We start from the raw sequence: 257,502 nt of genomic DNA, 5'->3' as shown, positions 1-257,502 counted from the left end.
ATGCTTGCACGTTTGCATTATGATATCCGCTGAGAAAGAATGCGGTACTCAACAGTCTGTAGATTCTATCTCGCCGCCTCAACAGAAATGTAACTCTTTTTCTTCTTTTCGTTCCTCTGAATGCAAAAGTGCTAATAATAACAATATGCATGATAGAATGGGCTCTGCGACGAATACCTCTGTTATGGTTAAGAACGTACAGAAAGGGCGCAAACAGAATCATAGTACGTCTTACGCGAATAATAAAATCCACTGTCCGGCCAAAGCATTAGTGTGCAACATGGCACAATTCAAGGGAAGTGATAATGGTAATGTTTTCCATAGCGGAAATAGTTCAGGGAATGGTGAGAGACCTGCTTTTAAGACTCACACGATAACTACGCCTATTAGGGATAGGATTCTGTCTTGCATCAAAATTACTTTTGGAAATAAAGAGTATAAAGCATTGTTGGACTCTGGGAGTCAAATTTCAATTTGCACTAGAGAGCTCCTTCCTGTGAACACTAGACATGTTAAAAGACGTCCTATTATCCGTGGCATCTCGGGTAAAGGACTTGAAACTAACACGTTAGCTGTGCTGAAGCTCAGAATTGACGGCTATTCATTTACGCACAATTTTAGAGTTGTAGACAAATGTGCATCTTCTGTTTTGTTGGGGAACGATTGGTTACTCCCTCAACATGTCACTATTAACCAGGATATTCACGTAGTTCATATAGTTAGGTTTGGGAAACCTACTGATCACGCGCTACTTGAAAGTCATGCTATAGGCACAGTTTGTGAACAAACAGCGAACCTTATGCAAGCGTATTTCATAACGGCGAAATCTGTTACTTTGCCAGCAAATTCCAGCGTTTCAGTACCTGTTCGTAAAATTAATGATTTAGTGGGAGTTAAAAATATTTTGCAAAACAATGAGAAAATATGTTCTAAAGCCGAAATTTTTGTCAATGAGTCTAGAGTGGATCCTGTTAATCCTGTCATCAGAGTAGTCAACCCAACGAACAAAAAGTTTTGTTTAGAGAAAAATCTTCATTTAGGTGACGCTATTGACATTAGGCCGAGTGCGCATTACCCAAATGATACAGATAGTATTCAAAATAATGGTTTAGCTAGTAAACAAGACGACAATAACTTTCCTGTCGGTTTTGATGTCAAGCGTGTGGACATTAACCCTCAACTTTCGGACGATCAGAAGCAAATGCTTTATTCTGTTATAGAGGAGTATAAGGATTGTTTTTCTTGGTCAGAGGATGATTTTGGAGTGGCCAAGGGTTACGTACATGAAATCAAAATGCTAGATAACGTCCCAGTTCACACCAATCAGTTTCCTATCCCCTTCCACTTAAGAGAAGAAGTTAAAAAACAGATTGATACTTTGCTCAAACAAAAGGTTATTAGGAGGTGTATCTCGAGTTACAACTCACCTATTCTTCTCGTAAAAAAGAAGTCTGGATCCTACAGATTTTGTTTGGACTGTAGAGGGATCAATTTACACATTGCACCAGACAGTTTTCCTGTACCGTCAATAGAAGACATTCTTTCGCGTCTTAGTAAGTGTCACTACCTGTGCTGCTCGGACTTGCTCAGTGGTTTTTTTCAAGTGAAAATCGCGTAAGAATACCAACATGTCACTGCCTTTCCAATCCCAGGAGCTGGTTCATTTTGTTTTACAGCACTCCCACAAGGCCTTATCACTAGTTCCGATGGTTAAAACAGATTAGTGAAAATGACATTGGAAGAATTAGAATCTGAACAAAGTTTTGGGTACCTTGATTTTTTTGGGGTGGGAACACTTTTTGGGATGTTATCAATCTCACCAAGAAGTTATTTCAACGAATTAGAGGACGTGGCCTTAAACTTGCCCCAGAAAAAACGAAATTGGATTATTTTTCATTAGCGGTTTTGTGACACGATATTTCGTACGATGGCTTGCGAATTTTCAAGAAAATAACTGACTCCATTAGTAATTATGAACGTCCGAAGACGAAAAAGCATGTGAAAAGTGTTCTAGGATTAGCTAGCTTTGTCAGACGATTCTTACCTAATTTTTCTGAAATTGCGGAACCTTTGAACTCACTTCTCAGAAAGGATGTACCGTTCAAGTGGACACAAAAACAACAAGATGCTTTTGAGAAAATTAAAGACCTTATCATAAAATCGCCATATTTAATGCATTATAATCCGAAACACCCTTTATACTTGTTCTGTGATGCATCGACTCGCGGTCTGGCTGCCGTGCTGAAACGACCTATATGCTCTCCAGATGACCCAGAGTTAGCACCCATTGCTTATTGTAGCCGTAGCTTAAGTAAAAGCGAAAAGTCTAGACACCCTTACGAACTTGGACTTTTGAGTATTATATATGCCTTTAGATCCTTTCGTTACTTTTTACTAGGACGTCATTTTTTTTGAAAACCGATTGTAAGAGTCTTTTGTTCTTAAAACAGAAAAAATATAGGTAAATTTGCTAGGTGGCTTAGTTTGATTGAGCATTATAACTTTACTGTTACACACATATCTGGGGTATCTAACATAGAAGCTGATGCACTTTCGCGTTTTTCTCATGCCCCCAGGGACATTTCTGATGAGCAACAAAATGAGGAAGACCCTCGTGTATTTTCTTCCACTGTTACTGAGTGTAACAATATGCTAAGTGACGAGCCTTCTCTCAGAGATGAACAAATGAAGGACCCATTTTATAAGGATATTCTTATTGGTTAGAAAACAAGGAAAAGAAAAACCCCAAAATTGAAAGACAGGCATTTCATTTCACGGTTAAAGATGCGATATTGTATAGAAAACAAAAAAACATCTAGTGGTATGAAATTTTTAGTTGCTGTACCTGTTTCATTACGCTATAAAGTTTTTGATGCGGCTCATACTTCTGCCATTGGCTCAAGTCACGGAGGCTTTTCTAAGACATATGATCTTTTAGTAAAATCTGTGTATTTCTCTAATATGAAACAATATATCTATCAGAAATGCAAAGAATGTTTAATTTGCCAGTCCAGCAAAAATAAACCTGATTCTGCTTATGGTACATTTCAAACGTATCCTCAAGTGCCGCCCTTCTATCGCATTTTCGTAGACATTGGAGGGGTGTATTCCTCGAGTAATATTTTGAGACACAAGTATTTGATTGTCGTTGTGGATGCTGCTACTCGGTATACTATTTGTGGTTCATTAGCAGATATAACAGCATCTTCTGTCAGTAGTTTTCTTTATGAAAATATAATTTTGAAATATGGTATTTTCAAAGAATTAGTCAGAGACAAAGGTCCATGTTTTACAAGTAATCTATTCAAGGAGTTGTGTGCAATGATTGGAGCTAAGATTCGATTTGTAAATGTTCAAGCTCATTACGCTAACGGGACTGCTGAGATAGCTATCCGAAACATTGAACAGAGACTGAAAAATGCGTTGTGTGATAAGGATCAAGGAAAATGGGTCGAACTGCTGCCATCTGTCGTGTTAGTTTACAATTTAACTGTCAACTTATCCTCTGGATACAGCCCCTTTGAACTTCTGCATGGATTCAGATGTAGAATGCTACACGAAGCAATTTTGGACACCCCTTGTCAATTTCAGGACAATGCTGAACGTTTACTGCAACTTGTAGAAATACGAGACAAAGCCCATGATAAATGGTTTCAGAGACATAAGACGGCAACGAAATTTTATGACAAACGTCATTCGAAACCTAATTTTAAAGTCGGAGACAAGGTATGGATTTTGGACAGTACCATGAAGAAAGGATCCACCAGAGCTTTCAGTGGACGTTATTTTGGTCCAGGAATCATTCAGGATATTGACCACCCAAATTCCTATTTTGTTAAGTTCAATACTGCGTGAGGAAGATTCAAGGTTGATTCGATTGCAGTACAAAGATTGAAGAAGTACTACGAGAAACAGGAGAAGGAAAACGAGGAAAAGGGAGAAGAAGATGATGTTGACTTAGATATACAAGACGTTGTCGAGGATGCTACTGCGAATGCCTGCTGTGCCGAAGAACAGGAAGGAAAAAATAAGAGAGAGAAAGAAAAAGAAGAACACTATGAGATCATTTTTAACCCTGCGGTGAACATGATAGAAAAAGAAGAAATATATTCCATCTGTGAATCTTCGTGAGATTGTGATTGCCAACTAATTACCCACTTGGGCTGAAACAGGGAAGAATTGTTCCGGTTTGAAACCGAAGTTTGGTGCCAATTCTGCAATCAACAAGAAAATCAGTGTTTTTCGAGGAGATATCGCTATGATTAAAGCTGGTGCTGTTGTTAACCCTACGAATGAATTACTTGTTCCATTAGGAGGAGCAGATAGAAGTATCCAAGAAGCTGCAGGAGAAGAATTTCGTAAAGATTGCGAGAAAATACATTCTTTGAAGCCAGGACAAGTGAAGATTGCTCCAGGCTATAATCTCCCTGCTGATTATGTATTATTGACGTGTGGTCCCAGAGATGCGAACAAGAAGACTTTGGAGAATTGTTATAACAATTGTTTTGATTTTGTATTGAAAAATCAGCTTTCAACTGTGGCTTTTCCTTGCATTGCTGCTGGTGCATTTCATTTCCCTAAGGAACCTGCTGCGAGAATTGCATTGCTGAGTACACGAAAATTTTTAGAGGATCATGTGGACAATGTAGACCGTATTGTGTTGTGTATTTTTGACAAGGAGAATTGGGATTTCTATCAGCGTCTTTTACCTGTGTATTTTCCCGTGGAAGAAGGAAAAGGAGCAGAAGCTGTTTCTCTGCAATGAAGTTTTTTTTTAAAAAAAAAAAGAGGAAAAAGAAGACGGTTCTCAAAGGAAGATTTGAAGGATTAGGAACATCTGTGAAGTTGGTAACGAATTTTGTTTTGACACTGGCCATGTCATTATGAAATTTGTTTTGATTTGTTTGTATTTCTAAGTCTTGCCGGCAATAACAATTACTACGAAGAGAAGGAGAAAAAGGAGTACTCATATAGACATCATTGTTTTTTCAGTTACTTAGAACTGTTGGTTAACTTTGTAGAACACGTTCTTTTTCTTGGTCATCTTATCAACAGCTTATGAACTGAGTAAATTAGTAGGCGCCAAATCAACATCTTATTGATACATTATGTTTTGCAGAAGAAAACTAGGGAGATAGACGCAACTGTGAATTAATATGTGTATGCTATCTATGTTATGATAGTGATGAAGAATGAATTCCTACGTTTTTTGCATTTTTCAAGATGCATTTTATAACCCAAATGTGGATGTAAAGAAGAATGAAGTTTTTTTCTTTCCCTGTATTTTTGACTCGATCCTACGATTTGTTATTAGTTATTGGGAATATACTCAGTCAATGTATTCTTTTCAAAGGAATATACACTGTTACAACCTCTTGCATGATTTTAGTAATCTTTTTGAATGATCAATTTTTCATCGCCTGCAGTGTATATAGTAAACTTGCGTATTTCATCATGAAGATGACTTGGGATTTATGTATGACGAAGAGTTGTGCCCATTTGATATATAGTTTTGTACATTTGAAGAATTGACTTGATTCAACATTTGTCTGTGGGTACACGTACTTTTACTTTCATATAAGAAGAAAGTAATTTTTTTATCGCATATTTAGTTAGGGATTTAGGAATATGTTTGGTGATAGCCTGTCATGTTGATTTCTTTTAAGGTTTTAATAGCCAGTGCAGAGGGCTATAACTCTGCCAACACGTCGGACATTGTGGAACTAAATTCTCCACAATTCGCTTTTCTAAAACCTGAAATCAACATTCTTTTGTGTTGTTTTATCTATTCTTTCTATGGGTAGCTAGATTAATTTTTCTTCTACCGCGTAATGATTATTTTGATTATAGAGTTACAATTTTATTGGAATTGGAGTTTTTTTTAGTTCCTATATGTAGATATATACGTATGGATTATGGTTTAGTTATCACTTTTGCACTTTTCCCCCTGATTTTTCGTCGATTTTATTCATTCCATCATTTTATCCAATTATTGTTCCTATTCTCATATATTACGTGTTTTGGGCAGTCATTGACTGTATCCCCTAAATTTTGTGATGTTACTATTATATTCCTGTCTACCCTACTCCTATAATCTACTTGTATTGAATGAACTTTCCAGTTATGTGATGTGTAAGGACATTGTACCTCTAATTTCCAGATCTACATTTTGTGCTTAGTGATGCCGTGTTTACAACATCAACCTTGCCGTGCTTACGTCATTTGGCATTGACTGTTCTGCTGTCAACTGTGTTAATGTGTGAACATTCCTGCTGTACTCATCATTTCTTATCATATGATTCTTTCCAGACTATATTTGCTGTTGTGTTTTTATCATGAACACTGAATGAAACTACAAAGATGCTTAAGCTTTTTTAAAAAAAACAGAAATTCTAAAAGTGATTTTTTGTTTGTCTCCGAAATGTTTTCATTCGGGACTTTGATTTCAGGGGGGATGTGAAGATATCTGTATTTGGACACATGGCAAAGTATCTCATTTTTAACAATGGGACATTTTATTTTAAAAGAACACTACAGTGAAAAGAATAACATTTCATTTTAAGTTAAATCACCTTTCGACTTTTTTTTCTAAGTTCATTTGTCTTTGCTGTCTGTCATTTACTTCTTACGTTTGTAATTTCTCAATTAATAAAATAACAGATTGCTTACCCGTCTGCATTCCTATCATCACCTTACCTTGTTTAATTTACAAGCATGCACTTTCTTCATCGAGACGCAAATCAGGGTGAATAACCCAGGACATGAACCCGGAAGGAAGGCCATACAAAATCAATTGAGACTCTTTTGGAAGGGACAGTCGACATGAAGCGAGGGACGAGTTAGAATGTAAATCGCGAGCTTCATTTTGTAATTTACGATTGAAAGCCTTGCTCTGTCTTATAGAGCACCTTTGTTTCGGCTAACGCCAGATAGCCATCTACGACGATGTATTGCTTTTTGAGAAGAATTTTTAAGTTTAACTAAAGTTGCGGTTTTCGTAAAGTTAGTTTCTCAGTCCGGGTTTCGCTGACTCTTAACCTTGGTTACTTGAAGGACCAGCCAGCCAAACAGAGGGATGGACGGACGTCGGCCCGTTGGAGGAATCGTCGAGAGGACAACGATCAGACCTGCAAGTAAGTGCAAGTAGATTAACCTATCCTGAAAGTTACTCCCTTCTTGCCCCTTTTCACCCCCTTTAACATCACAGTCTGTTTCTTTTATACGTGTTGGATTTTATTTAAATGCAACCCAGATTGGATCCCGTACCTCACGTTTTGTTGAGTTGTATATTTGAAAATCCTGGGCGCAACTTGTCGGTTCTGTCATCCCCAATCATGTCATTTATGAGTACATTATCTGAGCTCTCAGACCGACAAGGGGCGACTGCACAGTATGGCAACGGCTAGGAACAGAGTTTTGTGTTACATTAGCAGTGCGTTTGGAGTGATTGGGTGGACTCTGCATCCTTTGAGTGGGGATCAAGAGTGACTGATTATAGTGGACTCTCCTTTAACCCTCGAGAAGTCGCGCGCGGTCAAAACGACTGCACGAACATAATGTGTCGCAAATATCGTTTTAAACATTTTTCTTGTATTAGAAACGTAATTTTGTACATTTTCTGATTAAGAGGGAATAACATTTTTATTATTATGGTAAGTTTTACTGTAATAACTATTAGAGGAACCTACAATTAGACATGTATTGTTTTTTTATTTTTTATTTGGAATAAAATGTTTATTTCGTTACATATTTCTTCAGATAAATAGCTACGCACTGGTTTTTTGAAAATTCTAAATCTGATGACGATCTTTTGTTTTTGTCAACTCTGGTTCGACTAAACTTAGAAATGCAATAGTAAATTAGTAAAAAATATACTACAAAAACATAACACTAATTGAAAAAATAATAGCCAACAGAATAAACAAATATAGGAACGTAAAAGACGACGAACTGCAGTTTGGATTTAGGGCAGATAAATCAACAGAAGAGGTGCCAAATGCTTTTAAAGAACAATTGCAGACAAGAAGCTTCCAGAAGAAATATGCCCTAGCGCTATTTGTAGACATAGAGGGTGCCTTTGATAATCTGGATACTATCGCTGATAGATAATTTAAAAAGTGTAGAGCTTCCACAATACCTAATAAATATAACCAAAAGCTACTTCTGTAATAGACGAATATTAATACAACTAGAGCAAGGGGATATAACTGTGAATAACGAAAAAGGATGTCCACAAGGCCCAAATTTGGGACCACTCATGTGGGACATACAGTTGCAACCATGCCTTCATAAAATGAATAATAGCGAACTAATAGACAAAATAGTAGCTTTCGCCGATGATATCTCCATAATAGTATCAACAAATTCTAGAAGACAATTAGAGGTGAAGACAAACCAAACACTAAACGAATTACAAAATTGGTGTACTGGCTGCAAGCTAAAATTATCAAATACAAAAACTAAATACATGTTATTCGGAATAAGACTGCAGAGAGATCCACTAATTAAGATCGAAGATCAGAAAATAGAAAGAGTAACAGTTTAAGTATTTGGGGGTTAATATTGATGACCGACTAAACTTTGGAAAGCATATTGAATATATTATTGAAGGTGGAAATAAAGTGACAAATAAATTACTCACAATTAGCATGAATACTTATAAATTACCCATCCAAACACTCAAATTATATCATGGAACTTTACTCTGTGCGACTATGACTTATGCAGCAAGTGTATGGGCACATAGAATTATTAACAATAAAAGGATAAAAGAAAGTATAAACAGACCTCAGAGGAACTTACTTATAAGGTTGTGTGGAGCTTTCAGCACTACTCCAAACAACGCTTTATGTATACTGCTAAACGTTAAACTTTTGAATCTCATAGTCGTACAAAGAGCCTGCAATTATTGGCTAAAGAAAAATAAGCAAGAAAAAATAAAAGAGTTAATTGGCAATGAGGCTACAACGAAGAATGGCATCGAGGTAGCCATTGAAAACATATGTGATCAAGAATGGAGTACCTCGACTAAATCTAGGAGGTTATTCAATATAACATCAACAGTGGAGATGAGAAGAGAATTAAAATACCTTGACCCAGCATCAGGATTGATACACTTCCTCAGTGGACACGGACCCTACGAAACCTACCTACATAAGATCAAAGCAAAAGACAACCCGTTCTACGAGTGCGGAGAACTAGGATCACCTGAACATCATGTTCTTTGGTGCCCAGTGTTGGAATTGAGTTACCAGAAAGAGATAGTATAAGAACAAAAACGCTGGAACAGATAATCAGCAGCGAAAGGGATTGCAAAATATTAAGCAAAATCACACAAGCATACTCAGAAATGAGGAGAAAAAATTATTATAATGGAAATAAGTAGGAGTCAAATATGGATAAAGTGAGATGGATGCGTGTTGGAGAAAGTGGACCTCTCCCCAGGACCGAAGGCACCTTCTGGAAGGCACCGGAATTCCGTGCTCCCCGGGGAAGAGTGGATGTGCCAGTGCATTCCCGGGCTAAACCTGGATCGGAACTCCGAATGCGCTGGATGCGTGTATGTGAGTGTTTGTGTTCATACTAGGCGTTTCTTGTGTGCGCGCGTGTGTGCTACAGGAACTGTTACCTCGCTAGGGACTTGATGGCAGGAGTATCTCAGACTGGAATAAGGTTAGCCGGTGTGCGGATCTCAGTTCGGATATAGGTGGTAGGACACAACGGACCAGGGCCTGCACTAAGTGCTCTGAGTGGGCCCTGGACTTCAAACCTGTATCACTGAGATTATTCGACAAGGATACTCGACTGAGAAAACTCCTCCATTGGACAAGCATAAACCACAAGGGTCAGCTAAAACTAATGTAGCCACAGGGAAATCGTCTATGATTATAACTATATCGGAATGTGTTGAAATAAGTGAGAAGAGTGAATATGTGCAAAAATGTATGTGATTGTAGCCAGTGGTAGTGCTTAGTGTTGTTATTCTAGTGTTATTCAGTGTTTACGGTGAAATTAGAAACGACACACAGGGAAAAACCAAGTGAAAATCGATTAGTAAATTAGTGCATTTTCTAGTGAAACACAGGAAAGAAGCCCAAAACCATTCAGGGATTAACCAAAAATCATACAGGGAGAGACCAAAATAAGTAAATAAATAAATAACAAAATAAATAAATAATATATAATAACAAAATTAATGAAAGAAGTATAAATATGGAGAACTAGCACACAAAAGAAGGGAATGAAATGGAAACTAAATAAAAATAACTGATATCGTAAATAAATAAATAAATAAATGCGTAAACAACAAATAAATAAAGCAGAAACTAACTATGCATAAACAATCTAAAAATTAAAAAAGAAAAATATTAATAAATAAAATCATATAATAATTAAACACTAGCAAAAATAAACAGTCATGTTAGACTAGGCTTAATTAGGTAAGATAGTTTAGTAAATAATAAACATTAATAAATTTTGATAAACTATTAAGATAGGAAAAGGAAACAATTAGGAACTAAGGTTGGTAGTTAAGAGACATGCTAAATGAATATAGCACTTAGGGAAATTATTGTTTTTTGTATGTTGTTTTTGTGTGTTGTGGTTGTTTTCCTTTTTCCTTTTCCCTTCTCCTAAAATACAATGGATAATGAATAAAGAAAAAAATGGCAATGATGATAACCCGTTCCGGTTTAATTTTTCAGATACCGAATCTGAAAGACGGGCCTGAGCCAAAAAAAAAAATCAAAGGTACACGGCATATCGAACTCGGTGTCGAAAACGTTGATTATACAAAGCACAGTTACACAATTCAACCGATTCTGTGTGCTAACGGAATTTTACATCCAATGTTATTCATCGTACTCAATTCCTGCCAATCCAAGACCACCCCTCGCAACATTTGCAAATCTTTACGTTGTCGCCTCAAAGTCCGGGAAAATGACCATGGATCTCCTCGAAAAGTGATGTAAAGATGTTTACTCCAACGCAGCACCTCGAGATCGAGTGTCGTGTCTGATCATCGACCCGTGGAAGCCATGCGCGGACATTGATAGCAAGTTTCCGACTGGAATGACTGTTGACATCCAACAAGTTCCCGAAGGATGTACGGGCGAAGGACAGCCGCTTGATGTTCGCCACTTCCGTCAACGTAAAGTTTTCCAACGATACATCGAGAACCACATCTTGTGCGATGAGCCTGACATTGATTTGAAACAGCGGAATCAAATAATGAAACGGCAATCTTTAATACATCATCAACTGTGCTCTCCTAGATTTCGTGAAATGAATCGATCGGCTTGGACAAAGGCTGGCTTCGACGTTGGCGATGCTGGGGCATTCATCACTCTCAAAAAGTTCTACTTCAATCAAATTACAGGTAAATGTTTCACTTGTGATGTATCTACTTTTATTGTATGTGCTTGGTGTAAAATGAACTTGTGTTTCAGACATTTTTATTATGATGATTATTACCATGACAATCTTGAAGATTATGTCGAGTATAATTACTGGATGAAATCCTGTAGTCATTTTCTTTGCAACCGGAAATAAGTGGTTTATGTTACTCCCAGAGTAACCAAAATGGTCGTGTTTATTAGCTTTAGTGTACTACATCCTATGACACCTACATTGTTAACTTGCGCCTTCTAGGGGTCGAGAAGGATGGGTTAGAAGTTTTCCGCATTTATTCTTGCTCCACCTGAACCGGACGGGGTCAAATTGGGGGTTACATTACTGTACTCATAGAGTATTATTTGCGAATATATAGAAATGAACCCTAACCACCCTGGGGAGGCCAGAATCGAACAGATCTACAAAAGTTCCAACGACGTTTACTCCTAAACCAGGCTTTAGTCTTGCGAATGCCAACCCATTCCGCACATCGGGAGTCAAGGTCTACAATGTCCACTAGGATTGGTCCCAAAAAGGGCAGGACAACTGTGTCGCGAACCTGGTAAGATTGTAGAAAACTATAATCAAAGTTCAAATTCGTAATTAGAAATGTTAACACAAAATGTAATATAGCATATGTACTTAATATGTGGAGACGAATTGTTCAACCTTCATATTTTGCAAAAAAAAACAAAAATAATAATAATAATAAAATAACACACGCATAAGAGAAGTCTTACGTGTGAATATTACTTAAAAGCTTTCACAAAATCACGTTTTGCAATGCACTTTATATATATAGGGTTAGAATCCTCATAGTGACAAAAGTAAGAGTAAAGATTTTGTTGAAGTTAAATATTGCAAGAGAAATGTTACATATACAAGTAAGTAATAGGCCTACCAAGGGTTTGGATATGATTTGGTCTAACTCAGCAGTGTGCTAAGACATGTTCGCTTCAGCAATTATACTACTGATTTTCTCAGCATGTATTTGTATGTACTTAAAGATTTAGTATTTTGTGATATATAAGGGAGAGGTCAAAACCACATCAAACCATTGAGTGCCGTTTATATTGCAGATTCATAGGCATTTCTTTAAACCGATTTGATGTGTAGTTGTAAATATTTCGGGCCTAATTTAACTAGGCACAGGACGGGTATAAATCTGATCGAGACTTCATAAGCGCTATAAACAAAATATGAATGTGTATACTTGTGTATTTTTCAAATAAGACTCTGCCTAATAAGGCAAATAAAGCTGCCTAATAAGACTGCTTAAGACTTCTAATAAGGGAAGACATAGAAATGAAACATAATAATGTTTAACTATTAATGATTAAATTGCTACTTGTGCGAGAGACTACATTCAGCTTGGACATAAATTCACAGTTCGACTCTTGATAACATGGATAATGATGGTATTAATGATAAAAATCTCATTTTTGCTATTTGTTATATCTTAGTTCAAATATGTATTTAGGGATTTTCATTGCTATGCTAACGCTGAAATTTTATGTCTTCACTGAGAGTTAAATACGGGAACATGAAAGTAGTGGTTTTTAATTACCCTCTCACTTGCATATTTTTTTTGTACAATGTTTACGATTGTACCATATATGATAAAGGGCTGTGATAAATGGATAGTGAAAATTACATGTCAGGCATTGATTTCAATATTTTGAGCCAGTTGCACTGCACCAAGACAAGTTCAAACATTGCTGTAATTCTACCGCTGTACGGAGCAACAAATTGGAATTCCGGCAACTTCATCTGGGACATTCCTGAAGACCCCAGATCTCAACTCATTGGACTTTGTTTCTCTCTCCTAGAGAGGCGATTGTCTCATCGTTAAGTCCGCACCCTCACCAGCCCATGAAATTTGTGCACAGAGAAGTGGGATGTTATGCGCGTGATACAGCTGGAATGCAGTATCCTGCAATGGAAACGTTCGTACCGGCAAATAGTCAGTAGAGGTGACCTGCAGATCGAACAGACTCGGTGATAAAAACTTAGCATTTCCTAGGTAAGAGGCACTGTGATCCATTACTGTAGTCACTGTTTGTATCAAGAATGATATTCTAATTCAGTATTCAACATACATATATTAATATCAAACGAGGCTAATATATACATTTAAGGGTATAACTTTTTTTTGAAGAGACCTCTTGAATTATTTTGTAAATTTAAAGTGATAATTGTATATACCTCTGAAGTTATGTTTTGTCTACAATATTGTTGAATGTACATTCCTAAATTACATGCGAGATTAAGAGTCGGTATTCAAAAGTGTCTGCAAAAAAGCAGCTTAGAAAAATTGAAATACGATTAGTCATGATGACGACGACGGATATCAAGTTTTGTGCATTCGGTTCCAAAGAAAAATGGCATACAGTGACCCGTGGTATCACTTATATTGATTTGTGTTTGCTGTTTTATTTTCATTTTTTTAACCACCGGAACATAATGTGTAGAATTAAAGAATTGATGTCAGAGTAGACGTACATTTCTGATGGTATACGTAATCATACATTATAGGCATATTGTCCCCTTTGGCACCTCTTAAATCAATTTCGGTTGAAATCCAAGCATTAACACTTGGTGAGAATTGTAATGAAGTATGAATTTCCTTGTTGGAATGTCTTATTAGGCATAAATTATTACTTGTACCATGGGTTATTAGTAATTAGTTTTGTTTATGATGTGTATTAATTGCTTGAATAGGATCCTGTATATTGTTGTTATAGCGTACAGAGATCGTTACAACCTTCCATGATTCCTGATCACTAGTTGGTGGTTTGTAATATATCTTATTCTCACTTTTTTCAACGCTTAGTAAAGATGTGGATAATGAATCTCTACAATTGTCAGATCCCTTTTCTTACGAAACTCTACACGGTGTCTTAGGTTCCTAATGTATCAGGTCAATGTATTAGTTGGAAAATAATCTATATAACAATTATTGGGAGGTGTGACGTATCAGGTTTCATTCTTTCTCTTCTATGAAACTACAGTTTCACGAATTGAATGAGGTAGATTATCTATTCTACTAGACGAGATACTCCTTTCTGCGACCTTTTGTTCTTGTATGCAATATTTTGTCGATGAAGAACAAGGAAGCGTGGCGACTTTTGAGAACGCATTAGATTTTCTTATGGGGACTTAGCTCAGCCAATCAGGAATGGGAATGGAAATATCATCAAGTTAGTATGAAAAATTTAAGCATCAAAAAGTCTCATTTACTCTCGACCGTGAATAAATTCCTTAGTGGAAATTCTATCACGAAAAAAAATAGCTTCGAGAATGATGAAACCTTTAAAATATGCATAATCATAATTTGTTGCATCCGTTCGTCATCATACAACGAAATTGGACATGTCGTTTATATATATACCAGTATACATAAACATACATACTATTATTACATATAGATTCTTATGGTTTCACTAATTTACTTACTATACATTTCATTTTACATATACGAATTATTTTCTACATATTCTTCAACCGAGTAATAGCAATGTTCTATCAAGTACCTTTTAAGTTTGGATCTAAAGCTATTGACAGAGACCTGATTTTTTATACATGATGGAAGTAGATTGTATAATAGAGTACCTTTGTGCGTAACTGATTTATTTTATATATTTGTCCTATGTGTATGCAAGTGAATGTCGTCTTTACTTCTTGTGTTATAACTGTGAATGGCTTTGTTAACAATAAATTCACTACTATGTTTTTTTCAACTATGTTATGTTGTGTTTTATGTTTTGTTACGTTTTATTAATACGTTATACTATGTTATGTTTTATTAATATTTCGAACAAATACATTAAGGGAAGAGTCATTATTCCAAGTTCCTTAAAAATATTTCTGCAAGAAGAGGTCCATTTTACTCCTGCAAGTATTTTTACTACTTTCTTCTGTAGCCTAAAGATAGCAATACTTTTAGGTGCATTTCATCAGAACATTAAGCCATATTTTAATGTAGAATGAAAATTTGAGTAATATATACACTTAGCTGTTTTTACATTAATCTTATCTCCTACACATCTAATTGCATAGCATAGTTTGCTTAGCTTACTTCTTACATGTTCTATATGTGGTTCCCAGTTTAATTTATTAGATATTTTAACTCCGAGAAAGGTAACAATTTCTACATATTTAACTTTGTTATTATTTATTTTTATTATTGCATTGGCTTGATTACTTTTACCATTGTTAAAATTTAAGACACATGTTTTATTTACATTAATGATTAGGTCATTTTTATTCATCCAACTTGAAAGTTGGCTCATTGCCGTTTGGCAGTTTGAAGCTAATCCGCATTCATCTTTCCCACTAACTATTATGTTTGTATCATCTGCATATAAAGTCACACATGAACTATTAATACTTTCAGAAAGATCATTTATATAAAGAAGAAAGAGAAGTGGTCCTACAATTGATCCTTGTGGTACTCCACGATTAATAATTTCTTCACTTGACACACATTTTTGAATTTTATTTTTAACTATTCCTGTGATTTTGGTTAATTGTTTCCGATCTTTAAGGTATGATTCAAACCATTTATTTGCTAAGCCTCTAATAACATAGCAACTAAGTTTTTCTAACAATATATGATAATTTACTAAATCGAAGGCTTTTGTTAGATCTAAAAATACTGCTATAGATAATTTTTTCTCATCCAGTAACTTTCTGCAGTTTTCTAGAAAATGAAAAATTGGTGTCTCAGTAGATTTACCTTTCAAGAAACCATGTTGTGTGTTGGATATAATAGAATATTTATTAATGAGATCCATAACCCGATTGAACATTATTTTTTCCAGAATTTTACCTATAATGTGTAACAATGATATCGGTCTATAGTTTTCTATTTCGTTGGGTTTACCATTTTTGTGCAAAGGTTTAACTTTAGCAATCTTTAGTTTATTGAGAGAGGTTCCTGTGGCGATTGAAATATTTGAGAGATAACATAATGGTTTAACTAAATATTTGTAACTTTTTACTAAATTGTTAGATAATTCGTCCGACCCAACCGAATTCGAATTTTTCATTTGTTTTATTATGATGATTATTTCACTCTCTATTTCTGGTTTCAAGAATATAGATTTATCACATTTTTTTAATTTTAAGTTCCGATAAGTTAGTTTTACTAGTTCCTTTTTTTAATAAGAGTTTGCCCTACATTTGTGAAATATTTATTAAAAGACGTTGCTATGTCCTTTGGATTTGTCATGTTCACGCCCTAATAAATTATGCTATTTATATGGGTGCTACGTATTTGCATGTTGAGTTCTTCTTTAGATATTTTCAACATTGCCTTTGTTTTATTGTGCGACTGAAGAATTTTCCTACTGCTATAATTTTGTTTCGTTATCTTCAACAACTTTTTATAACTAGTTTTGTGTTGTCTGTAAATTAATTCATTCATCCCGGTAGGGTAACGCTTCCTAGTTTTATTTAGTTGTATGTTTACCATGTTTGCTTTTAAGATTTCAGGTGTTATACATTTTATTTTTTTCTTCTTTATTTTACTAAAATTATTTTTTATTGGAAATGCTACTTCAAAACTATGTTTTACAGTATCATATATTTTCTCATATACGTCATTCACGTCGGTTAGTTCATAATTATCATCCCACGTCTCCAAGCTAAGCAAATAAACAAAATAACAAATATTATTTGAACTAAAACATCTCGTTATTATAGGTGTTTCATTGGGTTTCTCTATAGTTGCAGGTGTTTGTTTTAAAATGTTTACTTTTACAATTTGTGCTTCATGATCTGAAAAACCTGTTTATAACTTCTGAATCATCATTCATGACTAATGGATTTACTAAAATCTGGTCAATGTTAGAAACTGAGTTTTTTGTTATTCCTGTAGGTAATTTAATTGTGAGATTTAAGTTTTATGTTTGAAGTAAAGAATCAAAGTTTTCATTGAGTTTTTCACTTAGAAAGTTTACATTCAAATCTTTTGACACATATTGCTTGAGGCAGAATTGATTGCTGTATAAGTCAGAGTGATAAGCTAATCATTGACATAGGTTGAAAAAAGGCAAGTACTAGTTCTGCGCAAAAAATGTAAGCGACCATTATGAGCGAAAAGGAAGTGAGAAAGCATCTATACATAGTACAAGAGTGAATTATAATTGGAACGTTTCGGTTTATACTCTTTTGTACTTTGTGTGCTAAATACAGTATTTCCTTGTCAGTATGTGTAGGTAATTTTTTTCACCGAGTATATAATACAAGTGGATTTGTGACTTGTGTGTTTTCGGGATTTTCGTCTTAAAATCTTACTTTATAGCTTGAACGTTACTTATTTCTGTTGCCACTTTTGGAGCAAATAAACCTGCCCCTTTTACTTTTAAAAGAGCTACGAGAGTTTTGTTGAGACAAAATGGAAATATAAGATTTGGCAAGATTTTACTTTGCACCGAAGAGTGATAGGTACACACACCTAAACCTATTTTTCTTATGTACAAGGGGCAAAAGCAGTAAATTGAACTTGTGATACGAGAAATGACATTCAGTAAGATTATGCACCTTGTATTTAACAAATACAGGTTTTAGGTGGGTGTATCTTATTATTGCTCGCCATAAATTAAAACCTTCACAACGTTTTCTAACTTTATAAGTGAACAAATTTTAATTCTCGATCTTGTAGCGTAAAAAGTTTATTATGCTCCTGTGACATCCACTGTCTGTTTTGAAGACTCGTCTTGCTAAGCGTAATTTATGTCTTCATTGTTTCTTGTGTTTTAATTGTGTTTTATCTTTAGTAACAAAAAAGACAATAAATGTCTGAAAATTATGTTTTATGGTCTATTTTTTTACATACAGTGCTACCTGTTCTACACTCCAATTTACATACATTCATTCTTTGTTGTTCACAATGATACTCTGGCGAAAAGAGATATGCGCTAAAGTAAAAAAAATATATATTTCTTACATTAAACAAGATCAGAAACACGATCTCTCTCCCTCCTACGAAACTCTCGCATTTCCACCACAAGTTCAAGATACAGATCTAATTGGTAGATGCTCTCCAGTTTTCAGATAGCAAATGGATGTTTGGGCTTAATATTAAAATACAACCGTGCATGACTAAAATATGTTTCTCCCTCCTAATCCATCGTGGAAACCAGGAAAGCCCACAAATTTAAGAATGAATACTATCAATACTTAGAAGAATATGCAAACGGGATTATTTTCTCTGTAGAACTATATGTCACACTTAAGTTCCCCATGTTAATTTTCTCGTATGTACACTTTATCCTCCCTAAAAATTTTCCTTTAATTTACACACTAGTGAGAAAACTTTTGAGCATACAGGGTGAGGAAAGAAATGATCAGAGTAGGGTTGCCAAACTAATGGATTTTAGCTGTACCACCAGGTTTTCAGATCCTATTCATCCTCCACTTAACCATCTCTTTACTACAAAGTACACCCGGTTTTTTTGGACTTCAGAAAAAGCTGTTTCTCCGGCTCCGTAACCAGTAGTAAGTAAGAAATCAACTGTTGGTGTTTTACTTTTCGTTCAATTTTCTCACTTGGCAAAATTAATGATTAAACATCAAGTCACTAGCTCAACCTAGTCTTTACATTCAGAAATAGCTGTATATTCAATTAGGTTATCTTCAGCATTAAGATTATAGTCAGATTTTAATGGACATGGTATATTGTGAGATAGTGGTAATATGGTTAATACATTGTGAAGCAACAATTTTTAAGGTGGTTAGAAATACTCATAAATACCAAGTAGACCAATTTCTGAAATACTCATTAATATTTTTTACTACAATATATAGTATAATAAACACATTGTACTTATTTTTTATGTTTGTTATAAAAACTTTAGTAAATATATCCTTACTAATCGAGATTCATAGTTGATGAACTTAGGAAAACTAAAGGATAAATTGAAGGATAAAGCCAAGAACATACTTTATTGGGAGATAGTCAGTACTGCAATATATACCATTTTTTTACTGCAATTAAGGAGACCTGGCTTCGATTTCCAGTGAGGACACAATTGGTTCGGATTCTACGTTAAATTGTAGGTCCCGTTCTTAGGACGTCATCATCCCACGGGAGGTAATTGGAAACCACCACGGCACCAGTATCCGAGATTAAATGAAGAAAAGAAAAAATAGAGGGTAGTGCCGTAGAGAGACCGCGCCAAGGTTGGACGACGACAAGCCTGGACACTTTTTCACCATGCTGTAGGATCGGGCAACATCGCCATACATATTGGTCATCTTCTCGTGAATCTCCTTGGAAGATTTTTCCCTAAGAAACAGGTATTGAATAACTGCTCCGGCCTCAACTTTGTCCATAGCCACACCTTGTCATGGATTAGAATCTGTAACAAAAAAACAGTTTAGGTTAGAAGACTGATATTTTGCACTATTTCTATACAGATATTAACATTCAACATTATTAATATCTATAACCTATCTCAACTGGAAATGCGTCAGGCCACGTATTTATTGAACGATCTACGTATTTACATGAGTTATTACAAAGTTTAAATTGTTCTGTCGTAGTCTCTCGTAGATTTCTGCACCGAATTTTCTATTTTGAACATTCGTGGAGTTATTTACTCGTGATTTATTATTACAATGTTTAAATTGTCCTTTCTAGTAAAGGAAAAGTTTAATAGCTTTTCGCACCGATGTTTCATACACCGAGTCTTTGTAGTTATTTACTCGTAAAGCAATATCAAAAAAAGTTAAAATTTATTGTCCTCTGGTAGCCTAATAACATTTGCACGGAATCTTCCATACACCGAATATTCCTTACACTGAATTTTCCTTACACCAAACTTTCCGTGCAGTGAATTTTTCTACACCGAATCTTCCTACACTGAATTTTCCCTCGCCGAATCTTTTTAGACTATGTTCCAATATCTATTAATACATTTCCTGTCTAATCTACTTCTTATTGACAGGCTTTCTAAACCTAATTTTGTTATCAAATTATTATACCTATAGTAGTTCCATTTCTTTTTTATACATAATAACCTTACAAAACATTTCTGCACTGATTCCAGCTTATTGATTAACATATTTTGAATGTCGCTTCATTGGCCTGTTTCACGAAATGTACTAGTCTTGTAATACTACCGGTAGTGTACGTCTTGAAAAATATATTCAGAACTACCAACATAAATTTCGTAAAATCACAATTGTTGGTGAAATGAATAAGTATTTACACCCCTGTTCACTGCTATATTTTCAACGTGATAAATGCTTCTGTTTGAATCAGTGTTGATTTCAGAGCATTTTCCCCGGGGGCGGAGGGAGGATTTCAGTCCACAGGAGGGGTAAAACTTGTAAAAAAAATAGGTGTTCTACAGAAATTTCCGCCAAGATCTCAAGCACCCAGGGGGAGGGGGAAGAATATCGTTGCTTCCTCCCCCGGCCCTCTCCCTAAAATCATTACTGTGTTTGGTAGAAAATGAGACTTGGAAAATACGCCTGTAAACTAGTAAGTTTTGTGAAACAGGCCAGAGATGATTGATTCAAATTCTAGCTTTGACCTTGCAAGTAACTTGTACAGGTAGAAATAAGTGTCATGAATTTCAAAATTCCGTCACTGTCTGAATATCATAGAGCTAGATATTAAAGAACATACTGGAGTTCCTGGATATGTGAAGCCCTTATTATTTTGCTATGAGAAGAAATTTGTTCAACTTCAGGCCAGTTTTCGACTACTTTTGCCTAGTAGTGGTCCGTATTATAACTCTAGGGTTTGGGTTACATGCACAGGACCGACACGGCGTAGGATCGACACGGCGTAGGATCGACACGGCATAGGATCGACACGGCGTAGGATCGACACGGCATAGGATCGACACGGCACAGAACCGAAACGGCACAGGATCGACACGGCATAGGATCGACAGCAGAACTTTCATACGATCGAAATAATAAAAAATACATTATTTTATAATTACGCAATATTAAGTAACAATTATTTTCTCAAGGATATATAGGAGAGAACCGTCATACGATCGAAACGGTATAGGAACGAAACGGCGTAGGATCGACACGGCATAGGACCGAAACGGCACAGGGCCGACACGGCATAGGACCGAAACGGCACAGGATCGACACGGCACAGGACCGAAACGGCATAGGATCGACACGGCACAGGATCGACATTCTGTAGGGTGGTCAACACTTTCGGAAAATATCAATATCTCATATCCCTCACCTTGAATTTGTGGATATAAAAAATTGTAAGGATAAATAATTCTAAATGGTCTATTTTTTTAAAAAATTATATATATATATATATATATATATATATATATATATATATATATATATATATATATATATATAGATATAGATATAGATATATATATAGATATAGATATAGATATAGATATATATACAAATTGTATAAAATATTGTGCGTAATATATCCATGCCGTAATAAATACACCTTTAATTTTGTGATATTAAAAAAAAATACGCTAAATAACTCCAATAGTTGATTCGCGGTTTTCAATACCAAATAAATAATATTATTTGTCTGATATTTTTATAATGCTGTAATTTTTTATGTATACTAAGTTGAAGTATGTACATGTAACTGCAATTTTAAAACTGTAGGCTTAGAATTTGCGTTTGGATTTTTCTTTTTTTTTAAGCGAAGCAATGCACCTATGTTAAGTTGACTCCTTTCAAATTTCGAATTGAAATCGGAAGCCAATCGTTTGTTTTTCGTTTGTTATTGACTTTTTTGAAGAAAAATAGTAAAAATCGTATCTTTCTTAAAACATAAAGAGATGTTTACAAAATAAAGTTGGTATATGGCCAAATTTACCCTTGTTCCTCCACTTAAAATTTTGATTGAAAATCAAAATCAATTGTTTGATATGCGTATGCTACTAATTATTTTGAAAAAGAATAGTCTGTTTCGAAAAACATAAAGAATCTTTTCAAGAGAAATGGGTGATGGAATTTCATATTGGTTCCACTTTAAAATCTCGAATCAAAACCGAAGCCAAGCGTTTCTTATTGGTTGTTTTTAAGAGCAAATCGCTTGTTTCGAAAAAATAGAGAAAGAGATTTACAAAATAAATTTAGAATGTGATCAAATTCAATCTGATTCCTTTACTTACAAATTTCGATTCAAGACCAAAATCAATCGTTTGATATGGATTTGTTGTTGCTTGTTTGGAAGAAAAGTAATTTGATTCGAAAAACATAAGAATATAATTAAGAAATAATGTTGATGAAGATGATTTGTTTCGGGGCGGTTTGCTTATTTTGAAGAAAAAATCACTTGTTTCAAAACAACCAGTAAAATATATCTATTTCCAGGATACATTTGGTGGTCAACTTCATACTGCTTTTTCTGCTTTTAAATATCGATTCAATACTCAAGCTAATAACATGTTTTCCTTTCTTATTGATTGGTTTGAAGAGGAAATAGTTTGTTTTGAAAATTATTAAGAGTCATTTACAAAATAAGGTTGGGTGGGCCAACTTTTTGGTGGTATTTCAAATTTCGATTTAAAATCAAACTCAATCATTTATTTTTCGTTCGTTATTGATTGTTTTGAAGAAAAACTAAGAGCCATTAAAGAAATTTTTATAGTAAAGGTGGTCACCTTCACAGGGTTCCTGCACTTCAAATTTCGTTCAAAGCATAAAACGGTTAAAATAATAAGAGAAACACAATCAGTACTCTACGCAAATGTTTAGGGGATTCAGGGGCTTTAGGAACACAAGTTTATATAATATCAAGTGTTTATATATATAAACGTGCTAATATGATAAACGTGCTTAATTTTGCATAATACCTTGCTCAAGGGGGGTTTCAAAGTCCTTAATCCCTTTACTTCAGTACGCCACTAAACATCAATTATAAGTCATTCGTTATCCAAATTGTACTTCTTGTACTGATTCAATCCTTAATTTTAAAGTTCAAAATTATATGAGCACTTATTATGCTATTGGAAAAGAGCACATATTTTAAGACAGTGCAAGGTAGTTTCTTGTTTTAACAATTGAAAGAAAGGAAAACACCAATAAAAGTAATAATAATACCTGACACGAATTCCGATAGTAAATCATATTTTATTATCTTATTTGAAACTTTGAGAAAATTGAAGCTCTACACCGAATACAAATTGGATAATTAGCAATGCTTTATAATTGCTTGATAAATTTCAAATTGAGAACAAAGAGAGTGATACAGTTTAAAAGAAAGATTGAATAAAAACAAGAATTTTAGGAATGATCTAAAAAATGGATCAAAGTATTATGATCTTGGCTAATATTAATTTTTGGATCAGTTACCATAAAATATTCGAACGGTCTCTAAATCGAGTTTTCTCCAGATATGTAGTTCTCCAGGTATAAGGAGTACAAGAAAAATTTCGATTAATTAAATATTTTGGATTTTTTTTTATAACGGGCCACAAAATTTTTGGACGGTCCCTAAATCGACTTTTCATATTTTTTACGCAATAAGCATATCACACTGAGTTAAGTGATATCTTGGGTTGGGTTACACTATATGTAGTTCTCCATATATAAGACATACAATAAAATTATTGATTGAATGAAATATATTGGACTTTTTGGATCAGGGGCTACAAACGTTTGGACGGTCCCTAAATCAAGGTTTCGTATTACTTTCGGAATAAGCACATCATGCTGAGTTAAGTGATAGTTTTGGTTTGGCTGCACTATATGTAGTTCTTCAGATATAAGACGTACAAGATTTTTTTTTTATTGAATGAAATATATTAGATTTTTTGGATCAAGGGCAACAGAATTTTTGAATGGCCCCTAAATCGAGCTTTCGTTTTATTCAGGCACTAAGCACATCATACTGAGTTCAGTCATAGTTTAGGTTTGGGTACACTATATGTTGTTCTCCAGATATAAAGCCTACAAGAAATTTATTGTCTGAAATATATTGGATCTTTTGATCCAATAATAGTTCTTCATCCTCCATTTATACATTAAGCAAGTAACAGTATAACGTGTACATTACGTGATACACTTTGTATTTTATGGTGTGATGTTTAATAATAAATTATTAACAGAATACCCGTTCTTCGCACGGGGAGAATAGTTTCATTTTGAGCATAAAGGGCAATGGAATCTGAGTATGGATTTAAACTGCATCGGGAGTGTTACTGTTCGTCTGAGTGACTCCAAATACTATTTCATCGACACTAATATCGGTATTATTTTTTATCATTATATATATAGTGTGTAACTTCATTAATGTAATGAACGTCTGGAGGTGATTCCTGGACTCGGAAGAAGAATTTAAATGAAACGAAGTCTTTAGCTTATCATAATTATAACTTCTATGCCAATGGTAACGGATGATCAATCAACGGCTTCCTGTTCAACTTAAGAGTGTGTAAAAATGAGAAAAAAATAACTTTGATCCAGAGTAGGTTTATAACGACTGTGCATAAGACAGTCAGGGGCAAAAGATCATGTACGATGAACTAGAGTATAAGGGATTCTTCACATAACAACAGTGATTCCCACAAATTATGTGAATATAATTTGAGCCAAAGTAAGCTAGATTAAAAGATTTCCTCCCCGTAATGCGTAAATTCGTGGAAGATAATAACTACGAGTACAGAAGGAATGAAACTCGACGATACTCAAGGTTTTGCGCGTGTTGCACAAGGAAAGAAAGAAATACAATTTCAAATTATCGATTTATTCTGTTTCGGAGAAGGTAGGATAACTGAAATACTCAGAGGTACCTTGTACAGTATTTGTGCAATGCAGTATGTGTACACGAGACAGCTATGAAGAATAACAGTTCACAGTCTGATATTGTCGACCGTTGACCGCATTGCAAAGATGACATCGGCGAAGCAAATTTTTCCGCGTGTGATCAAGCACATCTGAAATTTCGTAGATGATTGCCGCAGCTATATTACATCGAGCTACAAGTTCTTCGACTGTCGTGGCCGGAGTTTCATACGTATCCCCGAAATAAAAAATCAAGCAGCGTGAGGTAGAATGAACGACGTTGTCATAACACAGGTTTTTCTCTCCCAATCAAACGATCTGGGAATGTTTCATTTAGGTAAGTCTACATATTCCTGTCAAAATGTGAAGGTGTACTATCATACTGAAATCACATCTGCTGTCTTATGTTCAAGGACACATGTTCTATCAATTTTGGGAGAAAATTACGTAAAAATAAAAGATACGTACTCCCACACAGGCAGACCGATAATAAATAAGATCCTACCACAAAATTATCCACCACACCACACCAAATTTCTGCTGCTGATCGTTTACTAGAGTTGCATGTGGGTTTTTACGCCATACACATGATAGTTTCAAGACGGTTTTGATCATTCGACGTACGCTGTCTTCTAGTTCAGCTGTCCATATGGGGCTATTTCCTCCGATTTCACGTACGAGAAACCGAAGGGACCCCTCTCTCGAAGTCGAATATGGATGCGTGGAAAAATACAAGGAAAGTTACTCTCTTTTGAGGGCGACGGTCACGATATAAACGCCTCACTTCTGGGCTATTGCCCTTTGCTACTCCATAAATGAGTTGCATATCTGCCAGCTCGTGGACAGGGTAATCTTCCATCGCGCAGGCGTGTACAGGTTAACACAATCAATTTTACTTAAACACCAACGTCTACACTTTTACACGACCTTAAATACCTACACAACCCTCTACCGTTGAACACAACATTTCCCATCCTGTTATACAGCAATTACACGTGTAACAGTAGAGCATCTGACTATGTATATCACTCACAAGTTGCGTAGATGCTTATTACAACTCAGCCATGCTAACTGAAGCCATTCCACAATAAAACTTCAAGACAGCCTTCTGTAAGCCACTCGCAATTGGCACACAAGGGACGATAGTTCCGTAGGTATTCCTCCGTGTAGGTATTCCATACAGCTCTAAGGTATGTACATTAGAATGTCGAAAAAAGACTATCCTTTTTTTAAAATGTACTTTCAACGAGCTTCCTTTGAGAAAATTTCTCCGGCAATGATAAAAACAAAATGTAAGTGGTCTACACTAGGATAGTATTTTGGTATATTCACAATAGCAATGAAGTTTTTCATAGCTCAGGGAAAAGTTGATGTTTGACAACTCGAAGGAAGGGGAAAACGCCATCAAAAGTATTCCTGGGAGAAGATTCATCTAACGGATAAATCAAGTATACTATTCCAGCGCACTTCTTGGTATCGTTATGCAACGTGTACAACATCCCTTGTTTCTCCACTTTTGTTGCTTCTGTGCACAGAAGTACCATATTCCACGGAATTACATATTACGAGGAAGAAACCGTTTAATGCAGCTTACTTTTGCCCCATATCTATTCACACAATATTTGGAATCCCTGGGTCATGTGGAGAATTCCTTGTACACTCGTTCATCACATATGATCTTTGCATTTTTCGATGTTATATTTATTTACATGCCGCCTGACTGTCCTATGCACAGTCGTTTTAAACCTAATCTGGATCAAAGTTATTTTTCCTTTTTCACACACTCTTGGACAGGAAGCCGTTCATTTATCATCCGTTACCATTACCCTAGAAGATATAAGTGTGATACGTTAAAGACTTCGTTCCATTTAAAATCTTCTTCCGAGACGTCATTATGTACTGAGACAAAATAGATGAATCACACATGTGTATCTCTCTTTCTTTCGAATTCTGAGTGTTCTTCTAACTTGAACGATGCACTATTATTTTTTAATGTTAAATCTTGTACTTGATTGATCATTTCTTCATTCAACGTTTGATAAAATACTCAAAGGAATACTCCAGTTTCTTTGGAAGTCATCCTTGCATCGTCACTGTACACTAATCGAATCTACGACTAAAAACAATGGACATTCTTTGGCCCGACTTCAATCCGACGTTTTGTTCATGAGTTATGGCGGTTTATACATTTTTCCGACAAGTTTTCGGGTGTTACACCCAGGTTGTTGTATAGTTTTTGTTTTATTTCGGTGTCAGGAATCACCTAACGACGTTTGTTATATTAATTAAGTTACACCCTATATATATACGGACGCCATTTTATGTATTAAAAAAAACAAATTTGTTTAGTAACGTAAATAGCTAAACTATGAAAACGTATTTACTAGAGAAACACTTTTTAGTTCTTGTAATAATTTTCTCTCAAACAAACTGAAGGTAAATATATACCAATAAATCAATACAGCTATATTTTAGAAAATGAAATGAAATCTTTGAGTTTTACGTCCCACGGTTATGCCGGTTAGGCTGAAGGAGACGGTGATTATGAGAAATGAATGAAATGGTGGAATGAAGAAAGTGGGAGGAAACGGGAGAACCCCGAGAATATCCACGCACACGGCGTTTATCGACCACAAAGTTCACTTGGCGGGAGCAGGGTTTGAACCCGAGACCCCATGCACCAGGGGTGAACGCTCTACCACTGACCCACCGCGGCTCCAGCTATATTTTAGAAATACAATAGGCACTGATTTGTCGAAGACTGCTCTAATACATAGGAACAATCAAATTTGTAAATAGAGAGTTTTCTTTTTAAATAAAACAAACTGAATTGCTTAAACTGCGCTATATCGATTGGTTTCAGCATCTGATTTTTTAAAAATAAATAATTAGCAGCACGAAAAATTCCTATATTATCTTCGAAAACAGACCTACATGTTAATTGCTTTACTGGCTTTATACATTTTTTTTTTTGAAAAAGTGATTGTAGGGGAAGATGGGGCTAGTTGCAACAATTTTCAGGTCTGTTTTTTTACTCGAAAATTATTATAGATATAAAAACTATATTGAGTGTACTAAAAGGTACATGCCTTAACTACATACCAAAAAAAAGAGAAGTGCAAAACATCGAACGGCAGTTTTGATAGCATCCACTTTTTGAACTAAGTCCGACTGTTGACACTTGCCCCACCCATGGGGTAAATTGCAACATCATCTGGGGTAAGTTGCAACAATCGGACTTGATTCAGAAATTTAATGCTATCAAATCTACAGCTTGAACATCGCTTCACTCATTTTCACTGTGGCAGTCAATGTCTATAATCTATACAGATGTAGTACGGATTTCTCTCGGAACACGACCAATGAGACCACTTCTCACAACATAAACACTGTACCCAGTCTTCTTCTGTATCCTGTTCTTCGTACGGTTCTTCAGAAACCAAACAGACGACTTGAGAATAAATTCTTCTCAGCTGATGATTTTACGTTTTCGGTTGCTTTTAGATGCTTCTTTTTCATTTCGAAAGTACCGTAAAACGGGGCTACTTTGACATTCAGGGTTACTTTGACATAGAGCGGGGCTACTTTGACAGATGAGCAATTCGTGCTTCCTGTGAGAATTGTTGCATATACTTTTATAGATAAAGGCTGATATGGTGTCCACGGTGCGAATTGCCGGAGGGGATGAGGGATTTCTCCCATTGTATTTCTACCCCCTCTCAATATCCTTCCTGTCCCCCAATATATAATATAAGGACTTCTAGTACCGTCACTGTTTATTTGCCCCAAAAGTCTGTGCCATTTGCATGTGTGACTATCGAAAGTACCAGGGTGGAACAGAGTGGATTCAAGGCGTCCTGTGCAAAAAGTGGGTGTGTGGGTTTTGTAATGGAGGATCAAAAAATCCTCAATATGCTTGTTACGACTGTGATGTTGACGACTAAGTTTTTTCTTTTCATTGTTACATGTAAAGATAACATACCGGTACATATGTAATTATGTTAAAAGTAAAGTAAAGTAAAAAAAATAAAGTAGAGTAAAAAATAAAGTAACAATGTAAGGTAAAGCACCGTGTATGTTCAAAGTAAAAGATGTTAAAAGTAAAGCTTTAGGAAAACTTGTATAGTGGTGTATAATGATGTACCACAACAAAATAAAGATTTCGTGCTTATCAAGTATACAGTATACCGTACCTTACACATGATCAAAACAGTGTTTTATACACTTTACATAAATTCCATGTCAAAATAACTCCATACGTTGAGTAACGTTGACCTTATGCAGCAAATATATAAGATGTCAAAGTAGCCCCACCCCCGGGGCTACTTTGACCGGCATTTCTTAATTTCTTCCCGCCAAAACTTACTTGTAGAGACTTAGGTTTAGTAGTGGGTGTGATAGCCAGGATACCTATTGTTATGATGAGAATAGTATCATTCATTGGTTGCAAAAAGTGTCCCGTGTACACATCTAAATTAGTCCAAAACCTGTCAAAGTAGCCCCGTTTTACGGTACTTTTTTCTAGAGTGTCTGTGAGAATAGCACATCTCTTCCTTTTCCGAGCTGTCAGTTTTCTAGTTCCAGATTTTGGATAGAACCATACATGTTCAGGAGATCATCTCAAGGATTCTACACTATCTTCTTAGATGCATTTGCAGGTGATCCATGAAGCTCACTTTGACCTGCAGTCTGAAGTTCTAACTGAGAAGATGAAAGGAAACAACTACTACTAGGCACTGCAAGCAATAAGCCATCACTGTTGTCCTATAATAATAATAATAATAATAATAATAATAATAATAATAATAATAATAATAATAATAATAATAATAATAATAATAATAACAATAATAATAATAATAATGGAATAATAAGCCAGCAAGTTTTTCTAGAGGGCCTTCATTTTTACAAACTAAAAACAAATCAAAAGTTTCTTTCAAGATTATGAAAGAATTAATAACACATAGATACATATGTATTTCAGAAGTACATATTATTATTATTATTATTATTATTATTATTATTATTATTATTATTATTATTATTATTATTATTATTATTATTATTATTATTTAGTAGTAGTAGTAGTAGTATAGTAGTAGTAGTAGAAGTAGTATATTTCATATATGCTACATTTCTGAGACTTGAGTCTTGATAGTAATTACGTGAAGTTTAAATCAAAGGTTATGTTACGGACGGCAAATGATGGCTTAACACCAAAAACATATTCTGGCCGGGACCGGAGGTTAGTCTGTTTTATGTTTATTAAACGTGTTTAATAATTACAGCAAATGAAATATGTTTATAATAGAATGTGAAAGAATACAGTTTTAAAAGAATTAAACTACGTCATGTTAAAATAATTAAAAGAACCTAATTAATCAGCCACTTTGTACTCTCGTTTGCTTAACTGGATGAACCGAGGCCTAAAGGAAAAAGAGTTTTCTGCCCAAATCTCATAAGCAGTGGGATATTTTCAGGGTGCGAATTACCGGGGGGGATGAGGGGGATTTTCCCCCTCAATCACATTTTGTTCCCCCCCAAAGAAGTCAGCTGAAGTATCCCCACCGGGGATGCTCGCTTTCCCCCTCAAACTATGCTTGCAAGAAACATCACCCAATTGTCCGGCTCCGATTTCAATGAAATTTTTATTGCTGATAGAGGACATGTATTCATTACTTGTGATGACAGAAATTTTTGCCATGGTGCATGTTTTCTATTTTTTAATAATTTTTAAAGGTTGTGATGTGGTTATTAGAGATTACTGCAGAAGTCCCTTACTACCCTTTGTAAACGGAGTGTTAATGAAAGAAAACCATGCAGATACGTATAGGGCCTAGGAGAAAGTCGTATGGTACGTATGATCTTGACGGAAGCCATCTTAAAATCCGCCATTTTGAATTAAGGTCAAGTTTCTTAAATGGGAATAGGGTAATATGATACATAATTTCGGGCTAGAATTTAATCAGGAAGACAATGGTGAAGTTAGTTTTAAGATGCGCTCATTTGGTGAAAAGTTACACGCATATTAATTGTTTTTAATTACTATGTGCGTAAGTCCCTTACCTCCGCTTCTAATCCGCGTATTAATGATAATAAGTGAATAAAGGTTTCGGTAATACATATTATGCCTAGAGGGAAGTGATACGATAAGGGTATCATTTACGGCAGCCATCTTGAAATCCGTCATTTTGAATTCAAGTGAAGTTTTGAAAACTGAAAACCATAGCATGTGGCACCAAATTTTAATAGTAAATTTTCCCCAAAAGCCAATGGTATGCTTATTTTTGTTCTATAGTTAACCAGTATGAATTTATGACTCTTCTAATGTGCACGAAACGTTCATTATTCGATCTTTCAAATTGGCAACACTTCTAATTTTCATGCATGTTTTAAGATTCCAACTGGCACTTTGCAATTGTTTCCATGGCTCATGTTTTCTAAATTTATTATATATTTTTTTAAGAGTTGCGATTTGTCAGCTCATGAATAGTGTTAATTAAGCGTCCAGCAATCTTCCTGAATTTTGAAGACTTGCAATTAATTATTAATTTCATAAGCAATGTAATTATTTATTTCCTATACCTGCCCTTCAAAAACTCGTTTACTGACATGAATCATCGCAGAACGTAAGAACTCCAACTTTGCATTTAGGAAATACCGGAGACGTAGCTTGTAATGGATAGTAGATGAGACGAGAAATAAGTTGAAAATTCACTTCAAAAAAGGAAACGAAATATGATTCTTGTGTAAATCAATGGTCTTTTGTTTTGTTTTATATTTATTTGTTTATTGTATATTTATTTATTTATTTATTTATTTATTTTCTATGGCAATATTTTAGCTAGTCAGACAAAAAAGTCATTCCTTTCCTACCGATTGTTGTCAATGGTTCATGTCTGTAAGATTTATAATCAGTATTGATCGGGAATTCGATTAAGTTACACCTCTTTATAAACAAATTACCTGTTTTTATATTTTGTTCATGGTACAAAAAGTCTGTTGGGAACAGTCATATTATGCCTCTTGATATTTTTTATCATTGCTGCGGTTCCTTTAAAGTTGTAAAGTTGTATTTATTAAAAAAATACTGTTTGTCGTTTGCGCAACATGTAGGCTACATTTCATGATAATTTTGAGTTCGTGTTACACCAATTTTTTATAATTTCATTTGTATTTCTTTACATCACATAGATCTATAGGTTCCTCATGTACTCTGGGTTAAAATAAATAATTACACTGCCTAGGAAATTAATAATTACATGGCAAGTCTTCAAAATTCAGAAAGATTGCTGGACGCTTAATTAACACTATTCATGAACTGACAAATCGCAACTCTTAAAAAAATATATAATAAATTTAGAAAACATGAGCCATGGAAACAATTGCAAAGTGCCAGTTGGAATCTTAAAACATGCATGAAAATTAGAAGTGTTGCCAATTTGAAAGATCGAATAATGAACGTTTCGTGCACATTAGAAGAGTCATAAATTCATACTGGTTAACTATAGAACAAAAATAAGCATACCATTGGCTTTTGGGGAAAATTTACTATTAAAATTTGGTGCCACATGCTATGGTTTTCAGTTTTCAAAACTTCACTTGAATTCAAAATGACGGATTTCAAGATGGCTGCCGTAAATGATACCCTTATCGTATCACTTCCCTCTAGGCATAATATGTATTACCGAAACCTTTATTCACTTATTATCATTAATACCGGGTTAGAAGCGGAGGTAAGGGACTTACGCACATAGTAAGTATAAACAATTAATATGCCTGTAACTTTTCACCAAATGAGCGCATCTTAAAACTAACTTCACCATTGTCTTCCTGATTAAATTCTAGCCCGAAATTATGTATCATATTACCCTATTCCCATTTAAGAAACTTGACCTTAATTCAAAATGGCGGATTTCAAGATGGCTTCCGTCAAGGTCATACGTACCATACGACGTCCCCCTAGGTCCTATACGTATCTACATGGTTTTCTTTCTGTAACACTCCGTTTACAAAGGGTAGTAAGGGACTTCTGCAGTAATCTCTAATAACCACGTCACAACCTTTAAAAATTATTAAAAATAGAAAACATGCACCATGGCAAAAATTTCTGTCATCACAAGTAATGAATACATGTCCTCTATCAGCAACAAAAATTTCATTGAAATCGGAGCCGGACAATTGGGTGATGTCCCTTGTTAGTATAACTCCAAATTTCACTGATTTTGGTTATTTCTTGTAAATTTAATCTTCTAGCTGTACTTCGAAATGATCGATGTAAACTGTTCAGTTTTGGTCATTTCTACTTACCACCTAATTACCCACTATTTTCAACGTTGTTTAGTAGAACTATATTATTATGACTACGGTTGTTACTTGCAACTGTACCTTCGTACCCTTCAGTTCGTCATCGTTTGTGAATTTGAATGTACTAATTGCGTATAACAAAGCCACATATAGATTTATAAATGTTCTTAGCGGTTGGCCAAGAAGAAGTAAACAAATAGCTTCTTCTACCATACTTGGCGAAGTTCGGATATGTCATATTTATTCTCTATATTTGTATCGATTATAATCTTATTTTAATTTTTGTTATAACATGTTATTTCATTTTCCAGTGTACTCTTTGTTAGCACATGGTCTTCATTCCCTAGTAGGTTGTGTATGCAACTCAAAAGTTGCATTTAATTTGTGATAATTAGCATAGTAATCAATGCTTTTACAGTTTACGGAAATAAACTTTTGAAACTGTACTCAAAATCTGAGATATAGGTATTCTCTCGTAAGTATATGTTAACGTACACGCTGGGGGATACGCTCCTAGTGAGCAGAGATGTTAATGAAGGTGATTTTTAGGTGAATAAGCGAATAATTCAAGATTTGTTTCAGCATTTGTTAATATGACTGGTTCTCCGTGTCATTGTCCGTGTCTGTATAAGCATTTCAACTGGAGCGGGTTTTTTTAAAGTTAACCCTTCATTTTTCCATCTTTTCGCTGTACAGTTTGCTGTCCACGCAATTAATGTTGTCTGAAAAACTTCAGTGTAATGTTTTACTTTATTTGAATAACGTAGCCCATAGTGAATCAACTCATCTTCAACCTAACAGTAAAGTAATTTTTAAGTGTTGACTTTCTGTGCCCATTACGGAATCGATATTTGGAGAAAAAAAAGTCGTGATGAGCACAGATTTAGCGGGAAGTAGAATCACAAGCTCGAAATTTGAATTGAGAGATTTTAAATATTTGGCCTTCGATTTGACCTTGATGTGAGAAATCGGGACCAGCAACAATCCATTTCTTATTTGATAGCCTAATATCTAGATTTTCTTTAAAAAAAAAATGTCCGGTTTAACTGATAATTTTAGTGGTTTTCACAAGACTGAAGTAGGTTTCTTTTCGCAACCTGTATGTATTAATGCAAAGTGGAAGCTTTCAATATGAGTGGAAAAATTTACATATGCTTGTGATCATGGCTATCGCTCGAGCCGAATTATTAACTAAATAAACCTTAGAGAGCTACGGGGACAAGAGTGAGTACAACATTAAAACACGTTCAGAAAGGTTTAGTGGGGTGTGTATATGTCAGACAATATATATGTGCATATTTATTGTCGGTATATTTATTAAATTAATAAATCTCTTATTTATTACAGATGTCACACACACACACACACACACATATATATATATACACACACACACACACACACGAAAAAAAGAAAAAGAGAACGCAATTCTTACATTATATGAAATTTGGAAAATACAGTATTATTTCTGAACAAAGAGCATAAGAAAATGGGAAGTCAATGAAATTCTTAGAAATGCTAAGAAGGATTATTTATTATTGTTCTAAGAGGAATGCGAAAACTAACAAATTTATTACGGGGCGAGCTTGAGCCCGATAGCACCCTATACGCAACTGAAGACAACTCTGGTATCTGATCCCCTGATCCTCCACAGCATTGTTTTTGAACTTCATAAATATTTTGAACATCGGTTATATATATATATATATATATATATATATATATATATATATATATATATATATATGTACCCGTCCCCCCAATGTTGAAGACAGATTTGCGCCGATGGGGGGGGGAACAATGAAAAATATATCATATTCAGACGTTTTCTATCAACCGCTTGATGAAAGCCCTTCACCCACAGAATCTCGGTCCGCTCCATCCGCTCCGCTGCGAAATTCTCGACCTAAATCAAATTTGTCTAAAACAAATTCAAGTTCAAAATTTGTGAACTTCACTGCAAGTTTGCGCACCACATTGACCTTTCCTTGTCATATCAGTGCTGCGATAGTGTTGGTTGAAGCTTCAGTGCTCTATTAAACACAAGTTTGAAAGTGGCGTTTTCTATCGAATAAGAAGGCTGTTCCTAATATTGAACTAACGGTACGACGAAGTTTACGACAGAAATTCTTACTCTTCTTTGTTAATTTTTCCTAAACTGGATTATATTGGGGGTCGAGGACCCCATCTTTAAATATTGGGGGGGCCAAAAGTGTCATGTCCAACAAAGTCGGCGCTTATGGTAGTAGGTAATTGTAGTAATAGGTAGTTGTAGTAGTAGTAGTAGTAGTAGTTGGTAATTGTAGTAGTATGTAATTGTAGCAGTAGGTAGTAGCAGTAGTAATAGGTAGTAGTAGTAGTAGTAGGTAGAAGTAGTAGTAGTAGTAGTAGTAGTATAATGTAGTAGAAATAGGTAATAATATTCCAAAATATTTTTAAGAAACCAGATCTCCCCGTACGAAGTCGGGCACTGGGATAAACTGCATGTAACGTAAGACCAACTACAGGGTGGGCTATAATGTTTCAAACGAAAATCGGCAAGTGCACCACGAAAAACGTTACCCCCACCCCTATCTCCGAAAGGAAGGGGAATAGACTCTACGTTTACACAAGCATTTTTGCTTAGCATGACCTTCCTGATCCCCCCTCCCCATCGCATCCCAAAATCTTTGCATTTCCTCACCGGACACCGTGCATACATTATAATATACTTATTGGAAATATCAGTATAATATTTCCAATAAGGGTGGTGTTCGTATCAGAAGTGATATTCGAAAAATCTGCACAGAAATTTTCTAGGATTTCTGGCATGAGGATCTCTAATAGTGGATTATCACCTGTTCTCACTTTGTGTGGTGTAGGATACATTAAAGAGACTGTTTATGTTGTTCCACTTCGAACTACCGGGGATGAAATGGGGAATCAGTATTTTGCATATCGATAATACTCGGGAAGAAGAAGAAGACTAGATCCACAGATTCTACTCTATAGCGTCTCACGGTGCCCCCTACATTATCTATCTTCTTGCGTAAACCGAATTTGAAAATTGTTCTTCGTTCCAAAGATATTTTGATTGTCAAATTAAATGTACATAAAACCCTGTATATAAAAAGTGTATACCTTTTTCTTTAACTTTATGAAAGTAATTTTTAATGTTGAAATTGTATTCAAACCGCATTCTATATGGTTATAACTTTTAACAAAGATTAAGAAAGCACCAATAGCTCAATACGCGCGAACTTGTACCTTTTCATACACACGCACAAATATATTCATTTTCACAAAATTTATATTTGGATTAAAATATTTTTTGTAAAAAAAGAGCAAAGCAACTTAATGGAGTCTGCGTTGCTACTTTTCGGGGTATTTATCATCTCCTGAACCTGGAAACTGAACGAAACTTTTCTGGCGGAAATTCACGCAATGCTGCTCTTTCAGCGCTAAACGAACTTATTGCTACGTGCTTTGAATGGGACGCAGACAAGGTTGGACGACGATAAGGCTGGACACTTAATTTTGGTCGCTCCCGACAAGGTTGGACGACGACATGCTTGGACAACGACAAGCTTGGACACTTCTCAATGTATCCTCTTAAGCCAGACTCGAACGAAGTCCTGAGGTGTCCAAGCTTGTCGTTGTCGATCCCGACAAGCCTGGATACATCTCATTTTGGATCGTTGACGACAAGGTTGGACGACGACAAGCCTGGACACATTCCTGGGGTGTCCAAGCTTGTCGTGGTCGATCCCGACAAACCTGGACAGATCTAATTTTGGGTCGCTGACGACAAGGTTGGCCAACGACAAGCCTGGACACATTCCATTGGGCCGATTTGGTGCATTCAAAGAACGTAGATCTGACAAATACAACTGTTTATTCACTTTACGGGTGTACAAGGGCAGTTAGTGTTATCAATGTACAAGGGCAACTGTTCTCTCTGATTATACTGCAGTGTTATTTTTATACCACCGTGATATTCATAAAAATCGTAAGAAGTACCACAGACATGAGAGTACAAACCTATCCAAGCCATCAGGCTTTGGGGCCGCTACGTTTCGACGACACCGTTTCGGCGCCAGCTCAGTTCGGCGAAAAGTTTATGTACAAGGGCACACATCCCATTTAAATATTAAACGAAAATTTTGTAAATAATAATAATCTCTTTTAATAAAAGATAAATAAATTTGAAATAATTCGAAAATCCTCTAGTAGAGGGCAGTAGCTGACTGGCGAGAATCAGCCAATAGCGATATAGATGCGAGCCATGCAATTCTATATTGAAGGGCATGTATGTATGAACTGGAAACGCCTTAACTGGTAGAGTTTGTTGGAACAGACATTTCAAATTGGGTCGTTGACGACAAGCCTGGACACATTCCTGCGATGTCCAGGTTTGTCGTAGTCGATCCCGACAAGCCTGGACACATCTCATTTTGGGTCGTTGACAAGGTTGGACGATGACATGCCTGGACACATTCCTGGGGTGTCCAAGCTTGTCGTGGTCGATTCCGACAAGCCTGGACACAACTCATATTGGGTCGCTGACGACAAGGTTGGACAACGACAAGCGTGAACACAAAAAGTGTCCAGGCTTGTCGTTGTCCAACCTTGTCGTCGTCCAACCTTGGCGCGGTCCCCTTTGAATGCACCAAATCGGCCCATTGGAATGAATCCAGGCTTGTCGTTGGCCAACCTTGTCGTCAGCGACCCAAAATTAGATGTGTCCAGGTTTGTCGGAGCCGACTACGACAAGCTTGGACACCTCAAGAAATTCGTTCGAGTCTGGCGCAAGAGGATAAATTGAAAAGTGTCCCAGCTTGTCGTTGTCTAAGCTTGTCGTCGTCCAACCTTGTCGTTGTCCAACCTTGTCGGGAGCGACCAAAATTAAGTGTCCAGGCTTGTCGTTGTGCAACCTTGTCTGCGTCCCATTCTATTAACACCGAAAAATTTATAATATTAAATTGAGCCTAAATAAAGCCTGGTACTGACGAAAACATGAGTCTTAGGCAGAGTCGTTTTGAAGTCTGATTAACGGCATACTACGGATTTGACTTAAGGATGGTTTCCAATATTGTATTCAGAGTCTTTGATTACAACGTAGTATTTGGCGAAGTTAGTCAGATTTGAGAAAATAATCTAGAGCAGAAACTTATCTTGTACCCACGCTTTAGCGTGCGACACAGCGTTTCGTATTTCATGTATTTTCATTTTTAAAAACTACGCATGCGCTGATCTACTTTTCCGTAGCTGCCACATCTATTTTTCTCACCCGATGCATTGGGCTTATATAAGTTAATCATACGCAAATTATAATTTTAGTGGTACTCAAAATCTACTCTGAAAAACAAAAAGTGCACCTTTTTAATTAATACTAGTATGACACTAACTAGTCTGAGACTAAATATCGATTAACGAATTCTCTCTAAATACCGGCCTATATTTTTATTTTAGGGGACCTTGTAACTATACGGTCTAGTTGATCAATTATTAATGAAGAAATTTTTAATTTTTTAAATGAACCTCGTATAAAAGCGCTCTCAAGAATATTCCTCTCAGCCAACAAACGAATATGCTTATGTGTGTGTGTGCGTCGCGTCTGCGACGGAGATCTTGGTGCTCTTCTCGTCTCCCCAAATAAGGTGCTAAAATTCAGCTCAGGAAGCAAACGTCGTCTCTAAAAATTCCTGCCTATGGGTTGTCATACCTAGTGATGGGTAAATTCCCGGGAATATATTTTTCGGGAATACTCCCGGGAAGATTCCCAGAATGGGAATTTATCCGGGAATTTATGTACAATCAGATAGGAAATTGCATTTTATTACTATATTATGATATGAAAGTTGAATTAATTTTTATATCACAGCGTATTATTACTGGTCCCCACAGGACTCTTTATAATGTATATTCTGAACGGTACTATGTTACTTTATTAACGCTTTATTATATTTAGAAAGTACGCATAAATGTATATTTATTTACAATATGTTCTATCAATTAAATATGTGTGAAAAAAATACATAGTAAGACCTAATACTTTTAAACCACTAAACAGTTTAAATTTATATGTAAGTGGATTTGTTGAACTTGACTCTATTACTGATATTATAAACAGATTAAATTTATAAATGTTATAAACCAATTAGATTGGGGAAATGCTAGAAGATACATGTCTCACAAATTTATCAACATTTGCGCATACAGATTTATGTTTACAAAATTTTCAAAATACTTACTTATCTTTATACTTTACCACGTAACATTGCCATACACGACCTTTCATTCTACCCATTTCTCGAATTTCCATACGTTAATTCACATGTAAAAGAAGTCCGAGTACCTCTTCAGAAATTCGAGTGAGAGAGAGGAGACAGACCGACGTCTATTACTAATGCTGGTTCAGGGTTTATTAATAGTACTTCATCTCTATTTTTACATAATTCTAAATTACTTTACAAAATGGCTCCTTTTCATTATTTGTAAGTTAGTACTTTGCTAATTTTGGCTGTTCTTTAGCATACGGGCCCAGCTTTTGCCCCTACGTTTTTGCGATATTCTATTCCGATGCGGTTGTTTTATGGTTTCATACGTTAAATTACGTTACCAACATTAAATTCAGACAGCATTGCAGAGCGAGCGTTAGCGAATGAAGGCGAGTTAGAGCCCCGCATGGCACGTTGTTTTATGTCTTCGTTACCAACAATTCACTTTCTTTTCTCACATAAATCACTTGCACTTACCTTTCCGTTTTGTATAGATCCTCTACTGCCCTAAAAAAAATGTGTTCGATACTTTCTTGACTACCGGTACTTGAACATCGCTATCAACTCATTTCTTCCGTAAATCATCCTACTTTTTGCTAGTTTTGGCCCCAATACTAAACAATTACCTTACTTTTTAGTGCAAATGGAAATGGAACTTAAAAGCACATATTATTAGTTATATAAAGTACCGTCAAATCATTTTAAATTTTTTAACCCCCAAAATCTTTAAAACCTAGAAGTAAATCATAATATATTAAAATAAAGTAATTAGTCATATGGTTCTTATAATTTGGAACATAAAGTAGAGAAATGGAAATAAATTCCTTCCCGGGAATTTATAGGCCAGGGAAAAACCCGGCATTATTCCCATTTTAAAATCCTTCCCACCGGAAATATTCCCACTGCCCATCACTAGTCATACCTATTTTTATCTTTGACATCACCAGGCTGCATCGAAAAAATGAAATGGTTGAGTTTTACGTCCCACGCTTATGCCTGTTAGGCTAAAGTAAACGGTGATGATGAGTAATGAATGAAATAGTAGAATGAAGAAAGTGGGAGGAAACGGGAGAACCTCGAGAAAATCCACGCACACGGTGTTTGTCCACCATAATATTCAGTTGGCGGGGGCTGGGATCGAACCCGGGACCCCTAGCACCAGAGGTGAACGCTCTACCACTGAGCCATCGCGGCCCCTAGGCTGCATCGAGAGCCGATTTCCTGCGTAGGAACGCGAGGAGAAAAACTAGTTAGTATGACAAGTGTGCCCGGTGAAACATCAACGAATTATTATGGAAGCTGGGTTGGAGCGAGTAATCATATAACATTTTGTTGAACATACCACATTAATACGTTAATAGTACACTAATAACAACAAATGTAGTCTAGAGATGAAAACTCGAAATTCCAAATCATTTACACATGATTGTTAACTTTAAAATCGTCTTGATAATGAGAAGTAGCAGAGCAGTGAAAGGCAACCTGTTCATCGCAAAGGAGATAGAATGAAAACAAGGGAATTCACCCGCAAACTTCAGGACGTGCCCCCTGGAATCACCAAAAATGATTTTCCTTCAGCGCCAAAGTGAGTGAACAGTGACAGTGAAATTGTGGAAACCAACGATGTAACGAAACATAACCGGTAACCCGCGACAACCGCGTCATCCGCGCTTACAGCAATAATTAATAGGCCAAGTATTACATTTTATTAATATATTCAGTTATCCAAATCTAAGTGCCAAAATGTAAAGTAATATGTGTTTGTGCTGTTTTAGTGTTGTTAATTAAAGTGAAATCTTGCGTATCCTTTACCAAAATAATTATCATGGTATAAATTTACATTTGTTAGTTTTAAGAAATAATCTAATTTATTTTTTGTCAGCACAAATAACCAGTGCCTATGCAACGTAATAATTTTCACATTATTAAATTGCATTTGCACTGAGAATGCAATTAGAATCAGCTTTTGTGTCGATTTCCCAGAACGTTCTTACCCGAACTCTGAACCGTGTTGTCCTGCGGCAATATGGTCGGCTTTGGTGGACGATCCAAGTTGTTATTAATAAAGTCTAAAGGAGACACTCAAAAGATACAGGATCGAATCCCAGATCGTAGTAAATGCCCAAGCCCTCCGAGGGAACTGCAGGACGCGAACCACATATAGATGTATTCCCGAAATGGGACATACCAGAATCGAACAATGATACTGTAATATATGGCTTGTCCCGAACATGGACGTACCAGGATCGAACCCTGATACTGTAATAACCTAAGTGTTATTACAGCAGGCTATCGTAAGATTAATGCCCTTACGTAAACCGGTACTTAATGTCTGCACTCTTTTCAGAGAATCTATTGACATTGAAAAATTTATACGGTGAAATTGAAGTTTAAATAGAGCATGATATTTATGAAAACATGTTTTTATTTTAAGCGACGTAAATGTTATAACAATTATGCATAATTTGTAAGATTAGCGTTGTCTTTACGCAAACCATTACTGATATTCCTCACTATATTTTAACCAGAGATGTGCGTCTACGCGTAAAAAACGATAGTTACGTTTACGTGTCAACTATGTGTAGACAATGTAAACAACGTAGACTATGTAGAATATGTCAATAACACGTAATTTAATATGGCGTCGTGGACAATAAAGGAGCTTTCTTTTGTCGTTACCTTGCGAAATTGCGTACAAAATAAAATGCCTAGACCAGCGAATAGTAACTTTTGAATACTTAGTTTCGTTTTGATGAAGAAAAATGAAAAAAAATATTATGCATTTTGTAAAATATGCAAGAAAAAATTGCCAAATACAGCAGCTTCAAGACTGAAAGCCCACAGGTGAGAATTAGTTTTGCAAGTTTCATTATAAAAGCAGTGCTCGAAGTGGAAAATCTAAGGAAGTGGTATGTGCAGAGCAGAGTAAACATACATATTAGATAATTCCCTCTACTTTTTATATGTTAGTCGTTTCCCTAATCTTTCGCTGCACCGAAGCAAAACAACTGAATGAGGAAATATGAACAAACGAGCAACGAAATTCTTCCTTACATTTGATAGTGGTTGTCTACATAGTCTACACGGGAAGAGGTGTAATGTAGATTACGTATAGATTACAGTATACAATCGCGTAGACGTAATATTATAGTTTACGGCACATCACTGATTTTAACCCATTATCGGCCAAGGATCGAAATTATAACGATGGGTCGAAACCAATAGTAGTTTTGTAATACATCGTGCCTCATTTGAAGGGTGTGCCGCACAGTTTGGTGGGGAAAAAATGTTGCGTTTACGCAACGTTGGCTCTTCGTGTTGCCTTTCGTCTGAGCACTACTTCTGTAAGAATGTTCATTATATTTAGAAGTGTGAATCATATTAAAATTATTTCACATATGTTCAAATTCCAAATCATTTATTTCAAGTGTTGCCTACATTTATTTCACAATGATCATGGCTGTTATTATAAATCTTTAATAAATTGATAATAATTCTATAAAACTCTGATAAGCGAAATACATAATTTGTCTTCACTTTACCGTAACACTTTTTTGTCTTGTTCCGAGTTAGATTCTATAGAAACTCGAGCCCTGTAACTAACCTGAAATGTACAGAATAAACTGATGGGATTACATAAATCGTATATAGTTACTTTTCATGAAATTACATGAAGATGTTTGAATGAAGATGAACATTACATTTGCCTCAAAGATAAATTGTCTGAGAGTGACTAGCTCTACACCTTCTTCTTTTCTTCTGTGGGTGAGAAATTGCAACATGGCCAATATTGCCGTAGCGTACAGAAGAAGACAGATATACTGAAGATGGACGTCCTAGTTGTGCGTGAGTTTCTTCTAATTTCACTTCCTCGGCTCCTCTAGATTGAGACTGTGGTGCTTCAGATTCACGAAACACAACCGAATAACTACTGCAGACCTAAATTCTAATTGAGACATTTTCTCACTTACTAGATTATAAAATTTCCAAGCGTTAACAAATATACTATCAACAATGTCTTTGAATAAGGGCCACCACAATTTTTTCCCTCTTATTGCAATTCTGTAGTTTGGAACACCGTTATCGTGAAGATCGTTAGCATACTTCTCAGAAAATTTAATAATGCAATTAGTCAGTTTCTCATCAAAAATTAAATTGAAAAGGAGTCCATTTCTAAATACTCTGATTTCAAATCGTTAACTACTTTATCCTCTTTGTTCGAACTAGCATGTATGTATCTAGATTTTGTCTTCACCCAATGAGGTTCAAGGATTTTCTTTCTCTTTTTTTTTATGTGCCATTCTTTCACCAGCTGACGTTTCAGATACATTATCTGTTTCTGTATTATCAGACTTGTCTGTTGAAATGTGAAGTTCGAGTGCGCTGACTACATCGTTTGGTAAGTTCACATCATTGTTTATGAGCACCTCATCTTCATCAATTGCTTCCTCCTCTGTTAGAGCATCGACATCCGGTGGCACCAGAACAATATTTGCACTTTCCTCTCCAACATCTTCATCGAGGGCTTTGATTATTTTCCCAAGGGATAGAAACTTCTTCACCGTATACATCTAGAAATAAATATGATAAATACGTATTACATAAATAACTCACAAGAGTAACAAGTAAAAAAAGGTGCTAAAAAATTTAAATAATTTTAAAATGAACAGAAAAACAAGCAAATATAAAAATTGCTAGAAACAGTTCATTCAAGACATAATAAAGTGAATTTTAATTTCATGTTATCTGGAATGCTTCATAACTAAATTAATTCCTAAACTGAAACATGATCCTTACTTTTGTAAAAACATTTGTAATAGTCATACATCACGAACAGTAACATTGGAAGCTGAGTTTTTCATACTGTTCTGCATACCAACAAGTATTTACTTGTACTAAGTTTATTTCTCACTTGCACTTTTCAAGTATATTACATATTTATTTTCAAATAAAATGATGAAATCCAATTTTTTCACTGAAATATACTTTATTATCCGTATTCTAATTTGCGTTAAAAATTAGAAACACTGAACAATACCCTAAACAATGTTATAAGATAAGAATCAATGAAAATATATTTATGTACTTTTCTTGTATATAATACCGAGTATCTTGTTGATTACTTTCGATTCTAAAAGCCAATAAACATATATTTACTTACCTTACAATGTGAGCAAATTTTGAAACTAGCAAAATCTCAACGTATATGGCATCAGATCGCATGTCATTTCCTGTGTTCTGAACGATCCTATGAGATTTCGCTTGTTTAGAGCACGCTCTATTTCGGAAAGAAAATTCGTAAGATTTCGATTTAAGCGACATCAGGGGAGAGAAAGTGCAAACAAAACAAGTGAAAACACAACTGATGAGGTATCTTCTGATCGTGCAGGTTTACTTTAGGCATACCACTCGAAATAATTGTTGAAAAATTATAATTTGTCACTGTTTCCTAAATGATTTGCGTTGACCGACATGAAAATATTTTACATAGCATAGATAAAATCCCTCAAGGGGACCATCAAAAGCAATTGTTGATAAACTACAATTCTTTTACAATTTGCGTACAAATACTGGGTCCAGATATATAGTATAAAAACTATAGTGCAAAAAACGCAATCCAAGTTGTGCTAGGTGGTTTCTAGAAAGTCAGAGCAGGGCGAAGCGGATGCTCGAGTGTCAGCGAGGGGGTGCGAGCAAAGGAAACAGGCGCGTTAGTGAATGTAGTGAAAACGAGTGGGTTTTGGCAATGATACGAGTTTGAATAGCACTTGTCATGGTATCGTGGTAGTAGCGCTCCACTTGTAAAAATAAATTATAGCTTTTCTAAACTATGCAGAAATACACCGGTGGTGGAAAATAGTATCACCGGTCATCTTTCATATGCACTCACTTAGGTGAATGTTTCGCAGAAGGGATCCACAAGTAAGCAGAACATACAAAATTTACAGGAGAAATGGAAGATGCAAGTACTTATACCTAACACAACCTAACCAAATCTAACCTAATTAAATTAACTTACTTAAACTAACCTAATATTAATAGAAGTAATCGAAATTCTATCACTTTTGGAAAATTGTGTTGGATTTATATACTAATATACGGTACTCTAACGTAACATAACCGTAACTAACCTAAACCAACCTAAACTAAACTAATGTGAATAGAAACTACCGAAATTGTAACATTCCTTAGAAAAAATAGCTGGACCCTTTCTGCTAAACATTGTCTCTAACCTATTTTATCCGTCGTTAAAACATTTATAATGACAATTATAAATTACAATGACAATTTTACAATGTCATTATTATAATGACAATTTTACAGTAGTAACCCTACAATTGTAAACATAAATTACAGCTGTATTACTTTGTATTTAATTATGTTGTTTGCAGAAATTTGAACCTTATAAATATGTCTTTTCATGCAAAGTATTAAATTGTAATTCTTCAACTTTGTACTTTTATTAAATAGAACTATTTCACAATGTTGATACGTCATTCGGTCAGACAGGAAAACTTTCACGTGTATGGCACAAAAAAGGGTAGGATTTCCTATAAGATATGTCATAACATTTTTCCGAAGATAAATCTTAAGATATTTCCTAGGATTGATCTCGTAGTGTATAGCACGCCTTAGTCGTCCCGGAGCATGATAAATCTAAGTGCTTTGCGCATTTGTACCAGGTCAGACCAAACTGTAAAGACAACGCGAAGGGCCAACGTTGCGTAAACGCAACATTAAATTTAAAACAAAGCACTGATTTAACATATAAAGTCCAACTATATCTCTTTATAGCACTTTACAAAGCATAAAAAGGGATTACTAAATAACGTATTTTGTGTGCTTGAAATTATTTGTAAATATTTTTAACAATTATTCAAAATTACATCTCTCTTTTACCTTAAAAATCCAATTTTTGGTGCAACACTGACATAGGAACAACAACAGTTTGAAACGAACTAATCTATTTTTCGATCAGATTAGATCCATTTTGAAAGAATGAGAAGTATTTGCTACTAATTAAATAATTTTATTACAGTACAAAAAATATCTTAAAATAATGTTGCGTTTACGCAACGTTGGTTGAAAATGGGTTAAAGTATATTCTATTCACACTGAAAAATTTATACGGTTAATTAAGTGTAAATAGAGCATAGTATTAATGAAAACATGTTTTTATTTTAGGCGACATAAATGTCATTATAACTGTTGTGCAGATTATCGCGAATTAGCCTTGCCTTGATGTAAACCAGGGGGCGCGGTGGCTCAGTGGTAGAGCGTTCACCTCTGGTACTTGGGGTCCCGGGTTCGATCCCAGCCCCCGCCAGGTGAACTTTGTGGTGGACAAACAACGTGCTCGTGGGTTTTCTCGGGGTTCTCCTGCTTCCTCCCACTTTCTTCATTCCACCATTTCACTCATCTCTCATCATCACCGTCTCCTTTAGCCTAACCGGCATTATCGTGGGACGTAAAACTCAAAGATTTCATTTCATTTTTCCTTGATGTAAACCATTACCCCCACTGTCATTGCGACATACTTCTATCGGTACCAAATAATTTACATTGTACTGGCACCTTGCGTCTAGCATACTCTCTTTGATCGACATGTTGATAAATAAATAAATAAATAAATAAACTTCTCGGAGTTCGACAGCGGCTGTGCCAGTGCGTGCTTCGTAGCTTGTGCTGCTCCAACAGTAAGGAGATTAAGTGGGCCCAGTGATACACCTACACTACACTTACACTTTCTGTTCCATTTACACTTACATACATTCCCTTCTTTTTATACTCTTTTCTATTTTCATTTTACACTTCCCACTTTCCTCTACTTTTTTGTCCTGTTCACCTTGTCTTTTCGCCCTCTTTCCCTGTCTGAACTCCTTTCCCGACTTTGACTTTGACTTTTTCCTGATTTTGATTTTTTTCCCGACTTGTGTCAATTCTTCCCGATTGTGTCCTGAATATTATTCTATTTTCTTTTTCAATCATAAATCCTCTGTTTGAGGTACATATTTGACCAATTTGCAAAAGTAGCACATATGACTAGAAAGCTGGTGCACCTACCTATTTGACTGATAATAGTCTTCTGAAGAGAAGAAAACTTCTCCCGGGTCCTAGTATAGACGATAATCAAGTATCCAACAGAGATAAGAGGTAATAAATTCTTTCACGATTGAGTGATAATAATAATAATAATAATGCAATAATAATAATAATAATAATAATAATAATAATAATAATAATAATAACTACAATGCAAAACACAAAAACTAACTTATGCTAAGTAGCTGTTAAAGAGCACGGATACTATATAATTGAGCCAAACATTTGTGACTGAAATAGAAACCCTCGGCATCTTGTATGTGCGTGCGTAGGAAGAGGTATATCAGGAACTCTGCATTTGCCCATAAATGATGATAGTGGATGCATGATACAGATAAATTAACGCGAATGCTCACCATTTTCCTAGGCTGATATGTAGTTGCTGGAGGTCAGCTTTTTTTTTTTTTTTTTTTTTTTTTTTTTTTTAAGTAAGAAATACTTATTCCTTAATTTCAATTATTCTTCGGTAAGGTTAGACTCAAAACATCGTCAAGACATTTAAAAGAATATCTCATACATCGGTGGAAAAATTGGAGATTCCTCTTTACTTTGTTTTATAATATTTTGCATTGGCAGAATATGGCAATAATAGATATTGCATTACATATTGCATAAAACCACATAAAAACGATACATGCACAGAAAAAGGATCAATATATTTTTACCTACTTTACCGGTGTTTTTAAAAATGAATTGGACAAAAATCGAAGCTACTTATTTTATAAATTCCGGCTTTTGTGGTGGATTTTGTATAAAATTTTGCGTACCTTCCAAGGTTTACCGCACGGATCTTCTCTTTTGTACAACCAGTCGCTCACAAATAATTTTTATACATTGTAAAGAAATATTTTGCTGCTTGCGCTATTGTTGCACAGTATATAAAATTTACCGAAACCATTTTTGTGTGAAACACTTCCGCATCAAAAACATTATCACCGCCTTCTCTAAATTTCTGTTCCAAATTTGGGGTATGATATCATGAGTAGTGATGGGCAGTGGGTATATTACCGGTGGGAAGGAAAATAAAAAATGGGAATATTGCCGGGTTTTTTCCTTTGCATATAAATTCCCGGGAAAGAATTTGTTTGCATTTCTTCACTTGATCATCAAAATATAAGGACCATATGACTAATTACTTCATCTTCATTTATTATGATTTACATTTAGGTTTAAAATAATTTGGACGTTATAAAAATTAAAATTCGCGGATTGTACTTTATATAACTACTAATATAAATCTTTATGTTTCATTTCCATTTGCACTAAAATGTAGCAAGGTACTAATTTACAAATGATAAAAAGGAGCCAGTTTGTAATGTAATGTAAAAATTATGTAGAAATTTAGTTGAAATACTATTTATACACTCCGAACCACCTTTAGTATTAGGCGTCGAGCTGTCTCCTCTCTCTGACTCGAATTTCTGAAGAGGTACCCGGACTTCTCTTACAATGTGAATTAACGCATCAAATTTCGAGAAATAGGTAGGAACAAATGTCGTGTGGCAATCTTACGTGCAAAATTATAAAGATAAATCAGTATCTTGCAAATATTGTGAACATTAATATGTATGCGTAAACGTTGATAAAATTGTGATACATGTATCTTATGGCAGTTACCCAATCTAGTTTGTTTATAACATTTAAAATTTTAATCTGTTTATAATATCAGTAGTTGATTCAAGATTAGAAAAGTCACTTACATGTATATTTATACTGTTTAGCGGTGTAAAAGTATGTAGACATACTTTACCATTTTCACACATATTTACTTGGATAGAACGTATTGTAGGGAAATATACATTTATGCGTACTCTCTAAATATAATAAAATATTATTAAAGTAATGTAATACAGTTCAAAATATACATTTTAAAGAATCCTCTACAGACAACAGTAATAAAATGCTCGGATAAAAAAAAACGAATATAATAATCATAATATATTACTAGAATGCGATTTTGTTTGTGATTGTACATACATTTCCGGAAAATTTCTATTTTTGGGAATCTTCCCGGGAACATTCACGAAAAATATCTTCCCGGGAATTTACCCATCACTAATCATGAGTCATTTTGTCTCCATTTTTGTCCTAAGACAATATGCACATCCTAATCGGACGTGAACACAAATAGTACAGTAAGGAGCATTTGCGCATCATCTAGTAACTAAATTGCAGTCTATGGAATTAGGATATTATCCATGATTGCCAACACCGTACAACTATGAAGGAAAATATAAAATATATTGAATAATTTGATTTAAATGATGTCGTTTTACATGATCACAGTCTCCGTGTTTTCAGACATTCCGTATATATACGTGATTAGCTCTCACAGTGTAATAAGACTTTCGATTAACTCACTGTAGTAATAATGAACTCAGATTTTTCTTTGATACCGAAAGAATTACGGCGAAAACCCTGTTGACCCTAGCTGAGTCTTGTGGAAAAGTCCTTTAGAAATTTCGTAGTTTGAAGAGGTGGGACAAAAAATTCCTTTGACGGTGTAGGGGAGATTTTCTTTTGACAACTATTATATAAAGTACGAAAAGTAACGTCTGACTCAAATCCATGTTTGTAAAAGAGAATGTGATACATTATAGTGTATTTGTGAGGTAGCAAACATGACTGTTCTGTGCATCCATATTAGAAAGATAACCCTTGAATTCATAAAAGTTCTATTAATATATTGGCATTTAATTTAAAAGAAAAAGAAGGTTAACAAGAAAAGTACATAGTTCTCTCACGTTTCTTTTTCTATTTTTACCTTTCGAAAGAAATAGGATTTCTCTATAACATATATCGTATATGCCGATAGGGCTGTTCGAAGTTGATGATTTTGACCTTTATAATATCGAAAATCATTATTCTATTGCAAAATAATAACATAAGCACACATGTAGTTTTACGAATTCTTTGTCTTTACTAAAATATAGTGTATAACTACGTTTGTAATATTTTTGCTTTTTCTTCAGTTAAATTATCTACACTGTAGACTATAAAATTATTAATTTAGTTTATGCCCCATTACATTATCTAATAAGAGCTCTCTACATGTTTTTCGGTTATTCTGAGCGCCTTCTGCGCGAGAGATCCGTTCATTTATTGTGAAACCTAGCGTTGTTAGGATCAAACGTTAACCAGAATTTCCATGTTCCATATAACGTTGTTAGTAATACTGACGATATATCCCTATACTACCAAGAAATAACATAAGTTCCTTTAAAAAAAAAAAAAAAAAAAAAAAAAAACTACTATCATTTAAATACTGGAAAACCAAAAATACTGTAAAATATAAGACCTGCAAATTAAAACATACATCAATTACGTTAAAATAATTTCACTAGAAACAACAACCGCTAAATGTATTTGAGTGAAGACAAAAGGCTGGAGAGAAGAAGCAAGTCTGCCTTTAAATTATTGCAATATGCTTTTAAAATGTTATCCATTTTTAGGCGGAAAATTTGTATAACATTTCTTTTGATATATTATTCTAGAAACATTAGGTAGTACTGTACTAGAGAACTCTTTAGTTTTGGCGTTTTCTGTTCCCTTGCAACACTGATCATCGGAAATCGTAAATTTATTTAAAAAAAAGAAATAAAAGAACAATTATACTTCAATAAAATGTATTTATCTATAACGGAAACAAAAGATAGTAATGTGAATGAAACAATATAAACGTATAATATATCTGTATGTAGAGTAAAAATGAAATACATTAGTTTTTGCTTTAACAAGAGAGAAAATCAAGAAAAAATTGGGTATTTCCATATTTGTGATATTTGGGTATTTAGTAATGCTGATATTTTCGTATGAGCTTTACCACAATTTCGAATTCATTTAAATTCTGTTTTCAGTACATTGTACATACCTAGTCTGATCCCAAACTATTCTATCTACTAACTCAGTTTCATCTAACATCCTACTTTCCATTGTCTTCTCCCGACCCGCTGATAAATTTTGTAAAACTGAATAATATTTTACTTATTGATTTCAGGTTTGTTTGGTTTCCTTTATCATCGGTTGCTAAAAGTTTCAAACCAACGACTTGAACACATTTTGCGTTAGCGAAATTCCTTTTCATTATTTGAAATTTGCTTGTAATAAAGCTGAAATGAAAACAGGAAACAAGTCATTTCAGGTATGTAATTATAAAAAATGTAGTAGTAGCACTAATGACCATAAAGATCCTCCTACAATACGTTTGGTATGTGAAAGACTAAAAGGAGAGAATATGTCTTCAGAAAGTAATGACGATGAAATAATATCAGATTGGAAACTAACTTCTAAAGCAATATGTTTGATCAAACGTTTATCAACAGCTGAAGTACTTGCTAATGTGAAACATTTTCACAGTAATACCAAGCCGACATCCTCCTATTTCACATACAAGGAAAAGTCAAGCAGTCCTATTTCATCCACTATTGGAGATAATAACGTTCAAGAAGAGGATTTTGGAAAAAATGATAATCGGGAAGCAGATAATAACAATTCCCAGGCCCTCAGGTACGTTATATGCATTTATTTCATCAGGGTTATGTCTGTGTAAATATTCCTTTTCAACAATTTCAATATTTTGTTAATTTTTTCTTTCGTCTTTTAACTGGTCAAATCTAATCGGTATCATTCTAACATATAAAGGATCATAACCTAAGGCTTAGCTTTGTAAAAGACGAGGCACTTCGGCAGTGAAGTAAGTATCCAAATATAACGTTGAATAACTACATTTTTTTTTTTTTTTTTTACACTAAGCCTTCAGAGCTAGTGTTGATTACCGACACGCTTCTGAGTAATGTCAACTGCAATTCTTATTGAAATGTGGTTATTTGTAAAAGGATCAGTCAGTAATTTTTCGAACACGATATAAACTCCTGGCAACTGTCAAAACTTCTTAATGGGAATCTTCCGAAACGCAAAATGCAACAGAAGGTTTGTTTATTTTGTATTTAAGAAATTTGGTAGTATGTTTTGTGTTATTGGAAATAGTACCCCACTGGGTAATCTATAAGCTGCGTGCCTAGATATGTGCGGACTACCTATCTATGGCCTACGCAAGGAAGACCTGATAATTTGCGTGGCTCTTTTTTCGTGAAGGATAAACCAAGAGTGGACAAACAAATTCTGTTTGAAATAAAATAAGCGCTTCATACTTAGTATTTCAGTGTTGGTAGAAAAGTTTAAATTACATTCTAGATTAACATAACGATTGCGGTGATCAGCAGTGTTTACGGGGTTCGGCTGGGGAGAATTACTCCCCGAAAGCATCAGAATTTTTCTGGACATATATCGTACCGTGCTTAATGTAGATTTCCAATATTTTCGTTACTAATATATTTAATCGCAATTATCATTATTGATATACCCCAACACACACACACACACACACAAAAAAAAAAAAAAAAAAAAAAAAAACAAAGCCTGGAATCATCAATGATAGGGAAATTTGGTTGAACAGTTGTACATATTTCATAATGAAAATTCTATTCTAATGTCTTTTACATTCTTTTCGCTGTTGGCATTTGCCTACTTTTCCAAGTTAGCACAGGTGAATTTGTGGAGCGTTACTTTCACTTTTGACCGAATATCTTCTAGTTTCTCACCAATCCACCAGCAGCGTACAATTCATGATATGCTTAGAAACTTATATGTTATAAATACAATAGGTGCGAGAAAATACGCACGTATCTGTGCTAAGCGGCGAACGCAAGCCATTTTTTCGTTTATTCTGATCCGAGGAGGGCATAATTTGTGGGATTCCGCGTTATTTTGTTCGTGGTAAGAGGGACGTAGCAATGTGTACATAATGAAAGACAAGTATCGAAAACTTCATCCTCCCATTTTGTACTGCAATTGCTCAAAATACGTTTCGGTACACACGAAATTTATCTGTGGTTATAGGAACTCAGGTTTGTTAGTTACATATTTCTTTATTGTGAGTTAACAGACTTGAAAATAATAAAAAAGTAACTATTTTTAATCGACACCGTTTGTTTATCCGCTACAGTTTTGTATTTCAAGAACAAAGTTCTAAACACTTATTTCGTTTCTAGATATAGCATCCATTTTTCTATGCAGTTGTTGCTTACGATGTTAATGTTTTACAACAGTAGAATTGAGCCTCGGAAGTTTACCATCAACATTTTGACAAAATTTTAGCTTTACGCGAGGTGTGGCTAGACGAATCAGGCCTCAATGATAACCGTACCTGAGAAATCACAAATTGCTATTGATCCACACTGTACCGGGTACACGCATCACCTAGATAACCCAGAGCCGTTCATGGTATATAAACTTACTTATTTTCAAAAATAAATAAATAAATAAATAAAATATAACTTAAAGACTAAAGAGTAAGTGCTACGTGATTTCTTAAGTACTTTGCATACAAATTCAAATAACTAGCATAGTTGACTAGACTTGTGTTTTCACGTGGATCTTCGTTTAAATATTCATTACTTAATTGATGATGCAACGACGATTACGAATTTTTTTCTGGTCCTCAATTTTGAATATATAATATGTTTTACATTTTCTCTTCTTATTATTTTCATTGTGTCTGTGTGGTATTAGAATATTACACGTTCCAGATGTGATGAGTGGTACGTGTTGTTTATTTTCTATAGATATTTCAAATTGAGATCTAGAACTCCTTTCGTTGGCAAGTTTCTATTTCATCTTGAAAGATGCTGGTTATTTATATTTTATAACAGACACTTCGGTCGAGTTTTTTATAGCCAATTCAACGTGAAAAATATCTATATTTCGCAGAACAATTACTTTATACGTTCCAGCCGTGATGAGCAATTACTGCCAAGAGTACATAGTAAATTTCACCCTAACAACTCATATTATTATTATTATTATTATTATTATTATTATTATTATTATTATTATTAAGTATTCTGCATCTTGGCAATTCCTGAAACCGACGAGGTTATCTCTTTTTCTATACCTAGGTTTGGACCTGGAAATGTTCCTTACACTGTTCCCGTTCTTCATCTTCCTCTTTCAGCTCTTTCCTTTCATTTTCGAAATCGTCAAAAAGTTTTGTTAGTCTTTTTCCTACTTCAATCATTCCTTCCATCTTTCCTTCCATAGCGGTATGGAGAAGACAGTATTTTTGCAAGATTTGTCCATTCCAATTGGCTTTCCTACGATAGATGGTTGCTTATTTTGCAAAATTTATGATTTACGTTATACGTTTAATTAGTTACTTCATTCACGGCAGAAATTGTTTAGAATTGAAAAGTTCATTTTTTTTTTCAATTTTGCATACAACACTCGCACCTTACGCAGAAAGGCAATATATTGTTTCGTATTCAACGTCTGTTACACTTATTTCTGTGAATCTCAATTCTAATAATATATTTTACTGAACAATTAGCAGTTTTCAAAACTTAATTTTTAAATATCAATTCTAGCAATAAAAAATATTTTAAATTCTATTAAATGTAGTTTTCTCTTTTAATCTAGCTCTCCTCTGTGTCATTTCATTCTTTTTAGCTTTATGTCAAATTTATTTCTTAGCCAAATTTTTTATAACTTTATTATTATTATTATTATTATTATTATTATTATTATTATTATTATTATTATTAATATTATTATTATTAAAACAGTAGTAGTAGTATAATTCACATATATAATTGTTCTGATACTGGCCCAGACTTTTTAATATGTACTTATTTTACACGTTCATAATGAGATCAATTTGTTTACATACCACCAGACAAATGTTTAACTTTTCTTGTAGTGATTCTTTTAGACATCGCGCTAGCACATACCTTCTCTCCGTATAAGTATAAAAGTACCTGTCTTATTCACCAGTAAGCAAAGAAACAGAGTAATAAAAGTTTTGTTATGTTGATCAGACAGGAAGATTAAGCGAAGCACGTGCTGACCTTTGATCCTTAGTTTTACAAAAGATTTTACCTTAAAATATATCACATTTTGGTAGTGGATGTAGAGACTGTTGGTCATAACTAAAGTAACAAATAATACTAAGTAATTGGAAGCAACTCTGTGTAGGACACGCAATGTCTTGTCCCCATTTTGACTAGAATTTACGTTCAGATATACGAAGCAAACCAACTCTAAAGAGCATAATAATTCATCAACAATTTGTGTATTGTCAGCAATAAAGCTCAAGTGTTAATATGGGTTCGATTGCAGGCTAATAAACGTCTTGGAAATGTTTCTTTTTTGCTCTTCTGTATGTAATTATGAACCTTGATTGCAAGCTTTTAGTGAAAGTACTTCCACAGGAATTTTGAAACGAAACGAAAGCGTACATCATTTTACATAAACTAACGGAAACTAATGTTTGATAAGCATGTGTATCTGTAAAGAATTCCTGTTCTCTTTTCGGAAAGCTCAAAAATGCTTTCCAGATAATCGTATGTTTCACATGTGGATAAGACAAAAGATATAATATTAGCAAAGAGATGTTTTAAGATCTGTTTTATATACTAGCCTGGAAATAAATGTAAACCTTACGAGAACATAAAAGTAGCTGAACTACTGTCATTTTTTTTATGCAGATCACTTTCCAAAAACTTATTTTCTGTTTTCATTATGGTACATATATATGTGGAAATACAATGATTTCGGATCCAGTGCACTCGTTTTCTGTTTGAGAGCAATCTATTAAAGTTAGTGAGATTATATACTAAAATATATTGTTCTGTTTAGTATAACCATTCTTTAAATGAATCTGTCATATATTAAACTGATTTGTTTTTTAGGTTTATAACCTACGATTTTTATTCACTTCTTTTCTTCAGATTTACTTTCGGCTTTCAAGGGTATTGTTCGTCCATGCCAAATAATGTCTTTCTGAATCGTTATGTTGTCCATTATGTGTAGATATCTTTCCAATATGCCATTTATTTAATTCTAAATTTCTTTCACTTCATGTAGTCTCCAAATTTTTTTCAGTCTCAGTGTCATGTGTCATTTCCGACATTAGGCAAAAATTCAAGCGCATACAGAGAATGACCCAGACAAATAAATAGAGTCAGTTAATTTATAGTACTATACGTTTTACTGGTTTCCGTTACATAATATTGGCACAAAAAAAATAAAAAGCGAAAAGAATGCTATAAGATTTAAAGTAAATTTCATTTGCTTCTTTTTGGATACCACGAACACATTTTTGATATGAGGGCAATTGCTATTTACGCGACACACGTTGTAGTAAGATACATGCTTCGTAGCTAAACAATAACGTATATATATATATATATAAGTATATATATATATGAAAACATATATATAAATATATATAATTAAGTTTGTTGTAACAACTCGTTTTAAGTCACTACGTTTATAATTAACTAATAATTTCTTATTCAATAATTTCTCCTAATAATTTTCTTTGCTGTAATTGGTTGTGGATGAAATTAGTATTTAAACGTGTTTGAGAATAACATATTTGTTCAGCATTTCTGCCATACACTAGCAAAACGTGTTTTAAATTTAGATACGTAACAATTGTACAGATGTTTATTTTGTGCTAGCACCGAGTTTGAAACGAAAGATATCAATACGTTTTTAATGGGGTTGATACCTCATATATTTTTGTGTGCTAATTCCAACTTTCAGAGTAGATCATTTTCCTAAATGTCCATCGATTACTTTTTATAATATCCGTTAGCACATTTCAATGTTTTATTTTCTAAAAAAGGTCATATATGATATGTACGGACGAATTCTCCTAGGGTATCTTTGATTTCTTATATATTAACTATGTTCAAATCCTTTCTTATTTCTTATTACATTTTATCACTACAGACGTTGTAATATTTAGGGTGAAGGAGGAGTGTTATTGAAACACATCTGAGATTTTGTATCACTCGTTACTGTAGTGATAAACAATAATTTCCACATCTAATTTCGTAAACCTAGTCACGTGTCTTATGATATGGTTTTGCATAGTTTGGGATCTAAATTCACGAAAGAACTGGTTAAAGCTTCCTCTCCGAATTTTAAGTAAAGTTTTTTTTTCTGATTTTCGTTTCTCTATTTATTGCTTGACTTGATTTTTTATACTTGTGACATGAGAGCTTTAGTGATAAATTAGGTTGTATATATATAATCGTCTATTAAATCATTAGCTCACATATCTATTACAGGTACAAGTGAATTGATTAATTTTTCTTATGCAACAACGAGGTTTTGAATGACACGCTCGTCTGTTTTCGTGGGCTCCGAACCACACTGGCATTTGCGCAGTTGTGGTTTACAGTTGTGAAGAATTCCTTAGAAGCCACTATTCTTCTTACCTAACACGTGACGGGCAAATTATGCTTGCATATTTCTTCTTACACACCTTGCCGTTACTACGAGTGTCACGATTAGTATTAATGCATAGAAAAGTTGAAAATAACGAACTGACTCTTTGGCTTATGGAACCCGAATGATCAGTACCACGTTCACAAAAGCTCTCCACTAATTTCTAACCAACTATATCAAGGTTGAAGTATCTGTTCCTATTTCTGCGGGATTCATCTTAATATTGTCCTCCCATCTACGCCTGGGTCTTCCTAAGGGTCCTACCGAAAGTCTTTCAGTAATGACTTTGAATGCGTACCTATTTTCTTCCATCCTCGCTACATGACCTGTTCACCTGAGGCTTAGTTACTGTAACGATATTTGATAAAACAATATACATTGTTTACTTCCTAGTTATGAAGTTCCGCATTCCTGTTCCTCTTGTGTCTGACTATTCGTCTGAGGATCTTGTTTTAAGATATTTTCAGTCTACGTTCTTCCCTCAGAGTAAGCAATCATGTTTTGCAACCATACAGAAGAACAGGCATGATTATAGTTTAATACGAATTCCCTGCGTTTAGTCAACAGTCAATTTCTTAGTGAATATCGGTTTTGTCTGTTAATGTTGATCGTAGATACTTCAGGGCATCCACTTCATCAAAAGTATTACCTAATATTTTTTCCATCCGAAATTTGCCGTATTACGACCCCGATGAAATTCCATGTATATAGTTTTCTCTGGATTTATATCAACGTATGTCCGAGCAGGCGTTCAAAATAATCTCTCCACTTCTTTCTATTGTTCCATCATCCCCTATTAAATTTACATTAGCATACCTCATAACTTGGCGAATACCATTCAACTTTGTAGTCTCGTTGCTAACTTTGATTTTTCTTATAGCTTACTCCAGTACAAAGTTGAATAATAATGGCGACAACGCATCCTTGTTTCAGGCCGTTCCCGAATTGAATGCTCGAGGAGAAAAATTTTCATACCCGAGCTTTAGTTTTGGATTCGCTTAAACTATCTTAATCTAGTTAGCTTTTTCGGTGTTCCAAACTGAAAGAACGTCGTGCAATATTTCTTTCCTAACCGAATCGTAAACCATTCTAAAACCAATAATTGATGTACCGGGGTATTGTATTCCCACTCATTTTCGAGTGGAAAATTGCTCTATTGTTGATCGATTATGTTTAAATACTCACTTGTAATATTCATTAATTTCTTCTGAGTATGGTGTCCATCTTGCTAATAGAATGTTTAGGAGGATTTGACAAAAGTAAGATGTCTTGGTACTAATTACAATCAGTTTTATCGCCTTTCTTGTGAATTGAAACAATGATTGATTCTTTCCGCTCTTGTGATATTTCCTCCTGTTTCCACATAAGGAGAGTAAGTTTATATAAAATTATCTGAGGGGGAATTTCGTCTATACTCGGAGATTTGTGTTCCTTATTTTTTTTATAGTGATTCCTACTTTTATTCGGTTAGGTTCTGAAATATAGAGTTCTGCAGTGTCCATTTTTTTTTTCTCCCCGGACATTAGTTTCAGGCTGGGTGTTAAGCAAATCGTCAAATAAATATTTCCATTTATTTAAGATGTTATTTGTACCAGAGGGAACTTTTCTCTCTTCTTTCCTTCATGTATAAGCACACCGTTGATAACCGTTTCTTAAATTCGTTGATATTCATATACATGTCCCGAATGTTCATACGTATTCATTCTAGGTCCTGCTGTGGTCCCGGTTTCGCTTCCCAGTGAGGGCACTCGAACGAAATACTTGTGAACAACTTTTTCAGACAAGCCATTCTGAACCTCATTCATACCATGAAAATTTTGCGTTGGTTGAGGTCCCAGGCCGCTTCCTTCCTTCTCGAATCCTTTCTTCTACTTCCACGGCTACCTTGTCAGGCTATGGTAGCTATAGAGACAGAAAGCGCTTTTTTACTACACTCTGTTGCTATACCTAGTGTCATCATAAAACCTTCCTGATTACAAATGGAAACTATTAGTGCCAGAGACTAACGTTTTGCGGTATCTTGAACAGCAACTCAAACAAGTTTTTTTTTTTTTTTTGGTTTATATATGCACTTCTAAGTGGGCCCTGTTAATCGCTCTCAGAATGTCAGTCAATATTCAATCTGCCGCCATGTGTTTTGTAGAATGTCCGGTGTGGTCGTGTTGAAGGCTTCTATAATTTTGTGACAAAGAGCAGGAACATTACGTACAGTTGTGGCGTCGACTCTATCTTTAACGTAACTCCATACCAAGAAATCCATAGAGGTTATGCGAGGAGATCGCGGTTGCCAACTAGAGGGTCCATCACATCCGATTCATTGATATCGAAACGTTCGATTAAAGCCCTACGAACGTCTAAATATCATTGCGGTGGGGGCACAATCCTGTTGGAATATCGGTTTTGGTTGCAAACGGAGTAGCCGTGGTGAAGCAGTGTTCAAGCATGTCTAGATAAACGGAACCAATTTTTGTGTTCCGTGCAGAAAACTGGGCCGATGATTCTGTCACGTCTCAAAACACACCACACATTCATCTTCTCGCTATCTCTGATGTATTCGGGAACAATCCCTAATACGCACATTAACCTTCGGAACCCCAAATACGCGCCTTGTTTGATGTATGGAACATTGCCTCACCGCTGAAAGTCATCCTCCCCATGTAATCGTTATCATGCTCATACCGTTCGAGAGTTTCCATTTCAAAAGTATTTATTTTCTGTTGGTCATTGCACTGAACGATTTGCACTTTCATGCATACAAACGTAGTCATTTATGGAGCACGTTATGGACCGTTTAACGTGGGAAGTTCAGCTCGCGTGATGCTTCGCAAACTGTCTTTGTTGGGCTTCCAGTGATGGCCTCGCTGACCTTATCCTCAGACGTTTGTACTTTCCTCCAGGGAGGCTGTCGATTGACACTTCGTGACTAAAAACTTCTCAAACCATCCCTTGATAGTCTTTTCACGTCTGGTGGGTCCCGGTGGCACTTTCGTCTGGTTCTTTTGGACTGTAATTCATGATTTAGTCTCTCCCAACCATATCACACACTGCCTTCTCTCTTTTGCTGTTTTCATTTTGTCAGTGAACATCTGCAACAAATAACAACAATTAACAATCAACAATGAAAAGGTGTTTGAGTTGCTCTTCAAGATGCTGTAAGACGTTGCTATCTGGCGCTAAATGTTTCCACACAATTAAAATTTGTATGAGGGAATTTTTATATGGACACCATGTATACTCATTCTATTCTTATTTTAATGAAAGTGACGATGAAAAGGTAAAAAGATTCGGTTGAGATACGTTGAAAAATGCATTCTAAGGCTCCAGTGAAAAATTTAATTATAATCGATTCACCCGTTTCGTAAACTGATTTCAAACAAGTTGGAAGTTGTTTACGTACTGAGTAAAACGCGACATATATTGTTTTATGTCTTTGTTTTAAATATGTTTTTTTCCAAAACACTCGTGCACTTGAAGTTATATTTTTAAATTATAAGCATATGTGGAAAGTAGTCTGGTCAGAAAAGAATTTTCGACGTTCATTTTTAACCATCGACGTACATTTTGTGTTCTTATGATACCTATTTACTGAATTAACATGTTAAAAATCCAATAGAAAAAAAGCACTGAGCATATAAGAAAATTAATTTGAAACAGTTGAGCTGCCTTATTCTCATAATGTAACGTATAATGTTTCTTTCGTTTTTTTTTTTTTTTTTTTTTTTTTTTAATTTACAAATTGGGTTATGTGTCTTGGTATGTCCTATTACCTTTTAGAGTAATAAATAATAAACAGTGGACCTTTTCCTATGAAAATAGCACTCGACAGACGTTGTTGGACATACACTGAAATAGGAGTGTCACGAATCTACTATAGAATTTTGTTTCTTTCGAATGGTATTACATCTTGTCAATTAGAAACGTACAATAGCACACGTATCTCTGTGTGTTACAACCTGAGATCCTAACATTTCATATTCTAGAAGTTTTTAGGAGTAATAACTAAGTAGAGACAATTCGAATTCGACAATCATAATATCAGGTATTTCTTACACATATGTGAAAAGTTACGAGGAATTGAAAACTCTTTTCTCGACAAGCTTTATTTCGGAAAAGATCTTAGATATGTACCATATCTAGCCACGTAGATATATTTAAATAGATTGTTAACTGGATTAAAATGTGATATCTCAATGCACACCGAGGATATTAAAAATATTTTTGGAGATAGGTGTACTGCATCATACGCTGTATTTTGTGCAAAATGTTATAGCCTTCCTTTCTTTCTTTGTTACTATATTAACAGTTTCTGGTCGTTGTAATTGGAAGTTCTCAAACTTACAATATTTTCTGGAAGTAAACTAATGACACACTACACGCCTATCTTTACTGGTTTCGAAGCTCCATTTTAGCTTATAATTATGATGTTTTAGTTCCATAATGGAAGATATGTACATTGGTATGTGCTTTAAGCTGATATTGTGTACACGAATTGAGATAGAACTTGATTTAGTAAAAAAAGGATATCTGTATTAGGAAACGGAAATGAAACTGAGATCTCTCGATAATTCTTGCTTCTGTTTATCACAAGATATAATTTATAAAACATTTGGAGATCATTAACATATATTTACATTTATAACAGGAAGAAAGTACTTTCAATTTGATACTGTGTTTGTATAAAAGCGCTTACATTTCTTTGATGTTTCGTAATATTTGATTTTCATTTCCTTGTTTGTTGGTTTAGTGACAGGTACAATAAGCGTACTATATCCAGAAAAGCGAGTATTTTAACTACACAAGAAGAAATACTTTCAAATTTAGATAAACGGTCTCTCACTTCTAACGAGCCTTACAAAGAATTTACAGGGTCACGCTTGAGAAGACATATGCTGACATATACAAGTGGAAAACTTTACACATGCCGAGAGTGTAGAATGGGATTTACCCGAAAGTCTCGTTTGGCTAGACACATTTTAACACACAGATTTGAGAAACCATACACATGCCAAGAGTGTGGAAAGGGATTTATTGAAAAGTCATTTTTGGCGAGGCACATGCTGTCTCACAATGGTAAAAAATCGCACACATGTCAAAAGTGTGGAAAGGGGTTTGCTCTAAAGTCGAGTTTGGCAACGCACATGTTGGTACATACAGGTGAAAAAAAACATATGTGTCAAGTGTGTGGAAAGGCTTTTGGTCAAAGGTCGAGTTTGGGGTTACACTTGTTAATACATAAGGGTGAAAGAGCTTACAAGTGCGAAGTGTGTGGAAAGAGATTTATACGAAAGTCTCATTTGGCAAGGCACGTGTTTTTACATACAGGTGCGAAACCCCATAAATGCAAACATTGTGGTAAAGGATTTAGTTTAAAGTCAAATTTGGCGACACATCTGTTAATTCATACAGGTGAAAAACCTCACAAATGTGCAGAGTGTGGAAAGGGTTTTATTGAAAAAACAGATTTGGCAAAGCACATTTTAATTCATTTTGGTGAAAAATCGTACCTCTGCGAACACTGTGGAAAGACATTTCTTCGAAAATCTGATTTAACCACCCATAGGTTAATGCACACGGGGGAAAGGGCCCACATGTGCCAGCAGTGTGGAAAGCTATACCGTCGAGGTAAAAGTTTGGAAACACATCTTTTATTACATGCGACGCCAAAACATTACACGTGTCAAGACTGTGGAAAGGAATATACTAAAAAATCAAGTTTGGCAACACACGTGAAAACTCATACAAGTTAAAATCTCACAATCTAAGAGTGCAAAGCGATATACTAAAAGTTGCAATTATTAACACACAACACATATGATAAAACACACAAGTGAAAAGACCCACTTATGCCAGCAGTGTGGTAAGCAATTTCGTAGTGGTAAAAATTTGGAAAAACATCTTTTATTACATGCAATGTCAAAACATTACACGTTTCAAAAGTGCGGAAAGCAATATACTAGAAAATCATGTTTGGCAATACACATGAAAACATATACAGGTTAAAAATCTCACATTCTGAGAGTTGAAAGCGATATACTGAAAAATCGCAATTATCAGTACAATTATTAATTCACACAGAGAAGAAGTCTCACACTTATCAAAAAGTTGAAAACATTTAGTCTAATGACAAATTTGAAAAGGCACATGTTAACACAAAATAAAAAAGCTCATGCACCTCAAAAGTGTGGCAAAAGATTTATTCGAGAGAAACATCTATAAACGTGTTAGTAGATACAGGGTGAAAACATCACTTGTACAAAGAGAGTAGAAAGATAATATTCTATGATTGTATTTAAAAAACAGACGTGTTAGTATATGCAAGTAAAAAAAGACGTGCTAAGTGCGTTGAAGCGCATTTAGTTTAAGACCAAGTTTTAAACACATACATATTAACATATATATGTAAAATGTATCGTATGCAGAAAGCGTAGAAATTATTCAAAATTGATATTTAAATTTTTTTTCTTAGAGTAATTTATTTATAGTTCATATTTAGCAAGGCACCATAAGAGATGCTCAATAATAAAATCTTAAGTGATCAAGGCAAGATGAGAACGTCGCTGGAATTATATCCCAGTATTCAACAAGAAACTGAAATTCGAGAATTTTTTCTTTTACATTCCGTAAGAGTAGATGTGAGCGCAACGGATTTCGTGTCTTCAGTTCTCATACGGCACCTGTCCCATCGTCCATCCCTTACCATATTCTGGGGTGCTTCCGCGAAGGGAAGCGTAATTGTATACAAGTGGTCCAGCCAGAAGCGTTTACCTGTAATAAAAAATTTAGACGTCTGTTCTAATCAGTTTTGGTGGCCTTTTAATCGAACAAACTCGCTGAAGGAAAGAAGGCATTCCCTAAGTAACTAGCAAATTCAAATTGGGCCCAATATATATAGAGTAATGTAGTAATATCTCACAAGAAATATTTCGTCAACCACTTCCCGATTTTATTGAATACAAATTCGTATGTTGCACCCGAGATAGGAGGTCGATATTAAAATTATTTGGGCCAAACTAGTAACTTATTCGGTTACTCCTTTTTAATGTTAGAGTTTGATTCTGATTATTGCTGTATTAGTGTATATAGCCCTAATTATTTCAGTGATTGAATTTTATTAATCACTGTTTGTTTTGTTTAGTTATTTTTCTAATATTATGGAGACGTTATGTATTAGTGCGATTTCTTTTTATATCAGTTTGGCAATGAAATATTTTTCCTGGTAGTCCTTAGTGACAGCAATCACGAATTAAAACATTATCATTCTGAAGATTCTTACAACTTATCATAGATAGAAGAATCTTAATGCCTTAAAGGATATGATTTATCTGAAGAGTTACATAGGTCAAACATACCTTTGTAGATTATGTAATTTTTTTGGGTATATTTTTGATATGTTTGATATCTGATAAAAATTCAAATCTATGATACTGTGTTTGTACTTCTGCCTAATATAATTATATGGAAACGAAGTTTTGTTATATATATATATATATATATATATATATATATATATATATATATATATATATATTGTGGCAGACCCTGTATATTTTATTTGTTTTATTTTCAGTCAATTGTATTTTAATAAAGATTTAGAGTTTGATTATTAGAATCACAGAAAACAGAAAATATCAGGAAATAATAATACACAAAAACAAATTACATAAACGATGGACATTGCTCTCTAGTGTAGAAATAATTATGTAATGTTGGTATTTAGTACGCCTTGACTAGCAAATTACTTTAATTACAGGAAATTAAAATCAGAATTCAATTAATGTATGATTGGAAAGAATTGGTAGAATTTGATGTAAGTAAATTTGTAAGATGTTTGTGAACACAAGACACTCTTCTCGGGCATGTTAGAAACGCCAGGAATCGTGAGTCTAGGCATTCGAAGGATTGCCAGTCGTCGGCCATAATGAGGAAACCGTTTCGTTTCCTAGATGAGAAAGAGCACACGCCTCCGACGTCATGCAGAAGTGGCAAATTCCAGATTACTAGAAATCCAATAGAAACCAGAGAACCAGAGGTTACACAGAGAGGGAAAAGAGAATCGAGAGAGGAGACAGAGAGACGGAGCAACTACGGCGAACCGGAGAACGAAACTAAAGTTAGAACGAGTAGAATTTCTAAAAAAACATATTTCTTTAATTTGAGCGAGTCAATGTTTTGCTAAACGAGCTTAGAAAGTGTATTGTGTAGTGCGGAGGAAATATTATTATGCCAACCGTTCGAACTACTACGGCGTAACCGAATTACATCTCAGACCGTTCTCAGATCTTAACTCCGTTCCACCCTTTGGAGTGACCTGCCATCGAGTTACCATCCAGCCTGTGGGTTGGCAATTGCGAGGAGCCTATTGGACCAACATTTCCAGGAGAGGCAGAACTGGACATCCAGAGGTATGTGCTACTTTCTTAAACATTTGCCGAAGGCTCAATGTTTGGATATGCAGTGTTAGAACTGGCATTTCTAGATACCCGAATTTATACACAACACTTTACACAAGCTTAAGTAAATACAGCATTAATTCTATTCTCGAAATCTGGAGTTATTATTTAGACACTGAAATCCCCGCATTAACATGAATAGAAATATTACCTCTCGCTTAGTTATACATCGTATTCCCACTAATTCCAGATGGTGAGTGGAAGTTAACTTCTCTGTGTTCACTTGTAACATCCCCAAAGCTAGAAACGAACCAGGGAGGTTGCCAATATATATATATATATATATATATATATATATATATATATATATATATATATATATATATTCTTTTGCGCTTACGGGTTGGCAGCTGCTCTGCTTCTTAACTGATGTTTCATTTGAATCTAGCAATGTACATACTGTCCCAAGCTACCATACTTATGTGTTAGCTTAGTTTAGCTTACTTAGCAAACCCAAACTGAAATATCGTACTAAATAAACCTTGGCTGTTAATTTGATTTTACATACTTCACCCCAGTAAGCTAACCTATCATGTTTTCAACTTATGTTCTCCAATTAATCTAACATTTCCCTAAGCCACGGTACTCTACTAACCTAACCTATCCTTTAAAATCTTTCCTCCTTTACTCTGTTTCGCTACTATACGCTACCGTACTATAGAACTAGTCGGAGCGTGTAATTTTTCATAAATAATGGTTCTCATTTCATCATTTTGCAAGCATATTGCCAATCTCCACGCAAATATTTGCGCATATTCTAAGTAAAAAGGACACATGTCTTAAAACCAAAAATATGCAAGTCAATTTTATCTTTAAATTGAGGAAATACTTTTAATCTGCATACTTTAGTTTTTCTGGGTTCCTGTTGAAACCTATTTTAATGCATTACTTCAGAATTATTATATTGTGAAAAATATATAACTTTTTAGTATTTAATGACTAAATTTGATATAATTTTTTTTATATTGTATAACGTATTCGAAAAGAATATGACAGCGTCGATTGTATGTACTTTGAGCTTAACATATTTTACGTCCAACTTCGGGTATGTTTGGAAACAGTAAGCCAAAGATACCTGGCACTAGCCTCCAAGCGAAACTTTGCAATCGGGAAAAACTGCGGATGATCTCGTATTGTCCATTTTAAATGTAATATGACATACTGAAATTTATTAAGTGTTAGAAAGTTACATTTAAGAAAATTCGTAATCATACAGGATCTCAAAGTATGTATATATGTGACCACAAACTGATTTTCTCACCTGCATTCCCAATAAAAGAGAACAAAGCAAACAGTGTTAGTTCTCCCATCCATGGTAGAATGGAAAAAACAAAGAAGAAAGAAGGAATACAATTTCAAAGGATATAAATGCCATCATCATGGAAATTCAGTTATATTTCTTGAGAAGAATTTTCGCAATTAGTTCCGTTTTAAATCAAGTTACTTACATCCGTTTTTCCGGAAGGTCGAATACCCTTGTCGTCGAACTTTTCTGATATCATTACTTTTTACTCAATGTATGAATTACAAAATCATACAATTATATATATATATATATATATATATATATATATATATATATATATATATATATAGGGTGTTAATGAATTATACTGACAAACTGTAAGAGGTTATCCCCCACATCAAGATAAGAGAAAAGTTCATATGGATGTATGGAGAAAAGTGCATAGTTTCAGAGCTCGGGTTCCAAAATCGCGAAAAAGTCAAATTTCAAGAGGTCCTTTTTTGAATTCCAGAAACCGGATGATAGTCCTTATCAGCGTAAACTTAATCCAAGCATACACTATACAAAAGTACATATTTCATCAATTTTCAATAGATATACAGGGTACTCTCTACACGATGTAATTCTCAGAGTTTAATATGCTCTCAATAGAGTTTTCAGATATACCTGATTACAATACGGGTTCAAATTAGGCAGAAGGTAAGTCACGGCAACAGTGGACATCCAATGCTTAGGAGGGAAGTCAAAAATGTTAGGTACCGGCAGCTCCATGTTTTTCAATGTGTGATGCGTGTGATGCTATGTAATTTGTCTAGGTAAATTACACGTTTTCTTCGCTTATAAGCGTGAAGAAACCATTCCAAAATGCGTTTTCCTCGGAACGAAATACCGTGCTGCTGACGATTCTTAACACTTCCTACATCGCGCCAAAGGATTCTGTGTTTACTGCGATCAAGTCGTATTGTTTCACTACTTTGGACCAATCATAAACTCAAAGCATATCTCAAAATTCGGTTGATGGAATGTCTGGGAATTTCACCCTATATGGAATACTTTGTGCACCCACTGAAAACTAATGAAATATGCATTTTTGGATTGCGTATGCGTGACTTACTCATGTTAGTTCAGTGGTAAACCCGCGAGCGTTTAAATCATGAGTTCGTGAGTTCGACACTCGTTCACTCGACAATTTTTTATATTTTATTTTCATCAATGTATGAATATTATGTAAAATAATTTCAATTAAATACATCAGTTGTATATATATATATATATATATATATATATATATATATATATATATATATATATATATATATATATACGAATATATATTCGTATAATCATTTCACGACATAAGCAATTATTACGTTTAAAATATACCATCTGATGTATTCAGTGGCGTAACAAGACGGGGGCAAGGGGGCATTGCCCCCCCCAAAGTTTTGGAAGAAGTTTTTGGGGCGCCTAATGATTGCCTTTTTTAAGTCGATTGAAGAATAAAAAGAAGTACAAAAGCAGTGTTTTGTATGCACTGCCAATTCTTCGACAAAATATAGAGTGCAGTGCTTTGTATTATTATAACTAATTGACACTTTTTCTGTTTCTTTTGTGTTGATTGTCTAGGACATATTTGATACAATAAAATTAAGAAATAAAAATTACGTATATGACAATCAAGGTGCTATATAAACATTTTCTTAATACTTTACCGCCCCTCATTATTACGGTTGACATAATAAAAAAAGGAAATAATGTTACAATGATAGAGCATTGTAAATAAATTAATTATTCGTTTCGTCGCCCCTGATTGTATAGGGGCGCCTCCGATAGAACAAACAATTATGTAATATTGCACCAAGGGCGCTGTACATATATTAATTACTCATTTTGTCGCCCCTGATTGTATAGGGGCGCCTTCGATAGAACAAACAAGGATGTAATATTGCACCAAGGGCGCAGTAGATATATTAATCGTTCATTTTGTCACCCCTGATTGTATAGGGGCACCTCCGATAGAACAAAGATGTAATATCACACCAAGGGCGCTGTACATATATTAATTATTCATTTTGCCGCCCCTGATTGTATAGGGGCGCCTCCGATAGAACAAACAAAGATGTAATGTCGCACCAAGGGCGCTGTAGACATATTAATTATACATTTTGTCGCCCCTCATTGTATAGGGGCGCCTTCGATAAAACAAACTTGAATGTAATGTTGCACCACGGGCGATGTAGATATATTAATTATTTATCTTGTTGCCAGTGATTGTATAGGGGCGCCTTCGATAGAACAAACAAAGATGTAATATTGCACCATGGGCGATGTAATATATTAATTAATCATTTTGTCGCCCCTGATTGTATAGGGGCGCCTTCGATAGAACAAACAAGAATGTAATGTTCAACCAGGGGCGATGTACATATGTTAATTATTCCTTTTAACGCCCGTGATTGTATACGAGGGCCTTCGATAGAACAAACAAGGATCTCCTCAGCTACCGCGCAGGAAACAGACCCCGAAAAGACTAGAACACTCGCAGACTTCTGCGAAAAATTACCAATTCAACACCGCAGAAGAGAAATTACGCGCAACCTGTTATGAATGTTTGGACAATATCCTTTGCAAAATTTAGTCGATTTCATCAGCTTGAACTCTGGAAGATAACTTTTCTCACGACATTAGTAACATTTTAAAAGAATACCCTGTCAATCCGGACCGACTACAGCTGCAGATGCAACAGTTACTCACCACTATTCCCACTTCAAAAGATCTGAGTGACCTGCTTGAGAACTTCAAGAAACTTTGTAAAGAAACAAGAGAGTTGCTTCCTGAAGTGTTGAAAGTCCTTCGTCTCCTGCTTGTCATCCCGACGACATCTGCAACTACCGAGAGAAGTTTCTCAATGTTGCGGCGTCTCAAAATTTATCTGAGGTCCACAATGAATCAGGCAAGACTGAACCATTTTGCAGTTCTTAATGCATACCCAGACAGGCTTGACTCACTGGACGTGAAAGAACTGTGTAGAGAATTCACAAATAGCTCCTACAATGCAACTATCTTTGGAAAAGTGTGAATTCTGCTCTTTGAAGTGTGCAGTTTTTGTGTCAAAATGAGCTATAGGAATCACAGTAGCTCGTTATTGTTTGCATTGAACATTTAGTCAAATTGAAACTATATTATTCCGTTCGTGTGAAATATATTAAAAGTTAGATATTACGTACGCAAGGGCTCAAAAAACGGCTTTCAAGAAAGTTTTTTTCCACCGCTTTTATACCTGTCAATTTTTTTTTTTTTTTTTTTTAGTATTTCAACTTTAATGAAGAAAGTAGTTTCCACCTTTGTTCCCCATTATAAGAAGAAAAAGAAACTTAATTACTGCATTCTGAAGAAAAATAAATATGAGAAGTTCAACAATGAAGAATAATCGATCACTCATAAGAAAAAGAAGGCCAAATATATTAACCTTTTGGAGACTTTTGGTACAGATCTGAACTATGTTCTCGACCTTCGGAATTCGCTTTATAAAACTCTAGTAAAGCTTTTCATACCGTTTTTTTTCATTCGTTCAAGCGGGGAAGCATCAAAGAATGTGTTTCATGCGCATTTTGCAGTCACGATTGCGATGCCTTGGGGCAGTGACATCACAAACATGGACGAAGGAAGAAAGAAAAGGATAAATTTTAAAGCTCTTTTTTCTAAAAAAAAAAAAATCCTAACACATCGCTACTAATCCTAGGATCATGGTCTATACCTAGTTGTGTTCCTGATAAAGAAATGTTTCACACTGTACCACTCAAAATTCCCTATTGTGTATCAGAAGCGGCAATATCCTGCCCAAAGTGAAAAAAGGGAATTTTTCAGATCTTTTTCTTTCTTTGGAATTCCCCCCCTTCAGGGACATGTGAGTGGTAACGTTTAAAACCTACCACCATTCCAAACGAAACAAGGTACAAACCATGATCGAGGGTAAATAGTGATTTTTCAAAAAAAAAATCTGAATTTTTCCCCTATTACACATTTTAAGTCAACGTGTGTAGTAAAGTAGCTACAGGTCATCCTTATTTGTCGCAGGGTCATGGTCTGCACCTTATTTTGTTCGTAAATGATGCAACGTTTCCAACGGTACCACTACCATTGCGATGTCGTGTACCTGAGGAGACAAGATTCCGAGAAAGTTAATTTTTGAAAATTTCAATTTCCCGCTTTTGTTTATACATTTTGGGCGGGGATTTCTCCCCTCATGCACATGATAGGACGCTATCCCGATTTCGTCACTTTAATTTGGAAAGAAAATAGTGACGCCTCTATGGGTCGAATTGTGCTTCTAACCTCTTAACTCTTCTTAACTTAGAATGTACTTGTTTTTAAATTCAACTAAATTTCAAACTTTCTTAGCATCACAACGAATACTTATTAAGTTTGCATGAGAAGACTATACATGAACAAGTTCGTAACCAAATTTATTATTTTCGACCTTATTTTCAATTACTTCCTGAATCATATTCAACAATATTTTAAATTTTTGATGTTCCAATGTGTAACCAATCTAATATGAATTCGCTAAACTTTTAGATATACTTGATGACAAAATTGGATAGAAAAAGAAACATTAACGGAGAAAGATTTTTTTTCAAGGCATACCAATGTATAATTTTGTTTATGTTTTTACACCGACAAATTAAACAACATTATTTGTAGATAACTTTAAACATGCATGTACACACATTTATAACATACGTTCTCTAAAAGTCCTACCAAAATCTCTAAATATGCCTAACCAATCTCTAAAATTCCTAATAAGAACTTCAAATAGATTCCAAAATTCACATTTCTTAACACTATAATAATAAAACAACACAAAATATTGTAGGTCTAGCTTTATTAAAATGTGCTCCTTTTATCCTGAAATAAACACAGACACACAAACAAATTCTTGAAATTACGTAACTGTAGTGATGTCCACGTAAAAAAATGGTAGTTATCAAAAATGGGTTGGGATTATAAAATTTCATAATCAAAGAAAATTCGCGAACTAATTTCTTTTTATTTTACCTTTCCTTTTAATTTTATTCATCTTTTCTTGGATCCTTTCCTTTTCCTGGATATCCTCAAGCTTGAATAATCCTGAAATAAAGCTTCATTAAGCACATTTATTGTTTCACGTACCTGTCATAGTAATGAGAGATGTGGTTGGACGGATGGATGGTCTTCTTTGGTAAGCTGTAAGAGAAATCCCTAAACGTACGTATTGATGGGGTTCCCTTTTTTTTTCAATGGAGTAATTATAACCCACTGGAAATGTTGGTCATGATTGCCTTAATACATTCGTCAGACCATTCAGCGGAATTTTTACAATGGTGTGTGATGTACAAATCGCCCAACTTATGCAGGAAATATTCCAAACGATCACCATGTTGCAATTTAACGCAGGCCTGCTTTAGCAATGTTTTAGAATTATCTTCATCGACCTCGTCGGGTTGGTTAACAATGTCTACTTCTGGGTATAGCAATGGTAATGGCTTTTCGTGTGTCAGTGGATGGTAAGGAACATCTTTAAGTTTAGTTATTTGTTCTTCAGGCAAATGTTTTCTGGCCATAAGAATCCAAGTGTTATAGGTCTTTGGGGTGGGGTTCCAAATTCTTACACTGTCCATAGACTGGAAACCAATGGTCTGACCATTGTATGGCTCCCATAATTCAACAGCACGATTATTACTGGTAACAGAAGTACAAATATACGGCCCACGAAATATTTCAAAGAATTTTGCCATTTCCTTCTTAACGAGACTACTCACATTCCGTTGCCTAACAAACACTAGGTCTCCCTTAACAACAAGTCTTTTTTCCTGTTGGGTTTGATTCCACTTTTCATTACGTGCGGCAATTTTTCGTTTTCTACGTAAATCGGCCATAACAAGCTTATTACTCCAATTAATCGAATCTTCAGCTGTGATTGCCTCCTGTACGTTTATCCCAAAATGGGTGAATATGGGTCTTGACGAATTGATATTTAAATGTAAACTAGCAGGTGAGACACCAAGACTTTGGGAGATGGAGTAATTCTACAACAATACTGCTTGGGTTAGGTATTCAGCCCATTCTTTATGAGATGACAAACACAAAGTTCTAAGAGTTTGCACTAAGTTCTTATTAACGTTTTCCACTAACGATGGCATGGAATGGTACGGGGTGGTATGGCGAACAACTACGTTGTACTTTTTCATGGCCTTTAAAAACAGTTTGGAATGAAATACAGCTGCATTGTCAGTAATGATTACTCGGACTAATCCTAACATAGGGAAGTAGAATTCTTCCAGACACCTTACTACAGCCTTTGCTGTTGAAGTACGTAACGCAAACGCAGTACAGTAACGAGTGTAAAGATCCATTATTACTAAAGCAAATCTTTTCTGAGTTTGACCTGTAGGGTAACTTCCTAGAAAATCTATACTAATTGCATTTCGCGTTGCATTTACAGGTATTGTATTCATCAATTTTGCAGGTGGATGTTGGTCAGGTTTTATACGTTGACAAGTAATGCAATCGCGAATGAAGTTTTTAACGGCTGTTCGCAACCCTTTCCAATGGAATGCTTTGGAAATTATTGAAAAAATCCTTTCAACGCCTGGGTGATGAATATCGGTATGGTACGCAACTAAGATATTTTGTGTGAGTGCTGGAGGGACGCACATTTTCCACTGATCTTGTTGGTGAAAATCTCGGACTAACAAAATATGATTGTCCAGCTTATAAAACTTTTTCCACGACCTACCGTTCTTAAATTCGGTCTCATCTATTTTACCCTCTAAAACATCAATGACGTTAGCGTAATCGGAACATTCACGTTGGAGTGCGGCTAACCTTTCAAATGTTATGTTCATAACTTCTTCCTGCAACACTTGGAAGATATGAACTTTCAGTAGGTGGTGTTCATGGGTGGGGAAGAGCCTGCTTAATGTGTCACTTATGGTGTTTTCAGAACGTGGTATGTATTGTACCTCGTAATTTAATTCCTGTAATTCAACGACCCATCTAAGTAAACGATTATTCCAAGGTTTAACTCGATCTAAATACGATAAAGCACGATGGTCTGTGACAATAATTACATGGTTACCCAGCAACATCGACTTCCGTTTTCTAATTGCAAAAATAACCCCAAGACACTCAGATTCTGTGGTGGAATATCTCTGTTCTGTAGGCGTTAACCTTCTACTAATACACTGTATTATACGTTTTTCGTCACTATGTTTCTGCCAGAGGACACTTCCTATTCCAAATTGCGCGGCATCAAATTGCACGTAAAAGTCTTTTGTGAAGTCTGGATGAGCTAACATAATATTATTGCAAATCTCCTGTTTAATTTGATTGAATGCCATTTCACATTGTTCACTCCATTGCCATTTCTTCTTTTCTTTCAACAAATCGTATAACGGGGCGGCTTTCATAGCAAAATTGGGAACAAACGACCTAGACCAAGAGAACAATCCTAACACTGAACGTAAAGTTTTGGTATTAGTTGGTTTTGGTAAATCTCGGACGGCTGCTATGCTACGTTCGTCTTTCCGTATTCCTTCCTTGGTAACTACATATCCTAAAAATGGATTTTCCTTAGCGCCAAACAAACATTTGTCAATGTTCAAAGTGATTCCGTGTTCTTTAAATTTCTGAAATACTTCTGCTAATAATTGTAAATGTCCTTCAAAACTATTGGTCATTACTAAATTGTCATCGACGTATCGAATGATTTTACTATGCAATTCGGGCCCTAAAACATGTGTCATCATCGCGTTCAAAGCAGATGATCCGTTTCGATATCCGAACGCCACTCGTTGATATTGATAACATAAACCTTCGAAATTAAAAGCAAAATATGGTTGAGAATCTGGATGTAGTTCGGTTTGCAGATAACTCTGTTGTAAATCAATGACCGTGGTAAATTTCTTTCCTTGCAATTTCGCGAGTAAATCTTCAATGCGCTCTGGCCTGACTTGTGGTAATACGGAGTGCCTATTCACCATACATAAATCGATACATAAACGAAACTGATTATTCTTTTTGGGTACTACCAAAATTGGGTTACTGTGTATACTCTGACTTGGTTTTATAATTTGCAACTGTAATAATTTTTGAAGCTCGTTTCTAACGAATGGAATGGCCTTGTAGGGTATGGGGTATTGTTTTCTTACTAACGCTTCTGTGGTATTAATTTCTGCCTTATATACGAATCCTTTACACTTCCCGGGGTAGTTAGTGAATATTTCTCTATATTTGAATAACAAATCTAACAGATGATTTCGCTGGGGCTTAGTTAACCCATCTGCTTTCTGAACTGCATTAATAATTTGTTCGTCCGTGGCAACCTGTTTTTGAAAAGTTTCTCTTTCGCTAGTTTCAACGCGATTAATATAATGATGCTCTCTAACGTCGCTGCTATCATTTGGTTCCTCATCGCTATCCTCCAACGCGGATTGCACCGGAACGGGAAGCAAAGATATAACAACCCAGCGAAAACGTTCCTTGACTAAAATCAACAATACTCTGTAATTGCGAAAGAGCATTGACACCAAAAATAAAACGTTCGTTTAAATCTTGGACAACACACAACTCGAGTGAAAACGTCAATGCGTCGATCTGAACCGGCACTGTAGTTTTACCCTTGCATTTTCTTTTGAAACGGCCACTGTAATCAACCAAAAGAACGTCGTCAGCTGATTGCAACCTGGGCGCAGAAATGTCCTTACTTATTTCTTTCCAAAATTCGTATGAGATTAACGAGGCGTCAGCGCCTGTATCGAGGAGGGTTTTAACTGAAATGTCATTGACTTTAGTTTCTATGTACGCGGAATAATTCCGATCGTAAGCGGTGACAAGTTTTCTCTCATCATTATCTTCCTCCACATCGCTTCTTCCATCACTGTCTAAAACATCATCGTTAGCGAACGTATAGTTCCTAACTCGTATGATATTCGGGGAATTTATGAACGAACTACCTTCGATGGACGCGACCCCTTCGTGCCTATCGGATCTTAGTTTCCCTGCTGGCTATGACCGGACGTGTGCCCACCGTCTCGCTCGGGCGTGCGCTCTCGCCAATTTTGCCGTTCGTTACTCGACTGAAAATTGAAACCACGTCTACTGTTACTGTTATTACTATTATTTCCCCTTCTCCAATTGAAACGATTCCCAAAATTACGGTTGTTGTTATTACTGTGTTGTTGCCTAGTGTTGCGGTTCGATCGTTCATTACTCGTACGTGCATCATTTGTAAATTGTTGTTCACGCCTATTTTCTCGATTGTTTCTTCTAAAATTCACTTGTTCCGAGTCTACTTTTCTGAGCATTATTATTACCATTGTTGGGCCTCTCTCTAGTTGATCTACTGTACTGTACCCGGACCGCCTGATATGGTTTGTTTCGGTTCTCATAATTGTTACCTTCGCGCCTATAACCTTTTTCATTCGGCAGTCGTGAAGACTCAAGACGTTTGACACTAGCAATAAATTGCGCGAAATCTGTCCATGGATAAAACGCGAACATTTCTCGGTATTTGTATGGCAATGTAGACACGATGCTGGCTAATATTTTCGCCGGTGTGCTTTCTGGATTTAGATCACTTAATGCGCGATATTGAGTGGTCGCCAATTCTAACACTGAGCCGTGTACTCTTGGGTCGAACGAAGTATTTCGCAACGCGGTCAGCCTACTCACTACAATAGCTTCAGATTCAAATGCGTTAACTAAAGCATGACTCAAATGCTGACGAGTTCGGAACCACTCCAAACACGGATTCTGTAGTAAACTTGGTAATACTGGCAACACTGCGTCTTCATGCACGTTCAACAAGTCTAACTTGTGTTGTAGATCGCGTAAGTATGAGCGAGCAGTTTCTTTATCTGGCATTCCACTATATGTCGGTAAATCTCGTATTTGTTTGATCGTATTACGGCGTCGAGGTTTACTTACTTTCGTAAAAGATGTATTATTCTTCTCCTTACTATTCGAATGATCGGATTCGTAACCTTCACTACCACCTTCGCACTAACTCTTTTCATCGGTCTCGCGCGCGGAAGGATCAGATCCGCGATTGAACTGATTATTTCGCAAATTATTTAACTACTGCTCTAACTTCAAAACACGATTATTCACTTCCTGATTTACTTCCGCTTTTACAACCGATCGTGTGGGGATACTTTGTACTTGTTGGATGACTTGCTGAATAGACTGGATGGTATTAGACTCTAATCTATTTACTCTCGTCGCGACCTGCGTAATTTCATCTTTATTTTCGGCAACTACTTTCTTAATTTCTACCATATCATCCCGTATTTCATTTACCTCACCACGCTGTTCTCGTAAACCAATCATCGTTTCTCGCATAAATGCACTGTGGGTGTCGATCGTTGCCCGAAATTCGGAAATTTGCTCTTCTACCTGGGAATGATATCTATTGGTGTTAAATTCTAATAACGCCTGCCTATCCTTTACTTCCTTAAATTTCTCTTGATTGTTTGCACGGTCTTGTACAATCTCGGCCCTACAATTCTCAATCTGCGCCTGCACGGACTCATAATTCGACCTGCACTCATTTTTATATTCCTCTATTTTCTCTTCCTTGGCCTGAATATGCGTAGTAATCTTAGCAACAGCGTTATTGGTTTGTAGAATGTCTTTACTAACCTGTTCCAATTTACTTTCTAAATTTTCCCTCAGACTAGCAACGCTTTCGATCTTTTCTGATTTCAAACTGGCAATATTTTCCTTTAATCTAGCGACAGTTTCTACCTGTTCTTTTTTCAAACCCTCAATTGTATCATTAAACAGTTCCGACTGTTTCTCAAATAATGCAGTAACCCACACAGCAATGAAATATTTTCAAAACGTTTCTAAAACGTACCATCATTTTCCTTCAGAAAATGTATCCTACTTCCCTTAAGGAAATATATTCCATATGTTGTTGAAAACATTTTCAAAATGATACTGAAAATATTTTCGCAATATACTCAAAAACGTTGTAGAAATATTTTATACGCCGTTAGAAAAGTTTTCCAGAAAATGTTTTCTGAATCATTTCCACACATTACTGAAAATGTATTTGAAACGTTTTATACAATGTTAACGGAATGGTTTTTAAAATGTTTCGCATGGAATATTTTAAAATCATTTGCCAATAACACTTAAAATCATTTGTCTAATATAAATAATTTTTTTCTAAATATTTTTACAATGTATTGGGTACTTAGTTGAAATGTTTTCTGAAGATTTCTAATCCATTTTTAACAAAAATTAATGTTCTGTAAAATAACAATTTTAAAATATTTTCCACCCATACCAAAAAATATTTTCTATACATGACAAAAATATTTAGTGAATATTTTCCGTACATCACAGAAAATATTTAATGAACATTTTCTGTGCATGACAGAAAATATTTAGAGAATATTTTCTGTACATGACAAAATATTTAGAGAATATTTTCTGTACAAGACAGAAAATATTCAGATAATATAAGGTAGACATATCAAAAACATTTTCAAATTATTTTCCTTGGTGTTTTGTAACAGTAGAAAATGTTTAGAAAATATTAAACTAGTTTCAGATATGAATTTGTGCTAGGAAAGAAAATATTTACGATTCATTTTTCAAATAGCAATTGATATGTTTTTGATTTGTTATTGCATGTAGTTTCAGAATGTACTTAAAATACTTTCTAACGAATTCTGGTTTTCACATAGAATATTTTAAATTCTTTCTGAATATTTTTTCGTTATTACCACGATAACACCTACAGTTTGAAATACATTTCTTTCTTCAATACTGAAGGAAATGCATACTGAACAGTTTTCCAACTCTTGTAAGTTAAAATATCTGGATTTCATTTTTACAAATTGATGGGATGGTAGAAGTCTGTGTACGTTGGAACCGGTTTAGAACACACGGAAATTTCTATCATCACATAAATTTGTGGAAATAAATTCTAGTATTCTAACTTATAGGTTGAAGAAAGAAATGTATTTCAAACTATAGGTGTTATGGTGGTAATGACGGAAAAATATTCAGAAAGAATTTAAAATATTTCTCTGCGAAAACCAGAATATGTTAAAAAATATTTTAAGTACGTTCTGAAACTACATACAATAACAAATCAAAAACATATCAATTGCTATTTGAAAAATAAATCGTAAATATTTTCTTTGTTAGCACAAATTCGTCTGAAACTTGTTTAATATTTCCTTAACATTTGCTACTGCTACAAAACACCAAGAAAGTAATTTGAAAATGTTTTTGATTTGTCTACCTTATATTCTATATGTCTACCTTATATAACATGTATTTGTTCAAAATACAATGAAAACTTAATGGGACACAATTTTACCCCTAATCAAATATTCACCCATATACAACACTACCGGTTTTCTTTCTCACGCGAGGCATGAGCACTGTAAATGTAAATTTGTAGAGATAACATTTTCGTTGGCTTCGCTCTTACAATCTACGAAATTGTTCCCCTTAAATATTATCAGAATGTAAATATAATAAAAACCTAATTTACCTAAACCACACTCTTAATTGCTTGTCCTCGTTAGTATATCGACTACAAACTCAAAGTGTTCGCCACTGATATCAGTAACAAATGCTCGTCAAGTATTTGCAACATTTGTTTTCATTACTGATTTAGGAATTGTGAGTGTATTACAATTACATACCCATTCTGTATGTAAAAGGGCAACTCCATGGAGCTTAGACCCGCAGGTTACTATCGAAATAAAAAAAGTTTCATAATCTGCGCGTGAAATGAGCATTGTACATAATGCTGTGCAATACGTACATGGTACATAATTCTTTCCGATTGCCACGAGCATGGGGGAAACATTCGTCAGTATAATCAAATGTGTGCCTGCATTTTTAAAAATATTTTGTGGAAAAATTTTTAATGTGTGTGTACGTTTTCCCTTACTTTCATATAGTGGGCGGAACTGGTTATATTGCGTGCTCTAATATTGTTTATTTTCAGCGGTAGCATTATTGACAAGGTGGCTAATAGTGTTTCTGCACAATAATTGTAAATGAATGTTTTAAAATATATTTGCCTTAGGATGTCCCACGTTGTTGAATTTGACAGTAGCTCTGGAGGTAGGCTTGTACTTGTGAGAGATGAATGTATCAATCCCAGAAAGAAAGAAACTTTCTGTCCCCCATGTAAATTGTCTACACAATATAATAAATTTTTGGCGAATGGGGAAAAAGCTGCACCAGATGAACAGTGGACATTGTATACAATCAAGAGAATATTCTACACTGCAGGTGAGTTATCCGATAAGAAATCAACCTAGTTCGTAACCCGCACTACCACTTCCGATTTGTATGGAATATAGCGAGTACGGTCCTATAATATGTAAAATTATTGATTTTGGAATTTGGCAGTTATTTTTATGTCTTAGTATGTTTCTTGCGAAGTTTTGCCCAAGAAGTCGAATTGAGTTTTATCGTGGATAACATTTTCGGCCTTCATGATCCCAAAATCTGGAGTAGTATTCTCCACGAAGTACTTAAACTTTAAAAACAGTCTTTTATCAAAATTCACTTGGAACATTTCTAGCACGTCGAAATTTCGTTTGCTTTCTGTAGTATTTTCTTTCATTTGCTATGGAGTAAATTTTCAGTTAGGACTTTCACATGTTTCTCTGTTTTGCGTAGTCACCACTATGATTGACTGAAATTATAAACTGAATATTGTGGTTCTGCTTACCACCTCCTTTATCCGCACAAGAATCAAGGTTTAAATTTGAGTCATTTCATGCCAAATCAAACCATTTTAACTAAATAATTGCCTTACCATCCCAAATTTCAATGATTTTTTGGTACATTAGTACTACCTTTGGAGGGTGTGAAAAATCCAAAATTTTAGATTTATCGAGCCGCGCTGGTTTGGAAATATGAATTATTGAGAATTCAGAAAGTACCAAATTTTGATACACCTTCGTACACAAAAATGTCTCTATAACTGTAACACTTTGTGCTAGATAGCTAAACTTTGATTCATTTTAAAGTTACTGAAATAGGCTTTCATATGATTTATAGTTCAATAGACTTTTTTAAAATGTGTTTTTGAAAAATTGTCAATTATCAAATTTTTATTTCCTAAAAAACACTAATTGGGAAAATATAAAAGAAAAATCTCAAAAATACACCATCCTCTTATATCTTCTTAAGTTTTATTATGGGATCGTCATTATTCAGGTGATACGAGGAATACTAGTTTAGCATGTACTTAAAAATTGCATAAATTTTATGTTGCTGTTCAGAAAGTTCCCCCACATGCTCTTCGAAGTTGATTTTATTTCCGATCTCAGTGAATTCAATCACTAAACATATATAAAGAAGAATTATCTAACCTTATCTAATCCGTTTTCTACCATTTGAATGACCTGTGTTGTTTCTATGTAATAGTCAAGATTTAATATTTTGATGAAAATGTATCATCTAAATTTAAATAGAAAATATTGAATCGAGCAGAATGGAATATTTGTATACTCTCTGTCTGTCTGTCTGTCTCTCTCTCTCTCTCTCTACCCTGATAACATTTGGACGTGGATTATTCATCTTCAAAGTGTAAAATGGTGTCAGTGTGGTCCTACATTTTATTATCAACACATCCAAGTGGGGCTAGCGTCAAAGATAATAGGAAGGACCCGCTCGTGATAAAGTGTTTGGAAGCGACGATATCTTCTAACTTATGTCACATAAAATGTTTACAAGATTCTGCTTTATTCTCTTTTATTCTCCCAGACAAGCTGTTATAACAAGTTTCGTTCTTGTTAATTGTAAATTGATTCATTATGTAACCTTTGAAGTTTCCATATTATTTCGAAAATGCAGACCTAGCTACCACTGGATACACCAAAGAGGAAGACACGTAGGAAACCGATAGGAGACGGATCATACGGAAACCGAAAGAAGACGAGCCACTCGAAGGTGACACATAAAAGACACACCACGGAGGAACCAGGCGTCAGTCTTTCCTTATAATTATATAATTCTTGTATTGTATTAATACTAATTGATTTCCGCATTTTCCCTCCGTAAATTTATCCCTCACAAATGGAGAATGCGTAACTCGTTGTATCTATTTACAAATTACCGTCATCCATAATCGCAACATTCAGTTCACTTCACTGCATGTGGAGAATAAAATCCCTTTTTATATGTTCCCGGCACTAACACATTTGAACAAGGTTTGTAATAAATGTTTTCAGGTAAGGAGATAAATTAGCACAGACTTAAAAGGTAGAAAAAATAAAAGGTAAGATTAATGACAAAGTAAGAAACGGATTATAGTAAAACGGTAATAAGTGTCACAATCGGGAAGAGAAAGTCAAAGGTCAAAATCGGGAAAAAAGTACAGACAATGAAAGAGGGCTGAAAGCCAAGTTGTACAGGGCAAATATTAGGGGAAAGTGTAAAATGAAAAAAGAAAGAGTATAAAAAAAGAAGGGAATGTATGTACGTGTAAATGTAACAGAAAGTGTGAGTGTAGTGTAGGTGTAACTCACAAAATACTTTGGAGTTATATTAGTTAACCATACAGAAATCAACTTTTTAGCTGAACCCAAAGTTGACTCTGAATACCAAAAGTACATACTCCTTAGTATAGATCTAGTATGACACCAACTAGTATGTGACTAAAGTTCGATTAAGGAATTGTCTGAATATCACCCGTTGTGTCGCACAACCTAAACCTTGGCTAAAAGATTACACTTAGATCTAGATTAATTAGTCACATGTGATTAACTTACTCAACTATTACGTCCTATTAAGAGACCCTGAATAAACTTTTGATGACAATCCTTTAGTCAAGTCCGTAGTAATGTTTTAATCAATTGTCAAAACGACTTTGAATAAGACCCTTACTAGTTAAATCTATGCTAAGACTTTTCAACAATTGTCTCTGCATACCGCCCAAAATGTCATTTTAACTACTTTGCCCATAACCGAAATATTATTTTTCCTCCTACACAAACCATTACTGTAGGTGCCCCCTGTCTGGGGATGCGGCACAGGATGGACACGGCATACGACCGACAATTCAGCTCAGAAACCTGTTTCGTTCCTGTGCCGTTTCGGTCCTATGCCGTGTCGATCCTATGCCGTGTCGGTCCTGTGCCGTTTTGCTCTCACGCCGCTGCTCTGAAATAATTTAACTTTTAATCATGTGCCTAAAAAAATAATATTTTTATTATCTGTTTAATCTTTGCTCTTACAAATTATAAACTCCTGTCGATTCTATGCTTGTGCAAGTTATATGCTTAGAATACGTACGATCGAAACGGCATAGAGCCGACACGGCATAGGACCGAAACGGCACAGGATTGACACGGCATAGGACCGAAACGGCACAGGATCGACACGGCATAGGAACGAAACGGCACAGGATCGAAACGGCGCAGGACCGAAACGGCATAGGACCGAAACGACGCACGATCATCGCCACTGCGTAGGATCTATAAAACCAAAGATTTATTTCTCATAAAAGCAATCAGAGCCCTGTCAATTGATTTTAAAATATAAGAATTATAAGATATTTACTATATGAATATTAATAATTGTGAGTGACAAAAGAATGATAGTGCTAAATGGACAAAATATAATTTCTTGTGTGCTTGGTCAAAAGCATTTCTATATGGATGGAATACTTATATTTATTATTATTATTATTATTATTATTATTATTATGATTATTATTATTATTATTATTATTATTATTATTACGTTTTAACTCGTTTTGAAATCATGGCCTGATTACACTAGAAAGCGAAAGCCATGAGAAATGTAAGCTAAGTAGTAATATGGAATACTTTTAATGTTGCTCACTAGAGGAAACACTGCTCGCATGTCTTCTCGTCTCGATATCGAGACCACAAGAGATTTTTTTAATAAGAAGCTCAGTTGGGAAGTAATAACTGAGCCAATGGCTCGAGCCGTCTCGCTTGGAGTGAACCATCGGCTCGAGCTGGCTTGGTTGGGATGAGCCATCTGCTCGGTTCGGCTCATGTGGGCCGAAGGCACTAGCTGACTCGATTCGGTGAGCTGTTGGCTCGGCTCACTTCTCGGTTCGGGTCGATAGTGAGTGCGCTGTGAGCCGAGCTGCTCAAGTTGTCGACAATTGTAAACTCGGGGAGAACAGTTTTGAAGATATTTGGCCAGTGCCCTATAACTTTTAACAATGTTTGGCTTGAGCTCAAATACTCAACCTAAACCCTCAACCCAAATTCACAAGCTCGTGAACAATATCCTTGACTCCTAGAATTCACGACTACCGAGGTTAGCAATCAACTAGTTTTTTAGTATTCAAATACAGACCGCGTATCTTTCATGTTTAATCACAGTGTTGTTATAATTATAATTATAATTAATATTTATTATTATTATTATTATTATTATTATTATTATTATTATTAATAATAATAATAATAATAATAATAAAAGTTGAACTAGTAGTAGTTCTAGTATTATTGATAACCTATATTGTCTATGCAAGATACTTGAAGAGAATACTCGAAACTACACACCAGATTTGGCTCGACTCGACCCTAACGCTGGTATAAAGGAGAAACCAAGCTCTCTTGAAGCAAAGGAAAAGAATTCTAGGTGTAAATAGAGGAACCGGGCTCTATGCCCCGCCTGCACACTTGATTATAAAGAATTCTCCAGGGATTCCAAATATTGTGTGAATACATATGGGGCAAAAGTAAGCTGCATTAAACGGTTTCCTCCTCGTAATATGTAATTCCGTGGAATATGGTACATCTGTGCACAGAAGCAACAAAAGTGGAGAAACAAGGGATGTTGTACACGTTGCATAAGGATACCAAGAAGTGCGCTGGAACAGTATACTTGATTTATCCGTTAGGTGAATCCTCTCCCAGGAATACATTTGATGGCGTTTTCCCCTTCCTTCGAGTTGGCAAACCTCAACTTTTCCATGAGCTATGAAAAACTTCATTGCTATTGTGAATATACCAAAATACTATCCTAGTGTAGGCCACTTACATTTTGATTTTGTCATTGCTCGAGAAATTTTCTAAAAGAAAGCTCGTTGAAAGTACATTTAAAAAAAAGGATAGTCTTTTTTCGACATTCTAATGTACAGATGGTGATCAGAAAAATGGAAACACCTATAGTTGGCTGGGATGTATGGGTTGGCAGTGGTGTCGTGCGCCCGCAGCGCCGGACCGCTGGTGGTGGTGTGTTAGGTCGGTCTCCATACTACGTCAGGCGCAGTGGAACAGCAGTGTCCAGTGGCTGCAGCAGACGGAGGTAGTGTGAAATGGGAGACCTCTCAGATTTTCAAAGAGGGCAAATTATTGGTGCGCGGTTATGTGGAGTGAGTATGACGGCAGTGGCTACTGTGTTAGATGTGTCGCGTGGGACAATGTCGAAGGTGATGACGGCTTACACAACACACGGGAAAACCACATCGGGTAGGGATGATATCGAGACGAGACGAGACTTTGTAGTCTCGGTAGATAAGTAGCGGTCTCGGTCTCGATCTCGTCTGGAGTCAAAAATCGCCGTCTCTGTCTCGTCTCGGTCTTGAAGGCCAAGTCTCGGTCTCGTCTTGAAAGTCTCGAAATAAATAGTGTGAAATTAAAATTGTGAAAGCATTATTATCGTACAGTCTGTCGTTTTCGCTTCTTATTTTTTGCCTTCATTCTTGATTTAGAATTATGGTATGATGTACCTCTTCGTAGCTAATTTGCTATCGCTAATGCTTTCCATGCGTGTGTTCCAGGTTCAATCATCAGTGTGGGTATAATATACCTGGGATAAAACCCTAATAGTAACCCATATTTCACTTTCAGTAATAGACTTTGTCTCATATAGCCTCAGTACTGCCTATACAATTAAACTCTATTAAATTAACTCCAGTACTATACATTAGTTTATTTCCTTCCTTTGAAGCAGAGTTGTTCAATACCTCCTAACGGATAACGCAACACATAGCAACACGAATGTATTTAATCGTACCGAAATTGAAATTTTACAATTTCTCAGTTACTATTCAATACATTCTGCTTTGACTGTCATTTTAAAAACAGAATATAACGGTCATTATCTTAACAAATAGAGTAAATTATTACTACAATACATTTTGTTTCAAATTGATCAAATGCTTTATTACCGTTTCACATCTCAGTGTTTAATTGACACTTTAAAACAGGCACTTCCTTAATCTTGTGGTGGAATCTACGACACTCATCTTTGCTGTCTGTGGTCTCTGGTTGGATCACCAAACAAGTTAGATTCAAAGTCCGATGCTTCGTATAGTATGCGTCTCACTTTAAGTACATTCTGTTTCTTATACAAGTTCATAATGTCGTAATGTATTACATAAGCATATATTCAGTGTCGTAACATAAATTAAGCTTATTCCTGAGCTCTCAGTGCTGCATGTTATCTTTATTAGAGAAAACTAATCATGCGTTCATTACGCTGAAATTTTATATTGATTGAAAATTACTTGCGAAACATGGACACACATATTATATAAGTATATAGGTAATTCGAGCTATCTGTATCTATTTTCTCTGTCCCGGCAAAAGAAGTGATTCTTAACTTTCTAGTTTTATTTTCCATTAATTTTCGTAGTTTTGCTGCAATATGAAGGATCAACAATATTTTTTTTTTTCGCTGTACGAATTTCGTTAAATTTTGGATCCGTTTTTACCCTACCTTACCTAGTAAAAGTTATATATATGAATTTTAAATTTTAGGGTAAGTCACTTTTTGGTCGAAATTGAGTTAACTATACTTTTTTTTTAATATACTATGTTCTTTCCAGTGGTGTAATAATGTAAGCCTAAAAGCAACCTATTACTTTGTAACTGCTTAGTATAGTTTGAAAACAGTACTATGGGTCTTAGTTAAGGAACCGGATTTTCGCTTCTCCTGTAAAATTGCGAAATTGTGACTTGGTTTAGTTTACCTCTGAGGTCCAGATATAATAAAGTCATAGCCATAATCATAATCAACCATTATCAATCCACTGCTGGATGAAGGTCTTTCCAAGTCTTCTCCACAACTATCTATCTTGACCAATTCTTTTTCAGGTCACTCCCCTGTTGTTCTTGATTTCGTCAAACCTTCTTGTATAAGGACGTTTCCTAGGCTGTTTCTATCTCGTAGTATCCTGTCTAGAATTGTTTTTGTCAATCGATCATAATTTCTTGCAACATGTCCAGCACATTTTCCAGCCCATGCTAAAAATAATTTTATTAGTACCAGTCATTAATTGCCAAATAATTCTTTCTATTTTATACATTTGGCCTACAAATAGTTCAAATCCGCTACTCTTGGAGCACTGAAACGCTAGTTTTTGATCTTTGTGTTGAATCTGACAACACTGACTCAATGATTTAAATCAACACAATATGAGGACCTCCATTTGGTCTAGCTACTAGCACGCTTGACTTCGTTTCGCGTGGTCCCGAGTTCGATTTCCGGTGGGGGTACAGTTGAACCACCGAAGTGGTTCGGATTCCATTATAATCATTAGCTCCACGTCTGCTTTAGACGCTCTAGCATAATCGTGGGACGTTAAACTAAAACAAACCAAACCAAAAATCAACACAGTGTGTATTACTAACTGTAAGTCCTTAAATAATTTGCATATAGCTATATGGTATGGATCGAGTTTGAGGTGGTCCGTAGTCAAACAAAAAAAAAAAAAAAAAAAAAAAAAAAAAAACAAGTGAAATGGAAGTAGGGTGTAATTAGAACTTTTAATTAAGTATGGCTTTGTGTATATCAGGCCTAAGGCTAAGGGGAACAACTAGTGTTACTAAAAAGTTATCAGTTACAATTTGCATTTACATGTATTGCTGGAACCAAAACTTTGACATTAACATTAACATTATAAAGACTGAAAAACATCGTCTTTTGAAAACATTCTTGTACCATAAAACAAATTACGTGTAATTTAAAAATATTTTGCAGTTTAGCTACGTTATTTTCACTGTATTTAGAATTTAAAATAATGGAACTGCGACCTGTAATTAAAACCACCAGAAACTATTGTTGTAATGTTATAGAAGCAAACTAAAGCACCAATCATTATAAAAATTTAACATAAATACGATATTTTAAGCAGTATAACAATCACTATCCAAGTGTTTGGTATCTCTGAAACGGTTTGAAATAACAATTGTTGTAAATGACATTATGATCACTTAAGTCTTTTGGAAGAATCTACATGATGAGACGTGATATGTCAGCACGTTTTCGAAGTAAAGTCTTCAGAAAAAGTTATTTTTTTCATTTCTCATAACTTTGTTCCTTCCTTCATTCGAAATGCATTATGCCATGATCATAGTATTTGACGCTAAGATACAAATAATGAGCATTGCACCATTCCATTTGAGTTATTAGTCATCTCCAAAATGCTGATGTTAGTGATACTGTATTGTCCTTTGTTACACGGAATAATGTATGTGGTATTGTGGTTTTATTTAATATCTAAATTAGAAATAGGTAATACTTTACATAATGCAATTTGAGAAAATAAAACTTTATTTTGCGTTAGCAACACTGCTTCTTTATCTAGTGGTATTGTAGGGTATCTGGAAGAATTTTTCCTTCAATATTTCACACAACATGGTACAAAATTTCAGCATTTTGAATATATATATATATATATATATATATATATATATATATATACGTACGTGGATCCAAGGGGCTATATTCTCCCTTAACGCTCAGGTATACACTGAATAAAATGAGCTTCATTCCTGCTTTACACTGGATAAAGAGGCAAAGTATGGTCCCTCCTCTCCGCTCCCGGCCCTCAAGCCCCTCCCTTTATCATATCCTTGATCTGCGCCTATATATATATATATATATATATATATATATATATATATATATATATATATATAGAGAGAGAGAGAGAGAGAGAGAGAGAGAGAGAGAGAGAGAGAGAGAGAGGAGATTATGTACAACAACAGTGGATTTTGTTTCGGGAGGGGCTTGAGCCCCATACCTACCCCCTAAATACGCCACTGTACATCAGTCAACCGTTCCCATATTAGCTCACACAGCAACGAAACAAATTTTGAGTAAAGGCAAAATAACTATCAATATTCGAGACGAGACCGAGACTTTCGAGACTGACCAAGGTCTCGTCTCGATTTATAGAGGTTTGTCTCGATCTCGATCTCGTCTCGTTATGTAAAAGTCCGTCTCGGTCTCGTCTCGGTATATAAAAGTCCGTCTCGGTCTCGGTACCATCCCTAACATCGGGGAAGCGGTACAGTGGGCGGAAGAAAATCATGAGTGACAGGTCACGCCGGGTATTAAAGCGCATTGTCACGCAGAACCGTCGTGCCACTGCGGAGCAAGTGACGGAGGAACTCAATCAGCATCTCCCCCACCCTATTTCGACAATCACAGTCCACCGCGAATTACATGACATGAACTTACGGGGTCGTGTTGCACGGGCCAAACCGCTCATCAGGGACCATAACGCTTTCGCACGCCGCAAATGGTGCCGCGACCATGCAACTTGGACCGTTGAGGACTGGAAACGTGTGATATGGTCGGATGAGTCATTCTTCACCCTATTCCCAACCACGGGCCGTGTTTATGTGTGGAGAACGCCCAAAGAAGCTTATGATCTGCAGTGTCTCCGCCCAACTGTGAAACATGGCGGAGGCTCGGTGATGCTGTGGACTGCCATATCATGGTTTTCATTGGATCCTGTGGTCACACTTAGCGGACGAATCACTGCCAACAATTATGTCGCAATTTTAGGAGACCACTTGCATCCTATGGTCCGGATGTTGTTCCCGGACAATGACGCCATCTTCCAGGATGATAATGCACCCATTCACTCAGCTGGCGTTGTTCAGCGTGGTTTGAGGAACATCGGGATGAAGTTCAACACGTCTCCTGGCCCGCCCAATCCCCAGATCTCAACATAATTGAACATCTGTGGTCCGTCTTGGAAACACGACTCCAGCGAAGATTTCCCCTCCATCCTCTCTCACAGAACTGACTGATGCCCTGCACGAGGAATGGTGTAAAATTCCACTTGCTACCATTCACGACCTCTATGCCTCCATCCCACGTCGCATCAAGGCTGTTCTGAAGGCGAAAGGTGGCCCGACACCATATTAATCTGGTAAGTTGCAATTTCGTTCAGGTGTTTCCATTTTTCTGATCACCATTTGTACCTTAGAGCTGTATGGAATACCTACCTACACGGAGGAATACCTACGGAACTATCGTCCCTTGTGTGTCAATTGCGAGTGGCTTGCAGAAGGCTGTCTTGCAGTTTTATTGTGGAATGGCATCAATTAGCATGGCTGAGTTGTAATAAGCATCTACGCAACTTGTGAGTGATATACATAGTCAGATGCTCCACTGTTACACGTGTAATTGCTGTATAAGAGAATGGGAAGTGTAGCGTTCAATGGTAGAGGGTTGTGTCCAGGTATTTAAGGTCGTGTAAAAGTGTAGACATTGGTGTTTAAGTAAAATTGATTGTGTTAGCCTGTACACGCCTGCGCAATGGAAGATTACCCTGTCCACGAGCTGGCAGATATGCAACTCATTTATGTGGTAGCAAGGGGCAATAGACCACAGGCGAGGCGTTTATATCGTGACCGTCGCCCTCAAAAGAGAGTAACTTTCCTTGTATTTTTCCACGCCTCCATATTCGACTTCGAGAGAGGGGTCCCTTCAGTTTCTCGTACGTGAAATCGGAGGAAATAGCCCCATATAGACAGCTGAACTTGAAGACAGCGTACGTCGAATGATCAGAGACCGTCTTGAAACTATCATGTGTATGGCGTAAAAATCCACATGCAACTCTAGTAAACGATCAGCAGCAGAAATTTGGTGTGGTATGGTGGATAATTTTGTGGTAGGATCTTATTTATTACCGGCCTGCCTGTGTGGGACTACGTATCTTTTATTTTTACGTAATTTTCTCCCAAAAGTGATAGAACATGTGCCCTTGAACATAAGACAGCAGATGTGATTTCAGTATGACAGTGCACCTGCACATTTTGACGGAATATGCAGACTTACCTAAATGAAACATTCCCAGATCGTTTGATTGGGAGAGAAAAACCTGTGTTATGACAACGTCGTTCATTCTACCTCACGCTGCTTGATTTTTTATTTCGGGGATACGTATGAAACTCCGGCCACGACAGTCGAAGAACTTGTAGCTCGATTTAATATAGCTGCGACAATCATCTACGAAATTTCAGATGTGCTTGACCACACGCGGAAAAATTTGCTTCGCCGATATCATCTTTGCAATGCGGTCAACGGTCGACAATATCAGACTGTGAACTGTTATTCTTCATAGCTGTCTCGTGTACACATACTGCATTGCACAAATACTGTACAAGGTACATCTGAGTATTTCACAGTTATCCTACCTTGTACGAAACAGAATAAATCGATAATTTGAAATTGTATTTCTTTCTTTCCTTCTGCAACATGCGCAACACCTTGAGTATCGTCGAATTCAATTCCTTCTGTACTCGTAGTTATTATCTTCCACGGATTTACGCATTACGGGGAGGAAATCTTTTAATGCAGCTTACTTTGGCTCAAATTTTATTCACATAATTTGTGGGAATCACTGTTGTTATGTGAAGAATCCCTTATACTCTAGTTCATCATACATGATCTTTTGCCCCTGACTGTCTTATGCACAGTCATTATAAACCTACTCTGGATCAAAGTTATTTTTTCCATTTTTACACACTCTTAAGTTGAACAGGAAGCCGTTCATTGATCATCCGTTACCATTAGCATAGAAGTTATAATTGTGATAAGCTAAAGACTTCGTTTCATTTAAATTTTTCTTCCGAGTCCAGGAATCACCTCCAGACTAGGGATGCGCACGAGTCGAGTCGAGTCGAGATTTAAGCCTGTCTCGACTCGAAAATATGTTGCTGTCTCGACTCGTGTCTCGACTCGACAGTTTCTGTCTCGACTCGACTCGAATTCGAGCCGAGACGTCTCGAAATTCGAGTCGAGACAAAATATACGAGTTAGAATATACACACACATCAGCAAGACCATTATGACTACCTACCTAATTGTTAGTATGTCCACCTTTTGGCACAAATAACAACGGCAACGCGTCTTGGCATGGTCGCAATGTCCCTCGGTGGGTCGCTGGAGAGAGTTGGCACCACATATGCACACACAGGTCATCTAATTCCCGTAAATTCCACGGAGAGGGTGATGCGCCCTCACGTCACGTTCAATTGCATCCCAGATGTGATCGATTGGGTTCAGATCCGGAGAGTTTGGGGGCCAGCACATCACTTGGAACTCGCTCCTGTGTTCCTCGAACCACTCCATCACACTCCTGGCCTTGTGACATGGTGCATTATCTTGTCGAAAAATGCCACTACCGATGGGAAACATGGCCGTCATGAAGGGGTGTACGTAGTCTGCAAGCAGCGTGCGACGCCTCGGCCGTCATGGTGCCTTGCTCGAGCCCCACTAGACACATGGATGCTCACCTGAATGTTCCCCAGATAATTATTAAGCCCCAGCCAGTTTGTCTCCGTCCCGCAGTACAGATGTCAAGGAGCGGATCCCTTTGAACACGACGGATTCGCACCCTCACATTGTCATGATGAAGAAGATGTCGGGATTCATCAGACAATACAACGCTCTGCCATTGAGCCAAGGTCTAGTGGCGATGGTCACGTGTTCATTTCAGTTATAGTTGCCGATTTCGTGTGGACCTGTGGAGCCCCAAAACTATGAATTTGACATTAATATCGATAATTTTCAATTATATTTACATGTCACCATCCTCCTTAGAGTACTAATGCTCAAAAAAATTAGGGGTTCAGCTGAAATATCACACAAGACCTTAAGATAGTGTATGAATAAGCTTGTGTTTGACTCATATATGTCATACAAGATGGAATGCTTTAAGATACACTAGACAAATGGGCACATACTGGTGTTGGGGCACGGAAAACCTTGTTCACATGGCTCATGACACAAGACGGTTATGTGTGCACCTCTCGAACTGCTCACAAACAGGCAAGGCAACAACACTGATTGTTCCTTAATATGTCATATGATCACTTCGAATAGCCAACAAAGCCTCGCACCTGCGCAGCATGGATTCAATCAGATTATCGATGAGTTCTTGGGGGATATTGTGCCACTCATCCAGAAGAGCGACTTCCAGCTCTGGAATGGTTGTTGGATTTACTGGCCTAGCGGCAATTCGTCTCCCAAGGATATCCCAGACATGCTCAACTGGAATGAGATCCGGAGAGCATGCTGGCCTCTTCATCCCAGCGATACCCTCAGCATCCAGCATCTCGTCCCCTAACCGATCTCTGTGAGGACGAGTATTGTCATCCATGAAAAGGAACGAATCACCAATGGCACCAGCATAACGAAGAACAAGAGTTTTCATGATCTCATCCCTATATCTGAGAGCCGTCAAAGAGCCATTTCGGATGATCTGGAGCTCAGTACACCCACCAATGCTGATTCCTGCCCACACCACCAGTCCACCACCATGATACTGGGATCTTTCTCGCACAAACATGGGATTGTGTTCCACACTCTCTCCAAATGAAAACACGTCGATTATCAGGCTCTACACTGAATCGAGACTCGGCAGAGAACAAAACATTGCCCCATTCATTGCATCCCCACCCACGATGTTCCTCCGCCTACGCTCTTCGATCAACACGGTGTTGTGCAGTTAATGGGATACACACCATAGGCCTACGTGCGTAGAAACCACCTTTTTGAAGGCGATTGCGGACCGTTTGAGTGGATGTTGTGCGTCCTGTTATTGTTCGGAGAGCTTGCGGGAGCAGAGTTGTATTCTGACGCCGGTTTCGACGAGCTGTTAACAAGAGATAACGATCGTTTCTGGCTTTGGTTGCTAGTGGAAGACCCTGTCCTTGTCTTCTTCAAACACTTCCAGTTGTTTGAAATCGATTCCACAATCGGAAAATCACACTATGTGCCACTTTTATGGCATGTGCCACCTCCCGCCGTGACTGACCAGCTTCCAACCTACCGACAGCTCGCCATGCCAACGATTCTGGCAAATCACGTTGTTGCGCAATTTCACTACGTAGATTTGTGACGCACTAAACACAATGAGAACAAATGTATCCTGAAGCTGAAATGTGTTGGCAGCGCCACACTACAAAATGATATCTGGTAGCGCAACGTCACTGATCACGTGCACAGATGTTCCAAACGGTTCGATTGCACGTTGGGCCTTCATGTTTTTAATCTGAACTGGACAAGATACAGTGTTCTCACATTATTCGTAAGAAGTTTTACATGTGTTTTCATCTGATTCCCTAATTTTTTGATCAATATATATTAGCTAAATACACCCATTCTTCGTATAGAAGTCAAGGCCTGTGGACGTATTACCCTCATTTCCGCGACTGCGAAAACTATTGATTTGGGACTAAATCGATCATTTTGGATTACTTGTATATGTCTCGATATCTCAACTCCCCCCCTCCCCGTGACCCCCGGCCCGGTGCAGCATAGCATTAATTTGGAAGTTAATGCTATCGGAGTTTCACCATTGATTTCAGCGACCGCGAAAACTATGAATTCAACACTAATATCGGTTATTTTCTACTACTTTTACATGTCCCAGTAAACGACCCCTGTGACTCCCCTGTTTCGAATTTTGACAAAATCGTTTAACTCTGGTCTGGAGTGTGGACCAAGGTATTCGTGACTAAAATTTTGTAGCTCTCGGTCAATTTGTCTGGTTCCCAAGCCGGTTCCGGTAAACGCCCCCCCCCTGAGACTCCCCTGGTTCGAAATTTGAAACCAACTTTTCGTCTTGATCTGGGGCCTAGGCCAAGGTAACCCTGACCAAAATTTGGTAACTCACGGTGCACTCGTCTGGTCCCCAGGCCGCGCACAGACAGACAAACACACAAACAAACTCTTTTGTTTTATTTATATTAGACAGCTGAATATACCCATTCTTCGCATGGGGGCAGTATTTGGAAGACAACGCTTGTTGAAGTATTACCATTCATTTCTGCGACCACAAAAACTCTGAATCTGACATTAATATCGATCATTTTGGATTACTTTTACATATCTCGGAATCCAACAAGGGGGTCTCAGGGGACCGTTTACAGGGACATGTAAAAGTATTGTATTTGTATTTGTATTTATTTACTCCATTTAAAACCAAGATACATTTGGTATTTGGAGGGTTCAGACAGTCCTCTTTCTTACAGTAAATACACTTAGAAAAAGAAATATGTTACTACTATTTAATATACATTATTGTAAAGATAATCTGTTACGCTGTAATATACTTTATCCACCAGGAATCTCTTCAGTTTCTTTTTAAAAACATTTATATTTTCTTCATTTTTTATTTCTCTGGGCAGCTTATTGTAAATTTGTACTCCCATATGGCTTGGGCCTTCCTGAACTAATGTTAGTGTTGTAAAATATTGTCTTCTTTCATTTTGTTGTCTGGTATTATATACGTGATTTATTTGGGTTCCATCTTTCAGTTTAGCTGCATAGATTGCAGTTTCATATACATAAATAGATGGTAGGGTAAGGATGTGGTGCTGTTTAAATTTTTCTTTGCATGATGTTCTCATGTGTAGACCAAATATTATCCGTATTGCTTGCTTCTGTTTCATGAAGACTGCTTTGCTGCTTGAAGATTTGCCCCAGAAAATGATGCCGTAATTTAGTATAGGGTGTATAAGCCCGTAGTATACTTGGATCAAAGCTTTAGTATTTAACGTTTCTTTTAGTATCCTGAGTGCATAAAGTCTGGAATTTAATTTTACTATTATTTCTTTAACGTGGGTTTCCCAAGTTAGATTTTCATTTATATGTAATCCTAAAATTTTAATTTCATGGGTGAAATCTAGTTTTAGATTGGTCAATTTATTTTTGGTTTCTTTTATTTTCGTGTTTTGTTTTGTGTGAAAAAGTAGGTATTTTGTTTTTGTGTTGTTTATGCATAAGCAGTTACTTTCGAACCATTTTTTGGCTTGATCCAATACTCTACATGTGTTGTTCCTTAGCTCACTTACGGTTTTACCCTCTACAATTACGCTTGTGTCATCTGCATATAAAATTACTTCAAAATTCTTCAATATTCCAGGAAAATCATTTATATACAGTAGAAATAGGATTGGACCTAATATTGAGCCCTGAGGCACGCCGTTGCGGACTTGTCTTGGGTTTGATAAATATGTTTTTACATTCCCATTTTGTATGTGGGAGACTTCAACTGCTTGCGTCCTCCCCTGTAAATAGGTTTCCATCAGCTGTAGCACTTTCCCCCTTATGCCATAATGCTCAAGTTTTCGTAAGAGTATTTTGTGGTTAACTAGATCGAAAGCTTTGCTTAAATCATAGAAAATGCCTAAGATTAGTATTTTATCGTTTAGCCCTTTTAGTATGTTTTTTATAAGCGTATATGTTGCCGTAGTTGTGTTTTTTCCAGTTACAAAACCGTGTTGTTCATGGCATAGTATCTGCTGTTTGTTCAAGAAATTTATTAGTCTCTTTTTAATTAGTTTCTCAAATATTTTATTTATTGGGTGTAAGAGTGATATCGGTCTGTAATTTTGTATCAATGTTCTGTCTCCCTGTTTAAAGATTGGTTTTATTTTAGCTTCTTTTAATTTTGTTGGATATTTTCCTGTATTGAGACTTTCATTGTGGTATGAAATGGCCGATATTACTGTAGAATTCATAGTTTTCGCGGTCGCTGAAATCAATGGTGAAACTCTGATCGCATTAACTTCCAAATTTACCCTATTCGGGCCAGAGGTTACCGGGGGGCGGAGACCGTCCCCCTGAGACCTCTCTAACTCCCGGCCCACATACAATTGTAGCTAAATTTGCAAGTCCTCGCTAATGAAAGTGTCATCATTGATCTCAGCGACCTCGAAAACTATGAAATTGACACTAATATCGGTCATTTTGGATTATTTTTACATGTCTCAGTATCCCCCTGCTGACTCCCGGCCCAAATACAATTGTAGCTGAATTTACAAATCATCGCTGATGGAATTGTCACCATTGATTTCAACGACCGCGAAAACTATGGGTTTGACACTAATATCGGTCATTTTGGATTACTTTTACTTGTCTCGGTATCCGACCCCCGGCCCGAATAGGGTGAATCTGGAAGTTAATGTGATCAGAGTTTCACCATTGATTTCGACCGCGAAAACTATGAATTTGACAATAATATCGGCCATTTTGTACCACTTTTACATGTCCCTGTAAGCGCTCCCTGAGACCCTCTGGTTCGAATTAAAAAAAATCGTCTTGATCTGGGGCCTGGGCCAAGGTACCCCTGACCAAAATTTGGTAATTCTCGGTCCACTCGTTTGGTTCCCAGGCCGCATACAGACAGACAAACACAAACAAACTATTTATTTTTTATATTAGACTAGATTCTTGCAAATTATGCCAGATTTTCATATTATTTTTTCGAACTAATTTTAAAGACCCGCTCCTACTTATCTTTATATATATACACAGTATATCTATATTTATATATACGGTGTATGTATATAGCAAACGCAGGAATTACCCCCTAAATAACACTCCTGGAGGACCCCTTTCTCAAAAAATTTGCTGGGGAAACACTTGTAGAAACTTGTTTTCGTGCCGGACCATTACCGAGACCTGGTGAGCAAAAAAAAAAAAAAAAAAAAAAACTCCTTTTGCGATCGAATTAAAAAAACATAGTTCTCAGCTTAGTATTCACTGAGAATATTTTTATAAAATTTAAATATGATTGGTAAATCAGTGGGCTTTGAATACATCCACATCGTATCCACTGAGTGGCGAAATTGTGTACCTCCAGACATGGGCGGCCGAAGAAAATTTTCTAGGGGGGGCATCTTCAATGTTTGCTATATTAGTCTGGCATTTAATGTGCATGGTTTGTTATATTACGTATACATTTTCGTGAGCCAGGGAGGTTCATTCTTATCAAACACAGAGATTATGAAGGAGCAGATCTACTGTACAAAATATAATAAAAACATCTCTTTCGGATTTCTATCATCCCGCAGTCCAACCCCGAGACGGAAACATAAGAGATAGGCTTTTTGTTTTTAAACAAGATAACGTGCCTAGCGAATGCTTTACATTGTGAAGATTATATTAGTGAACATTAAACGAATATAATTTTACAACTTAATATACATATTACTAAATGTTGAGCTCCACGTTCCTATGTGGTTAGCGTATGCGCATTTCTCGAACGAGGTTTCATTCATGGTAGAAACTGTACGTTCACGTCTTGTAGAGCTTTGCTTCTGAAAACGACGCTAAACTATAATCTAATTTAATATTACTAAATATTAAAAAAATAATGACTTACCAAGGTGACGTCAAATTGGCAGTCATCAAATCCATTTTATACTTTCACTTAATCCAGTGGATATTAATGTAACAATTACAAGACATACGCGCATATAAATACTCAGAAACAAGCATATACACACGTAGTCATACATACAGGGGCGGATCCAGGACCGACTTCTGGGGGGCGGTGGGTTGTCATACTGCTTCTTTTAAGGGCTCCAAACTTCGGGATGGGTTTTATTTATGTATATAAAATAAAGTTTACTCTTCTGGGGGGTGGGCGATTGCTCCGATCGCTTCCCCTGGATCCGCCCCTGCATACATAAATATGAACACTTCAAATCTATTTACATGTGGTGGATTGCGACTGTTATCTTCGTCATCATCTTCTCATGTATCTGCATTATTTGATTCATCCACAGATTTGTTATTTGTACGCATCATTCATTTCTGTATTTTCGGGAGGGTTCAGGGTTCTTTCTTCATTTAAAGAGTCGGTTCTCTGTATTGGAAAGAGAATCACGGGAGGAAAGGAGAATTTATACTTTATGAATGGATAACATTTTAAGAAATATATACAAAACATGCCGCTTCCGACGCAGCACTGAAGCATTTCTTTTAGCGGTCATACCCCCTTCCCTCTCAAGTTGTAAAGTGAGAAGGGACAGAAACATCCCAGAAGCTCAGGGTTCAGTTGACAATAATAAAACTATGGGTAAGTAAACATCTTGTGCAAAGTCACGTTTTGCTTATTTTTGAACATTTCTGTGAATTCAACAATACAACAGCGGAGATACTAACTGGTTTTATTACTCAAACCATCGCTTCAACTAAGGGATAATTCCCAACGGTCAGTGAGCCATCTAAATTTTCGTTCTTTTTCTGTTCTCCAGAGGAAAGAATGAGAGTTTGCCAAGATGCTAAAGTCAAGATGCTAGATGCTAAATGGGGGTGAATTATGCTAGATCAAGCACCAAGATGCTAGATATGGCTTCACTGGCGGGCTTCGATATCTACAGAAGTTTCTGCCAAAGCATACAGAAAAAACAATAGCAGAATAGTTTTGATAATATCTGTGTGGTCCTTCGGTAGGCTACACATCCGGTAAGAAGCTCAATCCAAAGAGTAGTTTAGATTGCACCCGTAGCCGGCTAACAAAAGACTCGTAGCCGGCTTGTATAGATAATTGAATTCAAATTTTCAAGTATCCATTTACTGAATGCCCATATCGTGTATGCATGCATTTGCATGCATTATTTAATAAGTAAATAAAGTACACACACAATTAATTGTCAGTGATAAACGGTGTTTATTGAAAAAAAAAACCTCTCCAAACAATGAAGATTAATCTTAGACTGGAGAAATGGTTATCCTTCGTTTTCATTATCATTTGGCCATGAAACAAACGCCTGACAGGTATACAACCCCTATATACAACTATGTGATGTTGGAATATATAACTCGTAGAGTACGATGCTTTACTTTTTAAAAAATTTCAGTACTTCTAGTGAAATGAAATCTTGAATTTTACGTCCCACGGTTATGCCGGTTATGCTAAAGGAGACGGTGATGATAAGAAATGAATGAAATGGTGGCACGAAGAAAGTGGAAGGAAACGGGAGAACTCCGAGAAAACCCACGAGCATTTGTTTGTCCACCACAAAGTCCACACGGCGCGCTCTGGGATCGAACCAGGGTCCCAAGCACCGGAGGTGAACGCCCTACCACTGAGCCACCGCGCCCCCACAGTACTTCTAGTGTACCCCTATAAATGTAATAAAGAACTAATGGCCATGTTTTTTTTAATAAAAATATTTAATTAGAACTGCACAATTTACACAAAATTTGGAATCGACAAATGAAAATGGCACGTTTCTAGCACTTGTGGGTTCGAGATCTCATTGTTGAAAGGATTGGAGACAAACATATAAACTTTTCTGTGAAGAGAAACATATACGCGTAAATCTAGTATTTTAATATATAGATAATAATTGGAATACTTTTATTTTCGAGTGCTATTTTTTAATATTCGCAATATTGAAATTTTTGAACTTACATTTTTCGCGTGTTTGAAAAAAAAGAGGTATCATTACTAGTAAAATTAACCTAATACCAACATATTTATTTTTTTTCAATTTTTCCGGAAAATCGAAAAAACGTTTTTTAAAAAACAGGTTCAAAATTTCCGGAAATTTGACAACACTAGTTCAGACACACTTGTACTTTGCCCAGCATTAAACTCTGATCTTAGTTCCGACGGAGTTCGCTGCCTGTTCTGTTTTACCAGTCTGCCCAGCCTACGACGTTCGACATCTGTAATGAGGTGGGGGCGCCCAACCCCTCGACATTTGGACGCCTTTTCCCCCTTGGTTTCGCCACTTATTGAAGACAATCACCACAGCACTCCTCGAACACCTGACAAGTCCTGCAGTTTCCGAAATTCTCGTGCCGAGTGTTTCTGAGCGAGTACTTTCTTCAAAATAATATTAAAAATTATAGCAAAATTTTCGAGACATTCGAGTCGAGTCGAGATTTTTATCAGCTGTCTCGACTCGACTCGAGTCTCGACTCGAAAATTTCAGTCGAGAAATACGTTTGATTCGACTCGTCTCGAATTTTACAAAGTGTGTCTCGACTCGAATCTCGACTCGAATTCGAGTCGAGTCGAGTCGAGATTCGAGACATGTCTCGACTCGTGCGCATCCCTACTCTAGACGTTCATTACATTAATTAAGTTACACATTATATATATAATGATAAAAAATAATACCGATATAAGTGTCGATGAAATAGTATTTGGAGTCACTCAGACGAACAGTAAACTTCCGATGCAATTTAAATCCATACTCAGATACCATTGCCCTTTATGCTCAAAATGCAACTATTCTCCCCGTGCGAAGAACGGGTATTCTGTTAATAATTTATTATTAAACATCACACCATAAAATACAAAGTGTATCATGTAATGTACACGTTATACTGTTACTTGCTTAATGTATAAATGGAGGACGAAGGACTATTATTGGATCAAAAGATCCAATATATTTCAGACAAAAATTTCTTGTAGGCTTTATATCTGGAGAACAACATATAGTGTACCCAAACCTAAACTATGACTGAACTCACAAGGAAGGGTCACGCAGTGTCTCCGCTGAGATCCGAACGAGACAATTGTGTTTGCATTTGAAATGTTATAACTAGATGAATCCCAAAGTTATACGTGCCACCGGGAGGTATATCGTGAGTTACAACATATTTTGTAATGTAAGAACTACAAAAATATTACATGGCAGAATAGTTTGAACCGAGTCATTTGTTCGAAAACGGTTGGGTAAGTGGAAAACTCGACCAACACGTATCCCATCATTTTCAACGACAAACTTTTTGGGGTAAAAAACTTTGTCCCAGGGTCCCCCGCAGGGTCCCAGACGGGGTCCAACTCAAAATTTTCAAATAGCCAGGGGGGTTAAGTGGCACATCAGTTGAAAGCTGTTGTAAAATGAAAGAAAATGCAGCAAGTCTCGACTCTCTACAACAACCCTGTGCAAAATGGCGACGGGTCAAAATGTAAACAAAAACTTAATTGAAAAGTCCATGGTCACCCCTATAAATCGGAAATGGTGAGACAAATGTGAAAACACAAAAGGTTTTGTGGTATTATTTTCAAAGTATAACGATTTAAGTGAAAACGTCTTGTCCCAGGGTCCCCACATGGTCCCAGGTGGGGTCCAACTAAAAAATTTCAAATGGCAAGAGAGGTAGGACATCGTTTGAAAGCTCTTGTTAAGTGAAAGAAGATGGAGCACGTCTCGACTTTCTACGACAACCCTGTCCAAAATTGCGGTGGGTCAAAATGTAAACAAATTGGAAAACAATCCAAGATGGCCGCTTAAAACCTATATCGAAAGGATAAACATACCAAACTGCTGAAGCTAGGAAAATAAATTTGGCATTAATGTTGATTAGTAAGTGACTAAAATATGCAAAATGTTCAAAAACGCGACATCTTGAGTTCAAAATGCCGCACTATGTATCGAACGCATATCCAGCTCACACCACTGGCGTTGGATAAGTGAACGTTTATGGTTAATAGTCCGCAAAATATCAAAGAGTATAATCTGTAATCCAATATGGCTGCCAGCGTGAAAAATGAGTTTGTATATAAACATGTTATTTCTTGGAATACTGTGACCAAGTCAACAAAGTTTGACGCAGTTCGATGTACTGAAATGACTTACATATGTTTGGTACTAGTTGCCAATCTTGCAAATGATTTTTTGTTTATTTGGTATTGTTTGAAGTATTGAGATCAAACCAACGAATGACATACAAATATAACCATCACGAATACGTTACAATAGAGCCCCCAACTTACTGGTGCAGCAAGTTCTTTCTGTATGAACTACGTATGACAAAATTAGAAAAACACTCGAAGGTATTCATCTTTTTTTTTACTATGAGTAGGAAGTCATAGTTGTGTGTTCATAGCATATTCGTTATATTCAAATAAATAATGCCGAGAGAACCGTGACGAACGTGCATTAAGAAGAAACCATAGATATGTTGTTACCGAATGAAATAATAGTTGAAGTGAATCGAAATGCAATTGTTGTTTAGTCTTCCTAGTATTTCTAAATACATAATAGAGAAAAATAGAGATTTAGATTTGTACTGTTATGAATGACAGGTTTTAAGCACCTTGGATTCAAAGGTGGCCATATTTTTCAATTAAGCTTTTATTTACATTTTGACCCGCCACAATTTTGGACAGGGTTGTCGTAGAAAGTCAAGACTTGCTCCATCTACTTTCATTTAACAAGATATTGCAAACGATGAGCTTCTTAACCTCTCTTGCCATTTGAAACTTTTTAGTTGGACCCCACCTGGGACCCTGTGGGTACCCTGGGACAAGACGTTTTCACTTAAATTGTTGTATTTTGAACATAATGCCAGACTCCCTTCCTATTTTCAAGTCTCACCATTTCCGATTTATAGGGGTGACCATGGACTTTTCAATTAAGTTTTTGTTTACATTTTGACCCTCCGTCATTTTGCACAGGGTTGTTGTAGAGAGTCGAGACTTGCTGCATTTTCTTTCATTTTACAACAGCTTTCAAATGATGTGCCACTTAACCCCCCCTTGCCATTTGAAAATTTTGAGTTGGACCCCGTCTGGGACCCTACGGGGAACCCTGGCACAAAGTTTTTTACCCCAAAAAGTTTGTCGTTGAAAATGATGGGATACGTGTTGGTCGAGTTAACCACTTACCCAACCGTTTCCGAACAAATGACTCGGTTCAAACTATTCTGCCATGTAATCTTTTTGTAGTTCTTACATTACAAAATATGTTGTAATTCACGATATTCCTCCCGGTGGCACGTATAACTTTGGGATTCATCTAGTTATAACATTTCAAATGCAAACACAATTGTCTCGTTCGGATCTCAGCGAAGCCACTGCGTGACCCTTCCTTGTCAGTATGATGTGCTTAGTGCCTGAAAAATACGAAAACTCGATTTAGGGGCCATTCAAAAATTCTGTTGCCCTTGATCCAAAAAATCAAATATGTTTCATTCAATAAAAAATAAATCTTGTACGTCTTATATCTGAAGAACTACATATAGTGCAGCCAAACCAAAACTATCACTTAACTCAGCATGATGTGCTTATTCCGAAAGAAATACGAAACCTTGATTTAGGGACAGTCCAAACGTTTGTAGCCGCTGATCCAAAAAGTCCAATATATTTCATTCAATCAATAATTTTATTGTATGTCTTATATATGGAGAACTACATATACTGTAACCCAACCCAAGGTATCACTTAACTCAGTGTGATATGCTTATTGCGTAAAAAATATGAAAAGTCGATTTAGGGACCGTCCAAAAATTTTGTGGCCCGTTATAAAAAAATCCAAAATATTTCATTAATCGAAATTTTTCTTGTACTCCTTATACCTGGAGAACTACATATCTGGAGAAAACTCGATTTAGAGACCGTTCGAATATTTTATGGTAACTGATCCAAAAATTAATATTAGCCAAGATCATAATATTTTGATCCATTTTTTAGATCATTCCTAAAATTCTTGTTTTTATCCAATCTTTCTTTTAAACAGTATCACTCTCTTTGTTCTCAATTTGAAATGTATCAAGCAATTATAAAGCATTGCTTATTATCCAATTTGTATTCGGTGTAGAGCTTCAATTTTCTCAAAGTTTCAAATAAGATAATGAAATATGATTTACTAGCGGAATTCGTGTCAGGTATTATTATTACTTTTATTGGTGTTTTCTTTTCTTTCAATTGTTAAAACAAGAAACTTCCTTGCACTATCATAAAATATGTGCTCTTTTCCAATAGCATAATAAGTGCTCATATAATTTTAAACTTTGAAATTAAGAATTGAATCAGTACAAGAAGTACAATTTGGATAACGAATGATTTATAATTGATGTTTAGTGGCGTACTGAAGGAAAGGGATTAAGGACTTTAAAACACCCCTTGAGCAAGGTATTATGCAAAATTAAGCACGTTTATCATATTAGCACGTTTATCATATTAGCACGTTTATATATATAAACACTTGATATTATATAAACTTGTGTTCCTAAAGCCCCTGAACCCCCTAAACATTTGCGTAGAGTACTGATTGTGTTTCTCTTTATTATTTTAACCGTTTTATGCTTTGAACGAAATTTGAAGTGCAGGGACCTTTACTATCAAAATTTATTTAATGCTTCTCAGTTTTTCTTCAAAACAATCAATAACGAACGAAAAATAAATGATTGAGTTTGATTTTGAATCGAAACTTGAAATACCACCAAAAAGTTGGCCCACCCAACCTTATTTTGTAAATGCCTTTTAATAATTTTCAAAACAAACTATTTTCTCTTCAAACCAATCAATAAGAAAGGAAAACACGTTATTAGCTTGAGTATTGAATCGATATTTAAGAGCAGAAAAAACAGTATGAAGTTGGCCACCAAATGTATCCTGCAAATAGATATATTTTACTGGTTGTTTTGAAACAAGTGATTTTTTCTTCAAAATAAGCAACCCACCCCGAAACAAATCACCTTCATCAACATTATTTCTTAATTATTTTCTTATGTTTTTCGAACCAAATTACTTTTCTTCCAAACAAGCAACAACAAATCCATATCAAATGATTGATTTTGGTCTTGAATCGAAATTTGTAAGTAAAGGAATCAGATTGAATTTGATCACATTCTAAATTTATTTTGTAAATCTCTTTCTCTATTTTTCCGAAACAATCGATTTGCTCTTAAAAACAACCAATAAGAAACGCTTGGCTTCGGTTTTGATTCGAGACTTTAAAGTGGAGCCAATATGAAATTCCATCACCCATTTCTCTTGAAAAGACTTTATGTTTTTTGAAACAGACTATTCTTTTTCAAAATAATTAATAGCATACGCATATCAAACAATTGATTTTGATTTTCAATCAAAATTTTAAGTGGAGGAACAAGGGTAAATTTGGCCACATACCAACTTTATTTTGTAAACATCTCTTTATGTTTTAAGAAAGATACGATTTTTACTATTTTTTCTTCAAAAAAGTCAATAACAAACGAAAAACAAACGATTGGCTTCCGATTTCAATTCGAAATTTGAAAGGAGGCAACTTCACATAGGTGCATTGATTCCCGTAAAAAAATTCCAAATTTCCAAACGAAAATTCTAAGTCTACAGTTTTAAAATTGCAGTTACATGTACATACTTCAACTTAGTATACATAAAAAATGACAGCATTATAAAAATATCAGACAAATAATATTATTTATTCGGTATTGAAAACCTCGAATCAACTATTGGAGTTATTTAGGGTCATTTTTTTTAATATCACAAAATTAAAGGTGTGGGACATGGATATATTACGAACAGTATTTTATACAATTTGTATATATATATATATATATATATATATATATATATATATATATATATATATATATATATATATATATATATATATAGGAAACTATACAGTCGTGGGCACCTTAAGGGAATTTTTTAAGTAATTAATTTATAACTTTTATACGTTTGGCCATATATATCTAATATTTGTTAAATAATATTGTTACAGTATGGGCTTTAAAATAAATATGATACCAGACTGAAATGTAACGTTAGCTACGTGTAATATTTTTTTTAAAAAAAGTACTATAACTTTTATAGTGATGGGCCTTACAGAGACTGAGTTGGGCACTTTTGATTACAGTTATGGGCACCTGTGCAGAAATTTCTAAAATTATTTAATAATGTCAAGATACATTACTTTGTGATATAAATGCATAATACAGCATCTCGTTTTGATGTTTTGTAGTTTTATATTTGGTCTAGGAATTAATTCGTGCGGGTGGACAAGAGATGGCGCAACGAACGGAGCGTCCCACAGTTCCGTGTATCCACACATGTGTTGCAAACCCCTGTCATCGCGTATCGTTCGTAGTATAGGGCAGTGGATTAAAGCGTCAACAACACCAGTTTGTAGTTAAGTGAACATGGCGCAATTTGTGCCTGATAAAGTGTTTTTGCGGGGTGTCCTGCTGCATTACTTTAACATGCAGAAAAGTGCGACTGTAAGTCATCGTATTTTGGTGGAAGTGTATGGTGACCATGCTCTAGCTGAGCGAACGTGTCAGAAGTGGTTTGCACGGTTTAGAAGTGGTGATTTCGGCTTGGCAGACCAAGAGCGAGCTGAACAACCAAAAAAATTTCAAGACGAAGAATTGACAGCATTGCTCGAGCAGGATTCATGTCAAACGCAGGAACAACTTGCAGCAGCATTAGGCGTTGATCAAACAACAGTCTCTAAACGCTTGAAAGCCATGGGAATGATTCAAAAGATGTCACATTGGGTTCCACATGAATTGAAAGACAGATACGTTGAAAGAGGAAAAACCATTTGCGAATTGCTGCTTCAACGACAGAGCAGAAAGGGGTTTCTGCATCGAATTATTACGGGTGATGAGAAGTGGATCCATTACGAGAACCCTAAACGAAAAAAGGCCTGGGTGAAACCAGGTGAACCAGGTCCATCACAACCCAAACGAGATATTCACTGTGCAAAGGTTATGCTGTGCATATGGTGGGATATGAAAGGTGTGGTGTACTATGAGCTGCTGCAACCGGGTGAAACTATGAATGGAGAACGTTATCGACGACAATTAATGCGTTTGAAGCAAGCTCTGGCCAGAACACGACCAGAATGGGAGAACAGACATGATAAACTTATTGTTCAACATGATAACGCTCGCCCACATGTCGCAAAAGCGGTCAAAACCTATTTAGAAAATGTCGGATGGGAAGTTTTACCCCACCCGCCGTATTCACCAGACGTTGCTCCTTCGGACTACTACTTGTTCGATTGCATGAACAACGATTTGATTGGACAGCGGTTTACTTCTTCAGAAGATATCGAAACATGGGTCTCTGACTGGATCGCTTCCAAGGATGAGGACTTCTTTCGCCACGGAATCCGTACATTGCCTGACAGATGGGCGAAAGTGGTGGCTAGCGATGGACAATATTTTTCTTAAGGTATTTATGTATTTTGTTTTTGTACTACAGCTTCAATGTGTGCGTACCAACCGCACGAATTAATTCCTAGACCAAATAGTAACAATTTTAATAAAAAGAATTAAGAACTTATGAAATTAGGCACTCTGTTTGCCTAATCGCTGTCACTTTCAGTTTCGTCTAAGATCTGCAAACAATGGATACAATAACATACATCATCACCGTAGACTTCTCCATAGCAAGAAGGCAAGCTTTATGAAAAGCCTGTTCACAGCGTTTGCAGTTCATTTCTGATAAACGAGGTCCTGCACTCTCACCACACTGGTTACACAATCCAGAAAGTGAAAAAAGTACGGTATTCTAATTGTTCCGTACTTTTTCCCAACACCCTCACTTTCAATAAGTTTGAATCTTCTTTGGATGCTGAAGAAGAATAAACTCCCTCAGTTTTGTTCTCTTGCAGTTCGCCAAAAAGCACTCGTTTAGCCGGAGGGGCAGAAGGTAATTTCTCCACATCAGCTCCAGTTATACCTGTACGTTCAGAAGAAAATAGATTAACACTAGGAGTATCTTCGTGTCCTTTTTCTACTTTCCCAGCTGGACCTGACTGTTTAACTTCTCTTTTTCTCTCTCTCTCCTTTCTCCCTCTCTTGTTTTCCTTTTCTCTTTGTGCAGCTCTTTCCATTTATCTGATGTTATTACAAATAGGAATCTTTGAATATTGCGACCTTTCCGCTTTGGCGTTTCTGGCCATAACAAACAGTACTTAAAAAGCGGCATATCTGATTTCTTGATTGGATACATTTTACCCCGGTCAGTAGATCGGTTTTGCTCTTCTGGTGTCAACTCAACTTGTAGAGAAGTGCTTGCTTCCTCAAGCTGTTCTGTTGTAATCTTGGTGAGTTTGAGGCTTCATCTGACGGCAACTCATCATTTGTTTGGATTTTTATGAGCGTTTCATCTTTAGAAAATTCTTCAGATATCTTACAGAAAAGGCGAAAATCTTCACATTTTTCTTCATGGCCATTTGTAGCTTTATCTGTAAACTGTTTTATTTGATTACATTTCTCGGGCCAAGTAAATCACAAAACTTCTCATAAGTGAAATCATGGAAACTTGATTGCATTTAAATTGTATTTAAATAATCTTGGAAATAATTCAGTCCTCACTCAGCACCGCAAACAAAGTTGGGCAGCTACTTGAGAGAAAACGCTGTGATTAGTTTCTTAAAAGCCGGTATTAACAGTAGTGGCAAATGATGTGCTGAGTAATCACATCCGAGGTATCAGTGCAAAAATCACCGATAGATACTGGCCATTACTTCACAGAATTCAGCTTAAAAAGCAACTAGGCCTATTTCATACTCCATAACTTCACGTGTAAGTACTGTACATGGCCACAACGTAAGTCACTGGCGTTTGTCCTAGCGCGAGGACTGTAGCTATATTTTAAATGTAATTATATGTGATAAATATGAATAGGCCTTGTTATTAATTTTGAAGGAAAAAAAGTGTACACTTAGCAATATGAAAAGAAGAGGCTTCGGACTTCGAACACACACCGACGTTTGTGCAGTGCTTTCCCTTCTTATTCTGTTTTGGGATCATGATCTATGTCTAGCTGAGTCGAAGCGTCGAAACCTTCCTTTCATATTGGTAAGACTGCAGATTTCCTCCTTTTCCCTAAAATTAAATGTAATCAGATACATGAGAAACTTAAACCTACTTAAGTAACCTGATTATAATGGGCCCTATACTGAGATCGTAGTTATACATTCCCTTGTACATTTTTTTCCAGAAAGGGGTCTCTATAAAATAAGCCTAGTTCTATTGTTATGCTTAATCACGACCGCCTTTATTGTTATACAGGCCAGTCTTGAAATGGCAACTGCGCCTTTTTGCCTTCCACAGACTATCCACCCAGCACAGCCGGCTGCCCAAATTCTCAGCATTAATGTCTAGAGAAAGGGAGGATCCTCGCTAAAATGATTGAGAAATAGTCTGTGGACTGCCAACTGGTGAAGGTGGATAGTCTGTGGCAGGCCGATTTGCGCAGTTGTCATATTCAAGGTTCTGGCTTGTATAACAAAGGAGACCGTGGCTTAATCCAATATAAACATACAGTGATGGGCATAGTGAGTTTACAGTAATGGACACTGGGCCCATCACTGTTAAATAACCTTTAAATTTCATGAAATTTTCGAGCAAGAAACACAACAGCCTGAAATGCACTTTAGGCTTAAAATAACGATAAAAAAATTCATATAGTAAAATATAGTTATGGGCACTAGGTGCCCATCACTGTCATGTTCCATTAAATTAAAATACAGTGGTGAGCACCTCATGATTTGAGAGCAAAACTCTATTTAGACTTCCATCTCATTAGCATGAAGTGCTCTTGTCATTTAATAATCACTCAAAACACAAAATTTTAATTTCCAATTGATTTATAATGAAACAAAACCTTAATCAGTACACCTATCTGCTTTAAAGAATTCTTTAGAAATGAACAACAACTATCACAACGTTTCACATCGCGCACCTTTCTACACCCCGCCACACACACGAAAGAAGGAAGACAATTGACAAACTGTGAGCGTAAAGAAGAAAGGCGTACCAACATTTGAAAATCGTCAATAGCTCGCTACAGGCGCTCAGAGTCTTATTATTTGAAAATAATTGGCATAGGTGCCCATCACTATCAGAGTGCCCACGACTGTATAGTTTCCCCTATATATATATATTTATAATTTTTTAAAAATAGACCATTTAGAATTATTTATCCTTACAATATCCTTACAATTTTTTATATTCACAAATTCAAGGTGAGGGATATGCGATATTGTTATATTCAGAAAGTGCTGACCACTCTACAGAATGTCGATCCTATGCCGTTTCGGTCCTGTGCCGTGTCGATCCTATGCCGTTTCAGTCCTGTGCCGTGTCGATCCTGTGCCGTTTCGGTCCTATGCCGTGTCGACCCTGTGCCGTTTCGGTCCTATGACGTGTCGATCCTACGCCGTTTCGTTCCTATGCCGTTTCGATCGTATGACGGTTCTCTCCTATATATCCTTAAGAAAATAATTGTTACTTAATATTGCGTGATTATAAAATAATGTATTTTTTATTATTTCGATCGTATGAAAGTTCTGCTGTCGATCCTATGCCGTGTCGATCCTGTGCCGTTTCGGTTCTGTGCCGTGTCGATCCTATGCCGTTTCGGTTCTGTGCCGTGTCGATCCTATGCCGTGTCGATCCTACGCTGTGTCGATCCTATGCCGTGTCGGCCCTACGCCGTGTCGGTCCTGTGCATGTAACCCCCCTGTCTTACGAAAAAGCCTTGTATTGACACCAAAAAATTTATACGGTGGAATTGAAGTTTACATAGAGCTTATATTGGTGAAAATACATTTTTATATAGGAGTTGTAGATGTTATTATAACTGTTATGAAGATTATAGTGGCCGGTATTCAGAGATAATTCGTTAATCGAGGGTTAGTGTCAGACTAGTTAGTAAGCACAGTAATTTTTTACTAAGGAGGTGCACGTTATGGTATTCAGAGTCAACTTTGAGTACAACTAAAATGATAATTTGGAAATGATTAACTTATATAACCCCAATGCATCGGGTGAGAGAAATAAATGTGGCAACTATGGAAAAGTAGATCAGCGCTTGCGTAGTCTGTAAAAATGAAAATACATGAATTGCGAAATACCAAATGTTGTGTCGCACCCTAAACCGTGGGTAAAAGATTAGCCTCTGCTCTAGATGAATTAGTGAGATGTGATTAACTTCGTCAAATACTACGTCCCAATCAGATACTCTGAATACAATTTTGATAACCATCCTTTAGTCAATCTCGTAGTATGGTATTAATTAATCGTCGAAACAACTCTGCATAAGGCCCAGTAAGATTAGCGCTTACTTTAAGGAATCCATTACTGAAGGTCCCCACTGTCTTTCCAGAGAATATTCTATTAACACTGAAAAATTTGTAAGATTAAATTGAGTCTAAATAAAGCCTGGTACTGACGAAAACATGATACTTAGGCGGAGTCGTTTTCACGTCTGATTAACGGCATACTACGGATTTGAGTTAAGGATGGTTTTCAAAATTGTATTCAGAGTCTTTGATTACAACGTAGTACTTGGCGAAGTTAGTCAGGTTTGAACAATTAATCTAGAGCAGGGCTTATCTTGTACCCACGCTTTAGCGTGCGACACAACGGGCGGTATTCAGAGAGAATTCGTTATTCGAAGTTTAGTAACATTCTAGTTAGTAAGACTACTAATCTTAATTAAAGAAAGTGCACTTTTTGGTATTCAGAGTCTAGTTTGAGTGGCACTAAAATGTTGACTTGGGTATGATAAACTTATAGAACCCCAATGCATCAGTGAGTAAAATAAATGTGACAACTAGGAAAAAGTAGATGAGCGCATGCGTAGTCTGTAAAAATGAAAATACATGAATTACGAAATAAGAAAAGTTGTGTCGCACTCTAAGCCGTCGGTAAAAGATTAGTCTCTGCTCTAGATTAATTCGTCAACTGTGATTAACTTCGGCTAATACTACGTCCTAATCAGTCTCCGAATACAATGTTGTTAACCATCCGTTAGTCGTCCCTGTAGTATGGTGTTAATCAAATTTCAAAACGTTTCTGCATAAGGCTCAACATTTCGTATTTCTTGTATTTTCATTACTAAAACTACGAATGCGCTGATCTACTTTTCCGTAGCTGCCACATCTATTTTTCTCACCTGATGCATTGGGCTTATATGAGTTAATCATTCTCTAAATATAATTTTAGTTGTACTCAAAATTTAAGGCGGATTTTCATGTGTCCTTTACCTCCGTGAGTTGCGAGCGATTGTGCTAAACAGCCAATGAAATCACGCATCGGAGATGGCGCGCTACACTCGCGTCAGAGTAGAAATTTGTTCAATTCTGACGGAAGTAGCGCGCGTACACTATTGTATTCACTGACTAACATGGCGGAATTCGCAAACTTTCTATTTTATGCATGCGCATTAGCTAGGGAGTAGTAATTTGACGCAATACACGCACGGATGTATGAAAACGAAAATAATTTACGGTGAATACGCTACATGTGATGCTTCCGTTCTAACGCGGGCATGAAAATCCGCCTTTACTCTGAAAACCAAAAAGTGCACTTTTTAAATTAATACTAGTATGTCACTAACTAGACTGAGACTAATCATCGATTAACGAATTCTCTCTGAATACCGCCCCATATTTTTATTTTAATGGACGTATGTGTTATTACACCAGACTATCGTAAGATTAATGCCCTTACGTAAACCGGTATTTAATGACCGCACTTTTTTCAGAGAATCTATCGACATTGAAAAATTTATATCGTGAAATAGAGCATGGTATTTATGAAAACGCTTTTTTATTTTAAGCGACCAAAATGTTATAATAACAATTATTCAGAATTTCGTAAGATTAGCGTTGTCTTCACGCAAACCATTACTGAAATTCCTCACTATATTTCAAAGTATATTCTATTAACACTGAAAAATTTATATGGTTACTTAAGTGTAAATAGAGCATAGTATTAATGAAAACATGTTTTTATTTTAGGCGACGTAAAAATCATTATAACTGTTTTGCAGATTATCGCGGATTAGCCTTGCATTGAAGTAAACCATTACCCCCAAGTCATTTCACAGACTTATATCGGTACCAAATAATTTACATTGTACTGGCACCTTGCGTCTAGCAGATTCTCTTTCAGCGACATGTTTATAAACTATCCCGTGTCTTAGTATAGACGACAATCAAGCATCCAACTGAGATCAGAGGTAATAAATTCTTTCACGATTTGAATGATTATAATAATAATAATAATAACTAGTATGCAAAACACAAAAGCTAACTTATGCTAAATAGCTGTTAAAGAGCACGGATACTATATAATTGAACCAAACATTTGTGACATGGAACAGAAACCCTCTTCATCTTGTATGTGCGTGTGTAGGAAGAGGTATATCAGGTACTCTGCATTTGCCCATAAATGATAATAGTGGATGCATGATACAGATAAATTGAGGCGAATGCTCACCATTTTCCTAGGTTGATATGTAGTTGCTGGAGGCCAGTTTTTTTTTTTTTTTTTTTTTTTTTGTTTAAAGTAAGAATTACTTATTCTCTAATTTCAATTATTATAAGGTAAGGTGAGACTCAAACCATCTCAACGCCTTCGTGAAGACATCTAAAAGAATATCTCATACATCGGTGGAAAGATTGGAGATTCCTCTTTACTTTTTTTTTTTTTTTTTTAAGATTTTGCATTGGAAGAATATGACAATAATAGATATTGCATTACATATTGCATACAACCACATAAAGACGATACATGCACAGAAAAAGGATCCAACTGCAATATATTTTGCCTACTTTACCGGTATTTTTAAAACGGAATTGAACAAAAATCGAAGCTACTTATCATATAGATTCCGGCTTTTGTGCTGGATTTTGTATAAAATTTTGTGTACCTTCAAAGATTTACTGCACGGATCTACTCCTTGGTACAACCAGTCACTCACAAACAATTTTTATACATTGTAAAGAAATATTTTGCTGCTTGCACTATTGTTACACAGTATGTAAAAATTTACCGAAACCATTTTTGTGTGAAACACTTCCGCATCAAAAATTATATCGGTGCCTTCTCTAAATTTCTGTTCCAAATTTGGGTATGGTATCAAGAGTAGTGATGGGCAGTGGGAATATTACCGGTGGGAAGGAAAATAAAAAATTGGAATATTTTTTTTTTCCTTGCATGTTAATTCCCGGGAAGGAATTTATTTCCAGTTATTCACTCTATCTTCAAATTATAAGGACCATATGACTAATTACTTCATCTTCATTTGTTATGATTTACTTCTAGGTTTTAAATAATTTGGAGGTTAAAAAAATTAAAATTCGCTGAGTACTTCATATAACTACTAATATAAATTTTTATGTTTCATTTCCATTTGCACTCAAATGTAGCAAAGTACTAATTTACAAATGATGAAAAGGAGCCAGTTTGTACTGTAATGTAAACATTACGTAGAAATAGAGATGAAATACTACTTATACACTCCGAATGACCTTTACTAATAGGCGTCGAGCTGTCTTCTGTCTCTGACTCAAATTTCTGAGGAGGTACCCGGACTTTTCTTACATAGTGAATTAACGCATGAAATTTCGACAAATATGTAGAAACAAAAGTCGTGTGGCAGTCTTACGTGCAAAATCATAAAGATAAGTCAGTATCTTGCAAATAATTGAACATTAATATGTATGCGAAAACGTTGATAAAATGGTGATACATGTATCTTATGGCAGTTACCCAACCTAATTTGTTTATAACATTCAAAATTTTAATCTGTTTAAAATGTAAGTAGTAGATTCAAGATTAGAAAATTCACTTACATAAATATTTATACCGTTTAGCGGTGTAAAAGTATGTGGACTTACTATACCATTTTCACATATATTTACTTGGATAGAACGTGTTGTAAGGAAATATACATTTGTGCGTACTCCCTAAATATAATAAAATTTTATTAAAATAACATAATACAGTTCAGAATATACATTTTATAGAATCCTCTAGAGACAACAGTAATAAAATGCTCGGATAAAAAAAAAAAAAAAAAAAACGAATTTAAGTTTGAAATCATAATGTAGTACTAGAATGCGATTTTGTTTGTGATTGTGCATACATTCCCGGAAAATTTCCATTTTTGGGAATCTTCCCGGGAATTTACCCATCACTAATCATGAGACATTTTGTCGCCATTTTTGTCCTAAGACAATATGCACATCGCTATCAGACGTGAACACAAATAGTACAGTAAGGAGCATTTGCGCATCATCTAGTAACTAAATTCCAGTCTATGAAATTAGGGAATTATCCATGATTGCCAACACCGCACAACTATGAAAGAAAATATAAAATATATTGAATAATTTGATTTGAATGATGTCGTTTTACATGATCACAGTCTCCGTGTTTTCAGACATTCCGCATATATACGTGATTAGCTCTCACAGTGTAATAAGACGTTCGATTAGTTCACTGTAGTAATAATGAATTCAGATTTTTCTTTGATACCGAAAGAATTACGGCGAAAGCCCTTTTGACCCTAGCTGAGTCTTATGGCGAAAGTCCTTTCGGGAATTTCGTAGTTTGAAGAGGTGGGAGAAAAAATTTCTTTGACGGTTTAGGGGAGATTTTCTTTTGACAACTATTATATAAAGTACGAAAAGTAACGTCTGACTCAAATCCATGTTTGTAAAAGAGAATGTAATATATTATAATTTATTTCTGAGGTAGAAAACATGACTGTTCTGTGCATCCAAATTAGAAAGATAACCGTTGAATTCGTAAATGTTCTATTAATATATTGACATTTAATTTAAAAGAAAAAAAGATTAACTAGAAAAGTAACATAGTTCTCTCACGTTTCTTTTTTCTGTTTTAACCTTTCAAAAGAAATATGATTTTTCCTTAGCATATATCGTATATGCTGATAGGACTGTTCAGTGTTATTGATTTTGATATTTATAATATCGAAAATCATTATTCTATCGCAAAATAATATTATAAGCACACAAATTTTTTTACGAATTATTTATCTTTACTAAAATATAGTGTATAAGTACGCTGGTAATATTTTTGCTTTTTCTTTAGTTAAATTATCTATACTGTAGATTATAAAATTATTAATTTGGTTTATGCCCCATTACATCATCTAATAAGACCTCCCTCCATGATTTTTGGTTATTCTGAGCGCCATCTACGCTAAAGATCCCTTCATTTCTTGTAAAACCTAACGTTGTTAGGATCCAACGTTAACCAGTAGTTCCGTGTTCCACATAATGTTGGTAGTAATACTGACGATGTATCCCTATACTACCAAGAAATATCATAAGTTCCTAAAAAAAATAATCTACTATGACTTAACTACTGGAAAACCAAATATACCGTAAAATATAAGACCTGAATGTTAAAGCATACATCAATGACGTTAAAATAATTTTACTAGAAACAACTACCGCTAAATGTATTTGAGTGAAGACAAAAGGCTGGAGGGAAGAAGCAAGTCTGCCTTTAAATTATTGCAATATGTCTTTAAAATGTTATCCATTTTTAAACGGAAAATTTGTAGAACATTTCTTTTCATATATTATTCTAGAAACATAAGGTAGTACTGTGCCAGAGAACACTTTAGTTTTGGCGTTTTCTATTCCGTTGCAACATTGATCGTTGGAAATCGTAAATTTATTTAAAAAGAAAAGAGAAATAAAGGAACAATTATACTTCAATAAAATATATTTATCTATAGCGGAAACAAAAGATAGTAATGTGAATGAAACATAATATAAACCTATAATATACCTGTATGTAGAGCAAAAGAGAAATATATTAGCTTTTGCTTTAACAAGAGAGAAAATTAACAAGTAGACCTCACCACTTCGCCGTTGCGTTAGCAAAAGGTAACAACTACTATCATACTGTAGGGTTGAATATAAGACACTGACAAAAATTTTAGCTGCTAATGAGCACTAGAAATATGAGAAAAGGAAATAGAAACATGAATGTGGGAAAGCCATGTACAATATAATTTGATAGTTGCAAGACCGATTTTTTTTCGAAATAGGTAGAGGAACAATAGTTATGACTTCAACTATGTAAATCGAGTTAGGAGAGATGCTTTTATGGCATTCCGGATCATGATCGCCATCTTGAAATCCGCCATATTGGATCAACGTCAACTTTTTCAAATGGAAAGAGAGTCACGTGGGGTATCAAACAACAATGATTTTTCTACCCAATCTCATGCAATAATTAGTTTGTCCATATCTAGAACGGTTTACAACTGACAGTTCTTTGAATGTTGAAAGTTCGATGTTTGTATCAGATAACAGAATACTATAGTGACAATGAACATAGCTCCAGAGATAGCATTGTTACAGTACAAAGTTACGGCAATGAGAGAAATGCAAGTTCTCAGCATTCAAAAAATGGTCAAAACAGAATTTTGCAGAGCACCATGAGCACCTAATAAAAAATGAAGCGTCACAAATGTCACAAAAGTTAATGCCGGGAATATTAAAAGCGTACTTCTTCGGCACCTCGAACCATTCAATCGGATCATCAATAAATCCTGATTTACAAAATGCATATTGAATCATTCCTGTGAAGCGAGGAGACTGAAATTGATTGTACAAAAAAAAAAAAAGAATGCAGAGTGACAATAGTATCTTTGTCATGCAGTTTTGAATGGAAATGTTCGTCTTTTATTGCATAATCACATATGGTACGCCAATATGTTTTGTATTGTCTAAAAAAAAAATACATCCAAAGGTTGAATTATGCCGGTGGTACCTTTTGGAATTTGTCGCACTTCCACTGATTTCCCAGATGGAGCTGTTGTACGTCGCACCTCTTCATTATTAAATGATGCCCAGCTATCCACCATAAGTAAATTCCTGCTACCTGCATTCGGCCAATAGCAATTCACATACCATTCTCGCAGTTCATGTAATCCCATTTTGCCAAATGTTGATGATGTCACATGCATATTGCCAAGTTTCTGCACTAACCTATTAAATCCAGTCTGCAATGTTACAGACACTATTCCATTCTTATCCTGGAGAACAATGAACAGCTTACCAACTAACTCTCCCTTTAAATTAATTATGGGCATGATTGTGTAGGAGTATGTCATAGCATTTACATTTATTGCAAGGACCTCGATTTTCCTTTTCCCTTTTATATCTAAAGTTCTCGGGCGATGCATTTCAAATTGAAAGCCACTTTGCTCAGCATTACAGATATATTTAAACTCAAAATAAGGCAACGTCTGTTTGAAGCTGTGAACGTAGTCTCTAGCAGTCTCCATTAGGTGTGGCTGGCGCTCATGGTGAAGTCTTGTTTTAAAGGTTGTCACTTTCCGTAGCCCGATATTATAATGTCGTTTGAAGTTCAGTAGCCAGGCCTCCGAGGCTTTAAACTGTTCATACCCAATATCACGCGCAGCGTGGCATGCCATTCGCTGAAGATCACTGTCTGATACCGTTTGCAAAAGTACTTCACGTGCGTGTATAAACTGCATGTACAATGCCTCCCGTAAAAGGGAACTTTTGTCTTCGCGTGATAGTCCTTTATTTTTTTTTTTCTTAACAATACGATCGTAGGTCCACTCGCTAATGCGAAATCGGTTACATATTGTCTTTTTACTGTGGTTTGGATGTGTTTCATGTAGTTAATAATTTGTTTCGTCTTCTCAACCCAGAGTGAAGCGCCTTTTTTTGCGTTTAGCTGGTGATGGAAGTGATGCGTCTGAAGTACTTTCTTGCACACTTGGTGTTCTGTGGGCATCTTCGGAATTTGTTGAATGATTACCCTCTTCCGCTTCCATACTAACTTCTTGATTGTTTATCTCATGATGTACCTCCTCTAGAACATCCAGAGTGTATTCCATTTCGAATTCCAGTTCTTCATCCGCTAGGAATCCAATTATGTCATCTGCGATTGCTCTTTCCTGTTCTGATATATTTGTTTCTTTGTGCTTGAACCGTAATATCTGCAACTGCTGCAAAAGATACATGGCAATGTTTGCCTTATTTAACGTCATGGTGTGTCGTTTTTTAGTCTGTATTTGTTGCCTGCACACACACTCCCTAACACACACACGCACGCACCTCACAGAATTGCAAACACAATACAATAAACGAAATAAGTTTTTCTCAAACAATTCCGAGTTCACGGGTAGAACTGACAGTGAAAATAAATATTTCCTGCACTTGTCTCCTTACAAATTTTGACTCTGTAGAATGGTACGTGTTGCACATAAGTTCCTGCCTTCTACCGTAGCTGCTACGACCAGGAATGCCATTGGCAGCCAATATTTCTATTCTCTTCATCGTGCTGCCACTACTGTTTATAGTTTCAGTTGAATGCACAAACGTACATACGAAGTGGCGAGGTCAAAACCACTTTATGAGGACTTGCATTTCTTGCATTGCCGTAATTTTGTTCCGTAAGAATGCTGTCTCTGGAGCTATGTTCATTGCCACTGTAGTTATCTGTTATCTGTTGCAAACAACAAAGTCCTCATCATTCAAAGAACTGTAAGTTATAAACCGTTCTAGATGTGGGCAAACTAATTAATGTATGAGATTGGATGGAAAAAGGCATTGTTGTTTGATGCCTCACATGACCCTCTTTCCGTTTGAAAAAGTTGACGTTGATCCAATATGGCGAATTTCAAGATGGCGGTCATGATCCGGAATGCCATAAAAACATCCCTCCTAACTCGATTTACATAGTTGAAGTCATAACTATTGTTTCTCCATCTACTTCGGAAAAAAATCGGTCTTGCAACTATCAAATTCTGTTATACATGCCTTTCCCACATTCATGTTTCTATTTCGTCTTCCCATGTTTCTAGTGCTCATTAGCAGCTAAAATTTTTGTCAGTGTCTTATATTCAACCCTACATTATGACAGTAGTTGTTTCCTTTTGCTAACGCAACGGCGAAGGGGTGAGGTCTACTTGTAAGAAAAAATTGGGTATTTCCATATTTGTGATTTTTGGATATTTAGGAATGCTGATATTTTGATATGAGCTGTACCACAATTTAGAATACATTTAAATACTGATTTCAGTACGCTATATATACGTAGTCTGATACCAAACTATTCTACCCACTAACTCAGTTTCATACAACATCCTACTTTCCATTGTCTTCTCCCGACCCCCTCATAAATTGTGTTAACCTGAATAATATTTTACTTATTGATTTCAGGTTTTCTTTAACATCGACTGCTGAAAATTTCAAACCAACGGCTTGAACACATTTTGTGTTAGCGAAGTTCCTTTTCATTATTTGAAATTTGCCTGTAATAAAGTTGAAATGAAAACAGAAAACAAGTTATTTCAGGGATGTAATTATAAAAAATGTAGTAGTAGCACTAGTGACCATAAAGATCCTCCTACAATACGTTTGGTATGTAAAAGACTAAAAGAAGGGAACATGGCTTCAGAAAGTAATGACGATGAAATAATATCAGATTGGAAACTAACTTCTAAAGCAATATGTTTGATCAAACGTTTATCAGCAGCTGAAGTACTTGCAAATGCGAAACATTTTCACAGTAACACTAAGCCGACATCCTCTTATTTCACATACAACAAGGAAAAGTCAAGTAGTCCCATTTCATCCAGTATTGGAGATAAGAACGTTCAAGAACAGGATTTTGAAAGAAATGATAATGGGGAAGCAGATAATAACAATTCCCAGGCCCTCAGGTACGTTAAATGCATCAGAGTTATGTATAAATTTTCATTTTCAGCAATTGCAATATTTTGTTACTTTTTCTTTTTTTCTTTCGTTTTTTAACTGGTCAAACGTAATCGGTATCATTCTAACATATAAGGGATCATAACCTAAGGCTTAGCTTTGTAAAGGACGAGGCACTACGTCAGTGAAGTAAGTATCCAAATATAACGTTAAATTACTACATTTTTTTTTTTTTTTTTTTTTACACCCAAGCCTTCAGAGCTAGTATTGAATACCGACACGCTTCTGAGTAATGTCAACTGCAATTCTTCTTATTGAAAAGTGGTTATTTGTAAAAGGATCAGTTAGTAATATTTTGAACAAGATATAAACTCCTGTCAACTGTCAAAATTTCTTAATGGGAATCTTCCGAAACGCAAAGTGCAATAGCAATTTTGTTTAGTTTATATTTAAGAAATTTGGTAGTATGTTTTATATTATTGGAAATAGTACCCCACTGGCTAATCTATAACCCGCGTGTATAGATATGTGCGGACTTCCTATCCATGACCTACGTAAGCAAGACTTGATAATTTACGTTGCAAATTTTTCCAGAAGGATAAACCAAGCCCGCAATGTCCCCTTAACTCAAGCTGATGATTGATGGAGCTTCAGCGCACTTTGCTAGCGCATAGTAGTTTCTGTTGAATATGTCAATGAGTTTGCGGAATTCATTGAGGTAACTACGCGATAATAAATGACATATTTTGATGGCAACAAATTTAAAAATATATACTGGTTATAGAAAGACGATTGCAGAATACTTTGCTTGCACTGGTACAAATATTGAATACATAATCAAGGAGTGTACAAACAAATTCTATCTGAAATAAAATAAGCGAGAGATACTTAGTATTTCAATATTGGTACAAGAGTTTAAATTACATTGTAGATCAACATAAGGAATACGGTGATCAGTAGTGATTACGGGGTTTGGCCGAGGAGAATTACTCCCCGAAAGCATCAGAATTTTTCCGGACATATATCGTACCGTGCTCAATGTAGATTTCCAATATTTTCGTTACTAATATATCTCATCCCAAGTATTATTAGAATACCCCAACTCAAAAAAAAAAAAAAAAAAAATCCCTGAATTATGAATATTAGGGAAATTTGATTCAACAGTTGTACATATTTCATAATGAAAATTTTATTCTAATGTCTTCTAAATTCTTTTGACTGTTGGCATTTGCCTACATTTCCGAGTTAGCACAGGTGAAGTTGAGGAGCATTACTTTCACTTTTCACCTAACATCTAGTTTCTCATCTGCCCACCAGCAGCGTACAATTTATAATATGCTTGGAAACTTATGTTATAAATACAATAGGAGCGAGAAGCTACGCACGAATCTGTGCTAAGTGCCGAACACAAGGCATGTTTTCATTTATTCCGATCCGAGGAGGGCATAATTTGTGGGATCGCGCGTTATTTTGTTCGTGGTAAGAAGGACGTTAGCAATGTGTACATAAAGAAAGACAATTATGGAAAACTTCATCCTCCTGTTTGTACTGCAATTGCTCAAAATACGTTTCGGTACACATGTAATTAATCTGTGGTTATACGAACTCAGGTTTGTTAGTTACATATTTCTTTATTGTGAGTTAGCAGACTTGAAAAGTAAAAAAAAAAAAAAAAAAATTAATCGACACCGTTTGTTTATCCGCTACAGTTTTGTATTTCAAGAACAAAGTTCTAAACACTTATTTCGTTTCTGGATATAGCATCCATTTTGTCTATGAGTTGTTGCTTACGATGATAATGTTTTACGACAGTAGAATTGAGCATCGGAAGTTTACCCTCAACTTTTTGACAAAAATTTAGCTTTACGAGAGGTGTGGGTAGACCAATCTGTCCTCGATTATAACCGTACCTGAGGAATCACAATTTGCTATTGATCACACTGCACCGGGTACACGCATCACCTAAATAATCCAGATCCGCTCATGGTATATAAACTTACGTATTTTTTAAGAAGAATAGTTTAAAAGACTAAAGAGTAAGTGCTACGTGATTTCTTAAATACTTTGCATACAAATTCAAATAACTAACATAGTTGACTAAACTTGTGTATTCGCACAGAACTTCGTTTAAATATTCATTCCTTAATTGATGATGCAACGACAGCTACGAATTTTTGTCTGGTCCTCAATTTTAAATATGAAATATGTTTGTCAATTTTTCTTCTTGTTATTTTCATTATGTCTGGCTAGTATTAGAATATTAGACGTTCCAGATGTGATGAGTGGTACGTATTGTTAATTTTCTATAGATATTTCAGATTGAGATCTAGAACTCCTTTCGTTGGCAAGTTTCTATTTCATCTTGAAAGATTTTGGTTATTTATATTTTATAAAAGACACTTCAGTCGAGTTATTAATAGCCAATTGAACGTGGAAAATATCTATATTTCGCACAACAATTACTTTATACGCTCCAGCAGTGATGAGCAATTAATGCCAAGAGTACATAATAAACTTCACCCTAAGAACTCATACAGTTATTATTATTATTATTATTAACTGTTCTGCATCTTGGCAATTCCTGAAACCGACGAGGTTATTTCTTTTTCTATACTTAGGTTTGGACCCGGAAATGTTTCTTACACTATTCTCAATCTTCATCTTCCTCTTTCAGCTCTTTTCTTTCATTTTTCAAATCATCAATAAGTTTTGTTAGTCTTTTTCCTCCATAGCGGTATGAAGAAGACAGTATTTTTTGCAAAATTTGTCTATTCAATTGTCCTTCCCAGGAAAGGTGGTTGCTTATTTTGCAAAATTCAAGATTTACGTTATACGTTTAATTGGGTATTTCATTCACGGCAGAAATTGTTTAGAATTGAAAAGTTCATTTCTATTCAATTTTGCATACAACACTCGCACCTTACGAAGAAAGGCAATAAATTGTTTCGTATTCAACGTCTGTTATACTTATTTATGTGAATCTCAATTCTAGTAATATATTTTACTGAACAATTAGGAGTTTTCAAAACTTAATTTCTTCAATATCAATTCTAACAATAAAAAATATTTTAAATTCTATTAAATGTAGTTTTCTCCAATAATCTAGCTCTCGTCTGGTTCATTTCATTCTTTTTAGCTTTATGTCAAATTTATTTCTTAGCCAAATTTTCTATAACTTTATTATTATTATTATTATTATTATTATTATTAAAAGTGTATCAGTAGTATAATTCACATCAATATTTGTTGTGATACTGGACTAGACTGTTTACTATGTACTTATTTTACACGTTCGTAATGAGATCAATTTGTTTACATGCCACCAAACAAATGTTTGACTTGTTATGACTCTTTTAGACCTCGCGCTAGAACATACCTTCTCTCGGTATAAAAATATCTTTCTTATTCAGCAGTAAGCAAACAAACAGAGTAATACAAGTTTTGTCATATTAGTCAGATAGGAAGAATAAGTCAAACACGTGCTGACCTTTGATCCGTAATTTTGCAAAAGATTTTATTTTAAAATATATCACATTGTGGTAGTGGATGTAGAGACTTTACAGATGTACTTTAGAGGTCATCTCTAAAGTACGAATAATACTAAATAATTGGAAGCAACTCTGAGTAAGATACGCACTGTCTTGTCCCTATTTTGACTAGAATTTACGTCACAGATATACGATGCAAACCAACTCTAAAGAGCATAATCGTTCATCAACAATTTTTGTACTGTCAGCAATAAAGCTGAAGTGTTAATATGAGTTGGAATTAAGGCTAATAAACGTTTTGTAAATATTTCTTCTCCCATGTAATTATCAACCTTGATTGCAAGCTTTTACTGGAAGTACTTCCACAGCGACTTTGAAACGAAACGAAAGCGTACATCAGCTATAAAGAATTCCTGTTCTCTTTTCGGAAAGTTCAAAAATTCATATGTTTCACATGTGGATAAGACAAATGATATAATATTAGCAAAAAGATGTTTCATGTCTGTTTCATATACTAGCCTGGGAAAACATGTAAACCTTTCGAGAATATAAAACTAGCTAAATTACTTTCATTTTTTTTATGCAGATCACTTTCTATAACAATTATTTTCTGGTTTCGTTATGGTACATATATATGTAAAAAATACAATAATTTCGGATCCAGTGCACTCGTTTTCTGTTTGAGAGCAACCTATTAAAGTTAGTGAGACAATATACTAAAATATATGGTTCTGTTTAGTATAACCATTCTTTAAATGAATCAGTCATATATTAAACTGATTTGTTTTTCAGGTTTATAACCTACGATTTGTAATCACTTCTTTTCTTCAGATGTAATTTCGGCTTTCAAGGGTATTGTTCGTCCATGCCACATAATGCCTTTCTGAATCATTATGTTGTTCATTATGTGTAAATATCTTTGGAATATGCCATTTATTTAATTCTAACTCTTCTTTCACTTCACGTGGTCTCCATATTGTTTTCAGTCTTAATCTCATGTGTCATTTCCGTCATTAAGCAAAAATTCAAGCGCATACAAAGAATGACCCAGACAAATAAATGGAGTCAGTTAATTTATAGTACTATACGCTTTACTGGTTTCCGTTGCATAATATTAGCACGAAAAAAATATTATGCGAAAAGAATGTTATAAGATTTAAAGTAATTTTCATTTGCTTGTTTTTGGATACCACGAATACATTTTTGATAATGAGGGTAATTGCTGTTTTGCACTACGTCTATAATTAACTAATAATTTTCATTCAACAATTTATCCTAATAATTTTCTTTGCTGTAATTGGTTGTGGATGAAATTAGTATTTACATGTGTTTGAGAATAACATATTTGTTCAGCATTTCTGCCATACACCAGCAGAACGTGTTTTAAATTGAGATAAGTAACAATTGTACAGATGTTTATTTTGTGCTAGAACCGAGTTTCAAACGAAAGATATCAGGACGTTTTTAATGGGGTTGATTCCTCATATATTTTTGTGTGCTAATTCCAACTTTCGGAGTAGAACAATTTCCAAAATATCCATCGATTACTTTTTATAACATCTGTTAGCACATTTCAATGTTTTATTTTCTAAAAAAGGTCATATATGATATGTACGGACGAATTCTCTTAGGTTAACTTTGATTTCTTATCTATTAACTATATTCAGAATCTTTCTTATTTTTTATTACATTTTATCACTACAGACGTTGTAATATTTAGGGTGAAGGAGGAGTGTTATTGAAACACATCTGAGATTTTGTATTACTCGTTGCTGTAGTGATAAACAGTAATTTCCACATCTGATTTCGTAAACCTAGTCACGTGTCTTATGATATAGTTTTGCATAGTTTGGGATCTAAATTCACGAAAGAACTGGTTAAAGCTTCCTCTCCGATTTTTAAGTAAAGTTTTTTTTCTGATTTTCTTTTCTCTATTTATTGCTTGATACTTGATTTTTTATACTTGTGACATGAGAGCTTTAGTGCTAAATTAGGTTATACATATATATATATATATATATATATATATATATATATATATATATATATATCGTCTATTAAAACATTAACCCACATATTTATCACAGGTACAAGTGAATTGATTAATTTTTCTTATGCAACAACGAGGTTTTGAATGACACGCTCGTCTGTTTTCGTGAGCTCCGAACCACACTGGCACTTTCGCAGTTGTCTTTTAAAATTATAAAGATTTCGTGAGAAGCCACTATTCATCTTACGTATCACGTGACGGGCGAAATATGCTTGCATATTTCTTCTTACACACTTTGCCGAGTACTACGAGTGTCACGAATAGTACCAATGCATAGAAAAGCTGAATATAACGAACTGACTCTATGGCTTATGGAACCCGAAGGATCAATACGACGTTCACAAAAGCTCTCCGCTAATTTCTAACCAACTAGATCATGGTTCAAGTATCTGTTCCTATTTTTGCGGGATCCATCTTAATATTGTCCTCCCATCTGCGCCCTGGCCTTCCTAATGGTCCTACCGAAAGTCTTTATTAATGACTTTGAATGCGTACCTATTTTCTTCCGTCCTGGCTACATGACCTGTTCACCTGAAGCTTAATTACTGTAACAATGTTAGATAAACAATATACATTGTTTACTTCCTCGTTATGAAGTTCCGCATTCCTGTTCCTCTTGGGTCTGACTATTCGCGTGAGTAACTTTTTCTAAGATATTTTCAGTCTACATTCTTCCCTCAGAGTAAGCAATCGTGTTTTGTAACCATACAGAAAAACAGACATGATTATTGTTTTAAATATTTTAAGTTTCAAATTCCTATACATAATTCGCAACGACAAGAGATTTTAAAGCTAATTGTAATACGAATTCCTTGCGTTTAGTCAACAGTCAATTTCTTAGTGAATATGGGTTTTGCCTGTCAATGATGATCGTAGATACTTGAAGGCATCCACTTCATCAAAAGTATTACCTAATATTTTTTTTTTCCATCGGAAATTTGCCGTATTACGATCCCGATGAAATTCCATGTATTTAGTTTTCTCTGGATTTACTTCAACGTATGTCCGTGCAAGCGTTTAATATGATCTCTCCATTTCTTTCTATTCTTGTATCATCCCCTATTTAATTTACATTAGCATACCCCTTGGTGAATACCATTCAACTTTGGAGTCTCGTAGCTAACTTTGATTTTTTTTATAGCGTACTCCAGTACAAAGTTGAATAATAATGGCGAAAACGCATTCTTGTTTAGGCCGTTCCCGAATTGAAAGCTCGAAGACAAAAATTTTCATACCCGAGCTTTAGTTTTGGATTCGTTTAAACTATCGTAATTAGCTTTTTCGGTGTTCCAAACTGTAAGAACGTTGTGCAATATTTCTCTCCTAACCGAATCGTAAACCATTCTAAAGTCAATAGTTGATGTACCGGGGTATTGTATTTCCACTCATTTTCGAGTATTTGTCAAGTGGTAAATTGCTCTTTTGTTGATCGATTCTGTTTAAATATTCACTGGTAATATTCAATAATTTCTTCTAAGTATAGGGTTAATCTTGCTAATATAATGTTTAGGAGGATTTGACAAAACAAAGATGTCTTGGTAGTAATTACAATCAGTTTTATCGTCTTTCTTGTGAATTGGATCAATGATTGATTCTTTCCGCTCTTGTGCTATTTCCTCGTGTTTCCACATAAGGAGAGTAAGTTTATTTAAAATTATCTAAGCGGGAATTTCGTCTATACTCGGAGATTTGTGTTCTTTATTTTTTTTATAGTGATTCCTACTTTTATTCGGTTAGGTTCTGAAATATAGAGTTCTGCAGTGTCCATTTTTTTTTCTCTCCGGACATTTGTTTCAGGCTGGGTGTCAAGCAAATCGTCAAATAAGTATTTCCATTTATTTAAGATGTTATATCTACCAGTGGGAACTTTTCTCTCTTCTTTCGTTAATATATAAGCACGCTGTTGATAACCGTTTCTTAAATTCGTTGATATACATGTCCCGAATGTTCATACGTATTCATTCTTGGTCCTTTTGTGGTCCCGGGTTCGCTTCACAGTGAGGGCACTCGGACGAAATATTGTGAACAACTTTTTCAGACAAGCCATTTTGTACCTCATTCATACCAAGAAAATTTTGCGTTGGTTGAGGTCCCAGGCCACTTCCTTCCTTCCCGAATCCTTTCTTCCAGTTGCACGGCTATACTTGGCAGGCTATGGTACCTATAGAGACCGAAAGCAGAGTGTCAACATGAAAGCTTCCTGATTACAAATTGAAACTATTAGTGCCAGAGACTAACGGTTAGCCTTATCTTGAGCAGCAACTCAAACAAGTTTTTTTTGTCTGTATGTAAACTTCTATGTGGGCCCCGTTAATGGATCTCAGAATGGCAGTCGATATTCAATCTGCCGCCATGTGTTGTGTAGAATATCCGGTGTGGTCGGGTTGATGGCTTCTTTAATTTTGTGACAAAGAGCAGGAATATTACGTACAATTGTGGCGTTGACTCTATCTTTAACATAACTCCATACCAAGAAATCTATAGTGGTTATGTCAGGAGATCGCGGGTGCCAACTAGAGCCCATCGCATCCAGTCCATTGATATCGAAACGTTCGATCTAAAGCCCTACGAACATCTAAATATCAGTGCGGTGGGTGCACCATCCTGTTGGAATATCGCTTTTATTTGCAAAGGGAGTAGCTGTGGAAAAGCAGTGTTCAAGCATGTCTAGATAAACGGAACCAATTATTGTGTTCCATGCAGAAAACTGGCCCGATGATTCTGTCAAGTCCCGGAGCACACCACACACTCACTTTCTCGCTATCTCTGATATATTCAGGAACAATCCCAAATAAGCACATGTAGCTTCGGAACCCCAAATACGCACATTGCGAGGACTTACCATGCTTGATGTATGGAACATTGCCTCACCACTGAAAGTCACCCTCCCCATGTAACTGTTATCATGCTCATACCGTTCGAGAATTTCCATTTCAAAACTATTTACTTTCCGCCGGTCATCGGACTGAACGATTTGCACCTTACATTCATACAAACGCAGCCCTGTATGGAGCACGTTATGGACCGTTTAACGTGGGAAGTTCAGCTCGCGTGACGCTTCGCAAACTGTCTTTGTTGGGCTTCCAGTGAAGGCCTCGCTGACCTCATCCTCAGACGTTTGTACTTTGCTCCAGGGAGGCTGTCGATTGACAATCCGTGACTAAAAACTTCCCAAACCATGCTTTCGTAGTCTTTTGACGTCTGGTGGGTCCCGGTGGTACTTTCGTCTGAAGTTCGTTTGCACTGTAATTCATGATTTAGTCTCTCCCAACCAAATCACACACTGCCTTCTCTCTTTTGCTGTTTTTATTTTGTCAGTGAACATCTGCAAAAAAATAACAACAATTAACAATCAACAATGAAGAAGTGTTTGAGTTGCTCTTCAAGATGCTGTAAACCGTTGCTATCTGGCGCTAAGTTTCGACACAATTAATATTTGTATGAGGGAGTTTTTATGTGGACACCCTGTATAGTCACACTATTCTCATTTTAATGTAAGTGACGTTGATAAAGTAAAAAGGTTCGGTTGAGATACGTTGAAAAATGATTTCTAAGCCTCCAGTGAAAAATTTAATTATAATCGATTCACCCGTTTCGTAAATTGATGGCAAACGAGTTAGAAGTTGTTTACGTACTGAGAAAAACGCGACATATATTGTTCCCTGTCTCTGTTTTAAATAGTTTTTTTTAACACTCGTGCACTTGAAGTTATATTTTTAAATTATAAGTATATGTGGAAAGTAGTCTGGTCAGAAAAGAATTTTCGACGTACATTTTTAACCATGCTTCTGTACTTATGATACCTATTTACTGAATTTACATGTTGAAAATCCAATTGAAAAAAAAGCATTGAGCATATAAGGAAATAAATTTCAAATTGATGAGCTGTCTTACTCTTATAATGTAACGTATAATGTTTCTTTCGTTTTTTTTTTAATTTACAAAGTGGGATATTTGTCTTCGTACTTCCTATTACCTTTTAGAGTAATAAATAATAAATAATGGACCTTTTCCTATGAAAGTAGCACTCGATAGACGTTGTTGGACATACTCTGAAATAGAAGTGTTGTGAATCCACTATAGAATTTAATTTCTTTCGAATGGTATTACATCCTGTCAATTAGAAACGTGCAATAGGACACATATCTCTGTGTGTTGCAACCTTAGATCCTAACATTTCATATTCTAGAATCTTCTAGGATAATAACTAAGTAGAGACAGTTCGAAATCGACAATCATAATATCAGGTATTTCTTATACATATGTGAAAAGTTACGAGGAATTAAAAACTCCTTTCTCGACAAGCTTTATTTCGGAAAAGTGCTTAGATATGTACCACACATAGCCACGTAGATATATTTCAATACGTTGTTGTCTGGATTAAAATGTAATATCTCAATGCACTCCGAGGATATTAAAAAAAATTTGGAGATAGGTTTACTGCATCATACGATGTATTTTGTGCAAAATGTTAAAAAGTTTTATAGGCTTCCTTTATTTCTTTGTTACTGTATTAACAGTTCTGGTCGTTGTAATTGGAAGTTCTCGAAGTTACAAAACTTTCTGGAAGTAAACTAATGACATACTACTCGGCTATCTTTACTGGTTTCGAAGCTCAATTTCAGCCTATAATTATGATGTGGTAGTTCCATGAATCAAGATATGAACATTGGTATGTTCTTTAAGCTAATATTGTGTATAGGAATTCAGATAGAAGTTGATTTAATAATAATAAAAAAGAATATCTTTGCTTTAGGGAACGGAAATGATACTGAGATATCTCGATAGTTCTTTGTTCGGTTTATCACAAGATATGAACATTAATATATATTTACACCCTCGAATATCATTGACATATATTTACATCTATAACAGGAAAAAGGTATTTTAAATTTGATACTGTGTTTATATAGAAGCGCGCATATTTCTTTGATGCTTCATATTATTTGATTTTCATTTCCTTGTTTATTTTTTTAGTGACAGGTACAATAAGCGCACTGTATCCAGAAAAGCGAGTATTTTAACTACACAAGAAGAAATACGTTCAAATTTAGATAAAAAGTCTCTCACTTCTAACGAGCCTTACAAAGGATTTACAGGGTCACGTTTGGCAAGACATACGCTGTCATGTACAAGTGGAAAACTTTACACATGCCAAGAGTGTAGAAGGAGATTTACCCGAAAGTCGCGTTTGATTAAACACATTTTTTTAACACATAGATTTGATAAACCATACACGTGCCAAGAATGTGGAAAGGGATTTATTGAAAGTGCAGGTTTGGCGTCGCACATGTTAGTACACAAAGGTAAAAAAACTCACACCTGTCAAGAGTGTAAAAAAGGATTTGTTCGAAAGTCGTATTTGGCAACGCACATGTTGGTACATACAGGTGAAAAAAATCATGTGTGTCAAGTCTGTGGAAAGGCTTTTAGTCAAAGGTCGAATTTGGGGCCACACTTGTTAATACATAAGGGTGAAAGAGCTTACAAGTGCGAAGTGTGTTGTAAGAGATATTTGCGAAAGTCTCACTTGGCAAGACACACGTTTTTACATACAGGTGAGAAACCCCATAAATGCAAACATTGTGGCAAAGGATTTAGTTTAAAGTCAAATTTGGCGAAACATCTGTTAATTTATACAGGTGAAAAATCTCACAAATGCGCAGAGTGTGGAAAGGGTTTTATTGAAAAATCAGATTTGGTAAAGCACAACTTAATACATTTTGGTGAAAAATCGTACTTGTGCGAATACTGTGGAAAGACATTTCTTCGAAAATCTGAACTAACTACACATAGGTTAATACACACAGGGGAAAAGTCCTATATGTGCCAGCAGTGTGGAAAGCTATTACGTCAAAGTAAAGATTTAACAACACATCTTTTATTACATGCAAAGCCAAAATATTACACGTGTCAAAACTGTGGAAAGAGATATATTAGAAAATCACGTTTGGAAACACACATGTTAACACATACACGTTAAAAATCTCACAATATAAGAGTGGAAGGCGATATATTGATAACTCACAATTGTCAGTATAATTACTAATTCGCACAGAAGTTTCACACTTATCAAACAGTTAATAAAATTTAGTCACATAAATTAGAAACGGCACATGTTAACACAAAATAAAGAAGCTCACACACCTCGAAAATGTGGCAAAAGATTTATTCGAAAAAAACTTATATCAATAAACATGTTAGTAGATGCAGGGGGAAAACATCACTTGTACAAAGAGAGTAAAAAGAAGAGATTTTAAGATTGTATTTAATAAGTGAAAAATACTTATTAATATATACAATTAAGAACAGACGTGCTAAGTGCGTTGAAGAGCATTTTGTTTTAGACCAGGTTTTAAAACATATATGTAAAACATATCGTATGCGGATAGCGTAGAAATTATTCAAAGTTGATATTTCAATTTATTTACTTAGAGTGATGTATTAAAAGTTCATATGTACCATAAGAGATGCTCAATAATAAAATCTTATGTGATCGATACAAGATGAAAACGTCGCCGGAATTATATTCCAGTACTGCACAAGAAACTGGAATTCAGTAATTTTTCACTTTCCGTAAGAGTAGATGTGAGCGCAACGGACCTCGAGTCTTCCGTTATCAAACGGCACCTGTCTCATGCCTTTACCATATTCTGCGATGCTTCCGCAAAGAGAAGCGTAATAGTATACAAGTGGTCCAGCTAGAACGCGTTTTCCTGTAATTAAAAATTGGAAGCCTGTTCAAAATCAGTTGAGGTGACCTTTTAATCGAACAAACTCGTTGATGAAAATAATTCATTTCCTAGGTAACTAGCAAATGGGCTCAATATATATCTAGTAATGTAGTAATATCTCAGAAGAAATATTTCGTCAACCACAACACGATTTTATTGAATGCACATTCCTAAGTTGCACCCGAGAAAGAAGTCCGGTATTAAGATTATTTGAGCCAAACAAGTAACTTATTCAATTATTCCTTCTTTTTACAGTTCGAGGTCGATTCCGATTATTGCTGTAATGGTATATATGGTCCTCATTATTTCATTGATTGAATTTTATTAATCGCCCTTTGTTTTGTTTTGTTATTTTCCTAATATTATGGAGACGTTATTTATTGGTGCGATAACGAATTAGTGAAAAGTGTTTTCTTTTTATATCAGTTTGGCAATCATTTGTAAATATATATATATACCGGGTGAGGCATGTAAAACTGTTTTTTTTGAATATCTGGAAAACTACAAATCGAATTTTAAAAAAGTTGTAATAAAAGTTGTTCGTCTCGAAGGGGGACATCCAATGATACCACATTCGACCCCCTGCCCCCACCCCCGGGGGCGGGAGGGGGGCAACTTTGAAATCTTAAATAGGAACCCCCATTTTTTATTCCATATTCTGATTCCCCGTGAAAAAATACGTAACTTTTGTATTGAACATTTTTTTCGTTGTGTGATGGATGGCGCTGTAATCGACAAAAATCAAAATGGCTCACAAACATTTGAAAAATGAGGCATTTAAAACTGTTTTTTTGAATATCTGGAAAACTACAAATCGGATTTTAAAAAAGTTGTAATAAAAGTTGTTCGTCTCGAAGGGGGACATCCAATGATACCACATTCGACCCCCTGCCCACACCCCCCGGGGGCGGGAGGGGGGGCAACTTTGAAATCTTAAATAGGAACCCCCATTTTTTATTTCATATTCTGATTCTCCGTGAAAAAATACGTAACTTTTGTATTGAACGTTTTTTCGTTGCGTAATAGATGGCGCTGTAATCGACAAAAATCAAAATGGCTCACAAATTTGAAGAATGAGGCATTTAAAATTGTTTTTTTTTGAATATCTGGAAAACTACAAATCGGATTTTGAAAAAGTTGTAATAAAAGTTGTTTGTCTCGAAGGGGGACATCCAATGATACCACACTCGACCCCCTGCCCCCACCCCCCGGGGGCGGGAGGGGGGCAACTTTGAAATCTTAAATAGGAACCCCCATTTTTTATTCCATATTCTGATTCCCCGTGAAAAAATACGTAACTTTTATATTGAACATTTTTTTCGTTGCGTGATAGATGGCGCTGTAATCGACAAAAATCAAAATGGCTCACAAACATTTGAAAAATGAGGCATTTAAAACTTTTTTTTCTTTTTTTGAATATCTGGAATACCTTATCAAATTTTCAGTTATAGACGGTGATAACACAATATTCTTTCTTGAAGGAGAAATGAATGTAAATCCCGTGAAATTTAATTGTTTATCACTATTATCTTGCTTGCTGATGCAAAGCATAGCATTGGGACAAAAGACAATTTGAACCGAAAATGGCAACTAGTCATTCAATGGTTATAGAAAGGAGCCGTTTTGGAATTAAAAATCCTTTCCTTATCAGTGCGCCATGTTGTTGTGGACAATATAACTTATGAACAAAAACCTACTTTCCAAATTACTTTTTTTTAAATGTTTTAGACAGTTTTGGCAAGAAACCAATTCATAAACAGAAAGATACGACCTGAAAGATTTCAAAGCTACTGATATCTCAATTTAAAAAAGAAAAAATGGACAAGATCCGTTTTGAAAATACTCGACAATTAAAACTACTTTTAGCGTTACCCAGGAACAACGACGTGGACGTAGTAGTAAGTTGTTCCCTTCGGGGTGCTTTTTTAATGTGAGTCCCCTTGCCTCTCACCATCGGGGTGCTTGTTTCAGGTGAGTCCCCTTGCCTCTCACCATGGGGGTGCTTGTTTTAGGTGAGTCCCCTTGCCTCTCACCATCGGGGTGCTTGTTTTAGGTGAGTCCCCTTGCCTCTCACCATCGGGGTGCTTGTTTTAGGTGTCCCCTTGCCTCTCACCATCGGAAGCTCAATATTTTACCGAAGCAAATGTTCAAAATGGTGTCCGTTTTCTGCAATACACATTACAACTCTGTTTCTGAAGGACAATTCTACTGCTCTAAGTGTCTCTTCGCTAATGTTTGCACATGCATTGATTATGCGCTGCCGCATATTTTCTGGGGTTGTTGGTTCTTCCGTGTAACATTTTGCTTTTAGCGTTCCCCACAGGAAAAAGTCGGAAGAAGTTAAATCAGGGGATCGTGCAGGCCAATTTTGAGGACCACCTCGTCCAACCCATCGATCAGGATATTTTCTATTCAAAACCTCACGAGATATCCGTGAATAATGCGCTGGACATCATTCTTGTTTGAAGTGGGACATCTTCCAGTAGTGTTGACAAAATATTATCTAAAAATTCGGCATACATTTGACCATTCAAATTCCCGTCTATGAAGTATGGGCCAATTATTCGAGTACCTAAAACACCGCACCAAACGTTCACACTCCATGGACGTTGGCACTCGGCTTGCCTTAACCAATGAGGATTATCTACTGACCAATAATGCATATTATGCCGATTCACTTGACCAGTATTCGTGAAAGTTGCCTCATCAGAGAAAAGTATCTGTGAAATAAAATCATCATTAACTGCTAATTGCTGTTGTATCCAATTACAAAAGTTCAAGCGGTGTTGAAAGTCGTCTCCATGTAGTTCCTGATGCAACGAAACGTAATATGGATGGAATCTGTGTTTATGCAGTATGCGCAGAACACTTCTTTGCGACATTCCTGAACTTCGTGCGATTTTCCGAGAACTGATGTGAGGATTTGCAGCAACTGCAGCTAAAACATTCACTGCGGCATTTTCGTTCTTCACAGGCCGTGATCGGACTCGTTGTCTTGGTTGAATACTTCCAGTTTCAATAAATAATTGAATAATACTGCGAAAAGTCGTTGCAGAAGGAACATTCCTATCAGGGAACAGGTTAGCATACCTTAAACGTGCTTCTACTGTCTATTTGACTCAAAGTACTCCTTAACTTCGTCACCTAATGTTACTGATATCTTCAATTGATCCATAATAAGAATTTTTCTGTAACTAATGAACAACTATTTTCATCATTATTGATCACAGACTCCAACTACATACCAACGTCCAACTTCATCATACGATACGGACTATTGTCTTGTTGCCCATATTCTTTTCTTTCAGTTAACATCCCATTAAAAGTGAAATCCACAATCGAACTCCACTCAATAGAATTACATCAAGAAACTAATCCTTGAAACTACAAGTTATTCTCACCAATACAAACAACGACATAACCCTGAATGACATGTGAACGTACTTTGTGAGTACGTTATGTAACATTGTCTTTCTTGGCGCTGTCTAATAGATGGCGCTCTAATAGACAACAATCAAAATGAGTAAACACCGCTGACAAGTGATAAGAAAATGTTCGAAATTGTGACTATTTTTTGCGATATATTTTGCATTATTCAAACTACCGTCTACGAAGCAAGAACTGCTATCACGCGTAGCAGTCCATGGTTAGATTTCCTGTAGGTGTAACACTTGCAATTAGGGAGGGCACGAGCGAGTTCGAGCAAGTTTTCTTTGAAACTCGACTTGACTCGAAAAACTTCCTCCAACTCTACTCGAAATTCTACTCGAATTCGGGTTAAGTTTCGAGTCGAGTCGAGCCAATTCGAGCTAAATCCTGTGTGTAGTTCCAAATACTCTTTTCAAATATCCTACGTAGATAATATAATTATCAATGATATTACTAGAAATATACTACCACTACTACAACTTATTATTATTATTATTATTATTATTATTATTATTACTATACGAAAGATAGGCGGTTTGTATCTGAATACCAAAATCTAGTTGACTGTCTATCTGCGTAGTCGACAAGTTTTTAGGAGGCAAGGACATCGGTCATGAGGTTCTGGGTTTGAGTTCCGGAGGAGCAAGCCAAAAATTGATAAAAGTTATAGGGCGTCGGTCAAACATGTTCAAAACTGCTTGGTCCGGGTTTAGGGTTGTCATCGGCTCAAGCGGTCGGCTCACAGCTTATTCACTATCAAGCCAAACAGAAAAGTGAGCCAACAGCCCACCCAAACGAGCCGGCTCAGCCATAGGCTCAGTTAAGCTGAGTCGAACCGAGTCGATGGGCTGCTTTTAATGGAGCTGGCTCGAGCCGATGGCTCACATGAGTCGAGTTGGTGGCTGATCCGAATGGAACCGGCTCGAGCCATCGGTTCAATTGTGCCGAGTCGCTGGCTCGTCCCAACCAAGCCGGCTCAATTGAACCGAGCCGATGGCTTTCCATTCCAACCGAGCCGGCTTGAGCTGTTCGCTCAGTTCCAGCCGAGCCTATTGACATCACTGCGCGGATTGGGCTTCTTCTGGGGCTCAAAAAGTCGACCGTGCAGGTCTAAGCCTAGACGGTAAGAACTACAGTATATACTTATATTGGTGCTCACGAAATTTGAAGCTATCTCGTTATAAAAATCTATTGTTGTCTCATTTTCGAGACGAGATGACATATACTAAACGTACCCCCACCAGATGTACCTCTGTCGAGGGAAATATTAAAAGTATTCGACATTACTGCTTACATTTCTCATGGCTTTCGCTTTCCAGTCTAAACAGGCCATAATTTAAAAACGAGTTAAAAAGAGCTGAATGTGCGAGCCATTTATCAAACTCGACTCGACTCGAAACTCGAGCTCAAAACAGTGACTCGGCTTGGAACTCGACTCCAGAAAATTACCTTTGACTCGACTCGCGCCTATCCCTACTTGCAATGTGTAGTCTATTGCAGAAAAGGGGAACCATTTCGAACGTTTGTTCGTTTGTTCAGTAAACAATGAAGATGTATGAGAGGCAAAGAGACAACCCCAAAACAAACACCCGAATGGTAGGATGCAAGAGGCTCAACTAAAACAAACACCTCGATGATGAGACTTAAGGGGACTTACCTGAAACAAGCACCTCCTTAGTGAGAGGCAAGGGGACTCACATTGAATCAGCAAACCAAAGGCAACAAGCTAATAGATACTACGTCCACGTAGTCCAATTGAAGTAAATTTCACCTACATCGGTAACAGAAATTACGCCAAAAATTTGGGCAAAGTAATGAATTATGTTCTGGAGAATCACGTATTTTGCTTAAAACATTACAGTTTCTTATTAAAGATTTTAGAATAACCACCTTTCAGAATAACTGAGATAGCGTTACGGTAGTCAACTATGGTGTCATTTGATAGCATTTATAAAGATATCAAAACTATCTACTTTAATTTTCTTAATCTGATGCGTATTTCTTGGATATTTTTCAATTGTTCGTAACAAATTTTCGTCGATTACAGCGCCACCTATCACGAAACGAAAAAATGTTCAATACAAAAGTTACGTATTTTTTCACGGGGAATCAGAATATGGAATAAAAAATGGGGGTTCCTATTTAAGATTTCAAAGTTGCCCCCCCTCCCGCCCCCGGGGGTGGGGGCAGGGGGTCGAATGTGGTATCATTGGATGTCCCGCTTCGAGACGAACAACTTTTGTTACAACTTTTTGAAAATCCGATTTGTAGTTTTCCAGATATTCAAAAAAAACAGTTTTAAATGCCTCATTTTTCAAATGTTTGTGAGCCATTTTGATTTTTGTCGATTACAGCGCCATCTATCACGCGACGAAAAAATGTTCAATACAAAAGTTACGTATTTCTTCACGGAGAATCAGAATATGGAATAAAAAATGGGGGTTCCTATTTAAGATTTCAAAGTTGCCCCCCCTCCCGCCCCCGGGGGGTGTGGGCAGGGGGTCGAATGTGGTATCATTGGATGTCCCCCTTCGAGACGAACAACTTTTATTACTTTTTTTTAAAATCCGATTTGTAGTTTTCCAGATATTCAAAAAAACAGTTTTAAATGCCTCATTTTTCAAATGTTTGTGAGCCATTTTGATTTTTGTCGATTACAGCGCCATCCATCACGCAACGAAAAAAATGTTCAATACAAAAGTTACGTATTTTTTCACGGGGAATCAGAATATGGAATAAAAAATGGGGGTTCCTATTTAAGATTTCAAAGTTGCCCCCCTCCCGCCCCCGGGGGTGGGGGCAGGGGGTCGAATGTGGATCATTGGATGTCCCGCTTCGAGACGAACAACTTTTATTACAACTTTTTTAAAATCCGATTTGTAGTTTTCCAGATATTCAAAAAAAACAGTTTTAAATGCCTCATTTTTCAAATGTTTGTGAGCCATTTTGATTTTTGTCGATTACAGCGCCATCTATCACGCGACGAAAAAATGTTCAATACAAAAGTTACGTATTTCTTCACGGAGAATCAGAATATGGAATAAAAAATGGGGGTTCCTATTTAAGATTTCAAAGTTGCCCCCCCTCCCGCCCCCGGGGGGGTGGGCAGGGGGTCGAATGTGGTATCATTGGATGGACCCCTTCGAGACGAACAACTTTTATTACAACTTTTTTAAAATCCAATTTGTAGTTTTCCAGATATTCAAAAAAACAGTTTTAAATGCCTCATTTCTCAAATGAGCCATTTTGATTTTTGTCGATTACAGCGCCATCCATCACGCAACGAAAAAAATGTTCAATGCAAAAGTTACGTATTTTTTCACGGGGAATCAGAATGTGGAATAAAAAATGGGGGTTCCTATTTAAGATTTCAAAGTTGCCCCCCTCCCGCCCCCGGGGGTGGGGGCAGGGGGTGGAGTGTGGTATCATTGGATGTCCCCCTTCGAGACGAACAACTTTTATTACAACTTTTTTAAAATCCGATTTGTAGTTTTCCAGATATTCAAAAAAACAGTTTTAAATGCCTCACCCGGTATATATATATATATATATATATATATATATATATATATATATATATATATTCGTATAATCATTTCAGGACAAGCAATTATTACGTTTAAAATATACCATCTGATGTACTGACAGAACGTCGGTATGTTGTGTGTGAAAATTAAATGCAAATTAAGAAGATCGTGTAACAGTAATAAACTAGGTATTTAGTGTATTTATTTGCAGCTGTGTTTATACGGAGGTAATTTTTCAATATTTGCGTTACACCATGTGATTTACCTAGAGCATAACCAGAATCGGATCTTGGTTCAAAACAAAAAAACTAGCCCCAAACTATCACGTAAGATATTCACGAATCACAAAGGTCACGTAAAAGGAGAAAAGCTCTCTTATCTGTATTTATACATATAAAAGTACATATATATATGTGTGTATGTTTCAACATAACTCATGTATGCTTAGAGAAGTTTCTCAACTTGGGGGTTCGCGAGGAGGTTTATTGATAGTCACTCTAATACCGAAAATTATTTTTAAATATTTTGAATTTTCTTCTCATAGGCGTACCTTTATTTTTATATGTACTGTAAACAGCAAAAATAGGTCTGCTAAACATGTTCAAAACGTGCAGGGTTGTTTACATATGAATTTAAATGGAAGAGGTATATATGAATCCTTGAGGACCATATATTAAAATCCCAGAAAAATACGTATATATTGAGATACCGTAAGAGTATTTTGTGATTAACGAGACTTGTTTGTTCAAGAAATTTAATAGTCTCTTTTCAATTAGTTTCTCAAATATTTTATTTATTGGTTGTAAGTGTGATATCAGTGTGTAATTTTTTATGTTCTGCCTCCCTGGTTAAATATTGGCTTTATTTTAACTTCTTTTAATTTTGTTGGATATTTCCCTGTATTGAGACTTTCATTTAATAGGTATGTGAGTATAGGTACTAAATTCCGGCTGTTCTGCTTGATTATTTCAATTGGAATTTCACTGCTTGTAGATTTATTTTGCTTCAGTCTGTTTATTTCATAAAATACTTATTGGCATGAGAAACATAGTTTTGCATGTCCTAGGTTTAAAATTTCTTAATAGTTATATAGACTGTTTGCTATCTTGCATTTTATTTGTTAATTTATATGCAATATCGATAAAGTAGTCATTAAATATTTCTATTTGGTCACGATCCGTGATGTCTCTGATTGACATAAAGTCTAATATTGTTTTTTCTACGTTTATTTTTCCTTTGTTTTTTTTTTAATTGACAACCTTTGACTGTCTTTTTTTTTCTATTTGCTGTCTTCATTTTGTTTTTGTAATACATGTGTTTGTATAATATTATGTAATTTTCTTTTGTATTGTTTTATAAATGCTTTGAGTTGTAATTCCTGTTTGTTGAGAGTTTTTCAGTAAGCGTTTTCTATTTAGCTGAGTTCCATAACTTCTGGTGTCACACAACATTTTTTAGTGTTTTTGGTATTATTTTTTTATTAATATTTTCGGGAAGGATGCGTCAAAAATACAGTGAATACGATCAGAAAAGGCGTTATATTTTTGATCAGTTGTGGATTTGTTATACACGTCCACCCACGTTTCGTTTGTTACAAATCTCGTAAACTTCTCTTTATGTCTTAGGCTGTAGTTTCCGATTATGCGCGTTTCGTCTGTATTTTCAATTTTTGTTGTGTTTCTATGTCCATCATCTGTGATTTTTGATCAGATAGACCATCAATTATATCATATTTTATGTCATCTTTTACATTAGTAAATACATTCTCGATAGCCGTTTTTGAGTGCGTGGTTATTCTAGTGAGTTTATTTATGATGTATGTTACGTTATACGTGTTTAGAAGTCTATTTGCGCGTTCCTTTTCTAGACAGATTTTTAAGAAATTATGTTGAAATCTCCTCATATAATATTTTTTTCTTATGTATATTCCGTATGCCCTCTAGAAACATTCTTAATGAATTAAAGATGGTGTCAAAAGATCCCCACTGGCTACGATAATCTACATCTGTTATTAAATTTAACTTTTCTTTAGTAATGACTGCACATTCACAACCGAACTCGGTACTTGGCATGTCTATTTTTTTTTAACATCTTGTGTCAAGTTTTCTTCCACTCGGATTACTGATTTTCCCTTGCTGTTTATTTCGCTCCAGAAATGACTAACTACCTCATATTTTTGTACTTTTATTTGTTCAATATTTCCTTTTGTTAACCAATGTTGGGTCAGGCACACGATTTGCTGTTGTTTGTCTATAGTATGAAAAAATGCTTCAAGGTCAGTTGTTTTTTATGTCAACCCTTGGATATTCTGGTGCATTATTGTCACAATGGGTTTCTTCGAGTTTCGCCTTAGCTGGATATGTGGATCGAGGTCCTGTCCTGTCTGTCCTGCATTCGTTCCATCTGTTCTTCAACTCCCCCCACTCGCTTGTCGCTGTTGTTCACTAGCACTTCACTTCCCCCCTCCGCTCCTCTTCTTTGGTTGAAGGTGGCTTTTCCTCTAGGGTCCCTCGCTTTGATGCTTCTCTGATAGTCGCCGTCGCCTGCTGCTTCCTGCCACGACTTGTTCCTGTCGGCAAAAATTTTTGTTTGCGGAACCTGTTCTCCAGAATACATGTTTTTCTCGTAGTCTATACACGTGCAAGCTGTATTTTGTTCCGTTGATAACTATTTTATCATATCTGAGATGCGCGCTGTAACCATCGTTTCTGGCCTTCATTAGTTGCACTTTCAATTGTTCACGAATTTCTTACACTCTGTGAGAGTATTGCTCACGTGTACTTATGCCAGCAGTGTGTATTTTACGAACATTTCTAAAAATTTGTTTTTTGAGCGAAATTAATTTCACAACAATTGGTCGTTGCCCACTGTTGCTTCCCATCCGATGTACTCTTTCGATCATGTCCCTTGTTATAGTTATGTCCGTGTTTTTCCTAATAAGTTGTATGACCTTTTTTTCTGTTTTATTCCAGTCCTCGTAGTTTTCATCTTCTTTTACACCGTATAGCACAATGTTGTTTCGTTTGGATTGTCCTTCGAGATAGTCAAGTTGGTTTTCTATATCCCGGTTTTACTTTATGAGTCTTTGTACTGTGTTCTGTTTCTTTTGTAGCTGTTGTACGAGCAAAGTCACTTTAGTTATCATACTCTTCATTTCCGTTCGCAATGCTCTTGTTCCCGATATAAGGTTGTCTGGACCAATTTTTAATTCTTTCAAGACTTCTTCGATGTTTGCAGTAGTAGTCCAGGGTTCGGTTCAACTGCTTCGGCTAATAGGAGTATCAATATAAGCGTAGCACTGATAAATGCACATTTCCGATTTTTGTTATTTTTGTTGGCACATGACACAACACTTCCCTTTCTTACGTAGTTTTTGATCTTGTTTTCGATATGATATATCTTCAAATTTCCTTTCATCCATTTCTAATTGTTAATTATCATTACTATTTAATGATTCAATTCCATGATATTTGATTTTTTAATGAATGGAATTTTTATTGATATTGTAATGTTACTACCTCTTCTTGATTAGTTCCATTAGATATATTAAGTCTCCTTTTGATATTTGTTGTAAATATCTTATCTAGTTTAGTCTATTTTGTAAACTACCCTTAATGCGTTTTTTGTGAATTTTTCTGATTTGTATTCATCGACTTCTACTTTACTAACGTCACTTAAACTAGTTAATAGTCTCAATTGTTCCCTACCAATGTTAATATTTCGAAGATCTCTTTTCCTATCTATAACATTATCAACTATACCCATATTTATTGTATATCGAATGGTAATTCCCAGTAGAACTTTAACAGCGTTTTCATTTGAGTGTCATTTTTCTTCGACTATTAAAATATATATCAACATTTACATTTCTTAATAACCAATATAAAATATACCTAATATACATGAAAGCTGACCAATCTTATGTAAAGTTCCTTACAGGTAAAAAATTATTGGAAAAACATGTATGTGTGTGTTTCTTCCATGTGTTGTAACTAATCCATATGTTCCCATGGGGTCGTTTCTGGCCTTTTTATATTCGACATTTACTTCCCGTCAATTTGGCAATGTAAATTTAAAATACTTGTTTTCATATATATGAAAACATTGGTTGCAAATATGTGCTAACCTCCGTGCACCGAAGTAGAAAGTTGATTTTCCCCATCCCACAGATTACTTGTGACTGTTGAACACACCCGGCTTCATAAATATTGCTTCGTCGGTCCACAAAATCACAGTTGGAAAGTTGGGAATGGACATAGTTTGCGTAAGTACCATTGGAAAAGGTCCAAACATAGGGGAAGTGTTCTGGCAGTAGTTCATGTACTTTCGTCAAATTGAATTGGTGTATAGTTTAGTCATGTACGGGGCAATACACAGTCGTATGACTGGCGTATTGTATGTGTTCTCTACCACATGTTTTGGATTGAGGACAACCTGAATTGCCCCAAGAACTTGTTTTTCAAAGCTAATAGTTCTTACGTCTCGAATTTCGAAGATTTATTATTTTAAAACAACATTATTATTAGCATCGTGTCCTGAAATAGTAATCAAATTTTCAACAAAAAACATACCCGCATCCACGAAATGAAAGCTTGGCTCCTGAAGGCACAACTTGAAAATATTCAGAAGCAGTAGCTTCAAAATGACTTGCTTTTGGGGCTAAAAATCCGTAATTTGGTAAAATTCTAATCTTCATACATGTAACATAACTCCCTTTGCATTTGAAATTTCGAATACAACGCACAAGTGTCCGCCATGATGCTTCATAGCACCATTAGATGTCAGACCACTTTCAAGTTTCATCAGTCTCCCTCAACCCGCTCTTAACACACAAGAATGGTGAGGACTTTTGTTTTGCCATGTATATTAGTAGATTATATGGGATCTCCGTAGTAGGTAGATTTTAAAATCTACCTCGAAAGCTTATTACAACCAAGAAGGTACTTTCGAGAGTCACCGACAAGAGGATGTAAAAACAGGGAGTTGTGATATAAAATAGGTTTAAAATTACTAATCTATACTGAAATATTCTGTACCCAACACAGAGTAGTCTGAACGAGAATAAAATTATTTACGTAATAAATTCAATAATTATTTTCTTATCTACCGGTATGACATTGCATTTACTTTCGCCCCGTGAAGGTGTTTTCTACTAATAAACAAGTAATTTTATTTCATATAATTGAAGGATTTGCTACATGACCTTGAAAAACGAGGTCAAAAACAATGGCTGAAAATGTAACTGCTCCAAACTTACGCCTAATAATTTCGCTAGAACGCAAAATTTGCTTTAGTGTTCAACGGTGATATTAGTCGAAATTCGTTCAGTTCGCCTTGTGTGTGCCTTTCGTCGATTGTGCTGCCACCTGGTATTATAGAAGGAACATCAATAGAAGAAAAAGTAGAAGCGAGATGAGAGAAGTAGGCTCAGAATCTAAGAAATTTTGTATTTTTTAATGCTGAGAATGATTCACCGTATTATTGTTAAATTTGAACGAAACTCTCGTCTCAGTCTTTTAGTATAATATATCAAATATGTAATAACATTAAAAAGCCAAAATTATCCGTAATATGTAGCAAGTTATTTACAAAATTAGTGACTAATATTTTACTGAAGTTTACTAGTGTTTTTCTACCACGTCATTTTTCGTAAAAAAAAAAGAAAAAAAAGAAAGGTATGTGAGAACGAGGTACATTTTGGCGGACAAACAAAGATATTCCGCTCTAATGCAATGATGAAAGAGGGAGGAGTAAAAGAATCATCCGACGAAATTATCCTACAATTCAGTATATAATTGAGCTGAATCTAAACTAATCTTATTATGACATATATCTGGAGTAAACGTCTTACATTTCTGGCAGATGAGGCGGTACAAACATTTGTTATAAGAAGATTGAGTGGATATAGAAAAATGAAAGGATTTGGGCTTCGTACTTACAAGTGTTCACGTGAGGAACTGTGCTAAGACATTGAACATATTACAACATTCGTATTTACTCTACGAGCCAATCACTTCACTGGGGCATAAGTTACTCTAATATTTTATGTAAAAATTCAAGTATGGTTAGTTTCAATAATAAATGACACTGAGAGTATTTGTAATTTTTTGTTCTATTTTTAGAAAACAGGCGTCAGTAACGCATGTGTGTAATAGTAGATGTAACAACCCAAGTAGCGCAGACCATCGGGCCGATGTATTTTTATGGTCGGCATCGTCCATTTATCGTTCGGTATTTTCGCGACAATGTAGCACGTAGGCCCTATGTTCGAAATTGTCGGGAAAAAACATCCTTTTTGCGACGATTAACCTATATCGGCCCAATAATGAAAGTCGTCCAGAAAAGGACTGCCAATATTTGTCGGCATTTTTTCTGCCCTACATCGGGAGTTTGTCGCCAATTCTGAAATTAAGAAATTGAATGGAGAGATCTAAAATTACATATTTCGTTTAATATAGTCAATTCAATTTTTTGTGCATCAAGATAATGGACTATATTTATTTGAAATTTCTGTCACTAACAGAGGTGTCTCGCGATTCGTTGCGTCGTTAGTTTGCTGAAGACTTCAGCCTGAAGTCTAGGGCTGAAATGTCTGGGAGTGAAGGAAAAAAGTAGAATGTTGAAGTGGAGCGCGGGAAGGTGAGCTGTATTTCTTTATTACTTATAAAATAAATCTGTGTATTTTTATTGAATAATTATTATGTAGAATTTCATTTATGTGTTCCCCAAAGTTGGTGAAGAAATTTCAGTTTTCATCCTTAACGGAATTTATAGGTATCAAGCTGATTGTTTTGCTTACAGAACGAGGCCATCAGCTTACATTATGCATACTCAACGGATGTGTATGAGAGCATGACCCTGTCTTGTCCAAAATTAAAACCGTGGTATTTGTTCATTATATGTACGGTGCGTGGTCTGAGCCACAAATACTAAAGGGCTTTAAAATAAAACTCAAATGTACGGTTCGCTTGAGAATTGGTCGACAAATAACAGACCCAACAGTAAGCCTGCATATATATACGGAAGGCGCAATACACTGGAAATATTTGGTGTGCCGGAGAGTACAAATGAAGATGCCCTTGATGTAGTGAAAAATGTAGGGCGTGCTTTAGATATTAATGTTAGTGAAGATATGGTAGATGCATGTCATAGAATGAAAAAATTTCCTCATCAAAAATTTAGTGGAATCGTAGTTAAGTTTGTGCGACGTTCCGATAAGGAAAAGTTTTTACAGAGGAGAAAAGTGAAAAGAAATCTGAACACAACACATTTGGGTTATACTATGAGTGAAACTATATATGTAAATCAATCTCTTACCTCATATAGAAAGCGTATTTTTGGTCAGGCAAAGAAAAAGAAAAATGAGAAACATTACTCATATTTATGGGTTGATCAGACGGGAAATATCAAATTTAAAAAAAGTCAAGATGATAGAAACGTTTAAATTCTTAGAACATTGGATGATGTACAAGCTTTGTAATACATTACTATTTTCAACATAATGGCTTTAAATGAGATAAATATTTATTACCAAAATGTGAGGGGTATTAATACTAAATTTTATGATCTCTTGCTTAGTGTATCTGCAGAAAATTATGATGTAATAATATTAACAGAAACGTGGTTAGATGATAATATTTTTAATAATGAATTTATTGACGATCGATATAACGTGTTTCGTAATGATAAAGTATCTAAAGGAGGAGGGGTGTTCTTGTCGCTGCCTTGAATAAATACCAAACTTAAAATATAGAAATTAGTATTAATGGCGTCGAAACTGTGTGTATTAAGTTACAGTTTGGGATAAATACTTTTGTTATTTCAACGGTTTATTTTCCACCAAAGTCTAAATTAGATAAGTATGTTGAATATTACCGATTAATGGAAAATATTATTATTTCTAACCAGTATCAGGTAGTGATTGCTGGTGACTTTAATATTCCTGAAGTTAAAGATAATAATACAGACCTACTACACAATGGTAACATTTGTATTGCTCTTGCGAATTTTTTATCTCTGTGATCTAAAATTGGTAAATGATATTAAAAATAAAAATGGAGGAACATTGGACCTGGTTTGTTAACCAAAGTACAAATTGTAGTATTGCCAAAAATGCTTGTGCACTATTAAAAGAGGATGATCATCATCCATCTTTGCTAATGCAAATATTAGTAACAGGAAAAATAACTTATGCAAAACAGAGTCAGGTGACAATGCTTAATTATAGCAAAGCTGACTTTGTTGATATTTATACTTCCTTAAGAGATGAAAATTGGGATGTAGTAATAATGAGTCATAATCCTGAGAGTGCATTAAACAAATTTTACGACATTGTTAACAATATTATTAATAAGAACGTGCCTAAGAAGGTGGTAAATGCAAGACATCGTTATCCTCCCTGGTTTTCTTCCTCAATCATTAAATGTATAAAGGAAAAGGAATTTTGTAGAAAACGGCAGAAATACTCGGTTTATTATCATAATAAATTTGTTGAATTGAGAAGGAAATTAAAAAGTATGATTGATTCATCATATAAATTATATATCTCTCAGATAGAGTCTAGTCTTGTTAAAGATACAAAACCACTTTGGTCATAAAATAAAAATAAAAAAATAAAAAGTCAAATTACTGTATGTCTATAAAAAATGAAGTATTGATGTCAAATGTATCGATATCTAATGCCTTTGCAGATTACTTTAAAAGTGTATATTCTCCTTCCCCTTGCACATATAGTAAATTTGATTCAATTGACACGATAGTTTCTCAATGTCTTTCTCTATATCCAGTTACTGATTCGGAATACAATGAAGCTGTAAAAAAAAATTAAAACCCTCAAAATCTAGTGGACCTGATTTGATTCCAGCATACATTTTTAAAGGTTGCTGTTCAGTGTTGAAAATTTCGTTATGTCATATTTATAATTTAATTTAAAAAAAAAAACAAATATATCCTAAGCTCTGGAAAAATTCAAGAGTCTGTCCAATACATAAATCAGGTAATCCTTTAGAGATAGGAAATTACAGACCCGTTTCGGTTATTTCAGCCCCATCAAAAATACTTGAAAATATATTATAAGGAAGAATATATAATCATGTTAAACCATATATATCTATTAATCAACATGGTTTTTGTCAAGGAAAATCTACTGTAACAAATTTGGTTAACTTTGTTCAATATATATTTAATTCCTTTAATAATGGAAACATGGTTGACACAGTTTATTTGCATTTTTCAAAAGTTTTGATACTCTGGATCATGTTATTCTTCTAAATATATTGTCTAAATTTGGTTTTTGTGATATTTTTTTAAAACTGATTTCTTCTTATTTGAGTGATCGACAACAATTCGTAACATATAGACATACAAATTCTTACATATATAAGGTAAATTCTGGGGTACCTCAAGGTTCCAATTTGGGACCTTTATTTTTTTTATTGTTCATTAATGACTTACTAGATATCTTCAAATGCTCCAGGTGTTTGTTATTTGCTGATGATGTCAAATTATTTAAAGAGATAAAAACACTCACTGACTGCAATGAATTAAATTCTGATTTATCAAGGGCATACAAATGGAGTTTAGACAATAAGTTATATTTTAACTCAAATAAATGCTGTGTCACATCTTTTTCTAGAAAGAGAAAAGCATTATGTTACGATTATCAATTGTCTGGAAAAAGTTTAAAGAGATGTAATGTTGTAAAAGATCTTGGGTTCACATTGGATGATAAATTAACCTTTGAATTTCATATTAACAAAATGTGTAATGAAGCTTTCAAATTACTTGGATTTATGTTTAGAAATACTCAGATGATGAAGAATGCATTTGCTTTGACTAATTTATTTAATAGTCTTATAAGAAGTAAGTTAGAATATGCTAGCCTGATATGGTTTCGTTACACTAGAAAGAATATAGAGAAAATTGAACGGGTACAAAATAAGTTTCTACGATTTCTTTATTATAAAAAATACAATAAATCCTCGTATTTTGAAAGGATTTCTTATAAATCTTTACTCGAAGAATTTGCTGTAACTTCGTTATATACCAGAAGAGAAATAAGTCAACATATCTTTTTGTATAAAATTGTTAATGGTGTTATTAATAATCCCGAATTTCTGGGTTCACTTTATTTTAATGTGAAAAAAGATGTATTGCGTATTAGGTTACCCTTTTATAATGGTATTTCACGCTCTAACTTACACCAATTTTCACCTGTCATAAGGCTTAGCAAAAAACATAATGAACTGGTACAACATAACTCAAATATTGATTTTTCTTCACCATTTAAAGTATATGTGTCAAAAATTAAAGAAGTAGTTTAAATTTTACTTGCTGTTAATATTGGATAAAGATTTTCTTTTTATTTTTGACACATATCTAGGTAAATTTATTTAAAATTTGCTGGAGTGCAAATAAGAAGTTTCAGTTATAGAAGCAATGTGGAAATGAATTTTATAGTTACTTATTTGTAATTATAAATTGTAAAAGCATTATGTATTGTAGAAAAAATGTATAGTTGTGCATCTTGCAATATTCTTTTTATTAATACTGTAATAGGTGCTTATATATGACGTCCTCTTCTTCTTTTCTGTTTTTATCTCTTGTAATAATATTTTGAAACATATGCTTGTACACCTATTTTAATTGGGGGGAAACCCCTGTTATAGGTAATAATAAATAAATAATAAATATATATATATTAACGACATTTTGAGGCATAATCCTTTTTGATAATTGTAAAAACGAGGGGCACACAAAAAGAATGCCTCTATGAACACAAGTAACTTAAGGTAACGGGTTCACTCGAGCAGACGGTTCTGCTAAATATAATATTTATAGGTAAAATATACGATGTGAAACTTTTTCGTGAAGGATGAGAGTGTAAATATAAGTAATTACTGTCAATGAACAGTCTTGGAAATGAATTGGGGCATTACTCGAGCAGACGGTTCTACCAAATTTTCACACAGTTGGTATATTTTAAGGGTTTCTTTTGCAGAACATGCACTAAATGAGAAGCCAGTGCATAAACGATGAACCAACTTGTGCTAGGTGGCTACTAGCAAGCACGATTGCTATCTAACAATCAGACAGGAGTGCAGCAGAGAGGGCCAAGCGGAGCAAAAAGGGGCGTCTATAGGGAGCAGGCGCGTCAATGATGAACGGCACACGCACAAACGAGAACAGTGGAAAAATATATAAAATATCCGCAACAATTTTTACCTTCAAAAACACTTAAATAATTGCAATAATTCCTATCTTCAAAATGGCATCATTTCTTTCCCCGGTAAAAATGGCCCGTTGCAAGGAGAAATTCGTCTGTTCTGAATTTTTATTTCTCTTCCACACTTCGCACAGTAGATTTTACGTTTCGACATACCATGACGCTGCAAAAACTTTCTGACGAAAAGAACATTCTCGCCGTTTATTTCCACCTTCATATATTTTTTATTCTTCCGCTTCAGCAAATAGTTACACTTACATGGATGATCCGTAAAGTGTTACACGTCTATTTCAACGAAATTTTGCAGGTAGATCCTAGACACAAAATAAAGTGGCCCACATTTTTTTGTTTTTGTAGAGAAACGGTTTGAAGGAGCGTAAGCCCCTCCCGATTTATTTTCGAAAAAGCTTGAAATCTCCAAAAGAACTTGAGCAATTTGCAGAAAAAGGCGTATACACATACTAGATAGAAAATTAATGAATACGTTTTTTTTTTTTTTTTTGTTTCGTGTGAGAAAATGGTCGCAGGGGAAAAAAGTGTCCCCACTTAAATAACTAAAAAAAAATGACAAAGCCAAAATCGACATAATGGTACAAGCGATTCTGAGGAAATTATGCACGCAGATACTAGACTTAAAGGTAAGAAATATGTACTGTTTCGTGTTTGCGGAAAAACAGTTTGAATGAGCCTAAGCTACTAACGAAATATTTTCAAAATGGCTTGAAATCTCCAAAACAACACGAACCATTTTACAGGAAAAAGGATATACACATGCTAGATGGAAAATTAAGGAATAGTTTTTTTTCTTTTGTGTGCGAAAGCTGTTGTAGGGGAGCAACAGCCGTTATTGAAATATCTCCGAAAATAATGACAAAGGCCAAAATCGGAAAGGGGCATAAGGGATTCGAACGAAACTGCGAATGCATATACTAGACTTAAGTAAGAAATACTTATTTTTCATTTCTGCGGATAACGGTTTGAAAGGGCCTATGCCTCTCTCGGAATATTTTCAAAAAAGCTTGAAATCTCCAAGAGGACAGGAATAATTTGCAGAGAAAGGCGTATGTACATACTAGATATAAAAGCAAAATATACGTATTTGTAATTTTCTGCGGAAAAACTGTTACAAGGAGAGCCACATCCCCACCAAATTCACCCAAATAGTTTAGAAAAGTCACAATCCACAAATGACCATAAACAGTTTGGATGAAAGTATTAATGCATATGTTAGACGAGCAAGGAAGAAATACATATTGCAAGTACTATACACTACTTTATAACACAGACCAACAGTTTTTTTAAGCACGATATCTTACGTAACAAACGTTTCACAATAATGATATTCCAGAAAATAAAATGCTATAAACAAAGTGATCTCTTACACCAACCACAACGAATCACAGCAACCTGTCCACAAATATCATATGTCGGGATGTGATTCTTGGAAAAGGAGAACTCTGCTGGGGTCTGAAATTGAGCCGCTTTGTCTGTTGTATAGCCAATATGATACCACGCGTATTAGATAACATGTTTGTATCTTGGAGAGGAGAATTGATTATGCGTCAATTTATAGTTTGATTATGTTATCCCGTAGATGCAAATTAATATCAGACTGTTGTAAGATAACAGTGTGCGAAAAACGGCGCACAAAAATAAATATGGGTCGTTTAGACCAAAAGTTCAAGTAGAAACTGAGTGCAATTTTTGCTTCCTAATCTTCCACAAGCGAAAAAACTACACATCTAGTGGTTGCAGCTTCCAAGTTAAACCTGGAGGTATTGTAAGTAGTACAGTATTTTTCTCTTCCGGTTCAATGGAGCGTAGGGTATTTTCACAATGTGGACTGCAAACGTCCAATAGAAGAGCTGTTTGAAGCTGTGTTTTAGGAAAATACACGTGCTCTAGCCAACGACGATAAAGTTATTTTGTGAGTTTTCCTGGTATTGAGGCGGCAAGATATATGATACGGAGGCGAAACTGTTGTTCACGCGTCGGCCGAACTCGCCAGTTGGCTCCCTCAGAACGATGATTAATGGTGCTAGGAAAGCACCATCGGCAAAGCACCAAGTGGACGCAGTTGTATTGTATAACTGTGTGTTATCGCACTCACGGATTGGACAACTGTGTCCACTTTCTTCATTCCCTGAGCGTCCAAGGTTCGACTGCCATGCATTTCTAGTTGGAAACCACTTTGATCGTAGTTGTACATATTACCTGGGCCGAATTGGATAATATGATGTTTTACATTGTTAATAAAGGCATTTACTGTGCGTACGATTTTGTGTGTTGCTATAAACTCCCACAACCAGGTATTCGGTGCCTTCAATAATAGAAGGTGAAATCTATTGCTGGCCTGCAGAACCCATCGTCGTAGATCAACATCGTTTGCTGGAAAGTGTGCCTCACGAGCGTCTTGGAATTGCCGAAGAACGTACTGAGATACCTGCTATATCTTATACTTCCATGTTTCTCCACCAATGACTTGCTTTCTCCAGAGTTCTAGCTAGTGCCTTGAGGTTACGTTTCTAAATTTCGTTTCTACCGGTACGGATCGAAGGGATATCGGTCTTTCAATACCACTTCTCCAGTAGTTGACAGCCTTTTGTTTGTATGCAAAGGTGATGTGTGCTTGACCAGGTACGGTTGTGCCGCCATCGCACTCTTCTACGTCATCATCCACAGGAGAATATTGGGCGGTATCATCTTCCCTGTCGTCCTTCTCAAATGCTAATGTCAATATTTCTTATGTGTCCAATGTAACCATATCGTCCATCCAGTATTCCAGCAAGCATTGCAATATGCGTGCTGTATCCCTTTCCTGTGCAGTTATTGGCGACTCTGGTCGATGTAGGCCTATCACTTCAAAAGCAACAAACAATAAATGCAGAATGTTAGCGGGATTCAGGCTGGAGGGGCTTAGACTAAGGGGCGGGATTCAGGCTGAAAATACGTCGGGAGGGGCTTAGACTCCTTCAAACCGTTTTTCCGCAGACGGGAAAAAATACGGGACACTTTATTTTTGTCTAGTATCTACCTGCAAACTTTCGTTGAAATTGGCGTGCAACACTTTATGGATAGACTGTTCCGTGTTAGAATACATTTACTGCTATTCCAAATGTATGTCAATATAATATCCAATAACAGGAATTATTTATATTCACAATTTTCTACTTCTATGAAAAGTGTTTTACATTGTATTTTACCTGTAAATTTTATTTTCAGTAGAACCATTTCTTCGAGTAAACCCGAATTTTTTAGTAATGGTGAAAGTATTGTATGTGTGTCTTCTTCCATTATCGTCGTTTATGCGTATACTTCCCATCACTGATGCGCCTGTTCTCTACGGACGCACCTCTTCGTTACCGCTGGTTATCACTGCTGCACTTCTGCCCTAATTAGGTTAGATTGCATTCGTGCTTTCTAATGGCCCCCTATTACAAGTTTGTTCATATTTTATGCACTGTAGTTTTTATGCCATATGTCACACTATATTTACTGGGCCCTCCTGAATTCAATCTGCAAGTAGTAATGGAGCTGCATGTTCTGTTAAAAGAAATACAAAGCTCTAACTTAACCCGAAAATGCAAGAAATGTGTCAAAATTTGGTAGAACCGTCTGCACGAGTAATTCCAACGTATTTTTCGTCATTCTTTATAATGATTTTAAATAATAATGACTTGATGTAACTCCAGTTGCGTAGTCCTTTACAGGAGTGACTTCGTGGATTCAATAACCAAACGATCAAAATTGTAAATTGTGATTACTAAGGAATCTTTATTTATGGTCTTTGTATCATGAACTAGAAAGGAAGGAGGTAGGCCTATGGTTGAATATGTACAAGATTATTTATATATCGGCATAGGAGCGTTATTGCGTCCAACAGAATCAATACGATTTTGGGTTCCGTTCAGTTTATTTACACCAAGTAAAGTTAAATTTATATGAAAAAGGTGATGTTAACGAAAGTGTGAACACAAAGACAATAACTTTCGGAGTCCTGAGCCATTGTATTTATGGTGAAATACGTATATATACGTGAGATTATATATTCTTCCGCCATAGGTATGGTGAGAAACCTATGAAGGATAGGAAGTGAAGTTAGGTCTAATTGCTGTCCATTTGTAACTACATTTATTCTGAAGTAACCGTCCACCTGATTTGCATGAATTTCAACCAAAAGTAAAATTAAAGCTCCTAGTAATACTAGTAATAGGCAGTAGTAGTGATAGGTTGTAATAGTAGTAATATTAAGTCGGGTTAGATGCTCCGTAGGACTCGTTGTGTATGTTCTCGAAATTAATTACTGTACTAGTAGTAGTATGCCGGAGTAGAAGCCCCGTATTGTGTTCGTTGTGTTCTCTGCTTGGAGATAATTGCGCTTCAAAAAAGATGTATTATACTGCCATGTTCTGTGTTGGCAATACAAATGGTCGTTATTGCCCCATAATGCAACTATGCACTAACGCTATGCCAAGTAGTTACCACTGCTTGCGAAGTACTTCCATGTTTTAAATACTTATATAGAAAATAGACACAATTTTTGCTCACCTCTCATATTATCGAGCACAAAAATAAATGAAGTATTAATTGTTTCCCTATAAATTTTCATTATATCACTACAACGCATGAGTGTCAACATTACATCACTACGAAAATACGCCTACATATATACATAGAATATACGTTAGCAAGGTTATATTGCGAAGAAAGAGGCTCGCTCCTAATAGGTAGCACAAGAGTGAAATTTCAGGAGGAAATCCTCCAAACGAAAACCGTGTTGCCACGACGAATAATTGTTGATGGATATGTTGTAGCACTCTGCTTCACTGGCCAATGACGTCAAATGAAGAAAACAAAACTACAATGGATCTAGAAATTGTGTTGAAAGATATCCAGAACAAAACTGCACGTATTGGAATAGACGTATGTACTGTGGAGACAACAGTTGATTATTCAAAAAGTATTAAAGTGTTAGGATGTTGTATCTGCTGTGCGGACTGATGTTGAATTGCAGAAGGCGTACCGCATCAGATATTATGAGTGCGACATTCTTCGCAACTCTGAAAATATACACGTCCATAGGTTGTATTAACCATGTTGTGTGCGTACGTATCTTCATAATCGTGCAAGCTGTTTAATGATATTACTGTTGCCGAGTCGGCTTGATCATAGCCCCTCCACGAATCGAGTAATAGTATCGTTTGCTCATTTACCTGTGGAAGGATCACCGATTGGAACCACCACTAAATGATCTGTTTTGTCATTTTCCTAGATGATGTTTTACAATTTTATAAGAATGTGGGCGCAATAATATTTGTTGAATTCGTGGCCCAAACATACCACGAAGCTCTTTCAATACTATGAGCATGCGCGACATCAACTTTCCACTGGATGATATAACAGGCTGTATTGTGTATCTATGTGTGATGGCAGTCAGAGTATGCATTGTTGTTGTGATATGCTTGACGCCTCGCAAACCCAGACAGAGTCCAGAGCAAAATTCCAAAGTAAAGTTGCTCTGATTTGGTTATTATCCTTGCACAGATCAGTAATTTTGGATGAAGGTGTTACAAATTTTCCGTGCACTTCTGTGGTCTTCGTTCTAATAATATGTGTTACAAATTTTGTAACTGCAGAAACGATACCGTTATGTGTTTTAAGGAGCAATACTTTTTTCTTCGAAGCTTTCAAACTAGCAGTAGCTGGTGGTCGGTTTGTTTCTAATGCCCAACATAGCTAAACTGTGGTATGTATATTTGGAAGCTGCTATTTTGTTGTCGTAAGTTTCTTATACAGAGTCTTTGAAGGTTAGTTTTTCAAGTTTGACTCCACATTCTCTTATTTGTTTCAACCATCTATATAGGTCTGTTCTGCACTTGAAACAGCTGAAGTGTGTATGTACTAATTTCCAGGAAAGCTTACTATTCTTTAAACGTTTCCAAAACGATACTTCGTCCCGTTTATATTGCACATCCACAGTGTCACTTGTTTTAACCCTGGATTTCTGTATGTTGGAGATCGTTCGGCCATCTACTCCTATATGCCATCTTCACTGGGCACATTTGGGATGTCTGATCTATTCCACCATTATAGGTTATCATCAATATCAACATACATGTAGTGATGAGCCGGAACGAATACAGCAAATTCAATTCATTCGATTTTCCCAACAATTCGGATACCTCGAGTACTACGAAAATAATTCTCATTCTTTTTTATTCGCTTTTATTACTTTCTGCTGTACTAATTCTTTTACAATTTACTTTCGGAAGAAAAAGTGTTGTTGAATATTCCGTACCACGCTAAAACCTCGTCATTAGAATATCACAAATATCAAAGAATTACAGGGTTATCCCTTCTCTTTTCCTTGCTTTCAGTCCGAAAAAGCAACAGACTTTCTCTGTTAATTAACTGCAATGCAAGCAAGCTCCAAAGCAGACAGAAGAATCTTATACTTTAGTACTCGAGTTGACCTGCAAAGTTGCCAATTCAGTCATATTTTAGATTATCTGTTTTTCCTCATATCTTAATTTAGCTACATAAAATGATGATTACTTTTATTCTTTCCAGAGATTCTATACCTGTTTTTCTGAGTATAAATTCGAAAGAAACGATCGCTAACATACAGTAGAAAATAATTTTTGATTTTCGCTATAGTTTTCTTTTTTCTTTTTCATTCAGCTATTGTTATAAAATGGTTGTGTCGGCGCAAAAGTGCGAATTCTGGTAAAGAATTCTCTTCTTGAATCGAATGCACTTGGCGCTATGCTTCAAAAATATCAGATATAAGAACTTGCTTTATTCATATGTTTTAATCAGCCTTGACCTACTTGCTAATGTCTCCAACTGTTAGCTAAATTATTCATTATTGTCAAGGCAGCAAGGTTCATTCTCGTGCAGCACAAGAAACAACATTCAACATCCACCCAATCGACTTTGCGCGTAAAATATCCCTCTTCCTGTAATAGTTTCTGCCTACCAGCATATATTGCCGTAAATTCGAAGTCTTCCAGTTTTTCTGAGTCCTGCTATCCGAGGTCTCACTCTGGGATGCGAGCTTGTAGAGCAAGAAAGTGTAGTTTCAACCTCATTTTATCTTTAATAAGCTCTATAAAAATTGTTGTACCTACTTTATAATTATTTAGCAAGTCAGCTGTGAAAATTGACAAAGAGAAATAGTGAAGCAATAACAAACATATATATATATATATATATATATATATATATATATATATATATATATATATATATATATATATATATATATATATAGGGTAAAGTAAGGTATGATCGTGATAAATCACTATAAAGTCGATATTTCTACTAAAAGTTAAAATCTAAGCAAAAAGTAATGCTGCATATAGATAGTGCGTACATTGCTTTATACTGTTCCGCTGTATTGTTTATTCTGCATACAATCTGTAGTGTGTATCAAATTAGTTTATAAAATGAATACATGCATAGGTAATTTCGTGAGAGGTAAGGAAAGTTCGTGATAGTGGGTAGGTATGTTCGTGATAACACTGTAATTAGTACAATATAATAATGCTGATTGAACATAGGAATGAAATATCAGCAGGAAAGAAGCACGTTGCAGTTATAAAGCGTTTAATACACAGAATACGTTAACCCTAATCGACAGGATTACCTAGGGCCTATCTATCCACTATGATGTGGGTATGTAAATATGCCTCATCAATTCTTAATAGCAAATCACACATGGAAACAAACACACGGATTAAGTGCATCACAAATAAAAACGAAGTTCGTTTGAACAAGTTCGTGTAACAATAAGTCCTCAGAACTTGAAGGAGTTGTGGCGCAAGAATCACACATAAACACACCCGACCTGTCGTCCTGCTTTTGACAAAGCACATGGTATGGCACTAAACAGAAAGAACATTGGATCCACTTATCCCCTGTCTTATTATGCGCATTGTCTTCATAGCTTTCACCATACACATCACATTCCCAGTCATCGTCACGAATTGTCTGTTTCTATCGGATAGGCCTAGCTTTATTGTTATAGGAAGATCGTGAATTCTAAGGTTGATCAACATAGTTAGTATTTTGCACGTTAGTAGGGTTAGAAACCGAGAGCTTTCTCGGTCGACCAACTTCCTTACTGTCAGTAGTAGTAGGACTAAGTTCGTTCAGACATTTTGCGGATGAATCTCTCTGCTTTCGTATTTTGGACGGAACTCTCAGATTTAGTCCGTAGCTTTTCTTGAACTCATCCCACCACCATTTATTTGCACATTCACTTTCAGTGTTTGTGAAAAGGTATTTTCTCCCTGCTGATTTAGCAATCTTGTATGCGAGACTCCTTATTTGCTTTACCGTAAGTCCAAAGCCAGCTTCCTGCATATTATCGATAATGTAGTGATAAACTTTTAATTCCAGTTCAGGTGTCAATGCATCCCATTTGCGGCACGCAGCATATGTTTCATTTCCAATATCAGCTAGGCCCTGTCTCTTGAAGAAATCTTTTAGGACACAGCACGGAACTTTCATCACTCTTGAGGCTTTTCACACAGTATAACCTCCCACGTTCACCATTTTAGCTGCCCTCACACAGTATTTCTGCTCACATGCTCGATAATTTCCTTTCGTGGGTGGTATCTGAAACAACCTAAATAGGTCTAGCTATTCACTATGAATAAATGTAAACATAATATTGACAAAATGGGATCATGGATTTTTACTAGGAGCGAAAAGATCAAGATAAGCAGGACGTTGGTCTATAGACATATAGAAAGGAAAGTGGACCACAGTCAAGGTTAGTTGATAGGGCTATAGCCGTACCTAAGCTTTAGGCAATTATTTATCTTTGATGGAGTTTTCAATTGCGTGCGCAGTTAATTTAATATGTGAATAGTGTGGATGAGGTATTTTTATTGTCATGAAAGACAGGTAATTTCGTTACAGTAAGGTAATTTCGTGATAGCCTCTACACAAGAATCAGACTGATAATTACACGTGATATTTATTAGACTACTATCCTGTAACACGATAATTACGAAAATTTGACGTGCCACAATCTTCCGCACAATGTAAACAATACTCCTTCCACTGTCTTGTTTGTTTCCCTTCAAACCTATTTGTGCACATGACCCAGCGGCGCCGGCCTACACATGAAACTGGATCCATGCTCGATCTTGTGGCAAGAAGTGGAAATCTTACTGGGATAAGTTTCTTTGCTACAGTTGCTTAAAAAATTATCACGAAATTACTTATACCACGAATATACCTTACTTTACCCTATATATATATATATATATATATATATATATATATATATATATATAATATATAATATAGAGTGTATTCATGGTATTCGAATTCGCATTCAATTCGTTTTTACAGTATTCGATTCACTAAAGATATCGATTTGACCCATCACTACATACATCTGTCTATTAGGCCTATTCTTGTAAGTTTCCAGAATGTCAAAAACATAGTTCTTGGCTCCATTTTCGTTAGTGTTTGTGGTGTCCGGACACATTGTCTACCTTGATAAGCCTCCATCAGCACACCCATCACATTTAGGGGATACACATAGATCATACTGCGACTATAAACGTAACACCCTCGCTTGCATCTCACCTGAATTTGTTGCACATGACAAATAAGCAGAGACACAAAGCACCAGTATCACAACAATCAAATACCACTCCAGATAAAACATCCTCCAATGTTCACCACTTCGTCTTACAAGTAGACAAGAATCTGGACGTCGCCTTGATTTTTTTTTTTTTTTTTGATAATACCTGAAAAACACGAAAATGGACATACAGACTTTGTGCCTCTACAACTCCCCTTTTGCAACTTTGCAGCCTAATCCACCTCGCATCTATTTCTTCATTCATTTTATTTCGTCTTTATAATCATACATATTGCACGAATTCGTGCGTATGAATAAAAGTCGTCAGAGTATAAGAGTACATAAACATACAGTTCTAACATATACATACCGATTAAATTAAATTACTAAATTACGTCTAATGTATAAAAGAAACACAAAAAATAGACATTTTAAATTCTATCAGTGTCCAAAATTCATTTACACATCTAGGAATCCATTCACGGAATAAAAGCAATGCTGTAACAGATATGTTTCCAGTAATCGCTAAATTCTCCTTTTTGATCTGTCCTTCGAAGACATAGAGGCAGTTGGATTTCTTTCGTATAATTTTGTGCAATGCTGTTTGCTGGGGATTTTATACTCACTCGTGGTATGTATTTATGGGTTGGTGGTGCGTTAAATACCTCAATATTAGTTTTAGCAAAGAGCAACATACGAATTACGTATCACTAGGGTGAATACAACACTTTAAGCTTCTTAAATATTGGCCTACACGAGCCATTTATTTTGGCCCCAGCTATAGTTCTTAAAACCCTTTCTTGAATATTGAATAACATGTTATTTTTTGGGAGTTTTCCCAGAAGATTATACCATGAAAGTAAAGACGGAAAGAGTCCGAAATACACGTTAAGAAATGTATTTATTTTTAAAACATGTTTGATTGATTTTAATGCATAGAGCATTTTATTGAGCTTTTGTGTTATTAAAACGTGTACTTCTGAAGAAAGATTGTGGTTTAAGCGAAGTCTCAGAAATTTAGTTCAGTCTGAATACATTATTTTTTGATTATTTAACACAATATCTGCTTCTAGGCAATGCTTGTTTTGAATGTAATGAAAATTTAGTGCTATGGTTTTGTCTGTGTTTACTTTTAGTTTGTCTTGAGCAAACCAGCTTTCTAAACTACGGGTTGTCTTGTGAATTTAATCACAGATAATATAATAGCTTGTACCTGCTATAGTTAGACTCGTGTCATCAGCGTACATAGTTGTATTTGTTAATGTTACGTCATTAGGCAAATCATTTACATATAATAGAAATAATATGGGTCCTAATATCGATCCCTGAAGAACACAGGTAGAAATGCTTTTAAATTCAGATTTATGAGTTGCAAATTCAGCTGTGTTTGACATAAATGATAATTCAACAGCTTGAGCACGATTTTGCAAATAAGATTTAATCCACGAGTTAACAACTCCACTTAAACCATAACTGTTAAGTTTATGGACAAGAATGATATGAGGGACAGTTAAAAGTTTTGGATAAATCTAAAAACATTCCCACGTATTTTAACTTATGAGCAGAAATACAAGCAATTTGTTCACACTTGGCTGGAACTCAGATATTCCCTTCAAACCAGTTGTAAATACTTTTACAGGCAATACTAATGCTTCTGTTTTGAGAACAGATATAAGTAAAATTGTAACTCATTCAGCACAAAAATCTTTAAATGATTTTGCTCGTAATATACTCTTTTGTGACGGAAGCAAAGATATAGAACTTTTTCAGTTTTTGCTTTCTGTTTATAAAATTTATAAATTGAGGTTGTTTCCCTTAGAATGTATTATGATGATGGCTATTGGAAAGACTTGTAACCACCACTACAATCTAAAGCCTAGTTCAAGGGAAGGCATAGTTATTGACAATACGTAACGACCGCCTCCCTTGAGCTCACCTTCTTGATCCCTGATTCGAAATCCTAGCAACCTTGAAAGGAACCAAGAAGGGAATTCTTAGCGCAACGGAAATAAAGAAAACGAAAAAAAAAATGAAAAACCAGAAACTTACCTCCGGCGGATGCAGATTAGAGGAAAGAGTACTAGCTCCATTCACCTCCCTTTCAGAAAGCTTTACCTTGAATGTATATACTATATTTACCTTGATTTATCTTAAGTACTTTGGAAAAAAAATCATTTCCAGATATGATTTATTAACAATACTTCAATTTTTACTGTCGTTGTAGTTAACCAAAATATTACAATCAGTCTAAGGTGCCTTGACATATATACTATAACCTATGGACATCAGAAAAAAAATCAAGAGAATACAATTAGGATTCTGTCTGTCAGTCTCATATCAAATTCGTTTACAATACAAACCATTATCAGATTTCCATTGTTCATTTTCCATAACAGAACCGTCAGTAAACCAATAGTTGAAGTAGATTGTACCGTAAGTGTTAGAAACCGTTACCTGACACTTCGTCACACCAATTAAGGAAAACACTTGTATTTTAGTCACAGGAAATTAAATAAACATTTAAGAATTTCACATCACTCATCATATGTACGGCACAATAACAGGAACAGAGTGATTCTCGCCTGAGCGAGCGCCAGCTGAAAGAAGTGTTACCGCTTCCGGTTCAGTTCAGGTGCCGAAGTCAATAACCAATGAAAGAACGGAGGAAATATTTACGGGACATCCCCGTTCAGCAGCTCCAACCATGGGCGCACTTTACTACTAACTTAATGTCATAATATTAACGAAGTCAAACATCATACACCTGACATCTCAGTCACCACTTCAGCGTGATCGAACTCCTGTTCACACATTTCAGATAGCTCAATATGCCATAACAGCTTAGATAATGACTTGTAAAACATTCCTTAGGCAGACACAGCAACTAGTGACTTGGACGTTTAGTAATAATGTTCCCTTCTGGGCGGACAAATTAGACGGACAGAATAAACAGTAGACAGTAGGTGGACGATCTGAATTTGGTAGACAATGGATGAGATGGTATATAATACACTTAGTAGACGACAATTGGATGAGATATTTATGTATATATTAGATAAACGTTGGACGAATGGACGAGATATAGATATATATATAGACAGACAGATAGCGATTGGGCTTAACGTAGCTTGGAATGTCAACAAACTGAACAAGAAGTGCGACGTTAAGCTTATTTACTTTAATATATGATAACCGGGACGCCGTCAAGGTTGGACGACGACAAGCCTGGACACTTAATTTTGGTCGCTCCCGACAAGGTTGGACAACGACAAGCTTGGACGACGACAAGCTTGGACACTTCTCAATTTATCCTCTTGCACCAGTCTCGAACGAATTCCTGAGGTGTCCAAGCTTGTCGTGGTCGATCCCGACAAGCCTGGACACATCTCATTTTGGGTCGTTGACGACAAGGTTGGACGACGACAAGCCGGGACACATTCCTGGGGTGTCCAAGCTTGTCGTGGTCGATCCCGACAAACCTGGACACATCTAATTTTGGGTCGCTGACGACAAGGTTGACCAACGACAAGCCTGGACACATTCCTGAGGTGTCCAGGCTTGTCGGGATTGATTTTGGATCGCTGACGACAAGGTTGGCCAACGACAAGCCTGAACACATTCCAATGGGCCGATTTGGTGCATTCAAAGCACGTAGAAATAAGTTTGTTTAGCGCTGAAAGAGCAGCATTGCGTGAATTTCCACCAGAAAAGTTTCGTTCCGTTTCCAGGCTCGGGAGATGATAAATACCCCGGAAAGTAGGACCACAGGCTCCATAAAGTTGCTTTCTTCTTTTTTACCAAAAATATTTCAATTCAAATATAAATTTTATGAAAATGAATATATTTGTGCGTGTGTATGAAAAGGTACAAGTTCGCGGGTATTGAGCTCTTTGTGTTTTCTTAATGTTTGTTAAAAGTAATAACCATATAGAATGTGGTTTGAATACAATTTCAGCATTAAAAATTACTTTCATAAAGTTAAAAAAAATTATACACTTTTTATATACAGGGTTTTATGTACATTTAATTTGACAAATCAAAATATCTTTGGAACGAAGAACAATTTTCAAATTCGGTTTACGCAACATAGTGTAGGGGGCACCGTGAGACGCTATAGAGTAGAATCTGTGAATCTAGTCTTCTTCTTCTTCTTCCCGTGTATTATCGATATGCAAAATACTGATTCCTCATTTCATCCACGGTAGTTCGCAGTGGAACAACATAAACAGTCTCGTTAATGTATCCTACCCCACACAAAGTGAGAACAGGTGATAATCCACTATTAGAGATCCTCTGCTAGAAATTCTAGAAAATTTCTATGCAGATTTTTCGAATATCACTTCTGATAAAAACATCACCCTTATTGGAAATATTATACTGATATTTCCAATAAGTATATTACAATGTATACACGGTGTCCGGTGAGGAAATGCAAAGATTTTGGGATGTGATGGGGAGGGGGGATCGGGAAGGTCATGCTAAGCAAAAATGCTTATGTAAACATAGCGTCTATTCCCCTTCGTTTCGGTGATAGGGGTGGGGGTAACGTTTTTCGTGGTGCACTTGCCGATATTATAGCCCACCCTGTAGTTGGTCTTACGTTACATGCAGTTTATCCAAGTATTTTCCTATTTTTTAAAGGTTACTAGCCTTAACGCCCGACTTCGTACGGGGAGATCTGGTTTCTTAAAAATATTTTGGAATACTATTACCTATTTCTACTACATTATACTACTACTACTACTACTTCTACCTACTACTACTACTACTACTACTACCTACTACTACAATTACCTACTACTACTACTACAACTACAACTACCAACTACTACCACTACTACTACTACAACTACCTACTACTACTACTACTGCTACCACTATTACCTACTACTACTAATACTAATACTACCACTACTACTACTGAAACTACCTACTGGTACTAACACTACAACTACCTAGTACTACTACAGCTACATACTACTACTATTATTACTACACCTACTATTACTACTACTACTACACCTACCTGCAACTACTACTACTACTACTACTACACCTACTATTACTACTACTACTACTACCTACTACTACTACTACTTACTACTCCAACAACAACAACAACAGCAACTACTACTATTACGGCGTTTGGAGTGTTAACATTGATCTAAGTGACCTCAGAACCTATGTGCAAGACCTATGTACAGGATGTATTGGTCATTTTCGACAAATTTTACATTTTAGCCCCTCCACCTTTGCTAGGGGTATTCCACTCCAACATTATTATCCACCAGACTATAAGGTATATGTGTGCCAAGTTTCGTTCAAATCGGTTTAGTCGTTCTTAAGATATTTCATTAACAACATTTATGCCATTATTTATATTTCAACCCCTCCACCTCCGCCCCTGGACGCGCGAGAGGTGTTCTACTCCAATATTATTTTCTGCCAGACTATAAGCTATGCGTGTACCAAGTTTCGTTCAAATCGGTGTAGTCGTTCTTAAGATATTTTATTAAAGTCATTTATGCCATTATTTATATATATTACACCCCCTCCATCTCCGCCCCTGAAAGCTCTAGGGATGTCCTACTCCAACATTATTATTCGCCAGACTATAAGCTATACGTGTGCCAAGTTTCGTTCAAATCGGTGTAGTCGTTCTTAAGATATTTCATTAAAACCATTTATTTATACTATTATTTATATTTCACTCCCTCCACCTCCGCCCCTGGACGCGCTAGGGGTGTTCTACTCCAACATTATTATTCGCCGGACTATAAGCTATATGTGGGCCAAGTTTCGGTCGAACCGTTCTTAAGATAATTCATTAAAACCATTTATGCAATTATATCGCCATTTAAAAAGCATTGTGTAGTGTTCCACCCCCTCCCCCTATGCAACGGGGTGAGTATGGGGTAGCTAACTCCGACAGCGTTGGTTGCCTAGTAGCAAGAAATATTTGTGCCAAGTTTGGTCAAAATCGGTTCAACCGTCTAGGAGGAGATGTGGAACATACATACATACATACATACATACGTACATATATACAATCATTTTTATATATAAGGATAACCGTTACTTGGTTAATAAGCCGTTTTTCTACAAAACTGGAAATACAATACTATTCTCAAACATACGAAAGCTCTACATTTCCACGTAGGAACAGACGTTACAATAAAAATTGTGACAATAATAACAGTAGCAATTAAAATAAGAGAAGAAATTATAATAATCATTATTACTAAACAAGCAAAATTGTTTGTTTCCAGTGGAAGTCATTATTTAACAAATAAACCGATTAGTAAGAAGTGTTTATGGCTTCTAAAGAAGATAACAACTTGACACCTGTATATAGTTTTCCCCAAATCAAAAACAGTTTCTCTACTGACAGAGTTTCTACTCAAGAGCAGTGAAAAATTGAGTTGCAAAAGAGAATTAAAAAAAAACAAACCCTCCGTTACTTCCTTATTGTATGCAGTGTTGAGACAAATTGCAGATCTCCTAAAAGCCTGTTTCATTAGCTTTAAAACAAGCTATAATATGTAATGTAAGACAAACTACAGGGTGTGCTATAATGTTTGAAACAAGAATGGGCAAGTGCAAGATGCAAAAAGTTATCTCCACCTCTATCTCCGAAACCCTATATGTTCACATAAACATTTTTGCTTAGAATGACCTTCCCTATCACCTCCCAAAGTCTTGGATCCAATATGGTGGCCGAAAGCATTTGTCATAAAAATACAGAGCCTAGACGCTGAGGCTAGAGACACCAAATGTGGTATAAATAATGACCATCACGAGGAGGTTAGAAGCAGAAAATAAATTTGGGAAAAGTCTCCATCCTGAATCCAATATGATTCCTAAAATATAAGCACAGTATATGCACAGCCCGAACTACTGAACCTAAAAATACGAAATTTGGTATAAAACCCTTTCATCAAACGTGCATTAAAAGAATAATAAAAATGTTCAAGAAGTCGCCATCTTGAATCCAATATGGCGGACGAGAATATATTTCACAGTCGCTGGGGATAGAAACACCAAATGTAACACAAATATTGATTATCAATATGTGATCACGCAATGAAGTACGAAAAAATCGTCATCTTGAATCCAATATGGCCTCCTAAAATAAAAATCAAAGATATATGTACAGTCAAAGTTCTGAAGTTATATGTACCAAATTTGGTAGAAATACTTTTGAGAATGAGGAAGTCTAGGAAGCAACGCCAAATTTTGAAAAAATTGCCATCGTGGATCCTATTTGGAGCCTAAATAAAATAAGGAGTGTATATGCACAAACCAAATGGCTGAAGCTATACAAACACAAAGTTTGGTATAAATGTGCATTATGATAAATTGGTAAATCCATTAGGTAAATTGGATAATACCAAGAATGCAATGGAGGGAATACGAGGATATTCGGCATATACTCACCTTCAATTTTGAGACACCATTGTATGGCTACCTAAAATTTATGAAGTCTATATACCGCATCTATAGAGTGTGTAATAAATGTCAGAGCGTATCCCACCTAAAATTTTAGGATGACATCACTGGAAACTTTGAAAATGTTGTCATCTTGAATTCAATACGGCAACCGTACATACAATTTCAAAGTAGCCACCATTTCCGTACAATGTAAGCGTAGTTCGTTTTCGTCCACTTTTTCGAGGGCTTTTCAGAAATCTTCGCTTTTTTTCTGTATTTTCATTTTGTTGGTTAAATGCAGATGGCAATTAGTAGTTGTTTCGATTAAAGTCATATACAGGGAAAAGTTCCTATTTCGTGATTGCGACCATATTGAATCCAAAATGAAAACCATTTCAAAGTTTCATATTATCCCATTTACGTAGTCATCATAATGCACATTTATACCAAATTCAGTGTTTCTGCCTTCATCCATTTATTGGGTTGTGCATATACTTTAGTTATTTATTCAGGGCGCCATACTGATCCACGATGGGAACTTTTCTACATTTGGGTATTCTTCCCTTTACCTGCCCATTCTCATGAATATTTCTACCAAATTTAGTACCTTCGATTTTTATTATAGGAGGCCATTTTGGATTCAAGACAACGACTTTTTCACACTTTATTTATCATTTCGTGATCACATCTTGATAATCAATATGTGTATTTCATTTGGTATTTCTATTCCCAGCGATTGTGAAATACATTCTCATCCACCATATTGGATTCAAGATGGCGACTTCATGAACTTTTTAAAGAAAGTATTTTCGTAATACACGTTTGGTGAAAGGTTTTTATATCAAATTTCGTATTTCTAATTTTCATTCTCATTCCCATTCATCATAATCAACATTTGTCTTTGATGTTTCTAGCTTTAGCCATTTGACCTAGAAATATATGTGAAGGTTCTGAGGTCCAGGGACTTTACCGTCCTTTAAAAATAGGACAAATTGCAAGAAAGGGTATTTTTTGCGGGGATATGAAGATTCGGTGTAGGGAAGTTCGGTGCAGGCCCTGGACATAAGGTGGACGCTTCCAGACCCTGAACCTGTTGTATCAGCAATCCATCATTCCTAGCAATTCTTGTGCAGTTTAGAACATTTTAAAATGATATAATGCATTGAGGAAAAATAGTTTATATATATATATATATATATATATATATATATATATATATATAATTTCATCATCATCATTTTCAACCTATGTCTATCCACTGCTGCATGAAGGTCTCTCCAACTCTTCTCCATAACCATCTATATTCTGCTGTTCTTTTCCATGCTATCTTACAGTCACTCCATCTTGTATTACGACGCTTTCCTCGGCGTTTCCTGTCTCTAGGTATCCAGTCGAGAACTGCCTTTGTCCATCTGCCATCAGTTCTTCTTACGATATGTCCCGCCCACTGCCACTTCAGTCCCTTTATTTTCGCAATAATATCCGTCACTCCTGTCATCTTCCTGATCCACATATTTCTTTTCCTATCTCTTCGGGTTATCCCGAGCATACATCTCTTCATGCTCCTTTGTGTAGTCTGCAGACTGTGAATGTCTGATTTTGTTGGTGTCCATGTCTCAGCCCCGTATGTCAAAACAGGAAGAATACATTCATTGAAAACTTTTCGTTTCAGACACATCGGCAGTTTACTTTTTAATATGAGTATATATATATATTTATATATATATATATATATATATATATATATATATATATATATATATATATATATATATATATATATATATATATATATATATATATATCACTGGCGTGACAGACCTTGCGGCCCTGAGCCTGCCCCAATATCATGTGCAATTATTTCCACCTGAGTGATGGCCGTTAGTGCGTGGAGTTAGCGTAAAAATATTTCACTTCCGGCTACCATTCTGCAATTTTACACAGTTCTTATATGTACACCAAAGAACAGAAAACCGCCGGGAGACACTCGATCCAATGTCCAGAACTCGTATGATGACGTCATCAAAATGGCGGACAGCTTGATTCATATAATAAGCCATATCTCCGTTATTTATGAACCGATTTTCTTCAAACTTGGTTCATTTTAAAGGAAATTAAATTTGTAATAAAACATGTTACCAAAATATTTCCACTAAAATTAACCATTTCGGAGTTATTTAAGAATTTAATAAATTAATGAATATTTATTGAAGAAAAATACAAAATAACTCCGAAACCCTTAGTTTTAGACGAAACACTTACGTAACGTGTTATATTGTTTATTTTATTACCTTTAAAATGAGCTATTAACGAAGAAAATCGGTCCATAAATAACTGAGGTATCACACATAACATGTTAATTACATTATTAAAATGGCGGTCACGACTGCTAACAGATAGCGACAATTCAGCCAAAATACTTCACTTCCATATACCAGTCCTAAATTTAACACAGTATTTATACACATAATAAAAAATTTTAAAATACCTGGGAAACACTTGATTTAACACGCTGAACTCCTATGTTGACGTCATCAAAATGGCCGCCGGGATTAAAAACATAAGTTTGCTTAAATACACTTAACTCCGTTACCAATCATTTTATTGAGTCTTCCAATTCTTCCATTTGAAAGAGCATGAAATAAGCTACAAAAATTTTATTCGATTTTAAATGGTTTATGGCGATGACAACGTGGAAGGGGGGTAAAAAAAATCAATGTTTTGAAATGGTTGCTGTTGGCTTAATATATTTTGCAATGACATTTCTGTTATTAGAAGATGCGTAACTCAAGTAAATACACATTATATTCATTGCAATGTTGCATGCTTGTATAATTTTTTTTATGAGTGATTCATCATTAATTATAAATTATATCACAAAACAGTGAACATGAAAATAAAAATAATTATTTACATCTTTTAGTGGATCCAATGCCCTCTTTTTACTGATTGGCAAAAATAAAAGAAAAATACAGTACTTTTCTTTTTTAGGAAGGGTAACAGATATTTACAACAGTTTCTCACAATGAAAACATGTACAGTCCATATGGATTATTAACTCGGAAGGCACAAGTATTGAAAACGATGTAAACTTTAAACAAAGTGACAAGTTTGAAAGATTAAACTTAATTTCTGCATTGACCCTCACAACTACAAAGTAAAGTGCAAAGTTCGTGTATTTTTACACATCGACAGCGCGTGCAAATCTGTTTGTACTTGCATGCTATCAACTCTTTTAGCTTTTCCATGGTGAAGTTTGAGCTTGTCGACCAGAGGGGCTCATAGTCATCCCCACTCACAAGAATCCATGCGTTGACTGTTCCGTTGAAGACAGTTTGTCCACAAAGAACATTGTAGGATGCCCTCTTCAAGTGTTGGAACAGAGCGTTGCTGGTTGGTGGAATATTTTCAATGGGTCTGTTTTGCTGGGTAAACAGAATCCGCCTGGTTTCATTGACGGTCTCTGCAGAACTTGATGAATGGTACATAAGAAGTACAAAGCGTTGAATGAGTAAAAACGTGTCGTCATCTTCAGAGATGTTGTCCAGAACTTAAGAATATGCCGAAAAAGCTTTGTCTGGGTCTCGGAAAGTCATCCTCGTTTTCCATGCAGTTGTGTTACCAATACTTGCAAAACTTGACACAGTGTCAGCCCCCGTAAATGCATGGAAGAAAGGCAAAAGATCTGGAACTCCTCGTGGAACTTTGTTGTGCAATTCGTGGATCGGAAGGCATTGGATGTGCTTTCCACTGCCGCATTCCATCCAAAATTCTTTCAGTGTATTGAGTCTAGAAGAGGCATACATGGCAATTACTACCACGTCACTATCAACAGTTTTCACAATGACCTTAGAACAACCTAGTAGGAGAAGTAGGAGAGGGGTATTGGCTTCTTCATGGAATTCGTAAGATATAGTTTCAAATCTCGCCTCCATTTGCGATCCAATTACCGTGTCTCTGTAGGTGCAAATGACTTTTTTCCCGCCGGGGAGATCCATTATGACCAGGTTTTCAGCTAAAAATTCAAAGAGTTCTTCTTTGTTTTTAGTGTGAGTAAGGAACTTACTGAAAGATTTGAGGATGACAACATTAGATTTTACATTTATTCTGAGCCCAGACTCTCTCGACTGTCTTACGTCATTTTTTAGGTTTCCTTCTAGGTAGCGGTCAAAAACTAGGGCAACTCTTTCCACAGACCTTGATCTCATTAGAATGTATGGTTTAACAATCTGGTTGCAGTACTCTTGAAATGTCCGGCTGGATTTAGGGACAAGCATATGGATCAAGGCTGCTGCATCGATTATGAGCGAAGAAACTTCGGGCTCGTGAACAGTGGTCACTCGAATTCCACTTGACTCGACGATACAGGATACCATGTCGGATTTTTTATTGGTTTTCTGAGCTTACCGCGGTCGGATATGGAAGGTGGACATGAGCTATTTTTATGGGCAAAGAACTTTTTGACGTCAATTCCCCATGATTGACTAGCAACGTACAAGTTGGCAAAAAGAGTACTGTCTTTTCTCAGGTCTACTATTTTCTGCTTGTCTTCAGACTTAACTTTAACTTTCTTAGCACTCATCAAGAGAAGGTTGTTCCTTTTGATGACTTCATTGATGGAAACTTTTCTAAGGATCAACCGATCTTCGTCAAACGTATCAAATTGGCTTTTCCCTGTAGCATTTGCCGACATGACACTCATCACATTTTCTTCTGGAAGAATGATTCTACTGCTGTTGACTGTAGTTAACTCGTCATCTTCGAATGGGTTGCCGTGTGATTCAAACACTTCAACACGGGCAGAAACAAGGTTTTCGAATTTCTTATGAAAACTTGGAGTATCTTCATGATCCTCCTCGGAAGTGATGTTAGATTTCAGGTTCCGATCCTTTTCGAACTCTCCAATCATGCGAACAACTTCGGATCCTGCCACCATCCATTGCAATAGCCCCTCCCCTTGACTTAGACGGGATAGGTTAATTGAAGAATTTTTAATAAGTTTGTTGTTCTGCTCATGTAACTGGTCATGTGCCATCCTGGAAAATTTTCTTTTAATTGTGCAGCCAGATATATTTCCGTTTTGGAACTCACGGAACATTGTTGGATGCATCTTTGGCAGTTGCTTTAAGTTGTACAAAAACACTAGCAGCCATCGCGCATAGTTAGTATGATCGAGAGCAAACATCCATGGACAAATTTTCTCCAGAGTAGAAATAAAGTCTATCAAACTGCCCTGTCGAATGCTGCGCACCAAATTTAAAAGGAGACATTCTAGCACCATGGTGGTTTTTCAGTACATTGTGTGATAGAATATTTGTTTCTTTTCTAATAATTCGGTAAGTAACAGAAGTAACCACTAGCAAAAACAAAAGAAATGTTTTTGCGTTTTCTTCAAGTAGAAATTTCTGCCATCTACTAGAAGAAAATGTACAGATCTACTTTTCATCCACTTCCAAGTTGTCATTGCCATATATAGTTCATAAACCATTTACCTGTAAATTAAATCGAATAACATTTTTGTAGCTTATTTCATGCTCTTTCAAATGGAAGAATTGGGAGACTCAATAAAGTGATCGATAACAGAGTTAAGTGTATTTAAGCAAACTTATGTTTTTAATCCCGGCGGCCATTTTGATGACGTCAACATAGGAGTTCAGAGTGTTAAATCAAGTGTTTCCCAGGTATTTTAAAATTATTTATGTATATAAATACTGTGTAAAATTTGGGACTGGTATATGGAAGTGAAGTATTTTAGCTGAATTTGTCGCTATCTGTTAGCAGTCGTGACTGCCATTTTAATAATGTAATTAACACGTTATGTGTGATATCAGTTATTTATGGACCGATTTTCTTCGTTAATAGCTCATTTTAAAGGTAATGAAATTAACAATATAACACGTTACGTAAGTGTTTCGTCTAAAACTAAGGGTTTCGGAGTTATTTTGTATTTTTCTTCAATAAATATTCATTAATTTATTAAATTCTTAAATAACTCCGAAATGGTTAATTTTAGTGGAAATATTTTGGTAACATGTTTTATTACAAATTTAATTTTCGTTAAAATGAGCCAAGTTTGAAGAAAATCGGTCCATAAATAACGGAGATATGGCTTATTTTGTGAATCGAGCTGTCCGCCATTTTGATGACGTCATCACACGAGTTCTGGACATTGGATCGAATGTCTCCCGGTGGTTTTCTGTTCTTTGGTATACATATAAGAACTGTGTAAAATTGCAGATTGGTAGCCGGAAGTGAAATATTTTGGTGGTTTCTGACTAGTGATGGGCAGTGGGAATATTCCCGGTGGGAAGAAATTTAAAAATGGGAATATTCCCGGGTTTTTTCCCTGACCTATAAATTCCCGGGAAGGAATTTATTTCCAACTTTTTACTTTATCTTCCAAATTATAAGAACCATATGACTAATTACTTTATTTTAATACATTATTATTTACTTTTAGGTTTTAAAGAATTTGGAGGTTAAAAATTTAAAATTCTTTGACTGTATTTTATATAACTAATAATATGATTTTTTAAGTTCCATTTGAATTTGCACTAAAAAGTAAGCTAATTGTTTATATTGGGGGGCCAAAACTAGCAAAAAGTAGGATGATTTACGGAAGAAATGAGTTGATAGTGATGTTCAAGTAGTCATGAAAGTATCGAACACATTTTTTTTAGGGCAGTAAGGGATTTGTACAAACCGTAAAGATAAGTGGAAGTGATTTGTGTGAGAAAAGAATGTGAATTGTTGGTAACGAAGATATAAAACAACATGCCATGCGGGGCTCTAACCCGTCTTCACTCGCTAACGCTCGCTCTGCAATGCTGTCTGAATTTAATGTTGGTAACGTAATTTAACGTATGAAACCATAAAACAACCGCATGAGAATAGAATATCGCAAAAAAGTAGGTGCAAAAGCTGGCCCCCAATGCTGAACGACAGCCAAAATTAGCAAAGTACTAATTTACAAATGATGGAAAGGAACATTTTGTAAAGTAATTTAGGATTAAGTAAACTTATGTGGAACTAGAGATGAAGTACTATTAATAAACCCTGAACCACCGTTAGCAATAGACGTCGGTCTGTCTCCTCTCTCTGACTCAAATTTCTGAAGAGGTGCTCGGACTTCTCTTACGTGTGCATTAACGCACGAAATTTCGAGAAATGGGCAGGAGGAATGGTCGTGTGTGGCAATGTAACATGCAAAATCATAAAGATAAGAAAGTATCTTGCAAATATTGTGAACATATATATTTATGCGCAAATGTTGACAAAATTGTTTATAACATTTAAAAAATTAATATGTTTATAATATCAGTAGTAGAGTCAAGTTTAGAAAAGCTACTTACATGTAAATTTAAACTATTTAGCGGTTTAAAAGTATGTGGACTTACTATACCATTTTTGAAATATATTTACTTTCATAGGACCCTATTGCTAATAAATATCCATTTATGCGTACTCTCTAAATATAATAGAATATTAATAAAATAACATCGTTCAGAATATACATTTTAAAGACTCCTCTGGGTACAACAGTAATAACATACTGTGATATAAAAACGAATTTATCTTTGAAATCATAATATAATAATAGAATGCAATTTTCTTTGTAATTGTACATAAATTCCCGGAAAATTCCTATTTTTGGGAATCTTCCCGGCAATATTCTCAATAAATATCTTCCCGGGAATTTACCAATCAGTATCTCTGACTCTAATTTCTGAAGAGGTACTCGGACTTCTCTTACATGTGAATTAACGTATTACATGTGAATTTCGAGAAATATGTAGAATGAAAGGACGTGTATGGCAGTGTTACGTGCTAAAATATAAAGATAAGTAAGGATCTTGCAAATTTTGTGAACATTAATATGTATGCGCAAATGTTGATAAATTGGTGAGACATGTATCTTCTAGCATTTATCCAATCTAATTGGTTTATAACATTTATAAATTTAATGTGTTTATAATATCAGTAATAGAGTCAAGTTTAGCAAATCCACTTATATATACATTTAAACTGTTAGCGGTTTAAAAGTATTAGGACTTACCATATAATATTTTCACACATATCCAATTGATAGTACATCTTGTAAATAAATATACATTTATGCGTATTCTCTAAATATAATAGAATATTAATAAAATAACATATCATCGTTCAGAATATACATTTTAAAGACTCCTCTGGGGACAACAGTAATAACATACTGTGATATAAAAACGAATTTATCTTTGAAATCATAATATAGTAATAGAATGCAATTTTCTTTGTAATTGTACATAAATTCCCGGATAAATTCCCATTTTGGGAATCTTCCCGGGAATATTCCCAGGGAATATTCCCGAAAAATATCTTCCCGGGAATTTACCCATCACTATTTCTGACACTAACTCCATGCACTACGTGGGGTCAGCACTGCGCAAATTTGAACCAAATTATTTTAGTACTAGTTGGTCAATGAAAATAAAGTTTTGGTCTAAAATGACAGTCTTTATTGAGGCAATGAAACTGTTGCAAATATTAAATGAAAATACTCTTCCTTAGTTATATATTTTTAATTTTTTAAATGTTGTTTTTTTTCTATTCAACAGGTGGGGTGAATAGGAACAAGCATTAATTTTTTGGTGTTACTTTCCTATTGCATTGCAACTGACATGAATTATCATCATTCCCTTACAGTAAGGCTTTGGCTGCTAGAGTTTCCTTTTTACCTGCCCAAAATGGAAATGGAACACATCTGGAACGTCGGGATAGCCACACACGAAATCGATATCTGAGATTTTTCGGAATGACGTTGAAGAAAACTTACGAGCAAATTATTTTTGAACTTTGGAAATGTTTTCCCTTATTTGTTAAGATATCTTTAGAACATTAGTGTTATGTCATACTCTTGTACGGAATAACCCTACTCTGCACACTCCACAATTTTATCAATAATCATTTCTTCTGTATTTTTTTTTTACAGTATTCGATCTTGAGACTTCACGTTATATTGGTTTACATGTCTCTGTAAAACTGTTTTGGGTATGTCATATTTTTTACTAACACATCTTTTACGTTAGTTTGTTAACCATAATGCCCTTTTAGCTTTTTCAGTTAGGTCATTTGGGTATTTGCGATATTTTTTGGCACGGGGTTATGGTTTATTTAAAGACATTACGTACCTGTTCACGTGCCACTCTCAAAAATGCTGTTGTTAATATATAAAAATGTCTTTAAATCAAATTATGAAATTTCAAAACTAGTTTTGCACATGAAACATCGAAGTGCAGTCAAAAACAAATTCTTTGAAGTCCCACAAGTCAAATTGCTTGGAGCGCCACCTTTGGAGTGAACCAGTAGCGTACCCAGGAATTTATTTCGGGGGGGGTCCAAACTAAATATGAAGGTATTTTATATTAAAATTCCTAAAATTGCCCCTAAAATTAGGCTAAATTTTTAAAAAGTCGAAATTTCGGGGGGGGGTCCGGACCCCCAGGTCCCCCCTTGCGTACGTCCCTGGAGTGAACAAAGTTAAACTAAGTTAGTTAGTATTAAGATTCTTTGAACAGTAGACCTCGCGATAAATTTCTGAAAGTTTTACTTAGGTTCGTCAGTTCTCATTTTTGGATAATTCATTTTCATTTTCTGGCTACATCCTTATCTGATTTCACCACCCCCTCCACCTTCCTCCGAAACAAAAGTAATTCTCCAAGCATATTTGTTCATTTCCTGTCAAAGTATCATTTCGATTCATCAGTTTCCATTTTTGATCACCCCTGTTTCATTTTCTGGCTACACCCTTAGCTATTTTACCCCTACCCCCTCCGTAATAATATGCCGTAATCCGCGAAGTACGTTTGCTCGTTTTCTGTGAAACCCACACAGCACATAATGTATAATATACGCATATTAAAAGTCTAATACACGTTAGAATGTTTATTATACGTTTAATATACGTATATTATACATTGTGTGTTGCGTGGAAAGTTTTGTTTCGATTCGTCAGTTTTCATTTTTAAATCACCCCCTTTTCATTTTCTGGCTACACCATATCCGATTTCATGCATCTCCGGAAACAAAGGTCGTAATCCCCGATATATGTTTGTTCATTTGCTGTGACAGTTTCGTTTTGATTCGTCAGTTTTCAATTTTAGATCACCCCCGTTTTTGTATTCTTGCGATTTTATTCCTTATCCGATTTTACCCCGCTCCCTCCGAAACAATAGGCCGTAATCCCCAAATATCTTTGCTCATTTGCTGTGAAAGGTTTGTTTTGATTCGTCAGTTTTAATTTTTTTTAGATCTTTCTTTTCCGTTTTCTGGCTACACCCTTATCCGACCCCCCCACACCTGCGAAGTAACAGGTAATGGCCGAAATATGTTTGGTCATTTCCTGTGGAAATTTCGTTTTGATTCGTCGTTTTCATTTTTAAATAACCCTCTTTTCTACTTTCTGGCTACACCCTTATACGATTTTTACCCCCTACCCTTCCTCCGAATCAATAGCTCATAATTGCTTATTTATTAAGCTCTTATAACAGATAGTAGTTCATCAAATTCGTTTTTAATTGTGGTTTTCTTCGTTTTTCTATATTTTCGCACTATTAAGAGGGAATTTCACCCCCTTCCCCTGGTCCGATTTTGTTTCCCAACGAACTCGACCTGTCATTTGAACCAATAAACACTCTGTGAAACGAACAATAGACCTCGTGATAAACCTGCGAAAATTTCATTCGTATTTGTCAATTTTCAGTTTTAGATAACCCCCTTTTGTAACTTTCTAGCTACACCCTTGTCCGATTTACCCCCCCCCCCTTTCCGAAGAAATACCTCCAGATCCCCGAAGTATATTTATAAAGCTCTTGCAACAGAAAATAGACCATTAAATTCGTTTTTTTCTGTGTTTTTCTACATTTTTGCACTTTTAATGGGGTTCCACTCCCTCCCCTTGGTTCGATTTTGTTCTCCAACGAATGATCTGTAACTTGAACAAATAAACAATCTGTGAAAGTTTCATTTGAATCGGTTCACGCGTTCGACTTTTATCGCGCGACATACACACAGACAGACAGACAACACAAATGCCAAACTTTCGACTAGAAGACTTCGCAAGCTCGGTCAAAAATTGTCAGCAGTAATGTAGCTAAAAATAGTTGCAGAGAAAAAATGTTAAAGCAAGTCGCCAATCCTATTATTGCATGCATAGCAAGATTAGAGTATGAAGAGTACCTCAAACAATTAATATAGGGTTTCTCTTGCATTTATAAAACCTAAGAGTGAACAAATTAAAAAAAATGAAAGTTTTGTTCGTATTCACCCCACTTGAAGGTATAAAGCATTACCATAAGATCTGCAGGGCAGGGATTTTTCTATATTCCTCAAAACTCCCCCTAACATCCCTTCAAAATTATTGAGAAACCCATCCTTCTCACTTATAGCTAGGACGTTTCGGCGCAGGAACCTTCAATGCAAGAAATTATTATAATAGTTGTATTTCCACAAAAAACTATGAGACATGCATGCTATAAATTATTTAAGTCCTGCAGTAGGCCTACTTTTTTTTTAAAAAAAAGGCATGTTTTGATATGTAATGACATATATTATCTCTTGCAGGTCCTATTTTACCCTATCATTAGTCTAGACATTATTATGAAGGTAGGATTCAAATGAATACATTTGCTTCTAAATCCATGAAGTATCTGGGTTGTATAAAATATTTTATGGATACAAAAAATAAAAAAAAATATGGATGATGTAATGAAAAATAATATTATGGAAGCAACACATATAGACAGGTTTGGAAATGGAAATTTACAAGTTATGGAACGCTGTAGTCCGCTCCGGTCCGAGTCGAGCCCTGATTATAGGACAACCTACTTTCGTGCATGGCAAAGTATTTACATTTTAACCAATAAATATCAACATTTTTGATCTTCTTATTGGATCACACAAACTGTTGTAGATGATGAATCTAAATTTAGTATGAATATACACAGTGGCGCCGATTGGACGTTAAAAGTGGGGGGGGGCAAGATATGATCTGAATATGTGTATATCAATGTTAGTGTTTCTGGTTGTTTCTAACACTTTGAAGAAAGGTCGTATAACTAATAGGATACTATCTTTTTCAGTTAAAATGCCGTATATCGTGTTTCATATTTAATTAAATAAATTCACAAGAGCAACGCACACTGGTACTAACCCTTGATTCCTTACTCATGAACATCTTAAAATTCTGTCTGGAAAATTGTGTGATCAGATTATTTAACAACATATTTGTAAAACAAATAAATAGAAAGGCTATTATTAATCAAACTAATGAATAATGAGGCTTGTTTTGTAGAAGTTATATTGAAACTGGGGATTAATGAATAACTTATATTTTTAATTCCACACTTGCCATTAAATGTATGTTATTACTCTTAGAAAATGAAAGACAGTAAATACAAGCATATGCTACGACGCAATTGTAATATTAACTCCTTTGAACTGCAATTAAAACGCAATTCCTGTAGCTGTCTTAACTCCACGGGAAGACAAATAACTAATACACATTTACGCATCGACAGATATTATATGGTACCATTTCTTTCTATGAACCAGTAATATATGCAAAAACTTTACATTTCCAAATGAAACTATATACATTAACCATTTTAAATTATGGCTTTTTAAAGGTAAATTATTGAATTTCAGTCAATCAGCTACAGCATCATCCCTATTTATCGTAGGATCATGTTTTGTACCTCATTCTCTTCAGAATAGAACAATCTTTCAAACTGTTTCATTTACGTTTTCCTAGCATGTCCCTAAGGCGGGAAATTTTGAGGGAAATCTGGATTTTTCCTGATTTTTTTAAACTTTGATCCCCTCTGGACCCCCCTTGAAAAATAAGAAGGGGTGTACTAAATGTGTATAAAAAATTTCAAGCTTCTATCTTGAAAACTAAGCGCGGGAAAATGTTTACCAATGAGCTAAGAACATTCCCACAATGCCCCAGATGACTGGATGTAATATAAAATTTTCCTGAGACATCCTTATTGATCCTATGATCATTGTTCGTACATCATTCCCTTCAGAATAGAACATACTTTCAAACGGTACCACTTACATGTCTTCATCATGCACGCTCATGTCCAAAATCATTGTCGTATGTCTATAAATATGTTGTTGTAGAATTATAATTTGATAACGAATTCACCCGGTATTTCTCATAATGTTAGCATCTGTGTAATCAGCAAATACATGTATGTATCAAATTTCATGTCAAAAGAGCAGTAAATAAGAACAATAAAACGAAAATAAAACTTTATTGTCCATTTAGCAACATTTTGTTTTATTCATTCTAATTTTCGTATTTATAATTATTTTCCTATGAAATTTACCACAAATATACACTTCCCGATTATACACATACTATCAGTATTAAAAGTACCCTGCAAAATTATTATCAATTTATATTCTTACAAGAAGGCAGTTATAGATATGCGACAATAAGTTTGGACATGAGTGTACCTGGGGTGGGAAAATCATGAGAAAATGGATTAATTGTTTAAAAATATATTCCTTCTTTGTACTTTTTTGCCCCTCTGTTTTAACGCAGAGATCTGAAACCACTCTGAAAAATACTAAGGGTTGTATTAAATGTGTGTACAAAATTTCAATCTTCTAGGTGCAAAAGTAAGCCCGCCAAAGTAATATCTCTACAATATTCCAGACTCCCTTATAAAAAAGGATCTCAATTAAAAATCCCTGAGATATCTCTATTTATACTAGGATCATGGTTCGTAGATCATTCTTTTTAGAACAGAACAGTCTTTCAAACGGTACCATTCACATGTCTCCATCATGTATCTGAGGAAGGAAAATCGCGAAAAAAAGGAACTTTGTTAAAACTGAATGTGTGATATTCCTTGTTCTATCAGATAATCTTCCAGAAACCAGATATACTTAATTTGCTTACGATTGCTCACCAGATGATCTCCCCAAATAACTCACTTCCATAATTGTTCATCAAATAAGTCCTTTTTTTTTTTTTGCAAAGTGTAGGCTTACTCACGCTAGTAGAATGGTTTCCAATCTTCGCCTCACCTTTTTTTATTCTTGAGATAGGTATACAGGTATATACGGGCTTACGATAGTTTTATATGGTTAGAGGGACTTTTTTACCTGTTTGTGGACCGATAATGACGTAATTTTACCCATAATTCACCTGATTTTTCATTAAACAAACACAATTCATTTTTTATTTTCCCTGTTCATTTTTTATTAAGCATCAGAAACCCCTATTCATTTTTTATTATTCCACAGAAAGCCCTGCTCATTTTTATTAGGCATTAGAAATCCCTATTCATTTTTTTATCAGCCCACAAAAGCTCTGTTCATTTTTTATCAGTCCGCAGAAAGCCCTGTTCATTTTTTAATAGTGCTCAGAAGCAATGTTTGTTTTTTTATTTACCTTATGACGCGTGTAAGATGGTTCCGTTGGCGCCCGTACTGTCTGGTTATGTTTCGACTTTCCTTTATACTTTCCCCGCCCGTCCGCTTTGTATATTACCGACTGTCCATTAACCGCACTGTATTGAACGTTAGCTTTCCGCTGGTGCCATTACCGTCGCGAGTTTTCAGCCCCGCCCGCTTTGTATTTTGCCACTTGGTAGCCGTGGACGCTAATGGTATTTTCCTTTATAGATACCGGCACACTTTGTATGTTTACCCGATACTTTAACTTAAGTAGGAAGACAAGTTGCCTTTGATATCACCACTGATGCTCTTTGACGAAGCACGGCGATGACACACGAACCGCACCGACCGTTCATGAACTGGTCTTATGGGCCCGGAGTTTTTGTTTTTAATCTTTAATTATTTCTAGAATGAACTTGATTTTTTCCGAACAGCCAGCTTAGTATTTATGGTTATAATAACATTTTCATATAATATAATTATTTAGGAAAAAATACTTGATTTAAAGATTATTTAAGTACGTGGAATTATAAATACTGGAAATTATACAATTATAGTATAAAAATATTTGATATTTTTACGGTACAGCGGTAACATTTATTGTAACTTTTAGTTTTCTTTTGCTGAAAGAAAATTAAAGACAAACCAGCTATGCATCTTTTTTTTGTGTGTTAATACTTTCGAAGATAAATTTCTCTTTGCGTATAAGGAGGTAGCGTCATCAGATAGCAGAATTTTGTACTACAATGAGTCGGAGAACGAGACAGGATATATGACCTGTTTGAAATGAAGCATTAGCGATGGGTTTTGGCGTGATTGATGTGGAACATTTGATGTTATTGGAAAATTTGGAACTCACCCTTGAAACCATGTGGATCATATTTATTTTTAAAATGTCATTTACCTCTAATTGAAATACAGCTTGTTGAAATATTATTTTTGATGCTTATGTCTATTCTGATGTACACAGGAGCTATAAAATATTTTGAAATGAGGACGGTTGACGAGTTATAAATGTAGACAGTATTTGATTAACAGCCACAGCTGTTGTAATAAATAGATGCTTTGATTTCTAAAGCTATTCCTGAACCTCTATGGGACTTTCTCCTATAGATGATATTATTTGAAGTGATGGCACAATGACTGATATTAACTAAAAGGAACCACTTTTCGGTGACTCTTTAGATATTTTAAGATTTACTTATGTGAAGGGATTTATGTCTGCAAGACGTCTTTAATTGTGTACCAATAGACGATTTGAAAAGGAATGGCCACTAAAGGTTACTTTGATGGAATGATAGTTAAGGAAAGAAACTGCTATGTATACTGGCGTCGTTATTTACGGGGTTATTGCCATGTAATCAGTAAACGGTTTCCACAATTTTCTCTTTTAAGTGCAATCTTATTTTTGGAATAACATGCTAGCTAGAAATGAAATAAATAAATTGGTTAACTGAATGCTTAATCCAAAAACTAGGACAAGGCAGGAGACTGACCCCTCATTTATTATATCTGATGAAAATGCATGAGGAAATCAGATTTTATCTATTTTTTTCTTTTAAAATAAGCATAATGGTAGAAAGCTGAAAGATATTTTGTATCTAATCATAGATAGAAGGGAGGGTAGGTAAATGAACTTATGCTTTGACGGAATTGAGGGGGCTTTATAAATACATGACCGAACATACCCATTTTATTATATGTCTAGTACTGCGTTTGGTTTAGAGAAGTTTTATTGTGTGGTCGTATTAGAATTTATTGGGTGTACTAGTTTTGGTGTTTGATTTCTGCAGCTAGCTGTATTGACATCGAAGATTGTTTCAGCGCTTATGCAGAATTAAGGTAAGAAAACTTTAGCTAATTTTATACATAGATAATATAGAATTAAATATTGCAAAGACTGATTAATTCATGAAATTGATATTTCGTTTTTAAACTTTGTTTTATTGAAAGAGATTTGTTTCATTATGTTGATGTACTTAAGTTTGAGTTTATAGGCCTGTTCAACACCGATTTTTTTGTAAATGAAACGAACAAACTTTGAAGAATGTAAACAATGGAAAGCAGAGTTGAATACTGCTTTGTAGGAATAAAAGAATTAATTGCCGAAGGCGCATACGCTAAAAAGTTTAGCAGTAAAGAAGCTCTATTATTATTATTATTATTATTATTATTATTATTATTATTATTATTATTATTATTATTATTATTATTATTATTGAGTTGAAATTTTGCGCATCTTGAGCTTGATTTCAAACTTTGTTTTCCGTTTTGGAGATTTTTCTATTTCATTTTTATGCAGTAGAAAATTTGAATCAAAGATGTAGGAAACGTTATTTGTTGAATTGATTTTATCGGTGTTTAGTAGTATGAAACGCTTATTTATTACGTTGATGTTTAAGGTTTTCTAACAAGGAATCAATTTGAGATTATATATATATAAAGAAAATCCTTCGTTTTGCGAAAAAAAATATTAATTGTAAGAACATTAACTTATTTGGTTGTTTTTCAGTGCCTTTTATCATTATTACGTTTGTTTTCTTTATTTGTAATATGACCATTAAATTGTGATGTTAACTCTATTGAATTACATTTATGTTGTGCCCTTATAGTCAACGAATACTAAACTTTTTATTGTGATTTCACATACCGATAGTATAAAGTATTGACTTTATATGAAAGGGGGCATTGCCAATGTTACAGGAATTGCTGGGTGACAGAATAATTAAGTTTAAAGGGTTTGAATTCTAAAATTTTGTGAGTATCCAATGAGTTGGTAGCAGTAAAAAATAAAGAGTGTCCAGCTAGGGACAAGTCATGAGATGTAATTGTAGAATAATTTCCATTGACATCTAGATGCTTTACGCCTCATAATGAGAGGAGTATACGCTTATTGCCCGTACTGTTATTTCTTATATTAGCCTTGTAATTGAATTTTATTTTCCCACTTAGATCTTTTGGATTATGACTCATCAAAAATGTACTTTTTCAATTTTACGGTTATTGAGTAAAATACGTTTAAAGTCCAAGATAATACATAGAGTTCATTTAGAACTGTGGGGTATATGAGCCATAGCTTAGCGTTGCTTCACCCATTGGTGGGTCTCCCACAACTTGGGCGTGTACGTTAATTGATTACTAAGGAACAAGCTTTATTATTACTTTTAACAGCTAGGCTATAGGAGACATGGACCTATATTTTATTATATCCCTGAACTACAGGAAGTAACATGGGGGGGACCTCCACCGTGCTAAAACCGTATATGATACTCCGAGAAAACCTTAATACTTTATAGATGTTATTTCTTTGGACACATATAAAATTAAATTAAATTTTATGGCGAGCAGCTTAAATGAAAGTAGAAATTGCGTAGAACGAAATAGCAGTTTTAATTTATTAGATATCATAGAAAATTTAGAGTGAAGCAAAGCGAATAGATTCATAAATGATGAAATAGCGTAATACAGTTAATATTCACACTTAACGACATTGGATAGAGTGTATGAACTAAGTTATTACTTTTTTTAATGGGTGGCGACCTCCAGTTTCTGAAACATAAGTTTCAAAGTTATGGCTATTTGAAACATGAACCTCCAACGGTGTAATTATATGAGGCATGTATTATTGAATTAGTAGCGCAGTTTTGTTTGGTTTGAGATTCTAAAGACTGTTAGTAATTTTAAAAAAACGGACGGCACACATGGATTTTAAAGTTTTGGAGATTGATAGAACAAATTTAAAGAATTCTCTTACTTTGTTTACTGTATTATATTGTTTAAGTCACTCCGGGAAAAATTTGCAGTTATAATGATCTGAGGAATAATTCCGACTTTTTACAATTATAGTTGCTAAGTTATGAGGGAAATGGTGGTTATTTTGATCCATTAAAATAGATAGAACCTCGAAAAATCTATGGATATGCAGCAGACATTGTTATAATGCCCTAACTTGGCTTTGAAGTAAGCACTCTATCACTGATTTTCCCCACAATTAAAGAAATATAGGAAATATTTTGGTATGAGGACAAATTGATTAATACTAAGACTATATAAAAGGAGTAGTTGTACTGATTTGCTATTTAGATTAATTACATTGTATTTTAGTTTGTAGATTACATTTTATTAAGAAATAATGATGATTACAGGGTCCGTAGACACAATTTTAGATACAACGAGTTATAGTACTCTTGAATTTTGTTTGTAGCGTACTATTTGACTTTATTGAAATTAGTATTTCCCGAAACTAAATTTGATTTGTACCCGATTGAGTTTCAATATTATTGGAAACATAATTTTATATTAGAATTATCAAATTAGCTATTAGTTCCGTATTTGTGTAAAATAAGTTGAACAGTATACATAAATTGTGTTTTTTCGCAGCCTTGTTTACAGTAATATTTGAATATTAGCGTACTCGATTTGTTTTATATCTATTTCCGTTTGATAATACAAATGAGAAATTGTTTAGATGGACAAAAAATTTAAATGAAATTTCTTAATTAACAAATAGAGTCTTTAGCTTCCTTAAAATATTTGATGCCGGCGAGAAATGTTATATCACTCCTCAATACTTGTAAGGTTGATTAGTGGGATGTTCAGGACAATACTCAGAAATACATATAGAATTGGAATCGAGATTTTAGATTTCCAGGTTTCCTTGGATAATGACTTATTTGAGGACATGCCGAGACTTGTATATTTTGCCATTTAAAATGCTTAGCGTACAGCAGGTTTAACTATACAGGGAAGAAATACATATAGTTTAGGGAATGATACCAAACATACTCAATAGAAAAGTGCCTGAAATGTTATGTAGACTAGATAAGCACCTATGTAATGCTGGGTTGCATACAGCCAGGGATACTATCATATTTCAATTTATTCTTTGAAATTTATTATTATATTGAGATAACATATTTTAGGTTAGCGTCCCACAATTATGACTTTTGAAAAATACTCACCAATTTTCTTTCAAATGTAAGCCAAAGGCGGGGTGGGGTCCCACCACAATTTATATAAGATTTAAAATTGTTATGAAATTACTTGACCGGACATGGACACTAAGACCGGACACTAAGATTGGGGCAGAGGGAAATTTTGTATGTACTTGTTAAAGAATTAGTATTTTTCAGTTTACGGTGATTATGAGAAATGAATTTTATATTGATTTGCTTTACAAAGAAAGCTGTTGAAATAGTATATAAAAAAGTGGAAGGAAACCCACGATTACGATGATTGTTCACTACAATTTATACAAAACACTTGTTTTTGTCATGAGAACACTACAGGATTTGTTGAACCAAGAATTTCTAGCACTGCCCCCCACAATTTTACTATTGAGTATGCTATACATTCGACTTAAATATACGCACTTTTAACTATAAGTAGGATACGCGTTTACTTAGAAGATTTCAATATAATCAGAGGCGGAAGAACTGTACGCTGTTAATATTCGTGAAAGTATGAGGAGTAGTCAATATGAATAATAGAAGCAGAAACACTTGTTTCAGTTCAATGTGAATACTATTGTTCAAGACACTGACACATGTGAAACTAAGAAAAAAACTCTTCATTATTTGTCCAACTTGTATTTGCAGATTCTATTGAGAACAGTATTAGGACCAAGTTATTGATATTGTTAGAAAATATAGCTGATACATTGTAAAGACTCATTTTCAAGCTTACCAATAATAATGATTAAATTTAGGCATCCCTTTTTTCTTATAAATAGTCACTAATTTAGTTCAATGTAGAATGCTTACCCTGGAACCAGTGGCGTATTTAGGGGGGTGGCTTCCGGGCTTAAGCCCCCCCCCCGAAATCTTACTTAGTATAGTAAAGTAAATGAAATATCTTGCAGAATTTTCACATTTCCAGGCAAAGCCCCCCCGAAAGTTAGCAAAGCCCCTCCCGAAACAAAATCGTAAATACGCCACTGCCTGGAACCCTACATTAGATAAGTGCTTACCCAATGAGAGTTTACGTATATGGAACCTTATTGTATATGTAACAGAAAGTATCTAATTAAAAGTAAATCTGTATTAGTTGAGTCCGCTACATATGTATTTACCTTGGGTTCTTAAGTAACTAAGTTTTGAATTACAGATACTTTATATATGTAAAAACACATGATCCTTGAAGCTGCATGAACTCCTATTATTACTACAACTATTGCTACTCCCACTACTACTACTACTACTACTACTACTACTATTAGTACTACTGCTATCGCTATTACTACTACCGACTACTAGTATTACCACTGTCACCCCCACTAGTGCCACTAGTATTCTACCAGTACTATCATTGCTACTACTACTACTACTCCCACTACTAGTACTACTACCGACTACTAGTATTGCCATTACCACCATTACTACTGCTACTAATACTCTATTAGTACTACCGCTGCTACTACTACTACTAGTAATACTACTGCTACTACCACTATTATTGCTACTTCCGCTACTACTACTACTACTAGTATTACTACTACTACTATTGGCTGTATGTGAACTATCGAGTATCGGCTACTGCTTGTTGTTTTGCTGCTATTTTTTTGTTCCACTTGTAATCTAACCTTCTTTCTTCTACTACCATGTAAACTTTTCCATGTATGCCTCTTTTTTTCTTTCTTTGCCTGTATCCCCTTTTTTCTAATCAAAGTTTCTTTTCTTTATGTTTCTCTCGAACTATTTGTACCTATTTGCTCTATGTGGAATGCTATTAGATTTCTATTTCACCTTTTGTGCTATTTGTACCTATTTCTATTTTACTCTTTCCTTGATCAGCTTCTAAATTCCCCGTTTCTTTAGTTGGTTTATCTCTATTGAATATTTCTCTTTTTTCATGTATGTCTATCTCTTTTTATAGAATAATATGATGAAGTAGGTAAATTAAGTAAAGTTCCTTTAACAAGCCATCTCTTACAGATTAGTATCTTCTCTTGCTTGAGTCTGACGACTTATTTTATGTAACCTGTCCTAACCTAAGCTATTCCAATTTATTGTGTTACCCTAATTTTGATGGTCTTCCAATTAAATTCTACATAAATTACATCCTGATCCGCTCTTTCTTTGGTATCTTTCCAACTATGCTTTAGCTAACATATTCTTGCTTCTGTATGATTAACCCACACACCTTTACTTGTTATGTAATATATCTGTCCCTTGTTTCATGGTATGAATCGCTAAATATTTTCTTTCTGTTTGTTGTACTACATGATTTCCTCTTTTACTTTGCTGCAGCTACTTTTATTCCTGCTGTTATTGTACTTTCTAATGTGAACTAAATTTAATTTATTGTATTTGTGCTTTGCCTCATTCGTCAATTGCCAATGACCTACAATACTTAATAAACGCCAATACGGTCATGATCTGAATAATTTGTTTTGAATTATTTTAAACTTTAAGATCTTGTCTGCAGCTAAGCTTTAACTAACTCTATGGTCTATGGAACCCGGAGGTTCACAGAAGCTCTCCACTGACTTCTATTTTTGCATCAATTTTTACTTTGTATGCCAATCTCTGCGAGATCCATCTTAATATTTTCCTTCCAGCTGCGCCTAGGTTTTTTTCTAATGGTTGTTTTCCGACTGGTCTTCCAGTCAAGAGTTTGAAAGCGTTCTTCCATTTTAGCTACATGACTTGCCCGCCTAAGCCTCCTAGACTTGACGATCCTAACAATGTTGGGTAAACCATATAAATTATGTAATTCCTCGTTATGAAGTTTCCGCCATTTTCCATTTTCGTTCCTCTTAGGACTGAATATTCGTTTTAGGATCTTGTTTTCAAATACTTTTTAGTTTATGTTCTTCCCTCAGAGTAAGTGACAGTGTTTTGCAGCTATACAGAACAACAACTAAGCTTTAAACATTTCCTAAATTCTAAACTTAACCTCATGTCCTGCTTTTACTTGCTAACTAATTAGTTCGCTACTTCTTAATTAATGCTAAACCAGTATGATGCTTTTAACTAATGCATACTCAAGTTTATGTCCCTATCCTGAACTATGCTTAAGCTATTTGAAAAGTTTTCTGTCTCCCTGTTTGCTATTATATGTCTGTTACCAATTCTATTATTAGATGTCTCTTAGAATTTTCAATTGTGCTCCTCTTTGTAGATGATTTTAAGACTGTTGTATGGGTTCCTTATTATGCTAGCATTATATATTTCTTAATCTGCTTGAGTACTATTCTATTGTGTTTAGTATTTTTTTCTTGCTTGGCTTCTACTGCTATTTACTATTATTAGCACTACTACTTGTATTCTATTATATCTTCTTTAACCTAACCCAAACTATTTGACATTAGCTATCATATGTCTTTTATCTTTCTGTATATAGCAGAAGCTTTTTGTTTGTGTATAATCCAAATTTGTTATGTTTTGTCATTTGTGTTTATGCATGTTTTCATCTTATGCCTGCCATTGTTTTTTCTTTGTATTGTTTTTTTTGTACTCTGTTTTCGTAGACGTTTTTTTTCATAAATGTTTCCTTTAGGTTTCACGTAACTTATCAAAACGCCATTGACATCTCCTGTATACCTTTTTCTGCCACCTCTTCCTAGTATCTTATAGTACTGATATTTGAAAATTTAATTCTAACAGAACGAAATGATTTATACATATTTCAGAAATATATATCTTTAGATGCACTCAATATCATGTTCTTCTATCTTATATAGGGCATACCATTTGTATACTAACATATAAGATAGATATAGATATATCTCTAATGTAAATATAAATATATATCGATAGATAGATATAGTTATAGATATAGATAGATATATATAGCTATATATAGATATATAGTTATAGATAGATATAGATATAGTTATGGTAGATATAGATATAGTTATAGATATAGATATAGTTATGGGTAAATATAGATATAGATATAGATAGATATATATATAGTTATATATAGATATATAGTTATAGATAGATATATAATTATAGATAGATATAGATATAGATAGATATATAGTTATAGATACAGATAGATAGATATAGTTATAGATGTAGATATAATTGTAGATATAGACATATCTCTAATGTAAATATAGATATATAGTTATAGATATAGATATAGTTGTAGATATAGATATATCTCTAATGTAAATATAGATATATAGTTAGGTATAAGGTTTTATACTACAACATATGCTCTAACACATGTTATGTTATATTTTAGGTTACCCTTTTGTGACAATACCATTATTAATGGTGTAGTACTAAAAAGTATCGAGAAGTACCAACCAAAAGTACCAGAGGAGCAAGATATTTTTGCTACCAAAGGTATTTTTTTATTCCTTTGTATTTAAATAGACCAATTATGTTGCTGCAAGAATATTATTGAAAATAATACGAAATAGTAAAATAAGAAATTTTTGTAAGTTTCGCAGCGTAGCTGCTCTTACGAGTATGCTCTGGCGTACGAACCAATAAAAAAATAAGAAGTTTTCACAGAAAATGATCCGTCAAAGTTAAGAAAAGAACATTAAAAGACCAAGTAGAAATAGTCAAACATATAAAAAAGGAACATTGAAAGAACAAGCAGAAATAGTCAAACATATAAGAAAGAACATTGAAAGACCAAATAGAAATAGTCAAATATATAAGAAAGGTTAGCTTAAGTTATGTTGAGTTAGTTTGATTAAACATTCTAATATTCATAGTATAATTGCTACGACTAATTTATTAGGAGAGTATAAATATTTACAGTTTCGCAGCGTAGCTGCTCTAAGCTTGCTTAGCAAGCGATCAAATTAAAGTTAACAACTAGTTTGCACAGCAAACGAATGAATAAAATGATCACAGCGTAGCTGCTCTAGCGAGTATGCTTTGGCATACGGACCAATAAAAAAAAGAAATTTTTTGGTAAGTTCACAGCGTAGCTGCTCTAGTGAGTATGCTCTGGCATACGAACCAATAAAAAATAAGAAATTTTTTGTAAGTTCACACTGTAATTGTTCGAGTAGTTTATTACGAGAAGTTAAATTAATATGAAGTGAATCATAAAAAATGATTATGAAAATAAATTACAAGTGTTACTTAGTAATGTTTCATTGTTTCAGGGCAACTAATTGGAGGTAACTACTTGGAGTAAAAGTTGCAGCGGAATTCAGAATTCCAAAGTATCAAAGTTCACAGAAGTAAAGTAAGTATCATTGACAACTTACATAATAGTTTATGCTTAAGAAATTTTTTTGTAAGTTCGCACTGTAAGTGTTCTGAGCTTACTTACCAAGCAATCGGTAAAAGATAAGAAATTTTTTGTAAGTTCACACTGTAAGTGTTCGAGTAATTTATTACGAGAGGTTAAATTAATAAGAAGCGGTCAAATTAAAGTTAACAAGGAGTTTGCTCAGCCAACGAATTATTTACAAGTTCACAGCGTAGCTGTTCTGAGCTTGTGTAGCATGCAAATTACTTATGAAAGAATTATTTTGCATCAGTTATTTCTTTGAAAGCGTGCATTATTTTGTAACATGCAGATTACTTTGAAAGAACTATTTTGCATCACTTATTTTTTGAAAGCGTGCATTTGTTTTGCGTAAAGTTTTTTTTGTTAACAACTGATACACTTTTTCTTGCATACATCTTTTTGAATTTATTTTTTTTGTTCACAATATACATGTAAGTTTTTTAGCATGCAGTTTTGTTAACACCACTTAAAATTTTTTTGTAGTATTCAACATAATTAAATTTTTGCAAATTAATTTCTACAATTTAGTAATACACATTTTCAAATTTTTAAAATACTGAAATATAATTTCATGTAAAGTAATATTGTCTTTCTTTATTATTACAGCATTCAAGTGTTTCATCCTCAAGTGGGAATTTACCACTTCTCTTATTTTATTTGACATCTAAGAACATTTAAATAAGGATTTCCTGTCTTTCCAGCGGCGGTAAGTGTTCATATACATTTTTTTGTTAAATAAAAATAAACTATTTTGTTACATACATAATTGAATTAATAAAAAACAATATTTTAATCTAATGAAAAATCAAATATAAAGAGTATATAAGAAGATTAATCACACAAAAATAGCATAATTATGAAGAATTGAACAAAACATTTTTTTATTTTTCAAAGTTACACTTTTTGTTTACAAACTGTATTTTTAATTTTAAAATTGCATCTTTGTTTGTTTAAACTTGTATTTTTAATTTTGAAAATTGTATTTTCATTTTCGTAAATTGAATTTTTAATTTTGAAAGTTACATCTTCGTTTTTAAACTTGTGTTTTTGATTTTGAATAATCTAAATACATTCCTTATGCGTATAACAATTTCAAAGTATCGACACAAGTAAATTAGAAATATGAAAAGTTTTACTAATACAAGACATTCTTCACTTTATCAGTTAGAATATAAATGGGTATTAAAGTAGAAGATAGAAATATTATTAACACTTACTTAATGAAAACTAACATTACAAGTGAGTAATATTTTTAGTAATAAATAAATCATGCGTTACAAAATACATTAAAACAGAATTTAAAAAATTGTATTATAAAAAAATACATTATCAGAAAAATATTTAATGTGTGTATTAGTTTTGTTTACTTATACATTTTATGCTACTTTACAATTTTAATTCGTACGCTTCCTATGAACTGAAACTTTAAACAATCTAAGATGTTCGAACAATATGTGAGTGTACTAAAATAAACGCAGTGTTAATTATTTGTGTAAACGTTTAAAAATAGTTGTTAAATGTTTCGAAACTTGTTAAAAGTTGTGAACTGCTAAATAATTTGTTTAAACTAAATGTGCTTTTTCCTAACCATTCTTGTTTTTCTTATTTGGTTTCAAGTTTGTTTATTCTCTGGTATTTTTATAGTATTGCTATTCTATTAATTTCTTTGTTGTTGTGTTATGTTTTGTTGGTTGGCCTTTAACTTCAATTTGTAATAATTAACTATCCTAATGCTATCTTTTGCTAATCTTTGTTGAATAGAACTGCATTAACTAACTATCTTTAAAATCTGCTATTTCTATGCTATCGTTTGTTTAATAATTGGCTTAATTAAATATGGTTTTCCTAACCTATGTGGATTAATTATCTATATTCTTTAAATCTCTTCTATATTGTTTGTTTGATAAAGTTCTGATGCTTTGGGTCATAAACTATTCTAAACCTTTTTTCTAACCTTGTTTCTTATTTGATTTTTGGTAAACTATTTCTTCTTTGATATGTTTTGTATACTATGTTATTTTTATTAATTTGTGTTTCTGTTTATTACTACTTGGATTTTTGTATTGCCAATGTTATTTTGAAATGATGTTTATTCATTGGATTGTTCACACCAGATATGTTCATTTTTCAAATATGAAAATATTAATGTCCGTAAAAATTAAATAATCGGAAACATTCGGTTAAGTTCGGAAATCTTCGAAAATGTCACATGACTTTAAATAATACATGTTTGTAAAATAGCATTATTACTTTAGAAAATATTTTGTGATTTAATACGTCTGGGTACGAGATTACAAACTAAATTATCTGGGTACGAGATTACAAACTAAATTATCTTGGTACTAGACTTTAAAGTAAGTGTATCTGGGTACAAGATTACAAACTAAATGCATTTGGGTACGAGATTACATTTCGGAAAGTATGAATAGAGCGCAGCAAGCCGCGGCGAATCAATATAGAAGACGTTCCTGTTTGTACGTTGTGTGCTGCAATTGCAAAACAGTTAGATAAATATTACAGGATTTTTTCATTTAGTGTTATCGGAAACTGTGAGCGGATTTGCCGATTCTGTAAAGTGAAAAACTTACGGAGTTATAGTTATCAGGATCTGTCGATAAACATTTATTTATATTTTCAATAAACAGTATTAATATAGGATTATATTTTTCGGCAATCTTCGGCAAACTTCGAAAAATTTCGTTAATGTTCGGAAAACTTCGTGTGGAATTTACAATATTTTCGTGTATATAAGACAGGTAAAATTGAGCGGTCAGTCAGTAGTGAAGAATTATTGAAATTGTGAAGACGTTCCTGGTTTATACTACGGGGTGCAATTAGTTATCGGAAACTGTTGTTAGCTGATAAAATTAAACAGCATCTTCGAGGAAATTACTTGGTAAATTATAAGTCAGTAATTGGCAAAAAGTTCGCATAAAATTTTGGGAATAGTCCATATCTGCGTGTATACAAGAAGCTCAGAATTGTTAATTGGTCATTCTACATGAAGCAATTCTACTGTCCGGACCTGTGTAAGTGAGCTCTTGGCCGTAATAATGGTTGGAAAATATACAAATTTGATCTTACGTGAAAACATAATTCAGTTTGTTTTTGTACTCCAAGGTGTAAATATCGTATTTACGAAATTACGTCAATTAAAGTTTACACATAAAAGTAAATTAAAATATCCGAGTAATATAAATTAGTGTATGATAATAAGGTGAAATAACTAATTAATTGTTTCTTTAAATTAGATTCAACATTGGCATCTGTTAGATCGTACGATGGCACCAACACAATTAAAACTATGTTGCAGATGTTGGAATCTCTTGGATACAACGATGCAGGAGAGATTTTCTTTACGTGGGAGGTGGTGACACAATGTCATGCACTAGGAACGCGTATATATAACGAACAGTATGCGCGTTTAATACGTGCATTATTGGAACATTTTGGGCATGACCCACTTGTTATTTTAACAAGTTGTAAGTCCGCAAAGGATATTGTTGATTTATATCGTGTGGGCTTCTTCCGTCAAAATAACATGCGGGATTTAGCGCGTAAAAAATTTAGGGAATTTGTGTCTGCAGGGAAGACTACGGGCTTAACTGCTGATGATTCTGACGAGTTATTGGGTGTTCTTCCAGGGGCTAGTACGAGTTCTGCGCCAGAACATAGTACATGTTCCACATTGGAACCTACATTGTATGGTGCAGGCAAACGGGATTATTTTCGCATTGTTAATAGTAGAACTAAGCACTATCCTTACTTTGGTCTGCGTGGAAAGGAAGTTACCATTGAGCGTATGCGCACTACTGGAATCGAAGACCCGGTTAATTATCTACAAAAACTCTTTGAATTTATACAAGAGCATACCTTAAATGACGTCGATGATGATATGTACCAAATTTCACAAAATTAAATCCCCACGTTAAGCGGGTTTGCATATCCAGGCTCCTAACTATGAAAACATTTACGCTCACTCCAACCTCATAATTTCACGAATTCAACCTCTTTTACGTATGTTATTAGGACATAATATCGATTGTGATTTATTCTAAAAACACTTTTATACATTGCAAGAGCTATAACGTCAAAATATTTACTGAGAACTCATAGTCGTATCGGAATAAACAAAAGCGAGTATGGAACAGTAAACTGCTTTCACAAAAGGCAAAAGAAGATGTGCAAATGCATACAAAACGGTCGAGTGGTTTGGGTCGATACACTATCAATCACATGTTTGTGTGTTCAAACCCGGTAGTAAGTTGTTTCCTTTTTAAGTGTCTTCCTATTTTCATCCGGAGGCTGAAAATATTTCTTTGAGTAACTCATTGAGAACTTCTTTTGTTTCAAATTCGATTAGAACGGAACATTATATGAATTGCGAATCTTAAATCCATAGATAAAAAAAATGAAGTATACTCACTACTCCATTATAATCTGATTTGTAACGAAAAACTATTTATAAACAGTGGTGACTTCAGAAAATTATACTCGGGGGAATATCAATATGCGGGTGGAGGGCAAACATTGGTAGTCCACATTGAGCACGATCGAATATATGGTACTGAAGGCGGAAATTTCTTAGATCGAGAGGGGTCTCAAATTCTCCCTCAGATCACGTCCTGAAAGCATCATTGCTTAAAAGCTTTTCGTAACAAATATAATATTACACTTGTTTCTCGTTCTACATTTAGAATTGGTAAATTCATAACTTATAGAGGATTATAATAAAAGCATAAAAATTACAATACCAATCATGTATAAATTATCCTGTAAGTTACCAACTTTTGGGTCAGATTAAAACTCAAATATTTGTTTTCGGATTGCACTTAGAAGTAAGTCCTCTCTATATAATCCTGATTGGAAAGTCATGTATAACTCTAAATAATTAATCAATATTTATAAAAATATTTTTTTTTATTTTACTATTTTTACTATTCAATATTATATACACTTCATTTCCAAAATCAAAATCTTGAAAATGTATATTGTACGAGTGCAGATTCGCAAATAAATGATTATTTATCATATATATTGGTCTCTATTCGAAGTTCTATTTAATCGAATACGATAAGAACACAGAAGCATCGAGAACATGTGAGAAAAAAGAGAGAAAAAGAAGGTGCTGTACTCGGCGGAGACTCGAACTTAGTTCGAATGGTGCTTTATAAGCCGTACGCCTTAGACCATTCGGCTATGGTAACAACTAGTGATCGTAGCAAAGGTTTGGAGTAATAGTTCTTATTACAGAATAACATTTTCTATTGCCTAAAATTTAAACCTAATTTACTTTGATATAATATATCTATTAATTTGTTTCATGAACACGTTTTCGTTACTTTGATGAATGATGTATGTTGTTGATATAGATTCTATTGCACGTTCTTTCGTAAATATTATAGAAAGTATCAGGGTTATTTATGATCTTTCATGGAAAATTGACTGGCGCATGCGCAGTACGCAGACAGTTCAATTTGAAGGCGAGGAAGAAAACGCTAACACAGTGTTAGAATGTTTCCCTCGCAAGCAGTAGTTCCCAACCGAGGGACGGCGGGACGCACTTCCTCCTCCTGGGGTGGCGTGAAGGGTTTACAAAGTCCCTTCGTTGTGTTATATTTCTTGAATGATTATGCACAATATCCAGTCACATCTTCTACACATTTGGAAGTGATAAATCGTAGTATAAAATAAATAAACCGTCCTCCACACACAGTGATTGTTGCTTTTCCAAGATTATAAACTGAAACACTTTTTATTTCAATAGAATATAAGAGTTTCAATGGGAGGGGTTACAACTCCCTCAACCCCCTGGGTCTTTGATATCTCACCGCCTAAACTGTAACTTTCTAGTTAGAATCGAAAAATGGAGACATGTGACCTACTAAATATATTTTTAGTTCATTATACATTTTCATAAATAAAATATCCAGAATTACAATGACAGTAAATGCTAAGTAATTATTGTAAATCTTTGTAGTTTCATTTTCCCTCTTCTCAACTGACCTTGAAAAGTGTAAAAATGGGAGGTTAAGAATTTCAAATATTACTTATATTTTAGCGTATTGCGAAATTATATTTAATAGAATCCGGCAGGATCACAAACAGAAACGTCAAAAAGAGGTAAAACCAAATTATACTGTGGTGGGATTCGACCTACTCTTGAATGGTGCCTCAGAATCTCTAGCCGAATGCCTTAGTCCACTCGGCTAATGTGACAAGTTGAAAATATAGTAAGCGTGTTTCATGTTCAATCTTTTGTTACAGTATGAAATTTATTTTGTATTCTCTGAAGTTTAAGCCTATTTTCGCCTGATGTAATAGTCTGTTGAAATTGTTTTATGTTTACGGTATTCTTTACTTTGACGAATGATGTTGTTAATATAGGTTCTATTACGTATTCGTTCACAAATATTACAACAATTGTGAGGATTATTTATGATCTTTCATGAAAATTGACTGGTGCATGCGCAGTAGAAACAGAAAGATGCACTTTACCGACATTTGTCATACACGCCAGAACGCAAATTTCTAACAGGTTCTGAAAATGCCTCGCTCTAAAGGTTGTGGAGAACTGTCTGTTGCTCTGAGAGGAGAAATCATAGGCCGAGCAAAAATGGGACAAACTGTGCCTCAGAATGCTAGAGATCTGGGATGTGACAAGAAAACGGTCAAGAAATGGGTTCAGCGACATGAAGAAGGTGGCGGATGGTTCAGGTCTCGGTCAAGAAGTGGAAGGCCAAAAGTAACAACTGCAGCTCAAGATCAAGCTTTAGTTATAGAAGTAATCAACAGACCTCTACGCCACACGTCAATCCTCTTGGACAAAGCCAGAGAATATAATTGTTCTCACGAAACAATAAGAAGAAGATTATTGGGGGCTGGCCTACACTGTTCAAGACCCGCTAGGAAGACTCTCCTGACTGAAACTCACAAGGCCAGACGAATGGAATGGGCACAGAATAACATAACCCAACCTCAGTCATTTGGGACTTAGTCATCTGGACCGACGAGAAGGTTTTCAAATCTAACCAACAAGGCAGAGTTATTTTGTATAGACCGCGCGGAACCAGGTATGCTGAACAAAATATTATCAGAACTTCTTGTTCAGGACGGATATCAGCACACTTTTGGGGATACATGACGGCTGCTGGTCCTGGAGATTTGGTTGCGGTGCCTGAGAGAATGAACAGCAGCGTTTACATTAATATCCTCGAAAATACGTTGTTAGCGTCCTTAGAAAGAAACTTCCCCGAACAGGAAGAATATATATTTATGCATGACAACAGTGCTGTTCACACTTCTCGGCAAACACGAGAGTGGCTAAGTGAACATCCAGAGTTAATTTGTATTGAGTGACCCCCTCTATCCCCAGATTTGAACCCAATTGAACATCTGTCGGCCTACAAGGTGCAAGAATGGGAAGAGAGACGTGAAGACAGAGACCAAACGTTTCTTCAAAATCATGTTATGGAACTGTGGCAACATTTTCGTGACACACCGTCGTATTGCTCGAGACTTGTATCTAGTATCCCCTCCAGAATTCAAGAAGTTATTAACTCTGGAGGTGATTACAGGAAGTACTAGTGTGTTATTTTTTTGTGTAAACATTTATTTAGGTTTCATTTATTTATTATATTTTTCAAGAGCAATACTTTCGTTCTTCATTCTTTTCCTTTGCTTGTTTACTTATTAGTTCGTTAAAACGTTAAGGAAGAGTAGTATATCTTCAAAAAGTATTTGTGAATTTACTTTGAACTTTTCTAAGAATACATTTACTTTTTTTTCTTACTCTATATCATGCCCAATATTACTTTCATTTCAGTTAATTAATAACTTTATTTCACATCTCGGATAAAAGTGATATTGTCTTTTTAACGATGTTTTTCGTTTTGATTGTGTAATTTCTAGTTTCATTGAATTATCTCAATTCGAATGAATAAATCACATTTTGTTTATTGTCCCTTCCTTAGCTAGGTTCGAATTCGAGAACAATGTGGTGTAATTTACGTTCTTTATTCTTCATATTGTGCAGTAATGACAATATTAATTATTTTTCATGAGTCCAGTTGATCAGAGAGAACTTGGACAAACATTAACCTAGTGATTCTTTACGCAATGACAAGCGTAAAATACATTTTAGCTGTTCTTTATACTCCATAGCGATGAAACATTCTAACAGTGTGTTAGCGTTTCCTTCCTCGCCTTCCAATTGAACTGTCTGTGTGCTGCGCATGCGCCAGTCAATTTTCCATGAAAGATCATAAATAACCCTAATATTTTCTATAATATTTACGAAAGAACGTGCAATAGAATCTATATCAACAACATACATCATTCATCAAAGTAACGAAAACGTGTTCATGAAACAAATTAATAGATATATTATATCAAAGTAAATTAGGTTTAAATTTTAGGCAATAGAAAATGTTATTCTGTAATAAGAACTATTACTCGAAACCTTTGCTACGATCACTAGTTGTTACCATAGCCGAGTGGTCTAAGGCGTACGGCTTATAAAGCACCATTCGAACTAAGTTCGAGTCTCCGCCGAGTACAGCACCTTCTTTTTCTCTCTTTTTTCTCACATGTTCTCGATGCTTCTGTGTTCTTATCGTATTCGATTAAATAGAACTTCGAATAGAGACCAATATATATGATAAATAATCATTTATTTGCGAATCTGCACTCGTACAATATACATTTTCGAGATTTTGATTTTGGAAATGAAGTGTATATAATATTGAATAGTAAAAATAGTAAAATAAAAGAATATTTTTATAAATATTGATTAATTATTTAGTTATACATGACTTTCCAATCAGGATTATATAGAGAGGACTTACTTCTAAGTGCAATCCGAAAACAAATATTTGAGTTTTAATCTGACCCAAAGTTGGTAAGTTACAGGATAATTTATACATGATTGGTATTGTAATTTTTATGCTTTTATTTTAATCCTCTATAAGTTATGATTTTACCAATTCTAAATGTAGAACGAGAAACTTAAAAAAGAAACAACTTACTACCGGGTTTGAACACACAAACATGTGATTGATAGTGTATCGACCCAAACCACTCGACCGTTTTGTATGCATTTGCACATCTTCTTTTGCCTTTTGTGAAAGCAGTTTACTGTTCCATACTCGCTTTTGTTTATTCCGATACGACTATGAGTTCTCAGTAAATATTTGGACGTTACAGCTCTTGCAATGTATAAAAGTGTTTTTAGAATAAATCACAATCGATATTATGTCCTAATAACATACGTAAAACAGGTTGAATTCGTGAAATGATTGAGGTTGGAGTGAGCGTAAATGTTTTCATAGTTAGGAGCCTGGATATGCAAACCCGCTTAACGTGGGGATTTAATTTTGTGAAATTTGGTACATTGGTATTACTATTGAAAGTTCTGCGTCGAAATTAAACAAACCCGTGTACATGACATGGCGTCCTAAAAAGGAATTGAACCCTGATGTATTATTCCATACAGTTGAAAATGTTTTAAATAGTAATGAACATTTTCTTTTTGGGAAAAAGGTGGATTTTAAGATCCACATTGTCAATCCACGCAAGGGAAGGGGTCGAACCCGTGGATCGGCCAAGTATGAGGAATATACAACTCTTTTGGAAAAGTGTACCATCCCTATGGAAAGAAATGTTTATTGTCTTCCTAAGGCTATCATCCTCGGGAAGGTTAAGGCCGACCATCGTCCGAAACAGGTATATCAGTTAAAAAACAATCCTGAGCGATTGTTGAAGCAGGCCAAGGATTTGTGCGATGATGCTGATGTTACCATTGAGCATCAAAATAGGTGCACTATTACTGATGCGAAAAAATTCCAAAACAAACTAACCCCCGAATATCAAATTGTCATTTATGAGAAGAACAAAATGACTCGGGAGTATAATATAATATATCCGGGAATTCATGCAAACAAACAAATCTTAATATTGTACACAGAAGGGCATTATGAGGTGACTACCAATATTACTACACTTTTGGACAAAAACTCATATTGTTACCATTGTCTGCAAGGATATAATAAGGTACAATATCACAAGTGTGCATATAAGTGTTCTGCGTGTGAAAAATATCATGAGTCTTGTGGTGACGATATTAAACGCGAGTGTAATGATTGTTTACGACAGTTTCCTTCGCATGAGTGTTTTGCCAATCATAAAAATGCAATTGCACGTGGCAAGACAATGTGTGAATTAAAGAAAGTTTGTCCCGATTGTGGTGATATGTTCGATATGCGAAACAGGAAGTCTGAACACAAATGTGGTGAACTTTTCTGCAAAGCATGCTACATGCATGTGGATGGTGACCATATTTGTTTTGTTCAGGCTGCCAAAGTTGAGCACGTCGATACCTTTTTGTACATCGTCTTTGACGTGGAGACGATGTTATTACCCAAGAATGAACGGAGAGAACGAGAACATTGCGTGAATTTCGTAAATTGTATTAATATTTGCCATAAATGCAAAGACACAAAGTTGGATGATCCATGTTTTGTGTGTGGGGAAAAAAATGGATCCCGTAAGTTTGATTTCCAGGATATTGACGGATTTATTAGTCATGTGCTAATAAGTCGGCCAATGTTGAAAAAGATCATAGTACTTTCTCATAATGGAAGTAACTATAACATGCAGTTCTGTGCAAGAACCTTAATAGAAAAACATGATCTCGCACCAGATGTAATAATGACGGACCAAAAAATTGTAGAAATGAGACTTGGAAATAAAATCTATTTCCGTGACACATATTTGTATATGGGAGTTAAATTGTCCCGGCTCCCAGAATTTTTAGGTTTATCTGGCAATTTGCGAAAGGGATATTTCCCCTATTTATTTAACACATCCGAAAATCAAAATTATGTAGGCAAAATTCCGTCTTTAGAGTATTTTGATGCAGACAGTCTCAGCCCGAAAGAACGGAGACAATTAATCGCCTGGCACCAAGAACGTGCTTTAAGCGGCGAGGAGTATGATCTCCAATACGAGATGATGGAATACTGGAGGAATGACGTTAAGATTCTTGCAGAGGCTGTGATTAAGTTTTCGAACTTAATCGAGGAGAAAACGAATGGTATCCAGTGTTTTATTTCCTCCCCTACAATTGCAAGTTTGGCAATTCTAACCTTTCGGTCCTTATATTTACCAAATGAGGTCATTCCAATTATTCCGTCTTATGGGTTCGATCACCGTGATCGGCAAAGTCTAAAAGCTTTGTATTGGTTACGGTATTTGGAACGTACCAAAGGTAATAAAATTGAACATTCAGGGAATGGATTGGAAAGGTGTTTTGGTAAATATAAAGTCGATGGTTATGATAGCAAAACAAATACAGTTTATGAATTTCATGGATGTTTTTTCCACGGGTGTAAGCGTTGTTTTACAGCATTGCGCCACGTCAGTCTCGATTCTGCTTTTAAGGATAGTACATCCCTACAAGACCGCTACGAAAAGACCATCATAAAAGCTAATTACCTCAAGAAACGAGGTGTTAATCTCGTTGAAATGTGGGAATGTGATTGGGACCACATGGTGAAAAATGACAAGAGTTTGCAAGAGTTTATTAAAACTCAGTGTAAGGATCTTGTTGATCACCTTGTACCCAAGGACGGTTTTCATAGTGGTCGGACCGAGTGTTTCAATGCGTTGTACGAATGTACTTCCGATGAGTTAATTGCTTATTATGATGTAACATCATTGTATCCTTGGGTAATGGCACGTAAACCAATGCCCGTAGGTAAGCCAAAAATATACAAGGGGCCGGACTTCCCAGATGTGGGAAGTATCAATGGGTTAGTAAAATGCACCATTTTGCCCCAAAAGATTTGTATTTTCCGGTGCTCCCATATACGTGTAACGGGCGACTTATGTTTGGCCTATGTCGCACGTGTATGGAAGAAGGTATCAATAATTGCACGCATTGCGACGCCGAGCGTGCCTTATCAAACACATATTGTACCCCAGAACTTCATAAAGCGTTAAAGGCCGGATATAAAATTCTGCAAATTATTGAAGTATGGGAATTCGAACTACTCGGTTGTGAGGAGGAAAACTCGGATAGTCTGTTTAAAGACTATGTGGGCTCCTTCCTAAAATTAAAGCAGGAAGCCTCTGGTTTTCCTGCTTGGTGCAAAACCAAAGGAGACGAAGAAAAATACATAGCAGATTACTATGCCCACGAAGGTATACAGTTAGACAAAAAAATATTGAATCGAACCCTCGTCTGAGGTATATCTCCAAGATATTCCTCAATTCGCTTTATGGGAAATGGGGAAAAAGAACGGACTTGTCGCAATCTGTAATTGTTGACACACCGGAAAAATTTTTGTATTATCTATGGGCACCACAATACGAAGTACAAAGCGTATTAACCATTGGAGATAAACAACTTATTCTTACGTATCACAATACGGAAAATATGAACAAACCATGGAAATTCTCAAACGTTGTTCTTGCGGCGTTTATTACGTCATAGGCGCGGTTGAAACTGTATGACTTAATGACAAGTGTAGGTCGCGATAAGGTGTTGTATTGTGATACTGATAGCATCATGTTCATACAACGCCGTGATGAAAAATCTCCACTTACATTAGGGCCCTACTTGGGTGAACTAACCGACGAAGTAAAAGAGGGGTGGGAAATAGACAAATTTATAGGTTTGGGGCCAAAAAATTATGCGTATAGGTTAAAAGAAATTGGGACGGGAAAATTTGATTATGTGTATAAAATTCGGGGTATCACTTTGGATTATAGAACGCGTGAAGAAATTAATTTTGATCATTTTTACAACCTGGTTCGTGGAAAAATTGAAAGGAAAACAATAAACATCCCAAGTAGGATTACCCGTAAGCGGGGATTTGTCATCGTATCAAGACCTGAAACAAAGACCCATCAAAAGGTATCCAACAAGCGACGACGGTTAAATCCTGACAGCACGACCGACTACAGGAAATTACCCTTTGGGTACCGCGCATAATGGTTGGCAAATGTGTAAATGTGTGAGTGCATGAATGTGCTGTAAATATTTGTATATATTTTGTTAATAAAATTGAACAAACTGTAAATAAATGAATAAATGGGAAAAATATAAATAGTGGTATGAATGAAAAGGAAACACGTAAGAATTATACACTCTAACATGTTATTCCCGGGTATGCTATATTATCAAATACTTTAAATATTTTACAGTCTCTCACGCCCTAAATAATTTATATTGTAAATAATATTTTAAATTATGTTTATTGTATTTTAAGTCATTTGTATTTTATTGTAAATAGTTTTTATATATTATGAATTTTTCATATGTTGCAAATAGATTTTTTTCATATAGTAAATTTGTAAATACATTTTTCATACTGTAAATAGTTTTTATATATTGTAAATAGATTTTTCATATTGTAAATTGTTTTTATATATTGTAAATAGATTTTTCATATAGTAAATACCATTTTTCAAATATTAAATTAGTTTTGTTAATCAAGTACAAACAATCAATAGAACACTGTATATATCATTATATTCAAACACTTGTTATATAGTTTACAATTTTTATTTTTATTATATATCAACATTTTTATTTTCATTATATATCTATATTTTATTTTTTTATTATATATTTTACATTTTCATTTTATTATATTTACAATTTTTTTATTTTTTATTATATATAATATTTTGTCATTATTTTTACAATAAAATTTTTTAAACTATATTCATGCCTTTAATTTCTACATCCTATAAAATTAAAAAGGTACTTAATATAAAAAGTATGTGTATTCTGTATAAGATAAAGGAAGAATACATATGCTTCATATACTATTATATAAACTTATTTACGTACATTATACTAAAGTATGTGTATTCTGTATAAAATAAAGGAAGAATACATATGCTTCATATGTATAAAAATAGAATATTAATAAAGGCACAATATTTATACTTTTCATAAAATTACAATATCAAATTCATATATTCACTCAATGAATTATTGTTTTTATTAAGTTTAATAATAATCTGAATCAAAAAGTCAACCGAGGTTATAAATATATCCTAAAACATGAAATTACAAAATGCGGTATCGCAATATTTGTTTTGTTCGCCCAACAAGTTCTTCTACGTCATAAAAGATTGTCATCATCAATAAAGCAGTGGCAGCAACCAGGAAATAGGCAGCGGCGGAATATTATCAAAGGTAAGTAAACTTTCTTTTCTTACTTAAGTTAAAGTATCGGGTAAACATACAAAGTGTGCCGGAAAATACCATTAGCGTCCACGGCTACCAAGTGGCAAAATACATAGCGGGCGGGGCTGAAAACTCGCGACGGTAATGGCACCAGCGGAAAGCTAACGTTCAATACAGTGCGGTTAATGGACAGTCGGTAATATACAAAGCGGACGGGCGGGGAAAGTATAAAGGAAAGTCGAAACATAACCAGACAGTACGGGCGCCAACGGAACCATCTTACACGCGTCATAAAGTAAATAAAAAAACAAACATTGCTTCTGAGCACTGTTAAAAAATGAACAGGGCTTTCTGCGGACTGATAAAAAATGAACAGGGCTTTTGTGGGCTGATAAAAAAATGAATAGGGATTTCTAATGCCTAATAAAAATGAGCAGGGCTTTCTGTGGACTAATAAAAAATGAATAGGGGTTTCTGATGCTTTATAAAAAATGAACAGGGAAAATAAAAAATGAATTGTGTTTGTTTAATGAAAAATAAGGTGAATTATGGGTAAAATTACGTCATTATCGGTCCACAAACAGGTAAAAAAGTCCCTCTAACCATATAAAACTATCGTAAGCCCGTATATACCTGTATACCTATCTCAAGAATAAAAAAAAAGGCGAGGCGGAGATTGGAAACCATTGTACTCACGCTAATAATTTATTCACCTTCCATAACGAAATAAGCGTTTTCACGAAAAGAATTTCATAACACTAGGCATTTAACCTGATCAAAGAAAGCATTTAACCTGATCGGTGTTTAAGAACGCGCCCCTAGAGTCAGCGGTGCATGGAAACGTGGCTTTCACGGCAGAGTCGCACGGTCCGTTCTTACCATGGTTTTTTGGCGGAAATATTGCAACGATTGCTAAATACTGCTTGTAATTATTTAAGTAAAACGTAAATTTTGTAAATAATAATCTCTTTTAATGAAAGATAAATAAATTTAAAATAATTCGAAAATTATCTAGTAGAGGGCAGTAGCTGACTGGCGAGAATCAGCCAATAGCGATATAGATGCGAGCCATGCAACTCTATATTGAAGGGCAGGGTGCGAAATCCCGGGGGGACGGGAGGGATTTCCCCACTACCAAAAATTTTACACTTGCGTTTACCCCTCACCAAAATCTGTAAGGAGGGACACCTTAATAGGAAAATATAAGTAGGTCTATAATGAAAATTTTGAGACAAACAATCATTTTAAATGCATGCTGTTTTAGAAAACGTAGTTTATTTGTAAAAGGATCAGGTGTTTAACTTTTTCGGTTGTTCGGTTGTTGACGAGATGAAGACCTTTATTCTCTAGCGTACCAGTTGCATGCAAAATTGGTAAAATTTCTCAAACAAACAGATTGTTTTTCAATTTCAGTGGACGAATCTACAAACAGGTTTGCGGATAAGCACTTGCTGTTATATGAACATATGTGGACGAAGAAAATAAACCTTGTTGTCGTTTTTATAAATTAGTGCCTGTAGAAAATGCCGATGCAAAATCCCTTGAAGAGAAAATTATTCAAACATTTCCGAAGATGGCATAGATATTTTTAATCTTAAAGAAAAACTTGTTGTATTTAGTTCGGACGGGGATGCAGTGTATACTGGGAGAAACGAAGGTGTTGCTGCTCAAATTAGAAGAAATGTCAACCCGTGCCTAATTAGCGTACACTGCATGGCACATCGAATTGATCTTGTTTCTGAAAGAGTTTTTGGTGTTGTGAATGCTGTTCGCAACTTCAAATGTTTGTTAGGCGAACTTTACAAGGGGTTCAGTAAGTCATCTACATCTGCAACACTTAAAAGTATCACGACAGTCACAGATGTCGCAGGACTGCTGAAAATCAAAAGATTGTTTCAGATACGTTGGATTTCAAATGAGAAGGATGCATTATTGGCAGTCTTTACATAATTTTCTTGTATAATGCAATTCCTACTTTTGGAGTATGAAAATACTGACCATTTCAACAGAGACAGTTTTAAACTGAGTGGTATTTACAAATAATAATAATAATAATAATAATAATAATAATAATAATAATAATAATAATAATAATAAACTGTCGGGGAAAAAGAACATTCTATTGCTCGCTTTTCTTCTGAATATTGCGTCCATTCTGTCTAATATTAGTAAAATGATGCAAAAGGAAGCAGTTTCGTACACTGAAATAGAGAAAAAATTGGCTCTACAATCCAAGCTCTGAGAGAAATGCGTATGAAAGATAATGTCAACCAAAGTCTTTGTAAAGATAAGTATTTAATGCACTGCCGATAAGCATCTGATACAGGGAGTGATGATAGTGAGTTTGATCAAATAAGGGGGCAGGTAATCCAGGGTTTAATAGACGAAGTGGAAAGAAGGTTTCCTTTTAAAGATATGCTAAAGTGCTTTTCAATGTTTGAAAATAAAGATCGTAATAGCCTGAATGGTTTATACGGTAACGTAGGCGTACATAAAGCAGCTTAATTGTTTGGATTGAATCTTGATACTGCAGTGTCAGAATGATTTGGTTTGATTTAGTTTAACGTCCCACGGATATGCCTGCTAGGCTAAAGGAGACGTGGACCTACTAATTATAATAGAATCCGAATCACTCTGGTCGTTCAACTGTATCCCACCGTGGAACCAGGGACCACGCTAACCGAAGTCAAGCGTGCTAGCCAATAGACCAAGCGGGGGTTCTACAGTTTCAGAATGGAGAGAGTACAAGTCAATTTCTAAGTCGGTAAATAATTTTCAAGTTCTTAAAGCCTTAACGCGGAAAGTTCGATCTGTGCCATTATCAACTGCTGCCTGTGAACGTGGATTCAGTGTTGTTCATATTAAAAGTTCCGAAAGAAACAGTATGTTGGCGGGTACCTTGAAATCTTTATTGATAATTAAACTCAGTGGGTTTCCTTTAAAATTATGGGATGCTATTACTGCTGCACATACGTGAGTTTCTTCTGGCCATCACATTTTCAACTCCCGTTACACACGGAAAGAAAGTGAAGTTTAATCTTAAAAATTTTCTCTAATGTAAGATACGTTATTGCAAACCATATTTTAGGTCTATATATACAGTAACACAATCATTCAATACTCGTATTATTGTGGCTCTCTTCGGTGGTCTAGTGGCTAGCACGCACGCACCATCTTCGGTGCACTGGGTCCTAGGTTCGATTCCCGGTGGGAGCGCCTTAAAAAATTAAACGATTACGATGGTTCGGATTCCACATTGAACTGTAAGTCCACATCTCGTAGCCTCGCTGCAGAAAAGGGTCATCAAACTTAAATCAGCAAATCAATCGTATTATAGTGTTTGTGCTTTTATTTTCTAAAGTTTAACGTCCTACGAATATTCAGTAAGGCTAAGGAAGACGGTCATGATGAGATGAATTATAAGGGTGGATTAAGACAGAAGGAAGCGGGAAGACCCCGAGAAAACCCAAACACAATTGTTTGTATACCACAAGCAGAATTTGGTGCGAGCTAGGATCCAACCATTGATCCCACGCACCTGAGGTTAGCGCTCTACCACTGAGGCAACACGCCTTTTTGTTGTCTATCAAGTATTTGTATTGAAATCATATCTGTTATTTATAATAATATATTGTTGCTAATAATACAATATAGATACATAGTATTATTTAGACTTACAAAGGTGACCGTATATCTGAACGACCAAACTGAAACACTACGTACGTAGCGAAGAAACGAGAATTTCATAAAAAATAATAAAAACTATACTCTGACTCTACAGCTCATGAGGATCTATGGTTGGCCAGGTGGAGCGCTTCAAGTTAGTAGTTCTTATGCTTGGTTAGGACATCGGTTCTCAGGGACTATTATTTCTGACTTATAGATCTCTACCGCTATTTTCGTGAATGCAGTCTTCAATATTGTGGTAAAAAATCACAGTCGAAAAAAAAGTGATATATTTTAAATATTATTCATACAGGTGGAAAAACTAGAGATTAATTTATTTCTCTATGCTCATTGAATTAGAAGAGACCAGAAGTCTCCACCTAACAGTAAAAATTATAAAAATTGTCCTATGCTACGTGACTTCTGTAGGTGAGTAGGTCACAACAGAAATAGGTTAAGAGGAATTTAACCACAGTTACACGATTCATATAAAAGACTGCCGTAAATTTGCTTCGGGGTTCAGTTGGTACAGTGGAGAAGCAAGGTAGTTGTTTTAAAGAAGTCTTCATCGTACAGAACATTGAGATGGATCTCTCCTGCCCGTCAAAGGTTGGAACTTCTGGTCTCTTCTGCCGAATAATATTGTAAGTGACGATCCTTCTACTTATCCCATAATTTGGAGAAATGTTGAATTGTAATGTTCAATAGGAAATGTTAAGAACTCTTACCATGTAATAGGAAATGTCTCCCATCTAATTCATAAATATTCAATTAACTAGCTTTCACTTTTTTATTAGTTATTAATTTTGTAACTACATTTAATTTGCCATTATATTTCAATAAATCATTTAAATGTACTAGCAACCCTTTTTACATCATTTAAATTTGTTTCCATTATAATTAAAGGTGTATCTTATTTAGCTGTGACAGGCATTTTGGTTAGCCAATGCTCTTAACAAGATATTTCAATTACATATACAGAAGAGTACACCACATGGCTCTCTAGGCGATATATGACATGCTAAGAATCTCTTACATTTCCTTTGATCAATTGCAAATGCATTTTTTCATTTTTTGTACATTATTCTCATGCCAGTTTAATTGTGTTATGTTATTTATGGTTTGTGTACCAATAGACTTAGTTTTCACATTATTGTGCGCGTTTTGTTATGTCTAGACCTCGCCGCACTAGAGCGAATACGAGGAACATGTCTCAAGAAAATTCCGCTTCATCAAGTGGGTCAATCCCCCCTCCCTCTTCCCTTGCTATATTCTCGGGTCAACAAACTGAACGCGCCGATCGCTTTCTGGCGAATTTTGAAAGAATTGCAGCAATCTCTAATTGGGACGATACTAAACGTCGCACAATTTTCCGTTATGTTTAAGTGACGTGCCAAAGTTCTGGTATCATTCAAAGCCGTCTCATGCAACATTAACTTGGAATGATTTAAAATCCGCTTTTTTGAAACAATTTGGACCAAATACCGCACCATTATCTGACATTGAGAATTACAGAAGCTGTTATCAACAGAACGGCGAATCTCTTTTACATTACATATACAGGATAAAATATCTCAGTCAGCAGCTTGATCCCCAACCCGCATTTTCAGATTTTTTACAGGACACAATTACCAATATGTTACCTACTTATATCCTTGACTTTTCCCAACAAACCATTAATAATTTCGATCAATTGGTTACCGCAGCTGAAATTCGCCAAAGGGCAGATTGCTTAGCTCAAAGACGTCTCTCTTCATTAACTAACCCTCCACAGTCTTCCATCACCACACCTAATACGTCACAAGACGATGCGTTGAATAACATAATCTCTAAATTAGAAAATCTACAGGTTCAGATGAACACATATTGTAACAGTCAAAGCACCCCGCACACAGTGGCGTTTGCAGACGCCCACCCTCACTTTTCTTCGGTTCCTCCACAAAAAGGCAGAGATCTGTCGTATAATAGCAAATCAGAACATTTTTATGATCACAAATGTTCTAAAGGAAATTTTTCACGGTCTCCTAGTCGGGATAGACAGTTTAGTAAAGAACGCAGGGAAAGAAAAAATTCTTTCTCCGAATGTCGGGAATGTACTCATTCCCATAGCAGTACACAAAATGGTTGTTATGACCATTCACGGTCCCGCTCTAAATCGAAGGATTGTTCGTGCCATCAGTCTAATAACACAGACACTTCCAATCCTAAGAATGGTACCCAGAAACAAAATTCCCATAACGGGAAACAACAATTCAGGAATTCTCGTTCAAAAGGTTCTAGGAAGCACAATAACCGAAGTCAATATTCTTCAATGTTTTCTAACGTACCTCCGATGATGTATCCAGCATTTTTTCCCTACCAATTTCCAAATTTCTCTCCCTCAGCACTCAATCCGTATGCTAGTCCGTTTGTAGCTAATCAATCCACCCCATCATCCTTTGCTACCTTCCCCCCAGACAATAAAAAAAACTAATAAATCAAACGGAGGTTTCCCAGCCAGAACCTCCGCACGGGGTAGAATGGCCAATATCCAGCAGTAGTAGGCTGCCTAGTAACACTGTTAACACTGTGCCTGATTCAAACCAGCGTCTACAACAATGTGACGCGGTGCCCGCCTCACATAACGTTTGTATAGTTAATGTTGGCAGCGCACCTAGTTCGAACCTTAAACCCCAATACAATAAGTATATAACCACTAACAGAAATTCGTCCTTTAACGCAGTGACTTCGTCAACTGTGACTCCCCAAACCAAGAGTAGCAACGGCGTTAATGACATAGATAACGTAAAAACGAACGATATTCACCGGGACTCGATCCCACGACCATCCCAGCCAAATTGCAGTCAGGTGCGTACCCCCTTGATTAAGAAGCGTCAGTTAACGTTTATCAAAGGCATAATAGGTGAGAAACAACATCATTTTCTCTTGGATACGGGAGCAGAATGTAATATTATACCTTTATCAGCTTTGCCACCAAACTCCCGTTGTTTTAATTTATCCACAATTTTACATGGAATTTCTAATACGCCAGTTCGGTTACTCAAAGCTATTACACTTCCTATCTTTATAGGACATAAACAATTCAGCGTACTTTTTCGTGTTTCTCCATCAGCACAAATGCCTATAATAATAGAGAACCCGTTCTTAAACCAACATTCTGCAAAGTTAGATTATACTAAAAATGAGCTAATCTTGAAACGTTTTGGGAAAAAACCACCTTCGCAACACTATGACAATATTCAGGTTACGGTTTCTAAATTCGTTTCCGCTAACATTCCAGCCACCCGCAACTACCTTTTCGAAGTTGCCAGGCCAGTAACGGTTCCTCCTCAGCGTTTCTATTCTTGAACTAAGTCTACCTATGAAAGGTGACGTCAGAGAGTTTTACCTCAATTCTCCCATTCACAAAAATATGAAATCGTGTTACACTGTTCACACAGTAGTCAACGCTGCTTTCCCCGCTATCCCCCTTGTCAACCCAACTGACCACTAGAACTGTCGCCTCTTTTGTGCTTTAAGCTTATCTACCAAGTGAACACTCGCTGGGATACACAATCACGAATTGAATTTGCTGTGTGTGTGTATGTTTATTTTTAAGAAGAAGGCTCATTTATAATAAAAAATACGTCGAACTTTACACCCTATCCAAAGTGAAGTCAAAGAGACTGGTTAGTAAACAGTGTTTTTTTTTTCTCACAGAAAAATGTGCATTAAACGAACAGTGCATCAACTTGTGTTGAATGTTCTTATCTGTGTGTATAATAAGTGACTCCTTTAGGAATCAGTGAAAGTAACGCTATTTTTGCTTTAAAAAAACGAAAGAAAAAAAACAGCACACAATCGAAAAAATAGTGATCACAACATACATTAAAAAGTAATGTGTGATGAATTTACTCTAGGAGGGGTAATGTGGTAAAAAATCACAGTCGAAAAAAGTGATTTATTTTAAATATTATTCATACAGGTGGAAAAACTAGAGATTAATTTATTTCTCTATGCTCATTGAATTAGAAGAGACCAGAAGTCTCCACCTAACAGTAAAAATTATAAAAATTGTCCTATGCTACGTGACTTCTGTAGGTGAGTAGGTCACAATAGAAATAGGTTAAGAGGAATTTAACCACAGTTACACGATTCATATAAAAGACTGCCGTAAATTTGCTTCGGGGTTCAGTTGGTACAGTGGAGAAGCAAGGTAGTTGTTTTAAAGAAGTCTTCATCGTACAGAACATTGAGATGGATCTCTCCTGCCCGTCAAAGGTTGGAACTTCTGGTCTCTTCTGCCGAATAATATTGTAAGTGACGATCCTTCTACTTATCCCATAATTTGGAGAAATGTTGAATTGTAATGTTCAATAGGAAATGTTAAGAACTCTTACCATGTAATAGGAAATGTCTCCCATCTAATTCATAAATATTCAATTAACTAGCTTTCACTTTTTTATTAGTTATTAATTTTGTAACTACATTTAATTTGCCATTATATTTCAATAAATCATTTAAATGTACTAGCAACCCTTTTTACATCATTTAAATTTGTTTCCATTATAATTAAAGGTGTATCTTATTTAGCTGTGACAGGCATTTTGGTTAGCCAATGCTCTTAACAAGATATTTCAATTACATATACAGAAGAGTACACCACAATATGATGGTAAACACAAGGGTACTGTGCTCCCACGAGAGTCTAACCCTGGACCATATGCACCGAAGTGTATATTAAATGCAGTAGATAAGTTACCAATTTTGGGTAAATGAATAAATAACATTAAAGTATTTTAAAATAACAATGACGACTAGTTTGATCATTTATTATTATTATTATTATTATTATTATTATTAGTAGTAGTAGTAGTAGTAGTAGTAGTATTAGTAGCAGTAGTAGTAGTAGTAGTAGTAACAATAATAACAATAATAATAATAATAATAATAATAATAATAATACTAATAATAATAATAATAAAAATAATAATGTTTATTTCTGTGCCATGAACAGCCTAACGGCAAAAATGGGCTATTGTTGTCAGACAATATAAACACATATTACATACAATGTAAGCTATATACTGAAACAATAAAACATAATGATAAAATAAAGTAAAATAATATCGGATTAATAATTCCTTGTCAAATTAACACCTTTTTTTTTAGTATCAAAATAGTCGTCATAAATAGTAACAATAATATTTGTCAAGCTCAAAAATTCATGCTTTTATACAGAAAAAAATAAACAAAATTAAAAGAATTGGTCAATCTTCTTAAAATTACAGATTTCGGATTCAACGGAACTAATGTTGATATATTTCTTGTATTATACATTGGTACCCTTATACCTATATTATGCAAGCAATATTCACTATGATAGCTATTGTCTAGAAATTTCTTAATAAAATCTCTTTCCATAACTTTTCTCCTGTCGCTCAATGCCTGCAATCCCCAAAATTGACACCAGTATTCATAACTACGTGAGTAGTAATCTCTATTCATTTTATAGCAGAGTAATAATAATAATAATCATTAATATTTCAATTTTTTGGGGGCTCCACGAAGCATTAGTGTGGATCGTTGAACTTCTTCCCCCCCCCCATTTTCAAATGATTTCGCACCCTGTTGAAGGGCATGTATGTATGAACTGTAAACGCCTTAACTGGTAGAGTTTGTTGAAACAGACATTTCAAATTGGGTCGTTGACGACAAGCCTGGACACATTCCTGGGGTGTCCAGTTTTGTCGCGGTCGATCCCGACAAGCCTGGACACATCTCATTTTGGGTCGTTGACGACAAGGTTGGACGACGACAAGCCTGGACACATTCCTGGGGTGTCCAAGCTTGTCGTGGTCGATCCCGACAAGCCTGGACACATCTCATTTTGCATCGCTGACGACAAGGTTGGCCAACGACAAGCCTGGACACATTCCTGAAGGTGTCCAGGCTTGTCGGGATCGACCAAGAGATGCTTTGGCATATCTCATTTTGGGTCGCTCACGACAAGGTTGGACAACGACAAGCCTGGACACAAAAAGTGTCCAGGCTTGTCGTCGTCCAACCTTGGCGCGGTCCCATGGTAACCCTAAGGCGGACAAAACTTTTGGAGACATGTAGATACTATTTAAAACGACCTCTGTAATGTGGTAACCTTACCAATATAATCCTTTGAACCTATAACAAATAGTGAGAAGCATTGGTAAACACCATCAATCTACTTTATACGAAACTTTACTTAAACTGGTGCTTTAATAGAAAATATTAAACACGTAAATTTATAATACGGTTAACCCAAGACTTAATAAACTTCACAGCAGAGAGAGGGAGAGAGAGAGAGAGAGATTAACACAACGTGGCTTACACGATATGAGTGCTGGCTAAGACTGTTCGAGGTCTCGCACAGGCTGGGCCCCTTTGGGAGAAGGTTCCTCCCATAGGAACTCTTTACTCGGACATCGTGCCGTGTGTAAGATACAATCGTAAACTATACATTTTAGTACCCACAAATATTATTTTGTACATCTGGAGAACACCAGTGCTTTAATTTCGTTATCTCAACTCTAATAAACCACTATAGCTCTCTATTTCAACTCTGATAGACAACTATAGCTCTTAAGAAGAAATAATAGTTTCATTTAGCGCGACCTTGTTCCCTAATAATTTAACTGAACCAAATATATCCATTAACTTCTCGCAAGTTCTCGTTTAATATTTCCAATAAAAAAAAGTTAAATTCACTTGACTTCGATGTTCCAATGCAGAACAGTCAACGTAGATAGACTTAAAGTTAGTCACATTACCTGGAATGCATCTACCAGAGAAAGGAAAATACCATTATCACTGCATAACTCCGATTACAAAAGAATCACCATGTGCTTAGCTGGCCTCCCCTCTTTACATCAGAATTATCTGCCTTTCGTCCACAACTCAGGAAGAATAATCTTCTCTTCCGTGGCTTGACTCCTTCGAGAATACAGAATAGAACGACGAAATAACTTTCCATACTTCAAATAATTAAATTTCTTTCACCGAAGAAAGGAAGCACAAAACACAAGTTTTATCCGGCGTGGGTGAAGTACAGATAAAAACAGTCATTTCACCGCATCGCTTCTCTCTCACTCTCTCTGTCGGAAATTTCGGTGAAGTCTTTACCAACGCTTAGCTAAATGAAATAAAGATAGTTTACAATAACTACAGACATTAATGAACAAAATATATATAGAAAAGAAAGAATACTACAAACTTTATTCGAACTATAAATCAACATTAAAGACTGGCCTCATTCCGTAATGCTACTATGCCTGTATATTCTCCTACTCTGTGCGACTCAAAAGAAGAACAAGAACATTGACAAAACAGACTAAAGAGCAATTTATCACGAGAACCACCGTCCAAACACAACAAAATCTGCATATCAACGCAATGTTTGCGAAAGAACAATAAACATAAGAATACTTTAAATTGCACTATTATAAAATACGATACTAATATGAGTAATATAATCCAAAATTCACATTGAGCCTATCAGGGGCGGATCCAGGACCGACTTCTGGGGGGGGCGGTGGGTTGTCATACTGTTACTTTTAAGGGCTATAAACTTTTCGATGCTTTCTTTTTATATATATAAAATAAGAAAGTTTTCTGTTCTGGGGGGAGCGATCGGGGCAATCGCCCCCCCTGGATCCGCACATGGAGCCTATTACCTTGTCTGTAACAAACAAGGTATGTTACAGACTACTGAGTTATTAAATAGAGAATTGCTTAAGTTGTTGGGCAACGTTAATGATTGGTTGGAGGTATGTCGTGCCTTACGAACTTCTCTGTTGACACCATTAGGCTTACGAGAAATAAATAGATTGTTTGTTGAGCGTATTCAAAGCTACAATGAAAATATATTAGAATATATCAGTAATATTTATGATGCTTATATGGTGTTTCAAGGCACTGTAAATGAAGAGAGTATTAAATTAAATAATTTTCAAGGTATGAAACCAGATATTAGATATGTAATTTTTAAATGTAACATTCCAATGACTTATCAAGAACTCTATGTGGAAGTTGTTAAATATGTGAATTATGAAAGATCAATATTAGTCGATAATGAAATGTACGGGTCGAATTTTTCTATTGAGTGTAAAAAGAGAATAAAATGTTATTTTTGTGGCGTGAATCATAGTCATAAATTGTATGTATAAAATGCAACAACAAAAACAACTGGCAGCATTGATGAATAGAGCGTCAACCGAAGATAGTAGGAAACGTATAGCTACATTTATCGATGTTTATTTTTTGGGACGAAAGTTAGAAGGAGCCCTAGATACTTGCAGCACATTGAATCTTTGTGATATAGACTCTTTTAAAGAATGGGAACAAAACACTAACTGAATAGTGCAATATATTAAAGATACTTCTCGTGGAGTAGGGATTGGAAAGGAAGTGCTTTATCTAGATCAGTGTGTTGTTCTTCCGATAAAAATTGGTGGTTTAACTTATAAACTAAAATTCTTTATGCAGTTCGGATTCCACGTTAATCAGTAGGTCCACGTCTTATATAGCCTCGCTGCTGAACGGGACGTTAAACTCAAAATCAACTCAAGTCATTAAATTCTTTATGCGTAAAAACTTGTTACCTAAGTTTATAATAAGAATAGACGGAATTAGTTTTCTTAAAGGAACAATAGGCATTAAAAAGAAGCAATTTTGAATAGATGGTGGAAAAGTGAAGGTTCCCGTTGTAACCATACGGTTCAGCTCAGTCAAATTTTTAAGAAGAAAATTTTAACTTTTTAAATTAACCTCGTACAATAGTGCTCTCAAGAAATTTTCTCTCAGCCAACAAACAAATATGCATATATGTATGTGCGTCTCGACTGCGACGGAGATCGCAGAGTTCCTCTCTCCTTCCCATATAAGGAGCTAAAATCCAGCACAATGGACAATCGTCGTCTCTAAAAATTCCAATGTAGGGATTGTCATAGTTATTTTTAGCTTCTGACATCACCTAACTGGGAAGCAAAGCGCACTATTGCCTAGCAACAAGACGAGACGAAAAGAAAGAGAAGTTAGTGTTACTGAGACACCCGAAGAAGCCACCACGAATGGATTAGCTGGTGCGAATATACAGCAATAATGAAGTATTTGATACATACGTTTAGTAAACTCTTACTTAGAAACCAAAACGAACAATTAAAGTGCATGAGCAACGTTAAATAATATTTTTAACAAGTGTTGTTAACAAGGAGCTGGAGAACGGCATGGAGCTGGAGAACGGCATACCATTCAATTCACCGCAAGAAAGATGAGAAAAGAGCAACCCGCAACCTACAGGACATCACCCCTGAATATCCAATACAGTCCCCCTTCCAATGTCAAAGTGAGTGAACAGTGCTAGTGAAAGTGTAATAATCAGCAATGTAACGAAACATAACCAATAATATATATATAAAACACAGCGATCAATTATCCGTTTGAAGTGCCAAAAGTAATGTATTATATGTTCGTAAAGTTTTAGTGTTGTGAATTAAAATTAAAAGTGAAAATATGAGTATCCTTTCAAAATAATAATTATGATTTAAACTTACATGTGTTAATTTTAAGGAACAACCTAATTCATTTTTTCTTTACAGCACAAGTGATTAGCGCCTATGCAATTTAGTAATTCATACATTAATAAATTGCATCAGCGCTAAAGAATACAATTGGAGTTAGCTTTGTGCCGGTTTCCCGTTACGTTCTGACCGAACTCTGAGCCTGTTGTCCAGCGGCTATATGGTCAGTTTTAATGGTCAATCCAACCCGCTAGTAGATGCTAAAGAAGACATTCGAACGGTGGAGAATCGAACCTAGACCATGGTAAAAGCGCAAGCCCACTTTGGGGCCGTAGGACACGAACCACATACAGTAATAAAAGGGTTTATCTCGATAGGGAGTGAGACGTACCTGGATCGAACCCAGTATTGTTATATATGGCTTTCTCTCACGGGAACGTACCAGGACTCGAACCCTAATACTGCAATAAATGGCTTTGCCGAACAGGAAAAGACGAGAATCGAATCCTTTACTGTAATAAATGGCCAAGCCCTTCACAGGGACAGAAACCCTTTACTGTAATACCGTAAGGTTAAATAACACCCCTACTCCTATGAATTATGATTCTTCCGCATAAACTAATCATTCCAGGTACCATAAGGTTCCAACTTCTAAATGGTTTGTGCAACATCAGGCGTATCCTGATGGTATGCAAGCAGAAGCAGGTTTAAACAGTAGAGCTACCTCCAGGGCTGTTGTACATAATTTTCAACATCCTACTATACAGGAGGATGGATCCAATGTACGAGAGGATACGAGAACTCGTAATAAGCAGGATACCAAAGTTTTGGTAGATCCCAAGTTGATGAATGAAGATCCTGATGTACAAAAGTATGTAAATGAACTAACTGGTTCCCAATTATTCAGATGTTTCAGTGGTCGTATTGAAACCGTAAAAAACTTTGAGTATGAATTAAAAGTTACTGAAGAAACACCAGTTCGAAATAAAGCATATCAGATATTGCGTAATGATCAAAAGGAGATGGATAAAATTATTGATGATTGGTTAGAACAGAACATTATTGAAAAAAGTAATAGTAGTTGGGCATTTTTGGTTAAAAATAAGAGCGGTGAAAGAAGATTAGTAGTGAATTACAAAGGGTTGAATGATAGACTGTTGGTTAATTCACAATATACTCCGCTTATTGAGGATGTTATTTCACAATTATCTCAAGGGCGTATCTTAAGCGATTGATCTTCGTAAAGCTTATCTGCAACTGAAGATATATGATCATTCACGCCAGTATACCGCGTTCTTGACGCACAGAGGCCTTTTTCAATTTCGTTATTTACCTTTCGGATTGTCAGTGGAGTCTTAGTTGTTGTCAAAACTTATGACATATTTGTTATATCCCTTAAAAGAGGAAGGACTGGAGTGTTTTTTGATGACGTCGTTCTTGTTTCTAAAGATGTTGATTTCCATAAGAAATTGTTGAAAAAAAGTGTTGAATATTTTTCGTGAAAATGGTATCACGATGTCACTGGATAGGAGTGATATGTTTTAAACAAGGATTCCTTATTTATGTCGTATCACTGAATGCAATAAATTTGAAATGGATCCTGCTCGCCTAGATATTATACGAAATTTAGCAGCTTCTAAAAATCGTCGGGGGGTTTTGCGCTTATGTTCATTCTTGCAATATTACTCAAGGTTCGTGCCTAGTTTTCATGAAATAATGCACCCAATAAATGATTTGAGATCTCCTAAGGTAGCATTTCATTGGGGACCCGCCCAGAAAAAAGCCTTAGAAGATATCAAGGCAATGTTTGAATCCCGCATTGTACTTAAATTACCCGATTTAAACCAAAAGTTTATAGTGTGTTGCGATTCATCATTAAAAGGTCGTGGAGGGGTGATCCAACAATACGATTCAGAAGGCCACCTACGATCCGTAGCATATTTCAGGCGAAAACTAGATCCTTATGAGTATAGTAAGCCCATTTACTTGCTTCAATTGATGTCGGTGGTGGAGAGCTTAGAACGATTTAAAATCTATTTAAATAGTAAATTTGATTTGTTAGTAGATATCCAAAGTTTGTCTTATGCGCTCGGGGCAGTATTGTTGGAATTCTATCACGGACAAATTTTGCCCGGTGGCAATGGAGGAGTGGGCCGTACGATTGGGAAACTAGCCTTGCGCTATGCATGGCCCGGAATATTAAAAGATATTAAAAAATATGTAACTACTTGTAACGATTCTCAATTGGTGAAAGCCGAAAATAAGAAAAAGATGGGGTTATTAGTACCTGAATATGAAAAGACTAAACGGTCTTTGGTATGGAGATGTAATTCATGCAATAACAAGATCAAAATCAGGACGCTATTGCTTAATCATAGTAGATGATTGTTCGAGTTTTGTTTATCTGGGAGCTATTAAAGTATTGTCCAGTAAAAGTATTGTAAGATGTATAAGTTAATGTGTAGGCATGGATTTATTCATGGTTTTGGGCATGTTTGTCACTCCATTTTTGTACATAAATTGTTAACGGACTTTTTATATAGTCAAGGGATGAAAGATACCAGGATTTCCCCTTACGCTGCCTTTTCGAATTTGAGTGAAAGACATGTGCGGTCTGTAAAAAAATGGGCTAAAGATATTTTTCCATGATAAACAACAACAGTGGAATAAGGACATACAAGAAATTAAATTTTCACTCAATAATTCGATACACACAGAACTAAAGTGTACTCCAGTGAATCTAGTATACGGGTATAATGTTTGTGACCTGGTTGACACTAAGTGGAATGTTGATCAAATATTTGTGAATAAGAACAAGGGGGAAATTTCGGCATTGGCGATGCGTAATATGGAGCTAGCAAGAGAAGAAGAGGATGAAGGCGTTATATGGCAAAAAAAAAAAAATTTCTGTTGATTATAAGGTGGAGGATAAATTATTAATTAAATCGCAATTTAAGTCACCCTTGATGGACAAGTTTAATAAGAGCTTATTTTATCGTTGGGAAGACCCGTATACATTACTCAAATTCCTGGGTCAAAATACTGTTCAAATTAAATCAGATGCTAACCCTAATGTAGATCATATGTAGCATTTACTAAAATGCATCGAGAGAGAAGAAAATTAACTTGGAACTTAAAATATCCTTCTAATTTAATGAGATTATCTTGAATCAGAGAGTATTACCGCTTACCAAAGTTTTAGTTTGGTTTTGTATTTATTTGTGTGTTGTTTATTTGTCTTGGTAAAATAGTAATTGTTACTTGTATTCCAGGCCTGCAATGCCGTGTTTTATATACTATCGCGACTGCCATTCATGTATGTATATGTCCATAGATAAGTTTCCTTTCGGATATTGTCAATTATTCCAGAAATTGTCAACTGTATGTAAGTAGTATAATATTATTGTATATTACGTTGATGGATCTTATTAGTTTCTGGAGAGCCCATATTTGTATAAAAAAGTCAATACTGTGGTAAGCATTTCTGAATCGGCAAAAATTTTAGTTTTGGTACTGATAATCAGTTTACGATAATGCTTACGAGCAATAAGTTTTGGAATTAATTCATCAATTGTGAAACAAGGTTGGAAAATAATTTAGACTGTACTATTATAATTTATTAATGAGCTAATTGCCATAATTATTAACGGGTGATGGATTAGAAGTAGAGTTTCATGAGTGAATGAATTTTTGTGATGATGATGAATGATAGTAAAAATTTTTGGTTTTTCATTTTGTTAAATTTAGTTTTTTTCTTCATTTCCTTTTGGGGGCTAGGTATGAATGATAGAGTGGATGTTTAGAATTAACTAAAGGAGAACATATGAGAAGTTACCTTATGGCTATTGCTTATGAAATGCATTATAATTTAGGAACATTTATATTAAAAAGGTTAACCTTTTAATTAGGGAGCGCCGGATGTGTGTAATATATCAGTAAATAGCTAAGGTTGTGAATTTTCGAAAATAATAACTATAAATCATAATTAACCTTGATTTTTCTCTTATTAAATGAAAATAATGTTTCCCCTAATTGTAATAGTAATATGCTAATGGAGATTTATATTCATTTCAACAAAATTTGTGGCTGTCTATGATTTCTGGTAGTACTATTTGGAATGATAATTTTGTTCAAGTGCAGCGCGACCTGGGATCGTTAGATCACAGGCTGTTTCCAAATATGAAGGAAAACAATTATCTTTGGTGCCAAAATTGAATATTTTTCAACCTAATCTGTTTACTAAATTAAGTTTTGTGATGAATGTGAATTTACGAGTTTATTACTGTGAATGCTATGGATTATAAGTGGAATACTTACTGTAAGTAGTTTATTTATTGGATTTTCTCATTGGAAGCTAGCAGGCCATTTAACATTGTGCTCTTATTTGCTCTGCTATCTCTGGGCGATATGGAATAATGTCTTTTGTAGTTGAGTTCTAATGTCATTTTTGATCTACACAGAAAAAAGAGCCTTGTTTGCAAGTAACAAAAAAGAATTGTTGGTAAACAAGCAAGTTTATTTCAATAGGGACCAAACAAATGATTGTTTCTGACACCCATATCAGTTTGTTTAAAAGTGCGTGTTTACCAGCAATGGGAAGCTTGTTTACAGAACCTAAAAATCGGTTTGTTTACTGTATGCAAACGAAGAACTTTGTATGTATTTAACAAACTGCTGTTTGTTTGTAGGTAACAAACGTTTGTGATGGGACACCAAATGCCATTTAAACAAATGTTTGTTTAAAAGTGACTTCTGTGATTTGTTTGTCAGAACAAAATGAATCAAAAATCACTGAAATCGCTGCAGATTCTACTCTAAGTGATAAATTACTTCAATTTATTACTGATTTCCATTTTCCGTAAACGATACATTTTCTTAAGGAAATCTATGCATTAATTGTAATTTTTGGTTATATCTTTATTTATATTATTTATAGAAAATAAATAATCAGTAACATTTTGAAGAAAATTATCAATTAAAGTAGAATCTGCGTGACATAAAAATTAAGAACTATTTGTGCTATTGCCAGTGTTTGTTACATAATACAATTTGTTCTATTGTAGAAGAAATTTACCAACTGATACGTCATAAACATCGATCAGTTACAAGCATACGTTGCTTCGTTTAGATTTTTTTTTTTTGCTTGCAGAGACCACCGGCTCCAAACCCCTTCGTAAATCTTTTAAAATATTTTCTCTTCTGTTTTGTCTTCACCAAATAAGCACGACCGAGACTTCACCAAGTTCAGACCTAAATATTTCACGATGTACACCTTCTATACAATCAAAATACTCTATTAAGAAATACAATGGAAGAGAGTTTTATGATGCACAAACACCGTGTGAGTGAGTTTTCTAGGTCCTCCAGTTTTTACTTCCTTCACGTCATCTTTTTTATCCATTTCATCATAGGCGTCTCCTTTGGCTTCAGTGCATAATCGTTGGCCGTTAAAAAAAAAAGCACTTCCGGCATTAACTTCTTAAGTCAGTTTAACTTTCTTACCTGTGGAACATCAAGATGTGTATAACACCTAGAACTTACCGTGATTTTTAAGCAGTAACAAAGCACAAAATAATTTAAAATAAATTTCATAGCACTTATAAATCTTAAAATATTGAAGGTCGGAGGAATGTGAGTCCCTATTGAAATTTTTATATTAATATATTTTCATATCACAAAATGTATTTTACTTCTTAAGTTTTAGACAAATTTAACCACATTCTTATGTTTATCGTTAATGAATAGAAGATAAAAAGATAACGCTTCTTTAACTGCGTGCCCGCAAACATAATAGGAGGTTTTTTTCTTTTTTTAACATACAGAGCAGATTGATCAGACACTGAGTCAAAGTTTTAAAAATGTAAATACAATTGTATGTCAACCAGTTTGAGTGGAATGAAAATACATGTAACTTTCTGAAAATTCATTACAGAAATTTGATAATTTACAATATGAAATCTGATAGCAAATACTAAATATAAAAATGTGAAAGTGATTCATTTCAAGAACTTTATTACAACACTCAAAATATCAGTTACAGAAATGTGACATTCTTTTTGTATTTGAAGTTTTATAAAATTACCTAACCTTATTTTCTTCGCTTCTTTTAATACAATCGAACGTAACATACGAAGCATTTATTGATGGATAAAAATTAACACTTGTTTATATATGTACTCATTTACTTAACACAGTAACACTTAACATATAAAGCAGTTATTAATGGAAATTGTACATGTTATCAACTGTACAATTTCCGTACCCCCTGGTACTTTCTTCAGCAAATCGAGAATTTTTAAAAGTGAGATATGGTTTGCAAAGGTATTGTTGCCATTTGTTTGATTATGTGATTTTCAGTTGAAGATATCTGTCCTGTTTTCCATGAAATATGTGCCACTATGTTCTGATATTTTATATCTCATAATCAAAAAAGATACTACCGAATATTTTAATAGACACAATCATACTTAAGTCATTACGGAAGACAAAAGCTATTTGTTTATAGAAATGAGTAAACATATCTCCATATCCTTTGTTGAAGATATCTCATGCAGATGGAAGCCTTTGCGCATGTGAAACGTATTTTTTATAAAAGTTCAAAATTCTGTTTCGTAAATGATAGGTAGATAACATCAAACACAATGAAAGAGAATTTAAGAAGTTGGCGAAGAAACGTGGTTACTTTCATTGCGATCTTCTACAGATGGTGATCAGAAAAATGGAAACACCTGTAGTTGGCAACACGTCAGATGTACGGGTTGGCAGTGGTTTCGTGGCGCCCGCAGCGCCGGACCGCTGGGGGGGGGGATGTTAGGTCAGTCTCCATACTACGTCAAGCGCAGTGGAACAGCAGACGAAGGTAGTGTAAAATGGAAGACCTCTCAGATTTTCAAAGAGGGCAAGTTGTTGGTGCGCGGTTATCTGGAGTGTGTGTGACGGCAGTGGCTACTGTGTTAGGTGTGTCGCGTGGGACAGTGTCGAAGGTGATGACGGCCTACACAACACACGGGAAAACCACATCGAGGAAGCTTAACAGTGGGCGGAAGAAAATCATGAGTGACAGGTCACGCCGGGAATTAAAGCGCATTGTCGCACAGAACCGTCGTGCCACTGCGGAGCAAGTGACGGAGGAACTCAATCAGCACCTCCCCCACCCTGTTTCGACATTCACAGTCCGCCGCGAATTACATGACATGAACTTACGGAGTCGTGTTGCATGGGACAAACCGCTCATCAGGGGCCATAACGCTTTCACACGCCGCAAATGGTGCCGCGACCATGCAACTTGGACCGTTGTGGACTGGAAATGTGTGATATGGTCGGATGAGTCATCTCTCACCCTATTCCCAACCACGGGCCGTGTTTATGTGTGGAGAACGCCCAAAGAAGCTTATGATCTGCAGTGTCTCCGCCCAACTGTGAAACATGGCGGCGGCTCGGTGATGCTATGTGCCCCAATATCATGGTTTTCATTGGGTCCTGTGGTCACATTTAGCGGACGAATCACTACCAAGGATTATGTCGCAATTTTAGGAGACCACTTGCATCCTATGATCCGGATGTTGTTTCCGGACAATGACGCCACCTTCCAGGATGATAATGCACCCATTCACACAGTTGGCGTTGTTGCAGTGTGGTTTCGTGGAACATCGGGTTGAAGTTCAACACTTCCCCTGGCCCGCCCAATCCCCAGATCTCAACATAATTGAACATCTGTGGTCCGTCTTGGAAACACGACTCCGGCGACGACTTCCACCTCCATCCTCTCTCACAGAACTGACGGATGCCGTGCACGAGGTGTAACACCACCGGTTCTTAATTAAATATTTCTTGAGCCACAATATCAAAAACAGAACTTTGAAGCGTAAATATCATTTATTTTACACCTTCGGTTAATATACTTATTACAAACGATTAATTTCCTAAACATCAAATTCTTCTGATAACCCTGCAATCTATTATTCAACAATCTTACTTATTTATATTATCTTTTGTAACTAAGGAGCACTAAAAAAAATCTTTTCAATACAATTTTTCTTCTTATTTACAAAATATGCTCCGTTGTCGCACCTCTGATCACCTTTTCTAAGACCGGTACAGGTAAATATACAACATACCGTTGTATCTGGCGCCACGAACATGGATTTCATTTATTTACTAACAATAAATGAAAAGAATCCTGGACCGTACAAGTATACACATTTTGATCAGCCCTTGTATATACATAGAATTATGTTTTATATTAATATCATATATTAATCACATAACTGGGCATATCCTTTGGCCTTACATTATAATATAAATATCAAGGTACATCAACAGGAAAATAACAATAATAATACGGTCCACATTTTTTTTTGATTCATTGGACTATTTTTACTATAATGTGCATAGTTTAATTCATGAAGTTAAATATAATTGCACTGAATTAAATATAAATATGTTCTCTAATAGAATTGATCCAGATGTAAACACGGCATAAACATTCTACGTGAATATACATATAGAACACATAAAGGGCTTAGTGAGTAATTATAGTGTTGTGAACATAATAAAACAATATAACATACTTTAACATTGAAGAAAATAATTGTTACACTAGAAAAATAGTTGAAGATAAAATAACATGAAGAAAAATACAATAAATAAGTTATATAATTATGAAATACGACGTTTATCTCGTTTTGAGATTGAGTTCCCTCTATTATACATTATTTATATTAATTTTACTTATGATCTCAGGAGGGACTACATTTTTAACTAAGTCCATTCACATCTTTCTAGTATTTTCGGTAGGTTGCCAAAATAATAAACTGAATAAAGAACACATTAACCATAGACATAAGCAAAGTCGATCTAAAACAAATCTGTCGGACGCCTTTTTAATGGTTCAAGTTATTCGTTCAAAGGGCGCAATTAAGGAACATTGTATTCCGCATTCTTGAGTAGAATCGGATCGATTGTATGCATACACAGAATTTGGATTTCTGTTATTATAATTGCTACCACCTATGAACCGACTTTGTGCATAATTACGATAATTGTTGTTACTTCGATTATAAGTTCGGTGATTATTTCTGAAATTCCTATTATTATTTCTTCCATTAGGTTGAGTTGCGTTACCGGTATTATTTGGATTACACGCTCGTACATTAAAACGACGATTGCCATTTCCTTGTGTGTTAGAGCTATTTCCATTCTGTACACTTATATTGCGAATATGAGCATAATTAATAGGATTGCGGCTAACATTACCCTGACCTCTATTGGGATTTTTATTATTTTTCTGCATCAAATATTGACTCTCGAAGTTCTGCACTAACATGACCATATGACTGAAATTGACACATTGTGCAGACATCAACATTTGTTGTAATCTAAACGGCAATAGTATGCGAATTGAAGCAATTATACGTGATTCCGGATGATTAGGATTTAGAGCTTTTAATTCGTTGTATGTCGATACTACAAATTCCGTAACATTTTTGTGGCTTCGGGGATCGAAAACTTTGGTACGTAATAAAGCATCCCTGTTAGCAAGCATAAAGTCGTTTTCATAATTGGACAGTAGGGCAGCTTTAAAATCTGAATAAGCGTGGAGATTTTCTCGAATGGCTTTGAACCACGTTAAACATGGAGGTTGTAAGACGTGTGGAAGTATCTTCAGGAATTTTGATTCTTTGATTCCTATCAAGACGCATTCGTCCTCGAACTTCTCGATAAATACCCGTGCAGGAATATCATCAGGTCCACCGCTAAATTTGGTCAATGACTTTACTTCGCTAAATCGCAAAGGTTTGTCATTATTATGAGATTTTGAATATTTACCGTAACATTTTGAATTCCTACGGGATGTATATTTCTTTCTTCTTCCAACTTCGGTACTTCCTTCACTGTATCCCGAAGACTCACTATCCTCCAAAACTCGATGAGCTGTTGATGGTTCTGGTTCCTTGAAAGGAGACTGATTTCTATAACCACCATCATGAGAGATTACTGGTTCTAATCCATTATACATAGCCTGATTTCTATGTCCACTGTGAGACTGATGTCTATGTCCACCGTCGTGCTCTTCCGTAGTAGTATGGTACCACTCTTGCAAACAATTCATATCCTCCCGGAGTTCTCGAATGTGAAAGGTGTGTTCGTTAATTACCGATTCCATGGCTTTGACCACATCCTGCATCTCAGTGTAATTTTGGGATATTCGTTCCAGCTTTTGGTCATACTGCTTACATCTCGTGGAAATCTGTTCCTCCAATTGACCTTCTATTTTACAATGTAATTGATCCATTTTATCTTCCAGTCGTTCCTCAATTTTAAGTTGTAATTGCTTTAGGGAGTCCTCCAATTGTTGATGGGTTACATTCTGGAATTCCTCAAATTGTTGTTGTGTAACCATTTTTTGCTGTAACTCCTCAAATTGTTGTTGGAACTCCTGTTGGTTCTGTTGGAACTCATGTTGGTTCTGTTGGAACTCATGTTGATTCTGTTGGAACTCCTGTTGATTCTGTTGAAGTTGGTTCATTTGACATGATATCTGCTTTAAAAGGTCTATCACGGTATCAGGAGCATGACTACTACTTTGCATAGGTCGGTCTTGTATACCTTCAGTTTCCGACATACCTCGGTTTATTCGTTTACCGCTTCTTAATATAGTAACATAAATATTGGGCTCAATTGTGTCCGTTGTTACTGTACTTCAGAACGATACACTAACTCCCGGTATGAAGGCACCATTTAATTATGTAACACCACCGGTTCTTAATTAAATATTTCTTGAGCCACAATATCAAAAACAGAACTTTGAAGCGTAAATATCATTTATTTTACACCTTCGGTTAATATACTTATTACAAACGATTAATTTCCTAAACATCAAATTCTTCTGATAACCCTGCAATCTATTATTCAACAATCTTACTTATTTATATTATCTTTTGTAACTAAGGAGCACTAAAAAAAATCTTTTCAATACAATTTTTCTTCTTATTTACAAAATATGCTCCGTTGTCGCACCTCTGATCACCTTTTCTAAGACCGGTACAGGTAAATATACAACATACCGTTGTAGAGGAATGGTGTAAAATTCCACTTGGCACCATTCACGACCTCTATGCCTCCATCCCACGTCGCATCAAGACTGTTCTGAAGGTGGCCCGACACCATATTAATCTGGTAAGTTGCAATTTCGTTCAGGTGTTTCCATTTTTTTTGATCACCATCTGTATATACTAGATGCACTTTCCTCAAAATAATTAAATCATCGTAACAATTACTAACAATTTAATAAAAAATGAAATGAAATCTTTGAGTTTTGCGTTCCACGATTATACCGTGGAGGCTGAGACGGTGATGATAAGAAATGAATGAAATGGTGGAATGAAGAAAGTGGAAGCAAACGGGAGAACCCCGAGGAAACCCACGCACACAGTGTTTGTCCACCACAAAGTTAACTTGGCGGAAGCTGGAATCGAACCCGGAACTGCAAGTACCAGAGGTGAGCGCTCTACCACTGAGCCACCGCGACCCCTTAATAATAATAATAATAATAATAATAATAATAAAAGAAAAAACATTCAAAAAATATTAAAAAGGAAATTTTAGCAGATGGTTGGGAGATGCGATTTAACATATGAATTTTGCCTCAACCACTTATTCACGCAAGTATTTGGTTCTTACATTTTATCAAACTCTTCGAGCACACCCCTCAGTCTGCTTTGATTCCAGGTATTTCTCGTACAAAATTTTTACAATTAATATTGGAGACAATAGTGATTCTTATCTCTTCGTCCTAAATATGATAATGAGAAATTCCAAATATCATTTGTGAAATAATGTAAATGCTGGGGACAGCAGTGGCTTAATGGTAGAGCGTTCACTTCTTGTTCGATCCCAGATCATAACAAGTGGGTATTGTGGTAGAAAAGCACCGTTTGAGTGGGTTTGCTCGTGGTTCTTCAGTTTCCTCCCACTTTCTTCATTCCACCATTTCATTTATTTTCATCATCACATTCTCCTTTAGTCTACCCAGTATAACAATGGGACGTAAAACTTAAAGACTTCCTTTCATTTCATAATGTAAATATTTTCTTACAACAATAGTAGAACAGAAGTCTTCAATTCAGTGGAAGATTATCATCGAAGCTACATATAGCATGCACGAACTGTATAATGTTACATAATAAACATTAGCTTCCATTCTGAACTGAACTGTAGTCTCCCGTGTCGAAGGATTCCTCCAATGGATTGAAATTTCTTCATTTGGTCCACAATTATACTTCAATCAGTGTTTGCTTTCTTCTGCAGTCCGGTAATTATCTGTTGGTTGATTTTCTACTATCAAGTAAGCTTCAGAATCTGAATCGAAAGGAAACGCAATCACATCATAAATTTTATACACCCATCGTATTTTTGAAACATTTTCCAATTATCAACAGTAATAATTCTCAAATTACAATTTATGATTGATAGTAAATCTTACGAAATAACAAAATCTTAACACTTTATAAGAGCAATCTTGGTATATCGTAACTAATCTTGGTATATGTCTGCCATACAGAAATTACCGAAACTTCCAATGTGATCTTCTATCTACTTCAGCAGCCACTTCCAACGTCAACATTAATTCTTTTTTAGATCACACTACATGTAAAGAATTTGCTGTTAATGTATAAGAAAGTTTCGCTGAGGAAGATGGCAGTTCACCTTGAAAATTTAGACAATTATTATACGACAGACATAATAATAAGTTAATGTGAATGTGTAATCATGTGAAAAGTTATAATCACGTCACTTAAGTTCTTTTAAGTTAATACAACATGATATCTAGTTGGAAAACTAATAATGATATAAATCATACTTTTAGAATTGTGCTTCACATTCACCGTAAATAAAAGTAACAAAAATTTTCCCTTAACTCATTCAATTCTTAACAATATTCCTAAAGTAAAGTATTAATAAAACTCTTGCTATTTAATTTTTGAACTCAATAATACCACCTATGGAGGCTTACACTTCTAACGTTCTACGTTTATATCCTGTAGGCTAAAGAACCCTCCCCGCCGGTCTAGTATCAAGCGCGTGCGCCATGTATGTACGCGGTGCTCGGTTCGATTTCCAGTGGAAGTGAAAATAACTAATATTACAATTATTCACATTCATTCATCATCACTCCTTTAGCCTAAAGTCGTAATCGTGAGACGATCAACTAAAAAATAAAATACTTGTTTTAGGTTAAAAGAGACAAGTGATAGCAATAATAAACGAAATGCATGAATGAAAAAAAGTGGGAGAAAACCCACGCAGAACGTATTTGTTCACCTCCAAGCACATGCCCCACGCACTTTAGCCCTCCTCATTGGTCTAATGGCTATCACGTGTGCTTTTGGTGCATGGTGTGCCGGATTTGATTTTCGGTGGAAGAGCATTGAACGATAGCGGTTCGGGTTTCTCGTTAAACTTTAGGTATACGTCTCATATAACCTCGCTGTTGAAATGGGACGCTAAATGATAAATAAAACAAATCAAAGAAACCCACGCATCATTACCACTGAGGGGATGACTTACACATATAACTATTGTAAAATATGTGTTCATGTAATAAAAGGGAACGAACACTGGTTATACAAATTTTGATTTAGAGTATGATTTTCAACTTTTTCTTACCTTTCTTAGTTTCTGTTTGATTCAAATTACGTGATGAATGGTAATGTTTTACAATTCCTATCTGTTTAAAAAAAATTCTTCTGTTTCTACATTTGTCAACCAGCTTTCCTTTTGCAATACGCTGGTTACGCCCCTCAGTTTACGGAGCCACAAAATATATCCCCTACGGATAAAACGAATTATTATGTTCTTATTAAAATTTGCGTTTCTCGGTTTTTAACAACCTTGAAGAATTTTCACAACTCCAGAAATTACTATATTTCTGAAAATTAAGCATTCTTTACGTGTCACTATAGATACTATTACATCAGTTTACGTTCAAAATTATTTTTCATTAATAACTTTTAAGTTATAGAAATAAGAACAGCCTTGTCTTGTAAGTATACATTATGTGTGTTATTTACTATTATGGTTTCAGTTTCCTCTGTTACTTTCTTCGTACACGGTTAAAAATTGCTAAACTAGATGCTGTTATCTATAGCTTCATTCCAATTTCAGTGAATAAGTTAGACGAAGTGTCATAATTCACTAACTAAAATTTAACCTGATTGTCATATTTACTCTAAGAAGCTTATTAGGTTTACGTATTGAAATGATTGACAGTAATCTATAATTTCGTTACTATTTTCCTGAAAGAAAATATAAAGATTTAAAAAACTATATTATTAACTAAACAACACACATTTTTCGAAAATCCAAATATTTTATAAGAATATTTGAAGATTGAGTTTTTTTTTTTTTTTTAAGAGAGTTAAAAAGTAACGTAACAACCTACCTTAACTAACCGTCCAGGCTAGCAAGTTTGAGACGTCAGCGAATAAAGTAAAAGAAGCACACTGAACCGTACGAGTAAACTGCGAAAACATAAGGTAAGAGTATTCCCAAGTTTATTCAAGTTATTCTTACGTTTATTGAACAGCAAGCAATATGACTTGAATTTTGATACAAAAGTGACAAAACTAAAGCAGCCAATACATTGGTAAATAGACAATGATCACAATAAATTATATGTATGTACGATTTCTTGTAAAAAGGGTAAAATATGGCATTACTGGTCTTTAATTATCACTTACTTGAATGTTGCAATAACTAAAAATATACTTACAATCCACACCGTAAGTCCATGTAATGAACTACTACAATGGATACAATATGTCTCCTTGCTTTTACATCAAACTTATTTTTATCTTGATAAGATTTTAAAATAGATCTTCTTATAAGAGACTCTGTTACTATATCTCTTACAACCTATAATACAATTATACAGTTTTATGATCAGTCTTCTCTCAAAATATTTAAAAACAAATAGCACATTTCTACTTTCTTTCAAAATGATGTACTGTATTTTACAAAGAAAGGGCTTGGGACAATATGGCTGATTTTCCTTTTCTAAAATTGAGATTTCACTATTTTAGGATTCCAGTATATCTTACAGGGGTGGGCACAGGGGGGGGGCTATGACGCAAACTGCATCATTGAAATATTTGGGGGGTAAAAATCTATATAAATATGTTTGAGGGGGGTGTAAAAATTAATCAAAAAAAAGATTTTATTTTCAAGGAAGAACACCTACGGATAACACAATGCATACATTTTTCTTCTGTCCTTTATACCACGATATTATACGATAATTATACGATCAGGCTGGGAGGGAGGTAAGTCGGACAGTTGGGGGGTGCGTCCTGGACATAAGGGGGGTGGGCACCACTGTATCTTATGACCCGCTCCTGTTGACGAGTATGCAAACACCGAGATTAGACGGCAGTAAACATAATGTTCTTGCCTTGACTAGCGTTTCTGTACGATATTGCAGCGTAAATATTGCTTTTTCTTCGGAGTAAATATATATTACCCCGAGCCCTTCAAATATAGTTAATGAGAGCTTTCTATATGTTCCTCATTGTTTCAATGTGATGAAATAAAATAAACATAATATCTATGATTGAGAATGAACGTAAAGAACACGTATTAGTCTCTGTCACTTAGTGACCTGAAATTATTCGTAATGCTACGAAAATTCTTCAAATATATTCAATATTTCGAGCACTATTTTCGAATGTTCATCATCAGGGAGGTTTTGAAGATCATGTTGTAGCTGTCTCATCATGTACTTCAGCATAATAAAATACTTATGAGAAACTAAGAATAATTACTTTGTTACTTCTGTAGTAAATCATAGCATGTGACGATCCAGCTACGTAGAATGGTGTAGTTATTAAAATTTTCCTGAGGATGAGCACAGAAGAATTGTACTCGAATATTGATGAATATTAGTAGCTGGGTCAGTCCACATCAAGTGATCCAACATTGGTTGCTCTACCATTAATTAAAAAAAAAAGACTTTTCTTGTGCAGCTGCCTTAACATGTTGGTAGTTCAAAATGAACATTATTTATATTCTAGTACTTTTGGTTTCCAATGGCACCCATTTTTGTTTTAAAGTCCACTCTCATTTTTGCATTATTAAGGCTTTGTGTTAACTTATATTATTCAGAATTGGACAACCCTAGGTTGGTGAACAAGAACCATTTTATTCACAAATGAACGAAATGGCGGAATGAAGAAAGTGGGAGGAAACTGCTACTTTCCTTAAAATTTTGTATGCTACTCATATCCTCAAATATTTCCTGAGAAAAAAGTTCAATTTCTTAATAAGTTCAATAATGTGAATACAAAATGAAATTTTAGATTCTTTAACATTTGGAAAATAATACAAAATACCAGGTGGTATAAGTTATGGTTATTTGTTTACAATTATTTGAATAATATGGAGTATTTAAATCAACCAATCTACATGTATCCATTTTATGGTCGTGTCTCGAATTGGTGCTACTTCGAAATCGGCACTAATAATTTTTAAACAAAAACATTTTATATACTACAGTACCTGGACATTCTCAAGTCCTACATCTATATCCACAGGTGAAACAGCCAGAGATCTCTTATAGTTTTCATATTTGTTGAGAAATTTTGCTCTTTGTCCAATCTTCGTAGACAAACTTTCTACCATTGTATATGTAAGCAAGGGAAATGCCTCATCATCAATTTATTGCTCTGTAAATGATAATTCCTTTAGTAAATTTCTCAGTAACAAATTAAACTAAGCAACACAACTCCTTTGAATGAAACGTTCTGGTATGCACTTGGAAGATTGATTTGTTTTGGTTATTGAAGTTAAGCACCCCTTTTCAGCAGCGAGGCTATATGAGGCGTGGGCCTACACTTTAAAGTGAAATCCCAACCCCGCAAATTGAACCCGGGATCCCGTGCTCCAGAGACACGCGTGCTAGTCACTCGAAGAGCGGGAAGAGCACTGCACCTGTAAAAAATGTGGTCCCTCTGGGAATCGAAGTCTGTAAACCTTAATTACAAGGTAAAAATTAGATTCAATTAACACAGGTCGTTTGAAATATGAGCAAAACTTCACCGTGAATATCAGCAAAATGGATTTTTTGTTTTTGCTTCAACCTCTTTTTAAATGTATTAGGCTTAAATCAGACAACAGTGTTGGTAAGGCACCCTATATTTAATGAAAACGCAACACTGGCAGTACAGCATGCTGTTTCCTTGAGGTCTCACCCTATCAACAATGCAGCGTTACTGGAAAACGTAACTCCATGTATTTTTCTAAGTTTCCACAAACAAAAATCTGCAAGTTGATCGAGTCACTTATGTTTGTTCTTACGTTCCGTCCGAACAGCCTGTTGCACTGGAAATAATGCTTCGTTATTTAAAATAGAGGGTTCCTTACCGACGTAGATCAAAGGATTTGTGCGCTTGCAAAGATTCTACCGTTTGATACTGCTTTTCATAGTTTATTTTATATGAAATTAATTGACTGCTGAAAACTAGGATTGACTTGTTGAAACCAACATGGTTTAAACTTTTTTCCCAAGAAAGAAATTGGTTTAACCCCTTCCTCACAAAAATAATAGAAATGAATCAGAGCCCGACTGAATTCAAACGATATCGTTATTCAATTCTCTTACTGATATGCGAGTTAAATTACATCGCTTTATTTCTGGCTCGGCGATCTAACTTGGATTTAATTAGATGTTCTGTACTCTGTAGTGTTTTGAAGTTCCCATTTATTTAATTGAATTGAATTGAATTGAAAAAGGCTTTATTCAAGCGGGCGAGGTTCAGCATATTGCTGCTCTACCACCTAACCCTTGTCAAGGAAGTACATTGTGTTATACAAAAAACATACAATCAATTGAGTACAAAAGATACGGTTACATACAAGAAAAATACAGGTATACAGTAAGATGATAAAAAAAAGTAAAGAGAAAAGTGGTACTTTTAACAAAACACACACACATACAATGAAGAAAGAAAGAAAAAAAGCATACAAATACAAACATGAAAACAAACACATACCAATCAATAACATAGAGAAAAAATAAGCTATGCTTGTGATTCACAATGCAGGGAGGAGGGTGATGAAATATTTTTACAATGCATGATTATTTAATAAAGAATATGTACAAGGTCAAGTCTGATTTCATTTACGTCGTTCAAGTCATAGAATACAAATCATGGGTACCTGAACTTAAATTTTGTTGGCTGAGTAAATAAATTTTTAACATTTTCTTGAAAGAATTAAATGTGTTAGCTTCTTTTACTACATTTGGTAGAGCATTCCATGACCTTGGTGCTGATACTGAAAATGCCGCAGTGGTTTGCTTGAGTCTATGGTGTGGAGTATCAAACGTATTTCTTTTGCGTGTTAAGTGAGTGTGAATAGTTGACCTAGCAGTGAGTTTCTTGTATAAATACGCGGGACGTGTTGTTTTAAGAATTTTACAAATGAGAGAGCAATAATGCAAATGTCGTCTTCTGGACATTGTCAGCATGCTATTGCTGTTCAGAATAGGCAAAATATGATCGAATTTTCGTATGTTGTAACAGAAGCGGATGTATGAATTTTGTACCTTTTGGATCAGAATGGCAATGCTTTTTGTTAGAAGCGGGCCATACACAACATCACAATAATCAAACAAAGACAGTATCAGCGTTTATGTCAGGAGTAGCTTGGTATCTTTGGACAGACAGTCTTGTATTTTGTACAAGTTTCTTAGTATTCCTAGAGCTTTTGAACACTGTATAGAGACGTGATTATTCATAGAAAGTTTATCATCAATTTGTACTCCAAGGCTTTTTACACAAGGTGAATAGCTAATTTTTGAGTCCATTATTTGTAATTCTAATTTGTCCGGAGCAATTTTATTAAGTTGATTAGCGGAACCTAGAACAGTGTAAGTACATTTTAAGGGATTAATAATAAGACCGTTATCAATACACCAGTCGCTGATAGCCTTAGGATCTTGGTTAAGGAGTCGAACAACTTGTCGTAAGTCCTGAGGCAAGGCTTTTATAAACAATTGAGTGTCGTCTGCGTAACAGTACATCTTTGAATGCTGTACAAGAGATACCAGATCTGCAGTGTATAAGGTGAACAAAACTAAAATTGAGCCTTGTGGAACACCTCTATCAAGTACAGCAGCTTCAGAAATTTTATAATGAGAGGAACTCCGTAAAGTAACTTGCTGTTTTCTCTTATGTAGATAAGATTCGAACCATTTTATGGTATTTACTGAAAAGTTATAGTATTTCATTTTTGCTAAGAGAACACCATGCTGTACAAGGTCAAATGCCTTTGAGAGGTCTAATAAAACTAGTATGACCACATTTTTGTCATTAAGTGCATGAAACACATTATCTTTAATACCTAACAAAGCAATAGAAGTGCTGTGAGATTTACGAAACCCAGAAGTATGCCAGAGCTATCAATATATGAAATCATTTGCTGAAGCACTAACTTTTCAATTACCTTTGAAAGAACTGGTAATATACTTATTGGCCGAAGGTCACTAGTTGATTTAATACAAGGCTTCTTTGGTAATGGCAGAATTTTATAACAAGATGGATTGGCATGAATTTTTGAACCAACCCTCGTATTATTCCAACGTCAATTCTTGGAAATGAAATGCGACTAATCAACAGTTGAAGGAGAACAAAGCTCAGGAATTTCTCACCCAAATGGTACCTCACTTTTCCAGACAGTCTTGCTTCCTCCCGTCAGCCCATATATGGTTGAGGTATTTAGCTACTCTCGAGAGAAACGCCCACGCAGTGAGCCCTCATGACGATGACAGATTTTTACGTGACAAGGTAAAGTCTATCAATAATCGTCGATTGTACAACTTAGTGGAACAATCAATGTTTTTAATGTGATTTCCATTAACTTATGAACCATTCATTATATATTATTAACAATATAATAACGTAAAAACTTAATGTTTTCTACGAACTATATTTTAGTTTGTCAGTGTATTCTCGCGCTGTGAACTGGCAACGATGGAACGCCGGAAGAGAAGTGTGTGTGTCTTGTTTGAGCCACCATGTGAGGTGAATGTACTGTTTCTGTCTTCACGAAAATTATTGAAGTATGTAAAGTCTTAGTGTTTAATTACCGAAACTAATCATTGTCTTTTGATATACCAGTGAATAATGAAAACGACATAAGAAAATAATGAAATCCACAATTCGCAATGTCAAGGAAAGCATCGACTTCTTCACCAGTTGTAGTTGACTTCTTCGAATGAGGAAACTTATAGAAGATGACGCAAAACTCATCTTTCTAAAACGGTGGACTAGTGAATTGTATTCGGTATAGTCGCCGGAACCGTCGTGCGCGTTTACAGATCGTCGCGAAATCCTTCAAGGGCCAATTTCTTTTCGAGTGAAATGTGAAAAGTAATATAAAAAATATTAGTATTGTTCTAAATCATATGTAGTGTAACCCACATAGTGCATAATAATACAAAGTTATTTACAATTCTTGTTATCATTTCCAAAGGTGATGATAGTGCTAACCAAATGTGTTTAATACGTTATGCCTTTTTTAGCGATTGAAATGTGCACCAGTTAAAACGTATATGCGGTATAAAGTGTTTGTCAGAAGGTAAGGTATCCATCAACAGAGAAGTTCAAACATTACTTTCGTCTCTCACTATCCATCTGGCGTAAATCACGCATTGCTGTCCCACTTTGTATTCTCTTACAGGCAGCGAGCAGCATATCTTGGAGCTGACGCAACAGCGATGGTGGGTATACGGTTTATGCCTCTGATGTTTAACGCCCGAATCCTAGGACCGTAGGAGTGAGACTATTTGTTTACTTACCAGTTCCTTATTGAATCTATCAGTCTTTAACAAATGAATGATGTTAAGGAAGACTCTAAAAGAGATCCAAGGTTCGAATCCCAATATTATTATATCTGGCTTTCGTTACGGGAACTAACTCCTTTCATAAATGGCTAAGCCCGTCACAGGGACAAATAATAAACGAACCCGGCACCTTCATAAATGGCTTTCCCGAACAGGAACGATAAAGTATCAAACCTAAGACCGGCACTTCTTTCATAAATGGCGCTCCGACCAAAGACAGATGTTTTAGTGGGAAGAAAGCAAATTTTTGAACTTCACTGTTGTATTCAATGCAACCACAATAATTTGCATGTTGTATTTTTAAGTATAATATTTTACAATGTCAACGCTTAGTGAAATGGAAATACTGCTCGAAGCGGTGAAACAATTGTCCGCAGACTTGGCTGCAACTAACCAAATACTAAATGCGAATCAAAAAGAGTTGACCAAACTATTTGAAAATTTAAGAGCAGATGTGGTTGAATTACGCGAAAGGTACGAAACGCACAAAAAAGTTCAAGGTAATTCTCAGGAGCTGTTAAATCAGCCAAACACTGCTGTACAAAAGCAGGTAGGTCCTAGTCTATGCACACCAGAATGCGAAACAATCACAGAAAACTTAATATGTGAACCTAGCAATTAACGTTCTGCGAAAGAAAAAGTTCCTTGCAATCTTTTACATGTAGTGTTACGTACATTCTTATATTTTTGTGTTCATTTTAGAGTATATGATTCATAAATCCACGTACAAAATGCTAGCGCTGAATTTAATGAATGTAAGAGCACAGATAGAATTAGAATACGGTAACGCAATAAATGAATATAAATATAGTACTGTTCCATTTTGTTTAGAAGAGTTTCAAAATGTCTTAGGCCTCGATGCAGAAATTAATGTTTTCAATAGGGTAGCGAAACTTGCAATTTGCGAATATGTATTTAATTTTAATTGTGAATATAGGAAAAACGTAGAAAAGGAGGTTAATCTCCGCGTACGTGGTATTAGAAAAACTGCCCAGTACCAAAAATTGAAAGAGAAATGTGCTCGCGGCAAAAATGTATATTTTCAGTATGTAGCAAAAAAGTTGAAACTTCAATGTGATGACGTTAATGTCAAGAATAAGGTTATTGAAATAATAGCTCAACGGCTACAGAAAAAGTATTCTAATGATGTTAGCTCTCTTAGTGATTATGATAGTACGTTCAATGAAAAGGAGAAAGAATTATTTTCAAGCAATGTTGTAAATTCTCCTGAAAGTGTGGTTAGTAGTATTAAATCTATCCTCAAAAAGCGTAGCAAGGATGTCAATTTACATACTATGACATGTAATGTGGGTCAAACCGATAAGGAAAATAGAATTCCGAAAAGGGTTAAATTCGCAGATGAATTTAACGTGTACCCGTTAGCACATGTTCGTCATAGTCGTCCTTCTGAGGTCAGAACTAAAAGTTGTAAGAGGAAACTGGAAAATGTTGCCGATGATATTGATTCATATCCAAATCCTGTTAAGAAAGGTAGGTTATCTGAGGTCCAAGAATCATATTTTGTTCAAACTCATGAAAGTGAAAATAGTAAGTGGAATGAGTTATTTCAGTTGTTGGAAAATAATTCCGTACAATTACAAAGCATCAAAAGCCAATTGGAAAATCTTTCTGTTCTACAGAGTAATAATGTCTTTGCTCAGGGAAATGAAGTAAGTAATGAAAATGTCAGTGTAAATGTAAACACCGTGCAGGTTGACTTCATGGAGGCTACCTCCAACAGTAGTACGAGTGTGGTTAGCGTAACCACCACTAGGGAAATAAAAAGTGATATTGTTGTAGTATTTTTAGACGAAAATAAAGTCTGCACTTGTCCCTTATGTGATAGGAAGTGGGCGGATCAGCTGTTTCCCCCCTCCGGCTCAATGCTACTTGTTCATAAAAAATGTTTGTCTGTAAGTCTTGTAATTTTTGTGGTGTACACACGGCATGTTACGAGTTTTCCCACAGTAAGCTGCATTAGACAACCAATTCAGATTGATGAGTTGCATTATTTTCCCAGTGGTAACATATCTTTAGTGTTGCTGAAAGGTATAGTATGTACATTCGTAATTGTATGTTTTAACAGAAATGAAACCATTCCATGTTCGCTTGGCATACATCGTGCAACTTGTAAATCTATGAAATTTAGATTCAGAAGAGGTAAGAAAAAGTGTATTGAATTAAGTCAGAACGTTCAGATTAACTATCCACCAACCAATACTTTGTATTCAACTCGAAATGCTACCGAGAAATTGAGAAACAGAAATTTTTGCTTGGAAAGTAAACAAGGTAAGCAACGATTTTTCCATCGTGCGAAAATGAAAAATAACCTGAAGATTCGCAAAAAGGTGCGTAAAGTAAGTAAGGTATTACGCCTACGTAGAAAGTGTAAATTCTTCGCTGCCAACATTTGTAACGACACTCAATGCGTAAATGTTCCGAGTGTACAAACCAATCACAAGGTATCAGCTGATTCTCATAGTAAGGTAGTACATAAATCCACTGCTCACAGAACATTACATTCTTGTATTAACAAAATCCCATGGATACCTACTATGGAAGTTAAACTTAAAACTTTTGAATACATGAGAATTTTACTCTACGATGTTGTACTAAATCCAATACGAAAAGGAATTGGGTAAACGATATTAATACATAGCCGGATTGCCCATTTTCCATATTTTTGACCTCGCAATGAAAAATAAATTCTGGTTACATTGCAGAAAATTTTGTAGAAAATTAATTTTGTTGTTAGCAACTATTTTTCATTCTATAAATATTTTTCAACACTGTTAGTGTTTTACAAATTTTGAATGTTTAAATAAAATGAATAAGATTTTATTGTGTATATCACGTTAATGGCTATAGCCGATAGATTCAGGAAAAAAAATTTTGAATATTAATTTTTCCACTTCATAAATTGTTGCACCTCATAAGATATTGAAAATGTTGAATGAGAGATACCATTTTTTAAAAAATCTTCATATTTTAAATACGTATTACTAAATTTCTTGTAATCGCATATTTTTTCGTTAACACATTCACAACGAAATTTAATTTTTCGAATCATAGAAAATATAGTATTTCTTTTCGAAGTGCAAGAGTACATTTGCGTAGTGAAAATTTAAATATTCTGGTGAGAAACCATTCGGTAATAAACCTGAATAAGCACATTTTAAATTAATGCAGTAAAGATTTCAACTTTTAAACAACAACCATGCGTCAATTAATAGTAATATATACTTACGATATGTTAAGATATTTGTTTTAACCAATCAGTATGCCTCTGGGATTACTAATCAGCTGAGAGTAGATAGTCAACCTAACTACTGGCGCACTTTCCCCCTTCCACCCCCTAACTACCAAAAAATTATGAAGCCGCCACTGACCATTACACTTTAACACAGAAGGATAGCGCAAAGTATTCCCATAACTACAATGTTAAAATGAGATTGAATATGCTTTTATGACATTTAAAATCATAAAAACTTACATCTAAAACTACAACTCTTTTATCTTATAATGTCTCCTAACTGCATATAACTTCTGGACCCGCTAGTGAACACAGTACTCCACTGCAGAAGGATTGGGCAAAGTATTTACATAATTAGATACATAAAGTGTTTTGCGTATGGATTACTGGAAAAATTATATAAAATAATATTATGGTTTTAGGGTAGGTACAGCTCCAACCAACGCTAGTACCCTGTGGATGCCAACCATTATACTGCATCCCCCATCCCCATTTAAAAAATTATAAAAGTAGCATCTATCTTATATCCATATGTTCAAATTCATTATTTGATCTTATATCCTGTAAATTTGTAATTTGAATGTCTATATTGTCACACTCTCGCTCATACACACGAAGTTTCTCAGCTTGCTCTCGCATTCTTTTTTGGATTTTTCTAATATTATCTCTAACACGCTGTTTCCTAAGTTTTAGTTGTACAATCTTCAATTCAATTTGCTCATTGTTAGTTTGGTTAGTAAGAGAATCTAAGAAAGAGCTAACTCTTGTATCTGATGCTGTGTTCATTTGAAGACGTAATTTCATATTCGTTCTTATATATATGTATGCAGCTTAAAGAAAAACAACGAAAAAAAAGGTTACCCACTCATCTGCTACATATATAGATATCTGGCCAATGTTTCTTGTATATATGCTAACTGTGTACTCTCTCCTCATCTCACTCATATATACAAATGGTCTTACATCCTGAAGACGAAGAGAAAAAAAATAATGTGTGACTTGTTTGCATCATACGCTCGCCCACACTCACATTCTTTTCAGTTAACCGGAACAGCAGCAACATGTTTTCTTTTTTTTTTAGCAGCTGTTTGGACTTCAGCCAAATGTATCTCACGCTTTTCTCCCTGCTCAGTTTGAGAAAGACTTATCTCCGCCGCGTTTTTTGCCGGAGTGTCTGTCTTCGATTTCTTGATTCACAATCGTCGCTCATGAAAATTTTTGAACGGACAACTTCAACTTTGCAAATGTCTCTTTACTGTTATCTGCATGAGAGAGAAACTGGTTATAGAAACTTCCGCCAGATGACAGTCAAATTCAATCATTTATAGTAGTCAGAAAAGCGTGTAGGATTACTGCTAGTTTCAGGGTTGGAAATTCATATGATTATAATTATCGTTCTTTCATCCAATTGAAAAATAATAATCACATACAAAACAAAGTATATATATTTGAACAACACTTAATGGTATCTATCTAGTTAAGCATATACGAGGGTAGGTTAAGGAGTAAATTTTTTATATAAATCTAAATAAGTCGAAAACTAGTAATCACATACATAACAAAGTATATATATTTGAACAACACTTAATGGTATCTATCTAGTTAAGCATATACAAGGGTAGGTTAAGAAGTAAATTTTTGATATAAATCTAAATAAGTCGAAAACTAATAATCACATACATAACAAAGTATATATATTTGAACAACACTTAATGGTATCTATCTAGTTAAGCATATACGAGGGTTGGTTAAGAAGTAAATTTTTGATATAAATCTAAATAAGTCGAAAACTAATAATCACATACATAACAAAGTATATATATTTGAACAACACTTAATGGTATCTATCTAGTTAAGCATATACGAGGGTAGGTTAAGGAGTAAATTTTTGATATAAATCTAAATAAGTCGAAAACTAATAATCACATACATAACAAAGTATATATATTTGAACAACACTTAATTGTATCTATCTAGTTAAGCATATACGAGGGTAGGTTAAGGAGTAAATTTTTGATATAAATCTAAATAAGTCGAAACTTAATAATCACATACATAACAAAGTATATATATTTGAACAGCACTTAACTAGATGCAACTATATACAGAGGATAGCTTTTATGATATTACCATAAAAACTTACTTTCTAACTTTTATACACTTAAAATACACTTAAAATTACAAGTTCGGATATTGATAATGAAATCATAAAAACACTTATACACTTAAAAGTACAAGTTTTATTTTTTGGATTCATTTCTAAAGTAAAACTGATGTATTTTATAACCATTATCTAAATCTTTCAAACCTTCATACTTAACAAACAGCTTATACTTTTTCAAATCTTTCAATACTTGCTCAGTTTCATCATTATATCTTTGTGGTAATAATGTCTTATATTTCTCATCTAAATGTACTAAAACTCTTTGACCATAACGCTATGTTTGAATCAATTTCCATAATGTTATCTCGTACGCTTTACTTTTTTCTAACTCATCTATGCGAAGGAATCTCAATGCTTTAACATCATTTTTCTTATTCAAATAATTAGCCATAGTTTATTTATTATAAGGAAAATGCTTGTTTTATGAGAAATTCTTAAAACCAATCCTCATTTACATACAGAACTCAACAGTTGGATAATTATCTTTTAAACCAGTGTATTTGATTTTTATTCCATCTTTAACGATCTCATCAATCATTTTATCTGTTAAGTGTTTTGTAAATCTAGGTGGAAGAAATACCTTAAACTCTTCACACTCAGCTAAAATGCTCTTTCCAAACTTAGTTTTAATCTTTTCCATTTTCACAATCTTATATTCTGTATTTAATTCTAATTCTCTTAATCCAATAACTTGTTTTTGTTCAAGACTTCCAAGCTTATTTAAAAGTTCAATATGACTTGCCATCGTATTTATTATATAGAAACTCAATGAACAGTCTTCACCAAAAAATATTTAATCATTTTTTATCAATTTTGTTTATGGAAAAACTTTAATACATTTAACTATCTAAAACTCTTCTACTACTTTCTCATTCTTAGGGTCATATGTAAAGTTCTTTTGTCCAATTAATATCGCATAACATATAGTATTAGCAGCCACAGCTTCTGCAAAATCTACTACAATCTTTATGTTTGTTCTCTCATTTACCGATACATTCTTCCTCTTACTACAATTAATCACATACATTGGTCTGTTATCTATAAACTCTTTAGGATCATAGTACATTTCAATATTGCCACATGTTATTCTCTTAAATGCAGTATAATCTTCGTACATCTTAAAATAATCCTTGTTAGCAATATCTAAGTTTCTTGATTCTTTTGGAAATACCTCATTCCTCCCATTCTTAAGATAGATATTCTTTACCTTACAATGATCAAACTTACTTGCATCTGCTGTTTGTTTGCCACTTCTATCAGTTTGGAACATTACAACTACGAAATCAGGCATATCAAATTGTCTAGAATTAAATTGAGTAGTAACATCAAACTCCAAGAAAGAACCTACAACAGTCTTTTGAACACATTGATAAGTATGGAATGAAAACATGATTTTAGGTTCTTTAAGAATATTCAACTTTAACTTGTTTTTATAATTAGATTCGTATTCAACAATAGGCATTCTTATCTCCATACTTTTTATTGTTATTTTTCCATCATGAGGAGCTGCAGCACCTGCTCCTGATCCAGTCCATTTATACAAGACATCGTTATTGTTGTTAGCTTTTGTAAATGTTATTCTCAATCCACCTTTCCACATAACCTCTTTATAATCACTTAAAAAGCCAGGAATTAATCTTAATGGATATAAAACACTAAAGTCCTTTCTTAGGCCAAGTTTATCATCTGTTTCAAATCCTGCTTGTTTTAGATATTCAACTTCTGGTTTGGAAATATTTAATGTTCCGATAGCTGTTGATGTTATTCCTTGTAGCTCAATCTTATCTATAACAACACCATGCTTTCTAACCTCAATTTGAGAAAAGAAGAATGGGAAGAAGTTATCTACAAGTTTTATAGTATCATTTGCACCAAATGTTCCTCCAACTGATGCACCAACAACTTCAAAAGTCATATGACAATCTGCTTTGTGTGGATGTACGAACCCATCCCCCACATCAAAATCGAACTCAATATCTTTGTTAGCTTCATTCAAATTATTAAATGTTCTTGTGTTAGCCTTAAAGCTCTGTAACTCGTAACTCTCAACACTACCCATTTATTATAAAGAAAATCTTGAAACAACGCTTTTATGGGATATACCCATAAAAGAATCATACATAATAACAATTAAAAACTTATAATCCCCATCCTAACTTAACCTTAGCATTCATAGCAGTACCAACCCCAAAAGCAGCTAATCGTTCACCAATTGACGCATCACTACTAAATGCTCTTTTCCACGCTTTAGTTTCTAGTTCCTTATCTGCAATAGGTCTTGAGTCTGTATCTCTATTGTCTCTGTAGTATATATCGTGCTCTTTACAAGCCTCATCTAAAGGGTTAATACCTTTATCACCTCTTTCTAATCTTTCTTGAAGCTTAGTTCCCGGACCACAATACGAAAATCCTGGAATATGTAATTCAAATGGGAGTTTATTAATCAAATCATTTACTAATCCTTTTCCAAGCTTCTTATCATTCCAGAATCGTGGTGGTAATGTATTTAAGATCTTAATCAAATAACCTATACCTTTTGGATCATTAGGAATAAATTGTGAAAGCTTATTATTAATCATACTCACTATACCTACTTTCTCATTATAAAAGTTATTATTACCAGCCTTTTCTTCTCCATCTATAACTATTAACCGATCAATTAACTTTCTCACATCATCCATCCATATATATTCTTTAGGTATCTCTGTATATTGTTTAATTCCTTCACCAGTCCTTTTAGGAGTTGGAGGTAAAGATGGTTTAATATAATTATCCCAAATAGGCTTGATAATATTAATGTACTTAGAACCTCTATTAGATGCTACTTTTTTATCTCGATTATATTTTTGGAAGGCAGAATCTGATTCTATTATTATTTCCTTGTACTGTTCAAAATCATCATCATCATAATCTTCAATGGTTTTATTAGTATTCATCGTTAACAATTCCCATAGACCTTCTGTCCCCTTATAAGTTTTACCATTAATTATCAAATCATCACCATTCACTTTAACTTCAGAATTTCCTATCTTATTTATTATTTTTCCATCTTCTTCTACAGCTCTTATTCCAAATACACTATCATTTCTTTTACTATAATATTTCGTTGCAATCTTACCAAATGATTGTGTTGTTGTTAAAGGCTCTACTCCTTCAACTTTGTCTTTAATTTGTTTTCTCATTTGTTTTATTTCTCCTGTTATAGGCGTATCACTACTACTTGGGGAACTATCATAAGTTATCTTTTTAGGTGTTTCTAGTAGACTAGGACCTATTGAAACCGTCTTATGTACAACTGGAACAAGTTCAGTTATTAGATTTTTATTTTGTTCTGCTACTTCTTTGATCTCACTTCCTAAGTTTTGAATAGCATCAATTACAGGTTGTTCTTGTGTCTTAAATTTATCATATATACCTGCTTTTTCTTTCTTCCAAGATTTGAAGCCCTTTATCAAGAACTCCTTTAACTTGATATTCTTATTAATATCTTTCTCATCCATTTATTATATAGAAAACGAACAAACGTCAATAAACGTCAAAGAACATAAATAAACGTCAATAAACGTCAAAGAACATAAATAAACGTGAAAAAAGTCAAACGTTTAAGAAATGTTTTATCTTGTTCCTATACTTACCATTGTTTACCTTCCTTGTCATATCAATTACTATAAAACCATAATCTTCTTGCCAACATTTTGAACATATCTCTTTAAATTTATCATAAGACATATCTCCTCCAACAAACTCATTATACACATGCTTAAGATTAGTATCATCTTGTCTGAATATGCATAGGAAGTTAACGTTATCTCTTATAAGCTGTTTAGGTACTTTTGAATATGTTTGTGCAAGATAGAAACAGTCTAAATGTCTATGCCTACCTCTTGTAAAGTAATTTCTAACAGTATCTTGATTTTCCAAAATGTAATTGTCAAACACTACTACAGAGTATTTTTCACATTCATCAATAGGTACAATAGAATCATTACCGCTTAAGAACGTTGCTATTTGTTTCCTAAACTTTAGTTCTGCCTTTTCAAATCGATCTTTTAACTGCTCATACTTTGGCTGATTCATGCTTTTAGAATATATATAGAAGTAATTATTGTTTAACCAACCTGGCTGTAATAAAAAATTAAATAATAAAAACGTCTTACCACACCCCGATGAACCTACGATAAGACAACGAATATCATCAGGTATAAGCTCTCCATTTCTTTTCTTAACTGTTGTTTCTTTTATCATCTCTTTTACATCCCAATTAATAGTTTTCTTACTCATTTATTATAGAGAAAATCGACTTTTTATGATTTTATATCTTTAAGTTGTTCTCTGATCTTAAGCAACGTATCTTTTATATATTCGTTATCCATTTCACCATTTAATGTTATTATCATCTCTAACTGTTCTTTAAATGAGTTAATACAAGTGACAATGGTTTTATATTCGTCTTTTCTTTTGCTTATGTTTAACTTGGAAGACAAACCTGTTATAATAGCACTTCCAGTTGCAAGAGACGTTGTTAATATTGAGTAAATTGTTACAGGTATAAAAATATTAATAAATCCAGTTGTTGCAGAAAGTATAACTGATAACGTGATCAAAGTGTAGTATGCATATTTAACAATTCGTAGTTTTCTCTTTTTCTTTTTTAAACTGTATTCTAACTTTTGAATGACATATTCAATTAACTTGATTACTTTCTCTCTTGGAATATCTCTAGGTAAATCAAACTCATTCATTTATTATATAATAAATGGCTAAGGTATTTAAGCTAACGAGTGATACTTCTGTTTTAAAGAAGAAACTCCATTACGAATTAGACAACAGTAGCAACTATTTAAGTATAGGACTAGTTGGGTTTTAAGTACATATTTAACTCCAAACATAACAACAGAAAAAACAGTTTCTCATATGGTGATAGAAGAGTTTTTATACCAGAAGGGCAATACAGCTTAAACAGTCTTAATGAATGTTTAAAATCTCAATCCATCAACATAACATTATCAGAAGATCATTTAAGAAATAGAGTTAAAATTGAAACTGATAGTAATGATGTTACAATTGGAAGTATAGGTACTGTCCTCGGGTATAATGTTTTTGAAGTTTTAGAAAAGAACAAAACACATATTGGAAGTAAGTTGCCAAAGTTTCATCCGTTTGATACTATAAATGTTCACTGTAATATAGCAGATGGTATGTTTGTTAAAGTTACAGAATACGCACGTAGAGAAACAGGGATCATAGCATCATTTAAAACAGATGCCGAGTTTAAACATAGCATCATTTACGAGCCTACTTATCCATTATTTTTCCCTATATCCAAAGACAAGGTTGACAATTTTGAGATAAGGATAACAGATGAGAATGATTCCTTAATTGATTTTGGTGGAGCAACAACAACTGTATTTTTACAAACTAAGATTTTCTCTTAAATAAATAGGAAGATGTGTTCTATTAAAGGTTGTATGTTTAGTGTTCCTTATAACGAACTAAAGGATTTAAATATCGATCATGTATTAACAAAGAAACAACTTAGTGATAAATCTAGGAAAATTAAAGAAGGTAAAGAAATGGATTTAACTTTAACTACTGCACAAATGAAAAAGATTAAGAAAGAGCATATGGGTGGTTTTATCTTTACAATTCCAGCCATTTTAGCAGCTTTAGGAGCAGTTGGCTCATTAGCAGGTGGTGCAGCAGCGATTACTAAAACTGTACTGGATGCTAAGAAGAATAAACAAGAACTTGAAGAACAAAAAAGACACAATATGGCTATGGAAGAAAAGCAGGGGGCAGGTAAACCAAAGAAGTCAAAAAACTAAAACCATTGACCAACTTCGATATAGAGAGGTTGGTTAAAGAATTAAAGATAAAACAATTTAGAGGCGTATTTATGAGTGATGAACTTCCACAAAAACCCTATATAAATGAATGTGGTGTAGTTAACTTTGATAAATCAGAAAACATTGGTACTCATTGGATATGCTATTGGAAAGATAACAACATAAAGTACGTGTTCGATTCTTATGGTGGTGTTCCTCCTAAACAACTAGTAAAATATCTTGGTACCGAAAACTTATTTTACAATGACGAACGAATACAAAACTTTAGTTCAGTTATATGTGGTCATCTTTGTGTTAAGGTTTTAAATCTTCTAAATCAAGGGTATTCTTTTAGTGATGTTATGTATATGATTAAAAATGATTAAATATTATTAAGTTTAAGTACTTTTATGGTTTATATCCATAAAAGTTTTGTTTAAGATAAATATGGAAGCTATACACAATAGATTTTTAGATTATTTTGAGAAGCATGAGGATGAACTAGATGCACTAGATAGATATAATTTTTATCAGTATTTTAAGTATGTTAGCGAGATAGACTTAAAAGATAAAAACAATGTATATGATGTTATTGAGTTTTGGAGAATGTTAATACCTAAATTTTTGTATACGGAAGAAGAGTTGGTAAAGTTACGTCCAATAATTACCTTAAAGGAGTTGTTGTCAAATTATAGCTCTAGACCATTAAAATGCAATAATTGTGGTTGTAAGTCATTAACAAAAGGTAGGGGTACATGTATTTGTGATAATTGTTCTGTAGCGAATGGTTTTGTTTACAGTACTTGTGAAGGAATGAGAGCTTGCGTAAGAAAACCATGGTATGATACTATAAAAAGATTTAATTTACAGTTATCTCGTTTACAAGCTTTACAGTATAGAATTATTCCTGAAGAGGTGTTCAAGGTGTTAAATGATGAATTTAGAGATATATCAAAACATTTAATATCAACAAAAGATGTTCTAGAAGCACTAAACGAAAACAAATACACAAAATATTATGATGATGTCTATTTAATACACTATCACCTTACCGATCAAAAACCATTAAACTTACGACATATGGAAGAAACACTTATAGACGACTTCGAAAACTTATACAAAACCTTTAAAGGACTGTATCCAAAAAGAGTATTGTTTATTAACTTGAAATGTGTATTGTACCATCTGTTGAAAAAGCACGATGTTCATGTTGATATTGATTTTAAACACTCATCTAAACAAATAGAGATGTTAAAGAAATGTTTTGAAAAATTAGGTTGGACATTTTCTGTATAATAAATGAGTATGGATATATTTGGTAATGTTAAAGATAGAAAAGATAATGTTGATATTAGTGAAGAAAAATTAAAATTGTTGGAGAATTTAAATGATGTTGTTAGCGTAAGTCAACTTAGGTCAATAGAAGCCCAATTAGAGAACGATAGAAAACGATTTGAAGATGCATTAGAAACGTTACAAGACACATACGTCAAGAAAGAAGATTTTCAAAAGGTTAGGATGGATACCACTAAATTGATTATGCAGAAAGAAACTGTACCTCTACTATATCGATTAAGAGCTAAAAACCTGAAGGAGCCAATCTTTAGAATATTTAATCTCTCTAATGGTTACAAATTTCTCTATAATGGGAAAATAATGCACATGGAATTAAGTTTGGATAAATACTTTCTAGAGATATATTTGGGTGATACTTTGATTGAAAATTTACCTTTTAACTTTAACAAGAACGATATAATTACAATTAAACCAAATAAAAATTCAGCTATGGAAGAAGGGCAATTATTGTTTGTTGTAATGTACATAGAAAGAGAACTTTCCTAAAGACGTATAATTTTAGGTAATGATAGATTTTATTTTTTCGTTGATTTTCTATACAATAAATAATGATGATGTATTGTGTTAAGTGTAAGAAATTGACAGATACGGAGAAAGATACCATTAGAATAAAACAAACAAAGAATGGAAGATATCTAAGGAAAGGTATTTGTTCTGTATGTGGTGTTACTAAAACTCAATTCGTTAAAACGCCTGATTGACTAGAAGAAGGTAAAGGTGTTAGAGAAGACATTATAGAAGAAATTCACAAACCATCTAGAAAAAACTTTGACAGATTAAGTGTGGTTATAAAAGGTATCGATGATCTTTGGCAAGCTGATCTTGTTGAAATGGATAGTGGAGTATTAAAAGGTGTTTCTACATTAAATAAAGGTTATAAGTATCTGCTAACGATTATAGATGTGTTCTCTAAATATGCGTTTGCTGTTCCCGTTAAAGATAAGAGTGGTAAGAATGTTACAGAAGCATTGGAATCCATATTAAAAACGAGAAAACCTAGTAACTTACAAACTGATCAAGGTAAAGAGTTTTATAATAAAGAATTTAAGAAGTTAATGGAGGAAAATAAGATTAATCATTACTCAACCTATAGTGGTAAGAAAGCTTCTGTTGTTGAGAGATTTAATCGAACACTTAAACAAAACATGTGGAAAAGGTTCACAACACAAGGGAATTATAAATGGATAGAGATATTACCAACATTGGTTAGTGAGTATAATCATCAAATTCATAGAACAATTGGTTTAAAGCCTATAGAAGTTAATAAGAAGAATGAGCGAACAATATTGGAGAAAGTGTATAAGAAAGAATATAAGCATGTTAAACCTAAATACAAATTAGGTGATCATGTTCGTATAAGTAAGTCGAAAGGGTTATTTGAGAAAGGATATACACCTAATTGGTCAACAGAAGTATTTGTCATTAGTGAAGTTATTCCATCTAATCCGCCTACATATAGAATTAAAGATTTAGAAGAAGAGGATGTGCAAGGTAGATTTTACGAACCAGAACTATTAAAGACGAAACATAAGGATGAATACTTGGTGGAAAAGGTGTTAAGAAGGAAAGGTGATAAAGTATATGTTAAATGGCTAGGTTTTGATGATTCGCACAATAGCTGGATAGATAAAAGTAATGTTTTAGTGTAAATATAAATGTTGTCTTTTATGGTTATTCCATAAAAGGCTAGCAAATCGTTACTCTCTGTGTTAGATGATTATGTAAGGGTGTAGCGATTTCGAAAGAGTTAATACTTGATATGATAAGATGGTGAATGAGAATTTATTTGTGTGTGTAAAAACTCCGAAAATGATTAAATCAAACTTTTATATAATAAATATGAGTACTATGGATAATTCATATAGTTTAAATGATATTTTTTATGAACAGATTAAAGGTAATTATTGGTATGGTATTTTTGGTGACTTTAAATTGATTATAGATAAGAGTACAGGATATTTCAACGCTACTAAGTTGTGTCAAGATGGTGGTAAAAGATTTAATAATTGGCTGAAAAATAAAGAATCAACAACACTAATAAAAAGATTACAAGAAGAGCATCAATCTCAAAAAATATATTACGTGGTTAGTGGAGGAAGAATAACAATAATCAGTGGTACATATGTTCATCCAGACTTGTTCCAAGAAATAAAAAGATGGTCTCAATTGAAAAAAGATAATGATAATTCAGGTTTTGTTTATATAGCAACTACCAAACAGCACCAAGAGAAGAATATATATAAAGTGGGTTATACAAAAAACCTTGAACAACGCCTAGGTCAGTTTAATGAATGTAGACTTGACTTCGAACTATTTTATTATGAAGAAACCTATAAGACAAATGATGCTAAAAAGTTAGAG

The 257,502-nt window shown here is 35.0% G+C and overlaps 4 protein-coding genes across 8 annotated transcripts; 2 read left to right on the top strand and 2 right to left on the bottom strand.

Annotated features, from left to right (window-relative positions):
• Positions 1 to 43,042: 43,042 nt before the first annotated feature.
• LOC145688832 (uncharacterized) lies at positions 43,043 to 45,008 on the bottom strand. Its single transcript, XM_081763001.1, has 2 exons — positions 44,872 to 45,008; positions 43,043 to 44,281 (listed from the first exon to the last, which is right to left on the bottom strand). The coding sequence occupies exon 2, from the start codon at positions 44,279 to 44,281 to the stop codon at positions 43,976 to 43,978; it is 306 nt and encodes a 101-aa protein (XP_081619127.1). The 5' UTR covers positions 44,872 to 45,008; the 3' UTR covers positions 43,043 to 43,975.
• A 6,827-nt stretch (positions 45,009 to 51,835) lies between these two features.
• Positions 51,836 to 134,927, top strand: LOC145689873 (uncharacterized). 4 transcript variants are annotated; one of them, XM_081764164.1, is made up of 3 exons: positions 51,836 to 51,954; positions 121,601 to 122,103; positions 132,611 to 134,927. In XM_081764164.1, the coding sequence occupies exons 2-3, from the start codon at positions 121,709 to 121,711 to the stop codon at positions 133,614 to 133,616; spliced, it is 1,401 nt and encodes a 466-aa protein (XP_081620290.1). In that variant the 5' UTR covers positions 51,836 to 51,954; positions 121,601 to 121,708; the 3' UTR covers positions 133,617 to 134,927. The 4 variants fall into 4 exon arrangements, with proteins under 4 accessions (XP_081620290.1, XP_081620288.1, XP_081620289.1 ...); XM_081764162.1 differs by lacking the exon at positions 51,836 to 51,954 and adding an exon at positions 114,421 to 114,594; XM_081764163.1 differs by lacking the exon at positions 51,836 to 51,954 and adding an exon at positions 114,654 to 114,785.
• On the top strand, positions 51,928 to 66,650 carry LOC145689874 (uncharacterized). Its single transcript, XM_081764166.1, has 2 exons — positions 51,928 to 52,319; positions 62,851 to 66,650. The coding sequence occupies exons 1-2, from the start codon at positions 51,928 to 51,930 to the stop codon at positions 63,851 to 63,853; spliced, it is 1,395 nt and encodes a 464-aa protein (XP_081620292.1). The 3' UTR covers positions 63,854 to 66,650.
• Positions 134,928 to 227,410: 92,483 nt separating the features above from the next.
• LOC145689872 (uncharacterized) lies at positions 227,411 to 236,197 on the bottom strand. 2 transcript variants are annotated; one of them, XM_081764160.1, is made up of 2 exons: positions 236,088 to 236,197; positions 227,411 to 234,004 (listed from the first exon to the last, which is right to left on the bottom strand). In XM_081764160.1, the coding sequence occupies exon 2, from the start codon at positions 232,266 to 232,268 to the stop codon at positions 230,535 to 230,537; it is 1,734 nt and encodes a 577-aa protein (XP_081620286.1). In that variant the 5' UTR covers positions 232,269 to 234,004; positions 236,088 to 236,197; the 3' UTR covers positions 227,411 to 230,534. The 2 variants fall into 2 exon arrangements, with proteins under 2 accessions (XP_081620286.1, XP_081620287.1); XM_081764161.1 differs by lacking the exon at positions 236,088 to 236,197 and adding an exon at positions 235,313 to 235,691.
• Between the last annotated feature and the right edge of the window lie 21,305 nt (positions 236,198 to 257,502).

This window comes from Thermobia domestica, chromosome 7 (genome assembly GCF_964235325.1).
Source record: "Thermobia domestica chromosome 7, izTheDome1.hap1.1, whole genome shotgun sequence".
NCBI classification, from domain to species: domain Eukaryota; kingdom Metazoa; phylum Arthropoda; class Insecta; order Zygentoma; family Lepismatidae; genus Thermobia; species Thermobia domestica.
This window is presented reverse-complemented; position numbering and strand designations above follow the sequence as displayed.

Bases quoted from the DNA above. Each gene is read 5' to 3' on its own strand.
- LOC145688832 (XM_081763001.1), bottom strand. From the start codon at position 44,281: ATGTATACGGTGAAGAAGTTTCTATCCCTTGGGAAAATAATCAAAGCC.
- LOC145689874 (XM_081764166.1), top strand. From the start codon at position 51,928: ATGAAAACAGGAAACAAGTCATTTCAGGTATGTAATTATAAAAAATGT. The intron at 52,320-62,850 runs GTACGTTATATG...TTGTTGGTTTAG, and splicing joins AACAATTCCCAGGCCCTCAG to TGACAGGTACAATAAGCGTA.
- LOC145689873 (XM_081764164.1), top strand. From the start codon at position 121,709: ATGAAAACAGAAAACAAGTTATTTCAGGGATGTAATTATAAAAAATGT. The intron at 122,104-132,610 runs GTACGTTAAATG...TTATTTTTTTAG, and splicing joins AACAATTCCCAGGCCCTCAG to TGACAGGTACAATAAGCGCA.
- LOC145689872 (XM_081764160.1), bottom strand. From the start codon at position 232,268: ATGTCGGAAACTGAAGGTATACAAGACCGACCTATGCAAAGTAGTAGT.